The 236,394-nt window shown below is 42.3% G+C and overlaps 29 protein-coding genes and 10 pseudogenes across 35 annotated transcripts; 24 read left to right on the top strand and 15 right to left on the bottom strand.

The window, feature by feature from the left end:
- The first annotated feature begins 1,041 nt into the window (after nucleotides 1–1,041).
- LOC115670312 (proliferating cell nuclear antigen) lies at nucleotides 1,042–3,193 on the top strand. The gene is made up of 4 exons (XM_030591559.2): nucleotides 1,042–1,492; nucleotides 2,239–2,391; nucleotides 2,505–2,602; nucleotides 2,755–3,193. Exons 1-4 carry the CDS (start codon nucleotides 1,174–1,176, stop codon nucleotides 2,977–2,979), a joined length of 795 nt encoding a protein of 264 aa, XP_030447419.1. The 5' UTR covers nucleotides 1,042–1,173; the 3' UTR covers nucleotides 2,980–3,193.
- A 1,421-nt stretch (nucleotides 3,194–4,614) lies between these two features.
- LOC115670311 (cytosolic enolase 3) lies at nucleotides 4,615–10,969 on the bottom strand. 3 transcript variants are annotated; one of them, XM_056319977.1, is made up of 14 exons: nucleotides 10,787–10,969; nucleotides 10,405–10,559; nucleotides 10,002–10,176; nucleotides 9,321–9,392; nucleotides 9,113–9,229; nucleotides 8,891–8,971; nucleotides 8,487–8,563; nucleotides 8,134–8,237; nucleotides 7,726–7,824; nucleotides 7,528–7,613; nucleotides 7,032–7,118; nucleotides 6,598–6,795; nucleotides 5,262–5,377; nucleotides 4,615–4,924 (listed from the first exon to the last, which is right to left on the bottom strand). In XM_056319977.1, exons 1-13 carry the CDS (start codon nucleotides 10,889–10,891, stop codon nucleotides 5,309–5,311), a joined length of 1,425 nt encoding a protein of 474 aa, XP_056175952.1. In that variant the 5' UTR covers nucleotides 10,892–10,969; the 3' UTR covers nucleotides 4,615–4,924; nucleotides 5,262–5,308. The 3 variants fall into 3 exon arrangements, with proteins under 3 accessions (XP_056175952.1, XP_056175951.1, XP_030447418.1); XM_056319976.1 differs by having other exon boundaries at nucleotides 4,615–4,911; XM_030591558.2 differs by lacking the exon at nucleotides 4,615–4,924 and having other exon boundaries at nucleotides 4,972–5,377.
- Nucleotides 10,970–11,933: 964 nt separating this feature from the next.
- Nucleotides 11,934–19,152, bottom strand: LOC115670283 (neutral ceramidase 1-like). Its single transcript, XM_030591520.2, has 10 exons — nucleotides 18,939–19,152; nucleotides 18,014–18,407; nucleotides 17,630–17,838; nucleotides 16,724–17,068; nucleotides 16,098–16,362; nucleotides 15,734–16,004; nucleotides 15,507–15,632; nucleotides 14,052–14,115; nucleotides 13,105–13,268; nucleotides 11,934–12,734 (listed from the first exon to the last, which is right to left on the bottom strand). Exons 2-10 carry the CDS (start codon nucleotides 18,352–18,354, stop codon nucleotides 12,186–12,188), a joined length of 2,334 nt encoding a protein of 777 aa, XP_030447380.1. The 5' UTR covers nucleotides 18,355–18,407; nucleotides 18,939–19,152; the 3' UTR covers nucleotides 11,934–12,185.
- A 6,721-nt stretch (nucleotides 19,153–25,873) lies between these two features.
- On the top strand, nucleotides 25,874–27,942 carry LOC115670145 (uncharacterized). The gene is made up of 3 exons (XM_030591342.2): nucleotides 25,874–26,328; nucleotides 26,464–26,506; nucleotides 27,637–27,942. The coding sequence occupies exons 1-3, from the start codon at nucleotides 26,041–26,043 to the stop codon at nucleotides 27,783–27,785; spliced, it is 480 nt and encodes a 159-aa protein (XP_030447202.1). The 5' UTR covers nucleotides 25,874–26,040; the 3' UTR covers nucleotides 27,786–27,942.
- A 1,305-nt stretch (nucleotides 27,943–29,247) lies between these two features.
- LOC115670501 (phosphatidylinositol:ceramide inositolphosphotransferase 1) lies at nucleotides 29,248–34,237 on the bottom strand. Of its 2 annotated transcripts, none has more exons than XM_030591800.2 (11): nucleotides 33,758–34,233; nucleotides 33,562–33,651; nucleotides 32,728–32,814; nucleotides 32,570–32,638; nucleotides 31,579–31,659; nucleotides 30,476–30,547; nucleotides 30,302–30,362; nucleotides 30,128–30,230; nucleotides 29,873–29,968; nucleotides 29,740–29,786; nucleotides 29,248–29,559 (listed from the first exon to the last, which is right to left on the bottom strand). In XM_030591800.2, exons 1-11 carry the CDS (start codon nucleotides 33,788–33,790, stop codon nucleotides 29,429–29,431), a joined length of 870 nt encoding a protein of 289 aa, XP_030447660.1. In that variant the 5' UTR covers nucleotides 33,791–34,233; the 3' UTR covers nucleotides 29,248–29,428. The 2 variants fall into 2 exon arrangements, with proteins under 2 accessions (XP_030447660.1, XP_056176091.1); XM_056320116.1 differs by having other exon boundaries at nucleotides 29,466–29,559; nucleotides 29,684–29,786; nucleotides 33,758–34,237.
- Nucleotides 34,238–35,017: 780 nt separating this feature from the next.
- On the bottom strand, nucleotides 35,018–40,330 carry LOC115670275 (uncharacterized). Of its 4 annotated transcripts, none has more exons than XM_056319919.1 (3): nucleotides 39,950–40,330; nucleotides 35,677–38,397; nucleotides 35,018–35,581 (listed from the first exon to the last, which is right to left on the bottom strand). In XM_056319919.1, exons 2-3 carry the CDS (start codon nucleotides 38,194–38,196, stop codon nucleotides 35,285–35,287), a joined length of 2,817 nt encoding a protein of 938 aa, XP_056175894.1. In that variant the 5' UTR covers nucleotides 38,197–38,397; nucleotides 39,950–40,330; the 3' UTR covers nucleotides 35,018–35,284. The 4 variants fall into 4 exon arrangements, with proteins under 4 accessions (XP_056175894.1, XP_030447370.1, XP_056175893.1 ...); XM_030591510.2 differs by having other exon boundaries at nucleotides 35,677–38,351; XM_056319918.1 differs by having other exon boundaries at nucleotides 35,677–38,338; nucleotides 39,950–40,329.
- Nucleotides 40,331–51,094: 10,764 nt separating this feature from the next.
- Nucleotides 51,095–51,747, top strand: LOC115670538 (18.1 kDa class I heat shock protein). Its single transcript, XM_030591851.2, has one exon. The coding sequence runs from the start codon at nucleotides 51,198–51,200 to the stop codon at nucleotides 51,684–51,686; it is 489 nt and encodes a 162-aa protein (XP_030447711.1). The 5' UTR covers nucleotides 51,095–51,197; the 3' UTR covers nucleotides 51,687–51,747.
- Nucleotides 51,748–52,089: 342 nt separating this feature from the next.
- Nucleotides 52,090–53,966, bottom strand: LOC115670356 (UDP-glycosyltransferase 76E2-like; annotated as a pseudogene).
- A 2,300-nt stretch (nucleotides 53,967–56,266) lies between these two features.
- LOC115670519 (18.1 kDa class I heat shock protein-like) lies at nucleotides 56,267–57,054 on the top strand. The gene has a single exon (XM_030591826.2). The coding sequence runs from the start codon at nucleotides 56,380–56,382 to the stop codon at nucleotides 56,866–56,868; it is 489 nt and encodes a 162-aa protein (XP_030447686.1). The 5' UTR covers nucleotides 56,267–56,379; the 3' UTR covers nucleotides 56,869–57,054.
- On the bottom strand, nucleotides 56,893–59,062 carry LOC115670357 (UDP-glucose iridoid glucosyltransferase-like; annotated as a pseudogene).
- An 87-nt stretch (nucleotides 59,063–59,149) lies between these two features.
- On the top strand, nucleotides 59,150–61,626 carry LOC115670546 (18.1 kDa class I heat shock protein-like). Its single transcript, XM_056319900.1, has 2 exons — nucleotides 59,150–61,232; nucleotides 61,489–61,626. Exon 1 carries the CDS (start codon nucleotides 60,734–60,736, stop codon nucleotides 61,220–61,222), a length of 489 nt encoding a protein of 162 aa, XP_056175875.1. The 5' UTR covers nucleotides 59,150–60,733; the 3' UTR covers nucleotides 61,223–61,232; nucleotides 61,489–61,626.
- A 152-nt stretch (nucleotides 61,627–61,778) lies between these two features.
- Nucleotides 61,779–64,901, top strand: LOC130134413 (UDP-glycosyltransferase 76E2-like). Its single transcript, XM_030591858.2, has 2 exons — nucleotides 61,779–63,383; nucleotides 63,744–64,901. The coding sequence occupies exons 1-2, from the start codon at nucleotides 62,903–62,905 to the stop codon at nucleotides 64,616–64,618; spliced, it is 1,356 nt and encodes a 451-aa protein (XP_030447718.1). The 5' UTR covers nucleotides 61,779–62,902; the 3' UTR covers nucleotides 64,619–64,901.
- A 3,343-nt stretch (nucleotides 64,902–68,244) lies between these two features.
- LOC115670545 (UDP-glucose iridoid glucosyltransferase-like) lies at nucleotides 68,245–70,446 on the top strand. Its single transcript, XM_030591859.2, has 2 exons — nucleotides 68,245–69,014; nucleotides 69,371–70,446. The coding sequence occupies exons 1-2, from the start codon at nucleotides 68,534–68,536 to the stop codon at nucleotides 70,243–70,245; spliced, it is 1,356 nt and encodes a 451-aa protein (XP_030447719.1). The 5' UTR covers nucleotides 68,245–68,533; the 3' UTR covers nucleotides 70,246–70,446.
- A 10,258-nt stretch (nucleotides 70,447–80,704) lies between these two features.
- LOC130140473 (UDP-glucose iridoid glucosyltransferase-like) lies at nucleotides 80,705–100,539 on the top strand. The gene is made up of 2 exons (XM_056319899.1): nucleotides 80,705–81,374; nucleotides 99,373–100,539. The coding sequence occupies exons 1-2, from the start codon at nucleotides 80,894–80,896 to the stop codon at nucleotides 100,245–100,247; spliced, it is 1,356 nt and encodes a 451-aa protein (XP_056175874.1). The 5' UTR covers nucleotides 80,705–80,893; the 3' UTR covers nucleotides 100,248–100,539.
- A 1,997-nt stretch (nucleotides 100,540–102,536) lies between these two features.
- LOC115663261 (class I heat shock protein-like) lies at nucleotides 102,537–103,154 on the top strand. The gene has a single exon (XM_030585276.2). The coding sequence runs from the start codon at nucleotides 102,626–102,628 to the stop codon at nucleotides 103,013–103,015; it is 390 nt and encodes a 129-aa protein (XP_030441136.1). The 5' UTR covers nucleotides 102,537–102,625; the 3' UTR covers nucleotides 103,016–103,154.
- A 270-nt stretch (nucleotides 103,155–103,424) lies between these two features.
- LOC115663262 (UDP-glycosyltransferase 76E2-like) lies at nucleotides 103,425–105,477 on the top strand. The gene is made up of 2 exons (XM_030585277.2): nucleotides 103,425–104,033; nucleotides 104,424–105,477. Exons 1-2 carry the CDS (start codon nucleotides 103,550–103,552, stop codon nucleotides 105,296–105,298), a joined length of 1,359 nt encoding a protein of 452 aa, XP_030441137.1. The 5' UTR covers nucleotides 103,425–103,549; the 3' UTR covers nucleotides 105,299–105,477.
- Nucleotides 105,478–109,680: 4,203 nt separating this feature from the next.
- On the top strand, nucleotides 109,681–110,528 carry LOC115663263 (18.1 kDa class I heat shock protein-like; annotated as a pseudogene).
- Nucleotides 110,529–114,997: 4,469 nt separating this feature from the next.
- Nucleotides 114,998–118,177, top strand: LOC115663260 (UDP-glucose iridoid glucosyltransferase-like; annotated as a pseudogene).
- Nucleotides 118,178–134,032: 15,855 nt separating this feature from the next.
- Nucleotides 134,033–134,659, bottom strand: LOC130140539 (uncharacterized). The gene has a single exon (XM_056320168.1). It carries the CDS (start codon nucleotides 134,657–134,659, stop codon nucleotides 134,033–134,035), a length of 627 nt encoding a protein of 208 aa, XP_056176143.1.
- Nucleotides 134,660–139,249: 4,590 nt separating this feature from the next.
- Nucleotides 139,250–140,171, top strand: LOC115667585 (18.1 kDa class I heat shock protein-like; annotated as a pseudogene).
- A 113-nt stretch (nucleotides 140,172–140,284) lies between these two features.
- LOC115667584 (UDP-glycosyltransferase 76E2-like) lies at nucleotides 140,285–142,707 on the top strand. Its single transcript, XM_030589144.2, has 2 exons — nucleotides 140,285–141,185; nucleotides 141,550–142,707. The coding sequence occupies exons 1-2, from the start codon at nucleotides 140,705–140,707 to the stop codon at nucleotides 142,422–142,424; spliced, it is 1,356 nt and encodes a 451-aa protein (XP_030445004.2). The 5' UTR covers nucleotides 140,285–140,704; the 3' UTR covers nucleotides 142,425–142,707.
- Nucleotides 142,708–153,399: 10,692 nt separating this feature from the next.
- Nucleotides 153,400–154,165, top strand: LOC115670190 (18.2 kDa class I heat shock protein-like). The gene has a single exon (XM_030591398.2). The coding sequence runs from the start codon at nucleotides 153,517–153,519 to the stop codon at nucleotides 154,003–154,005; it is 489 nt and encodes a 162-aa protein (XP_030447258.1). The 5' UTR covers nucleotides 153,400–153,516; the 3' UTR covers nucleotides 154,006–154,165.
- Nucleotides 154,013–155,343, top strand: LOC115670358 (UDP-glycosyltransferase 76E1-like; annotated as a pseudogene).
- Nucleotides 155,344–160,555: 5,212 nt separating this feature from the next.
- LOC115670194 (18.1 kDa class I heat shock protein-like) lies at nucleotides 160,556–161,413 on the bottom strand. Its single transcript, XM_030591402.2, has one exon. It carries the CDS (start codon nucleotides 161,381–161,383, stop codon nucleotides 160,895–160,897), a length of 489 nt encoding a protein of 162 aa, XP_030447262.1. The 5' UTR covers nucleotides 161,384–161,413; the 3' UTR covers nucleotides 160,556–160,894.
- Nucleotides 161,414–162,117: 704 nt separating this feature from the next.
- LOC115670191 (18.1 kDa class I heat shock protein-like) lies at nucleotides 162,118–162,700 on the top strand. The gene has a single exon (XM_030591399.2). It carries the CDS (start codon nucleotides 162,197–162,199, stop codon nucleotides 162,683–162,685), a length of 489 nt encoding a protein of 162 aa, XP_030447259.1. The 5' UTR covers nucleotides 162,118–162,196; the 3' UTR covers nucleotides 162,686–162,700.
- On the top strand, nucleotides 162,693–164,867 carry LOC115670187 (UDP-glycosyltransferase 76E2-like; annotated as a pseudogene).
- A 4,507-nt stretch (nucleotides 164,868–169,374) lies between these two features.
- LOC115670195 (18.1 kDa class I heat shock protein-like) lies at nucleotides 169,375–170,044 on the top strand (annotated as a pseudogene).
- A 1,704-nt stretch (nucleotides 170,045–171,748) lies between these two features.
- On the top strand, nucleotides 171,749–173,874 carry LOC115670185 (UDP-glycosyltransferase 76E2-like). The gene is made up of 2 exons (XM_030591394.2): nucleotides 171,749–172,421; nucleotides 172,780–173,874. The coding sequence occupies exons 1-2, from the start codon at nucleotides 171,941–171,943 to the stop codon at nucleotides 173,652–173,654; spliced, it is 1,356 nt and encodes a 451-aa protein (XP_030447254.1). The 5' UTR covers nucleotides 171,749–171,940; the 3' UTR covers nucleotides 173,655–173,874.
- A 3,504-nt stretch (nucleotides 173,875–177,378) lies between these two features.
- LOC115670193 (18.2 kDa class I heat shock protein-like) lies at nucleotides 177,379–178,143 on the top strand. Its single transcript, XM_030591401.2, has one exon. The coding sequence runs from the start codon at nucleotides 177,495–177,497 to the stop codon at nucleotides 177,981–177,983; it is 489 nt and encodes a 162-aa protein (XP_030447261.1). The 5' UTR covers nucleotides 177,379–177,494; the 3' UTR covers nucleotides 177,984–178,143.
- Nucleotides 178,144–178,383: 240 nt separating this feature from the next.
- On the top strand, nucleotides 178,384–180,447 carry LOC115670359 (UDP-glycosyltransferase 76E1-like; annotated as a pseudogene).
- Nucleotides 180,448–182,191: 1,744 nt separating this feature from the next.
- On the top strand, nucleotides 182,192–182,563 carry LOC115670361 (copper transporter 1-like). Its single transcript, XM_030591611.1, has one exon. It carries the CDS (start codon nucleotides 182,192–182,194, stop codon nucleotides 182,561–182,563), a length of 372 nt encoding a protein of 123 aa, XP_030447471.1.
- A 302-nt stretch (nucleotides 182,564–182,865) lies between these two features.
- On the bottom strand, nucleotides 182,866–183,707 carry LOC115670192 (18.1 kDa class I heat shock protein-like). Its single transcript, XM_030591400.2, has one exon. The coding sequence runs from the start codon at nucleotides 183,586–183,588 to the stop codon at nucleotides 183,100–183,102; it is 489 nt and encodes a 162-aa protein (XP_030447260.1). The 5' UTR covers nucleotides 183,589–183,707; the 3' UTR covers nucleotides 182,866–183,099.
- Nucleotides 183,708–186,282: 2,575 nt separating this feature from the next.
- LOC115670362 (18.1 kDa class I heat shock protein-like) lies at nucleotides 186,283–187,086 on the bottom strand. The gene has a single exon (XM_030591612.2). The coding sequence runs from the start codon at nucleotides 187,005–187,007 to the stop codon at nucleotides 186,519–186,521; it is 489 nt and encodes a 162-aa protein (XP_030447472.2). The 5' UTR covers nucleotides 187,008–187,086; the 3' UTR covers nucleotides 186,283–186,518.
- Nucleotides 187,087–189,882: 2,796 nt separating this feature from the next.
- On the bottom strand, nucleotides 189,883–190,719 carry LOC130140462 (18.1 kDa class I heat shock protein-like; annotated as a pseudogene).
- A 2,989-nt stretch (nucleotides 190,720–193,708) lies between these two features.
- On the bottom strand, nucleotides 193,709–194,536 carry LOC115665327 (18.1 kDa class I heat shock protein-like). Its single transcript, XM_056319836.1, has one exon. The coding sequence runs from the start codon at nucleotides 194,429–194,431 to the stop codon at nucleotides 193,943–193,945; it is 489 nt and encodes a 162-aa protein (XP_056175811.1). The 5' UTR covers nucleotides 194,432–194,536; the 3' UTR covers nucleotides 193,709–193,942.
- A 9,105-nt stretch (nucleotides 194,537–203,641) lies between these two features.
- On the bottom strand, nucleotides 203,642–204,304 carry LOC130140466 (18.1 kDa class I heat shock protein-like). The gene has a single exon (XM_056319867.1). The coding sequence runs from the start codon at nucleotides 204,232–204,234 to the stop codon at nucleotides 203,746–203,748; it is 489 nt and encodes a 162-aa protein (XP_056175842.1). The 5' UTR covers nucleotides 204,235–204,304; the 3' UTR covers nucleotides 203,642–203,745.
- Nucleotides 204,305–209,401: 5,097 nt separating this feature from the next.
- LOC115670189 (18.1 kDa class I heat shock protein) lies at nucleotides 209,402–210,247 on the bottom strand. Its single transcript, XM_030591396.2, has one exon. The coding sequence runs from the start codon at nucleotides 210,124–210,126 to the stop codon at nucleotides 209,638–209,640; it is 489 nt and encodes a 162-aa protein (XP_030447256.1). The 5' UTR covers nucleotides 210,127–210,247; the 3' UTR covers nucleotides 209,402–209,637.
- A 2,032-nt stretch (nucleotides 210,248–212,279) lies between these two features.
- LOC115670196 (copper transporter 1-like) lies at nucleotides 212,280–213,094 on the bottom strand. Its single transcript, XM_030591403.2, has one exon. The coding sequence runs from the start codon at nucleotides 212,941–212,943 to the stop codon at nucleotides 212,488–212,490; it is 456 nt and encodes a 151-aa protein (XP_030447263.1). The 5' UTR covers nucleotides 212,944–213,094; the 3' UTR covers nucleotides 212,280–212,487.
- Nucleotides 213,095–218,695: 5,601 nt separating this feature from the next.
- On the top strand, nucleotides 218,696–219,332 carry LOC115670188 (copper transporter 2-like). The gene is made up of 2 exons (XM_056320108.1): nucleotides 218,696–218,944; nucleotides 219,011–219,332. Exons 1-2 carry the CDS (start codon nucleotides 218,751–218,753, stop codon nucleotides 219,252–219,254), a joined length of 438 nt encoding a protein of 145 aa, XP_056176083.1. The 5' UTR covers nucleotides 218,696–218,750; the 3' UTR covers nucleotides 219,255–219,332.
- The last annotated feature ends 17,062 nt before the right edge of the window (nucleotides 219,333–236,394 follow it).

Below are 236,394 nucleotides of genomic sequence, written 5' to 3'. Positions count from 1 at the left end.
TGGCCGATCTGCCATTTATTACAGGCAACCGAAAGTCGTTGGTGAATGGTCGGGTAACGTAAGTGGTCTTGACCGCACATTGCGCCGAGCCTCGGAGATGCAAGTCCGGTGTTGTTGCCTCGAACTCCTTTGCTGGTAAACAAAAGTGACTCTTGAGTTACTTCAATTTAGGGGTGATCAGCTCTTCGGTTTCCGGCCGATATTGTCACTCCCCCCTTTCCAAATGTTTTTGTTTGGGACTGTGAACCGGACCCCGTTTCTATTTTGTGTAAAAATTTAAGTTCTTATAATAAAATATGAAATTTGTACCATTTCACTACAATACATATATTAGTCAGATGATTATGTTGTTTCTTCAAGTTAAAGATCATGGTTCGATTCTCGTTGGATGCAAAACTACTTTTTCCTTTAAAGCCTGTTCAATCCAGGAATTGGTAGTTCGGTTCCTGAATTGAATCGGTCTTGATGCTCACCCCTAGTTCGCTTGACCTAGCACCAAGCCAATTCGATGCAAGGGAGTGATCATTGTTCTTGGTACGTATGGATAGGTGCTGAGTTTTTCACATGAGCAGTATTTTGTTCAAATTTTATAGGTCGGGATTTTGGTAAAACAAAATTTCCCCTCTTTTGGCACCATATAATCACACGAACTGGACAACGACGATCCGAGTTCTACTGTAGCATGAACGATCCTGCGTGGAGAAATTTTGGGAATCTGAACCTACGCCCCTACGTACCGGGCCTCACAAAGTCAAAGCCCACAGCTACACTTTCAACCGACTAAAGACCCAAGGCCCAAGGCCCAAGGCCCAAGGCCCAAAGAGAAAGGAAAAAAACAAAGCTGGCGCAAGAGATTCCTATCCTGCACACGCCCGCAGCCTAACACAGCCCTCCCTCATCATCGAAATCGTGGCGGGAACGATTCACGCCCCAGTCCCGCCAACAGAAGCAAACCTCGCGCTTCCTTAAAAACAATCAATTTTTTTAATTTAATTTAATTTAAAAAAAAAACTGCCAATAAAAGTCGGTTCCATCGGTCCTGGGTCCCGGAACCGAACCGAAGAACCGGGGCAAAAGAGCAAAACACCCACTTCCTCTCAAAATTTTCCCTCACTTTCCCGCCGGAAACCCTAGCTTCCTCCTCCGTCTCCGTCGCGCGCGCGAGAGAACACGATGCTGGAGCTGCGGCTAGTGCAGGGATCGCTGCTGAAGAAGGTCCTGGAGTCGCTCAAGGACCTCGTCAACGACGCCAACTTCGACTGCTCCGCCACGGGGTTCTCCCTCCAGGCCATGGACTCCAGCCACGTGGCCCTGGTGGCCCTCCTCCTCCGGTCGGAGGGCTTCGAGCACTACCGGTGCGACCGCAACATCTCCATGGGGATGAACCTCAACAACATGTCCAAGATGCTCAAGTGCGCCGGCAACGACGACATCATCACCATCAAGGCCGACGACGGCAGCGACACGGTCACCTTCATGTTCGAGAGCCCGAGTACGTCTCCCCTCCCCTCTCCTGGTTTTTGGTTTTTCCGTTCAGCGAGGGAAGTGGTGGTAGGGGTTGGGGGGTTTCGGTGCCTGTTTTTTGTCGGTTTCTCCGACGGTGCTTCCGTTTGATGCCCGCGCTCTGTTTGTTTCTTTCGCTGACTGAGTTCTGGATCTGCCGCTTTAGCTTTGTTTCGTCGGTTTAATTCCGGTTTTCTGAGACATTCGTTTTGCCGATTGCTCGTAAGTACGGCGTGGTTAAGCAGCCTTAGTGCGATGTCGGCGAATTGTTGAATCATTTTGATCTTATGTTGGCTCGATGCGGCACTTGGAAGTTCGTGGAAGGTTTATGTGTCGGATCTGCACCAGTCTTTGTAGCAGTCTCAGCTTCATATGTTGTCAAGGAAGTAGTTGACTCTGGTTAAGCAATAGAAGCCCCTGTCTGGTGTCCTCTCCCTTATAAGATGAATATACCTTGACCAAGATGTCCTCCTTGTCATCCCTTTTGGGAATCATCAGGTGATGAAAAGGAGGCATGATCCTGGGATGTTCTGTAAGGTCCCTCTCGATAAGTTATTAAATACCTTTCGCATATGGATTACCCCTATGAGTGTATTATCTGTACTCGCTTGTGCTAGTTATAGGAGGGTCCTAATGGAGCGAGGGAAGAGTCTATGTCTCCTGTCAATTTAGTTTGTTCATCTTTTTTTTGTTGTACTCTTGGATCTTGTGTTAACAACCTAGTGCGTGTTACAGCGCAGGATAAAATTGCTGACTTCGAGATGAAATTGATGGACATAGACAGCGAGCATCTTGGAATACCGGAGGCAGAGTACCATGCCATTGTTAGGATGCCGTCAGCTGAGTTTGCTAGGATTTGTAAAGATCTCAGTAGCATTGGTGATACCGGTATTTTGTCATTCTCTACTTAATGGCTTCTGCAATTAAGTTATCCGAAGTTTTTATCCTAAGTTTTTGGCATGTCCATAAGATGATGAATTTTTCTTGATTCGATCCTGCAGTTGTTATATCCGTGACGAAGGAGGGCGTGAAATTTTCTACCAGAGGTGATATAGGAACTGCAAATATTGTTTGCAGGCAGAATACAACAGTCGACAAGGTGAGTCCTGTTTTTTAATGGTCCATTGCATTTTTCATTTACTGATTCTGGGACACATTTGCATGCCTTTCACAATTTGAGGGCGCTTTTTCTCAGAGTATGCCGTTACTGATTAAATCTATTTGTTAATTGTTTTGGGTGAACCATTGAAGCCGGAGGAAGCTACAGTCGTTGAAATGAATGAGCCAGTGACATTGACTTTTGCACTGAGGTATCTGAACTCCTTCACGAAGGCAACCCCTTTATCTAACACTGTGACTATCAGTTTGTCTTCGGATCTTCCTGTTGTTGTCGAGTACAAGATTGCCGAGATGGGTTATATCAGGTTTTACCTGGCTCCTAAGATAGAAGAGGATGAGGACGAGACAAAGCCATAAGTTGCTGGAGTCCCGAATTAGTTAAACTGTTTTGAAGCCTGTGGTAATTCATGTTTCTGTCTCAGGATTTTTTTTTCTACTCTTTACAGGGTCTTCCCCGAGTTGGAAAATGTTAGTAGCTTTGAATCAGTGTTATGTCCTCCCCCAATGTATGCTTTACGCTTGCTTCTGACTTTAGGGAAGTTCTCTAATGGATTTTAGGTCTTTCTTCCAACTCATGGCATGAAGTTTCAATTACTTTGTGACTTGTGCAATCTTTGTGGTTTTCTTTTAAGACAATCTTGGGTACAATAGAACCAACCAATTTTGGGGAATATTGAAGATGGTGCTCCCATCACATCATCTGTGCTACCGAGAGGAAGTTAATGGGGTTGTAATCCTGGTTTCATGACTCGAGGTTGTGGATAAAATCAATGTGTAGAAATTGTATTGCAGTTGGGTTTTTCGGTGGGATCAAAGGATGGATTGCACTGTGAATTCATAATATGGTACACTGAGTTTGTGCAATAATACTTAGAGATTCCATATTCGCATCAGTATTCTCATAGATAAATTTTGGGGGCCATCTTCGCCATCAACTTCCAATGAATGGAGCTTTACGCGGTATGCGGATGGAGCCATATGTCTGTAAGAGGAAAAACTTTGGTGGGATTGTTATTTATTTTTATTCTTGACTATCCACTTTTCATTTTCTCAAGGAAGCGATGTGATCAAAAAGTTAGTGTTGGTTTACAAAGTGATTTGATCAGTACCGAGTGGATACCAAACAATTAGGTCATGTTCAAATATTTGATCAAGCCTTGATATATCATTCTATAAATTAATTTGTGCACATCGAGTAGTATTCTTGGCATTGAATGTGTTATCCAACCATCAATTGCTATGCATGCAGCAGGATTAGGGTCATAAAACTGTCGGAGGTTCTGGGCATAATTTATAGTCTCTCTTATACTGTTTCACTAATGATGGTACTGTGTAAGTTATAATGGTAGGGCTAGCCACTTCTGTTGCCGTCCCAGGAATCTTCTTGGTCGACCTCTAACTGCCCTCGTGCCCAGATCGGATGCCAGTGGAACTTGTCTTGTTTCTGAACTAGCTATGTCTGGAAAAGAAAAGTGATAGGAATGAAAATTTGAGTAATACAAGGAAAATTTTGAAGTTCTTATGAGGATAAGAGGAGAAAGTTTAAAAGGTCATGCTCATTCTCTTCAAAATTGTTCTTGCCTCCCGAACATAGCTGAAATGCATCCTTCTTTGCCCACACTCGAGCAAATCTGGAAATTTTGTCATCGTATGGTTACTTTGGGTCCTGATTATTTTCACATTTAGCTCCCTATACTTTAGGGCTGCTTGAATTGATCCATAAACTCGGAGTTTGCCTCAATCAGCTCCTTACGGTTTTTATTCTTGTCTTGAGCGAGGCGAGGTTTCTTGGAATCACAAGATGAGGCAATGCTAACTGCTCGTTGATCATTTGTATTTCGTAGATCCTCTTATGCCCACGACATTGTACCCATGTAAACATATAAGCATAACAAAGACAACACTGACAGCTTCAGCCATGTCCGTGATATCCCCAAGTCCACGTTCCATGAACGCTTCAGGACCAGTATTTACCATGAATCAGCACACAAATGACAGGATATTCAATCCTGTATATTAGGATTGCAAATGCCCGCACCGTACATTAAATGTGCCCAAACCAGCATTCGCTGAGGCAATTGCTTCATGCTATTACATATGACCACCTCTTCAAAGAGCCCGGCATCTCTCACGACTTATCCTGAAGTCATCGTTTACAGTTTCATGGCCGGTTGGCAAGAGAGATTGTCGAACCGAGATAGTCATCTTTGCCCGGAAATTGTTGCACCTTCCAGGTGCACCTCCTATACTTTTGCACCCAACGAAAAGTACGATTGGACGTCGGATGCCCTACAAAGTAAAACTTGAGTAATACAGCCGTTACATGTCTTCGGTACGTCGGTGCAATAATTAAGACATGCGAGCCAATTGGTTGGACGAATGATGGCAATAGCCTATTTTAAACAAGCTCGGCCCATGTTCCTTCCATTATGCCCAAATCTATAATTCCGACCAAAAAATTACATCTATTACCTTAATCTAAAACAACAATCCCTAATGATTAAACAAAAAGCTTCACAAAGAATACAACACATCTCACAAGACCTGCCACTCAACCAGAAAAGTCGGTCTTCCAATAATAACGATTTTCTCGAGGGTTGAACCAAAAAAGGGGGGCAGTATTCATTCACGCTCAGTACCTGATTTTAATAAGATGGTCTTAAGTCCCCATAAGAAACATTAACCGTTATGACAGCCTCCAATCTTCACCGACATAAACAGCTTGATCACCAAGCTCTTCCTCAATGCGGAGCAACTGCAAGAAACATTTCAGAGTTTAGTTGTACACAGCTTTCCTTACCATGCAGTCTAACAGCGACATTTTACACTGAGGTTAAACTTTGTTACATTTTGTAGTCTTTGGGGCCCTTTGATGTTAAAATGTCAGGGCTGCTCTCTAAAGACCAATACTTATCTAGAGGCTGAATCAACAGCTGAGATCTTTGGATTCTAGGGGCCAGCAATTCGTGTTCATGTGTCAAATTAGGGTCTTGAATTACTGCCTAGTCATGTCATTGCAAATCATAATTTTGCCGAACAAAATAAAAATTGATGAATTTTGAATCTGTCACTTTCAAATTTTCCAATATCGGCTTTAATAATAGTGTTAAATCAAGTAAAATCTTGTCAAAATTGCCAATCCCTATATGACCATACGCAACTCTAATTTACATTCATTATCTAAACAAAACAATTATCAATAGCCATGAGTGCTTTACTGGTGCTTATATTGGAATTATTGAGAGACGAGAAAGGATCTCAACTACTTAAGTGCCTTGTAAAATCCTTAATATAATCTACTCAAGTAGGATATGAAATGCAATAAGACGACTTCAAAGATGTGCTCAGGAGCTCCCTCTAACAGTTCAGGGGAGCCTACCTTTTATTTTTTGAATAACACAATATGAGGCTACATGATTCAAGACTTTGCTACACAAATCCTGCTACCTCCTTCCCAGGTGTAAATGTTTACGAATTGATGGTTGGCAAGGTTGTTAAAATCAGGAGCTGACTTAGGATGGATGGGACGCCTGAGCGATCGCATCATAAGACCATATCGAGATCATAAGATACTCAAAATCCTAAAAGAATATATAAGACATAAATAACTAGCTGACATTGACTATAACGTTTCTGGTATGACCACAACTCCATAAAAGTATCGTTTTAGAGACATTTATTCTTAACTAAACACAGTAGTATAAGGGAGGCCTATTTTTTGATACCTACAATTTCATTCTACAAATGCAAAGTCCAGAATATATTTACATGAAATTTGAATTGGTACTATTGGTAGGATCATGTCAGACTTATGATGCTATCAACTAGGGTTGGAACCCTATTAAGATCCTCCTTGAGATTTGGACCGTTCTTTAGATTTCATATGATCATAGGCGATTTAGATCAGGATATTATCAATCATGAAAGTTAAGAATATAGAAGGACATTGTTGCTTTTGTCAATATGAAGGCAGACCTGGTTGTACTTTGCCAGTCGTTCTCCTCGACAAGGAGCACCTGCTTTGATGTGACCAGTACCTAGTCCCACAGATAGGTCGGCTATGAAAGTATCTTCAGTTTCACCACATCTATGTGATGTTACAATTCCCCAATGAGCATCCTTTGCCAGCTTGACCACCTCAATGGCCTCCGTCACCGTTCCAATCTGGTTTACCTATTGGGCATTTTGTACACCTGGTGAGTCTCACCCAAAGAATTCATACAGAGGCAAAATTTGGGGCTACTTGTGATGGGGACATTTGCTATCACTGAACAATAGCTTCTTCACTGTAAAAGCAGGCCCTATTACCTTTTCTTCTGCTCTCTCTTTAAAGTAAACTGGGATATATAAAGGTTTCATACGAATCTCAATGCCAAATACAGCAGTTAAGTAAAGCGAGAGTCTGATACCTTGAGAAGAAAAGCATTACAAGTGGACTCACTGATTGCTCTCTCAACACGCTTGGGATTTGACATTAACAAGTCATCCCCAACAACCTGAGAAATAAGGGTGAGATATCATTTATTTTGTAATCACCACAAAAGAACTGAGGAACAGAAACTTCAAATGAGATTAACTAATGCTATGAAGAGGGAATATCTACCATGATTATTGCTAGATCAAAAAGCTCGGTTAAGGAAAAAGGCAACCAGAGAGCACTCCATAGTTAATCATCATTTACAAAGGATCTAACTTAACCGATCTGGAAGCTGCTCTTTTGCTGTCTTTGCTCTAGGTATTCAGGAATTGGGTTGGGAAGGGGTGGAGAAGAGCAGCATTATAGTCTACTATGCATTACAGTGACAGAAATAGAAAAAGCATAAGACTGCAGAATTATTCTTCCATGGCAAAAACTGGCCATGCATAGACTATCAATAGGATGAAGAGATAAAAACAAAGGTGCACCTGGCAAACTCCAAGGCTAGAGAAATACTTGACATGCTCCCAGTCCTCCTTGTCAAATGGATCTTCGATTGATACGATCGGATAGTCTAGGATAAAAAATTAAAAAACCGTGGAACTCATCATGTTTTATGCAAGTGAGAGGATCATATAAATCAAATAAGCAAAATTCATCAGAAGCGTTTGAATTAGACTAGGTACCAGAACAGAGTTCTTTATACATGTCTATCATATCCTCCCCAGATTTGAAATTCTGCCCTGACTTATTTGGAGACTTGAAGTCCAGATCATATTTTGTGCCTGTATAAAGCAAGTAGAGATATCAGTTTTGTAACAGGAAATTCCTACAAAGCATAAACTGAGTAATATACACAATAGACATTGTCAAATTCTTCCTAGCTTTCTTGGACATGACACGTGTTTATATATTCCCATCATATGATAACAGAGTACTCCAATCGAATGCGCTGACACAGATTCCGTGTGAACCATCATCAAGACATCATGCAAGAATTCCAAACGCACTTCCCACAAAACACACAGCGCGTCGTTTTTCAAAATTTGACGCCACACTTCGACAAAAGTACTTCAAAATATTGAAATTGATACCTATGCAAAAATTAGTAGCAGCGACGTCGATAGCTATCTTTATTCTCTCGTTATAGCCAGTTCTGCTGATAGCCTCTTTAACCAGATCCAGGGCTTCTCTAAAGCTGCCAAGTACCATAAGATGTCAATAAGTAAATCAAAATAATACTTTTTTTTTAATTCTTTTTTGGGTTGACGTTGTTTGGATGGACCCCCTACCTATTGAATCTGCTACTGTATCATTGTTAAAACCATTCAAATAAGAAATGAGCAACAACTAGACACAGCTTTAACAATATTCCTCATTTATCATTCGTGTTGTTTTGTTTGTCTATTTTTGCCCATAAAATGTGTGACAAAGATAAGTATGCAACCTGGACACATTTGGAGCAAAGCCACCATCTTCACCCACATTGCATCCCTGTGCACCATGTTTCTCCGTAATAACAGCCTGCCTTTTTATTAACAAAACATTAACATCAGTGACAGTCTATACATACACATGTACATTAGTATAGAATAGTGTTTCCCTGGATTAAGAAGGCTAACTAGACACGAGATCGTAAAACAGGATGGACATATAGAATAAACCGCGGTAGAATAGCTAATAATTGATTTTTGAGAAGGAAATGAATGATAAAAGGAAGTGTTTAGAACACCATCAGATAAAGTTCAGAAACAGTATAATCTCCATGTGTTTAGATGAATAAATAATTAATGAGTCATAGACGTTGTTTAAGTACAATGCAGAAACCAAATGATCGAATTCAAATTGCACCTTTAAGTGATGATAGGTTTCAGAACCCATTTGTAAAGCCTCCTCAAATCTGGAGGCTCCAATTGGTAGAATCATGATTTCCTGTCAACATTTACAGCCAACTATGAGTAAATTCAACAGATTATTCATAGGTACGTAAAAAAGCTAAACAATCAGCAGGCACACAAACAAGCTGAGATATATTATAGCCACAGACAAGCCTGGGAGAAAGACAGAACGTACCTGAATGGCAAGGTTGTTTCCAGCATGTTTTCCACCGCTTATAACAGTGAAGGAAGGTACTGGAAGAGTCAGGTTGGGCTTACCAGCAAGATCAGCAATGTGCTTATAAAGGGGAACCTGCATGCAAGGGACGTAGAATGAAGATATTTATGCAGATAGAAACGGACAAAAACCTTCTTAAATTACAGATAAAAAAAAATATACATGCCTCCTTTTCAGCTGCACCAGCTTTGCAAGCAGCGATTGACACAGCCAATATTGCATTAGCTCCCAGCTCACCCTACAAGATGATTTCTCTCAGACCACGTCTTATTGAATGATGTGAAGAGCATCCCTGACTTTTCACTTGAACCATAAGGCAATAACTCAAAAGAACTATTACAGTCCAACACATGCAAAATTAGGATGGATAGTCTCGTATTATCTAATTAAGACATCGTTTTGCTATCTATGACAGTCAAAAGGTTCACTCATGAATCATACATTTTCCGGAGTATGCGCCCAAATCACTGTCAAGTAGTAACATCACCAGCTAGCATTGTATGTTGGTCCAAACAGGTGCTATCTTAGAATTCATCACAAAAATCAACCATGCACAACTATTCATGATGGAGGAACTGGACAAGTTCAATGTCTTACCATGACACGACAAGGTTCTTAAAAGACAATTTCTTACCCACCAATCTAAAGGCTGGCAAACCATGTACAAAGCTCCAGCATCATAAATATCCTAGGCAACATGTTCGCAAAAGACGATTCTAATATCTTTCAATGCAAAACTCATTCTCTCATAATAAAGATCTTTTGCCAATAATCAAGTCAAAGAATCGTTCTCCTTCAGGCAAAACTCCAGGCAAACAATCAATTTCCTTATCACAAAGCAGGGTACCTTCTTCTCCGTTTTGTCCAGGTCTATCATGGCCTGATCAATCTGAGCCTGGAGAATAGGATCCATCCCTATCAACGCTTCGGAGATCTTCTCATTGATATTCCTAACAGCTCTCTTCACGCTATTCCCAAGATACACTCCCTTGTCCCCGTCACGCAACTCCACAGCCTCGTACCTACAACCATCACCAAGACGAGCCATCACGCCTCACGGCCAAACCGGCAGAGCAAGACTCGGTACTTCACACGCACTACTACACGAGCGAACTCGCGCGAGCACCAGCAATTCTACCGCTACTTCAAATCCATCCACACACACACACACACACACACACACACCAATCCGCCAGCAAATTAACACGATGCGAAGAAAACAACGAAGAAGCAGCAGAAAGAAACCTCACATTCCGGTCTGGTCGCCGCTCGGAGCCGACGCGCGGAACATCCCCTTGTTGGTATGCAAGTCCACCTCGACGGTCGGGACGCCCCTGCTGTCCAGTATTTGCCTGGCTCTGATCTTCGTTATGACCGACGGCACCGCCTTCCTCATGTGATTAGACTGCGAACAAAAATCATCCAGTCGAACAACGACTAACACATCAGCTCACGGAGGCGGCGCGAGACTTGCTCAGCTCCAAAAACGCAAAACGCGCGGTTTTCGCGATCGAAGCCGGCGGAACTTTCCCGCATTTTCTCGGGAAACAAGCGGAAAGAAAACTTCGAGGAAGGAGAAGGAGAAGAAGAAGAAGATGATGATGATGATGACGGTGAGGAAGAGGTTCTTACGATGAAGAGGACGGGATCGGGGGTCTTGGACCTAACCGCGGCATTGACGGCGTCTTCGATCTTGCGGGAGAGCATGTGCTTGTCCAGATACTCCTGCACCGACATCGTTCACTGAGTTTTTTCTCTCGCTCCCTCGCTCGCTCGCTGCGGATCGCGACGCTACTCAGGAAGCGCGATCGAGCAAGAGAGTTCCGTCGCTCGAGACTCGACCTTCTTCAAGCGCGACCCTCGTCTGTTTCTCATTTCTTCCTCGTCTCTTCTGCTCGGAAATGGATCGGGTCGGGTCGGCCCAAGGCCCCAAGGGAGAGTCCGGAATGTTGAATCCGTCTACTTAGGCCCAAATGAAGTGATGCTGTTCACCAGCTCATGATCGACATCGTGACTAGCCTCAATATCGTCACTGAACTATTTTTGGTTAGTCATCATATCTATTCATTGAGCCGGTGATGATCTAATGGTTTTTAATCGTTTCTTTGTAATGCCTTTGATGCAATTGTAGCTCTACGGAAGCAATCACAATCTTATAATAATAACAAAATGAGCGCTCTCCTAATCTTACTTCCCCGGACTCTCCGGTAGCACAGCCGAGATTGTGACGGGCTATTTACCTCTGCAATATTTAATTAGTTGGATTCATGTGTCGTAATTTCTTTCGATCTTTCGCTTTTCTTTTTCCGGCTTATAGTGTTCTTGGGTCATTCCAATTTTATAGGATGTCTATGAAGAGACTTTGGCCAATGGTGTAAGGAGTTCCTAGAGTGTCTTCTTAAGATGTATATATACAACTAAAGCACGTTCCATGTTTCAATTTTTTGGCCAATGGGTTTAAGGAGAAGTGCCATTAATTTGATTGTTTTGGAAAGTAGGATTTCTTAAGCTTCGATTCACTAGCTAAAAGGGGCACGTTAACATACTGCTTCCCCTCTGTTCTTGCGGGGACCCTGTGAGAAGTACGTGTTTTCTGTGCTCGTCCTTTTCTGTTTTTATGTTCGACACTCGGATTACTTACCTTGACAACAGGCTGAGTATACACATTCAATCGTTTGGCATTGCTTCTATGATTGCTTCATGTCTGTACCGAATGTTCCTTGGTCGAGAACTCGACACAATCAATTCAGAAACTCGATGAACAACCGCCATGCTGACGGGGAAGTAAAGCGGACCAACCCGCAGGCACATAACTAAGCAATTTCATCTATACAAACCGGATTAGTGCTCGGAGCCTCCGGTTACGACTAACTCAAATTGAAAGGCCCTCTAAGATGCACAAGACAGAGCTTCGTGCCACCGATGGTCCCATTTAATCCAGATAATAAGATGCCAAACTAATTACAAGAACATACTCGCGCACTCGGTTACGTGTATTGTTACTTACGGTTTTTCCTCTTTTTCCCCCTCCTTAAGATACAACAAAAGCACTAGAGGATCCGGCAAAGTGGCGTATTGCTCCCAAAAGTCCCTTCGAGGCACCAAAATGTCTTATCCTATACACACCTGGAGGAGCAGATTCAGGTATTCTCCATTCTATGGTGGCCATGCTTCGAGTGCTCAGTTTCGAAGGTCTAGACCACTTGAACCGAAGGCAGAAATCGTCATCGTCGTAAGATGGAACCCAAGTTTCTTTTCCTTGGAGTGCCTCCACAAGGGCAAATGTACCTTCAGTCATCAGGTCATTCCTTGGGCAAGCCGACCAGAAGACCACCGAAACCATGTCACCTCTCTTGAAAGTGGAGTTGTTGGGCACATCAGATTTGACATCCCCAAAGTTCACTCCAGCTGGTGTTGCATCCATCACGACTGGCGTGAGTAAGCTTATCTGTCTATCTAGAAGATCCGGGGGCTGCGGACCTGATTGAACAGGTTCGCCGCTTAACATTGCGCTTGCAAGTTTCTTGAACTCTTGGATGTATGCACTGAGAGTGTGGGGACCATACAGTGTGGAGGCACCCTGAAAGCACCATTGAGCACATATTTCGTTAGCTGAAACATCTCAGTTACTTTGGTAGGCTGCTTTAATATTGCCAGTCACTTGTATAACCTTAGAGAAACAAACTCTGGATGTGGAAATTATGCCTTTTTTGGTAGCCACTGTGTATGGAAATCATTTTCCCCCCCCCAAAAAAAAAAAAAAATCTTTTAGTGCAGCAATTCAGTCAGTCAATGAGGATACCTTTTGCAAACTCAAAATATTTTTCTCGTTACATAATTTGCCTTCCCTGAACTTAGTTTATTTTGCTATAACAAAATCATGTCTGCATGATGTTCCGTTCTCTTCATAGAATGCAAGTGATATTTTCATCATGAAATGGAAATAATACCTCATATCGCTGGATCTGATACTCTTCAAAAGTAGTCACATACTGAGAATAGGTATTGGTCAATCCTGCTATAACAACATGGACATCGCCTTGTCCTTTACCTTTACTTGTAAGCACTGTCCTCACAGCCTCACGGAGACGCCTCCCAGCCATAGTTGTGAACTCTACAAGAGAGTTGCCATAGGCCAAAACGATTCGATAAGATACGAAAGATACCATGTATATAATGATGCAAGGAAGCTGGTTCAAATGATAGCCAACAGTGGTGGCCGAAGATTTTTCCAGATCTCACAGTGTTGTTCAGTGTTGTTAATACACTATCTGAAAAAAAAATATTAGATTTGACCTTTTACACTTTTGACTAAGATCATGTCCATCTTCCATTTAATTTGTAAATTGATATAGATTGATTGAAAGTGGGTTTTGGTCACTTAAGATGACTCTTAAAAGGGTTAGTTGGGTACCCCAACTAGAAGTGGTACTTCTACAAAAAAGAATAAAAGAAAATTGATTCTTGACTGGGCATGAGCTAGGTAACTTGTGCAGTGTACGACTGGCTTCCATGGAATTTAATTTTATTTTTTTTGGTCGAAATGGAGTTTAAATTGAACTGTAGACTTATGTCCCACAGTACACTAGAACGCATTAATTGGCTTATTTTTTTGGTAAACACTAAAACAAGACAGTTCTAAAAAGTTTCTCATGATGATAGTGAAATCAGTAAATAAATACAGGAAAGAAATCGCTTCTATACTTATAAAACTTGTCCGGAGTGGACAAGACTGGATAAATCCAAATTAGCGTATTTTTCTAGAAACTCTACCAATAAGTCCAGGAAAACTTGGCCTACAATTTAAATGCATTTGACAATCACTCAATTACAAAAGCAACATTAATCCGTGTCAAAATATCATACTTTCATAGGAAAAGAGAAGGGAGAAAAATACCTCCAGGAACGCTGAGAATGACTAGCTGTCCTATCCTGAACATTTGAACAGGAAGAATCGAAGGCTGCAAAAACCATGAAGGCAATAAAATCGTTATTGCAGTATGAAACAATTGAGGCTATCACTCAAGTTCTCCAGGCATCTATATTCATCTGATATAAATGGATGAGGCAGAAATTTCAAAACCAAGTTATCTTTCCATTCACAAAAATGATGTATAGCTGAAAATTCCCCATCTCCTTGACATTTGAAATAGAAGAGAAAGACAGTCGATTTCATGTAAAATGCCTATCAGTCAGCAGCGCAAGTGTCAGAAACAACGCAGCTAGGCAGTACTCATGTGTACACAGCTTAACAGATCTCACTTCACTTTTACAAGATCTCATCTCGTTCGGGATGGGACTAGGTCCCTAGCCAATTCGACAGGGACAAGGAGTGACCATTGAGGCAAAAAGACCGGGACAAGCTGCAGTTCCTGACAAGCTTCCAGGATGGTGAAGGGTATTTGACGAACAAAATCAAACGTCAGATAGAGGGAGTATTGCCAGGCAATGGATAAGTGATGAAAGTCTATAAGACCCCTGATCCCACATTAGATGGATAGAGAGCACACAAAGTAATTCATAAATAAAAGTTCATCTCCAAATGATCACCACATGAGTGATAATCCAAGGGCTTAGTCCATGCGGAACGGGCTAGATCATTTCAGATGGTATTGGTGTTAGGTTTCAATCCATCATGCCCCATTTAAGTTTATTTTGCAGGTGGTCTTTAAAATTATTTTGTGTGCGGCTCTCATTTGTCCTATTGACCACATGGTTTCAATCAGATTTGTGCATGAGAGGTGGTGTTAAATTTATCTCACATTGTTTGCTTACGAGATTTATCATGGCCTTATATGCATGTACTCTTCTTCCGCTATTAACTTGATTTTTTGCGTGGAAAATTTTAACACCTAACAACTTAAGTTTTTGAGAAAAATAGTTATCTAACATTATATCAAAACATAAGTCATGAGCTCAAATCCAAGTACTACCTCTTACGTTTATTTTTCCTGCAGACTGTTTCTCGATTATTTCCTTAATGTGGTTATGTCTGAGAACACCGTTTTCTACGTAAGGTCCAACTTGTACACATGAGTGAATATTAAGGTTTTGTCAGACATGCTAAATGAGGAAATATCTAATTTTCAAAGTGTTATTTACGCATATCACAAGGATAATCAGTGCATTAAAAATTCCAAATATGCCTTATATAGCTGCTTTAAAAGTGCTTTAGAGGCACTTTTCAACAAAATCATGGCGCGATATTCATTGTGTCTATATCCTGACAACTTAAGATTTACGACAAATGGTTGCCTAATAGTTCTGCTGATATAAGAAAGGTATGGCTGAAAAGTTCATGATGCATGCATGGTATACCGCAAGCAACCAACATTAGGTTGTAGCAACTTACCGCCCAATCATACGGCTGCTTCATTTCACCGGTATCGAGCAAGATGGGCTTTGGATGCTGACAATCAACTTGTGTCTGGTTTGGAGTTTTAAGTAAGTTACGGACCAGCCTCCAAAAAGGATTTCCCTGACATGGATTATAGAATAGACAATCAAATCGAAAGGATACACACTGTACATGTACAGGAATACCCGTTTAGGGGCTAGAGAATTGCCAATAATCATTACCTGGTCATCCCCTTGCTTAAAATCAAAAGCTCCTGGTCCATCCGTCGTTCCTGCAGCAAATGCAAATCCCATTGAAGCAGGACACGTTTTTACTACTTCTGAACCTCCTCCCTGTTTAGGTATTGTAACCTCAAGCTTGGAAAAATCCAAATATGCATGACGGAAGTCAACCTTCCCCTGCAACTGTTCAGATACTTTGTTGAAAAGATCCAAAGCTTTTTCAAATTGTCTCTCCCCAATTATACGTGTGCTTTCAAATTCATCTGGGTAACTGCCACATTAAGGAAAAGGTTCTTACTGTTAATGTTCATATGGTTGCTGGTTTTTATACTTTATACCAAATACAGGGAATCGGTATTAATACCCTGGTCCATGGCCATAGCACAACTCATTCTTCCCGCCGCAGGTACTGTGATTGAAGTCACAAGGTAAGCCAGTGTCTGTGCAGAATGCTCCAAGCACGTTTGGGCTAACATCGCCACAGTTCGTTTGACAAAAAGCAGCTACAAATCCAGGTTTCTCAGTCTGCCTTAGAGCACTCCTGACCCGCTTAGCAACACTCAGAATCTTAGTCGCTGGTTTCCCAGGGGGAGACTGGAATGATGCAGCAAGCTCCAATAATTCATGATCTGCATCAGATATAAATGACTCAGCTCTACCATCCACTTCACTATTTGATGCCACAAAAAGTAGTGAATCAGAGTCAAGAAGTAGACAGACAACTCAGAATTAATCAGCATAATGATATTAACAAGCCATCCTCAAAGTTCGATCCTATCCAAAGATGGTAATGTATCAAGCAGAACTCTATGTTTGGAATATTTACTTGAATGGCTAAGATAAAGTAGATTATCACCGACAATCCTGTCCATATTTTTCTACCTCCGGTAGAAAGCTATTGGATACCTTTTGCAAAGCGACAACAAATGGATAACAATGAACAAACAGCTCAGCTATATCATACAAAGCAGTGGGGAACAAATTGCTTACGAATATCATGAACTTCAGGTACAATGTTTGAGACTCTTCGTGGAACTCCACCATCTTCAAGATCATCGAAATATGACATTTCGACACCATTCTTGTTAAACCAATCTTCCATAAAACGAGCAGCTGCACCTTTGTTATCCCCACTAATCAACGAGTTTGTACGACTCATAGAAGTTCCATGTGTAGCAAACCAATTGAAGCTACCCACTGGTCCCCACTCGCTATCCACAAACTTCAAAAGTGTCATTTCCTTGTCAACGTCATACTTGTATTTGCTGCGTTCTGCCGTAGGGTTATTGAGATAAGCACTGGGACTGCGATTTACTCCCGCATCCAAAAGTTCCCCTGTTTAGCCATTGGCAAAAACTTGGCAAGATTAGAAGCAAAGATGAAGACCTGATAGTAGAGATTGGAATTCTGGACAATGGCAAATTGGCAAATTGCCAAGGAGAGACACGATTGTGACAAAAAAAAAAAAAAAAAAGGAAAGGCACGTTTCACTAAGTAGGTTGCCTCATGAAGCAGAGATTACCATGTCCTGGTATAAGGCAGGCCTTCTTTCAAAAGTGGTTATACAGAACTGAAGAAATTGAAGATTTTTAGCCTAAGCTTTTGGTTTCATTAATAAACCTCACAGCCAGAGAAACAGATTTATCATTCCTAGTTACATATGCACATGACATGACCAAGCAGGAAAATTAAAAGATCTTCAAAGGGAGGCTGGCAAGCACAAAAAACAACAAGACCCAACTGAAGAAATCTATGAGCAGGACCAAGAACACACTATTCTTGGCCATATAGCAAAAACCACAACAAATTCTCGAAAAGTGAAGAATTAACGCAGGCTGCCAACCTCAGGCTTAGGAAGAAACATAACGAATAAGCTGTCGAGATTGTCTCTCTTACCTTTATTCACGAAAACTGATCCAGGCCTGAGATTTTCATGAGCTTCTATGATGCTCTTTTCAATACCATCAACAATGACATCAAATGACTGGCGCACAAATCCGAGAGATGTGACGATATATACAACATATTGGAGGTAGCCACCGGGACCAGCATGCGTGTGAATTCCACTGATAGCTACATTACTTTCAGTATACAAGTCACCATACCTGCCAACATGACGATATCCATTCGGAAGGCCTTCATTAGACAACCCCTCTATGCATATATTAAGGAATGGTTCTATCTCTTCACAACATTAGTGTAGTAATTTAATCAAGACTGCACTGACAGAAGTAAAATCACAAGGAAAAAAAAAAATTCGGCATAAGGCAAGCGCACTACCTTGCTTTCAATCTCTCGAGCACTTTGATCGTCACCAGTTGAGATGCCATGCAAGCATCAAGATTCACAAACACGACGCGCTTCCCTTGCGGTTCTGCCACGATGAACGCCCTCGCTCGAAGCCTGAAGTGAACACCCGCCGCGGTCTGCTCCGTGTTCGCATAGCCCATCATGTTAACATCGGCAGCAGGGCCGGTAATGTCGTAGCTCCCGAGCCCAACCAAATAATTGAAGTCAGAGCGCGCTCCCATGCTCCCTTGCAGAAGTAACAGAGAAATCCACAGCCAAGCAGCCATCCGTGGTCTCCGGACGGAGAAATCGGAACGAGGAGGGAACCCCATCACAGCTCCACCGGATAGATAAACCCTTCGGTCGTTCAATTTGCTCTCATTTCCTAGAAAGGAATCGGAAAAAAAAGAAAAAAAAAAACCGTAAACCATCATCTCCATGCGGCCAAAAAATCGCGAAGAGGACGTAATCCAGCTGCTCTTCCAAGTGAAAATTTCAACAAAAACAAAACACTCGCGGACCAGGCGAGCGAAGACAAAAACCAAAAAACTAGCGACCAGGTATCTAATGCGACAGTACCAAGGTCAAGAGCAACAAACGACGATAACCAAACGTTCGCTGCAATCCCGCGCACTACCGACCAACGTCTGTACAGAACAGGCGCTCGCAATGGCAAAGCGACATCGATCGCACCAATTTCGCAACATACAAACACAATCGACAATCGAACCTCGCCTACGACGCCAGTTCAACGGAGCTCAGCGACAGCAAACCAGTCCGTCGGACTCCGGACCGAACGAGAGAGAGAGGGAGAGAGAGAGAGAGAGAGAGAGAGAACGCAGATGGAAATCGCCGGCGAGGAACCGTCGAGAACCGGCGGCCGCGGAAGATTACGCACGGGGACTCGAAGTCGTACCTCCAAACGGTCAGCAGAGGGCGGGAAGGCCGGCCTGCAAACTTCGACGGCGGACCACGCGCGCCGGCTGACGGTTCGGCCGATCCGGCGGATCCTCGGAGACGACGGAAGGATTCACAGAGAGAGAGAGAGAGAGAAGCGAAGCGAGGAGGCGCGCGGGCGGAGGATGGAGTCAAAGCGAGGGAAGGCGAAGCTGGGGAGTGAAGGCAAAGTGCTGATGTCGGGTGGTTTTTGTAGCTCCCTCTTCGGGACTTTTCTTTCGTTTTTTACTTTTTCCCGTTTTATTTTCAATCGATTAATTTAAACGTTTTTCCCTTCTTTCGATTTCTTTAGTTTGGAATTAATGTCTTCTGATTTGTCGGGGACGATGGTCGTGGGGGCGGTGGGTGGGGGAGGAGGCTGGGGGTCATCATCCGAGCGGTTGACCGGTAGGTGCACGATACCCGGGACCGCGACGGCGAGATTTTTGAAGCGCGAACGAACGGTCTTCCGTCGCTCTTCCGCCCATCGTCATTAGCGGCGACGACGGCGACGGCGTTGACCGATTCGCTCGCTGAGACGGTTATTCCCGGGGCCGGGTTTTTGTCCCTTTTTCTTTTTTGTTTAAGCTTTTTAACTTAGGACGTTATTCAATTTTGTTTTTCTCGTTTGAGTGTTTTTTCGTTTTTTGTGGTTCTGCTAGTAGGTGTATTCCCGGACTTTTGAAAGGTAGGTCCGATTCGAGCAACTTTCAAATCCCGAAAAAGGAAAATCCGTTGGAATGAGTGAAACTCTTTTGATCAAAAGTGTATAGCGAGGGAATCGGCTATTTATGATTCTTTGATAGAAATAAATTTGACAAAAAAAGGGGCATTTGTTGCCATTTTAAAACGATTGAAGAACACCGAAGTAATGTCTAAATCCAATGATTCAAGGCGAAGATAGAATATTTTTGAACAAGGAAATATCTTTTTTTTTTAATTGTCTCGACAACTAAATCAAGAATAAGGAGTCCAAATATATTCTAAGCGGGACAAAGAAAAATGGGTTAGAGACCACTCAAATAAAGAAAAAAATACTTAGGCTGCGTTTGGTTGTCCGGATTTCTAAATAGAATAGGACTGGATAGGATAGGATAAGAAATCCTGGGATTTCTTCATATCCTATCCACTATTTGGTGGACTACGGATTTAAAGTCGGATAGGATAAATTTTTGTTTTTTTTTTGCTATTCACGGGTCCGGAGGAGTCGGTGAAGGAAAAAAAAGCCGAGAAATTTTTTTCGTGAAAGCGCACAAGGTGTGGGGATGAAGATGACGGCGAGTGGAGCGTAGGGTTTCTGGAAAAATAGGCATTAGAAATCCTATCCAGGTCTATCCCACCCCCTCCCTCGGATTTTTTTATCCGGGCTATATCCGGTCTATATCCGATCTTATCCTATCCTGGACCACCACCAAACACAGGATAGGATAAAACATATCCTATTATGGCTTTTATCCGGTCGAACAAACGCAGCCTTAAGGGTTTTCGTTTGAGCTATTTCAAAGTTACTCAACTTGAGTTTCGAAACCGACTAAAGAAAATCTTGCATTTTGAGAATTCAAATGATTATTTGTAAAGAAAAAGAAGAATAAAAAAGTATTAAATAATTATAGTCTAATTTATTTGATTTGATTCTTTTATAGATGTAACGGATTCGTTCATACCTTCGGTAAAGTTTGTAAGACCACGATCGATCCTGAAAGGACTAACCGGAAAAAACCTCAATAAGAATCTTGAAAATATTTCATTCTTACTCGATAGTCCTATGTCCTCAATTAATTATAAAGAAAGAAAAAGCAACAAACTTCTGTTCATAACTTCTTAATTTGATTGGTTATCCGATGTAATTGCACGTTAAAAAGATATTAGTACCTGGTACAGAAAAGGCTTTTCCATGAATGAATGATTATCCATTTTTTAATGAGTCTTAACTATTAGCTATGTCCTATTCTAGATTGTACATAAATGTGTAGAAGAAGCGACATATTGATAAAGATAGTTTTTTTCTCGAAATCGAAATCAAAAAAATGATTGCGTTGAAAAGAAAATTAAAGGATAGGGAGTCCATTAATGAGTTTACTCGTCTCCAAGGTTTCTATTCTTTTCTTACTAGAATACATTGTTTTGACGGTATCGCACTATGTATCATTTTATAACCAATAAATCCCCTACATTTTTTTTTCTTTTTGTGGTCAAGTCGAATTTCCAATAGAGGAATTTCAAGGATATATAGAACTGGATAGATCTCGATAACACTTTTTCGAGAGTATGTTTATGCATTTGCTCATGATAACATGACAATAAATGATTATCAATTTTTTAATGAGTCCTAACTATTAGATAGATCTCGATAACATGACTTCATATGCATTCGAGTAATTAAATATTTCACAAATCAAAGGATTTTGTTCAAAATTGCATATTATGACAATACATCTAGTTCAATAATTGTGAAATGTTTAATTACTCGAATGTATCAACATAATCCTTTGATTTTTTTCAGCTAATGTTTCTATACAAAATCATTTTTTGGGCACAAGAAGAATTTGTATTATGAAATTATCTCAGAGAATTTGTATTAAGAATTTGTGTCAAATAAGGGCATGAGTGACTATTTCTATTTCAAAGAAGAGCCTAACTTTTTTGAATGGTGAGGGCATTTACATCTTTTAACTTTTTTTAAAAAAATTTCTTTTCTTTTCTTTTCTTTTCTCCTAGTTTCTTTCTTTTCTTTTTTTTTTCTTTTTCTAGTTTCTCTTTGTTCTTCCCCGGTGGTCGGCCGGCCGACCACCGGCAAAGCCTGGGAAGGGTTAGGTGAGGGCCACCCTTGCCAGCAACAGACGAGGTCGCCTTTGCTGACCATGAGTTAGCCGGCCCTCGCCCATGGTTGGCGAGGCCGACCCTTGCCCAACTGGCCACTGGCAAAACAAAGAGAAGATCAGAAAAGGAAAAAAAAAAGAAAAGAAAGGAAAAAAGATAAAAAGATAAAATTATTTAAAATTAAAATTATTTTTGGACGAAAATGCCCTTGACCTCGCCGGTCGCCACCGGAATATTTTGCCGTCCAGTGACTGGCGAAGTCAGGCCCTTATTTGAAACTCTCATGGCCATTTCAGGCCCTTATTTGAGATTGACATACTACTTCATATCCTTATTTAACACAAAGTCCATTTCAGGCTCTTATTTGAGAAAATGAGGGCATTTCAGGCATATATTTAAAATTTTCCCTATAATCGCAAAATAATGATATTATGATTTAACGTCATTTATAATAAAGATAATAAATGCTTACATATTCCAATATTAATATGACTAATAGATTACAAGATTTTATGGAAATATAGTGTTTAATAATCGAACTTTTTTTACTGATTATGTTATCTAATGAGAAATTGCAAGAATGTCATATTATTTAGGGAAAATACCACAAAAAACCCCAAACTATGCCACTTGTGACACATTTACCCTGAACTTTTTTTTGTGACATGAAAAACCTCAAACTATGCCACTTGTGATAAATTTACCCTGAACTTTTTTTTTGTGACACGAAAAATCCCAAACTATGCCACATATGATATATTTACCCTACAATACTTTGACCCATGGGCATTTTCGTCTTTTTTCTTTTTATGTTTTTTTTCCTTTTTTTTTCTTTCTTCTCCGGCGAGGGCGATCCTCGCCGGTGGTGGGTTGGGCGAGGGTTGCCCTTGCCGGATCTGGCGAGGGCAGCCTCGCCCGATGCTGGCGAGGGTCGCCCTCGCCGGATCCGGCGAGGGCAACCTCGCCCGACGCCGGCGAGGGTCGCCCTTGCCCGCCCAGGCGAGGGCGACCCTCGCCCGCCCAGGCTAGGGTGACCCTTGCCTGACGCTAGATCTGACGAGGATCGCCCTCACCGGAGAAGAAAGAAAAAAAAAAGGAAAAAAAATAGAAAAAGGAAAAAGACAAAAATGCCCATGGGTCAAAGTATTGTGGGGTAAATATGTCACAAGTGGCATAGTTTGGGGTTTTTCGTGTCACAAAAAAAAGTTTAGGGTAAATGTGTTACAAGTGGCATAGTTTGAGGTTTTTCGTGTCAAAAAAAAGTTCAGGGTAAATATATCACAAGTGGCATAGTTTTGTGTTTTTGGTGGTATTTTCCCTATCATTTATGCTAAAACGAGATGAAAATAATCATATTCTGAACAAATAAATGGTTCTTGACGTATTACATCTTTGATAGACCAAAGAAAATAAATGAATTGAAGTATTTTTACTCAAACATAATACGGTATGTATTTTTTATGTGTATAATTCGCTTCTCTCCAAAAGAATGGGCATTTTTTCGCAGATTGAACGAGAGGGGTAATGACGAAGAAATAGGTATTTGATGGTCCGGATGCATGTGTTTTGGGCTCATATGAACCGTTTGATCGGGTGAGACTCACTTGGGACCCCCATCATTAAATGATTCGTGCAGGTTAGAGCGAAGCCGAAAGACCGAGAGATTCAAGAAAATAACTAAAACATCGAACTACTTCAACAAATTTTCATGCCATGATGAATATAAAGGGCACTATTCATGATTACAAAAAAAAATCTGCCGCCCTTTTTCTAATTATTAGAAGACTTTTTTTTGTCCATTTCATTCTCGGTTTTCTTCATTTAGCTAAGCTCATTAGGTCATATCTGTGCAATGTCATACTCTATAATTATAGTTGCTTCCTTCATAAAATTATGAGGGTTTCCTATATACAATTTACATTTTTCTAATCTCATCTTTTCTTATTCCTCTGACACAATTTCTGGCAAGATTTATTTTTGTTACCCACTGATTTTGGAACTAGTGATATACATTATCAATTGTTGGGCTAATTGTATAAACATCCCCGATGTTGTTACTTTTCATGTCAATCACCCTCGTCACAATTCAAAATCTATAAATTTGCGCATCCGCAATTTGAAAAGGCCGTTTTCATTAATGCACACTCAAAATCTACACCCAAGTTCCTCTTCCCCTCTCTTCCCCAGCCCCTTCTCTCTCCTAACACACAGTAGCCAGCCCCGCAGCGGTCGACCGCTACTTGAGGCCACAGCCCAACCTCAACCTCGATGACGACGACACCCTCGCCCTAGCCTGTCGCCCGTGTCCCTCTCCCCACATCCCGGTCTCTATATGTGGCGAGATCGTTCGCTGCTTGCGATGGAGAGACACCACCCGAGCCTCTGCGACAGAGTCGTCAGCCGCTCAAGCTCTGTACCAAAGCTCGACCATGACAGTTATGGCCACCAATGACCTTGATTCGGCCTAGAGCTGGCGCAGTGACCGTTGCCGATTTCAGATATCGCTTTTCACTCTTCACCCATAATCGATTTTTAAATTATAAAGACTCGGTGTAATAAATCGTACCGGTTCGACTAAAAATAAAATTTCAATACCGGCGCCGCACTCGAGTGCCTAAATTTTGTTTCCTCGCGTGCAACGCGGAGCGAGCTGAGCACGATATCGATGACTCATCATGGAATTGGCATGGGACTATGGAATTACGAAATGCTTGATTGGTAGAGCTTGACATATGTCAAGCGTGATATGCGTGCATCCAATATTGCCTTGCCGCGAAGGCCAAGGCAGAACGAAAAGGACTGAAAACAGAGGAAGTGACGATGTGTTGGACGGGTTTTCCGTTTTTTCCACTCATCATATGACCAAACATGTTGTGGACAAAAGAAACGGGGTCCCATTCACACTTCATTGTTGTAGCCCCGATGGCACGCCATCCGACATCGCCAATTTTATGGGATACTAACATAAATGGTCTCCGACTTTGATCTAATATGCAATATTGTCTTTGAATTTTTAGCCGTGCAATGTTGGTCCCTGAATTTTAGCTTGATGCCTATATGTTAAATTTGTTCAGTGTGGTCTCTGAACTATTGATAAATATTCAATGTATTCCATGGACTATATGAAATTGTTTAAAAGTTCATGGATCATACTGGACAAATTAAAAATACATAAATTATTGTTGATAATGAAAATATTTTTTATCGACTAATTATTTCAAGCGATATAAGCTATTATTTTTAGGAAAATGTTTTACAAATCATATATTTTCCACTAAACAAATAAATGGAGCCTTGATCATATTTTATCATGTTGAGCAATGTCTTAGGGAGCTAGCTATCATCCATTTACTCAACCTTAGTATCTTGTTTCTTGATCTAGTTTAAAAATATACGATTTACATCATAACTTAGGATTCCGAGGAATATCTTTCTTTTTTGCTAATGTCATGAGATCATCCCTCTTGAAATTTGAATCGACAAATTTCACGCGTTTCACATAGTAAAAGCTTAACATGATCAACTCAAGTTTTGCACTAACATTGCATCTATATAAGTAATAAGCACACAATAAAACCGTCAATTCATGTCAGCATGTCACAATCGTATTGATTCGGATCGATATAAAAAAAAAAAATAGGTTAAACACGTTTGGTCGGGCCGGCTCTTGATTTTCTCTCCGTGTTTCGGGTTTCCACTCCTACGCTGCCGCGTAAACAAAGGTACTTAATATCGCTGATCCGAAGACATGCTCTGTATCTCATACTTAGGTCATATATCAACAAAAAAACAAAAGAAATAAATCACGATCGAGCTTTATTCTTCACTCATAATCGACTTCAGAATTATAAAGACTTATGTCAATAACCATATCTTTAATTGGATTCGAATGCCAAATTCTAATACTTAAATTGTACTGTTTGGAAAATTTTAGAATTTATAATGTATTTTCACGAAATTCTTTAGAATTCTTGATGCCCTTATTCTCTATTTCCTCCCAAAAAAAATGGACAGAAAGTACATTTATTTCCCTGCTATAGTTTTTCCATTTTATTCTTTCCCTTTTTTTAAAAGGAAAAAAACAAAAAAGAATTCCTCTGCGCACTCCCCTCTTGCCTTTCGGCTTTCCCTACCTGGGACACTCGAGAGAACCGCCGGAGGAACAAGAACTTCGTAAACTCTGATGTCCCAAAGCCGCCGCCGCCGCCGCCGCCGCCGCGAAGAGTGACCGGAGATCTCGCGATTCGAGGAAGAAGGAAGAAATGGCGACCGCCCTCGTCGGCAAGAACGCGACCCATCGGCCCCTGAGCCTGCTGAGGCAATCGTTCGGTTTCCTCAGGAACCTCAGCGCCGCCTCCTCCCCGCCGCCGTCTCCGGCGAGCCCTTCCTCTTCTTCTCCTTCCTCTTCTTCGAAGAAGCCGAAGCGGAAGAAGAAGAAGAACCTGTTCGAGGTGGCTCAGTTCCTCCCCAACTGGGGCATCGGGTATCACATGGCCAAGGCTCACTGGACCGGCGTCTCTTACCAGATCACCAAGATCAATCTCTACAAGGTGGGCTCTTCGAATTTTCTTGGGGGATATTTTTTAAATATGTTACCATGGTTGATGATTGATTCGTCTTTACTGGGTCGTGCTTTGTGGTTCCTGGTTCTGAGGGTTTAGGGTTTATGTGATGTGTTTTGGCAGGATGGGAGGCATGGCAAGGCGTGGGGTGTCGTTCACAAAGAAGGTCAGTTCTGAATTACATGCTTGTGATTTGTGATTTTATACTTCATTGGATGATGATTGAATACTTTAGAAGCTGTATGGGGAGGAGATTTGACTTGAGCAGAATATGCAATGCGGCATAACTTCAGTGCAGCGCAGGCCTGTTAGTTCGATATTTCGAGCAGTCTCGAAGTCTTTCTTGTGCACATTTTCTCTCTGTGATTGTTTAAGCATCTGCAGAAGTGACATTTTTCTGCAGCTTCTATTAGTTTCTATGGCTTGTCAGTGGCGGAATTTATCATAAATCATGAGGCCGTGAATCTTATTTACTCTATCGACCAAAGAAAATATCTATCGGTGGTACCTTAAATAGAATCGCTATGATGCCCATCAAAGTCTGACATTTCCACCCAGGAGCTGCTTTGCTATCTTATGATAGGAAACCTTTGAATCTCCTATTACCTTCATCAGCCTGGTTTTTGAAGATAAAACCTGTCTAAGACCGTTCCTTGTCCAAGGAGAGCTTCTTCATTGACTTCCAAAGTGACAAGCTAATGCAAATCATAAGCAATTTCCAATGGCTCTTAAAAAGATGTCAGCAAGATCATGCTGTATTGTGGACTTATTTCTTGTTATCTTATTGACTTTATTATGAAGGGAACCGCACAATTGAAATCGGAAGATGTAGAAAGTTGGAATTAACTTATATTTTGTTACTTCCTGAATTAACCTATATATGGATTTCTCTTTTCCTCTATTTCTTTTGCCATCCCCGCGGAAAGGAGGAAGAGGTTCCAGGGGAGAAAAGAAAGATGGGAGTTGCTCCTTCTTGAATGGAGAATGCTTTTTAGCTGTTGTGGCTGGTTGGTCCCTTCCATCTCCAAGTTGGACTCAGACATCTCGCCTTTTTTTGGTTGTAAAGCAATGTCAAACCAAAAATACCCAACAAGCTTTAGCACTCCCTGGAAACTTTTCCTGTATGCAATCTGTATGTACTGGAAACTTGTGAGAAATGCGCCTCGCTCATTTAGGATACTTGTCGAGGCAATGATAACTGCTAAAAGCTTGTCTCGTGATTCCTCGTCCTCTTGAAATTCTATTCCTTTGATCTGATGTTTAGGGTTTACTTGACATTCTTGGTGCTTCACTCAGGGTTGCCAGCTGCCGATGCTCCCAAAAAAATAAGTGGTGTTCACAAGCGCTGTTGGAAGTATATTCCTAATCTGGGAAGTACATCTAGTAGCCTTCCAAGCTTGACAACGCCAACAGAGACACCACATCCTGAAGCCCAAGCAGCTTGATATTTGTTTGTTTAGAGTTCACCGGAATGAAGCTTTGAGGAGTCTGTGGGCTTCAAACTTTAGTTTATTTGACGAGTTCTTGGTGACGGTAGTCCAGATTAGCTCCTGTATTCCTGCTGAGAACCTTCAAGAAATGTTTTATGATTTTACTCTCTCATTTCATTTGGTACGGGCCTTGAATTGGAGAAGTAGGCGGGTGTTGACAAATGCAGATGGAAACATGCCACTGGATAACTTACTTCCGCATGTTGTGGCTTCTAGATAATAATTTGACCGTTCTCTCAGAGAGAGTTATGGCCAGTGCAAATGTAGGTTGGCATTGCTGTCGCCACAGGAAACGTATGTGAGGCTTTTTGGGTTCATGGCTATGTTAGACAACAGCATAGTGATTTGCATGGGAATAAGTTCTTTTTTATCCCTGTCATGACAAGTCTTGAGATTCAAAGCCTTAACTCACCATCCTTAAAGTCTCCTCTTTTGAAGAAGGGCATTACTTAGGGATCACACTTAAAGATTCTCAAAGATAGTGTGCAGGGTAGAGAACATTGTGGAAGTTGTGGACACTTATAATTGTACAGACGTTATGAGGGGAAGCACCATATTTGTCTGTGAAAAAGTGAGAAATCTAACATTGTATCCTGTCCTTTTAGCATCAACTCAAGCAGAACGGACCTTATTCATCTTAAAAAAACTATATTCAGGACTCTTGTGCTGGCGTGAACCTCACCGATGTTCGGGAGGCGGCTTATGAGGGCTCCGACGAACATGAATGCTGTTTTGACAAAAATGGACCTGCCTACTTTATTAGATGGTCGCGGTACAAATTCTGTGAAACTCTTTTCTGGTGGGGGATAAACATGAATAGCACTCATGCCGAATGCCTGATGGTTCAATGAGTGTCCCGGCGAAATAGGGAGAATTACCGCAAGGCAAAAGAACCATCACGAAACCGGGAAAAACTGTTTATGAAAATCAATAGAGTTGACCAATGTAGAACCGTAGTAAATATATGTGCTTTTTCTTCACCAATCGTAAAAGTAACTAGAGGTATTGATGGATGGATGGCAGTGAGGGTCCCCGAATTTATTGCCTTTCAAGGTATTTTTGTGTCGTCCTAGGTGCGGCATAGCCAATATCTGATATGTAGAATTATCTACGTTCGACACAATCCGACACGTTTATAAGCATAAATATTTGATAAATTTATAAATGACATGAACTGGGCACAGATTCAAAATAGATTGATTGGAGAAGAGACTTGGAATGTAAAACTATCACTCCACGATGGAACTAAGTATTAGTTTGACTACTATTTCATGTGTGGCGTTAATGCCATAACATTAACAAACAATATCGAGTGTTATGATCATTGCACAAAATACTTGCTTGAGGGAAATTAGACAAAGCCATTATATCATTATTGAAGGACAGTGCTAGATCCACTATCAAGAACCACCGCGAATTCATAGTGGAAAGACTTGTTCTATAATCATTAGAGAACCATGCCAAATGAATGTCCGACCATCAATAACTGATTTACGAATAGTCAATGCTGTACGGTTCTCGGAGCTACACTGAAGGGAAATAATAGGGATCCGCAACACGGCTATCTTCAGCTCGTGTCATTATTGATATACTATCTTTCAGGCTTTCCCATGTTCGATACCCCCGTTTAAGAGATTGTATTGCTCTCCTCTGCTCTTGCTTTCCTTGTCCTTGGTACTCAATGGTAGGGATGGTGAATATGTAGCTGCCATTGATCTATCAGGCATTTCTGCGATAAAGAAACAGTAACAAATTACTAGAGCATTCCATACAAAGGTAGCCACGTATCTCAAGCAAGTTTCAGAAAGACTAGCATGCGATTCATATTCATCACCTCCATGCATAAGTATTACCTTTCAGTAATATATCCATACTTACAGTGAAATTGCATGCATAAACAACAACCTACCTGGCAATTTCCTGTCGATACAAAACACAACCAGATTTACAGTATACCTGCATGGCAAATAGACAACTCTTAGTCCAAAAGACGGTTAGTTTCCAGAAAAAATCCGCAAAGGTCCCAATTGAATTGTTGTTACCATGCAACAATGATGTCCACTGTATAATGCTTACGAGATGCTATAATTAGCAGGCTCTGAACCACCGCAAGTAACCAAGCAAACTGCTTGATAAACCTGCAAGCAAACATAAGCACGTTACCAATAAAGAAAGGAGCAGTCATGGAAATAAAGCCACCATTAAGCCTGATGACTTATGTTTGTCCAACTACAGCAATCAGGGGCTATAAAGGACTAATTTACTTGAGAAATCACATGATTTTTGTAATGGACTACCTCTTTGTGCCATGCTTCTGATATGTGTTGACAAAAACCAACGTAAAGATCATGTGTGATGAAAAAATCAAGTCACCACAGCCATAGAGAATCCCTCGTGGAACTGCGGGCAAAAAAAGAATCACATGAGCATCAATGCATATAATGTCAATGTGAATACATTTTAACACTCACAGTTTATTAAGACCACTTCAAGCACACTTCTTGGAGGTGGTAACGTGGCAAGTTCTGAACCCTGAAGAAACCAATCCATTTTATTACAATCATGAGGAAAAAGAATCACCAAGAACCAAAAGTAACAATTCCAATTATGAAACAGAAAGATCAGAGAATATTACTGTATCCTACCTCACGGCAATGGTAGTTTGGACCAGGTAACTGAGTTGAATAGAATGTAACAATCCGGAGAACTTGAGAAGCCTAGAAAATCAAGGTAGACCTAAAGAAATTGTTAAGCAGATACAGGAGGATACTGTGTTATTCTTAAATCAAACCAGCGGTGACACAAGCATGCAAGTCAAAAAATGTACGAATGGGGCAGGGACTGAACATGCAACAGATTATAAACAACAGCGTATTAGGAAACCAATTGGCTCATTTGACTCATAGGTCAATGGCAGGGGGTGAGTGGGTTTACACACTGACATGGCGAAGGGGCACTTGCCACTAAGCCATTCCTAGGGATTATAATCAGGATGGTTAAATATAGGCACGAACCATCAAAGAGGAAGCGAGGGACACACAAAAGTCTAGACTATCCAACTTTCACCGGTTGCCATTTTACAACATCCCAAGAGAACCATTACAATGCAAATGGTGACCAAAGATATAACTATAGAGTAGAATCTTCCTAAAGAGTAACTTCACTAGAAAGTCCACTCTTCATGTCCAACTCACTTAAATGGTGCTTTGGAAGATAAAAGAAGCAGCTAATGCTTTTCCAAACCATATTGCTAACCAACTTGACAAACATCACCACTCAACCAAGCAGAAGCAAGTCCCCTAAAATGAGGTGCACTTGCTAAGCATGTCCATTTGAGCAGAAAAAAATTGCATGAAAGCAAGGAAGACTGAAATTGGTGAATTAATTCATCAACACAAGAAAAGAAAAATTAAATTGCAGTCGTGCAATTTCAGATCAGATATTGCCATATCATTTTTTTGGCCAAAAGATATCCCCATAGATTAAGCAGTCAACTTTTTCATTATCCTTTTTTATGCTGGAAAAAAAGGTGGGCAATGTATGGAAAGGTTCACTGAAAATTAGTATAGCAAGATTCAGCATGTTAAATTTTCCTACAGCAATTTTCCATCAAGTGACTGCTCTCCACAGTAATCAGTATCGAAAGATGCAATTAAAAACCTGATGCCTGAGGATTCATTCACAAACTCGCAGATATAAGAAAACAACATGAAGCTACAAATGTTTCAGAAACATAGATTACACTTACAACTAAATAAGCAAGAACCCTGCACCACATTAGGACTGTATAAATTTTTTTGTTCTGGTATATGAACGGGTGAAAAGTCCACTGCAACAGAAAAAGGTTTCCGTTAGTTAAAAACCAGAGTGAAGAAATTGCTAAAGAAAAAAAGACTATTGACATAGAATAGAAATTGAATAAGTTGTCACACTTAATGCTTGGAAAATTTTTTACAACAACAGCAGACGAGCATAATCATGTCACATAACAGATAACAGTCACAACAGTAGTGGAGTTTTATAATCATGTCACGTAACAAATAATGGTATATATAACCATGATAATTGAGTAAGTGAAATATATAAGTTTTTTACGACGAAAAATTAAAGCCATAGACAAGGGAAGAAATTATGCTGCCACACAGAGTGAACTCATCTTTCGCCTATTACTACAGCCAATGGAATTTACCTATAATGATGCCTCTTATCTCCTTATACATATACAACCACCAGTCTTTGGGACATTATCTAACTTAAGTTATACGAAAGAGATTCTTCAATAAATGTAGAAATAGCACCAGAAAAAGCAAGTGATGTTAAAACACACCCTCAATGATATAATTGAAGGTAGATATGGAAAAAACCCTTAAGTTGCAGTTTCAAAATTATTCATGAACAAATGAAAAAAATTTCAAAAGAATTCTCAGGAGTTCATTAATTACTTTGCACAGATCTACATTTGCTTGGAGGAAAAAAGAAATCTGTCTAAGTTTGTAAAAGCCCAGATGCACATTAACTTCTTGGGTTAATTAAAAAGCTGTGCAGATGCCACCTACAACAGAATCACCATGTCAACTCATAGAATGGACCTTTGAAAGTATATCTAAAGTAGAAGTACGATAGTTTTCTGATCACCGAAAGAGAGGTACACTTATTTCTAACTTCTAGATGATAGGCAATGATAGAACTGCAATCAGGAGATATGATTCCTCACAGCATAAAAAACTTTAAAATCTTACCAAAGCAAATGAACAGAAGATGCAGGTAAACAAAGCCTCGCTGATATGACCTTTATCTTGACCAAGTTCCTAAAATGCCATGACGTGAGAAACAATCAGAACAAATCAACTTTTTCCAATGATTACAGTCTAGATGCGAATGGGAAAAGTACGCTTACAGGAATAAGAAGAAAACCAATGTCCTGAAGTATTGGGCCTGGACGATGCAAGTAGTGAACTCCTCTGGCAGCCAATCCATGAATGTACTGTCAATTATGGCACAACAATCCAGCATCATTCATGCAATTCTCAAAAAATCAATTTTTTGATAAGATGATAAGAGCGTATACAGGGAAGAGAAGTGTACAAGTAGCTAAGAAGACAATCGAAGTATTTAATTCAATGTGACTTAAGACAATCCCTTATTCCATACAGAAACGAACTTTCATGAAACAATCGAAGAAATATAAATTCCCAAGTGAACAGCAGAGCATGGAGAATTATTACCACAGCAACTATTAGAGAGTTATACCCCTCATGCTTCCTTTTAATCAATCACTTTCCAAAACATACCAGAACCGATAACCAACAATATTGTAAGCATTCCAAACGACGCAGTTTACTGGAGAACAGAAATATCCACCGTGCATGCCAGTGACTTATATATCAGACACAGACGAACAAATTTGGCTGATATTGATTCTATACACTCGGGACCATCACAACCAATTACCAAAAAATTTTCATTTTTACCGATTACCCAAGGAAACCAATATAACTGATTGAACCTGTAAACACAGACCTATCGAGCTATCACGCTGTAATTTGTGCATAGCATCACAAAACACTCGCAAAACAGCAGGCGAATAATCAAAGGCAGGTGCAAAAGCGAAAGCCTCAACCTTCATTTATTTAAAACCTCATTAATTAGTCTGTCGCATTCAAGTCGAGGTCCATTTTCGAACAAGACATAACCACGACTTTCTGAGGACAAAGGACAGGAGGCAAAAAACCTGGAAAACAAGTCCGCCGAGGAGATACTTCCAGTTCTCGGCGAGCAGCGAAATCTCTATCGACACCTCCGACCAAATCTTCCTCCACAACTTCACGCACAGAAAAAGACGACGTACGCTCAAAAACACAGGCCAGGCCTAAAAGCAAAAAGCGCGCCCGCTGAAATCGACATGGGAGAATCCCGACCAAGTTTACCTTGGAAGCCTCGCGGCGAACATAGAGCGGCATCTCTCGACGGCCAGGCTAGAGCTCGACATCGATCATCGTTAAAAAAAACCTCGAATCCGGTACCAAGTCCCCAAGCGCAACCCTCAACAAGCCGCCGCCGCCGCCGCCGCCGCCCCCCCGGTAAAATCGGACTAGAACCGCCGGGATATCATAACGGCGGATCGCGATCGCGCGATCGGATCGGAACCGCCGGCCGACCCTTCCCGCTCCGATCGAAACCCGGGATTCGCGATCGAAGCGGAACCCCGCTCCGGTCGAGAGGGGAAGAAGTAGGTGTGGGGTTGACCGGGGAGGAGGGAATCTAGAGGGCGCGATTATTTCCTCTGCTTTCGGCTGCGCGGAAAGCTGCTTTTGAAAAAAAGGAGCTTGAAAGTGTCGCCGGACGAAGATGACGCTACAGAGAGAGAGAGAGAGAGAGAGAGAGAGTAGTTATTATACTTTTCACGATGGGGGCTTGACTTCTGACGGCGACCGCCACGGCGACGGCGACGGCGACGCGCGGGGAGGTTGGGGGGCGATTATCCGGTGCTTCGCGGCCCACTGATCTAGCGCTGGCATCGCCGATTGTCAGCCGCGAGATTCGATCCCGTCTGCGCCGGGTCTCGCCGTTGTCGCGCATCCTCGTGGAGCCATCATCGCCGACTCGGAAAGTCTCGAGCGTGGGGGCCCGCACGTGGGATTGACATGCCTTGGATTTCGCGGGGGTTTGATATATCTGGTGGGCCACCACACATGTGAGACCCGCGAGGGTTATGGACCGTACATTAATTTTTTTTTTTTGTGTGTAATTCGACCTTCATATATTCGAAATGTGAACGGATGCAGAGATCCGTAAGACTTTCGCGGATTAAGAATAGGGGTGCGCGGCTTCGAAGTGGGGCAGATTTGAACATTTGAAATCTGAAACCTACTTGTCGAGACCGCCCGCTCCCTATATGTAGACCTTAAAACCGGTTTAGAATCACCCCTAATTAGGAGGGCAACAAAAATCTTTCAAATTATCTTCATCAAATGTTAGCTACTTATTGTAATTAACTGTTGAGCATATAATAGATGCGAGATCCGAGAACACTCGGCCGTCGGGGCGCCTCCAGGCATGCATGTCCGTGCCGGCTGCCGAGCACACCGTGCAGGGGCGAATGCACTTTCACATCATCTTTTAACCGGAGATCGTAGCGACCGCGAGAACAGACAGACCCCGAAGTATGCCGACGTAGCGAAATAGAGTCACTGAGAAATATGCACACTTACATTATGGAGAGAAGAAAAATAGGAACAGGTCTATGACTACAGATGGCATCGATACTATTTGCCAGAACAAGGGGAGAGAGAGAAGAACTCTCGGAAGAAGGTCCCTGTTATTATCCCGGAAAAACATCTCCAGAGTTTATCATCTTGCTTAAGGTTTGCCTATAGAAAGGACCCGCCAGGCTTAGAAGGCAGGACCATACTCCCGTATATTTTGTAGCTGCGACGTAATCTGCGAGGATTGCGCTAAACTCTCCCGACGGGAGAAAGAGGAGGATAAGCGACATACTTTGCTGAAGCGTCCCGTATGATGTGATTAGGAGGTCGAGCGCCACCTTCGCAGGTCGATATGGTCTTGCCGAGCGGCTTTTCTTCAGCCGCATTGTGCGTTCCTGCACGCTCGATCAGTTTTCTACTGTCCAAGACCGCAATGCATATGGAGAAAGCTTGCAACACCGAGAGAGAAGAACTAAACTCGACTGAGAATATGTTATCCTTGAACGGAGCCAAAATAAAGGCAGGCTGGTTTTCCTGTGTGTCCACCTGCAGATAAGGATTGATCATAAAAGCAAAGTCAATAATTGATTCTACCTGCGAGGCAGATGAATAATTAGCAGACGCCTAAACAGAAAGAGTACCTGAGACTGAGAGAAAAGGGCGAATTGGTCAGACGAGTTCGATGAACTCAAGTTCTTGCAGAGATGACCATGAGTGCCCAGTATCTTAAGTTCACAACCCATATCCCAACCCCCACAATCACAAGAACCACCTGATTTCCACCTCTGAATGAGCGATGAAGGTCCTCCTTTGCTTGGTAGACTATGGACACCGCTCGGAAGTATCACCGTTGCGCTAATAGGCACTTCATTAACCAGGGGATTCTGATCATCTGGATTTTCTCCATTAGAAGAATTACTTAGCCGATTCTTGAAGGAACCAACTGACTCGAGCTCTGATAAGCCATCGCGGGCATTATTTTCAGGCCCATCTTGGGCCGAACTTTTTCTCCTAGGCCATGGGATCTGGGCAACAACAGCTGCAAGCTCATCCTTCGGTTGGAAATCTGTTGTTTGTTGATCTTGCAGTCTAGTGTCCACAGCGAGCAATACATACTCCAGAGAGCCATATTGATCTGTAGAAATGCCTGATTTCGACTTTAAGAAGCAGGATCCAGAAACCTTCATCTGAGCAACGACATCAGGGATGTAACCCTGACCTTTGCCCCTATTTCCTTGACTAATCCAACTTCCGCTCTTTTTTCTGGCTTCACGAATTGTGAAAAATGTATACATCCAGCTGGATTTATCTGCTTGCGGGGAACTGCATTCCTTCATCGTGGCTGCAAGAATATCACTGTCATTGTCAACAGCAAACGAGAACAAAGGAAGGCCATTTTTATACGCAACCCGAAGAAGAGCTTGCACCGGCAATGATCCTTGCCTCTTGTTTAAATGGGAGTCACGGACATTGATTGTTTTGCAACTAGACAAATCCAACTTCAGTTTTGCTGGTTGTCCAGTCACAGAATCTGATTGACTATTTAATGATGTGCACAATTTATCCTTAGAAACTGAATGTTCCTGCAATGGATCACTGCAGTGATGGATAATTGACGACTTTGGCTTCAGTATTGGGTCCAGCAACCTTCTCAAAGGGCTAGACCTGGATCTTCCAGCAGAATTAGACTTGTCAGCGCGTGGATTTTCTGGGCAAGGGCAAGCAGAGGATTCAGCATTCTCTGGTACAAATTTGGCAGAAGCATGTTTGGCATCCAATTTCCCTGAGGTCAAACCCTCTTTTGACCCGGAATTTTTCACTATTTTGCCCATACCAATGCTCAATCGACGAAAAGGGGACGTGCTTCTTACCTTCTCAGTTGTTACATCGCCTACTTTTGGTTCTGATCCCCTCACTGCATCTGAAACCATTGGCATGATACTTGGAATTTTCGTATCTGAATTTCCTACTCTAGATGTACAAGAAACCCCAGCTGACCGTTCTGGTTGACGAGACACATCCGACGGAAACTTTGAACTCCCTGCATCCATGGAGCTAGGCCTTTTCATTCGTAATTGGCTGTTACAGTCAAATTCAAGAGGCAAGGGGCAAGTGCAAGAATGTTGCATGTCCGAATGGAGTCTTGCATGATGAGTTTCCCTGGATCTTTCCAGAATACCCCTTCTACTTACCTCTGATAATTTCTTGTCGGAATGTGTTCTCGACTTCACAAGCTTGGATACTTCAGGATTAGCACGATTTGGCACATCTTTGGGCACGAGGAGAACCACTCTATTGGGTTTTTCTGTTAATTCTGGCTCAAAGACACCAGAGTTTGACTCTTGGGTCCTTTCCAATCTCTTCACAAAATCACGTTCTTTAATTTCCGCCTTCTCAGCGGAACAAGATCCCACCTCGGCGCTTCCGAAGCATGGCAGAGTTTCAGCGTTCTGAATGGGCTCAGGGTCACACCTACCCTTTTTATCCTCCATCTTTTCCCCTAAACGGATCTGAACTGTTCCGTTGACTTCATGCTGCGCCTGCCGGTAGTCATTCTCATGGCCATCTTTCAGATCTTTACACTTACCGAGATTATCTCTTAAAGGCCTCACAGACGACTGCACATCCATATCTTTGGGAGAAGATAGCAGCTCAGATTGAAGCGTGGAGCGAGGTATTCTCTGGTGTATGGGGGAGCAACTACGACCTCTGCTGGAATGGCTGGACGATCCCTCCACCGAGAATGAAGAGGAGGTGCTGCTACTAGACGTGGAATACCTGCTATATCCGGGCACTGTCTGTTTGTGACTATGCTGCCATTTTTCAAGACGTCGCCAGTCAAGAACTCCAACGCTAAAAGCTTTCTCCTGGATATTTTTCCCCTTCTCAAGAAAAGCTGGCAACTTCGACATGTACTTAACCAGCTCATCATCCTCGGTTGTATTTCTTCTGATCCTGGCCTTTTGTTTATCCTCCAAAGGATAAGTTGGTACATCTTCAACAACCTTTGTGATTTCATGATGGAAATCAGCATTTGACAAGTTAGCATCTACTTGGAACCTTTCCTGCAGATTCATACTGCGATAAGCATGAGTCTTCCCATTTTCTGTCTTGGGCGCTTTCTTAACTCCCGAACTCTTGTTGAGCTCTGAACATTCCATACTTCCAAGGAATTACTTATCTAAGACAGCATGATATTTTAGCACCTCAGTACCACATTATTTATCCCTTTCACCAAGCCACCACTGTATTCTTTAATCTTTTAAACCTCAATGCCCGGAACGACGTAGCTCACAAATGTCTCTGGTTACATTAACTGCAAACCATAGGTAGATTAACTCAGTAAATTGGGACTCTACAATCTGATAAATGATAACAGCAGTAGAACAGATCAGCACCAAGCATATTACAAGAGAAAAGGCACATGGCTATGCAAGCTTATTTGTGTCGTAAGAGATAAGGCATTCCACGTATAAAATGAAAAACTGAAAGTGGCAAAGAAGATATCTGACAAGATAAAAAACAAGTGTTCAGGGGAGAGATAAGGGGCATATCCAGACACCATTAAGGCAATGGAGCAGCCATTCCACAAACGAAATAGATGCAAGTACAAGCATGCAATGAACTCCCAATAAGAACAGTTCAGAAACTTTTCCCTCAGAACCATGAGGTGATGCGCTGGTGCATAGCTAGTTAATTTCTCCAGACTCAACCAAATTTTCTATCTCTAACTATGTGCAAACTTCCCAATATATTCTGACCAAAAAAAAAAAAAATTCCCAATACATTGGGGTAGAAAAAGAGAATTTGCCAATTTTCACTCAACCCAAATATAATTTGTCGATTTCAACCTAATCCTAAATAGATTTTGACTAGGTAGGAAAAACTGGTCGGCTTGATGGAGGGTATACGGAATAAATTGCATAAAACAAGTATCTCTTGTGGAGATCAAATTCCTCACAGTCTGTTAGACTGTTATGACTTGCTTAATCATTTGAAAATCAGATTGCAAATCCTTAAGTGGCACTCGTTCTTCAAACAAAAACCACAACGTCAGACACTCTGTACCTTAAATAGTTTGGCATACAACAGAACGCCGCCTAGAGACCGCAAATATCTAAACCTCGACTTTCAATGACATTCGCGAAACAACCATTAGCATCGATAAAGGCATCATCCAGTACTTGCGGAATCACCATGACTTCTCTCCACTTTGTTTATTTATCAAATCTTCTCTTAGCACATACCATACCATACCCGACCAGACAAGATGTTTTCGTATGAACATAGATAAACTCACAATCATGGACATGGAGACTGGAAATCTCAATCAGACGTGGGTATGGCAGACGAAATGAAATAGACGCAAGATAACAATTAGCGACACAGTATACGTAAGAAAAAGCAACCAATGAGCCAAGTTGGAACAGCACCAGCAGAAATTGGGTGGTCCTTGAGCACCGAATCTTGAAGAGCTCAAGATAAGAAGAAAGTGAGCCGTCGCAATCGAAGCTCAGAGGAGGGAGAAAAAAAGACAAGATCCACACCAACTGAAAACACAAATCACCCATTTCGAAATTTGAAGAAACCGTGAACAGAACAAGAGAAATTAAAGAAGGAGACAAGGAGAAACCATGAAGTGGCCCTGCAAAAATTTTCAATCTCGAGTCCCGAAACAGAGGGTGGTTTTGTCCGAACTTCAAGAAAAGAGGGGAAAGAAAAAAAAAACAAGGCAATCAGTATGCGCTGAGATGACCGCACCCAGCTCCAAAAATCACGAAACAAAGACGCACTTAGCCGACTGAAAATGCATTTCACGGCAAGAAGAGGGAAAAAAGAACATTAACATTGCCCAGGAAACAACCGGAAACTAAACGGGACATTTCTCGCTCGAGAAAGGGAAGCAGCGCGTACCCATCAGAGATTACGAACTTCCGGTGTGAAATGCCGCCAATAACGACGGCCACACCACCTCGAAGGCGGAGCGAGGCGTGTCGGTGGTCGAACTGCGCCCACTGCAAGCTCGCAGACAAACGAGACGGAGAGAGAGAGAGAGAGAGAGAGAAGAGACGGGGGAGGTGAGAACTGATGTGGTAACAACAGCAGCAGCAGGCGGCCTCGTAATCGTAATCCCAATCGCCTCGCCTTTCGCTCCCTCCCAACCCACCCCAAACTCCAAAGCAAGATCCTGAGAGAACGTCAAAAATGACCTAAAAAGTTCCCAACTTTTGCGTGCCGCTGTGCGAGAAACCTGCACGTTTTCGCAGAAAGAGAGAGACGGAGAGAGGAGAGAGCGAAACAGTCCCGTGTTCGTTCGTTCGTGTGGCGGAGCTACTTCAGCTGCGACAGTGTACATTTGTAAGCTTGTTTTGTTCTCATTCGACCGAATAAAAGTAAAGAAATTTTGCTTTTGTGTCGCCGTATCTTCCTTCGTAAATTACTCGTCACGAAAATGTTTTGGCGCCCGTGACAAATTCTTCTTTTAGGAAAAATCAAAGGCAACGCCCCGCGTGAACAAAAAAAAAAAGAAATGGTAATCACCAAAAATAAAATGAGTGAAATGGATGGTTACTCTCAATACAGGTTGATGATAATTATTTTTTCCCTTTCTGGCGAGGTGCTAAATTAATTAACAATTCGAAATTGATTAGAACACAGTTTTCTCCTATTTTTCTCTCAACGTAATTATCCCTTCTTAGCTCTATTTTCCTAATTTTTCTCAACTCTAAAACGGTTTTTTGCATCAGTGCATTGCTGCAAAATGGTAAAAGTCAGTATCCGCCTGGCCTTCATTAACTAATGGACGTGAGGACATAAGGATGGATGCCAAATTCGAAAGTTGGCATTATATGCAATGTCCGTGTAATATTGTGTAGCATTTTCAAAAAATAAACTTACATCACGATTGGTTTTTTCTTTCGTGCGGGCATAGCTTGTTTAGTATGCAAAGGCATTTTGTAAATGGTTAATACCACCAAAAATCTCAAACCCATATACCTGTGATAAATTTACCCTCCGTTAGTTTCCTTTAAATTTTACCGTTAATTTGCTGAGTTTGATGACACGTGACAATTGATGGATATACCGGTTTGGGGCTTTACCCTTCATTTGTCACAGTATACCAGTTTGTGGTATTTCGTGCTATTAATCTAATTTAATAGAAACTAACGAAGAATAAATTTGTCACGGATGTACAAGTTTGGGGTTTTTGGTGGTCAAAAAATTAAATTAGGGTAAATTTGTGTAGGTATACTAGTTTTGGATTTTTTGTTATCAAAAAATTAGTTTGGGGCAAAATTGTCAAATGCGTATCAATTTGGGTTTTTTTTTTTGTATTAACCATTTCGTAAATCAATTACGGGGATATGCGAAGAAATAAATTACTACCATACCCTTTTGAAGTGTTTAAATGAAAAGTTAAACTGCTGATGTTTTGAAGGCGATAATTAGCTTGCCATACTTCGTGCGTATTCACACATAAGATTTTTTCATAAATAAGTGTTACATGAGTTGAGTTTATTTAATTAAACCAATGGCATTTTAGGACCATATAATATCCAATTAAAAGGAGAATGGAAAAAGCCATAAAAAAACTTGAAACTATGCTCACCATGACATATTTATCGCAAACTCTTTTTTTAACATAAAAAACTCTAAATTATGTCTACCGTGATATATTTAATCTAAACTTTATGATGTCACGTAAAGAATCCTAAATTTATATTTATGCGATACATTTACTTTTCATTAAGGTCCGTCAGATAATTTTTCAGATGAAGTAACGAATTTTTCATCATGTCAACAATGCTTAACATATTTTTATTAGTTCTCATGAGTAAATGAGTTGCGTTATTACAAAAAGCTTAGGGTAAATGGATTTCGTTTGTTCAAAAGATGAAAAAATTCAGAATCAATATCAAATCAGGACGTCCCATCATGAAGACGTGGAGAGCATATTTTGGGAGGCCCACATCGCCAACTCAATTTACTGGAGAAAATTTCATTTTGATATTCAAAATAGGGCTTTTTTCTCAATTTGGTATTCAAAGTGGATATAGTCCCAAATTGGTACCTAAAGTGCTCATTCAGTCTCAATTTGATACCCAAAGTGCCCATTCAGTCTCAATTTAGTACCTGAGTTCGCCGGCCAGTCAAATGCTCACCACGCGCAGCAAGAAATTTATTGTTTCGACTTCTTGGAACAGTATTTTACTTTTTTTTTTTTTTTTTCTTTTTTTTTCTTTTCCTTTTCCTTTTCTTTTTTTTTCCTTCTTCCCTCCGCGGCCACAGCCATGGTCGGCGGAGGTCACCCGGCGTCGGGCGAGGCCGCCTCGCTGGGCGGGCGAGGTCGCCCGCGCTGCGTCGGCGAGGGCCGACCCTCACCGGATCCGGTGAGGTCGAGGGTTGCCCTCGCCGGATCCGCGAGGGTCACCCTCGCCGGCGCCGGCGGGCGGCCCTCGCTTGGGCGGCGAGGTCGCCCTCGCGGCTCGGGCGAGGGCCGACCCAGGCGAGGGTGGCCCTCGCCCGACGCAGCGAGGGCGACCCTTGCCAACCCAGGCGAGGGCCGCCCTTGCCCGACGCCGGCGACCTCCGCCGACCATGGCTGTGGCCGGCGGAGGGAAGAAAGAAAAAAAAAAGAAAAGGAAAAGGAAAAGAAAAAAACAGAAAAAGGAAAAAAAAATAAAAAAGTAAAATATTGTTCCGTAGCGGAACAAGAAATTTCTTTCCAAATGATGAGCATTTGACCTAATAGCGAACTCAGTACTCAAATTGAGACCGAATGGGCACTTTGGGTACCAATTTGAGACTATGTCCACTTTGGGTACCAAATTGAGAAAAAGACCCCACTTTGGGTATCAAAATGAAATTTTCCCCAATTTACTGTTGTTTTTTATTTATCGGACGGGGGGTGGGCTGTTCTATCAATGGAAAATGACACAAACAGTCTCTGAACTTTGACTCAATGTGCAATTTGATCCCTGAACTTTTAATTTGTTCAATGTAGTCCATGAACTTTAACCCAATGTTCAATATGGTCCCTGACCTTTTGGTATATGTTCAATATAATCCCTGAACTTTATAAAAATGTTCAATATGGTCCTTCCATTAATTCGAGTTCAGGGACTATATTGTATATTTTCATATATTTCAAGGACTAAATTAAACATTTACTAAAAGTTTAGGAATCAAGTTGAACAAATTGAAAGTTCATGGATCACATTGAACATTGGGTTAAAGTTCAGGGACTATATTGAAAAAATTAAAAATTCAGGGATCAAATTATATATTGAGTCAAAATTCAGGGACCGCTCGTGTCATTATCCCTCCTATCAAGAAAGACTTTGACGTGAAAAAGGTTTTTCGCGATTTAATAATTGGTGGCGGTGGTGGGGTCCGAGGTTCTCTTTTGATCGGGGGGGGGGGGGGGGGGGGCACGCTAGGTGGTGAGGGGGCCCCACTGAAGGGATTTCATGTGACTTTTGTCCATTGGTCCCCGTGGGGTCATGATGGTGGGAGTTGAGCTGCTGAGTTATTAGTAATACAAAAATAATGATGCGACAGAGCGTTTTCAGGCAATTGTTTGTCCTTTTCCGTCGTCAAAGAATCAACGTTTACGTTGCTTGAAATAAATAAGGGATAATGACATAAATAGTCTTTAAATTTTAATTTAATATATAATTTAATTTTTAAAATTTTTAATTTATTTAATATAGTTCTTGAATTTTAGGTCAATGTTCAATTTAGTCCCTGAACTTTTAATTTATTTAATGTTATCCTTGAACTTTTAGTTTATGTTCAATTTAGCCCTTGAACTATATGAAAATGTTCAATATAGTTCTTGAATTTGAATTAATGAAATGACTATATTGAACATTTTCATATAATTCAGGGACTAAATTGAACATGTACCGAACATTTAAGGATAACATTGAACAAATTAAAAATTTAGAGACTACATTGCACATAGAATTAAAGTTTAGTGACTACATTGAACAAATTAAAAGTTCATGGACTACATTGCATATTGAGCCAAAGTTTAAGGATTATTTGTTTCATTTTCTCAATAAATAATTCATGTCTATATATTTTGTAAATAATGAAATTTCATAAATAATCGTTTTTCGAAAAATATTTTTTAAAACGTTCATTTTTCACACAAGGTACGAAATATTCTCCAATGTTCTCTCGGAGCCTTCTTCCTGCGTGATTTTGTCTGGTTCCCTGACAAACATGACATGCTTCTTTAGCTGAGTAAATAGGCTTCTTTGGATAGTTTGGGATCACTAGTTGTAGGATCAAATTTTTTTCATAAAAATTATGTTAAAATCTACATGTCAGAAATTATATTATAAAAGTATCAGATGTTTTGGATTAAGAAGACCAGAATGCAAATGAGATTTAGATTAAGAAAAAACAGTTAAAATTTATCCAGATGGGTCGGAGATTTTTAGTGTGCGAACTTGTCTCTTTTGTGAGTGTCCTAGCCTCAATAATTCCGAATGCACAGTCAACTTATTTGCTTTTTTTTGCAAGATCTTTGGTCCAATTATTGACTTGCTGTTATAGGGCAGCCTAATCATATGATCTAGCTCATGAAAGTTTCACTAATGGACATCGGATTCCATGGGCACAATCCTATGAATGTAAAGCAGATGAAAAAGTCTAAAGAGAGTTCTGAAAAAAAAGGGCACGCCCATTTTGTTTTGGGCTGATGACCAATTGCTACTTTTAAAGTGTTAGTTTCATCTTTTAGATTTGTTTTATGTGAAAAGTAGAAGCACGCAAAAAAATACATTTCGAAAGTCGCAATCTAAACTGAATTGAAAAGAGAATGGCAAGATCATATGTTCAGATCACGACGTCCCTCACCCCATAACAATTTTGAGGGCCACGCACGGCCCAGATGTAGTTTTGCCCGATAAACATGGATACAACGATTTGTGTGCAATCGTAGAGATAATTGATTTGAAAGAGTCGAATATCACATATTATAAGAAAGGGATTTATACAACATACTGACATAAATCCCTGCCGATCTCTCTTACTCCCTTCTTTTATTTTCCATCTAATCATATAAGATAAACATTTTCCACAATCATATTTCTCCTCTTACAATCATCTCCACCAAACATGGTGCAATCTCCGCAACTAAATTGTCCAAATTGTCATCATAGCCTCATATAAAATAACCCAAGAGCTTCCCCACGTAATAAATGCTTAAAGACTCTTTGAGGGATTGCCATGAAACCAATACACAAAAGCAAATCAAAAGAGAAACATATAAAAAGATGCAAGCTTTTGTGGCGCGCCCATGAATCCATGATCCAAAAAGCTCACTGATCTTCACTTTCAGTGCTGAAAAGACTCGAAAAGGGAGGGCAACAGGCGGAAAAGGCAGCGTAAGGGGGAAAGCAACAGCATGTAGCAGCAGCATCTACCAAACAAAGGAAGGGTTGGAGCACGAGCCTGTCATCATTACATGGTGGATCCAAAAGTTGCACCCAAGTTTATTATATGCAAATGAATGATGCACATCCACAGATTCACATAAAAAGTTAACCCAATCATAAGATATTCATATTGGTATTCTATTTATACAAGTGAATTATTATTTTCTTTTTTCTTCCCTTAACTTGGTCGGTGGCAGAAAATGTTTCTAATTCAGCTTGATCTTCCGTAAAAAAATGTTTTTCCTTCCTTCGTACTTTCCCCCTTTTCAGTATTACATGCGGGTCGTAATACCTTGTTTAACGTTTGGGAGCGCTAAGGGCTATTAATGTTTTGCAAATCTAGCAACCCTTGTTGTTCGGCCGTTAGTTCGAAAAAAGGGTTTGACACTTTTTTAAAAAATGAAAAAAAAATTCCGACATATAGATCATGATTTAATACTTCATACCTTTTGAAGTGTAAAGTAACTTTTTCGTTTGCCATTTTCGAAGATTAAATCATAAGCAGAAGTAATAAGTAGATTGTTTCAGGCCTTCGAAATAAAAAACGACAAAATGCAAAAGCAGCTCTAATGGTGTGCTTTGCAAGTCATGAAAATTAAAAGAAAAATTTAGATGCACCAAAACTGTCATACGATGGACTTCGCGAGGTCTCGTCAGTACATTGGGCGCACTTCACTTGGTTCGTGTGAAAACCTCTCTTTGAGATCACAAATAAGGTCTTTTTAAAAGTAGAAATGCTCTATTTTTATCTATTCCTGCTTTGAGGAATTTTTTTATCATCTCTAATTGGTGGTATACCTGATCGTATGTGTAGCTGCCACAGGCCGGCTCAAGCAGCAAAGGCTTGAAGATTTTTTGTATAGGTTTTGGCAATGACATTCAGTGAGAAAGACTGGCCTGACCAAGATGATATAGTATAAAGATTCGTACGTAACAATTTCATTGTCGGATGGATTAGACAAAAGTCTAGGCGTGACCTCATGGTCCAGCCTGATTCGGGTCCACTCGATTATGACCTCTAATTGGCGAAATTTTCAAAGAAATTTTACACCTTAATAACCCAATTTAATTTATTGAAGAAAATGAAAACCTCTCTCTCCTCTCTCTCTCGCTCTCAAAGAGCCTAAGACCCTCTTGATTAACATACCCGATGTATTATTTGTTTTGGCCGGTCCCATACCAAGCTTTACAGTTTTGCGGCTTTATTCTTTGGCGTACATGTAAACACTTTCCTAGAAGGTCATCAATCCTGGTAATGCTCCACTTAAGTACGATCAATGTTAAGCTTGCGGTTACCTCAAAAGGCATCTCTAGTATGTTAATTCCATATATATCCCACGAACACTCTCCACATGTTTGGTACGTAATTCAGTTCGTTCCTACCCCATTTGCTATTGTAGAAACCTAACATTAGCTGCTCCTTATTTGAGCTCTCTGACCCTGGTGATCGTTCCCTGCTCTCATCAGATATAGTCAGTACACAACCCACATCCTCATTCATATACACCCTCCTCAAATTGCATGACCGTGTCTTGAGCTGTCACCTCCATCGTGCTTGAATCATCACCATCACTACAATATCGAGTCATTGCCGTACGTCCATATATGTGAAGAGTATATAATGACAAGGTGTTTGGCGAATCGAACTATCCTTTCCTTCCCCCCCAAGGGCAATCAATCACCTCTTTAGGGGTTAGCGATTACCATAATAGTACAACATCAGTTATAGAATGCCTTATTTGAGCCACAATTTGTACTCATGAAATCTCAATTCAGAGAAGTTTACAAAGTTGAGATTTCAAGAAAAGAAAAACACTTTATCACAGTCCGCCGCCCTATATGAAGATTGGCTCATCAGTGTACTAAACTTCAAACTCACGACAATAGTTGTTTTTGTGACACGTCAACTTTCATATCGAATGGATGAGGCATGGTGATGCTATTCACAAGTAAGATCCACCTCTATATGGCCATAGTCACATGTGGTTTTCTAGAAAACTTCTTTTGCGTGCTTGACCCCGTGGAATAGGCCGGATGGTTACAAATTGTATCATAACAGGACCACCGACCATCCCTAGTAGATGTATGGCTCATGGATAGACGAGACTCACACCTGATATGAAGAGGGCAATAAGTGATTACTAAGGCGAGATGGCTCAAACAATATTTCTAATATGCTTCTAGGATGGAGAGGAGGCAAAAAATGACTAGGTCACATGTCGAATAGACGGTGTATCGCCGACGATACAAGCCAACGCTGATGAGAACATTAATGATTTAAATGAGAGAGTTTGTGACAACTAAGTCCTATGTCGGATAGATTAGCCCCTGTGATGTTATTCAAAACCAATATCTACTTCGAATGGTCACTACTTTAATATAGTTCCTCAGAATACTCGTTTGAGAGTTTAATCTACGTAGATCGGGCTTGATAGTTATAGTTTCCATCGCTCAGCTACCATGATCGGAGTTGATTCCCGAGCTAACGGTCAAGGAGTACTGTTTATGATATGCTGCCTTTTCGATACAATGTTGTAACGAAAAAGATTATTGCTGCGTCGTTCCAAGAAAAATCAGAGAAGAAGGATAGGTCATGAAAATTCAGTCTGGCCTTGCACGTGCAAATTGACTCCTGCAGGGGCATGGCACGTTCGCAATTGGGGAAAGAAAAACTTACAGTTAGGAGGCAAAAGCATATGCTTTTGATTCCGGAAGAGAAAAGAGAAAAGATGAGATGACAGAAAGAACGACCCTTCTCTTTTGGAGGTACCCGAGAAAAAAAATAGTCAGAGTAAAAGAGGTATTATCGTCATCATCTGTCCCTGTTGATTCGGACATATGTGAAATGCGAAACAATAAGGTGGCTCACTTATGTAAGATATTATTGCAGCATCAGTCATGATCGAATCAATTATGCAAAGGAGTACAATAATTGAGACAATTAAATCATCACCCGTGTGATCACTATCGGCATCTTTGTGCTGGTGAGAGACAAAGTGTATCGGTTCCGCTCGTTTTACGTGAGTCAGATCCCGAAAAGAATAATTTGAGTAATCACGAAAGGTTTTTGAGGAGGATGTTGGCTTTTGAACCACAAGACACAACTTTTTCCATCTATTATGAGGTTTGAAATGTTACAAACTCCTTCTACTTAAGAAAGTAACGTCCTCGTCAGCATTGATTTGTATTGCCCGACATTACTCTCCCTATCCATATCTCTTCCAATTCTGAAAATCTATCGGGAGCTGCATCTTGTCCGAATTTTTTTGCCTTAGCGATCACTTCCTGTCTTGAGTTTAGCTCATCCACAAACTATATACCTATCGGTGGGAGAGAGGATTGCTCAGCCGTTTTTTCTTAATGAAAATTACAATAAAAAGTGTCACGTCGGCGCCCCCACGTCAGAGTCATTAGCCGCATCTGCTAAGGATCTTTTTGGGTGGAAAAGGTGACAATGACCATTTTTGCCACCAGTACATTTTTATCCTCAAGAATAAATATATGATTTTTTAAATACTCATTACCAGCAATCTTTTATTCTGATGATCACTTATCCTTCATCCAATCCAATGGCGTTTTGACTCGCGCTTCAATTGATTTGCAAAATTAATCAAGTATCTATAATCATAAAGTCAGAATTTGCTAATTAAAGTTATTTTTTTTGGTCACATGTAAATATACGAAATATGACCTTCTTAATAATTGTCTCTAGGCATATTGTTGAGCATATTTTATAATTCTCAATTTTAGTGTATTGATCTTATATAACGCAGAAAATGAAAACAATGAAAATTATTTTAAAAAAATTTAATTACTTAAAGCAAACAGGAACGGATCTCTTATCTTTTAGGGCCAAATCTGAAAAAAAAAATTCACTTTCCTGCCATAACAAAAGTACCGTGACTGTTCAATAGACCTAAAAAAGTCCATAATTTTTTACTCAAAGGACCAAAAACACACCGTTAAATTTTTAGTCCATACAAGGCGATATTCTACAAGTAGTGCTTTTTATTATTTATTTAATAATATTTAGTGCATTCAATTTCAAATATACGACTTAACTAATACTCATTTTTCATGTATTAATCGTGTTAGACAAGTCAGATTTCATATATTTTAGAAGGTAAAATGTTTAAGAACTCCTTTGATTTGGTGATTTTTCCTCTTGATTGCGCGTTACATGATTAGCGATTTAAAAGAATAGTCGCGCATATATGAGAGTGTGCGGTAGTGGGGAGAGAAGCGTGAGAAAGTGATGAGAGCATGCCGGATAAAGTATCTTATGTGACGATTAAAATATGTGATTGTGATGGTATGGTAAAACGGACCAATTACCATTATTTGCGTGTTATGAAATCTCATCACTCTCACTTCGGATTGACTTGTTACACCATGTGTTATTATCACTTGGGGTGACAGATAATGATGTGACCGATACCTAAAACATCTTTTCCATTTGTACGGCATGGGAAGAGTTAATGATAATCGATCGAAATGATTCATAAAGATGGAATTTTGCAGATATTACATGGGGGAAGATGAGGATTGGTTGAAACTTAATAGCAATAATTGCTAATTAACTTTTTCAATGAATAAAAGGATAATCTGGGGATAAAAAGACCCTTGGTACTCCCATATTATTAAAAAATGATATCTCACAACAGGGGTTGAAAAGCCCATTGCTATAATGTCATTGGCCCAGTATCGTTACCAATAAGCAAATGACTATATTTTTCTTATTGGAGGAATTCCTCTAATAGCGTCTTTTGATTGGTCGAACGATAAACATGGGTCGAGATTAATCGTGTAACTTATTGATTTGAAAAACTGATTGGATGAAGGTTTTTCTAATAAAAAAAGGAAAATCCAAACAAGAGTATGAAGTTGATTTATTTTTCTCAAAAAAGGGTTTAAAGTAGATTTTGTTTCAAATAAGGACATGAGGTGGCCAAATTAGTCTTGAAAAATGGGCTAAGTTCGCGGGGCGGCCAAATGTTTGCCCACGGACTTTTTCTGGCCATTAAAATAAGGGCACCTTTGTTCGAAATTTGTAATTGACTAAAAAAAAAAGAAGAGAAAATCTGAAATTGAATTAAGATTAGGTTACTTCTCATCCTCATCATTCCCAAGAGCTTCATTGCCTGCCATTTTAATCACCGGAAAATGTCCGCGAGCGAACATTTGGCTAGCCAGGTTAGGTCCGTATTTGAGATTCACTTGGCCACCTTAAACCCTTTTTTGAAATAAAGTCTACTTTGAACCCTTTTTTAAAAGAAAATGGATCCAATTTAGATTCTTATTTGGAATTAATTATAAACAAAAAATTTGGAAGGAAACAAGGACGATAATAAAATAGAATTCGTTTTCTAATCATGGTCCGGTCAATTTTAACCGACCTAGTTAAATGTGGTGTCACTGACGAACTACTGACGAGGCCCAATCCGTAGTTTCCAGATGGATAAACCGGGTTCGCTATTTTACTATTAAAAAAACAAAAACCGGGTTCTCCAATTCGCTCGAACGTTCATCCGTCGAAGCTCGAAAGACCGCGAAGGTGCGAGAATGCTCCTCTGTTTCCTTATTTAACACCTAACGCCTCCTCTTCCAAACCACATCGTCCAACGATAGCAATTCCCCAGTCTTAGTTCAAGCATTCTGTTCAAACACTTTCTCGGCTCAGTCTCACGTTTTCGCTGGTAATCCCACAAACCATGTCGATCATCCCGAGCTGGGTCGGCGGCCGCCGCAGCAACGTCTTCGACCCTTTCTCCCTCGACCTCTGGGACCCTTTCAAGGACTTCCCTTTCCCTTCCTCGTCCCTCTCCGCCTCCAATTTCCCCCAGACCTTCCGGGAGAACACCGCCTTCGCGAGCACGAGGATCGACTGGAAGGAGACCCCGGAGGCCCACGTGTTCAAGGCTGATCTCCCCGGGCTCAAGAAGGAGGAAGTGAAGGTGGAGATCGAGGACGATCGGGTGCTCCAGATAAGCGGCGAGCGGAACGTGGAGAAGGAGGACAAGAACGATACTTGGCACCGGGTGGAGAGGAGCAGCGGGAGGTTCATGAGGAGGTTCAGGCTGCCGGAGAACGCGAGGATGGATCAGGTGAAGGCGGCGATGGAGAACGGGGTGCTGACCGTCACCGTTCCCAAGGTGGAGGAGAAGAAGCCCGAGGTGAAGGCCGTCGAGATCTCCGGTTGATAGCTGGTGAAGCTACGGCCATCGTTGCGACTTGTGTGTATGTTATATATATATATATATATATGGTGAAGCTATGGCCATCGCTGCGACTTGTGTGTATGTTATATATATATAGAGTGAGCGTCTATGTGTGTATGTTGTGTTCTGTGTGAGTTTCGCGTGTCCTGAGTTGGGAGTCGCGGTCCTCGGGTCTGATATGGCGATGTATAGTAATTATTGCGAGACACTCTCTACTTGTGAGGAGATCAGACGTTATGATTTCCTGACTTCTGTTTTATGCGATATCGGTTCCTCAAACTCTTCCGATTGTTTGTCTTTCCCTTTTCCTACTGCACTGTTTTTGCATACTGCTTTGTCAGATGGGAGTTCAATTAGTTCATTCCTTTTGCGACGATAAATTCAATTTCTTGGAAGGATTCCTGGGAAGTGCAAGCGCCGTACTTTGCACGTTGTGATCACCTTTTCAATTGGGTTCGGGGCAACCTGCAAAATGCAGTGAGAGAAGCTGATAACTTTTGGGATGAAACCATGTTATTCCTTTTGAGCTCAGCGCGAGCTGCAGGGTTAAATTTGTCTGATTTCAAGATCAGATTTCCCAACAAGCCTTTTCTTTCCGCGTGATCATCATCAGATCAGAGAGAAGTGATCGAGTTCGCTAGTTCTTCTATTGCAGTGTGTGAACAAGAACCTTTCCTGATTTTCAGCTGGATTTCGTCTTTGAAAGCCGCGGCTCTCGGCCTCGTCTCTTTCCCTTCCCCATCAACCGTCAGTCTCCTCACTGCTTTTCACCATCTCTTTCTGATTCAGATCACCCTACAACCCCAATCCCACCCGCCAAACATGGCACAAGTACCTTGCGTCACATTCGGGTCCCTGAAGGACGGTCGGCATATCATCGGGACTCCTTCGGAAATGCTTTCCTAGGACGAATTCCCTCTGCAATGGGTCCAAAAGCCTCCCACGGCAGGGTGTGCTAAAACTTTCTCCCACGGAGCCCATCTCACAACACGGCCAGTTTCTCTAATGGCTTCTTTGAACCATTCTGGTGACAGCTCGCTTCGCTCAGAGCCTCTGATTGGGCCAGGTCGGATCAGCCACAAGAATGCCGCAGTTCGCCAGCCCCCAAGCTGTTTCTGCAAACTCTCCCTGATCCATTGAAGCCAAGCTTCCTAAGCTCACATATATGACTGAATTATTTAGCCTGCTTATCAGGACACAGCAGGCAACCGGTTTCTTCCTCCATTATGCTGGTTGGTGAAGCCGGATCAACTTTAAGCAGCGAGCCTAGCGAGAAAAATGGATCTCGTTATTGTTTCTGGAATTCATCCGATAACTGTTTCTCAAGGCAGTCCACCGTGTTCCAAAAATGTTTGAAGATGCCTTATTAATGATCACCAGAGCTGATAACTTCATTATGGGTTCTAAATCACGAGATGTAAAAGAGGCAAGTCCTTGCATCTCGTAGGATAAGCGCCTGGAACAGGATCATTTGATATTGGATCTAAAGAGTCAAGGTAATGCAGCTTAGCATGTATTGGTTCTACGAGATCACAGTCTGATAGAAAACATAGAAACTAGTCCAAGATTTGAATATTTCAGCAAGTCAAAAGAGAGATACTCCCTTATGGGATGAGAGGATTAAAATTAGAACAAAACGTTTATTCCTATTTCAACGCCGTATATATACTTTCTTCCTTCCTAGTTGGATTGCTCGACATGAACACGAGAATATGATCTTATATGCAGTTTCAACATGTGTGGTATAGTTGACTTCAATTACACGCCTCCTCCTCTGACTAAAAGGAAGTAATGGCTGGTTTAGACAGTTAGGGCAACGGCTATCAGAGTGTTTCACCTTCTGGAGACCGAGTCCCCTAAAGACCTGGTATGCTTACCTTTTCCTTGCAGCAAGAACAATTTACGAAAACACAAAGATCCCCGTTAAAGTTCTGCTTAATGAGTAGTAGAAGAAGAAAATTACAAGCCAAGCTCAAAATATGTCTACATGGACTAATGGGGCAAGCTGTCGAGTGCAATTCATATTTGAGCCACGTTGATTAGTTGACTCTCTCTTTAACTTGGTTTCAACATGAGAGTGCTTGTAACCTTCTTTAAAAAATCACCATATTGACCTCACAGAACAATCGTCTCGGAGCAGAATCGCATACACATGTATCGTAGCCAACACTCGCAACCTTCCGTAAGCTGATAGAGCTTGTCTAAGTCAAAGACAGTTAGAGAAAGCAGGACTAAGAAGCACAAGAGCTTCAAAGTCTGCATCATTCAGACACCTAGCTATTTCTTGAGACGAATCAAGCGTATCAAAGAAATATAAAGCTCGATGATTCAGTTGCTGTGAAAGTCGAGTCGACCTGGAGGATTCTCATGTTCTTTTCTGCTATAAAAGAAATACCAATCTTTTTCAAATGGAAAGTTCTAAATGGACTAGTATCTAAAGGCCTGATTGATAGAGATATGAAACGAAAATCCTTGTCCTTGAGCACAATGACCAATATTTGTGCTACTGCTTCTTTCTCGTGATTGACTTAAGAAAGAATGTTCATCCTCGAAATGTTGTCCCTACAACAGCAACAAAAACAATCAAGTCTTATTCTGCTAAGTGAGGTCCGTCTCCGTCATATGAATCCTATTATGCCATGGCGCTTCCTTTGTTAGATTCTCTGTGAAATACGCACATTACCCCACTTATCCCACTAAGTTGGCTCGGCGATATCTTTCATTGTCATTTCCTTCCACATCTTTCTGGGGCTTTTCTTATCATTTTTAACGAATGTGTCCAATCTTTATTCACACATCGCCTCACTAGGGCATCCGAAGGCTTTCGTTCATCATTACCACACCATCTCAGACGGCCTTCTCTCATCTCAAAATGCCTTCGAGATGTTATCTCTACAATGGCTTGATGACGTGGCGAAACCAATCTATTACCTTTATCCTTGTAATATGAATCCCATCTTATATCACGTCAAATGTGTTATGCTTTCACTTTTCATTAAATTGTTCTACCACGTGTTACTAACACGCTATGTAACCAGTTATGACATGACTGTCACATAAAACATCTTCTCCACGTGTATGGCATGAGAAGAAGTAATGATAATCAATCGAAATGATCCATAAAAATGGAATTGGGGATTGTGCAATTTAATAACAATTATAATTGTTAAAACTCTTTCTAACAAGTAAAAGGATAATTGAGTTAGGAAAATAACATCTCACAATAGGGGTTAAATGTGTATTTGGTTCAGTATTCTAAAGGATTTTGAGCCTCTAAAGGCCTTTGGGACAAAATTGAGGCGTTAGTTCATCATTCCCAATTGCCTTCGAGCCAAAGTTAGCATTTCTATAGTTCCTTAACCTAATGCAAGTTCCACCCAGTATTGACATTCAACATTTTTTGAAATGCTACTCTCGAGGATAATGGATTTTTTTTTGCTTCCAACTTTGCCCCACTAATATTTTTGTAGTCTAGTTTTGTCTCCACAATCAATGTTTGTCGCCTCCCTCTCTAAAGTCTAGATCTAGATCTAGATCGCCTATCTAATCCTGTGCTAATAGCTGCGCAAGGCTTGCTGACAGTTGCCGAGGGTGGTGAGGGTCTAAGCTACTATGTTTGGGTCACCGAGGTCTCGGTTCGCATGGGTCTAGACTCTAGGTCTCTGGTTTGACACTCCACCGAATGTCACGCGAGGTTTGTTGATGGTGGCCAAGCGTCTGGGTTGACGATCGTGTGCCTGGTTTTAACAATCATGGGGTCTAGGTCGCCAAGGTCATGCAACCCTCAAGGTCACCTCGCTTGGGCCGCCTGAAGTCACAGACCTCGGCATCGCCTTGCCTGACCTCTTTAACGATTCGATCATCATTGGCAATTGATTTGCTTTCCAGGTTTGCTTCCAAGATGAGATATCTCCATTCTTTCTATCAAAAAAAGAGATATCTCCATTCTCGAATAGCCATAACTATGTTCTTCCTTCTTCTTCTTCTTCTTGTTTTTTTTTTTAAACTTCGAAGCTACATTGCAAAAATATCCCAAAAGTCACTTAATCAAACAATATCTGCAACGAGCGAATGGACTTTGGGTCAAAGATATTTGGAGCAACAACTCTACATTTTCTCAAAACTTTCTCAGCCGCACCCTAAAAGCCCATTTGTTGTAATGTCATTGGCCTTGCATCCGCCCATTAGCAAAATGAACATATGTTTGTTGTGAGAGGAACTCCTCGAATCGTATCTTTTGACCAATGGAATATAAACATCAGCTGTATTCATGATTTGTGATCCATTAAATCTAATTGGTCGGGCAAAATTTTTATTTAATCAATAACATAGGAAATTGAGGGCGATAACAAAAATAGAAATAGAATTCGTCTTATCGTCTACCAAGCATTGCACGTGGACGTGGGCGTGGACGTGGCGTTCACTGAAAAGATCCTGACGAGGCCCAGCCCGCAGTTTCCAGATGGACCGACCAACCCGATTCGCCATTTTACTCGAACGTTCGAGACTCGAAAGACCGCGAAGGTCCGAGAATGATCCTCTCTTTCCTATTTATCATACCCAACTTCTCTTCCACGCCGGCATCGTCGAACGATAGCGATTCCCATCTGATTCCGGCATTCTTTCAAACACTTTATCGGCTCAGTCTCAAATTCGCACTTGTAATCCCACAGCCATGTCGCTCATCCCAAGCTGGTTCGGCGGCCGTCGCGGCAACGCCTTCGACCCTTTCTCCCTCGACCTCTGGGACCCCTTCAAGGACTTCCCTTTCCCTTCCCCGTCCCTCTCCGCCTCCAATTTCCCCCAGAGCTTCCGGGAGAACACCGCCTTCGTGAGCACGAGGATCGACTGGAAGGAGACCCCGGAGGCCCACGTGTTCAAGGCGGATCTCCCCGGGCTCAAGAAGGAGGAGGTCAAGGTGGAGATCGAGGACGATCGGGTGCTCCAGATAAGCGGCGAGCGGAACGTGGAGAAGGAGGACAAGAACGACACGTGGCACCGGGCGGAGAGGAGCAGCGGGAGGTTCATGAGGAGGTTCAGGTTGCCCGAGAACGCGAGGATGGATCAGGTGAAGGCGGCGATGGAGAGCGGGGTGCTGACCGTCACTGTTCCCAAGGCGGAGGAGAAGAGGGCCGAGGTCAAGTCCATCGAGATCTCCGGTTGAGAGCTGGTGAAGCTATGGCCCTCGTTGCGACTTGTGTCTATATATATAGAGAGAGTGTCTGCGTGTGTATGCTGTGTTCTGTGTGGGTTTCGTGTGTCCTGAGTTGGGAGGCTCGGCCCTCTGGTGTCTGATATGGCGATGTATTGTCCTACTGCGACTCTTTACTGGTAATGATATTTGATGTTATGATCTCTTAACTTCTGTCTGATGTGATGATATTGGTTCCTCAGAGTCTTGCGATTGTTTGTATGTTCTTGGGATGTTGCTAATTTTGAGCGTGTGAATGGAATTACTACGATTCAGACAAAAATAAAAATAAAAATAGAATTACTACGATGATTCGCATACTGCTTCACCAGTGGGCAGTTCAATTAGTTTCCTTCTTTTCGGATGATTAGTTCAATTTCTTGGGAAGGATCCCTCAAAAGTGCAAGTGCCATACTTTGCACATTTGCGATCGTTTTTTCATTTGGGTTTGGAGGTACCTGCAACATAGAGAGCTGATAAATTTGGGATGAAAACAGGCTAGACACCGTATCCACTCCTTTTGAGCTCAGCGCAAGGTGCGGGGTTTTCCTTCTGCTGCATCCTATCAAATTTTGTCAGATGACAAGGTGGAATATCATCAACTAGTTTTTCATTTCTGTGTGATCATAGTCAGATGAGAAGGAATTGATCAAATTCACTGGTTCCTCTATTGCAGTGTGCGAAGGACCGCCTTTCGTGATGCTCGACTCGATTTGGTCTGCGAAAGCCGCGGCTCTCAGCCTCATCTCTTTCCCTTCCTCATCGACCATCAGCCTCCTCACTGCTTGCTCTATCTGTTTCTGGTCTAGATCGCCCTCCAACTCCAATCCCACCCTCCAAATGTGGCACGGGTACCTCGCGTTCACATTCTGGTCCATGAAGCACGGTTCCGAAATGCTTTTCAAGGTCGAATTCCATCCGCAATGGGTCCAAAAGCCTCCCACGGCACGGTGCGCTAAAACATCCTTCTGCGGAGCCCATCTCACGACACAGCCTGTTTCTCGGATAGCTTCTTTGAACCCTTCTGGCAACAGCTCGATCCACTCCGAGCCTCTGACTGAGCCAGGTCGGACCACCCACAAGAATGGCTGGCCGCTTTTTGCCAGTCCCCAAGCTGTCTCTGCAAACTCTCCCTCATCAGTCGAAACCAAGCTTCCTAAGCTCACATATATGACTGAATTATTAGCTTGCTTATCGAGCCACAACAGGCAATCGGTTTCCTCCTCCAGTATGCTGGTTGGTGAAGCCGGAGCAACTTTGTGCAACGGGCCTAGTGAGAAAAATGGAACTCGGTATTGTTTCTTGAGTTGGTCTGATAACTGGTTCTCAAGGCAGTCCACTGTGTTCCAAAGAATGGCTGAAGATGTCTTGAATCTTGATATCGAGCGTCGTAGCTATCAACTGCATCATGGGTTCTAGATTGCTAAGAAAAAGAGGCAAGTCCTTGCATCTTAAGGGATAAGTGCCTGGAACGGGATCTTTCGACGAACGATCTGTAGAGTAAAAAATACTGCAGCTTAGCATGTATTGCTTCTTCGAGATCATATTCTGATAAAAACATAAAAACTAGTCTGAGATTTGAATATTCCAGCAAGTTAAAAAAGAGATGGTGCTTTTATTCCTATTTTGTTCTCAGTGGATATCCTAGCGAAATTACTATCAAACTACAACACTGAGGTGACTAGAAGTTTATTGCGCATGCCGATATCCGAGAGTTTATCGTGTCTGATATAGTATGTGAGGATTGAAGATACCTTTCAAGGGAAAATAACCGAGGCCATTTGGAGAAAACCAGCTGAGTACCGATACTACTAGTGGGCAAAGCCATGCTAGGAAGTTTCATATAATGAGCTGCGGCTTCTGCACGGTACATCAGCGTATCATAAATCACGCAGGAGATTTTATTCTCGGTCGCTCCTTCCTTTGCCATCATATCTGACAATACTTGGCGGAGCGGTCCTTCAAAGTTGGTGTTGAGACTCGCTACAATAGGTACGGGATCCCCGGAGGAGAGGACATCCTTTCATAAGCAGTCGGGAATAGAAGCAAAGGTAAAATTGGGGAAACCAGATGGATTGGGATGATTGAATTGAGTGTGGGCTATTGCAATGGAGAAGCCCTTGGAATGCAGGAGGGACCCCAAATTGAGCATCGGGGTTATGTGTCCTTGAAAGGGACGGGACTAGCACCTATCTACGATTGCATCTCTGCCCTCGTTCCTCCATTTCTCTCGTATGACCACAACCAGAGCCAGCATATGAATGATCTTATATTCAATACTTGGTCGCCCGCGAGATGTCAAGGAAAACAAAGAAAACATCTCTAATTAACTTGTTTTTCTTGCCAGGAGAGTAACATGAGAAAGTGGCCAACAAATCGATTACATCATTGAAGGGTGACGGGATTACAGGAAAGCGGCTTTCGCACTATGAGACATGTGCAGGAAACGCCTACATGTGGACACCTGAAATTTTGTTTCCTTTCATGTCTGGCTTTGTTCAATCTCATGTTAAAGCCAACTGTCACGCTCGACGCCTACATGTGTAAGGTAATGACTCGAATATCCTCCTACCCAAAAGACATGGTTTCAAATATAACTAACATTAGTCTGTTATCAAATATGTATCTCTATCTATATATCGGACAAACAGTAATATAGTTACAGGATCAGACTTCTAAAATCCATCGTAAGAATATATATTTTTTCTAACTAATAAACCAAATCTCAAGGAATACCATTTCAAAGATATAACTATCTTAGCTCATATTCAATATATTCAACTACCAAAATTCCCCCCGTTGATATCACTTGTCCAACTTGTCGCTAGTTGAAAAACCTAAAGAATATTTAAGACTAATGATCCATTCTATCGCCCAATCGGACGATTTTGCACATTAGATTAAAGTGTAGGGACTATTTATATTATTATCCCTTCTTTGGTTGATGAACGATAATAAACCTAAGATGCTGGACTTAGACACTTTACTGAAAAAGTTTAGTGGCAAAGACATTCATTTTCTTTTAGCAATAACTTTCTCTTCTTCACATTTGTGACGTAAGAAAGCAATTCTGGACAATATACCGATAAGATCGTCTCACATAAAGCTGTCTGAATTGACGCTTCACATGCATTCTGCTCGCATGAATAGCATGCATGCACTTACTGCACAAGATTAGGTGACAAACGCACATGTCAAATCGATCTTTTGACTTAAGTAGGCAATTGGCTCGAACCTAAGGCGGAATTTTTGAATTGGAGGGCCATAACCATGAACAATGGAAAAATCGAGGATTGAATCCTCGACACCTTTTCGCTTTTGGAGGAACCGTTTTTTTTCCAAAAACTTGAATGATTAGAAAAAGGGCCAACAATGAATTTTCAACGAATGAGTTCAGTCATTTCAGGGATTATCGAAATTGAAGGAAAGCATTCTGCACGACACTAATATTACGTGATATGTCGATGAGATCTCGCTCAACCAAATCAATTATTTTCAATCATTGTAACGATCTTCAAATGTGAATACACGATGGCAAAAAGGGACTGGATTGAAAGACAATAGGAGGAAGGGTTAAAAAGAGGCAAAGTAGCTGAACATGTCACGTAGCTGCGAGAAAGAGCTAGAAGCCCAAAACCAGAACGTTCCCTTAGGCTTAACCTCGTTCGAGAAATCTCACGAACGTACGGGAAGACAAACTCTTCTCCCAATAAATACCCCAGCACGTCCCTCTCTTTCCGACAAGAATCCAGAAAGAAAGCAAGTCACCAAGAACTCCAAACCCGTGCAGAAATCTCCTCCGAAATAAAGCTTCAATCGACCGAACTATTCAGAGACGATGTCGCTCATTCCAAGCTGGTTCGGTGGCCGACGCAGCGATGCTTTCGACCCGTTCTCTCTCGACCTCTGGGATCCCTTCAAGGACTTCCCTTTCCCTTCCTCTTCCCTCTCCGCCTCCAATTTCCCTCGGACTTTCCGGGAAAATTCATCCTTCGTCAACACCAGGATCGACTGGAGGGAAACCCCGGAAGCCCATGTGTTCAAGGCCGATCTTCCCGGGCTCAAGAAAGAGGAAGTGAAAGTCGAGGTCGAGGACGATCGGGTGCTCCACATTAGGGGAGAGAGGATGGTGGAGAAGGAGGACAAGAACGACAAGTGGCATCGAGTGGAGCGAAGCAGCGGGAAGTTCATGAGGAGGTTCAGGTTGCCCAAGAATGCGAGGATGGATCAGGCCAAGGCTTCGATGGAGAACGGAATGCTCACCGTCACTGTCCCGAAGGTGGAGGAGAAGAAGCCTGAGGTCAAGGCTATTGAGATCTATGGTTGAGTCTGTGACGGTAACTTACGAGTGCTAATGTGAAATCGAGGATTGGTGTGTGCAGAGTCTGTGTGCGTCGTCTCTTTCTTATGTGTTTGGAGAGTTGTATTAGTCTGGGAACTATCTCTGATACACTGGTGTAATCTGAACTAGCAAAACTTTTCTGTAAAAAACTAAACTTCAATGTTGCAATTTCAGCCCCATTTTGTCTGTTAAGTTTGATCGCTGGAGTGGATCTTTGCTTTACTCTTGATCTCGTTCGATTGTCTTTTCAGGAATTACTTGGAGTTTTCCTAGCCAGCAGTTTGTGCAGTGTATCATGAACTTTGTTCATGAGCACAAGCCAGAGAAGAGGGTCGACCTGGTAGTCCCTGTTATAATCGAAAAATTATCCGCATTACGACATTGTGGACCCGAAGAGCTGCCAAGAAGCAGAAGCAGAGAGAAAGGGAGTGCTTATTACGTTACAAAGAACTTCATGACATTATAGCTATCTTTGGGTTGGACGAATTATCCGAAGAGGATCGCTTAACCTCGTGCTCCGGTAATATAACGTAGGGTCTTCCAAAAGTGGAACAAGTGTTAGAAGTGCGTTTAATTGATTCAATATCGATGAACCTAGAAAAAAAGAATTGAAGGTTGGAACGAGCATATAAAAAAAATTCTTGTCTCTTACCTAAGCTTCTTGTGGATCAAAATAGTGATCCATTCCTTCTATGTCGTAGGATTAAAACCAAATGGTTGTGCCTAAGGGTATATCGATTGAAGTAGATTTTTCTTTTTGATGAATCAAAACCCCTTCCCAAACTGTACAAGCTTCTTTCAAAGCATACAACTTTCTGGACGTAAATGATGATATTTATACATATTGTATAATGAAATACTCTATATCAACTGTGCAAAATTTGAAAAAATACCACATGAATATTCTATCACGGTAGGTATTCAAGAATCATAGGATTAGAGGACGTGGCTACAAACCACGATGTCGGGGGTTCAAATCCCTCTTCGCCCACAACTGGCCCAAAAGGAGAAGGACCTTTGCCTTTGGGGGTAGGTTTGAAAAAGGATTTTAGAATGTCTGGGGTTGGGCCGCTTTCTTTTTCTTCTCATTGAAGTTACTATAAGGGCTTATTTGATCTAATTGTACCACGTAATCCTTTAAAGGTTTTTTGAGTGAGTTAATTAAGCTTCATGCTTATTTTTACTTCCATTGTGGGTAATATATTTCCCTTTTTCGCTCTACAAGGATCAAGACCAAATGAATCTTCATTCTCTTTCTGTTGAACGAAGATATATTTCGAGTTTATCAGTGAGTGAATAATGATTAAATGGGATATGAATTATGTAATTTTAATTGTTATTGATTTCTAGGCGTAGTGCTTCTTCTCTTATGCCGCCTATCGGTACTAATTGATTAGGCTTGACTTATATTCAATGCCGTGTCAAACTTGACTACAGACGTTTGAAAAGAGCAATTTCTCGTAGCTTACGCAAATTGACCGTCTAGTGTGTCCTGTTTACTTGTCCTTGATTGCCGGCTCTCTTTGCATCTCCGTCCCATGATCTCTCTTCAGTGTGAAGTTTCAAAGAGGGTAAAACCAGCCTGGATGAGCAAAATCCTGTGTGTTTGAGAGCATAACTTTGCATAACTTCTGAATATCTTCCATCGAAAAAAAGATAGAGAAGATGGAAGGTGAAGGGCGAAATCGCAAGAGAGTGGTCCTGGTCCCAGCACCATTCCAGGGCCACCTCACTCCCATGCTTCAGCTGGCGACCATCCTCAAGTCCAAGGGCTTCTCCATCACAATTGCTCACGCACAGTTCAACAGTCCAGATTCTTCTTCTCACCCCGATTTCACCTTCTTATGCATACCTGATGGCTTGTCTGAAGAAGAGGCTAGAAACCCTGATCTGATAGCCGTTTTGCTGAGGCTTAATGTCAACTGTGAGTCCAGCCTTAGGGAGTGCCTAACTCGGGGCACAAACCATATGGAGCCAGGTGACAAGATTTGCTGCATCATCTACGATACACTCTTGTACTTCTCGGAAGCCGTAGCCCGCGATTTGAAGATTCCTAGTATTGCTTTATACACGAGTAGTGCTGCTGCTACCATAGTTCGCCCGATTCTTCTCCAATTAAAGGCACAAGGACACATCCCTGTCCCAGGTACGTGCTCATTTTCTCTTATTTAATTTACACTTATTTTCTTCTTAATTATTATCATGGTCGCAGCGAATCTTGCTCTAAATCCATTTTGTTTGTGAGGATGGATGTATTGCCGAAAATTGATTGCAATTTCAAAATCTGTATGTGTGACCTTCAGCATGACCCTGTAGCCATGATCCGACGAGTCTCTTCTATGCCTATACTTTATTCAAGACTGGTTTCTGTGTCATCATCCAAGTTTGACACCCAAGCCAGATTTTTATTCCGAGTGTCGTCAAACCGCTTAGTATATAAGCTGATGGGTTCTAGCTCACTTGTCGCTGTGCTAACTAACAACTGCCTTGTGTTGTGTTCTTTTAGATTCCATGTTGCAGGTTCCGGTGCCCCTGCATCAGCCTCTCAGGTTCAAAGACATGCCACTCTCCAATTTTGGAAGTTTGGACTATTACTTGGAGTTGGTAGTCTTGATGCATAATATCAGATCGTCTTCGGCCATTATATTCAACACGATTCACTGCCTTGAAGAGTCGCCTCTGGCGCAGCTCCACCAAAAGTACCAAGTTCCAATTTTTCCAATAGGCCCTCTACACAAACTCGCTCCTACCTCAGCTGTTAGCCTACTGCAAGAGGATACTGGTTGCATTCAATGGCTTGACAAGCAAACTCATAATTCAGTCATTTATGTGAGTTTGGGAAGCATAGCACATATGAGCCAAGACCAATTGTCTGAAATGGCTTGGGGTTTGGCAAATAGCAAGGAGCCTTTCTTGTGGGTTATTAGGCCTGGCTCAATTCCAGGTTCGGACTGCATTGAGTCAATGGATGAAGAATTCAAAGAATGTGTTAAGGACAGGGGATGCATTGTGAAATGGGCACCTCAGAAGAAAGTACTGGCTCATGACGCGGTGGGAGGGTTTTGGAGCCACTGTGGATGGAACTCCACCTTGGAGAGTATATGCGAAGGTGTTCCTATGATATGTCAACCATGCTTTGGGGACCAAAAGGTGAGTGCGAGGTACTTGACTCATGAATGGAGGGTAGGATTAGAACTGGAGGGTGAGATAGAGAGAGGGACAGTAGAAAGAGCTGTTAGAATATTGATGAAGGAAAAGGTAGGTGAAGAGATGAGGCAGAGGGTCTTGGATTTGAAGCACAAGTGCGATGTTAGTATAGGTGATGGTGGATCTTCTTGCCATTATCTGAGCGAGCTAGTCGAGTTGTTGAGATCGTTCTAGCAGCACAGAGTTGTTTGCTACTAAAGCACCGCGCGGAATGAAGATGTAGTGCAGAAAGTGCAAAGATTTGGTCTTCTGGCATTGAAGCACAGAACAGAACAGAACAGATAATGCTTTGATGCAATGACAGAAATTTGTTGGCTTGTCATGCAAGTTTGAGTTGAAGCAATCTCTTCTTTTTCCTCTCTGACCAGTGGACCTGATCTGAATGGGTCGAATTCACTTCTCCGTTTATGTATAACATGACATGGTTGTTCATTATGTCACAACTCTGAAACCTAAATATGACATGCTTATAATAAACTTGCCAAATATGTTAAGACGTGTAAAAGTGTGTTCAAGTGTGCGTAAATATTCTAAAGTGTATTGTGTCGTTTTGACTAACCGTCAACCGTATCATCAAACTTGTCTAAACATTTCATAGAAAGAATCAATCTAGATATGATAGCATTCATGTGCAAATGAGTTGTTTCTTTTATAATACAAACCTGTGTAAGCTTAACAGGAGCACGCTCAATGACGTGTCAGTAAACGAGCTGTGTTGATATCTGCTTAGCCTCATTCAAGATCGATCGCCATGCCCTACTATTATGTCCGATGAATGTTCTTCCAGCCCAGCAAAAACAGAAGTCAGACGAAAGGGGGAATGCGTATACGAAAATCCTATACCAACAACCTTGATCTCTTGTCAATTGGCACCTCTCTTTTCTCTGTTGCACTTTAATTCAACGGTCAAAAATGGAGAGCGCATGGTGCTCGCGAGGGACCATAAATTCTCTCCTCTTTTCTTAAGCTTATGAAAAGAACAGCTTGAAAACGAGGACTGAATGGTGTTTTTCCCGATTTGACAAGCCAATGTTGTTAATCGGAGTCTTCCCATCTCGATTTTACTTCGTGGAATTTTTCTGTGTTTTCGTAACTTCTGTACAAAATATCGGGGAAAATTAACAAAAAAATCCTAAATTTATTGTACTTATGCCAATTTAGTGATAAATCTTTTGATATGACCAGCTATTATAGTCCATTCGGCTAATTTTGACCGGAAATTGATGATATGGACTTCGGCCATCCTAAGTGACAAAAATGGCCCTAATGTGAAAATTTTTCGAATTTTTTATCTTTTATGTTATTTTTATTTTTATTGTTAATGTCGACAGAGGCTGCGACCCTTGCACTTGGCCGGCGAGGGCCACGTGCCCTTGCTGACCACGTACGAGGGTTGCGGCCCTCCCTTAGTTGTGAGCGAGGACTGTGAGCCCTTGACAGCTGCTAGCGAGGGCTTCGTGGCCCTCGCCTAGTGGCCAACGAGGGTCGCCGGGCCTTGGCCGTTGGCTGACGACCCTCTGTTGGCCTTACCAATAAAAAAAAGAAAAGAATAAAAAAAAAAGTAATCTAAAATTCAAAAAAGTTCCACGTCATCATCGGTTGTATTATGTAGGGCGGCTGTCATCCACGTCATTGTCTTGAAGGTGGGGGGAGAGGAAGCCTAAGGTCAAGGCCATCGAGGTCTCTGGTTGAGCCTGTGATGGTGATATTCATATTGAAATCTATAAGGATAGGGTATTGACATGGCCGTCCTTTCACACGAGGGACGCAGCCTTAAATCAACCAAAGAATCAACTCCCAAAAGTCCCCATTGATTTCGCTTTCGCCCTTGCTCTAATGGCTATTAATTGAGGGACATGAAAAGATTGGGAAAGAGAGGGGTGAGCAACCACAACTCAGTGAATACTACATATCTTCTAGGCAAATCAAGCAACTACTGTGCATGTATACATAAAGCAATAGCAATACCATAAAACAACCACTACGCATGTATACAACTCATATTTGATTGATATATATATCAATCAAATATGAGTTGTTTCATTTCAATAAGGCTTAAACAAATAAGAAATACTCATTTAAACCATTTCAAATCAAACATTAATAGTAAAATCCATCGATCAATCTCTATTAATACACACGTCAATGGTTCATTTTATTGACTAATCTATTGCTCAATCTCAAACCATGATCACAACACAGTGCCTTGTGCCAAGGCAATTAAGATTCTTCCCTTGGCAAGGTCTCCACCTACAAAACTGGTGGCTTGGTCAAGAAGGATATCCTACATCGGTATGCATATCCTGAAACCTCTATCCAAGTTCGCAGCCATATTGAACATCAAATAATCATCCTTCAATACTAGAAATCCAATTCAAAATCTATATCACAAAATGGTTTCAATATAATCTTTTTGTAACACAGCTCATTCGCCATTTTTCAAACCATTTCCCCCATTATTTCATAAATCACAATACATTTCCTAAACCATTTCATAATCCAGGTTCACAAAGTAATACATATACGTAAATTGTCACGACACATTCATAATACGTTTTTTTAAGTAGCCCAAAAGATAGTGAATACTTGATCTCGCTTTACGTAACAAAAATTCTCTTTTAAGTTCAATATATATATCTATACCAAATCAATATTACTTTAAGGCATGTGTTTTACAAAACCAAAGAAGAGATATCATCATTCACCAGGGAATACCCGAAAATCAAACAATGCGTAACTACACGAGCCGACGATCTCGTAATTCTAATAATTAAACGAGAATCACCGTCAAAACCAAGTAAAATACTATAACAACTATGAATTGGCTAAATGATGCTTAAACACTAATAAAACAACTCATGCACGTCAACAAATCGTACACCCCAAATGATTATTCAAGCCATTCGCAATGCGAAGCTCGTACGTGAAACCTTAAAATTCTCGCTCTGATTAAACCGTTGCTCTAAATCAACTCCTGTCAAACCCATGGCTCCGCAACACTATAATCCGCCATTTCCATCAAATCCCACAGCGCAAAAACTCAAAAAAATTGGACTTCGCGGCTTGAATATCACAAAATTTCGAAATTGTGCCATAATTTCGAGAAATACTCCGATTGGATGAATGAGGGGCACGAGCACTTACTAGACCTTACGATAAGTGGTTGAATCGGCTTGACAAGACATTTGTGATGTGACGTGACGTGTACACGCGAAAGCCCTCTTCTTTCTCTCCTTTTCCTATCTTTCCTTTTCTTTCTTCTTCTTCTTTCCTCTTTCTCGAGCGGGCGTCTCTCGGCCTCTATAGTGAACCGAAGTCGACATTTTCTCTTCTTTGACTTTTCAACATTCTTTTCTCTTTTTTTTTGTTAGGCCCCGCCCTTGACTTAGTCAAATATTATAGCGAATGTGAAATCGTGGCTTCGTGTGTGCAGCGCAGCGTCTGTGTTTCGTCTCTCTTTTGTGTTTCGACAGTCGTGCAAAATGTGGGCAGCTGTCTCTGAGACACAGATAATGATGGAGTCTAAGCTAGCAATAGCTTTATGTAAAAAAACTGAACTTCCATCTTGCTTTATCTGGTTCGTTTGATCGCCCGAGTGGATCTTTGCTCGACTCTTTGATCTTGTTCGCTTGTCTTTCATTTGGCTTCAGGCTTCAAGAATTATTTGGAATTTTTTTCTAGCCAGCAGCTCGTGTAGTGTATTATAAACTTGTTCATGAGCACAAGCCAGAGAAGAGGGTTGACTTGATGGTCGCTGTTATTGCTCATTAAAATAAATTATTCAAGTCGAGAAAATGTCAACCAGAATAGCTGTCAGGAAGCAGAAGCCAGAGAGCGAAAGAGAGCAAGTGTTTTTTCAAATGTATCGTTAGATGCCGTGTCTAAAATGACCATGCATCTTTAAAAAAGTCCAATTATTTCTAGCTTGAACGCTTGGTGTGTTCTGGTCTTTATATTCTCCGTTCCATGACATCCATTCTGTGTAAATCTTCAAAGAGAGTAAAACCGGCCTGGATCAGCGGAAGCCCCTGTTTTTAAGAGCATAACTTCGTATTATTGAATATCTTCGATTGGAAAAAGAAAGAGAAGATGGAAAATCAAGGACGAAATCCCAAGAGATTAGTTCTGGTCCCAGGACCGTTCCAGGGCCACCTCACTCCCATGCTTCAGCTGGCGACCGTCCTCAAGTCCAAGGATTTCTCCATTACAATTGCTCACACACAGTTCAATTGTCCAGATTTCTCTGCTCACCCTGATTTTACCTTCCTATGCATCCCGGATGGCATATCCGAACAAGAGGTTCGAAACCCTGATCTGGGAGACGTTGTGCTGAGGCTTAACGACAACTGTGAATCCAGCTTTAGGGAATTCCTAACTCGGGGTACAAACCACATGGAGCTGGGTGACAAGATCTGCTGCATCATCTATGATCCACTCGTGTACTTCTCTGGAGCTGTCGCCCACGATTTGAAGATTCCTAGCATTGCTTTATACACAAGCAGTGCTGCTTATATCGCAGTTCGCCCGATTCTTCTCCAGTTAAAGGCACAAGGACACATCCCTGTCCCAGGTACATGCTCGTTTTCTTTTATTGAGTTACGGTAATCTCCTTCCTAATTGATATCATGGCCGTGGGGAAATCTTGCTCTTAATTTATTTTGTTGTGAAGATGGATGTATTGACGAAAAACGGTTGTAGTTGTAAATTCTGTCCTGTTTGATCTTCAGCATGACCCTGTAGTTTTATGATCCAACGATTCTCTTATAACCTATACTTTATTCAAGACTTATTTCTGTGTCATCATCCAAGTTTGACACCCAAGCCAGATTTAATCCTGAGAGCCATACTGCTAAGTATATAAAGCCGATGGGTGCTAGATCACTTGTGGATGTGCTAACTAACAACTGACTTGTGTTCTATTATTAGATACCATGCTGCAGGTTCCGGTGCCCCTGCATCAGCCTCTCAGGTTCAAAGACCTACCACTCTGCACTCTCGGAAGTTTGGACTCTTTCTTGCAGGGGTTAGCCTTGACGCTTAATATCAGATCATTTTCTGGCATTATATTCAACACGATTCACTGCCTGGAAGAGTCACCTCTGGCCCAGCTCCACCACCAGTACCATGTTCCGATTTTTCCAATAGGCCCTCTACACAAATTCGCTCATACCTCAGCTGTTAGCTTACTGCAAGAGGATACTGGTTGCATTCCATGGCTTGACAAGCAAACTCATAATTCAGTTATTTATGTGAGTTTGGGAAGCATAGCACATATGAACCAAGACCAATTGTCTGAAATGGCTTGGGGTCTGGCAAATAGCAATGAGCCTTTCTTGTGGGTTATTAGGCCTGGCTCAAGTCCGGGTGCGGAATGGATCGAGGCGATGGATGAAAAATTCAGAGAATGTGTTAAGGACAGGGCATGCATTGTGAAATGGGCACCTCAGAAGAAAGTACTGGCTCATGAGGCGGTGGGAGGGTTTTGGAGTCACTGTGGATGGAACTCCACCTTGGAGAGCATATGTGAAGGCGTTCCGATGATATGTCAACCGTGTTTTGGCGACCAAACGGTGAATGCGAGGTACTTGACTCACGAATGGAGGGTTGGATTAGAACTGGAAGGTGAGATAGAGAGAGGGACAGTAGAAAGGGCTATTAGAACATTGATGAAGGAAAAGGAAGGCGAAGAGATGAGGCAGAGGGTCTTGGACTTGAAGCACAAGTTTGATGTTAGTATGGGTGATGGTGGATCTTCTTGCAATTATCTGAGTGAGCTAGTCGAGTTGTTGAGATCGTTCTAGCAGCACAGAGTGTTTGCTACTAAAGCACCACACGGAATAAAGTTTGCGTCGTGCAGAAAGTGCAAAGATTTGGTCTTCTGGCATTGAAGAATAGAACAGAACAGATAATATTCTTTTATGCGACGATAGCAATGAGTTGGCTTATCATATATAAACATTCTTTTCGATTTTTCTTTCCAACCAGTGCATCTGATTCGAATGGATCGAATTCACTTCTCTTTTCATCTATAAACACGTTAAATAAACATGACACAGTTATTTATTATGTCATAATTTTCAAATCTAAGCATAACACGCTTATTATATCGCATGACACATTTGATACGTTTAAGGCATGGACTATTATTCGACAAAAAAAAAGGTATGTTTAGAACAAACTCGTCAAATATGTTTAGACACGTATAAGTGTATTCACATGTGTCTAAATATATCCAAGAGTGTATTGTGTCCATCCAACTAACTTGTCACCTGTGTCATCAAACTTGTTTAAGCATGTCATAGAAAGAATCAATTCAGATATGATACATTTAGCTTTCATGTACAAATGAGTTGTTTCTTTTATGACACAAACCTATGTAAGCGTGACATTAGCACGCTTAACCTCGTGTCAAGTAAACGGGTTCTATTGATATTTGCATTCGAGATTGATCAAAATGTTGTTAGGGTGTGGTTCATATTCCCTAGCAACAGGAAGGCAAGTTGGCCCCCTGAATACTAGACAACTTTTATATGTGAAGACAACATTTTTCCATGGTGACTTGGAGGATGATATTTATATGAAGCAACCAAAAGGGTTTGTGGTCTAAGGAAAAGAAGATCTTGTTTGCAAACTGAACAAGTCTTTGTATGGCCTAAAGCAATCTCCAAAGATAGGGTTCCCATAAATTTGACTCGTATGTCTTGAAGCCTGGCTTTGTTAGTTGTGATGCTGGTCATTGTGTCCATGTGAAGAGGTTGCGATGATTTTGTTATTTTAACCTTATATGTTGATGATAAGCTACTAGTAGGGAACAATTTGAGAATGATCATTACTATGAAAGTATTGTTGGAAAAACAGTTTGAGATAAATATATAGGCCCAACAATCTTCATCTTGGGCATGCAAATAAAAGGGGAGAGTGAGAATGAAAAGTTGTGGCTAAGTCAGAAGGAATATGTTGAAAGTGTGTTGAAAAATTTCAACATAGCTGATTGTGAACTCATGAAGACCCTATGTCCACAAGTTCCAAGTTATTAGCGCTCTAGTGTCCCAAGACTGAAGAGGAAGCTGAAGAAATGGTAACAGTCCCATATGCAAGCACGGTTGAGAGCTTGATGGATGCCATGGAGCTGAAGGTATTCAGAGAAAACCAGCAGAGTGCCGATACTATTAGTGCGTAAAGCAATGCTAAGAAGTTTGATGAGCTGCAGCTTCTGCAATGTACATCAATGTATCATAAACCACACAAGAATTTATTCTCGGCCCCTCCTTTTTTGAATCATATCTGGCAATACTTGGCGGAGAGGTCCTTCACAATTGGTCTTGAGGTTCGCTACAAGAGCTATGGGATTCCTGGAGGAGGGTACATCCTTCGGAAAGCAGTAGGGAATAAACAGGAAAGTAAAATCGGGGAAACCGGATGGATCGAGGTGATCAAATTGAGTGTGATCTATTACAATGGAGAAGCCCTTGGAATGCAGGACGTGCTAGGATTCTCCAAACAATCATAAAGAAAATAGAGAGTAAAAGCGAGAAAGAATTTGAGACGTAAGGTTTTATCTCGGTTCACCATTAAACTAGGGCTACGTCCAGTTGAGGATTCCATTATAATTAGCACTTTGCACCTTTCTATTACATCCTTAATTATAAGAGAAAGAGAATATATATTATATACATTCAGTAGCTATTCATGGCTCCAAACCCAAACTACTAATAAAATCACAAATTCCAAATATAAAATACCCTATTTATGTCTTGTCGCTAAGAAGTATGAATCACACCCCAACAGGATAGACCCTAAATTGAGTATCAGGACCGCGTCCTTGAAAGGGACATGGGACTTGCACCGATCCACGATTGCGTCTCTGCCCTTGTTCCTCCATTTCTCTTGTCTGACTACAACCAGGGCCTTGGTCCTGGATGAATTTAGCAGATGAAAGGTGTTATATTCAGTACTGAGTCAACTGCGAATGTTAAGAAAAACAAAGGGAACTTCTCTAGTTAATTTGTCTTTCTTTCCTGGACAGTAACATAAAAAGGGGCAAGCAAATCGATTTCATCATCGAAGGGCGAAGTGACGAAAGGAAAGCGTGAGACATGTGAAGGAAACAAAACTACACGAGGATACCTGAAATTTTGTTTCCTTTCATGTCTGGCTTTGCTAAATCTTATGTTGTTTCACTCAAAAGGGTTTCTCACCCAGAAAGTAAAAATCTTTCACCAAAAAGATCAATTTTGATTTTTTACGGGATGGGTTCTGTGTTGATCTTGGACAGGAAATCACTTGATATTAATATGAAAATGTAAACTCTGAAAGTAAAAGTATTGGAAATGGTAAATGAGTGTAAAAGATGAAAAGACAGACAATTGTAAAACATTTGGGAATTTGTATGAGAGGTATAAATATCCCTTTTACACATTTCACTATGGGTATTTATAGCCCACTAACTACAACCATGACAAGTGGTTACTACTCTAAGCACAATTGCAATTGCATTTTCTCCAAGATTCTTGGTGCGCTATTTTCATGCGAATAGACATCATCCATAAGAAATTACTGCTTCCAACTTCCAAGGCCACTGAGATGCTCGACTGTCACTTCGCACCGGTGCCTCCATTCGATATCCCTTCTTAACGCATTTTCCTTTCTCGTGTCCAACACCTAGCAAAATTTCACGATATTTGGTGACCGCGGGCTTGGTTGATAAGTCATGGTACCTGCCTGCAAAGTCGTTGACTTACTTGACTTTGAGTGTTCTGCTTTACCAAACTTTTGAACGACCAATCAAATTTCACCATTTGTCGATTATAAAGAGTTCATTATTTTTTGGTTTAAACACATGTTAGAGCCAACAAAGAATATTCCTCTTCTCTGGCGGCTAGCTTCCTTCACGCAGGACTAAAGGTTAATTTGATTCCATCCCAAAACTGGGTCTTATATCTTTGCAGATTTAAAATTATTTTGCTGCTGAGCCGACCCTCATATTTGATGGCATTGAAGTCCAATGCTACTGAAATCACCAGAAAAGCACGTTACTATGTGAAATGAAGTGATCAGAACTTGGTTTCAACATGAGAGTGCTGGTAACCTTCTTTAAAAAATCACCATATTGACCTCACAGAACCGTCGTCTCGGAGCAGAATCGCATACACTAATGTATTGTAGCCGACACTCACAACCTTACTTAAGCTGATAGAGCTTGTCTAATTCCAAGACAGCTAGAGAAAGCAGCACCCAGAAGCACAAGAGCTTCAAAGTCTGCATCATTTCAGACACCCAACTATTTCTTGAGACAAATCAAGTGTATCGAAGAAATTTAATCCAGTTGCTGTGAAAGTCGAACTGATCTGGAGGTTTCTCATGTTCTTTTTTGCGATATAAAAAAGTACCCGTCTTTTGTAAGTAGAAAATTCTAAGGGGACTAGCATCTAAAGGCCTGAGAGATAGAAATATGCACTCAAAATCCTTTCCCTCGAGGAAAAGCTTCACAAAGACCAATATTTGTGCTACTGCTTCTTCTTTCTGTAAAGTGGACACGAGCGGTTTCTCATGATCGGCTTAAGAAAGAGTATTCGTATCTCTACAACAACAACAGCAAAAACAAAAACAAAAACAAAAACAAAAACAAAAACAACTGAGCCTTACTCCACCAAGTGGGGTCGGCCATATGAATTTTAATAGGTCACTTTGCTTAATTTTTTGGGCCTAATTCTCTAAAAAACCACCAACATTAGACCCGCTCCCAATTCTATCCCAAACTTTGTTTTGTTTCAGAAAAAATCTCAAACTTAAGGTCCATTCCAAAACTTGGCCTGAACTATTTTTTGTCTAAAAAAAGTTCCAAACTTTAGGTCAAGTCCAAAATTGGCCCCGAATTTTGTTGTCTAAAAAAAATCACCAACTTTCAATCTATTCTTAAATCTACCCCTTAGTTCTTTTTTTTTTGGTTAGATAATCTACCCTTTAGTTCAATCCCAACTTAACGTGGTATTTCTACGTTGATAACAAATCCATGTCGGTAAGGTGACATTGAAAATTATCTCCAAAATGAAACCGTTCTAGGATATGAAAATTAGGGACGACTAATGGTAATTTTTGAATGAAGGGCTAGTGAGGACAGATTTGGGACTAAAGTAAATATTTATGATTATTCTTTATGAGGACGCCTACCCCTTTTAACCAATATGTCCATTCTTCATTCACATCGCGTTATTGGGGCGTCCGAAAGGCCCTTATTTGACATTACCAAACCATCTCAGATGACCTTCTCTCATCTCAGATTGCTTTCAAGATGTTATCTCTACTGTAGTGAATATATTGCTGAGATCTAGCGGCCATGCTTTCAGTTTTTGGGCCATATACCAGGCGAAAATAGACAGATTATATGAGCTTTACTTTGGCTGCATAGTCTTGACGATTATTCTTGTTTAGATTACTGTGCAACCTTCATTGTAGGGGGCTGGGTTCTTTTGCTTTGTCCCTCTCAACTTTATAAATTTATCTAAATCTGCTCTAGCCGACCGACTTTCTATCAAAATGGGCGAAAAACTAACTCAGGTGTCATGTTAGCCATGTCATCACATGCGTCTTTTTAGTTTTTTAAGAAATGGTAAAACTATATAGTTACTCAACCTACTCTTTAACACTAGCATGGGAAGGTCACATGTTTAAAATAAACTGATCTTGTTCAATTCATTTAGAATTTTAGGGATTTCTAAATTTTCTCTACCAATTTCTCCATTTTCTGGTTGAAGGCACAATTGCTGCATGATATACGATGAAAATTCTCCTCATGTGGGCCCACAGGATGTGACGTCTTGCATGCATTGTGCTCACATAAATAGCACGATGAAAGTAGTGCACAAAATATGGTGACAAACATAGGTTGAATCGATTTTTTTGACTTAGGGCAAGCAATCCGGGCAAACCTAATATGGAATTTTAGGATTGGTGGGCCACACTCGTGAACAACGAAAATCGAGATTTATATCCTCCACGCCTTTTCACTTTTGTCATCAGAGGAATAGCTCTTTCAAACTTCAATGGTCAGAAAAACAGGCCAACAATGTGTTTGTAGGGTATGACTTAGCGGAGCATCGAAATTGGAGAAAATTATGCGTAACATTTATGTCGTCGAGGAGATGTCGCTCAACTAAATCAATTATTTTCGATTATCATATTCATATTGAAACAGGATGCCGTGGTAGAAGAGAACACAATTGAATTCCTCGGGCCGACGACTCCGTGAGCAAAGCCCAACCTCGAGAAAGAGCTAGAAGCCCATAACCAGCCAGAAATACCATAAACGTACGAGAAGACCTCCTCTTCTCCCAATAAATGCCCACCACTTCCCTCTCCTTTGGACAAGGATCCGGAAAGAAAGCAAATAACCAAGGAACTCCAAACCCGAGCAGAAAACTTTCGTTCAAGTCCTCCAAAATCAAGCTTCAATCGACCGGTTTATTCAGAGACGATGTCGCTCGTTCCAAGCTGGTTTGGTGGCCGACGCAGTGACGCCTTCGATCCCTTCTCCCTCGACCTTTGGGACCCCTTCAAGGACTTCCCTTTCCCTTCCTCTTCCTTTTCCACCTCTAATTTCCCTCAAACTTCCTGGGAGAATCCCACTTTCGTCAACGCCGGGATTGACTGGAGGGGAACCTCATAAGCCCACGTGTTCAAGGCCGATCTTCCCGGGCACAAGAAAGAGGAAGTGTGTTGGAATGATAAGATGTTAGATCGTCATAATCCCTATATAGTAGGATATCCGGTTAGGTTGTGCGATAGTTCTAGTTACCAAATCAATAACTATAACTTATTGTATTGCTTTCTAATACAATATAATGAATTCTCCCAAAATAAAAAAAAGATGAATTAGAGATTTATCACCGTGGATGTGCTTCCAAGGGATGATACTCTTGGTCGTCCGAACCATATTAACCATTGAGTGTTCCTCTTCTTTTTTTTTTTATCTCTCTTCTATACATGATCATCAGAGCAAGAGGTCTCAAGTTCATATCTTACATGCTACTATAGTCATGGCCAAGGGCCGGTTTCGGCCCGGTCAAACCAGGGCCCGGCCCGTTGACGGGCTCGCGGTTCGGAACCGGCCCGGAACTGCCGGTTCCAAAAAAAAATTTAAAAATTTTAAATAAATAAATTAAAAAAAAAAACCTGCAGCAGGGCCTGCATGTCTGCAGGCCCTGCTGCGGCCCGTTGCCAGGGCAGCCTTCAGGCTGCCCAGGCAACGGGAAAAAATAAAAATAAAAAGATAACCGTTGCAATTAGCTTTTTTTTATCCTAAATTTTCTTCTCATTTTTTTCTTATAAATTCTCTCAAATTCTCTCAATACTCTCAATTCTCTCAAATTCTCTCAAATTCTCTTCTCTCAAATTTTCTCAATACTCTAAATTATCTCAAATTCTCTTAAATTCTCTTAATTTTCTCAATCCGCGCAATTCTCTCTTAATTCTCCCAATCAATCCGCTCAATTCTCTCAATCCACTCGAAAAATGACAAGTGGAAGTCGAGTGCCAACTGCAAAGGTAAGAATATCATGACGGAATCCCATCATTCTTTTGATCTTCGTGATTATGCAGATTTTCAAGATGATGAAATCAACATTTTTCCCGATGTGGAGCGCGTCCCGACGCAAAAAAGCCTTCACCCTCCTGCCGAAATATCTACAACAAAAGAGGCGGAGCGGGAACTTACATCTGACATTTGGGATCACTTCACGAAAATGGAAATGTTTGATATTGATCAAAAAAGGTATGATATAATTTGTAAACATTGTGGGAAAATATATAAATATACAGGTGGACAAGGATATGGAACATTCAAACGACATCTTAGGAGCAAACATCCAACCCAAGCGGGAATTGATATCAGGCAACAACAAATTTCCGGGTACGTCAATCCTAACACTTCCCCTTTATTTCGTTTTAATGAAAAAATTTATAAGGAAGAATTAGGTAAATTTGTTTCCGTTGAGCATTTATCATTTAATTTTGCAGAAAGATTTGATTTTAATCAATTTGTACAAAAAGCATGTGCTCCACAAGCAAAATGTGTTCCTAGAAATTCACTTAAACGAGTAATTAAAGATCTTTACAAAAATGGAAAAAAAGATTTACAAAACTTTTTTATGCAATTTAATGGATGCGTGCATAGAGGTAGTGATATTTGGAGTGATCATTGGCAAATTCATTCTTACATGGGCATAACATGTCATTGGATAGATGACGATTGGAGTATTCAAAAAAGAGTTATTGCATTTAGAGTTTTCGATGGTAAGCATACGGCAAATAATATTTATAGAATAATTAGACAAATTTTAGAAGAATATTATTTGCTTAACAAAAGTTTTTCAATTGGTTTTGATAATGTCGCGGCAAATACCGCTTCAATTGCCAATTTAGAAAATATTTGTAAACCCGCTTTTGGCGGAAAATTTTTTCATGTTAGATGTGCTTGTCATGTTTTAAATTTATGTGTACAAGATAATTTGAAAACTCTTGATATTTTTCTTGAACAAAAAAAAACGGCAATTCAATTTTTATGGAAACATCCCCAAAAAATAAAAGAATGGGGTAGATTTTGTAGAGAAAATGACAAAAAGCCAAAAAGATTTCCAAGAGATGTTCCAACTCGTTGGAATTCTACTTTCCACTTGCTTAGTGAATCTTATGAATATAAAGATTTATTATGTGCATTCATTTCTAATAATATACCTCAGATTAATTTATACCCACAAGAGTGGGGTATTTGCAAATTTTTTAAAGATATTTTAAAGGTTTTTAATGATGCAACTTATACTTTGTCCGGTGTTTATTATCCTACTACGCATTTATTTTTAGTAGAGTGTATTAATATTGTCGGAGTTTTTGAGGAATATGAAAATGATGTTGAATTACAACATACTATAGTAACAATGAAAATGAAGTGACTACATTATTATAGCGAAATTTCCATTATTTATTTAGTTGCTTGTGTTTTTGATCCGCGTTGCAAATTAGATGGTTTAAGTGATTATTTGCATATGTATTATCAATGTTTACATTATGATACGGTAAATGTTACAACCATATTAAGTGAGGTTAAAAACGTAGTAATAGAATTATATAATGAATTTTATACTAAATATAATTTAGTTGATATTGGATCTTCTCAATCTACCGAGACACAAAGTGAGAGTACAAGTAAAATTAGTAGATGGTACCAACTTTTATTACATAGACAAAAGAAACAAAAGGGAGTAATAGGAAATATTTCTGAATTAGAGATTTATCTAACCGTTTCCTTTGAGTTTACTGAATTCGAAGGTAGTACAAATTTTTTAATTTTGGATTGGTGGAAGAGGCACGCAAGCCAATACCCAATCCTTTCTCTTATTGCAAAACAAATTTTTGCAACCCCTTGTTCCACAGTTGCGGTCGAACAAGCATTCAGTGCCGGAGGTAATATTTTGGACGAACATCGTTCAAGATTAGCTCCAGAATCAGTGGAGGCTCAAGCTTGTGTCGATGATTGGACGAAGGCTCAATACCGACAACAAGAGATAGATCAGAATAATGAATCCGAATTCTTTAACGACGGAGATACCACTAGTACCGGTACCACTACCGAAACGGGTAGCAACGACTGAGGGTAAAAGAACTGTTGGAGTTGACAAATATTTCAGGGACCATTGTTTCTCATACCGGGCACGCCCACGTGAGCTTAGGGAAACCGAAGTATAATCCGACGACATGTGACCCCTGCGCATGGAATGCGGGGGTTCGGATAGGCTTAGGTTTTGGGGTCATTTTAGGGCATATATATTGTGCTCCTTTTTTTTATAGATCATTGTAACGAATTGTAAGGCGCTTAATGATAATTTATTAAGTTCAAGCCCTCTCTTTCTCTCTTTTTGTTCCCAAATTTGATTACAATTTATATTGAATAATTCATTATTTCATAATTTCATAATTCATTATTTTTTAATTTCATAATTTATTTTTTAAAATTTTAAATTATGAACCGGAATCGGCAGGAACCGGAACCGGAACCGGCCCGGAACCGGACCGGAACCGGCCGGTTCCGGTTCATACATGGCCACGAACCGGAACCGGCCCGGAACCGGACCGGAACCGGCCGGTTCCGGTTCATACATGGCCACGAACCGGAACCGCCGGTTCCGAACCGTGGCCATGACTATGCCACTATTTGCCTTCCCAATTGCATATTTCCATACTTTAAGTTAATGCCTTTATATAACAGTTTAAGCTTTTAGAATGATTATTGATGATACTCTTGGTCATCCGAATCACATTAACCATTGAGTGTTCCTCTTCTCTTTTTTTATCTCTCTTCTATACATGATCATCATTAAAACAATGGTATCAGAGTATGACGTCCCGATTTCATATCTTATAGGCCACTATTTGCCTCCCCAATTGCATATTTTCATACTTTAAGCTAAAGTTTTTATCTAACAGTTCAAGCTTTTAGAACGATTGCCGATAATCCCACCAAAATTTCACCAAGTGAAAGTTGAGATTGAGGACAATGGGGTGCTCTAGATTATTTGAGAGAGGAAGGTGGAGAAGGAGGACAAGAACAAGTGGCATCGAGTGGAGTGAAGCAGTGGGAAGTTCATGAGGAGGTTCAGGTTACCCGAGGATGCGAAGATGGATCAGGTTAAGGCTTCCATGAAGAACCGAGTGCTCACCGTCACTGTTCCCAAGGTGGAGGAGAAGAAGCCTCTGGTTGATTCTGTGATGGTGAAACTTCATATTGCGAATGTGAAATCGTGGCTGCAGAGTCAGTGTGCTTCATCTCGTGTTTCGAGAGTTGTGTAAATGTGGGCAGTTGTCTTTGAGACACTGATGATGTAGTCCAAACTAGCAATAGCTTTTTGTAAAAAACTGAACTTCAATCTTGCTTTATCTTGTTTGTTTGATCGCCGGATTGGATCTCTGCTTTTCTCTTTGATCTTGTTCGCTTGACTTCAAGCTTCAAGAATTATCTGGAATTTTTTTTCTAGCCGCAGCTTGTGTAGTGTATTATACCCTTGTTCATGCACAAGCCAGAGAAGAGGATTGACTTGATGGTCCCTGTTATTGCTAATTAAAATAAATTATCCGAATCAAGATATGTGAACCAGAATAGCTGCCAGGAAGCAGAAGCCAGAGAGAGAGAGAGAGCATGTGCTTTTTTAATATTTCATTAGATGCCGTGTCAAACATGTCCACACACATTTAAAAAAGTGCAAGTATTCCTAGCTTGACCGCTTGGGGTGTTCTGGTTTACTTCCTTGACTACTGGGTCTTTGCACTCTCCGTTCCATGATTTCTATTCAGTGTAAATCTTCGAAGAGAGTGAAACCAGCCTGGATCAGAAAAAGCCCCTGTTTTTAAGAGCATAACTTCGTACTACTGAATATCTTCGATTGGAAAAAGATAGAGAAGATGGAAAATCAAGGACGAAATCCCAAGAGATTAGTTCTGGTCCCAGGACCATTCCAGGGCCACCTCACTCCCATGCTTCAGCTGGCGACCGTCCTCAAGTCCAAGGATTTCTCCATTACAATTGCTCACACACAGTTCAATAGTCCAGGTTTTTCTGCTCACCCCGATTTGACCTTCCTATGCATCCCGGACGGCTTATCCAAGCAAGAGGTTCGAAGCCCTGATCTGGCAGACGTTGTGCTGAGGCTTAATGTCAACTGTGAATCCAGCTTTAGGGAATGCCTAACTCAGGGCACAAACCACATGGACCCTGGTGACAAGATCTGCTGCATCATCTACGATCCACTCGTGTACTTCTCTGAAGTCGTCGCCCGTGATTTGAAGATTCCTAGCATCGCTTTATACACAAGCAGTGCTGCCAATATCGCAGTTCGCCCGATTCTTCTCCAGTTAAAGGCACAAGGACACATCCCTGTCCCCGGTACATGCTCGTTTTCTCTTATTGAGTCACAGTTATCTCCTTCCTAATTTATATCATTGTTGCAGGGTGTCGCGACCTCCCCGAACCGGCCCCGCCGCCTAAGGTATTTGGCTAATGGATACTAAGTTAAACCTAGCTCGAGCTCTCCCAAGCCCATACCAATTCGCGACTTAAGTTTAAGTTGTTAACATGCAAATCAATTTCATCTAGGAGTCGCCACTAATCGATTCTTGGTGGGTCGATTAGACACCCAAGTAAAGCACGGGAGAAATACTTTACTTCTACGAACCAGAGATTCAATGGGTACGGGGACTTAATTACACTAATTGACTAATTAGTGCCCTTTCGGTACCTAATCTTGCTCAATTCACCACCCAACATGCTCACATTAATTGGGAGTCTCAAAAATTCATTCCTAACCAAGCTAGGGGAAGCGACAATCACTACATGAACCTAGCATGTATAATCGACCATATGCGAGGTTAAATTAAACGCACCGTTTGAAGTGTGTGAACCAAGCAACATGCAATCAATAATGACATTAATCATGCAAGAGGGGTAAGAAAAGCTAATTCCAAAGTCCAAATAAAATTTTTGATTTTTCGACCTTTTTTTTTTTTTAAAAAAATAAAATAATAAAAATAAAAATAAAAATAAAATAAAATAAAATAAAATAAAATAAAAAATTAATATTAAAATAACGAAAATAATATAAAACAAGTCGGGTCGGATCTCCACATCCGACCCGGATAAAATATATTTTGGAATTTTCCTTTTTTTTTTTAAATGATTTTATTAAAAAAAAATTAAAATTTTTTTTTATATTAAAACAATAAAATAATATTAAAACGGATCCGGGTCGGATCTCCACATCCGACCCGGATCGGGACTGACCCGGGCGCGCCGGCCCGGGTCCACGATCGGACCGGGTTCATTTATTGAACCCGGTCTGGCGAATTAAAAGCAAGAAAAAGGCCCAGCCCGAAAATTTTTTTTAAAAAAAAAAAAAACAAAAGCCCAGCCCATTATAAATAAAGAAACTAACAATACTTCAGCCCAGATTTGGACTTTAGCCTACCCGCGAGAGGCCCAATACCTAATAAAGCGCTAAAGCCCACACGCTAAATAAAAAACCCTACCCGGTCAGACCCGCGACCCGACCCGGATTTGTGTTGCCCTACCCGGTTCGCGGCCGCCACACCGCGCCCCGGACTCGCCTGAACACCGGCCGCCGCTTCGACGTCGAGCGCACGTCCGGCGACGCCACGCGCGGCCGGCGTGGACACCGGCTTCTCCGAGCCCCGACCTCCGCGGCCGAGGTTTCTAGTCCGCAACCGAGCCCGTGCTCGGCCGCCAGCATGCGACGCGCCCGACCGGGAGGCCAGGGCGCGCGCTCCGCGGCCGAGCCCGTGCTCGTCGGCCGCTGTTGGACACGCCCTGACCGGAGAGGTCAGGGCTCGCAACTCCGCGGCCGAGCCCGTGCTCGGCCGCTGTTGGACACGCCCTGACCGGAGAGGTCAGGGCTTGCGACGCCGCGGCCGAGCCCGTGCTCGGCCGCCTAACGAGGACCGCTCTCGTTTGTCGGCGGCACACCGGATCTTCTGCTCTAGGCCCGGATGCAACTAAGACTCTGCCAATGAGGGGAGAGGCACCAGAACGCAGCATGCTCGACGGAAAACAACACGCGGATCTTGTTTCGGCAAAGCATCAAATAGCCGGAGTGCGTAGCAAAAACCAGAAATTCCCGACTCGATCGACACTCAAATGTGTCCGGGATTCACACAGAAAGGAGCATAAACAAGCAGGATCAGGCACGTGGTATCACGGGCCGGAACTCGCGCGAGCCGGACGGCCGCGAGCTCCGGCCAGTGAACCCAAAAAAACAGAGGACGCCGACCAGCAGACCAAAAAAAACAGGGGAAGGAGGGGTGGCTGTTGTGGCGTTCCCTATCCGGCCCGGGGGCGGCGAACGGGGTTGACTGCAGATCGGACTTCGTCCGGTCGTCCCGCACGCCTCCGAGCCGGAATCCTCGGGAAATCGACCCCGAGTTAAACCGAACGAAAAACCTACGAGAACTCGGGCCGGAACCTACCGTGACAGAGGATCGTCGGCCGCGGCTAGGGCACGGCGGTCGCCGGCGGGGACCGACGCCTCTCTCCCTCTCCGGTCTCTCGATTCTCTCTCTCTCTTCTCTCTCCCTCCGATTTGTTCTCCCCTTTCCGCCTCTCTCTCTCGGCTTTAAGGGCGACCGGGCGCGGAGCCGGCCGGCAGCGCGCATGGCCCCGCCACCGCCACCAGCACGCGCCGCCCCGACCCGCGGATCACGCCGGTGATCGCCTGGACTCCCCCTCCCGCGCCCCTGCTCTGCCTCTGCTTCTCTGTCCTGTTCCTCCCCCGTACCTCTGAAACGTTGACTGGGGAGGGGGAGAATGAACAGACGCGGGCCGGGCCGAAGGAAAGAGGGCCGGCCCGCGTGGGAAAATGAAACAGGAGGAAAAGATAAAAAAGGGCCGCGTAAAAAAGACGAGGAAGAATGGGCCGACTGCAAATTTTTTTTTTTATATGTCCTAATAGACCATATTAATGCAAATGCGCCTAATGTCTATATGCCATGCAATTTAATGAAAATTTTTTGTTTAGTGGTTTAAAAATTAAACCCTAAAAATTTTTTATAGGATAAAACCCTGAATAATTTAAGCAAAATTTAGGTGTCAACAGCTGCCCCTCTTTGAAGGGGAGCTCGAAGAGGTTCATTTCAAAGATAGGAGACGCCTAAATTTTGTTGACAGAGGGCGCGGGATGATGCAATGCAAGGAAAAGGAGAAAATAAAATAAAAAAAAACGAAAAATCATAGCTTAAAGAAAAATGTGGTTTAAGGTTGGACCACAAACCTTTGAGAAATAGTGGTTTAAGGTTGGACCACAAACCTTTGAAAAACGTGGTTTAAGGTTGGACCACAAACCTTTTGGAAAGCGTGGTTTAAGGTTGGACCACAAACCTTTTGGAAAAACGTGGTTTAAGGTTGGACCACAAACCTTTTGGAAAGCGTGGTTTAAGGTTGGACCACAAACCTTTTGGAAAGCGTGGTTTAAGGTTGGACCACAAACCTTTTGGAAAAACGTGGTTTAAGGTTGGACCACAAACCTTTTGGAAAGCATGGTTTAAGGTTGGACCACAAACCTTTTGGAAAAACGTGGTTTAAGGTTGGACCACAAACCTTTTGAAAAAACGAGGTTTAAGGTTGGACCACAAACCTTTTGGGAAGCGTGGTTTAAGGTTGGATCACAAACCTTTGGAAGCGTGGTTTAAGGTTGGACCACAAACCTGTAGGTCAGATCGGATTGTCTACAGGCTCTCTGTCAGCGGGGCTTGAAAAGACCCAGACAATTAGGGGTCCTTGTCCGAGGGTTTGATAGATCGCCTATTGTGTCCTTGCCAGCAGAGTCTTGGGAATACATGAATGCTTGGATGTGTCTTAGCATTTCCGAGATCAGCCTGAAGGTTGGTGTTTGAGGAAACGTCACCTGTCTTACAGGATTAGTAATAACAGGTACATGTATTCATCTCGAAAATAGACGACCGGCACTCTCTAACACACATGCTTCAAGATCAGTTCCATTGGAGTTCATGCGTAACGATTTTAACATGTCCGCATCGCCAACTTTCCACCCGGGATAATTATCATTTAAGACAATTTCCACTCATAACATGAATCATCTTGAAAATGCTAAACGAGAGACTTTCGATTAGAAAGGATTTTTGTTCACTCTCATCTAAAAGGGTTATTTTGTGAGAATCACTCTGTCTTACCATCATCATGTCGACAAAGGTCCGAGTATTCTCGCAAACAGTACAACCTTACCAATCTGAGAGGTCCTCATCAAGACTGTAATATAGGTTTGGTCGATGGTTTGACAAATGAAACTGTCCAAGTCGAAGCTTATGAAATGAATACTTCGAGATCATCTTCGGGTTTACAAGTCAAGAACTCTGCGAAATAGGATAGAAAATAATCTTGTTTGCACTTCTCCGAGCGATGCTTATAAACACATGAGCTCCTACGTTGACTCAAGTGCCCTAATCAGAAAAGACTTTACGAAGGACGTAACGTAGGTTAGGTTCATGGGTTGAAAAACGAAAGGATCACAGGCTCAATGATGTATATTGGGGTGAGAGTTGGTGATCATCTTGGCATTGTTACTGGTCTTCTTCTTCGCCATTGGGGATTATCCTTAGAAATGCACTATCGATCTTAACCATTAGGCACTCGTCTCCTTGAGACTTGAAGGACGGCTATTGCTTGACTAGGGCTGATTCTGTGATTTCAACACATATCATCCCGTCATTTTGCGTCTTCTTTAATACATGGCCGCCGGCCTTACTCTGACGGGCACACTGCCTTTAATGCCCCCTAGTTTGTCCTTCTTCTTTTTTTTTTTTTTTTTTTTTTTCAACATTTATATCTATGGGCGTTGGCCTTGCTTTTACCAGGTACACTGCTTTTTCGTGCCCCTAGTTCTCACCCTTTTTTTGTTTTTTGCTTTTTTGTTTTTTTTTTCTTTTTTTTGTTTTTTTTTCTTTTATGGATTGGACTAGACGAACTTAGGCAATACAATGCTATTGACTCTAAAGTCTTCATCTCTAGTCGTCACTCCGGACCATGATGTTCGAACAGTGGTGACTTTTGCCTTGCCCCATGTGGGGGACGATCACCAACTGGGTTCATGAGAAGCGAAATTGCAGGCTCAATTGGGTTGTTCAATGGATATAAGTGTGTAGGATAGAGAAAGAAACGCTTTTCGTCGTCCTAAGGCACTTGAATCCACGTACTAGTTCATTCGTAATAGAGGCACTCAAAGATTGATACAAGTGAAAGCAAGAATATTTTCTACCCATTTTCTCACCTCGATATGCCGACTCACCTCCGATTTGCCCCGGTGTGGGGTGGTTCTTGACAGGGGTAGTATGAAAGAAGCTTCACGAGTGTTTGAGCTCGAAAGGGTTAAGCAAACGGTAGCCTATTGCGTTTGCGATGGATGAATGAAATGCCTCTCATCACCTTAGTTGCCGTACCTTTTGCGAGATAACCCTTCACCTTGTGAACACGGAATTTTTCTGCTCAACTCACTAGGAATTAGTACATGGGACAGTGTATGGGACATGGCTTGCCTTTCATCATTCCGACACGTCTCATTTAGCATATTCAAGCATTCCCGCACCACTCATTAAATTGTCCATTTTAATGATCCTCAGTGGAATTGGCGACTTAGACAGATAAGAATGATTACAAAGTCCATTTTCAAAAGACATGGGCATTTTTGACTTATCATTCACATGCACAGGAAAGTTCGTAACCGCATAACGACCAGTCACCGAACATGACTTTGAGCATTCATTCAAAGAAATATTATCGCGAGAAATGTTTCTCGTCCCTGTACTTCAGCCTCTTCGTCGTCCATCATTCATTTCGTTGCTGTTGGATACCTGAAACACAAACACATGTACATGTATGGAAATGTATGCATGACATGCATGACACTAAATGACTTGGATTGCACAGAGAAACAGCTTTCCAGCCCTGATTTCATTCATGGAAAATACTTCTTGACTGCGTCAGAGTTTACAGGTTTTGGCAACTCGTGCCCATCCATTTCCACTAACACTAAAGCGCCACCTGGCAGGATCTTTTTGATGACATAAGGGCCTTCATAAGTCGGGGCAAACTTGCCATGAGGATCACGTACAATTGATATCACCTTCCTCAATACCAAGTCGTTGACTTTGAGGTGTCGGGGACGAACTTTTCGATTGAATGACCTCGCTACTCGTTTCTGATAGCATTGACCGTGACATATGGCTTGTAATCTGCTCCCATCGATCATGTTTAACTGTTCATGCCTTTGTTGTACCCATTCGGCCTCGTCAAGCTTTGCCTGAGAGAGAATCCTTAAGGACGGAATTTCGACTTCCACGGGTAGGACCGCTTCCATTCCATATACTAACGAAAAAGGGGTTGCTCCGGTCGAGGTGCGGATCGATGTCCGATATGCCATCAATGCATATGGAAGTCTTTCATGCCAATCGCGATAGTTCTCAGCAGTCTTTGATAAGATCTTCTTTATGTTCTTGTTTGCCGCTTCAACTGCTCTGTTCATTTGAGGGCGATATGGTGACGAATTTAGATGCCGGACCCGAAACGTATCGAGCAATCCATCCACGATCTTGTTGTTCAGATTGGAGCCATTGTCAGTGATGATTGCTTCCGGAACTCCGTAACGGGCGATGATATCGCGGCGAATGAACCTGGCCACGTTCTTTGCGGTGACATTAGCATATGAATTGGCCTCAATCCACTTCGTAAAGTAGTCGATTGCTACTAAGATGAATCTGTGTCCGTTTGACGCTTTAGGATTGATCGGTCCAATTATATCGATCCCCCACGTGGAAAACGGCCAAGCTTGAGACATCTGATGGAGTTCGTTCGGCGGAGCATTAATCCTATCCCCATAAATTTGACATCGATGGCAGCATCGCACATGCTGAATACAATCAGACTCCATGGCCAGCCAATAGTACCCGAGCCGCATGATCTTCTTTGCTAGGAGATGGCCGTTCATGTGGGGGCCACATTCCCCTTCATGTATTTCTTTCATCAAACGATTGGCCTCTTTCGCGTCGATACATCTCAGTAACACTGAGTCATAAGATCTTTTGTAAAGTGCATCCCCGCTAATGAAGAATTTTGAGGCCAGCTTCATCAGATATTTCCTGTCCGATGCTTCACTTCCTTGAGGGAACTCACCTTTCTGCAGGTAATTCAGAATGTCATGGTACCATGGTTCTCCATCAGGCTCCTCTTCAATTACCATACAATAGGCTGGACGCTTAAGGATTTCAATCCTTAAGGGTTCGATGTCCAAGCCTTTTGTTGCTTGCAGCATTGACGATAACGTGGCTAAAGCATCAGCGAACTGATTCTGAGAACTGGGTAAGTAATCGAATGATATTTCTTGGAATTCTTTCACCAGCTCTTCCAGAAACTCATGATACGGGACTAGTTTTGGATCCCGCGTTCGCCACTTACCTTCGGTTTGAAGGATAATGAGGGCCGAATCGCCATAGACTTGCAATTTTTGGATCTCCATGTCAACAGCAGCTTGGAGGCCAAGGATACACGCTTCGTATACCGCGATGTTATTCGTGCAAGGGAAAGTCAATTTGGCTGCCACGGGGTGGTGCTGACTATCCGGGGAGACGAGAACTGCCCCAGTACCGGAACCAGATAAGTTGACTGCACCGTCAAAGTACATGGTCCATTTGTCATTCGACGCAAATAAGATCTGCCTATCCGTGCCACCATCTTCATCGGGGTCTTCTGCTTTTTCACGATTTTCTGCTAACATGTCCGCTATGGCTCTGCCCTTTACGGATTTTTGCCCCAGACTTTGCACGTCGAATTCTGAAATTAGAATCTGCCACCTGGCCAGCTTCCCCACCAAGGCTGGCTTCTCTAAGAGATATTTGGTAGGATCATTCTCAGTCACTAGCAGAACTTGGTGATGGAGGGTGTATTGGCGTAGCCTGTGCAGCACCCATACCAAGGCTATGCACGTCTTCTCAACTTCCGGATAGTTCACCTCGGAGGTAGTGAATTTCTTGCTGAGATAATATATTGCATGTTCCTTCCCATCGTCCGGCCTTTTTTGGGCCAGCATGGCTCCCAGCGATTCATCATGGATAGTTAGATACAAAATTAACGGAACTTTGGGCACTGGCGGGACCAGGATCGGGGAATGAGTCAGATAATACTTTATCTTTTCAAAGGCATCCTGACATTCGGCGTCCCCTTCGATTTTCGCATTCTTCTTCAAGAGTTTGAAAAATGGCCTTGCTGTTTCTGACAACTGGCAGATAAACCTTGCCACATAATTCAACCGTCCCAACAAACTGCGGACTTCTTTGACAGTGGCCGGAGGCTGTAAGTCGCAAATGGCCTTTACCTTCGACGGGTCAATCTCGATGCCTTTGTTACTGACCATAAACCCTAACAACTTTCCAGACTTTGCCCCAAATACACATTTCGCGGGATTGAGGCGCAACTTAAACTTTCGGAGGCGATCAAACAACTTTTGCAAAACTTCAACATGGTCTTCGCCTCGTCTTGATTTCGCAATCATATCGTCTACATACACCTCGATCTCCTTGTGCATCATATCGTGAAATAACGCGACCATGGCCCTTTGATATGTTGCCCCGGCGTTTTTCAGACCGAAAGGCATCACCTTGTAGCAAAAGGTCCCCCACGGGGTTATGAACGAGGTCTTGCTCCTATCCTCCCTCTTCATACGGATTTGATTATACCCTGAAAATCCATCCATGAAGGAGAACAATTCGAATCCTGCAGTACTATCGACCAAGACATCTATATGTGGGAGTGGAAAGTCATCCTTCGGACTAGCTCGGTTTAAGTCGCGATAGTCCACACAAACCCTGACTCGACCGTCTTTCTTCATCACTGGCACAATGTTTGATATCCAATCGGAGTAATGCGACACTTCGATGAATCCCACTTTTAGCAATTTCATAACCTCTTCCTCGATTTTCTTGGACAACTCTGGCTTGGTCCTTCGGAGTCTTTGCTTCCTTGGCAGTATGTCAGGGTCAGTTGGTAGAGCATGCTCTACAATCTCTGGATCCAATCCCGGCATGTCAGCGTACGTCCAGGCGAACACATCCTGATATTCTTCAAGAAGGCGAACCATTCTTTCGACCTCTGCTTTCGAAAGACTTGCCCCGATCTTTATTTCCTTGACGTTTTCATCATTACCCAAGTTTATGGTGATTGTTTGCTCCACTGTTAATGGCCTTGATTCCTCACGTCGCTTCCATTCACGCTCAATCCCCTTCGGATCATTGTCATCGCCATCGATGTCTAAGAGATTCCCTTCGTGTGAATCCGAATCACATGCGTCCTTACCATGATTATGCATAATGTGATGCCTGAGATGTGATGAGATGAGTTAGGACACAAAACATGGCACATGCCATTTCGAAAATGCTTTTGAAATGTTTTCGGAAAAGGCTTTTAAGAGCTCATCCTCGTGTCATCGGATTTCCTTGCTCATGAAGACCATGAAAACTGGGAGCACGTGGGACCCCAGCCCTCAGTGACCATCATAGGACTAGTTTGGTATGGTTCCACGTGTCCTTAATAAAACATGCACGCATTTCATTGAATTAAAAGGATAAGGCCGCATTACAACACATACCGCCCCGAACCAACGGCTCAAGATTCGGGGCTGAACAAAGTTTTCATTACAAACGAGTTTAGATTAGCAAATTGAAACAACGCTAAGCTCCCACGCAGGGGAGATGACATAAAGCAAATAACAACACTAATGGGAACCGCCCTACTCTGCAGGGTCGGCGACACTTCCAGAAGATTCAGCTTCCTCACAGGTCAGGATAGTGCATATGACATTCTCCTCGAATAGCTTAGCTATACCGTCGATGGTCGCCTCTTCCTCATGTAGCATCTTCAGAGGCCCGGGGAACATCTCTTTCAATAGGGGGAGTAATAGGCCTCGGCGGCCTTTTTCCGCTCCAATATGTCCGCCATGGTCCCCCTGACCTGCGCCTCGGCCTCCTTGGTTGCCCCGGCCTCTGTCGCTACCTCGACCTCCACAACCATTTCGGCCTGCATTGCTACCTCGCCCCCTGGAGCCGCCTCGGCCTCCGCGATTACCTCGGCCTCCATCATTGCCTCGACCTCCGTTGTCCCGACCTTCACGGCTGCCTCGGTCTCCATTATCCTGGCTTCTCTGATACCCTAAGCCTTCCCTCCTCGCACCTTTTCCGACTTCGATGGGTTTCCGAATCCCTTGCCCATGCAATCCGAGGCCTTCTCCGTGGTTGTATCCGTTTGCGAGCATAATTTTTCCAGCTGCTAGAGTTGGCTTGGACAGTTCAGGGGTGCCCCTGAGTGAGCCAACGGGAACGTGGACCATAGATACCAATTCCAGAGTTTGGAAACTGGATTCCTCTTTGCATTCGGGCTCCACGTACGGGACGGCTGTCTCGTGATAGACTTTGAAGTCTGTTTCTCCATGTACTGTAACAAGCTTGCCGTCGACCACAAACCGCACCTTCTGATGGAGACTAGAGGGTACAGCACTCGCGGTATGAATCCATGGTCTCTCTAATAGAAAGTTGAATGCACTTGGGATGTCTAGTACCTGAAAAAGCACCAGAAACGTCACGGGACCGACCAGGAGTTCCAACTCTATCTCTCCTATTACTTCCCTTCTAGTGCCGTCGAACGCTCGTACGGGATTTTTGGCGGTACGCATCCTCCCTAGATCGACCTTTAAGAGACGGAGAGTGGCTAACGGGCATAAATTCAAAGCGGAGCCATTATCGATCAATGTCCTTGCGACCATCATATCGTGATGCTTAACCGAAATGTACAAGGCTTTATTATGATTCCGGCCCTCTACCGGAAAGTCTTCGTCCGCAAAAGAGATTTGATCCTTCAACAGGATGGTCCCCACAAATTCTTCTAACTGGGCTTCGTCGATCGTCTCCGGGACATGAACCTCGTTAAGGACCTTTAATAAGACATCCTTGTGTTTCTCAGAAGATTTGAAAAGATCCAGGAGAGAGATTTGGGCTGGCATTTTTCGCAGTTGGTTTACCACGTTGAATTCACTCGTTTTTATCACTGCCAAAAATTGCTTTGCGTCTTCTTCGGTCACTGCTTTTTTCTCAATTCCTCCAGCAGGCGCATAGCAGCGACCTGATCGGGTGATAGCATCCACTTCATCCGTTTCGTAATCCCACGGGACCGCCTTAGTATTGAAATCCGGAGGGGCTTCAAGGATTATGACCCCTTCTTCTTCCAGGGGTGGTAGCTCGATCACAACTTGCGTCATATCCTCCCTTCCCACCTGGATTGTTGAGAATTCTTCAGTTGCGAGATCAATTATCACTGGCTCGACATTCTCCACCTCCTGATCACTAGCATAATCTTCATCAGAGAAGTATATCACGACTGGTGTTGTCATGGCGACTAATCCATGTCCCATATCAGCACTCCCGATTACCCCCATGCTCATCATTCTACGAACATAGTCTAATTTTTCCTCCCTCGTCACATCCTTTCCTCCTTCGTGGTGTCCAGCTAGCTGAAGAATTTTGTATAGCCTTGGGATGTTCACCGTGAAGGTTTGTTTGCTCACGATCGCTTTTTCGAACACCACATTTACGCCCTCGGCATGGTCGGGCAAAGATTTTGCTTCACATTGGGTCGCGCTCTCTCGAACGATAGAATTCCCTTGTCCAACAGGTTTTGAATCTTGATCTTTAGTGCAAAGCAATTGTCCGTGTCATGCCCCCTTTCCCCCCGGTGGTATTCGCATGTCTTGGTCATGTCAAACCCAGGGAATCTTGGAGGATTGTCCCTAGGTACTTCTTTGGCTACCATCCTCCTCTCAATGAGCATGGGCAATAACTTTGATAAGGATTTTGGCAGCGGGGAGAATTCCCTATGAGGAAATCTCTTATTTTGATCATGCCCTTGGGGCGCATGCCCTTGTACGATTGATGGCTTTTGTGGGGGTGTTGAGAAAGACTTAGACGGCTCTTGGACAAATGCAACTTCGACAGCGGTTTCCTTGTTCTTCCTTGTTGGGAATCCTTTGCTATTCCCTGCGGGTATTCTCCCATCGACAATCGCCCATTCTACCCCTTCGCCCACTTCCACCAGTTGGGAAAATGTTTGACATCCAGAAGTTAGCATTCCGTGAAAATACTCAGGTGGCAGGGTTTTCAGAAAAAGTTGCCTCATCTCTCTCTCGATCAGCGGGGGCTTTACTTGTGATGCCATCGTCCTCCACCTTTGAGCGAATGCCTTGAAAGGTTCATTCCTTCTCTTTTCTAGCCGAACCAAGTCTTCTCTCGTGGGGATGATTTCAGAGTTGAACCTGTACTGCTGAAGGAACTCTTCGCGCCGATCTTCCCATGTCGTGATCGTCTCAACATCCAAATGATGAACCATGACAAGGCGGGGCCAATCAAGCTATCTTGGAAGGTCTGGATGAGGAGTGGTATGTTGTCGGAATAACGAGCCATTTTTCTCAAGTAATACTTGAGATGAGTCTTAGGACAACCGGTGCCATCATATTTCATGCTAAATTCCGGTTCCTTGAAGGTTTCAGGGACTTTCACTTTAGCGTATGGAGATAGCTTATCAACCCCTCGCATCTCGTACCCTTGAAGAACACAGAGTCGTTCCTCCATCTTGGCTAGGCGCCTTGCGCTTTCCTCATCGAGGCGGGAGATAGGCTCCTCCCTTGGAACAGGGTCCAGATTTACAATAATCGGTGTGACAGAAGGGGAATCTGATGCTGTCCCCTTTTCAGGAGGCTCCGTGGCATGTGGATCAATGGCTAGCGGGGGAGTATGTCCTGACGAGGTGGGGACAGAAGCCTCGGTGGCATGTGCAGGCGGAGGATCCTGGAGTTTCTGACTTATTTCGGCCATCATGGCGGTAAGTTGGGCCAGTTGGTTTTCCATGTTGGTCATGCGCGCATTGGCTTCTTCGCTTTCCATTCTGACTTTTGCACGGGTTCGGATCGGGGATCTCCTTTTAGCCGTCTCGGTTATCTTGGTGGAACGGATGCACTAGCTGAAGCCTGGTCGTGACGGCTACAGGAAAAAGCTCCTCAATCTCGATTTCACTCTCCGCGCGTTGATTGAGCTCGAATTGACAAATACGGACGGTTCGTAATCACCTGAATCATAAATAAGCAAGCATACATAAGCACATGATTCATATAGAATACCGGTCCATGACAATGGTCTAGCCGCTTTCATTCATTAAAATGTTCTTAATTGAGTAACACTCCTAAACTTGAAAAGTGAACTAAAATTGAAAACTCAAAGCTCCTAAACATCAAGCTAATAAAACAAAATAAGATAAAATGAGAATCCTAAGACAGATGAACTAAAAACGGAATGACTAAACCCAAAACGACAAACTCAATCCATCCTACTCCTCTTGATCTATATGCGAATGGGAAGCCAATGCTCGACGCAACTGCCTATTCTCCTTGGCAACACGCTTCAAGCTTTCTTCGGCCTTCTCTGTCTTCCTCTTGAGATAGTTGATTTCTGCTTGGCGCGTTGGCTTCTTGGTCATGTCCGGGATCTTTGGGAGAAACTCGGTCGGGATCTTATGCCGACGGATGTATCGGGCCGTGGCATAATAAGTCTTTTCTTTCCCTTCGAGCTCGTCTTCAGGCCAATTTAACTTCTGAGCGTGGCAGGCGAGCCAAGCCTGTTCAGCATGGCGAAGTTCTCTTTTGTAATCTCCTCCCTTTCTGGTAAATCGGACTTGTAGCGAATCTGGCTTGAGAGGAGGTGGTAGATCCTGGATGACCCGATATTGACGGGCCACTCGGAGCGGGTAGTAGGAAGTGATGCCGGTGATTCCAAGCAATGGGATTGGTTCATTATTGCCATGAGAGAGACGTCCCTCGCGAAGTCGGAACCACTTAGCTTGCCATAGGAAAATCTTGGTTTTCGGATTTTTCAACAAATTTACCCATTCTGAGAAGGAAAGATTCGGAGTTCGATCCTGATGATTCTTAAATGCCTCAATAGGGTGATTAGACTCATTAATGTCATTGATATTCATGTGAATACCAAATTCACTTGTATGAGAAAAAAACCAGATTTGTAAAAGCTCGACAGGAGCACGGAAAACTTTTTCTTCATTTTCTTTAAATCGGGTGAGCGATAAAAATGTTTCAGCCAAGATAGTATTGACAAAGCTAACTCCACCACATACTTGTTTGACCACCCATGCAACGGAAGGATCAATAGCATTCTTGCGAAAGGGAAAAATTATGAACCCGAAGAAAGCTAGAATGAAGATCTTACCTTTTAAAAGGGTCTCAGCATTTGCAAAACACTGACCTAAGAAAGAAAGTGGGCATGCATGGCAGTTTTCTTTTAGCACCCTTCCGATTTGATTCTTGTTCATCCTAAGAAAGTCAGACAAAATTGATTCCGATTCAGACCCGAGGGGTGGATCGATTAACTCCAAATCCAAAGGTTTTCCTATGGCAATGCTATATTCTTCCAAAGTCGGAGTCAACTCATGCTTATGGAATATGAACGTGGACGTTTGGGGACACCAAAAATGGGCTATTGCCTGCATGACCCCACTTTGGATGTCGATGTCGAGAAGAGGCAAAAGGCGACCAAGTTTGTTCTCCACATAGGCTCGGCCCTCACGATCCAACTGATCCCACCAATGCTTGAGCTCGGCCTTCGGAGTAGGAACGAATCGAATGTCGGATCTTCCCATTGCATATAGACCAAGACTCGACCAACCTAACTGTCATGGACCAGCCAAAGCATAAAAGTAAGTAAATTGCAAAAGAAAATGGTAGGAAACTTACTTCACCAAACAATTACGACAACCACATAGACATACGCAAGAAGCGTGTGGCTCGACTTCTATTCTAAACGGCTTAACAAATTGGAGCTACGAGGGTGGAATGACTAGTCGCGGCCTCGCGTACTAAGCCAAGTCCTCGCGACTCCGGCTCAGTCGGGAATGATACCTCAATGCGACGCGGCCTCGCGGGCAAAGGTAAACATGCTCGACACCAAGAAAGAAGCTTTCGGGATTGAGTTGGGCAACCTCTACTACGCGGCCTCGCGGTCGAAGTCGTATCCAACTCAATACCATCCTAAACATCCCTAGTGCGGCCCAGGACCGACGGCGGGTTGTGTGTGTGCCATAGTGTAGTGCTAACGCAACAAAGGCATACACAACGATTCATATGCGATCACCACTTCAAAAATGCAAAATAAACATTCATTCAAAAACCCCCAAACCTGCAAAACAAGGGTTAACAATCATCTATTCCCTTATAACTCCCAACTGCATGAACATTCACATTAAGGACATAATTGAACAAGATAAACGGCCTAAGTCCACTAAGAATTTTATCAAGTCCCCAGTGGAGTCGCCAAGCTGTCGCGACCTCCCCGAACCGGCCCCGCCGCCTAAGGTATTTGGCTAATGGATTACTAAGTTAAACCTAGCTCGAGCTCTCCCAAGCCCATACCAATTCGCGACTTAAGTTTAAGTTGTTAACATGCAAATCAATTTCATCTAGGAGTCGCCACTAATCGATTCTTGGTGGGTCGATTAGACACCCAAGTAAAGCACGGGAGAAATACTTTACTTCTACGAACCAGAGATTCAATGGGTACGGGGACTTAATTACACTAATTGACTAATTAGTGCCCTTTCGGTACCTAATCTTGCTCAATTCACCACCCAACATGCTCACATTAATTGGGAGTCTCAAAAATTCATTCCTAACCAAGCTAGGGGAAGCGACAATCACTACATGAACCTAGCATGTATAATCGACCATATGCGAGGTTAAATTAAACGCACCGTTCGAAGTGTGTGAACCAAGCAACATGCAATCAATAATGACATTAATCATGCAAGAGGGGTAAGAAAAGCTAATTCCAAAGTCCAAATAAAATTTTTGATTTTTCGACCTTTTTTTTTTTTTAAAAAAATAAAATAAAAAAAATAAAAATAAAAATAAAATAAAATAAAATAAAATAAAATAAAAAATTAATATTAAAATAACGAAAAATAATATAAAACAAGCCGGGTCGGATCTCCACATCCGACCCGGATAAAATATATTTTGGAATTTTCCTTTTTTTTTTTTAAATGATTTTATTAAAAAAAAAATTTAAAATTTTTTTTATATTAAAACAATAAAATAATATTAAAACGGATCCGGGTCGGATCTCCACATCCGACCCGGATCGGGACTGACCCGGGCGCGCCGGCCCGGGTCCACGATCGGACCGGGTTCATTTATTGAACCCGGTCTGGCGAATTAAAAGCAAGAAAAAGGCCCAGCCCGAAATTTTTTTTTTTTAAAAAAAAAAACAAAAGCCCAGCCCATTATAAATAAAGAAACTAACAATACTTCAGCCCAGATTCGGACTTTAGCCCACCCGCGAGAGGCCCAATACCTAATAAAGCGCTAAAGCCCACACGCTAAATAAAAAACCCTACCCGGTCAGACCCGCGACCCGACCCGGATTTGTGTTGCCCTACCCGGTTCGCGGCCGCCACACCGCGCCCCGGACTCGCCTGAACACCGGCCGCCGCTCCGACGTCGAGCGCACGTCCGGCCACCGCCACGCGCCGGTCGGCGTGGACACCGGCTTCCCTGAGCCCCGACCTCCGCGGCCGAGGTTTCTAGTCCGGCAACCGAGCCCGTGCTCGGCCGCCGCGCGACGCGCCCGGACCGGGAGGCCGGGCGTGCCTGCGGCCGAGCCCGTGCTCGGCCGCTGTGACACGCCCGACCGGAGAGGTCGTGGCTCGCAACTCCGCGGCCGAGCCCGTGCTCGGCCGTCAGGACACGCCCGACCGGGAGAGGTCGTGGCTTGCGCGCGCGGCCGAGCCCGTGCTCGGCCGCCTAACGAGGACCGCTCTCGTTTGTCGGCGGCACACCGGATCTTCTGCTCTAGGCCCGGATGCAACTAAGACTCTGCCAATGAGGGGAGAGGCACCAGAACGCAGCATGCTCGACGGAAAACAACACGCGGATCTCGTTTCGGCAAAGCATCAAACAGCCGGAGTGCGTAGCAAAAACCAGAAATTCCCGACTCGATCGACACTCAAATGTGTCCGGGATTCACACAGAAAGGAGCATAAACAAGCAGGATCAGGCACGTGGTATCACGGGCCGGAACTCGCGCGAGCCGGACGGCCGCGAGCTCCGGCCAGTGAACCCAAAAAAACAGAGGACGCCGACCAGCAGACCAAAAAAAACAGGGGAAGGAGGGGTGGCTGTTGTGGCGTTCCCTATCCGGCCCGGGGGCGGTGAACGGGGTTGACTGTAGATCGGACTTCGTCCGGTCGTCCCGCACGCCTCCGAGCCGGAATCCTCGGGAAATCGACCCCGAGTTAAACCGAACGAAAAACCTACGAGAACTCGGGCCGGAACCTACCGTGACAGAGGATCGTCGGCCGCGGCTAGGGCACGGCGGTCGCCGGCGGGTGACCGACGCCTCTCTCCCTCTCCGGTCTCTCGATTCTCTCTCTCTCTTCTCTCTCCCTCCGATTTCTGTTCTCCCCCTTTCCGCCTCTCTCTCTCGGCTTTAAGGGCGACCGGGGCGCGGAGCCGGCCGGCAGGCGCGCATGGCCCCTGCCACCGCCAGCCCGCACTGCTGGCCTGGCCCCGACCCGCGGATCACGCCGGTGATCGCCTGGACTCCCCCTCCCGCGCCCCTGCTCTGCCTCTGCTTCTCTGTCCTGTTCCTCCCCCGTACCTCTGAAACGTTGACTGGGGAGGGGGAGAATGAACAGACGCGGGCCGGGCCGAAGGAAAGAGGGCCGGCCCGCGTGGGAAAATGAAACAGGAGGAAAAGATAAAAAAGGGCCGCGTAAAAAAGACGAGGAAGAATGGGCCGACTGCAATTTTTTTTTTTTATATGTCCTAATAGACCATATTAATGCAAATGCGCCTAATGTCTATATGCCATGCAATTTAATGAAAATTTTTTGTTTAGTGGTTTAAAAATTAAACCCTAAAATTTTTTTATAGGATAAAACCCTGAATAATTTAAGCAAAATTTAGGTGTCAACACAGGGAAATCTTGCTCTTAATTTATTTTGTTGTGAAGATGGATGGATGTATTGACGAAAATGGTTGCAGTTTTAAATTCAGTCATGTTTGATCTTCAGCATGACCCTGTAGTTTTATGATCTGACAAGTCTCTTATAACATATACTTTATTCAAGACTGGTTTCTGGCATCCAAGTTTGACACCCAAACCAGATTTAATCCTAAGTGTCATACTGTTAAGTATATAAAGCCGATGGATGCTAGATCACTTGTGGTTGTGCTAACCAACAACTGCCTTGTGTTGTGAGCTATTAGATACCATGCTGCAGGTTCCGGTGCCCCTGCATCAGCCCCTCAGGTTCAAAGACCTACCAATCTGCAATTTCGGAAGCTCAGACTATTTCTTGGAGGTGGTAGCCTTGGCGCTTAATATCAAATCGTCTTCTGCCATTATATTCAACACGATTCACTGCCTGGAAGAGTCACCTCTGGCCCAGCTCCACCACCAATACCACGTTTCGATTTTTCCAGTAGGCCCTCTACACAAATTTGCTCCTACCTCAGCTGTTAGCTTACTGCAAGAGGATGCTGGTTGCATTCCATGGCTTGACAAGAAGACTCATAATTCAGTCATTTATGTGAGTTTGGGAAGCGTAGCACATATGAACCAAGACCAATTATCTGAAATGGCTTGGGGTCTGGCAAATAGCAAGGAGCCTTTCTTGTGGGTTATTAGGTCTGGCTCCAGTCCAGGTGCGGAATGGATCGAGGCGATGGATGAAAAATTCAGAGAATGTGTTAAGGACAGGGCTTGCATTGTGAAATGGGCACCTCAGAAGAAAGTACTGGCTCATGACGCGGTGGGAGGGTTTTGGAGTCACTGTGGATGGAACTCCACCTTGGAGAGTATATGTGAAGGCGTTCCGATGATATGTCAACCATGTTTTGGCGACCAAAAGGTGAATGCGAGGTACTTGACTCACGAATGGAGGGTTGGATTAGAACTGGAAGGCGAGATAGAGAGAGGGACAGTAGAAAGGGCTATTAGAACATTGATGAAGGAAAAGGAAGGCGAAGAGATGAGGCAGAGGGTCTTGGACTTGAAGCATAAGTTTGATGTTAGTATGGGTGATGGTGGATCTTCTTGCAATTATCTGAGTGAGCTAGTCGAGTTGTTGAGATCGTTCTAGCAGCACAGAGTTGTTTGCTACTAAAGCACCACACGGAATGAAGTTTGCGTCGTGCAGAAAGTTCAAAGATTTGTTCTTCTGGCATTGAAGAACAGAACAGAATAGATAACATGCTTTTAATCAGTGAGAGAAATGTGTTGGCTTGTCATGTACGAGTTTGAGTTGAAGCAATCTTTTTGGTTTTTCTCTGGCGAGTGCATCTGATCTGAATGGATTGTATTCACTTCTCCTTTCATGTACAAACATATTAAATGAACATGACATGATTGTACATTATGTCATAATTTTGAAATCTAAGCATGACACGCTTATCATATGATAGGACCCATTTGATACGTTTAAGGTATGAACCATTAGAACAAGCTTGTTAAATATGTTTAGACACGCATAAGTATGTTCAAATGTGTCTAAATATATTTACAAGTGTGTTGTGTCCATCCAACTAGCTTGTCAACTGTATCATCAAATTTGTTTAAGCATGTCATAGAAAGAATCAATATAGATATGATACATTTAGCTTTCGTGTACAAATGGGTGGTTTCTTTTATGACATAATCTGTGTAAGCGTGACATGAGCACGCTCAACCACGTGTCGAGTAAAGGGGTTGTGTTGATATTTGCATCAAGATTGATCAACTTGGCCTACTATCATGTCCGATGAATGTTCTTCCCGCCCAGCAAAAATAGAAATTAACAGAAAGGTGAATACGAATATCATATACTGACAATCTTAATCTCTTGTCCATTGAAACCTCTCTTTTCTAGGTCCGGCACAGGTTGACATCTGTTGCACTTAAATTCAGCGGTAAAATATTGAGAGGGCAAAGTGCCTGCGAGGGACCATAGATTCACTCCTCTTTATCATTATGAAAAGAATGGTTTAAGAAGGAGGACTGACCAATGATTTTCTCATTTTGGCAAGCCAATGCTGGTAACCGGATTCTTACTTTCCCAATTTTACTTTATGTAACTTTTCGTTGGGGTAGTTCTATCGTCCATCGGCCACCAGTTGACGGTTCCTAGGGTCAGATTTACTCTTTTTTTGATTTGATGATTGTCGACCTTTGCAAATCTATTCCTGAGGATCCTTAGAAGCACTCTTTTTTATAGTCTCTTGAGGGACCGATCTCATATCGCATCTCGTTGTGTTCAAGTTAATTTTTGCTATAAATTTTATACAAAGTGTCATACTCTATAGTCGACAATTCATAAAATATTCCTAAGTGTTTTTTTTTTCGTGTGATATAAGTCTATAGAAAAGTTACAATAGAAAAAAAGCTTGGGTCGAATGAGGTACAAAGGGAAATCGATCTCGAGAGACTATCCTTACTTATAAGAGGGATAATTGCAAAAAGTATCATGAGATTTGCACTAAACATTAAATACCATCTTTACTTTTGAAACCTATAACTTAGAATTTTTCATTTTCATATCAATTTATATCCTCACAACCCTACTTATACAGAAACTGCTATATCCTTTCCCAAATTGGCCTTCCCAAAAAGAAATAACATCACAAACCCTAACTTGTGTTTCTCTCTCCTACCCATCACTAGCCGGCCGTCACCTTCCAAAGAACGGCTGAACATGCCCCATTCGATCGCCATAGTTGTTGACATCATCATGGGTTCTAGATAACTTTGTTGTTAACAGAAAATATTAATGTGATTTTTTAAAATTATTTTTCGCTCTTTTTGTGGTGATGACGTGGCTAAAATATAAAACATAAGGTTATTACGATGTCATTTTGGTCTAAATCTAATTTTTAAATACATATTTTATTTAAATAATCTTAAAAATAAGAAAACTTAAAAAAATACAAAAAATAAAATAAAACAAAAGGAAAACTTTGATTATCAAAAAAAAAAACAAAAGGAAAACTTAGGCGAGAGGGCTTCCGGCCCTTGTCATTGTCGCCGGCAAGCCCTTGTTTGCGTTTTCTTTCTTTTTTTTTTCTTCTTTTTTTAGGGTTTGCTTATTTTTTAATTTAACTTAAATAAATTTATATTAAAAAATCAGATTTGGACTAAAAAGACTTTATTTTAGCCACGTCAGCGCAACATATGATAGAGAAAAAAAAAGTCACATCAATATTTGTCGTTAGGCAAATTAGACGGAATTAACAAAAATACTTCATCGCATCAATTTAATAAATTTTAGCACCCATTTATACTTTTTGAAAATTTTAGAACTCAATTGAACTGTCATTATAAGTTTTAAAATTTGTAGTGTACTGTTCCCAAATACCAAGAAGTGGAAAAAAGGGCAAAAGTAGTTTGAAAGTATTATTCCACGAGCAGGGCCCAGCCTCGAGGAAGAGCTGGAGGCCCCCCTAACCAGGACGTTCCCCTAGGCTCAAACCTCATTCCAGAAATCTCATGTCTCTCGACCTCTGGGACCCCTTCCCTCAGACTTTCTGGGAAAATTCATCCTTCGTCAACACCAGGATCGACTGGAGGGAAACCCCGGAAGCCCATGTGTTTAAGGCCGATCTTCCCGGGCTCAAGAAGGAGGAAGTGAAAGTCGAGATCGAGGACGACCGGGTGCTCCAGATGAGTGGAGAGAGGAAGGTGGAGAAGGAGGACAAGAGCGACAACTGGCACCGAGTGGAGCGAAGCAGCGGGAAGTTCATGAGGAGGTTCAGGTTGCCCGAGAATGCGAAGATGGATCAGGTCAGGGCTTCGATGGAGAACGGAGTGCTCACCGTCACTGTTCCCAAGGTGATGGAGAGGACGCCTGAGGTCAAGGCCATTGAGATCTCTGGTTGAGTCTGTGATGGTGAAACTTCATAGTGAAATCGTGGCTTTGTGGGTGCAGCGTCTGTGCGTTTCGTCTCTCTTTTGTGTTTCGAGAGTCGTGTAAATGTGGGCAGTTGTCTCTGATACACACCGTTGATGTAGCCAGCAGCTTGTGTAGTGTACTATACACATATTCATGAGCACAAGTCTGCGAAGAGGGTTGACTTGATGGTCCCTGTTATTGCTCATTAAAATAAATTATTCGAATCAAGAAAATATCAACCAGAATAGCTGCCAGGAAGCAGAAGCCACAGAGACAGCAAGTGCTTTTTTAAATATATCATTAGATGCCCTGTCTAAAATGACCACGCTTATTTAAAAAAGTGCAATTATACCTAGGTTGACCGCTTGGTGTGTTCTGGTCTTTGCATTCTCCGTTCCATGACCTCTATTCTGTGTAAATCTTCAAAGAGAGTAAAACCAGCCTGGATCAGCAAAAGCCCCCGTTTTTAAGAGCATAACTTAGTATTACTGAATATCTTCGATTGGAAAAAGATAGTGAAGATGGAAAATCAAGGGCGAAATCCCCCCAAGAGATTGGTTCTGATCCCAGGACCATTCCAGGGCCATCTCACTCCCATGCTTCAGCTGGCGACCATCCTCAAGTCCAAGGATTTCTCCATCACAATTGCTCATACACAGTTCAATAGTCCAGATTTTTCTGCTCACCCCGATTTGACCTTCCTATGCATCCCGGACGGCTTATCCGAACAAGAGGTTCAAAGCCCTGATGTGGTAGCCATTGTGCTGAGGCTTAATGACAACTGTGAGTCCAGCTTTAGGGAGTGCCTAACTCGGGGCACAAACCACATGGAGCCAGGTGACAAGATCTGCTGCATCATCTACGATCCACTTGTGTACTTCTCTGGAGCCGTTGCCTGTGATTTGAAGATTCCTAGCATTGCTTTATACACAAACAGTGCTGCTTATATCGCAGTTCGCCCAATTCTTCTCCAGTTAAAGGCACAAGGACACATCCTTGTCCCAGGTACATGCTCGTTTTCTTTTATTGAGTTACAGTTATTTCCTTCCTAATTAATATCATGGTCGAGGGGAAATCTTGCTCTTAATTTATTTTTTGTTGGGAAGATGGATGTATTGACGAAAAACAGTTGCTGTTTTAAATTCTGTCATGTTTGATCTTCAGCATGACCCTCTGAAAAAAAAAGAAAAAAAGATCTTCAGCATGACCCTGTAGTTTTACGATCCGATGAGTCTCTTATAACCTATACATTATTCAAGACTGGTTTCTGTGTCAGTTTGACACCCAAGCCAGATTTAATCCTGAGTGTCATATTGCTAAGTATATAAAGCCGATGGGTGCTAGATCACTTGTAGTTGTGCTGACTAACAACTGGCTTGTGTTGTGTTCTATTAGACACAATGCTGCAGGTTCCGGTGCCCCTGCATCAGCCGCTCAGGTTCAAAGACCTACCAATCTACAGTTATGGAAGTTTAGACTCTTTCTTGGAGGGGTTAGCCTTGACGCTTAATATCAGACCATCTTCTGCCATTATATTCAACACGATTCACTGCCTGGAAGAGTCACCTCTCGCCCGGGTCCACCACCAGTACCACGTTCCGATTTTTCCAATAGGCCCTCTACACAAATTCGCTCCTACCTCAGCTGTTAGCTTACTGCAAGAGGATACTGGTTGCATTCCATGGCTTGACAAGCAAACTCATAATTCAGTCATTTATGTGAGTTTGGGAAGCGTAGCACATATGAACCAAGACCAATTGTCTGAAATGGCTTGGGGTCTGGCAAATAGCAAGGAGCCTTTCTTGTGGGTTATTAGGTCTGGCTCAAATCCAGGTGCGGAATGGATCGAGGCAATGGATGAAAATTTCAAAGAATGTGTAAAGGACAGGGGATGCATTGTGAAATGGGCACCTCAGAAGGAAGTACTGGCTCATGACGCGGTGGGAGGGTTTTGGAGTCACTGTGGATGGAACTCCACCTTGGAGAGTATATGTGAAGGCGTTCCGATGATATGTCAACCATGTTTTGGCGACCAAAAGGTGAATGCGAGGTACTTGACTCATGAATGGAGGGTTGGATTAGAACTGGAGGGTGAGATAGAGAGAGGGACAGTAGAAAGGGCTGTTAGAACATTGATGAAGGAAAAGGAAGGCGAAGAGATGAGGCAGAGGGTCTTTGATTTGAAGCACAAATTTGATGTTAGTACGGGTGATGGTGGATCTTCTTGCCATTATCTGAGCGAGCTAGTCGAGTTGTTGAGATCGTTCTAGCAGCACATAGTTGTGTGCTACTAAAGCACCACACAGAATGAAGTTTGCGTCGTGCAGAAAGTGCAAAGATTCGGTCTTCTAGCATTGAAGAACACCCCGACCAAAAAAAAAAAGGTATCGAAGAACAGAACTGAACAGATAATACTCTTTTATGCGATGATAGAAATGTGTTGGCTTATCATATGCAAGTTTGAGTTGAAGCATTCCTTTCAAGTTTTCTTTCTAACCAGTGCATCTGATTCGAATGGATTGTATTCACTCCTCCTTTCATGTATAAACATTTTAAATGAACATGACACGGTTATCCATTATGTCATAATTTTGAAATCTAAGCATGACACGCTTATCATATGATAAGACCCATTTGATACGTTTAAGGTATGAATTATTGGAACAAGCTTGTCAAATATGTTTGGACACGTATAAGTATGTTCAAATGTGTCTAAATATATCTAAAAGTGTGTTGTGTTCTTCCAACTAGCTTGTCAACTGTACCATCAAACTTGTTTAAGCATGTCATAGAAAGAATCAATCTAAATATGATATATTTAGCTTTCGTGTACAAATGAGTTGTTTCTTTTATGACACAAACCTGTGTAAGCGTGACATGTGCACGCTCAACCATGTGTCGAGTCAATGGGTTGTGTCGATATTTGCATCGAGATTGATCAACATGCCCTACTATCGTGTCTGATGACTGTTCTTCCTGCCCAGCAAAAATAGAAATTAAAAGAAAAGGGGGAATACGAATATCGTATACTAACAAGCTTAATCTCTTGTCCATTGAAACCTCTCGTCCATGGAAACCTCTCTTTTCTAGGTCCGGCGCAGGCTGACATTGTTGCACTTTAATTCAACGGTAAAATATTGAGAGGGCATAATGCCTGCGAGGGACCATAGATTCACTCTTCTCTTTATCATTATGAAAAGAAAGGTTTATGAAGGAGGACTGACCAATGATTTTCTCATTTTGGCAAGCCAATGCTGGTAACCGGATTCTTACTTTCCCAATTTTACTTTGTATAACTTTTCTATGGGGCAGTTCTATGGTCTAGCGGCCACTGGTTGACGGATCGTAGGGTCATAACAAGTCGTAACTGGTTGAATTTTTTTGTAACTCCTATACAAAATGTCATAACACACTAAAACTTGAAGGCAATCACGAAAAATAGGCAAGATTTTCTCTTTTTTTTTTTTGTTTCGATGATCATTGGCCATTGCAGATCTACTTATGAGGATCCCTAGAAACACTTTTGTTTAGTCTCTTGAGGAACTGATCTCTTATCGCATCTCGTTGTGTTCAAGTTAATTTTTGTTATAAATTTTATACAAAGTGCCATACTCAATAGACGACAATTCATAAAATATTTCTAGTGTTTGTGTGGTGCAGTTTATAGAAAAGTTACACTAGAAAAAAAGGCTTGGTTCAAATGAGGCACAAAGGGAAATTGGTCTCGAGAGACTATTGATGCTTATAATTATAAGAGGGACAATTGCAAAAAGTATCATGAGATTTGCACTAAACATTAAATACCATCTTTACTTTAAAACCTATAACTTAGAGTTTTTCATTTTATAACAACTTATATACTCACAACCCTACTTATTACAGAAATTGCTATTTCCTTTCCCAAACTAGCCATCCCAAAAAGGAAAAAAAAAATCACAAACCCTAACCTGCATTTCTCTCTCCTCCACCATCTCTCTCCTATCCGTCACCGGCCAGCCATCGCTTTCCAAAGAACGGCCGAAGATGCCTTGTTTGATCACCATAGTTGTTGATGTCATCATAGGTTCTAAATAACTCCGTTGTTAACGAAAAATATTAACGCGTCTTTTTATTATTATTTTTTCTCTTCTATGTGGCGATAACGTGGCTAAAACATGAAACATAAAGTTAAAACGATATGATTTTGGTCTAAATCTAATTTTTAAATACATATTTTATTCAAATAATCTTAAAAATAAGCAAACTTAAAAAAACACAAAAAGGAAAAAAAAAAACAAAAGGAAAACCTAGGGGAGAGGGCTTGTAGCCCTTGCCGCTCCCACGGCAAGCCCTTGTTTGCGTTTTCCTTTTTTATAGTTTGCTTATTTTTTAATTTAACTTAAATAAAATTTATATTAAAAAATCATATTTGGACCAAAACGATATTCGTTTTAACCACGTCAGTACAACTAGGGGTAAGCGGTTCTAGGTTCTTTACAAGTTCCATATAGAACTTGAAACCTATTCTCGGGGTACAAGTTTCCCATTTTTTGGAACCTAGAACCTACCCGTCAGAACTTAGAACCTGTAACCTACCTTGTCACAGGTTTCGGGGTAGGTTCCAGGATCTAATAGGTTCTTTTTTTTTGTTGTATTTTTAGTTAAATAAAACAAAAAATGAACGCAACAATACTGAACAAGCTTGTCATTCATCAAAGGGAATACAAAAGACTAGTTTTTCTGGCATTACAATTCAAATAAATATAACTAAAATGAGAAGTCATTGTGTGAATCGATACTAGGGGTGAGCAGTTCCATGTTCCGTATAGGTTTTACCCATGATAATAAGTTCCTCATTTTTTGGAACTTAGAACCTACCCTATCACAGGTTCGAGGGTCAGTTCCAGAGTCTATTCAGGTTCCACCTGTATTATTAATTGAACAATTACAGTGAATTATTACCTTAAATAACCACCACTTACTGCTATAATCCACTAACCATAATTTATATTTAGACACATGAAAAATATGAATCATTAACAAGTCATAAAATGAAAGCTCAGACTAGTAGTTTCAGATCATACACTCATCATCTAATGACATAAAACACAGTAGGATCACGAGAAGACAGGCTCAGGTTCCAGGTTTCAGGTTCAATATACTTAGAACCTCGAACCTACCCGTCGAAACAGGTTCCCAAATTTTTAGAACCTGGAATTTACCTTGCATACTTTGGAACCTGCAACCTGCAGATTCCCATTGGTCAGGTTCTTAGGTTCTAGGGTAGAACCTGGAACCATGCTCACCCCTAATTGCAACGTAGGCTAGATAAAATAATAATAAAAACATCACATTAGCATTTTCCATCAGCCAAATTGGACGGAGTTTACGGAAGGACTTAATTATACCAATTTGATAAGTTTTATAACTCAGTCGCACTTTTGTGATAAGTTTTAGGGATATATTCATTAGAAGTCTTAAAACTTGCAAAAAGTGCAATCAAGTCCTAAAACTTGTCAAATTAGTTTAGTCAAATCCTAAAGTTAACACCGTCAAATTGTTTAACGAAAAATGCTGATGTGGCATATTTAAATAAATTTCTCTCTCCTACGTGACATTTATTATTATTTTCTCATTCAAATATTATTTAAATTAAATAACAAAACTAAAAAAAGCTAAATTTTTATTTAAAAAAAACAACAATGATAAAAGAAAAGAAAAGAAAAGAAAAGAAAAGAAAAGAAAGGGGAGTCCTTGCCATTGGGCACTGTCGTTGCCGCCCATCACCAAAGTGGCCGACGACCCTCGCTAAGCCCGAGTGGGGCTCGCCCGGATTTGGGCGAATCTGACTGTCGCTCGGGCCTAGTGAGCGTTGTCGGCCTTCGCCTGGGGCTGGCAAGGACGGGCGGCGTCTAGATCAGGACGAGCCGCGTTGGCGAGGGCTTGCGAGGCGTTGTCCAAATCTAGGCGAGCTTCGCGGTCCCCTGGCAAAACCTCGCCTGAGGCTGGCGATGGTTGCCGGCAGCGAGGGCCGGCGTTGCGCAGATCTGGGCACCTCAACCTAGATCTGGGTGAGCCTCGCCAACCCTTGCTTGGATTGTCCACCCTTGACTTGCCAGCCCCTCCGGTGATGGCGGCAGCACCCTACTAGTGAGGCCTCCTCTTCTTTTTTTTACATTATTGTTTTCTTAAATAAAACTTTAGCTTTCTTCACTTTTTTAATATAATTTAAATATTTTAAAATAATAATAATAATAATAATAATAATAATAATAATAATAATAATAATAATAATAATAATAATAAATGCCACGTATGAGAGAGAAATTGATTTAAAAATGCTAAGTCAGCATTTTCTGTTAGACAAATTGACGGTGTTAACGGAAGGACTCGATTGCACTAACTTGATAAGTTTTAGGACTTGATTGCACTTTTTGTAAGTTTTAGGAGTCAATTGCACTTTAGTAATAAGTTTTAGGATTTTTAGTAATGATATCCCAAAGTTTTGTAAGTTTCATTGCGGGGAAAAAATGGCAAATAGTCGAACGTATGATTATGTCCATGAGCAAAGCCCAACCTTGAGAAAGAGCTAGAAGCCCATAACCAAAAGCTTAAGCCTCGTCCCAGAACTCTCACAAATGTATGAGGAGGACCTCCTCTTCTCCCTATAGATACCCCAGCACGTCCCTCTCCTTCCGACAAGAATCTAGAAAGAAAGCAAATCACCAAGAACTCCAAACCCGAGCATAAATCAAGCAAAACTCATCCTTCAACATCATTAACCTCCGATCAAACGACAATTTCAGAGACGATTATGTCGCTCATCCCGAGCTGGTTCAGCGGCCGGCGCAGTGACGCCTTCGGCCCTTTCCCACTTGACCTCTAGGACCCCTTCAAGGACTTCCCTTTCCCTTCCTCTTCCCTCTCCGCCTCTGATTTCCCCCAGACTTTCTGGGAAAATTCTGCCTTCGTCAACACCAGGATCGACTGGAGGGAGACCTCGGAAGCCCACGTGTTCAAGGCCGATCTTCCTGGGCTCAAGAAGGAGGAAGTGAAAGTCAATATCGAGGACGATCGAGTGCTCCAGATTAGTGGAGAGAGGAAGGTGCATAAGGAGGACAAGAACGACAAGTGGCATCAAGTGGAGTGCAGCAGCGGGAAGTTCATGAAGAGGTTCAGGTTGCCCAAGAATACGAAGATGGATCAAGTCAAGGCTTCGATGGAGAACGGAGTGCTCACAATCACTATTCCCAAGATGGAGGAGAAGAAGCCTGAGGTCAAGGACATTGAGATCTCTGGTTGAGTCTGTGATGGTAACTTACGAGTGCTAATGTGAAATCGAGGCTTTGTGTGTGTAGAGTTTGCGTTCGTCGTCTCTTTCTTGTGTATTTGGAGAGTTGTATAAATCGGGTGTTGTGTCTAAGACACTGGTGTAATTTAAACTATCAATACTTTTTTGTAAAATGATGCAGAGGAAGACAAACTTGGAAAAGGCTTCCGAAAGATAACGTTTATTTTAAATATTGAAGTGCGATTTACAATATCTTAGGTGCCTATTTATAAGGAGGTCGCCTTTTGGGGAACAACCAAATATTTAAAATCAAATAACATAATTAAGGAAAATAATATTGATAAAAGGGGAAGTCTTCAAAACGCATTCTGAAATCTGCAAATCATGCCCAAAATCTTTGAAGGAATTCTTGATAAAGGGGAAAGTCTTCAAAACGCGTTTCGAAATTTGCAAAACATGTCCGAAATCTTCGAAGGTCTAGAAATCAAGGATTTTGATTTGATATGTTGTTCGCATCATAATTCCTCCGGATCAAAAGTTATTATCGTTTGAAATTGACCCGTCAAATAAGGCGAGGGCGAGGGTGAGGGTAGGAGTGCTCGCTTTTATGACGCTTGAAGGTTTCCATATAAGCATTTGCTATTTGTTCTACATCAATCTCCTCCACTTCAAAAGAACTCAACCCCGAGTTATTATAAGGATAAAGGGGAGTATTTGGGGAACAATACTCAAACAGGTCCACCACATTGAATGTCGGAGAGATGTTGAGGTCACCCGAAAGATCAACAATATAGGCATTGTCATTGATCTTCTTTACGATTCGGCAGGAGCCAACTTTTTTGTGCTTTAGCTTGTTATATGTACCAATGGGGAAACGCTCCTTGTGGTGGTAGACCATAACTTCATCAACCTTAGCAAATACTTTGAGGCGGCGGTGTTTATCTGTAGCAACTTTATAGATAGCAATGGAAGCTTCCAGCTGTTGCTTCACACAACCTTTTATTTCGTGCAATTTTGTTGCTAAATTCTCAGCTGTAACGCTATATCCTGGGACTTTAGGCAAAGGCACGAGGTCCAGTTTATGTTGTGGAGTTCGCCCATAAATAACCTCAAACGGGAATTTGCTTGTGGAGCGGTTGACGGTGTTGTTGAAGGCAAACTCAGCAGGAGCAAGATACCGGTCCCATTACTTTGGCATGTCACTACAGAGGCAATGAATGATATCCGTCATAGTATGGTAGACGATTTCAGTTTGACCGTTAGTTTGGGGATGGAAAGAGCTGCTATACTATAAATCCGTCCCAAATAAGCGTCACAGGGTCCTCTAAAATGACTAAGGAATTTGGTGTCACGGTTGGATGTGATTGTTTTGGGCACACCATGCAAGCGGACTACTTCCCGAAAAATTAGGTTAGCTACATGGGAGGCATCGGAAATCTTTTTGCAAGGAATAAAGTGTGCCATCTTTGTGAACCTATCCACCACCACAAAAACATAATCCATACCTTGTTGGGTTCGAGGAAGGCCCAACGCGAAATCCACCCAAGGTCCAGAAGGAATAGGTAAAGGGGTGTAGAGACCAGTGTTTTGCGAGTGGCCTTTGGCAGTCTGATAGATGTAGCACTTTTTCACAAATCACCTAACGTTCCGCTTCAGTTGAGGCTAATAGTACCACTCTTCAACCAAAGCAACTGTTTTGTCTCATCCCAAATGTCCTCCAAGGATGCCACCATGGAGCTCTCGAATAAGTTGTTCCCGCAAAGAGTTGCCCGGGATGCACAACCTATTGCCAAAGAACAAGAATTTATCTTGAATGATTATACCACCATGAGAGCCTGTTGTAGAACACTTCTTCCAAATGTCTTGAAAGTTGTCATCCTCGGCATAAAGAGCACAAAGGTGGTCAAATCCTACAATGTTGGCACGCATGGTGACGAGTGTTGCAGCATAATGACTAAGTGCATTAGCGACTTTGTTCAAGTGGCCTGCCTTGTGTTGAAGCATGAAGTTGAATTGTTCTAAAAAAGGAGACCCAACGTGCATGCATTCGATTAAGATGCTTTTGACTCTTGATATACTTGAGTGCTTGATAGTCAGTATTAAGGACAAACTCATGTTGATAAAGATAGGGTTGCCAATGCTTGATGACTCGTATTACAGCAAAGTACTCATGTTCATAGGTAGATCATTGCCTACGGACATTATTAAATTTCTCGCTAAAATAAGCAATAGGCTTACCTTCCTAGGAGAGAACAGCGCCAATGCCTACTCCAGAAGCATCACAGTCCAGTTCGAATACCTTTTCAAAATCTGAGAGCATCAGTACTGGTGCCATGGAAAGTTTCTCTTTGATGAGAGCAAAGCTGGCTTCTGCTTCATCACCACAATAAAATTTTCCCTTCTTCAAACATTCAGTGATTGGGGCCATAATAGTACTAAAATTTCGGATAAAGCATCGGTAGAATGTCGTGAGCCCGTGGAAGCTACATGCCTCCCTAACGGTCTGGGGAGCTAGCCAATCACAAATGGCAGCTACCTTTTGTGCATCAACTTGAAGGTCTTCTGCTTCAACAATATACCCCAAGAAGAAGAGTCGATTTGTTATGAAGCTACATTTTTTCATATTAATGTACAATTGGTTCTTCTGCAAGGTTGACAAGACATATTTTAGATGCTTCATATGCTGTTAGTCATCTGGACTGTATATGAGGATGTCATCAAAATAGACTGCCATAAACTTGCCAATGAAAGGTTTGAGAACATGAGTCATCAAACGCATGAAGGTGCTGGGTGCATTGGTGAGGCCAAACATCATGACAAGCCATTCGTACAACCCTTCACTTGTTTTAAAGGCTATCTTCCATTCGTCGCTGGGGTGGATGCGGACTTGGTGGTATCCACTACGTAAATCAATCTTTGTAAAGACCTTTGATTCAGCAAGCCAGTCGAGCATGTCATCCAAGCGAGGGATTGGGAATCGGTATTTGACTGTAATTCGATTAGTTGCTCGGCAATCGATGCACATACACATGCTCCCGTCTTTCTTCGGTGTGAAGAGTGTGGGGACTGCACAAGGGCTCATGCTCTCGTGCAAGAAGCCTTTTTGAAGGAGTTCTCCCACTTGGTCTTGTAAAATTTGGTTCTCCTTCGAGCTCGCTCTTGGAAGAAAGTTAATCTCATGTTGGATATCTCTCAAGGGAGGTAATTCGATAGGTAGATCCTCCGGAATGACATCACTAAATGCTTTTAACAACGGTTAAAGAGCCTCACGAATGGGAATAACAGCTCGTTGATCATCTTTTTCCACAATTATATATATCCCTTCACATTTATGGACGTTTAGCATAATGCCCGCACTTTGCTTCTTCGGGGCCTGGGGAGTGTAACTCTGCGTGTTCAAAGTAATCTTTGTCTTTTCCCACACAAAGATGTAGCTGTTCTCTCGGGCTCGGTGGGTGATATCAACATCATACTGCCACGGTTGTCCCAGCAAGACATGGCATGCATCTATCTCTACCACATCACATATAATAATGTCCTTATAGGACTATCCAATTGAAATAGGTAAATGACATAATTGCATTACCTTGAGTTCTGTCCCTTTTTGAATCCACCCGATTGAATAAGGGGAGGGATGTTTTAGCTGTAAGTAGTCCACCAGGGCCTTGGACACAATGTTCTCACAACTATCATTGTCAATAATGACATCGCAAACTTTGCTGTTGACTGTACAACGGGAACGAAAAAGACTGTTTTGCTTGGTATACTCTTTTCGCTGGGCAAGTAATAGTCGTCTAACGACGCACTTGACATGCTCACCCTCTTCATCCTCCACATCTTCTTCATTCACCCACTCATTTCCGTAAATTTCGTCATCGTGATCGACAACATTGGCCATCTTCTGCCGTGGGCAGTCACTTGAATGATGACCCAGTTCGTTACACTTGTAGCATCTAATTGGTTGTGGCTTAGCGTACGGATTCTAGGCATTCCGATTAGTGTTACAGTTGTTTGCAGCAACTGGTTCCTTGGGCGCCCCAGCATTAATCCCTGAAGTTCGATTCATATTGCTGGTTTGTTGGTTGGAGGATTCTGGAACATCTGGTTGTCTCCCCCTTCCAAATGATCCACTCGCGAAATAAGTATGAGCCCGATTAGTGGGGCTAGTTCTCTCCAGTTGCATCTCGATCTTTCGGGCCATTTCTTGAGCATCCTCAACAGAGAACAAACAGTGTAGTGAAACACAATCTTGAATATTGAGTCGTAAGCCATTGATGTACTTGGCGGTCTGTTGTGCCTTTGATTCAGCCAAGTTGTTGCAGGCGGAGAGTCGAAGAAACTCTTCTGTGTAGGTTTGGACTGTTCAGTTTAGCTGCTTACAATTCTGGAATTGCTGAAACAATAATTGTTCATAATCGGTTGGTAGGAACCAGACCTTTAACATTTGTTTCATTCGATTCCACGTTTGGATGGGAGCTTTCCTTTGTTGGCATCGGGTCAGCTGTGTCTGCTCCCACCAAGCTGAGACGCCTCCCTTCAACTTGTACGCCACTAGTTTTACTTGGCGGTCCTCTTCGATCTTCATGGCGTCGAAGGATTTCTCAACTTCCCAAAGCCAGTCTAGAAAGTCTTCAATATTCAAGTTGCCATTGAAGGTTGGGAGGTCAACCTTCAATTGATATTGCTCAGGGTCTCGTCGATGTCCCATGTTCTGACGAACTCCACGGACAAGCCCGTCCAGGAACTCTTCTTCTTCTTCTTCTTCGGAGTCCTCGACGTAGGCTTGTCGCCTCTGTCAAGGATTTGCCCCACGTTCCATAGCTGCTTCCTGGACTTGAGCGGCCTGAACACGGTTTGCCGGAAGATTACCAGGTATGGGGTTGGCGGACAAACGCTAGATGGCGACAAGTAATTCTTGAAACCTCTGTTCGGTTTGCTCCGCAAATCGATTGAACTCAGTCCGTGTAATAGGCTATCAAATGGCGCAGAGGAAGATAGACTTGGACAGGGCTTCCAAAAGATAACGTTTATTCTGAATATTGAAGTGCGATTTACAATATCTTAGGCGCCTATTTATAGGGAGGTCGCCTTTTGGGGAACAACCAAATATTTAAAATCAAATAACATAATTAAGGAAAACAATATTGATAAAGGGGAAAGTCTTCAAAACGCATTTCAAAATCTACAAATCACGTCCGAAATCTTTGAAGGAATTATTGATAAAGGGGAAAGTCTTCAAAACAGGTTTCGAAATTTGCAAATCACGTCCGAAATCTTCGAAGGCCTGGAAATCAAGGATTAGCTTTGAATGATCGGAAATCAAGGATTTTGATTTGATATGTTGTTCGCATCATAATTCTTCTGGATCAAAAGTTATGATCATTTGAAATTGACCTGTCATTTAAGGCAAGGGCGGGAGCGCTCGCTTTTATGACGCTCGAATGTTTCCATATAAGCATTTACTATTTGTTCTACATAAAAAAAGCTTAACTTCAATGTTGCAATTTCAGCCCCATTTTATCTGTTAAGTTTGATTGCTGGAGTGGATCTTTGCTTTTGCTCTTGATCTGGCTCGCTAGTCTCACATTTCGTTTCAAGCCTTAGGATTTATTTGGAATTTTCCTAGCCAGCAGTCTGTGTAGTGTATTATGCACTTTTTCATGAGCACAAGCCACAGAAGAGAAGAGGGTTGACTGCGCCACGTGGCGCCATGTGTCGATTGCTGAAAGGTGTGGCCCCATGGCGACGTGTGCAGGGGCCGGCCTATGCAAATGCAATGTTTTCTACAGAAAAGCTGCCAAGAAGCAGAAAATAGGAGGGGAGGGAGACAGAGAGAGCAAGTGCTTCTTTAAATATTTCATTAAATGCGTGTCAAACTTGACAACAAACCTTTAAAAAGTGCAATTACTCCTAGCTTACGCAAATTGACCGTCTGGTGTGTCCTGTTTACTTGTCCTTGATTACCCGGGTCCCTTCGCACTCTCCGTCCCATGATCTCTCTTTTGTGTAAATTTTCAAAGAGAGTAAAACCAGCCTGGATCAGCAAGCCTCTGTGTTTGAGAGCATAACTTAGCATAACTTCTGAATATAAAAAAAGATAGAGAAGACGGAAAGTGATGGACGAAATCGCAAGAGATTGGTCCTGGTCCCAGCACCATTCCAGGGCCACCTCACTCCTCCCATGCTTCAGCTGGCAACCATCCTCAAGTCCGAGGGCTTCTCCATCACAATTGCTCACGCACAGTTCAACAGTCCAGATTCTTCTTCTCACCCCGATTTCACCTTCTTATGCATACCTGACGGCTTGTCTGAAGAAGAGGCTCGAAACCCTGATCTGATAGCCGTTTTGCTGAGGCTTAATGTCAACTGTGAGTCCAGCTTTAGGGAGTGCCTAGCTCGGGGCACAAACCATATGGAGCCGGGTGACAAGATTTGCTGCATCATCTACGATGCACTCTTGTACTTCTCGGAAGCCGTAGCCCGCGATTTGAAGATTCCTAGCATTACTTTATACACAAGTAGTGCTGCTGCTACCATAGTTCGCCCGATTCTTCTCCAGTTAAGGGCACAAGAACACATCCCTGTCCCAGGCACGTGCTCATTTTCTCTTATTTAATTTACACTTATTTCCTTCTTAATTATTATCAAGGTTGCAGCGAATCTTGCTCTTAATCCATTTTGTTTGTGAGGATGGATGTATTGCCGAAAATTGATTGCAATTTCAAAATCTGTACGTGTGACCTTCAGCATGACCCTGTAGTCCATGATCCGATCGACGAGTCTCTTCTATGCCTAGCTTTATTCAACACTAGTTTCTATGTCATCATCCAAGTTTGACACCCAAGCCAGATTTTTATTCCGAGTGTTGTCAAACCGCTTAGTATATAAGCTGATGGGTTCTAGCTCACTCGTCGCTGTGCTAACTAATAACTGCCTTGTGTTGTGTTCTATTAGGTTCCATGTTGCAGGTTCCGGTGCCCCTGCATCAGCCCCTCAGGTTCAAAGACCTACCACTCTCCAATTTTGGAAGTTTGGACCATTACTTGGAGTTGGTAGTCTTGATGCATAATGTCAGATCATCTTCGGCCATTATATTCAGCACGATTCACTGCCTCGAAAAGTCACCTCTGGTGCAGCTCCACCAACAGTACCAAGTTCCAATTTTTCCAAAAGGCCCTCTACACAAACTCGCTCCTACCTCAGCTGTTAGCTTACTGCAAGAGGATACTGGTTGAATTCGATGGCTTGACAAGCAAACTCATAATTCAATTATTTATGTGAGTCTGGGAAGCATAGCACATATGAGCCCAGACCAATTGTCTGAAATGGCTTGGGGTCTGGCAAATAGCAAGGAGCCACTCTTGTGGGTTATTAGGCCTGGTTCAATTCCAGGTTCGGAATGCATTGAGTCAATGGACGAAGAATTCAAAGAATATGTTAAGGACAGGGGATGCATTGTGAAATGGGAACCTCAGAAGAAAATACTGGCTCATGAGGCGGTGGGAGGGTTTTGGAGCCACTGTGGATGGAACTCCACCTTGGAGAGTATATGTGAAGGTGATCCGATGATATGTCAACCATGCTTTGGGGACCAAAAGGTGAATGCGAGGTACTTGACTCATGAATGGAGGGTAGGATTAGAACTGGAGGTGAGATAGAGAGAGGGGCAGTAGGAAGAGTTGTTAGAATATTGATGAAGGAAAAGGAAGGTGAAGAGATGAGGCAGAGGGTCTTAGATTTGAAGCACAAGTGCGATGTTAGTATAGGTGATGGTGGATCTTCTTGCAATTATCTGAGCGAGCTAGTTGAGTTGTTGAGATCGTTCTAGCAGCACAGATTTGTTTGCTACTAAAGCACCGCGTGGATTGAAGTTTTTTTTTTTTTTTGATAACCGAGGTGTCCGCGCGGCCGGCAAGCGAATGCTCAAACCAGCGGTGATGCCCGACTAGTCCTCGAGGGGGGCTAGCGCAGCATCCCACCGCCACGACCCCCCACTTAAATCACTGATGGGCGAGTTTGAACCCAGGACCTCTCGTGAAAGGAACTGGGCACAAACCAACCCAGGACCTCTCGTGAAAGGAACTGAGCGCAAACCAACGCAGCCACCCATGGGTGGGTACGTGGATTGAAGTTTGTGTAGCACAGAAAGTGCAAAGATTTGGTCTTCTGGCATTGAAGAACAGAACATAACAGATAATGCTTGATGCAATGACAGAAATTTGTTGGCTTGTCATATGCAAGTTTGAGTTGAAGCAATATGTTCTTTTTTCTCTCTAACCAGTGGAGCTGATCTGAATGGGTCGAATTCACTTCTCCTTTCGTGTATAACATGACATAATTATTTATTATGTCACAATTTTGAATCCTAAATACGACACGCTTATAATATGACAGGACACATTTGACATGTTTAAGATATGGACTATTAGAACAAACTCGTCAAATATGTTTAGACATGTAAAATGTGTTAAAAAATGCGTAAATATTCTGAAGTGTATTGTGTCGCTGTGACTAACTTGTCAATTGTATCATCAAACTTGTCTAAACATTTCATAGAAAGTATCAATCAAGATACGATAGCATTCGTGTGAAAACGAGTTGTTTCTTTTATGACACAAACCTGTGTAAGCTTGACATGTGTGTTGACACCTAAATTTCGATCGACCATTTAGTGATTAATTGCATAGAAAATTAGGGATTAAATTTTAAACCCTAAAAAAATAATATTAAAATTGCATAGCATATAGTTTAAGTTCATATAGGTTAGTTGCATTCCGTATCGGACCGGCGGTGGCGAGTAAGCTGAAAATTCATCGCGTAAACCGAGCTCGAGCACTCGGCTCACTCAAGGGATTTGGGGCCAAAATTAACAAGTCTAAAAGGCTTTGGTTGTTTTAATTTGAGCTTAAATCAGCCCATCAAGCTTAATTAGAGAAATGCCCAAATTAATTCGGCCCATTTGGAATTAAATAAAAATTAAAGGATAAAAGCCTAAGCCTAAGCCATTAGGACTAGGAAGCCCGGCCAATTAACTTAGATTGTGATATAAATATGTGATTATACTCCTCAATCAAAAGGGGGCTCTCATAATTTTCAGAGATCATAATTCCTAGAGAGAGCGAGAGCAAGGAGCAAGAGAGAGAGAGTTCACTGCGTACGTGCGCAACCACCGCTGCGCCCTCGTCGCTCGTGCCTACGCCGTGCTCGCCGCCGCTGCTGATCCGAGCCCGACCAGCGCTCCCGCTGCTGCTGCCGATCCATTGCCCGTCCCCTCGTCGCTGCGCCAGACCTCCGCTTGATCAACGTTCAGCACACGATAGAAGGAACCGAAGATAGAGAGATCCATTCACGGGGGAGGCTACACAATTCCAGCACGGCCACAATTGGGTGAGAGAGAGATTGGCCACAGTACACATACGGCCACACGTTCAGAGAGCGTGGAGAAGAGGAAAAAAAAAACAAGCCAGAGAAAAACAAAAAAGGAGTCTTTTCTCTGCAAGTGAGACTTCACTGGCTCAACACATGTTCTCCACATCACGGAAAACGCCAAACATCGCCTTGTGCCTTTCGCGGACAACATCACCACCGTGCATGGTTGCTGTTCTGTGTTCTTTCACGACACCGTCGGAGCTGCTGTGCTGTCGCCATGCCGAACCAGCCCTGCATTGCGCCAGCCGCTGCCATCACCGTTTGACGCCACGCCAAGCCTGCTGATCGTCGAGCCGCGCCCATCCGTGCCGCTGGCCACCGTCCCAATCCGCGATCCTGAGCCGAGTTCAAATTTGGAAAGTAATCCGCAAATCAAATAAAGATCTCTATCCGGTATATCTTCAAAATATTTAGATTCTTAGGCTTCGTTCGTTTGGCGGAAAATATTCTCCTTTTGGAAAATATTTTCCCGGAAGTCATTTTCCTGAAAAATGTTTTCCCGGAACATAATTTTCCGGTGTTCGGCGATCAATATGAAAAAGTTTCGAAAAATATTTTTCGCCGGCGACCGGCGATCGCGCCGGCAACCGCGGCGGTGGCCGGGCGGCGGCGACGGCCGGCGACAGCGGCGGCGGCGGCCGGCGGGCGGCCGGCGACCGGTGGGCGACCGGCGGCGGCGGCGGGCTGCCAACGGCGGTGACCGGCGATCAACTTCCTCTCCCACGGAAAACATTTTCCCTCCCATGGGCAATTTTGCCTTCACTTTGGGGGAAAGAGGAAATCATTTTCCTCAAAACAATGAAGGATTTGGGGGTGGGGAAGGAAAATGTTTTCCCACGGAAAACATTTTCCGCCCCCGAACACCGGAAAACGCGGAAAATGTTTTTCGGAAAAATATTTTTCCGCAAACGAACACAGCCTTAGTTTGAATATTTTGAATATTCAGTGAATATTTGGTGGATTGCTAAATCTTAGGGACATTGTTTGCTCTATCTGCAATATTCTAAAACACTCAAAATTAGGAATTGTTCCTAATTTGGCAACTTATCTAGATGACTATCCGACTTTATCCATAAGGTACGATACGCGGCGATACGGAAAATCGTTATCTTATCCATAATCACTTGGATACGATAATAGATTTTATTCGCTTTCCAAATTCGAATAATCAGTTTTCCGTCGATATCTATAACCCTATAGATATGACATCTATAACCCTATAGATATGACTGTTAATTTGATTTCTTTTCCTAATTCAAATTTGATAAGAAGAATCTTGCGGATTGCGTGGATTATTTGAATGCGGTTGTTATCTTTGTTTGATTTTTTTTAATAAAGAAAATCCAAAAATATGTTAGTTAGGATTTCAATTAGAAGTTTTGCATGTTTAGGGAACCCTAAATGTATCTAGAAGATAGGATAATTATTTAATTTAAATTAGGACTTGAGATAATTTATTTCCTAGTTTAAATTAGGTGTTATTCTAATCCTAATAGATTATTTAGGTTATTTTAAGATTTCGAATTTCCATGAAAATCCCAAAAAGAATGAGTTACTTTAGGATAGATTATGATAGATTGCATTCTTAACTTGAGTAACTTTTAATTTCGAATTTTAATAATAAAAATATAAAAAAAAGAAGTTGTTAAATTGCATGTTGTTTTAGGCATCTTTTAATTTCGAATTTCATTGGAAAAATACCAAAAATAAATCATTTGTCCGTCATTAGAATTAGGTCACGTCGTCACATGACATACAATTCGCATGCTAGGTTGCATTAATCGCATGTCATTTTTGCACGTCATTGCATATAGGTTAGTTTGCATTTTAATAAAGCGCAAACCCTAAAGAACACCTCGAGTGCCTTGTTTTGTTAATTAGAAATCATAGTAGGATTGTCTGTATGATTTTCTACTAACAATGCAGATGCTTGCGTTGCATTAAGGTACGTCATTCTCCTAATCTTGCAATTTATTTATTGCTTTCTTGGGTATTAAATTGGTTATTTGCGCACCCGCATGAACACCTCACATGTTAGTGATTAGGTAATAAAATGGATTCAGACTGCCTGCATAAACATTTTTGAAAAGAAAAGGTATCGAAAAAGCATTAGATTAGATCTAGCGTAATCAAGTCCCCGAGCGTAGAATCTCTGGTTCGTAGGAATAAAACATATCTCCCTATGTTTTATTTAGGTTTTTAATCGACCTACCACAAATAGATTAGTGGCGACTCCAAGCATGAAAATTTTTGCATATTAAAAACTTAAACTCTAAGTTGCGAATTGGTAGGGCTTGGGAGGGCCCGAGTTAGGCTTAGTCTTAATAATCCATTAGCCTGAGAAATTTAGATCGCGACAATGTACACGCTTAATGACATGTCTAGTGAATGGGCTGTGTGGATATCTGCTCAGCCTCATTCGAGATTGATCAATATGTCCTACTATTATGTCCGATGATTGTTCTTCCAGCCCGGTAAAAACAGAAATCAGAAGAAAGGGGGAATACGTTTACGAATATCCTATATTAACAACCTTAAACTCGTGGATTGGCACCTCTCTTTTCTCTGTTGCACTTCAATTCAACGGAGAAAAATGGAGAGCCGTAGTGCTCGCTAGGGACCATAATTCACTCCTCTTTTCTTTAAGCTTATGAAACGAATGGCTTGAGAATGAGGGCTGACTGATGACTGTCCCGCTTTGACAAGCCAATGCTGGTAACCAGATTCTTACTTTCTCGATTCTATTGTATGGAATTTTTTAGTGGGCTATGCTCCGTCGGCCACTGATTGATGGACCCTAGAGTTGTAACAAGTCTTAACTGCTTAAACTTTTTCGTAACTCCTATACAAAATGTCCTGATACACAAATTTAAAAACAATTACTATCAATAGGCAAGATTTACTCTTTATTTGATTCGGCGGTCGTCGGCCGTTGCGCATCTATTCCCCAGGATCCTTATAAACACCCTATCCTATGATCTCTTGAGGGGCGGATCTCTCATCGCATCTTGTCGTGCTCGAGTTAATTTTTGCTATAAATTGTATAGAAAGTGTCATACTCTATGGACAGCAATTCATAAAATATTCCTAAGTGTTTGTGTGGTACATTTTATAAGAAAGTTGCAATAAAAAAAATGAGCTTGGGTCAATGAGGTACAACAAGAGATCGATCTCGAGAGACTATTGATACTTACAATTATAGAGGGACAATTGCTAAAAACATCATGAGATTTGCACTCAATATTAAATGTTATCCCTAGTTTTAAAACCTATAACTTAGATCATGAGTTTTCACTTTCATATCAATTTACATTCTCACAACGCGACTTATTTACAGAGACTGCAATTTTGCCTTCCCCCATAAAGAAACCGCAAACCCTAACCCATATTTCTCTCTCCTACCGGTCACTGGTCGGCCGTCACCTTTCGAAGAACGGCTGAAGATGCCTCGATATCGATCACCATAGCTATTAACTCCTGATGTAGCTAGCAAGGATCACCTAGAGGGGGGTGAATAGGTGATCTAAAACAATTTTTAGTAATTTATGCGGAAACAAAATAAATCACAGAAGAGTCTGAATAAAATTCAGATTCAAGACAGATTATATAGACTGTGCTCTTGATGTGCAGAATGTAAAGTAAGAGATAAGGGATAGAGAATCTGCACACAAGTTTATAGTGGTTCGGCTTATAGCAAGCCTACGTCCACTCTCCCACGCTTACAGCCTACTGGCTGGATTTCACTATGTAATCAAGAGGAGTTACAACTTCTGAGTGTTTACACTCTTGTGTATGATAGGACTCTCTATCTCACACAATCACTCTTACAAAGTGTTCCTCAAGATCTTAATATTTGGCTCAGAATGACAAGAGAAAAATGATTGGATTAAGCTCAGACTTTGGACTTGTTGATTCTTGATTCTGTACTCCCTTCTGCTGCTCGTTGATCTCCTTAAATATTCCTCTGCTTCCAAACTAGCCGTTGGACAGCTTTCGAGGATCATCTTCCAATCTTTACCTTGGACAGATTTGTATAGTAAGGATTGAGTAGCCGTTGGTTGACAGATTCTCGAATCCCGCCGATTCCGGTCGCCCATACAATCGAATCTTGGTTTCCATAAGTAGAACTTTGTCCGTTGTAATGCATTCTTGTCATGATGTTTGATTGTCAATCGCTTTGATTCGATTGAGACAATCGAACATTCCTTCGTGAAATCCATGCCGATCACTAGCTGTTGTGTTACGTTCAATTCAAGCGTCGAAGATATTCTCGGCTCCGCATCGAAGAACTCCTGCGTCGCGTCCGAAGAATTTCTGCGTCGAATAATTTCTTCGCGTCCGACGAATTTCTTCGTCGAATAATTTCTTCGTCTCGCATCTCGCATCTCGAATAACCTCGCATCGCATCTCGAATAACTTCGCTTCAATCTCGAATGCGATTATGTGGGTCTTCGAAATATATTTGACAGATTGTAAAGTCTGAATAACTTTCTTCTGAGCTTCCAGAATATACAGACCTGGAATAGTTCAGAATAAGTATCAGATTTACAATAACATAGAAGGTTTTGTCAACTTCAAAATTAATAGGAGTTTTCCTCAACAATCTCCCCCTTTTTGATGGTGACAAAACTTTCTTTGCAGATTGAATTATTTTAAACATATTAAGCTCAATAAACACAGATTGAAATAGCAAACTCTGTTGATATCTGTGTCTTTCTTCCTTTGAGAATAACCTGTAAATCTGCAATATGATTTCTCCCCCTTTTTGTCATCAACAAAAAGAATAGTAATAGATAGAATAATGCATTGATATTAAGTAATCAATCAGTCTAACAATAAGTAGGAGAAATATTACAGACCAATTGAAAAAAATAGAGAGAAATGTTGAAAAACAGGCTATTTTTTAGGAGTACGAATCAGTTGAAAATTTTCCAATATTGAGACAGCCTCCTCAATCTTCGAACTGCATTGACCTATGGCTTTATCCATGCTGGATGAGCACATAGCAATGGCTCCTTCTAATTCCGCTTTGTCTGCTGCTGCTTGAAGTTGTTGAGCCTTGGTGTTTTCCTCAACAATTTTCTGTAGGTTCTGCAAATTTTGCTCTAGAGCAGCCTGCTTGTCCTTTATCTCGAGCGAGAATCGAAAGGATGTTCGATTTTCGAATGCGACCTTGGTCATTAGCTTTTTCAGATCGATTGTACCACTGCAGGGATTCCGGTGGAATCTCCCCCTGAACAGGTGATTGTTCTTCAGAAACATGCTCTTCATGAATTGGTTCTGAAACATTTGGAACTGGTTCAGGAACATGTTCTGGTTCTGCAGTGTGACCTGATTCAAAGTGTGCTGCTTCTGCTTCATCATTTTCATCATGCAGAAGAGTTTTTCTTTTCTTTCTGTACACTTTGATTGGGGTTGGAGAATCAGTTTGCTTGCTTGCTGAACTAGTTCTTTTCCTTTGCTCCTTTTCTTTCTGAACTTTCTTGCCAACAGATTTGGCCTCTGACTGTTGAGCCTCTTTCCTTTTTACTATGTCCCTGATATCTTCAAATTTCTTCATTTTGGAGAGCATTTTTTCTCCAACAAACATAAGGGGAAGCATAGTTTCTCGCAACTCACCAGGAATAGATAAATTGAGATACATGAAGATACGAGTGACCAAAGCTCCATATGGCAGATGACCCTTATCTTTCTGCAATGCTCTGTACATATGGAATATTATGAGGTGAGGAAGAGAGAAGGATTGACCTGTCAAGATAGCCCAAATGAGCTTGATCTCTGATTTCGAAAGGTCAGTTTTTGAGGCATCCTTTGGCTTTAAACAGTTGATGATGATCTTATGCAGGATCACCGATCGTCTTGATAAGTCAGAATAGGAGAGATGTCTTTTTGATCCTTGAGCAAAATTTGGATTTTCAGAAACTAGCTGAGAAGCCTCTTCAAGACTTACTGCCAATGGTGTAAAAGTGGAGTGTGTGGCTCCAATTATCCTTGCCAACTCATGCGCCTTTAAATCAACTTTCTTGTCACCAATAGTAAACTGTAACCAGTTTGGTGACAGAATTGAAAGATTCGAATAAAAGTAGGCAGTCAATTCAGCATAAGTGTTGGCAGATTGAAGGCAAAATTCATAAACCCCTAGTTTTTCAAACAGGTTCTGTACAGAAATTCCAGCCTTCTCCAAATACTCGAAATCCACAGTTCTATTGTTCATTACTCCTCTATCAAGTAACAGCCTGTAATACATCTGATGCGCAGTGCTTCTGAATAAGCCTCCTGTTCCAGGCAAGCCAGATGCTATTCCAACTTTCATCTCAAAATTCTCAAAAAATCGTGCATCATCATCCGGAACAACAAATTTTGACGCACTAGATGTCTTAGGGCTTACATGAACCGATTTCTTTTCAGATGGAGTTGAAGCTTCTCCAACTTTTTCTTTGCCCTTTCTGGAAGAAGTTTCTTGTGGAGTAGTGCTGGTTGGAACTTGCCCTGATTTAGTGCAGTATTCAGAATAGATTTTCGCAAGGTGAGTTTCAGAGCGAAGATTGTTGTCTTTCAGACAAGCACGAAGAGCTGACTCAGAGGCATTATTCCTTTTCAGCCTTTGATAATTCTCCCACACACGTTTAATGTTTATGAACCGAAAATCAGTTTTACCAGACGATTTCGGTGGAGACGAACGCTGAGGGGTTGACGCTTCAGAAGGGTTGACATGATGATCGGATTCTGAGTCTGAAACTTCTAAAAATTCCGCCGCTGCGGTAGATTTTGAGTCTTGATTAAGAATACGAGAAGATCTTCTGTGGGCCACCATCTTGACCGGCATTATGATCACCTTTGAAGACGAAAGTTTCGATCTTTTGGAAGAAGAAGAGGAGAGTCTCTGTATATCGGAAGGTTTTTGAGAGAAAAAGATCGTACTGGTAGGGTTTGGAAAAAGAGAAGGACGGGCTTAAAAAGGAAGTTGATAACCTTTTGGAAGGAGAAAAGTACTTTTAGAAATTAAGAGATATCCCAAAACAAGTAGGAAGAAAATATTCTCTCTAAAACTTAACCAAACATATCAATATATTAGGCAGATTTTAGCAGATAAAGTAGAATGCATACCTGATTTGCTTCCAAGTATAACGAATTATACAAGTATCCTGCCAAAAATGTCAATTTTATACTCGCCAAAATTTGAATAAGGAACGTACCTGTTTTCGTGAGTCTGAAAAATGTTCAGACTGAGAATACTTGAGTCTGAACAATTTCCTGTCTATCAAAACACTTCAAGAAAATGGATAAGTAATGCACAGTTTTTCTCTGATGAATTCAAATGAAGATTTATCAAGAGGTTTTGTAAATATATCAGCTAATTGATTCTTAGAATCAATAAATTGAATATTTACATCACCATTTTGAACATGATCTCGAATAAAGTGATGCTTGATTTCAATATGCTTAGCACGAGAATGAAGAATTGGGTTCTTTGTCAAATTGATTGCACTTGTGTTGTCACATTTGATTGCAACACTTGATTCTTCAATATCAAAGTCTTGTAATTGCTGCTTCATCCACAGAATCTGTGCACAGCAACTTCCCAATGCTACATATTCTGCTTCTGCTGTAGAAAGTGCAACTGTACTCTGCTTCTTTGAGTACCAAGATACCAACATATTCCCAAACAGTTGACATGTACCGGAAGTACTTTTCCTGTCCACTTTACATCCAGCTAAATCAGCATCAGAATATCCAGTAAGAGTAAAATCTGAATCTTTGGAATACCAAAGACCTAACATTGGATATGTTCCAATGTATTTGATTATTCTTTTTACTGCAGAGAAATGAGATTCCCTTGGGTCTGATTGAAATCTTGCACACATACAGACACTAAAAAGAATGTCAGGTCTAGATGCAGTTAGATATAATAAAGAGCCTATCATGCTTCTATATACCTTCTGATCAACCTTTTTACCATTTTCATCTTTGTCCAGTTTGGATGAATGAGACATGGGAATGTCTGTCTTCTTGCAATTCTGTAATCCAAATTTCTTGATAATCTCCTTTGCATACTTCTCTTGGCAAATGAATGTACCATCTTTGGTTTGTTTCACTTGAAGGCCAAGAAAGAATGATAATTCTCCCATCATACTCATCTCGAATTCATTCTGCATATTCTTTGAGAATTCCTTGCATAGCAATTCGTTAGAAGATCCAAAGATTATATCATCAACATAAATTTGAACAATTAAGAAATCCTTACCCTTTTTCTTAACAAATAAAGTTGTATCAACTTTACCTTTGGTAAAACCATTTTGCGAAGGAAGTTACTTAACCTTTCATACCAAGCTCTTGGTGCTTGTTTCGATCAGTAAAGAGCCTTCTTGAGTCCGTAGACATGATCACTCTTTCTTGGTTCTTCGAAACCAGGTGGTTGTTCCACATATACTTCTTCTTTGATATATCCATTCAGAAAGGCACTTTTCACGTCCATCTGAAATAATTTAAAGTTATGGAAACAAGCATAAGCTAGTAGTAGCCGAATGGCTTCTAACCTTGCAACTGGTGCATATGTTTCATCATAGTCTATGCCTTCTTCTTGAGAATAGCCTTTTGCAACCAGTCTTGCTTTGTTTCTTGTAACTTTCCCTTTGTCATCCAGTTTGTTTCTGAATACCCATTTTGTTCCAATTACTGGATGATTTTTGGGTCTTGGCACAAGCTCCCATACTTTATTGATTCCGAATCGCGAAGTTCCTCCCGCATAGCATCGATCCAATTTCATCCGATAAAGCTTCACCAACTTCTTTTGGCTCTATTTTTGATATCAAAGCCAAGTTGCTGATGTTCTCTTTGTGTTTGGATCTTGTCTTGATACCATCTTCTATTTCTCCAATAACGAGGTTCTTCGGATGACTGGATTTATGTTTCCAGTTTTTGTCATATTTTTCCTTCTGAAATTCTGCAGACTCTGAACTTTCTGTTTGAGTCTGTATTATATCTTCTTTGCCTTCTGATGCTTCTGATGATTCTTGAATATTGGGAGATGGTTCAGATTCATCTCTGTGAGTCTGAATGTTTTCTTCAAACCTCACATTCATTGATTCTTCAACAGTCTGAGAGTTCTTGTTGTAGACTCTGTATGCTTTACTTGAAGTTGAGTATCCAAGGAAAAATCCTTCATCTGCTTTCTCATCAAACTTTCCAGTGCGGTCATTTGGATTTTTCAGGATATAGCATTTACAACCAAACACTCTAAAATATGAAATGTTGGGCTTTCTACCTTTGTAAAGCTCATAGGGGGTTTTCTCAAGAATGGGTCCGAGAAAAGCTCATTAATGATATAGCATCTTTGTAAAACTGCATCCGCCCGAAATAAAAGGAATTTTGCTTTCAATCAGCAAAGTTCTTGCCATTTCTTGCAAAGAGCGATTTTTCCTTTCCACAACACCATTTTGTTCTGGTGTGTAAGGAGTAGAAAAATTGTGTTGAAAGCCATTTTCCTCACAAAAATCTGAAAAACTTTGATTTTCAAATTCTCCCCCATGATCAGTTTTAATGCAGGAAATGGAATAGCCCATTTCATTCTGAACTCTTTTTGCAAATTTTGAAAAATATGAAAATGCTTCATTTTTATGAGTAAGAAAGAACACCCAAGTAAATCTTGTGAAGTCATCAACAATGACTAAACAATATTTCTTACCACCAATACTTTGTGTTCTGGTTGGTCCAAATAGGTCCATATGAAGAAGCTGCAAAGCACGATCAGTGGAAACATGATGTATAGACTTGAAAGAACTTCTTACTTGTTTTCCTAGAGTGCAGGCATTGCATAACTCTGTTTTCTTGTATTTCAAATCTGGTAGACCTCGAACCAGTTTCTTGTTTGAGATCTTTGAGATTTGTTTCATACTGATATGCCCCAGTCTTCTATGCCATAGATCTTCATCCTCTTTGATTGAGATCAAGCAATGAGTGGATTTTGGATTGACATCTAGAAGATAGATATTGCCATGTCTTCTCCCTGTAAATGTTTGAGAAGAATCTTTGCTTGTCCCTGAGCATGTATCTTCTTGAAAGTTGATTCTGAAACCTGTGTCACATAGTTGGCTTATGCTTATCAAGTTGTAGTTGAGTCCTTTTACCAACGAGACATCATTGATTGTAAGTCCTCCAATTTCAACTGTTCCTTTGCCAACGATTTTTCCTTTGGTATTTCCTCCAAAGGATACTTTTCCACCATTCAGATTGTGTAGATCAACGAATATACTTGGATCTCCCGTCATATGTCTAGAGCATCCACCGTCTAGGTACCACTTCCTTTTTCTTTTGTGGTAACCTCGCAAAGAACACAAACATCTCAAGTTTTCTTTGGTACCCAAATTTGTTTGGGTCCTTGAACATTAGTATAGGCTGTCTTAACAAAATCTCTTCTAACAGGTCTCCAGACCTTAGGACATTCATTCTCAAAATGTTGTGGATCTCCACATTTTGAGCACTTGAGTGCACTTCGACCAACAGGTTTTACAAAATTCCTTTTGAAATGATTTTTATAAGCTTGTCGAGGAGGTCTTTGTTTTAATCTCTCCTTGACCTTTGGAAAATCAATCAAGCTATCACTTTCCTTCACAAATCCGAGACCAGATTTGTTGTAGTAAGGAATTTGGATAGAAAGGATATGCTTCAAGGTTTCTGATCCCTTTGAAAATTTGGAAGTAATTTCTGAAACTTGCTTTTTCAAAACTGCATTTTCTTTGGAAAGAAAATCTCGACTTTCCTTGACTTGATGAAATTCTTTTTGAAGGAAATCGATTTTTTCTTTTTGTGAAACATCCTGTTGCCTCAGTGATGAATTTTCCTTTTTCAAAGAAGAGATGCATTTAAGAGCAGTCTTGAATTCAAAGCATAATTCATCAATGTAATTTGATACCTCAATAGGCATGTCAGAATGTTTTACCTCAATTTCCACTTTGGGATCAGAATCTGAATCTGAGTCTGAGTCTGACTTAGCCATTAGACAGAAATCTTCATCACTGTCTTCACATTCTGTGTCACTCCAGGTTTCTGCTTTTAAGGCCTTCTTTGCTTTCTCAAACTTGGTCTTCTTTTTCAGAAGTGGACAATTTGGCTTGAAATGTCCACGTTTCTTACAGTGAAAGCATATAACATCCTTCGATCTTTCTGTCTCATCGAAAGATTTCTTCTTTTCAAAAGGCTTCTTTCCCCTGAGGTTTCTTCCTTTGATCTTCATTTTCTTATACTTCTTTATAAATAGAGCTAGTTCTTCATCATCAACGTCTTCATCTTCAGAAATCAATGTTAGTCTTCAACGCAATTGATTTATTACCTTTGGATTCAATCTCCTCATTTCGTTTCTCAGTCTCATATGATTGAAGAGTTCCAATTAACTCATTCACTGATAGAGGCTTGATCCTTTGTGTCTCTCGAAGAGATGTTTTGATGTTGTCCCACCGATTTGTCGGTCCTCTGAAGTTTGTTGACTTTCGTGCATCCGGAACCGGTTGTCCTTGATAAGCAAGACCGTTTACTATATCGATAAACCCGTCATATAAATCAGCAATTGATTCTCCAGGCTTCATTTTGAAAGATTCATATTGACCAAGCAGAAGATTAATTTGAGTTTCCTTGGCTCGATCTGTTCCTTCATAAGTAATAAGGAGAGTATCCCAGATTTCCTTAGCTGATTCACAAGCAGCAATTTTTTTATATTCAATAGGTGATAAGGCACAATAAAGAGAATAAATAGCTTTGGAGTCTAAGGTTTCTCTTTTGGATATCTCAGTTTGAGATAATGGAGGATCTGCTGCTTTGCTTGCATCTGCCTTTTCTTTTGAATCAGAAGACTTTGGATTGACACCTCTGATGATGACATCCCATTGCATGTGGTCAATTGACTTTATGAATGCCTTCATCTTATTCTTCCAGACACTATATTCCTTGCCATCGAAATATGGTGGTCTGTTGTTGCTCTGTCCTTCAATGAGCCCTGGAGCACCATAGCTAGCCATATAGATCGTTAGCTCAGAAGTAAAACACTTCAATAACCGAGCAACCCGCTTTGATACCAATTGATGTAGCTAGCAAGGATCACCTAGAGGGGGGTGAATAGGTGATCTAAAACAATTTTTAGTAATTTATGCGGAAACAAAATAAATCACGTAAGAGTCCGAATAAAATTCAGATTCAAGACAGATTATATAGATCGTGCTCTTGATGTGCGTAATGTAAAGTAAGAGATAAGGGATAGAGAATCGCACACAAGTTTATAGTGGTTCGGCTTATAGCAAGCCTACGTCCACTCTCCCACGCTTACGACCTACCGGCGGATTTCACTATGTAATCAAGAGGAGTTACAACTTCGAGTGTTTACACTCTTGTGTATGATAGGACTCTCTATCTCACACAATCACTCTTACAAAGTGTTCCTCAAGATCTTAATATTTGGCTCAGAATGACAAGAGAAAAATGATTGGATTAAGCTCGACTTTGGACTTGTTGATTCTTGATTACGTACTCCCTTCCGTTGCTCGTTGATCTCCTTAAATATTCCTCTCGCTTCCAAACTAGCCGTTGGACAGCTTTCGAGGATCATCTTCCAATCTTTACCTTGGACAGATTTGTATAGTAAGGATTGAGTAGCCGTTGGTTGACGATTCTCGAATCCGCCGATTCTGGTCGCCCATACAATCGAATCTTGGTTTCCATAAGTAGAACTTTGTCCGTTGTAATGCATTCTTGTCATGATGTTTGATTGTCAATCGCTTTGATTCGATTGAGACAATCGAACATTCCTTCAGTGAAATCCATGCCGGATCACTAGCTGTTGTGTTACGTTCGAATTCTGCGTCGAAGATATTCTCGCGTCGCATCGAAGAACTCCTGCGTCAGCGTCTAAGAATTTCTGCGTCCGAATAATTTCTTCGCGTCGACGAATTTCTTCGTCAAATAATTTCTTCGTGCCTCGCATCCGCATCTCGAATAACTTCGCATCTCGCATCCGAATAACTTCGCTTCGAATCTCGAAGCTGCGATTATGTGGGTCTTCGAAATATACTTGACGATTGTAAAGTCTCGAATAACTTTCTTCGAGCTTCCGAATATACAGACCTGGAATAGTTCAGAATAAGTATCAGATTTACAATAACATAGAAGGTTTTGTCAACTTCAAAATTAATAGGAGTTTTCCTCAACAACTCCAACATGGGTTCTAGATAGCCAGGAAAAGTGGCAAGTCCTCGCATCTCATGGGATAGGCGCCTGGAACGGGATCTTTCGACATAGGATCTGAAGAGTCAAGTGCAGCTTAGCATGTATTGCTTCTACGAGATCATAGTAACTATTTCAAGATTTGAATATTCCAACTAGTTCAAAAAGAGATACTCCTTTTATTCCTATTTCGTAAGCTATAGACATTCTTTCTTCCTTCCTAGTCGGATTGCTCGAAATAAAGACGAGAATACGATCTTTCTCACTCAGTTTCAGCATGTGTGGTATTGTTGATATTCACTTCCATGCCTTCTACTTTGAAGGAAGAGGAAATGGCTTGTTCAGACAGCTAGGCCAACGGATATCAAGTGTTTCGTCTTCTGGAAACTGAGTCGCCCCAAAGATCTAGTATGCTTACCTTCTCTTTGCAGCAAGTGCATTTTACGAAAACACAAAGATCCCTGTTGAAGTACTGTTTAGCGAGTTGAAGAAAATGAACATTACAGGCCAAACTCAAAATATGTCAATATGGACTAGTGATGCGAGCTGCTGAGCGCAATTAGTATTCAAGAATCTCAACTCCAGAGAAATTTCCAAAGTTGAGACTGCGGGAAAAGATGATCAATTTATCGCAGCCCGCTAACGTTAACATGTACGAAGATCGGCTAATGAGTGTACTAAACTTAGAAGTTAGAACTTGTGACAATAGCTATTTTGGTGATATTTCAAATCCCATTAATGGTGTCACGACCCGAACCCCAACGAGCGCGCGACACCCCTAAGTTGGTCCAATTGAATGCGACGTCTCAGGCTCGTCGCCGACCCAACCCCAAATCATCAGAGCTCAAACACAAGCGGAAACAAGTATAACACTCGGATAAGAATTAGAAGAGGGGTAACAGGGCGAACAACCACATAACCAAACGAACAACTTTCAATAACACGAGACATACATACAATATCCATTTTTACAAAACAGACCAGGCTTACAAGGTTAGCAAGCACTATCATAAAAAAAGGGGCAAGTGGTTTGAGTAGGTTAACTTCTATACCAAAAATGGAGCATTCTCAAAATGGTTCTAACAACTAGCCCTTACTAACCCCTATGAGACCTAGAAGGTGTCCACTCGGGGTCAGCCTTAATCTCAATCGGGTTATCCTCGGATCCCGACTCTGATGGGACCTCAATCGGCGGTTCTTCCTCGAGTTCTTCTTCTTCAGGCTCTTCTTCAAACTCTTCTTTAGGCTCCTCGTACTTTCCTTTGGGGTCTTCAAACTCTTCAGTCAGCTCATGCTCAACCTCCGGCTCCACAGGGACCGCCTCCTGGTGTGACTCCTCGGGTTCTAGGTCGGGCTCGACCTCCATAGGCTCAGGGTCCATGGGTGCAGGTGCAGGTACAGGTGCAGGTGCAGGTGCAGGGCCTGACTTCACAGGGCCCGTCTCAGCACTAGTCAGCTCACCATCAGGAGGAGGAACGGCCGACGGATCCCAATCTCCGACTCCATCATGCGGGACATCAAAACTCCGAACGGGTTCAAACTCATTAAAACCAGCTCGGAAACACCATTCTGTGAACTTATTGGATTGCAACTGGGGTTCACCTACATCTACCCAAACCACCGTAGTACGCTTAATGCAAGCCTGGTTCTCACCTACCGGGTGCTCGACTACCGAGTGCTCGGAGTGCACCGGTATCCCAAAACGTTGCGGGAGAGTGTTCATGGTCCAGGTCGGGGGTCTGAAATGGTTTGGTTAAACAACCATGAGAATACTTCTCAATAAGCGAACACCCTAAACCCCACCTAGGCTAACACGTAACTTCAAACTAATTCAAGCACTAAAATCATTCAATCACTAAAATCATTCAATCAGCAAGCTATATCAACCACGGCATACTTACCTTGCCTCGGCTCACGCACAAACCTTGCACGTTAGTCCAATCATAACAATATGCCAATCATCACAAGCATACAATCAATCCCAAGACACCGTCAATATATGCTCATGCACTTATGATAATCCGGGCATTTTCAATCTCAAGCTCAACACCTCGCATTTATCAATGCACTCAAGCACACGTGTCCAGATTATTCACGACCCGCGTAAACACGCCTCAGGTCCAACTTTCATTCCACGGCTCGCGTCAAAACGCCTCAAGCTCAACAACTCTTCTACAGCCCGCGTAACACGCCTCAGGCTTTATGTCTCTTGCCCGCGTAAAATGCCTCAGGCTCAACATCTCCTCCTACGGCACAACCCACGTAAAACGCATCAAGTTGGCGGTTTTTCGGTATAACCGGGCATCGTCCCGTGTAACACGCCTCAGGACGGGTTCAATTCCCCGCGTAAAACGCCTCAGGGATTAAGTGACTACACGAGCACACTAGCACACCATATTTTATCTTGACCCCATGTAAAACGCCTCAGGGCTTTTTAGTGATCACTCGCACATCGCGTACACATCAATTCCTCACGCATATCACATGTTCAAACGTCATACAACATGCTCAATCTCCAGCTAATTCAAATCAGCCCACGCTCACGCTAACGAGATCCAAATGTCAACCATTCATATCACATTTCACCAAGCATACTAAGCTATAACTAAGCCAACGATCACAGCCCACAACTCAACATATTGCACTCATTTTTCAAGCAATAAAGTCAGCCACGAAGGTAGCATAAATCAACCACGACACCGGCACAATATTCCAACACGTGTAGTTCACAAATCAAACTATATACTCACCATATTCAACCACATTTTCCAGCATATAAATCCACCATAATCAACCCCTATTTGGTCTCTAAATAACCACAAAGTCGTCTATAAATCCATCCATAATCCGTCTAATAAGTTAGCACTCAAACAACCCCTAATCTCCACAAAATCGCACCTAAACTAGTTCGTTAATACCCGCTATCCTAAGCAAGGTTTAGAATGTCACTTTCTCAAGGTCCTATGCAAGATCAAGTAAGAAAAAGGGGCAGCAAGCCAGTGATCGCACGGCGGTCTCGAGCGAACAGCGGACGGACGGCGACGGCGGCGGCTCCGGTTGGCTGATCACGGCCGCATGCGTGCACGGCAAGGAGGAGAGAGAGAGAGAGAGAGAGAGAGAGAGAGAGAGAGAGAGAGAGAGAGAGAGAGAGAGAGAGAGAGAGAGAGAGTGTGTGGTGGCGGTGACGAGGTCACGACGGCGAGGACGACTGGACGGGCGGTGACGGGTGGCGGTTTCCGGCGTGGCGTGATGGCCGAGCGCGCAAGAAGAGGAGGAGGAAAAGAGAAGGTCGGCCAAAGGGGAGAGAGGAAAAATGGTGTGAGAGAGAGAGAGTGAGGGAGAAAGAAAAGAAAAGAAAAGAAAAGAATAAACTAGAGGGGAGTAGGTTAGATAGGTCATGATGGCTAAAAATGTCTATCATAGCCTAAAAAGCTCATCATTATTTGGGAAAATTTCATTTTGGTACCCAAAGTGGGGCCTTTTTCTCAATTTGGTACCCAAAGTGGACATAGTCCCAAATTGGTACCCAAAGTGTCCATTCAGTCTCAATTTGGTACTCAAAGTGCCCATTCAGTCTCAATTTGGTACCCAAAGTGGACATAGTCCCAAATTGATACCCAAAGTGCCCATTTAGTCTCAATTTGGTACCCAAAGTGCCCATTCAGTCTCAATTTGGTACCTGAGTTCGCCGGCCGGTCAAATGCTCACCGGCCGGCAAGAAATTTACTGTTCCGGCTACCGGAACAAGTATTTTTTTACTTTTTTATTTTTTTTCCCTTTTTCTGTTTTTTTTCTTTTTCTTTTCCTTTTCTTTTTTTTTCCTTCTTCCCTCCGCTGGCCACAGCCATGGCCGGCGGAGGTCGCCGGCGTCGGGCGAGGGCGGCCCTTGCGAGGTGGCCTCGCCCGACGCAGCGAGGGCGACCCTCGCCCGGCCCAGCGAGGCCGCCTCGCCGACGCCGCAGGGGTGACCCTCGCCCTCGCCGATCTCGGCGAGGGTCACCCTCTCCGACGTCGGGCGGGCGGCCTCGCTGCGTCGGGCGAGGGCCACCCTCGCACAGGCGGGCGAGGGCCGACCCTACCCGGATCCGACGAGGGCGAGGTTGCCTCGCCGGATCTGGCGAGGTCACCCTCGCCGGCGTCGGGCGAGGCGGCCTCGCTGGGGCCGGCGAGGGTCGCCCTCGCTGCGTCGGGCGAGGGCCGACCCAAGCGGGTGGCCCTCGCCCGACGCAGCGAGGGCGACCTCGCCAGCCCGTGCGAGGGCCGCCCTTGCCCGACACCGGCGAGGGCCGACGCCGGCGACCTCCGCCGGCCATGGCTGTGGCTGGCGGAGGGAAGAAGGAAAAAAAAAAAAGAAAAGGAAAAGGAAAAGAAAAAAACGGAAAAAGAGAAAAAAAAAAAGTAAAATACTGTTCCTGTGAGTCGAACAAGAATTTCTTGCCTACGGTGAGCATTTGACCGGCGGCGAGCTCAAACCAAATTGAGACTCGAATGGGCACTTTGGGTACCAAATTGAGACTAAATGGGCACTTGGGTACCAATTTGGGACTATGTCCACTTTGGGTACCAAATTGAGACTGAATGGGCACTTTGGGTACCAATTTGGGACTATGTCCACTTTGGGTACCAAAATGAAATTTTCCCTCATTATTTAGAAAGGAGCCATTATAACCTAAAAAGGCTAGGTGGGTCAACTCTTCAAGGAAAGACCATCTTACCCATTCCACTATCTTACCAAATCTAAAGGCCCACATTCAAACATACATCACATTCATCTCATCCAACGGCTAAGATTAAACCATCCACAAAATATCTAGGGGCAAAGAAGGAAATGAGCAAGGAGGATGGGGGCATTTTTGTCCATGAAATTCATCCATCAAGGGAGCAGCCAAAAGACCAAACTGCTCTTCCACTTTTCTTAAGAGCCTTCACACAATCCCAGCGGCAAAATGGTAATTTTTCACTCTCGGTCCAATTTCAATCTTTCCCGACAAATCCAACAAATTTTAAGATTAATTACGCTAATGACGACGTCGTCCAATTAATTGTCATGACGTTCGAGGAATTCAAAACCCAAACTTGGATTCTAATTATGGCTAAATCGAATCAACGCGACTTAAGCGTATCTCTGAGTAACGAGCGGCTCTTGGGCGTTACACGAATTTGACTCGTGGTCGACACTAAGTCGAGCCACGTTTAAGTTCACTCGAACCATGGCGACCTCGGTTGTCATGTAATTGCGAAGATCAATCACTAGTTTCGAAGGGCACGATCGTTCGGAATAGGTTTAAGGTCGTTCGCAAATTCATCTCATGGTCGAGCGGAATCACCCGCGATCCACTTGTATGACATTGGCGAATCGATCCGTGACCATTTTTGGATCGGCCTACATTGGCCCAAAATATCACCTCGACAATCCTTATAGTCGAAAGTCAACCTACAATTGAGTTTCTTTGGTCTTACGAACTTAAATCCCTAATTAGCTATTCCCTAATGGTTAGTATCCCAGGAGTGATCAGTTCCGGGCGAGATATAACTACAAGCGCGTTAATAAAATCATTCATTTCATAAATCCCAAATGGGTTGAATTTCAGAATGTCATAAATGGCCTTGTGATGCTATTCACAAGTAAGATCCACCCCTATATGGCCGCCATCTTGTGTGGTTATTCAGAAAACTTCTTTAAGGGGCTTGGCCATGTAGAACGGGCTAGGTGGTTACATATGGTATCGGAGCAAGACTACGATTCCCTCTAGTTGATGTGTGGTTTGTGGATGGACTAGACTGCTAGTAGATACAATGAGGGCGGGAAGTGTCGCTGAGGTGAGATGACTTGGATAACATGCGACTCTTGATAACTAGGATTGTGAGGGAGCAAAACTGGACTTGCTTACACGAAGTAGATGGAGTATTGCTGACAGTATAAGCCAATACTAACGAGAACGTCAGTGATTTAAGTGAGCGAGTTTGTGACAACCCAAGTCCCATATTGGATAGGTTAGGCTTGTGATGTTATTCATAGATAAGATCTTACCCAAAATGGTCATTACTTTATATAGTAATCCTAAAACTCAAATTTAACTCCGTAAATCGGACCAAGTCATTATAATTTTCGTTGCTAAGCTAACATGATCAGAGTTGATTCTGAAGCTAATAGTCAAGTACTGTCTTTGTGATTGGTGGAAAATAAACATGATATGGAATCCATTAATTTGAAAAACTGATCGGACGATATCAAAATAGAATTTGTTTTGTCGATGGTGTGACGCACAGAACTAATCATGGCAACGAGTTTTAGTTGACCAGGCAGGCAGGTAACTGGTGTTGCTGGAAAAGTACTGAGGTGGTTCCGTCCGCAGTTTCCAGATGAACCCACTGGGTTTGCCATTTCTCGTCCATCGAAACTCGAAAGACCGCGAAGGTAAGAGAATGATCCTCTCTTTCCTATTTTAATACCGATGCACTCCCGTTCCATGTCACATCCTCGAACGATAGCATATCTCATCTGATTCAAGCGTTCTTTCAAAACCCTTTCTCGGCTCAATCTCACATTTTCACTGGTGATCCCCCAACAACCATGTCGCTCATCCCAAGCTGGTTCGGTGGAAGTCGCAGCGACGCCTTCGACCCTTTCTCTCACGACCTCTGGGACCCGTTCAAGGACTTCCCTTTCCCTTCCCCGTCCCTCTCCGCCTCTAATTTCCCTCAAACTTTCCGGGAGAACACCGCCTTCGTGAACACGAGGATCGACTAGAAGGAGACCCCGGAAGCCCACGTGTTCAAGGCCGATCTTCCCGGACTCAAGAAAGAGGAAGTGAAAGTCGAGATCAAGGACGATTGGATACTCCAGATTGGTGGAGAGAGGAAGGTGGAGAAGGAGGACAAGAATGACAACCGGTACCGGGTGGAGCGAAGCAGCGGGAAGTTCATGAGGAGGTTCAGGCTGCCCGAGAATGCGAGGATGGATCAGGTCAAGGCTTCAATGGAGAACGGAGTGCTCACCGTCACTGTTCCCAAGGTGGAGGAGAAGAAGCCTGAGGTCAAGGCCATTGAGATCTCTGGTTGAGACTGTGATGGTAACTTACGACTGCTAATGTGAAATCGTGGCTTCGTGTGTGGAGAGTCTGTGTGTTTCATCTCTTTCTTTTGTGTTTCGAGAGTCGTGGGCTGTTCTTTCTGAGACCCTGATGTAATCTGAAGTAGCAATACATCTATGTAAGAAGCATTTACTTTTCTCAGCCCTGTTTTGCCTGGTTCGTTGGATCGCCCGAGTGAATCTTTGCGTTACTCTTGATCTTGTTCGCTTGTCTTTCATTTGCTTCACTTCAGGAATTATCTGGAATTTTCCTAGCCAGCAGTGTATATGTATTATCCACTAGTTCACGAGGACAAGCCAGGGAAGAGGGTTGACGGGATAGTCCCTTCTATTGCTCATCTAAATGAATTATTTGAATCAAGATGTTGTGAACCAGAATAGCTGCCAAGAAGGAGAAGCCACAGAGAGAGAGAGAGAGAGAGAGAGAGCAAGTGCTTCTTTAAATACATCATTAAATGCCTTGTCAAACTTTGACCACGAACATTTAAAAAGAGCTACTATTCCTAGCTTTGGCAAATTGACTGTTAGGAGTGACCTGTTTTCTTGTCCTTCATTGCTACGTCTCTGCATCCTTCGTCCCGTCCCATTATCTCTCCTGTTTGAACTTTCAAAGAGAGTGAAATAAGCCTGGATCAGCAAAAAGCCCGTCTTCGATTGGAAAAAAGATAAGAGAAGATGGAAAATCAAGGGCGAAATCGCAAGAGGTTGGTCCTGGTCCCAGGACCATTCCAGGGCCACCTCACTCCCATGCTTCAGCTGGCGACCATCCTCAAGTCCAAGGACTTCTCCATCACAATTGCTCATACACAGTTCAACAGTCCAGATTCTTCTGCTCATCCCGATTTCACCTTCTTATGCATACCTGATGGCTTGTCTGAAGAAGAGGTTCGAAACCCTGATCTCATAGCCGTTGTGCTGAGGCTTAATGTCAACTGTGAGTCCAGCTTTAGGGAGTGCCTAACTCGGGGCACAAACCGTATGGAGCCGGGTGACAAGATTTGCTGCATCATCTACGATGCACTCGTGTACTTCTCGGAAGCCGTTGCCCGTGATTTGAAGATTCCTAGCGTTGTTTTACACACGATCAGTGCTGCAACTACCATAGTTCGCCCGATTCTTCTCCAGTTAAAGACACAAGGACACATCCCTATCCCAGGTACGTGCTTGTTTTCTCTGATTTAAGTGACACTTATTTCCTTCCTAATTAATATCATGGTCGCGGAAAAATCTCTCTCTTAATCCATTTTGTTTGTGAGGATCGATGCATTACCGAAAATCAAATGCAGTTTTAAAATCTGTCATATGTGACCTTCAGCATCACCCTGTAATTTTATGATCTGACGAGTCTCTTCTATACCTGTACTCTATTCAAGACTGGTGTCTGTGTCATCATCCAAGTTTGACACCCAAGCCAGATTTTTGTCCTGAGTGTTGTCAAACTGCTAAGTATAGAAGCTGATGGGTTCTAGCTCACTTGTCGTTGTGCTAACTAACTACTGCCTTGTGTTGTGTTCTATTAGATTCCATGTTGCAGGTTCCTGTGCCCCTGCATCAGCCCCTCAGGTTCAAAGACCTACCACTCTCCAATTTTGGAAGTTTGGACTATTTCTTGGAGGTGGTAGCCTTGACGTATAATCTCAGATCGTCTTTGGCTATTATATTCAACACAATTTACTGCCTCGAAGAGTCACCTCTGGCGCAGCTCCACCAACGGTACCAAGTTCCGATTTTTCCAGTAGGTCCTCTACACAAACTCGCTCCTACCTCAGCTGTTAGCTTACTGCAAGAGGATACTGGTTGCATTCCATGGCTTGACAAGCAAACTCATAATTCAGTCATTTATGTGAGTTTGGGTAGCGTAGCACATTTGAACCAAGACCAATTGTCTGAAATGGCTTGGGGTCTGGCAAATAGCAAGGAGCCATTCTTGTGGGTTATTAGGCCTGGCTCAATTCCAGGTTCGGAATGGATTGAGTCAATGGATGAAGAATTCAAAGAATGTGTTAAGGACAGGGGATGCATTGTGAAATGGGCACCTCAGAAGAAAGTATTGGCTCATGAGGCGGTGGGAGGGTTTTGGAGCCACTGTGGATGGAACTCCACCTTGGAGAGTATATGTGCAGGCGTTCCATTGATATGTCAACCATGCTTTGGCGACCAAAAGGTGAATGCGAGGTACTTGACTCATGAATGGAGGGTAGGATTAGAACTGGAGGGTGAGATAGAGAGAGGGACAGTAGAAAGAGCTATTAGAACATTGATGAAGGAAAAGGAAGGCGAAGAGATGAGGCAGAGGGTCTTTGATTTGAAGCACAAATTTGATGTTAGTACGGGTGATGGTGGATCTTCTTGCCATTATCTGAGCAAGCTAGTCGAGTTGCTGACATCGTTATAGCTGCACAGAGTTGTCTGCTACTAAAGCACTGCACAGAATGAAGTATGTGCACTGCAGAAAGTGCAGATTCGGTCTTCTGGGGTTGAAGAACAGAACAGAACAGATGTGCTTAGATGCAATAATGAAATTTGTTGGCTGTCATATGCAAGTTTGTGTTGAAGCAATCTTTGTTTTCTTTCTAACCAGCGGAGCTGATCTGAATGGCTTGAATTCACTACTCCTTTCAGTTGTTCGAGACTAATTAGGGTTGGCAATTTATGTCTGTCATGTTATAATCGTATCTTGTCAAACTTAGTTTCATCCAAACATGACACGTTTATTCATTTTGTCACAAATGTGCAATCTAAACACGATACACTTATTAAATGTGTTGTACGATGACACATTTACTACGTTTAAGTTATGGACTATCAGAACAAACATGTTAAATATGTTTAGACGGTATCTAAATGTATCTATGTATAATAATGAGTTGTGTCGACCCATCTAACTTGTTCACTGTATAATAAATTTTGTCTAAGTATGCCATAAGAAGGATGAACCTGACATGATACTTTTAGCATTCAGGCACAAATGAGTTGTTCCTTTCATGACAGAAGCCTAGGTAAGCTTGACATGAGAATGCTTAACAACATCTCTCGTGTAAATGGGCTGTGTCGATATTGGCTCGGCCTCATTCGAGATTGATCAACATGCCCTACTATTATGTTCGATGAATGTTCTTTCCGCCCAGCAAAAACATAAATCAGAAGAACGGGGGAATACGGATATTCTATATTAACAAGCTTATTGAAGGAGATGCAAATAATGAAAAAAGAAGGAGATGCAAATTGAAGGTTTTAAAAAATAAGGATAGTTTTTTTATATGTAAGTGCATATTTGAAGTCGTTTTTTTTTTTGGTAATATCCCATTGTAAAATGCCGGAATTGTTACAGCGCAATTACATGACATATAGTCACCCGTAGATCAAATCAATTTCATGGACTCGCCTAGTTCAGGATATGGACCAAGAACGGTTTGATTGAGCAATATTCATAGAGCTTGCATAGAGTAGTAAAAGAAATTTGAGGGAAATAGTTGAAAGGAAGGATTAAGGAAAAGAGACGAAGAAAGAGGTAAACTGATATAAAACCGACGGGCTCCAGAGAAGCATTACTTATTTCCAGCCTTTCAGTTTGTGCAGCCCTGTTTATAAAGCTATTGACCTTAATTTCTCCTCTTCAGAGTAGCTTCATCCCTGGCAGAAGAGAGGTGTCGATAAGGTCATCACCATGCAAGAAATGGTTCACTATATGAATAGCAAAGGTGGTAAGGCGGGTACGATGGTTGTAAATATTGATCTGTCCAAGGCTTATGATAAGTTGGAATTGGATTTACCTTGTCCAGATTCTTGGATAAAACTCATTATGCTCTGTATTTCTTCTACCACGACCTGTGCATGGAATACTCTAGATAGTTTTGAGCCTTCATGGGGGATTCGACAAGGTGGCTTCATTTCTCTGTACATCTTCATCCTGTGCATGGAATACCTGAGCCGAAAAAATCCTGGATGCGTGTGAGGATAAGGCGTGGATCTCCATTGGAGTCAATCAGGGAAGCCCTTTGTTCTCCCATTTGTCTTTCGCGGACGACCTTATGTTGTTTGCCTGCGCCAACCGGAAAAACTGCAGCACCATTGTCAAGGCTTAGTCTGTCAAGGAAGCTATTCCCGATTGTGATATGGAATGTGTTAGTCTTCCTCCCGATGTCCTCGACAGAATTGAAAAAAATGAGAGAGACTTCATCAGGGGGGTCTCCTGATATTAAGAGAAAAATTCTTCTTCCAGATTGGAAGTCTCATCACTCGTTCAAAAAGCAAAGTGGGCTAAAAAACTCTCTGTGAAATACCTCCGTAGAAGATCTATCACATCCTCCGGTAGAACTAGAGTTTCTCGCAATTGGAGAGCTCTTAAAGATGGCTACTCAACTTTCATTCAAGGTCAGACCTATTGCTGATAATAGTAAGGATATTAGATTTTGGCATGATGATTGGACTGGTTTAGGCCATCTTAGATCCCTTTTGTTGGTCCTCTTAATAAGGGTGACGAAAATAACTCTCTGGTTGTTGGGTCAACCCTGGTGTCCGGTGCTCGGGACTTTTTCGATCTCCCGCACTTTCCTGATGATATCAACCAAAAAATTCGAGCAATCCTGTCACTCGCAGGAGTAGCAAGGAAGATTCTCTTGCCTGGAAGTCCACTGAGGATGGGCAGTTCAAGACTGCGGATGCCTAGCCATTGACCAATTTTCCTCTGCTCCAAGTTAAGATTGGAGTTGGATCTGGAAAAATCATACCATTCCTAGGATCCAAACTTTCCTTTGGCTGATCAATCATAATAAGCTCCCTACAAAGTCGCTTTTTGTTTAACAGGGGTATTACGCAAAATGAGAATTGCAGACATTTGTGGTTTTCCTAAAGAGGATTCCTCCATGTTCTTCGTGACTGTCTGCCACTCAGGATGTCTGGAAAAGTGTCAGTATTCCTAATTCATGTATGAAGAGCTTCATGGAGCCTCTTCACACATGGATCAAGTTTAATTGGAGTACGAAGAAGATCTCCAGCATCGTCGAACTTCATCTCCCCTGGAACTTTTTGCAAACAAATTAAATACAGATGGCTCGGCTTTGGAAAACCTGGGTAAGACGGGTGCAGGAGGCATTTTGCCTACTCATGAGTGCCATGGGGTCTGTTAATTTTCATGAATTATTGGCTCTACCTCCTCGTCTGTCTTTGCTGAGTTGTCGGCTTTCTGAGACGGATTACAACTTGCTGTGGATCGTGGAATTCGGAGATTGATCGTTGAACTCGACGCCATGGCTGTTCTCCAGGTAATGGATAAGAATTCTTTCAATAATCCTCCTCTAATCGGTATTGTTGATGATTGCAGGTTGTTGGGAACCCGAATCCCGGACTGCTTTCTCCAACATAGCTACCGCGAGGTGAATACTTGCGTGTATGCGCTATCAAGACATGGCCACGACCAAACTGAAGAGGTACTTTAGGGATGTAATTGAGTCGACGAGGTTTAATGTTCGAGCTTCTTCATCAGTTTTTACTGCATTTGGACTCCAGTCAACTCAACTTGAATTGCATGGTAATTACAATCTAAACTCAATTACCAGCTCGAGTTCTGCTCCCGCTTGATAAAAATACAATGAAACTACGAGCATTTTTCTATTCGAACAGATTCGTGAGTTTACTCGTGTCAAATGTTATTGACTTGAGCTCAGGTATTACGTAACTGAGTTGTTCGAACTCAAGAAAAACGAGCAGAGTTCGAGCAATCTACCAACGGCTCGCTCACGGTAACTCGACTCGTTTCACTTCTAGAAATTCCTCCTGAATAATCTTTTTTTCGTTTCCTATGACGATGAAGCTTATCTGGGTAATGAGAAATCAAACTGATGTGATGTGTTCAATCCAGATTTTCTTTGTCTGAAATAAATCGTTGTGAATATCATGGTGATTACAATTTGAGTGAGCAAAAGCAGGAGAGAGAGAATAAGCGGTATTCGTCAAGAAGATGGAAGAATTGTTTAAAAAGTCCTAAACTTATTATGCTTTTGTCAATTTAGTTATAAACTTTTCAATTTTGCCAATTGAATCCTAAACCATTTCACTTCTTGCCAATTGAGTTCATTCGGCAAATTTTGGTCGAAAATCGCTGATGTGGACAATAGCTGGCCTATGTGGATAATTTAAATAATTTTTGAATTTATTTTTATTTTTTTTCTATTTATTTTTTTCCTTCCCTTCTTTCTCCTCGGGCTAACGTGGCTAGAGGCGAGGGTCAGCCGTGACATCCCAAATTTCGTAATAGCATTATATGAATCTCTATTGGAATTGATCAAAGATTTATTAGAAAATTATCGAGATACTTCCGGGACGTCGATAATTAGATACTCGATACATTATGACCCAAGAAAATCATTGGGATGCATTGGACAATTTAAGAGACTTATTATGTGACTATATGTATAAGATTAGGGATCAAATAAGGTACATGATTAATGGACATTAAGCAAGGCCCTAAATGGACATTAGGTGCACTTGAATTGGACAATTGGGACACAAAAATTGTGCCCAAAATGCCCTTGCATGGCCGGCCACATGGAGTCCCTAATTGCTAGTTAATTTAATTGTTTTAAGCCAAATAATGATGACTTGCCACCCCTTTTGCCCAATGGAAATTCAAGCAAGATTAGAAAGAGTGTTAAACACTCAACTTGGGCTTATGATGGGGAAGCTAATCATATTTCTCTCCCTCTCTTCCTCTATCCCGTTCGGCCGACCCTCCTCCTTCACCCTCTCACTTTCTTCTTCTCATTTTCTCTCTAACACAAGTTCATTCTCTCCCTCTCCCTCTCGCCACTCACGCCCTCACTCGCCGCCGTGCCCCCACCGCCGAACCACCTCCGTTTCCAGCTTATTTCTGTCGTTTTAGGCATGGCCATAGCGGCAGAGTTGCCGGTCCTAGATAGCCCAAAGGCAAGGAGATGATGCTTGTTCCTAAGCCTATCCATCTCTCTATGCCCTTGGTTTTGCTTGCTTATTGTTATGGATGATTTTTTTGGTCTTGTATGTTGGTTTTATGATGTTAGATGAGCATGCATGTTGCTGTTCAGGTCTGATTTGAGTGTGCATGTGAGTGTACAAGACCCTATTGGCCTTGCATGTTAGAGTTTAAGCCCTAAATGGTCTTGTATGTGTGTTCTATGGCAAGAACTTGTGGTGCATGTGACATAGATGGGTAAAGGTTGTTGAATAGAGGCGGAAATGGGTGTTGCATGTCTATTCAAGTTGCTGGGTATGAGTTTTGTTGAATCAAATTTGATGGTTTTCCGTTCGGACTCGTTTCTTACACTTTGTTCTGGAAAACCTAGATTCGGGTTCTCTATACCTTCTCGGTTTGTCATTTTTGTGGAGACTTTTTTGGACCAAATTTTAAGAATTTTCCCCTTTCAATGTTGTTCCAAACATTTTTAAGTTTAACATACTTAAATTTCAGAATTTTTGGACTTGATTTGGATAGCACGAAAGCTTGCTTTCAACTCGTGTTAAACTGCCGAGAATCGGTTAGTTCTATGACTTTTACACCTTCTTGATTTTCCACAAGCTTTTCTAGGACGATTTTGAACAAAATTCCTCATAAAATTTCTTGAGGACTTCTTCCTATAAAACATATAAAAATTTGAGAATTTTTTGAGATGATTTGGATACGGTATAGAATTAATTTTGTGAAACAACGGTTCTGTTCCAGTGAACAACTTTTAGTATGTCTTTGAACTAGTAAATGAGGTACTCACAAAAAGATTTGGATTTTGAGTTCTCATGAAAAATGTTTATCCAGGTGTCTTTTACAACATATCTGAAATTTAGAATTTTCGAAGTCCAATTACTAATTATTTTGAAAGGATTCCCGTTACTGTGCAAAACTGTTCCAAATTACCCAATTTCAAAGATGAACCATTTCTCACATGAAAACAGTGGAATCTTGACTTGATGTCTTCTGGATAAATAATGTGCACATTATGAGCTTTCTAACGAGGTATGTTAGACCTTGATTTGATGTCAAATGATGGAGCAAATGAGGTTATTTATGTGATGGCAGAATCTAGAATATTAGTGTGGAAGCTACTGAGAGTAAGAGAATGTGATATTATGTTAGTAACATGTTGTTATGTACTCATGAGTTATCATATTTGCATGTGGTCATGTATTGGTTATGTTTGAAATCTTTGGCAATGTTTATGTCATGCCTACGGTTGATGAACCATGGATGCCTCGGCGGAGGGTTGTTGTTGTCAGGAGGAGAATGCCTTGGTTTTGAGAATCAAGATGCCTCGGAGTGTGGGATGATTAACCGTGAATGCCCCGACGGAGGGTTGTTGTTGTCGGGAGGAGAATGCCTTGGTTTTAAGAATCAAGATGCCCCGGAGTGTGGGATGCCTATGGTCAGCGTGCCATGGAAGTCCGACTTGCACGTCGGAAGTGACCCGCACGGGCATATGTGATATGGGGGTGGATCCAATGACATGTACATGAATGCAATATGATGTGTGTGACATATGTGATACATGATTAGTCATGGCCACGGGCTGGTTTCGGCCCGGAACCGGCCCGGTCAAACCCGGGCCCGGCCCGTTGACCGGGCCCGCGGTTCGGAATCGGAACCAGCCCGTGGCCTACGGGCCCGGTTCCGGTTCAAGAAATTTTGGAACCGGCGGTTCCGGGCCCGGTTCCAAAAAAAAAAAAAAACCCTGCAGTAGTGATTGTCGTGACCTCCCCGAACTGGCCCAGCCGCCTAAGGTGTTTGGCTAATGGATTACTAAGTTAAACCTAACTCGAGCTCTCACAAGCTCATACCAATTCGCGACTTAAGTTGAAGTTATTAACATGAAAATCAATTTCACCTAGGAGTCGCCACTAGCCATGATCAAGGGTTGGCTAGAAACCCTGATCGAGACGCGGAAGTGTCGTCTCGATACATGCGAAAACCAGAGATTCCAAAATTCGGAGACTTGATTACACTAGCAATTTAACTAGTGCCCTTTCGGTACCTAAACTTGAATGTTCGCAAACTAACGTACATGGCAGCCTATCGAAAAAGCTAATATTCCACTTAACCGTTCTAAAAATAGAAAATAACAATCAATGTATTTAAAGTGCACAACCAAAATAAACAATCAGCAACCTATCATCGTCTCTAGAAAGGAAAAGGCAATCAAAAGCCCCAAGGTAAAGCCCTAATGGCTTGTCCAATTTTTGAGAATTTTTTAAAGAATTTTCTCAATTTTTACGAATTTTAAACTAAGCCCAGAATGAAATTAAAACTAATATCTAGTGAAATCAAGCCCAAAAAGTGATTTTTGAACATTTCCTAATTTTCTGAATTTTAAAAAAAAAATTTTAGATTTTTTTAGATTCTTGGGTTTTTTAAACATTTTCGAATTTTTTTGGAATTTTTAATATTTTTTGAATTTTCAAATATTTTTTTTAATGCTTTTATTAATAAAATAAGGATTCGGACCGGATCCCCTGACCCGATCCGACCCTACCCGGGACCCCATTTTCATTCCTTTTCAATTTTTTTTCTTTTGATTTTTCCCTTTTTCTTTTTCCTTTTTCTTTTGTTTCTTTTCTGTTTTTATTCTCTATTTTTTATTACTTTCTTCATCCCCTGCACGCCTTTTGCCCATGCACGTGAACTTCTTCAAGAACTCTTTCACCGGGAGCTCTTCATACCGTGACTGGGATTTCGCCGAACGCTTCTCAACCCCGACCGCCGGCCGTCGGCTCGGGCCACCAGCGCCGACGACCGATGCTGGCCTTACGCTGTCACCGCCGGCCGACGCTCCGGAGACCACTCCGACGACAACAAAAACACACCCTCCCCCCGCCGACGACCAAAACTCACCTCCCGAACTCATACCACAAACTGGAAAATAAACAAGCATACACATACTAAAACGAGGAGGAATGGGCTGACTAAGGCGGCCTCAAACCGCGGGCTTCGTAGGCGCGAGTGGAACGTCTCCGGCGAAGGTATGCATATGCGAAGCCGACTCGGACGATTCGCGAACGTGAACGTAGGAAAAACGCAAGAGGAAGTGTTGATTCAATGGATACAAGTACTAAACAAACGCAAAAACCGGGATCTAGACACTGGTTTCACATAAAAAAATTCATTCAGACGTTTCATTCGAGCATGTGATGTGCAAATTCGGACATGTGCTCTTGCGTGAGATTTGATGCGGTTTTTGACTCAAATGTGATGTATAAAGATCTAAACGACCATCTTTGCAACAAAAGGACTTTGGTTTGCGTAGAAACGATCCCAAAGAATACAGGGCCAGATTTCGGGGTTCTAGGCTCAAAGAGGCTCATTGAGGCATTTTATCGAGCAAGTGCTGTGCGACTTGAGTAAGGGCTCCAGATCTGAGTTTTATGCAATTTTTCGGTTCATACGGAGTGTATTAGGCTCTAAATCTACCTTGCTAGTCACAAAATAGCCTTGGACTCAAGTGGACTCGTCGAAGAAGTTCGGCATCTTAAACTCAGCCAAAACAGGGTAAAAAAAAAGGGATATTGAGGAGAGGAATTACCAGTCAGAAATGGAACGGAAATCGTAGTCGACGTGAACGGGAACGGCGACGACTGGACGGTTCCGCGGAGGCTCAGACGCTCGTATCGTTGTTTCGAGGAACAAGAAGCTCGTGCCGAAAAGCTTCCGATTTCCGGCTCAACTTCCGGCGTGGATTGATGGGTCGGCACACCGAGAAGAGGGAGGGGATTTGCCGGCACTCCTGAGCTCAGGGGCCGGAGCGCTCCCCTCTCAAAAACCTCTTCCGGCTCCCGGTCACTCCCCTTGTAGCTTCCTCCCTTTGTTTTTCTCTCACGGTTTCACCTCTGTTCTCTCTTTTTTTTTCGCACTCCCCCCTTGGTCTGTCTCTCTGTTCTCTCCCTTTCTTCCTCCCGTCTCTCCTCTTGCTCTGTGCCTTCCCCTCTCTCCCTCTGAACTCTCCCCCTGCATGCCTCTGTGTTCTCTCGCTCTCTTTAAGCTCTCCTCTGCGCGTACAGATTGCAGGTTTTCCTTTTTCGTGTGAATGTCGACGGAGAGCAGAGAGATAGTAAGAAAGGCGCGCCCCTCAGTCCCTGGAAGAGCTCTCCCTCTTGACTCTTCCTTTTTATCTTTTCCTTCCTCCTCCCTTCGTTCTCCTCTGGCTTCTTTTTTTTTTTTTTTTTTTTTCTATTCTCGTTCCTTTTTTGGTTTGTGCATAACCCCTCTTTTTCGTCCTCTTCCCCCTTTTTCTTCTTTTTCGCAAGTGTCAGAGGGAGAGTCACGGGGAAGAGCTCCCCTTTGTCTTCTCTCTCTTTTCTTTTTTTTTTTTATAAATATTTTTTTTCAATTTTTTAATTTTTTTAAATTATTTTAAATAAATAAAAATAAAAAAGAAGTAAAATAAAGAGAAAATATGTTTCACTAAATCTATTAATGCAAATGCGCCTAATGTCTACATGTCATAAAATTTAAAGAAAATATTTTTGGTTTAGGGGTTAAAAAATTAAAACCTAATTTTTATGCGATAAAACCCTAAATGAATAGGCAAATTTTAGGTGTCAACAGTGATAAAGAAGCAGTAGCAGCAGCGGAGGGAATGAAAGAAGGGGAGAAAAGGGAGAAGACCCACAGACAGATCTGCGTCAAAGATCGGTCTGGGAGAAAAGCATAGAAAAATGGAGAGGTGGTAGGTAGTGTGGTGGGAGGAGTGTCTTCTCTCTCTCTCTCTCTTCCCTCGCTGATGATGGAGGGCTGGCTCTTTCTTTATGCCTTCGATGGAGGAGGAGGAGGAAGAAGACGATGGAGGATGATGATGATTTGGAGGGGTGGTGGGTATGGGAGATGCTTTGCTTCGCTGAGTAGAGAGAGAGGGATGGAGGAGTCAAAGGTGAGGGAATTGTATAATGGTGTGTGGTTGGACTGATGTTTGGGGGGAGGAGGCGTACGAAGGAGCGTCGGGTGGATGACAGTGCCCAGTCCAACTTACCGACAGCGACGCTCCGACCTCTCCCCTGCACTTCCTCCGGTCCTCCCTTTTCTCCTCCGCCCGCCCCCCGTCTTCCCAGATCTGACCCTCGCCGCCATCGCCGCCGTCGCCCCCGCCCATGGCCGCAGCCGCCGCCGCCGACGCCCCCTCCTCCTCCCCCCTCGCTACCCTGCGCCTCCTCTCCTTTTCTCCTCCTCCCCCTCGAACCGGAACCGGCCGGAACCGGAATCGGCCCGAAATCGCCGGTTCATACATGGCCACGAACCGGAACCACCGGTTCCTGAACCGTGGCCATGACTATACATGATTGTTTGATGCACATGATTTTCAAAGGAAATACCAATTTTACTTGTTTGTCTAAAATGTACTTCATGTAAGTGTGTCCTAGGAATCGAGAATATGTTAGATAGGTCGGTTTATGAACTTGTTTCATCTCTTGTTGAGCATTAGCTCACTCCTGTTGATATTCATTTTTACAAATTTTTAGACATGCCATCGATCTCTTATCCTGGTAATGACAATAGTGATGATGGTGGTGACGGCGAGTAATGGGGTGGAGTTGTGGATGTTGCTTTATATAGTGGAATTATTTTGGTGACACGGTCGTTACTTTTTGGCTATGACTGTGGGAATAGATGATTGGAGATAGAGGAAACTATGGGTTTCACTTGGATGGCATTAGGGGAGTAGGACACCATTTTGACCTGCCAGATGTAGTCTTTTGCTATCGTGTTTAAAGATGATGTCGTCCAAATCACCATTGTATATGAATCCAAATATTAAATGAAGATGTGGTATTTGCATGTCGTGTGTGTGTCTACTAAATGAGAAATGTTTACTTTGATTGCGTATTGTCTTCCGCTTATGCCATAAGTGAAAAGACTAAAGAACGCCTTAGTACATGACGCTCTGGGACGTCACACCGACACTGGCCTCGAGAGAGCCTCGCTGCCGCTGGCCACTGACGAGGGTGAGGCTCGACCTCACTGGCCCTCCCCTCGGGCCAGCTGCCAAGGCCCGATGACCAGTTGGAGGAGGAAGAAGGGGTAGAGAAAAAAATAAAAATCAAAAAATGAATAAAAAAATAAAAAAATAAAAAAAATATTATTAAAAATTATCCACGTAAATCGGGTGGCATCCACGTAAGCACTTTTTGCATAATTTTCCCCTGTGATGATGGCAGCATTAAGCAGAGATTTCAGCCCATGAAAGCAGTTGATCACGGTCCATGAGGAAGGCCCAGGCTCCCGATCGATCTTGACCCGAGACCAGATGTTTCTCCATTATACCAGAAAATAGAAACAGAAACTTCCATTTGAGAATATCTCAAAAGCTCATGAAAGTACGAGAAACCTCCTCTGCCTACTATAAATAGCCCGCACGTCCTTCCTTCTTCCCCAGCCCAAGAACACGAAGAAAGCATTCGCAACAGAAGCATCTGTGCACCAATCAGTCACCAACATCGTCCGTCGAATTTCTAACAGCAGAAGAAGCAGAGACAATATGTCGCTCATCCCAAGCTGGTTCGGTGGCCGTCGCAGCAACGTCTTCGACCCCTTCTCCCTCGACCTCTGGGACCCTTTCAAGGACTTCCCTCTCTCCTCCTCGCAGCTGTCACCCTCTTTCCCCGAGACTTTCCGGGAGAATTCCGCCTTCGTGAACACGAGGATCGACTGGAAGGAGACCCCAGAAGCCCACGTGTTCCAGGCCGATCTGCCGGGGCTCAAGAAGGAGGAAGTGAAGGTGGAGGTCGAGGACGACCGGGTGCTCCAGATCAGCGGAGAGAGGAAGGTGGAGAAGGAGGACAAGAACGACACGTGGCACAGGGTGGAGCGGAGCAGCGGGAGGTTCATGAGGAGGTTCAGGTTGCCCGAGAACGCGAAGATGGATCAGGTCAAGGCATCGATGGAGAACGGAGTGCTCACCGTCACTGTTCCCAAGGTGGAAGCAGAGAAGAAGCCCGAGGTCAAGGCCATCGACATATCCGGTTGATTTCGTGATGGTTAAACTTCAGATGGCTCCGTGTGTGTGCAGAGAGTTGTGTATGTCGGTTCCTTCCTGTGCTTCATGAGTCGTATTAATATATACTGCTGTAAGCTAAAACTATGGAACTCGCATTAGTTAAAACAGTAATACAATATGTATTTCTAAAGTCTTTGGCAGATGGTGGCTTTTGTGTGTGCTGCGTTTTGTAAGGATTTTGCATCTTCATGCTATGCTCGATGTCATATTTCAAAGCCATCGTCCAGGAAGCTTTTCGATTCGCTCACAAATTGCAATGCATGAATGAGAAGTCTAAGAGAAATCTCTGTTGGTCTCTTAGACAGCATTAGAATTTGAGAAAAAACTCGTACGATTTCAAATCTTCTCAATCAAGATAATGTATACCTGGCTTAGATAGACTATCCACGGGCAGATTTTTTGATGAGCGCTGCTTAGACTGCCCAAGTGCCTCAATCAGAGAGGGACAAAGCCAAGATGCGAAATCTGAGGGCATAACCGCAACAGATTGGTGCCGGTCCCCTGTCCATTTCACACCTTGCTCCTATGCTTCAGCTTGGCAAAATCTTAAATCCAAGGGCTATGCCATCACAATTGCCCACATACGGTACCAGAGTCCACCCCGTTAGCCTAACCCTGATTTCTCCTTCCTATGCATACTGGACGGCTTATCAGAGCAAGAGATCAGATCCACGGACATAAAAGCTCTAGTGCTAAGGCTCAATGTCATCTGTGACTCTGGCTCTAGAGGGTGCTTGACTTGGGGCATGAGACGCTCAGAGCCTTTGATGAGATCGTTTACGTCATCTATGATGTGCTCGTGTACTTCTCCAAAGCGGCCAATTGAAGATACCTTGTATTGTTTTATAGACCTGCAGTGCTGCCAATGCAATAGTTTTCCCTGTTTTTCTCCAGCTAAAGGCCCAAGGCCACATTTCTCTCCCAGGTACATGCTGTTATTCTATATAGATTATCGTCATTTCCTGTTGATTGATAATTGATGTCAATCATCCCCTCAGGTTCAAAGACCTACCAATCTCCAATTTCGGAGGATTAGACCATTTCATGGAGATAATATTCTTGGTGAGCATCAGATCATCTTTAGCCATTATATGCAACACCATTAAGTGCCTCGAGGATCATCGCTGATGCAGCTCCACCAAAAGTACCAAGTTCCACTTTTTTGGATAGGCATTATATTCTGCACTTGCTCCTACCTCTACCGTTACCTTGCTGGATGAGGACAACAGTTGCATTTCTTGGCTTGATAAGCAAACTCATAGTATGCCATCTGTTGAAAAAGAACAAGCGGCAAGTATGGTTCAATAACCTCTAAAGAGAGCAAAGAGTAGAAGAGGACACACACATAAAATTGGTGCTGAAAAACTCGCGTACATTTCATTCAACAGATCACAAGTCTATTAAATAGGCATAATATTGAAAACTACTAAGCAAGAAAATAACAACAGGATAACAATAACAAAGACCCACTAACATATCCCACTAACTAAAACGTGTAGAAACAAACCCTTACAAACTAAGACTCCACTACTACATTATTGAAGACATGTAAAACTGAAATTTGACCACTTCAACACTACTTCACGTGCTGGTGTTGTGTTTATTCAATACCATCTTGGGAAGCACAGCACGTATGAACGAAAATCGTTAATCTGAAATGGCATGGGGTCTGGCAAATAGTGAGCAGCCTTTGTTGTGGGTGATTAGGCCTGGTTCAATCCCAGTGAGTCAATGGATGAGGAACTCAGACAACTTGGGCTTGCATTGTGAAATGGGCACCTCAGAAGAAAGTAGTAGCTCACGACGCAGCAGAAGGGTTTTGAGGTCTGTGTGGATGGAGCTCCACCTTGGAGAGTATATGCAAGGGGTGCCAATGATATGTCAACCATTCGGTGACCTAAAGGTGAACTCGAGGTACCTGACGCATGGATGGAGGGTCGGATTCGAACTGGAGGGTGTGAAAGAGAGGAACCTTGGAAAGATCTGAGAAAAAAGGCAAAGAGATAAGGCAGAGGATCTTGGACTTGGAGCGCTGGGCCACTTTTAGTATTGCCGAAGCTGTATCTTCTCGCCAGTTCTTGATCTATCTAGTCGAGTTGCTCGCATCATTGTAGCAGCACGGAGATATCTGCTACTTTGCAATGCTTGGAGAAAAGTTTGTGTGCTGCAAAAAATTCAAAAGTTTGATGTTCTGATCTCTGAATACATTTAATGCAATTACACAAACTTATTGGCCTCTATTTATAGTTTGTGTTATGTGGAAAGAACAGCCAACCTAAAAGCTTAGGCCATTAGGTGGAAGAAGTGTATATGCATATAATCACGTATTGAAGCGTTGTGAGATTACAGTTAAAATGTGAGAAGGATAGAAAGTGTGGGAGAAAAAAATCATGTTTGTTATATATGGAGTGTACACATGTAATTATAATATATTCAACTCTTACGAGATAAGAAACCCAATATTACAAAATATTATACAATAATATACACATCCACTGAGATACTATTTTCTATTCCTAGAGTATATATGCCATGTATGCCTAGCTTGTTACATATGTACTTGATTCAGGATTCCAAGGTTCTAGGGAATTCATCAGCTTTCTAATCATCAGTTCTAACAAACACTTTTTTTATTTTCTTTTATTGCACAAAGTGACAGTTAACCCCTGGTCCTTTCATGGAAAATAGGATTGAAAGTAACATGGCTTGATTATCAGAAAACAAAATCATCATTTGCGACTGTGTCATATCCAATTATGTCAACAATTTTTTCAACCAAATCGACTCACAAGTGGTTACCACCATAGCTTGACATCCAGCTTATATACAGAAGAGAGCTAGAGCATTCAGTTTCTTGATCTTCCCTGAGATCAGGTTCCTCCACTGATCATGCAAGAACCAGTTGTAAATCTCCGATTAAAGGGACACCAGCCAGTCAGCATCAGTGTAGCCAACTACCTAAGTATGGCATCTACTCCGCTGCAATAGTCCTCTGCCGAGTGCACCTTTAACATTAACATTCTTAGCAATTCGAACCGCTGCATTCCAATATGTTTTCATTAGTGCATCCGAAAACTGGCCCACGACATTGATAGCAAAAGATACATCTGGTCTACTAATCATGAGATAGTTCACCTTAACAACCTATCTTCTATATCTTCGGAGGTCGGGAAATGGCTATTCCTTACCGAGAAAAAATTTGACGTCCGACTCTAGTAAGGAACAAGCCGATGGACGAGAAAAGCTACTCTCGGACTAAGGTAAAGCAAAAGGGCTATGATTGCACTAGGGCTATTGTACAAAGATTTAGTTTGTGAAGGTGCATATTGCTACTCTCGATATCAGGGTTTTTCTCACACGACTCTAACATCATGTGAGAACGAGAGAAAAATCGTATATGTCAAATAGAACGCATTTCAATAAAAAGATTTTACCTCTTCAATGTTTGCTGATGCGTTTGAACATAATGTTTCATGAATGTTTTCCTTCTTAGCAGGAATACGAAATCGAAAGAAAAGGAAGAAGCCCAATTTTGCGTTTACGCAATTATGTATTAAGCATCCACTAATGTCCAGCAAATAATGTCAATAATTCGATAGAGACAAAAAAAAAGTCATCATTTTTTCTGGAGTTTGTGCCTTAACTGTACTGGAAATTCTAAGGTACACCAATACACCGTACAATCTTGTCGTTCAACAACCAAGACTTCACTGTTTTGACCTACTTTCAAGGTCATTTGGACGAGAAGTTTTAAACCTTTTCGAGCATGTGCGTAAGAAGCAAAGTCGGCATACCTACCGCGATTCTGCCGTGAGCCAACATTTGGAATCTCACGCCATAACTTTACAAAAGCTGGGGAGAAACGGAGCTTTAGGGCGCGAATGATAACTATATTGATTTCTGAAATTCTTGCCAGAAATTGATTTCTGGAATTCTTGCCAGAAATTGATTTCTGGAGGAAAAATCTGTTTGATAAAACATGACTAATTCTCCTCCAAAATTGATTTAACGAAATGCTTTTTGATTTGTTGATTTTTTTTCACCTAAAAAATTCAAATTTCACTCAAAGTGGGTGGCCACAGGTATTCTAAGCCATTCTGTGAAGTTTTAACATTTTTTATTTTTTGATTTTTTTGGGCACCTCAAAAAATTTAAATTTCACTCAAAGTGGGTGACAAAAGGTATTCTAAGCCATTATGTGAAGTTTTGAAATTTTTGATTTTTTTGGGCACCTCAAAAAATTAAATTTTACTCAAAATGGGTGGCCACATGTATTCTTAAGCCATTTTGTGAAGTTTTGAAATTTTTGATTTTTTTTGGGCATCTCAAAAAATTTAAATTTCACTCAAAGTGGGTGGCCACAAGTATTCTAAGTCATTCTGTGAAGTTTTGAAGTTTTTTATTTTTTGATTTTTTTGGACATCTAAAAAAATTTAAATTTCACTCAAGGGTAGCTACATGTGTTCTAAGCCATTCTGTGAAGTTTTGAAATTTTTCATTTTTTTTATATTTTTTGAAAATAATTCACCAAATTTCCTATTTTCCCGAAATATGACTTTTTTTTTATTTTCTGGAAATTTTTATGAACATTTTTTGAAATTTTCAATTTTTATGCATTTTCTGAAAAAAAAAATTAGTAAGATCTCAAAATGTGTTGTAAAGGCGACGAAAAAGAGAGAAAATAGGGAGAATGCATTCTGGAAGAGAGAAGCTACAAAAAGTAGCTTCTCTTTTTCTTGCCAAAAACTCATTCTGGAATCAAGTATTTTTAACAAACTCATTTTTATTCCAGAATGTAAAAATTGATCCAGAATGCATTCCGGAAATTTTTTAACAAACGCATTTTTGTTCCGAAATACATTCTGGAGCAGAATTTCTGCTCTAGAATGGATTCCATGCGCGCCCTTAGCTTCGCTCGTGTCTGTGATTTTAACTTTGTACGACACAAGCAGTCCACATGAAAAGAGGCAGTACGCAGAAATCATGTATTAAACCGCAATGACTTCATCATGAGTTAATAAATTTGTCATCGACCCAATCCATCCCTTTCGAGTCCTCGGACTTGTGTGTGGTTCTGGTTTATCCACTTTTGCCCACTTCTGCTGTTGCATTTTTTTCCTTCTTTTTTTGCGAATTTCGTAACATCACTGAATGTAATATGGCAGAACGAATGGTACAATTGATCGTGATGGCTTTGGTGGGTACCTCTATTGTAAGAGTTTTTCTAATCCATCCCTTTCGAGTCCTCGGACTTGTGTGTGGTTCTGGTTTATCCACTTTTGCCCACTTCTGCTGTTGCATTTTTTTCCTTCTTTTTTTGCGAATTTCGTAACATCACTGAATGTAATATGGCAGAACGAATGGTACAATTGATCGTGATGGCTTTGGTGGGTACCTCTATTGTAAGAGTTTTTCTAATATGTGTCACATTAATTGAAATTGTAATTAACCGTTTACGGGTTTGATCTAATAAAGTTGGATATAAGAATTCTTAATCAGTCAGATATGGATTTGGCTATATGTGGGCCAAGTTAAGCTCGGCTGAAAACTCCAGCGTTGGAAGTCTCTCCTCTAACCCGAACCTCTCATAACCACCTCACATACGGAATAGAGAAAGAAATCTCTTGTGGGGGAAGGTCTCATTGCGCCAGGGATCCAAAGGGTAATAAAGAAGAAGAGCTCTGACAGGTGTATAAATCTCTTCTATCCTTTACTGTGCTTCTATTTCCTTGATATGGTGTTCCTAGGTCGATGGGACCGTACAAGCGGACGGACCGGCGAACCGGTTGGACCGTACAGCGGCCTATATCCATTTCATGTACTACTCTTCCTTTCTTGATCTTCTTTCCTTCTTGCGATTTTGTGAACGAAAAAGCACCATAAATTGTCTGTCTAAGCTTCACCATTCACGTGAAGAACCACATGGCAATTTACTGGGGAAAGAGCACGGACACCATGTTCTCCGGTTGGCGCGGTCCCAGCTCCTGGGACTTGGAGTTCTGGCTCTTGCAGCTGATACCACCTGTAATATCCCAGGTCTACACTGTGTAATATTGTCCGTTTTGGATCCACTGACCTTCAGTGTTTTAAAATGCGTTACACAGAATAGGCCACCCAGGCCTTATAAGCAATCCCAAGACTCTCCTCCTAAGCGATGTGGGACAAGAGATATGCCCCCCTTGTCATCCTAGAAGCCTGCCGGGAGCCGCTCCTTGTCCAGGCCCTTTTGGCCTCGGCGACTACTCTCCGCCCTCGTCGGACTGGGTCATTACAATTTCTCCCTCCACAGAACTGCTGATGGTCATTAGAATTGAAGCCACGTCCATCAATTACACACTTTAGCTTAGTAGAGAATCTGTGAGTGTTTGAATGTGTGGTAATTCTGTGACGTTAGTGGTGGGATTTTTGTAAACCACACCGATCAAATGCACCGATCAAATGCACCGTTGCTACGATGAAATCTACATTGCACGAAATAGTCAACATCCATATCAACAAACTGGAGCTCAGGAATGCTGGATCAGATAGCCCCCGGAGAAAGGCCAAAGGCCCTTTTTGTACTGCTCCGGTACCATGTGTAATAGCTCAGTCTACTACAGATCAGGCAAACCAGAGAGCAAATACTGCAAAACTCATCGAAGATTATTCATATTCAAGCGCCACACTGTGGCCCGACCAAAATAGAATATAACATCAAAAACAGAGACGACACATTGATTACACAGTCGCACAAAAACCTACAATTTCTTGCATGACACATTAACGAAAGAAAAAAGATCCAAAGTTATTCTTGTTCACAAGAAAGCCGAACATTATCGGACAGAAAACCTTTCATTCCGGCAACCACAAGAAGCTGAATTCAACCAGAGATGTCAATGGCCTTGACCTCAGGCTTCTTCTCCTCCATCTTGGGCACAGTGACGGTGAGCACTCCGTTCTCCATCGAGGCCTTGACCTGATCCATCTTCGCATTCTCAGGCAACCTGAACCTCCTCATGAACTTCCCGCTGCTTCTCTCCACCCGGTGCCATGTGTCATTCTTGTCCTCCTTCTCCACGTTCCTCTCGCCGCTTATCTGGAGCACCCGATTGTCTTCGATCTCGACTTTCACCTCCTCTTTCTTGAACCCAGGGAGATCCGCCTCGAACACGTGGGCTTGCGGGGTCTCCTTCCAGTCGATCCTCGTGTTCACGAAAGTGGTATTCTCCCGGAGAGCTTGAGGGAAAGTAGAGGCGGAGAGGGACGAGGAAGGGAAAGGGAAGTCCTTGAAGGGGTCCCAGAGGTCGAGAGAGAAAGGGTCAAAGACGTCGCTGCGACGACCGCCGAACCAGCTTGGTATGAGCGACATTGTATCTGCTTCTTCTGCTGCCGTTGGATCTCTTGAACTACAATGGAAGTTTCTGTAAAGATGGAGAAACATCTGGTCTCGCCCAGAGCTCTCTCCAAACCGGGCCTTGCTCTCGCGAAACTTCTGGTCTATAAGTCTGGAGATGTCTCCAGACAGGCCCATAACTATTGCTTTGACCAGTTTGGAAAATGGCTTAACACAATATCAGAAGCTATCAGCGCTATGGTGGAAAAGAAGACGAACAGTCGGTTTAGAAAAAGGAATTTCGCTGATTTGGAAATATAAAAAATCGAATGAAGTATTCATAGAAAGATTAGTGAATTTCTTTTTCAAACTTTGAAAAAGTTAGAAGTCCATAAATCTCAATATTATACGTGTGTTCCATACTTAATTTCCTTCTTACATGGATTCTTAAATATATAATATATATATCATCTTTTATCAATATCTACCATATAAAAAATGCAGTTCGACTGTCCCATGGTCTTTTTCCCCTTTGATAAAGTCATTCGTTTGTATCTTTATATATAAAACTATGGAAGTCATTCTCTCCGGATCAGGTGTTGCGGGAAAAGTATTGACGAGGCCCAGTCTGCAGTTTCCAGATGAAGCCACCGGGTTTGCAATTTTGCGTCCGAAACTAGAAAGACCGCGAAGGTACAAGACTGATCCTCTCTTTCCTATTTTAATAGCAATGCACTCCCGTTCCATGCCACATCGTCGAACGATAGCAGATCTCATCTAATTCAAGCGTTCTTTCAAAACTCTTTCTCGGCTCGGTCTCACATCTTCACTGGTGATCCCCCAACAACCATGTCGCTCATCCCAAGCTGGTTCGGTGGTCGTCGCAGCGACGCCTTCGACCCTTTCTCTCTCGACCTCTGGGACCCCTTCAAGGACTTCCCTTTCCCTTCCTCATCCCTCTCCGCCTCCAATTTTCCTCAGACTTTCCGGGACAACACCGCTTTCGCGAACACGAGGATCGACTGGAAGGAGACCCCGGAAGCCCACGTGATCAACGCTGATCTATCCGGGCTCAAGAAAGAGGAGGTGAAAGTCGAGATCGAGGACGATCAGGTGCTCCAGATTAGTGGAGAGAGGAACGTGGAGAAGGAGGACAGGAACGACACGTGGCACCGGGTGGAGCGAAGCAGCGGGAAGTTCATGAGGAGGTTCAGGTTGCCCGAGAATGCGAAGATGGATCAGGTCAGGGCTTCGATGGAGAACGGAGTGCTCACCGTCACTGTTCCCAAGGTGGAGGAGAGGACGCCTGAGGTCAAGGCCATTGAGATCTCTGGTTGAGTCTGTGATGGTGAAACTTCATAGTGAAATCGTGGCTTTGTGGGTGCAGCGTCTGTGTGTTTCGTCTCTCTTGTGTTTCGAGAGTCGTGTAAATGTGGGCAGTTGTCTCTGATACACACCGATGATGTAGCCAGCAGCTTGTGTACCCTTTGTTCATGAGCCAAAGCCCGAGAAGAGGGTTGACTTGATGGTCCCTGTTATTGCTCATTAAAATATATTATTCGAATCAAGAAAATATCAACCAGAATAGCTGCCAGGAAGCAGAAGCCAGAGAGAGAGAGAGAGAGCGAGTGTTTTTTCAAATGTATCATTAGATGCCGGGTCAAAGATGACCACGCCTATTTAAAAAAGTGCAATTATTTCTAGCTTGACCGCTTGGTGTGTTCTAGTCTTTGAATTCCCCGTTCCATGACCTCCATTCTGTGTAAATCTTCAAAGAGAGTAAAACCAGCCTGGATCAGCAAAAGCCCCTGTTTTTAAGAGCATATCTTCGATTGGAAAAAGATAAGAGAAGATGGTCCCAGGACCATTCCAGGGCCACCTCACTCCCATGCTTCAGCTGGCGACTGTCCTCAAGTCCAAGGATTTCTCCATTACAATTGCTCACACACATTTCAATAGTTTCTCTGCTCACCCCGATTTGACCTTCCTATGCATCCCGGACGGCTTATCCGAGCAAGAGGTTCGAAACCCTGATCTGGCAGACGTTCTGCTGAAGCTTAATGTCAACTGTGAGTCCAGCTTTAGGGAATGCCTAACTCGGGGCACAAACCACATGGACCCGGGTGACAAGATCTGCTGCATCATCTACAATCCCCTAGTGTACTTCTCTGGAGCCGTCGCCCGTGATTTGAAGATTCCTAGCATTGCTTTATACACAAGCAGTGCTGCTAATATCGCAGTTAGCCCTATTCTTCTCCAGTTAAAGGCACAAGGACACATCCCTGTCCTGGGTACATGCTCGTTTTCTCTTATTGAGTCACAGTTATCTCCTTCCTAATTTATATCATGGTCGCAGGGAAGTCTTGCGCTTAATTAATTTTGTTGTGATGATGGATGTATTGACGAAAAACGGTTGCAGTTTTAAATTCTGTCATGTTTGATCTTCAGCATGACCCTGTAGTTTTACGATCCGATGAGTCTCTTATAACCTATACTTTATTCAGGACTGGTTTCTGTGTCATCATCCAAGTTTGACACCCAAGCCAGATTTAATCATGAGTGTCATACTGTTAAGTATATAAAGCCGATGGATGCTAGATCACTTGTGGTTGTGCTAACTAACAACTGCCTCGTGTTGTGTTCTATTTGATACCATGCTGCAGGTTCCGGTGCCCCTGCACCAGCCCCTCAGGTTCAAAGACCTACCAATCTGCAATTTTGGAAGTTTAGACTATTTCTTGGAGGTGGTAGCCTTGGCACTTAATGTCAAATCGTCTTCTGCCATTATATTCAACACGATTCACTGCCTGGAAGAGTCACCTCTGGCCCAGCTCCACCACCAATACCACGTCCGATTTTTCCAATGGGCCCTTTACACAAATTCGCTCCTACCTCAGCTGTTAGCTTACTGCAAGAGGATACTGGTCGCATTCCATGGATTGACCAGCAGACTCATAATTCAGTCATTTATGTGAGTTTGGGAAACGTAGCACATATGAACCAAGACCAATTGTCTGAAATGGCTTGGGGTCTGGCAAATAGCAAGGAGCCTTTCTTGTGGGTTATAAGGTCTGGCTCAAGTCCAGGTGCGGAATGGATCAAGGCGAAGGATGAAAATTTTGGAGAATGTGTTAAGGACAGGGCTTGCATTGTGAAATGGGCACCTCAGAAGAAAGTACTGGCTCATGACGCAGTGGAAGGGTTTTGGAGTCGCTGTGGATGGAACTCCACCTTGGAGAGTATATGTGAAGGTGTTCCGATGATATGTCAACCATGTTTTGGCGACCAATGCGAGGTACTTGACTCATGAATGGAGGGTTGGATTAGAACTGGAGGGTGAGATAGAGAGAGTGACAGTAGAAAGGGCTCTTAGAACATTGATGAAGGAAAAGGAAGGTGAAGAGATGAGGCAGAGGATCTTGGATTTGAAGCACAAGTTTGATGTTAGTATGGGTGATGGTGGATCTTCTTGCCATTATCTGAGCGAGCTAGTCGACTTGTTGAGATCGTTCTAGCAGCAGAGAGTTGTTTGCTACTAAAGCACCACACAGAATGAAGATTGCGTCGTGCAGAAAGTGCAGAGATTTATTCTTATGGCATTGAAGAACAGAATAGAACAGATAATATGCTTTTATGCGACGATAAAAATGTGTTGGCTTGTCATATACAAGTTTGAGTCGTAGCAATTTTTTCGATTTTTCTTGCTAACCAGTGCATTTGATATGAATGGATCGAATTCACTTCTCCTTTCATGTATAAACATGTTAAATAAACATGACATGGTTATCCATTATGTCATAATTTTGAAATCTAAGCACGAATTATATGTAGGGGTGAGCGGTTCCAGGTTCCGTATAGGTTTTACCTGGAATCTACCCGTTGAAATAGGTTTCTCATTTTTTTGAAACCTGAAGCCTACCATGTCACAAGTTTCAGGGTTGGTTCCACGAACTACCTAGGTTCCACCTGTATTATTAATTGAACGATTGTAGTAAATCGTCACTTTTAATGATCACCACTTGCTGCTACAATCAACTTATCACAATTTATATTTTTAGACACACGAAAAATATGAAACATTAACAAAGTAAAATCTCAGTCATAAATTGGAAGCTTAGATTACACTCATTATTGGACGCTATAGAATACCGTAGGATCACCGGAAGACATAGATAAAGAAAAATACAAAAACTTGTTCCGGATTCCATCTATCTAGAACCCAAAACCTACCTGTCGAAACAGGTTCTCCAATTTATAGAACTTGAAACCTACCTTGCATATCCTGAAACCTGGAATCGGACAGATTCCCACGCATATCCTAGAACCTAGAATCAGACATGTTCCCATCGATCCTGTATCTTATGGACTAATGGCCACCAATTGATGGATCCTAGGGTAGTCATGGCCACGGGCCGGTTTCGGCTCAGAACCTGCCCGGTCAAACCTGGGCCCGGCCCATTGACCGGGCCCGCGGTTCGGAACCGGCGGTTCCAAGCCCGGTTCCAAAAAAAAAAATTAAAAAAAAAACCCTGTAGTATAGCAGGGCCTACACGTCTACAGGGCCCCACCCACGCCCACCTCCTCCAGTCCTCCACGCGGCCACGCCCTCTTCTCCCACCAGTCTTTCGCTCCACCCTCTCCTCCTCCATCCACACCCCTCTCCGCCACTCCCACCCCCTCTCCGCCGCCACCGCTCCCTCCGCCTCCCTCCTCCTCATGCCCTCCTGGTCCTCCCACCCTTCCCTCCCTTGCATCGGCGTCAAGCTCGTGACCCACTTCCCCCGCAGCTCCTCCGCGCTGAAACTGTCGGGGGTCCATGCCATCTTCGTCCTCTTCAGCTCCCTCACCGGCCAGCCCCTCGCCACCGCGGACGCCACCATGTTGACCTTGTATCGCACCGCCTGCGTCTCGGGCCTCGCCTCCGAGCTCCTCTCGCAGATCGACAGCAAGGTCCTCGTCATGGTCGGTCCCTCCTTCCCCCCTCTCCCCTGCGCCTCCTCCAGTCCTCCCCTTTTCTCCTCTGCCCACCCCCCGTCTTCCCAGATCTGACCCCAGCCGCCGTCGCCGCCGTCGCCCCCGCCCATGGCCGCAGCCGCCGATGCCGACAGCCCCTCCTCCTCCCCCCTCGCTACCCTGCGCCTCCTCCCCTTTTCTCCTCCTCCCCCCTCGAACCGGAACCGGCCGGAACCGGAACCGGCCCAGAACCGCCGGTTCATACATGGCCACGAACCGGAACCGGCGGTTCCTGAACCGTGGCCATGTCTATCCTAGGGTCATAACAAGTCGTGATCGTTTGTATTTTTTGGTAACTCCTCTACAAAATATTGTAACATACTAAAACTTGAAGGCAATTACAAAAAAATAGGCAAGGTTTACTCTTTTTTTTATTCGATGATCGTCAACCATTGCACATCTATTCCTAAGGATCCTTAGAAACACTCTTTTTTATAGTCTCTTGAGGGATTATCGCATCTTGTTGTGTTCAAGTTAATTTTTGCTATAAATTTTAGGAAAAATCTTAAATAAGGACCCGAAGTACTCTCATTTTCTCAAATAAGGACTTAAAGTGAATCTTGTGTCAAATAAGGACATCAAGTATCCTCATTTCTCAAATAAGGATCTGAAGTGAACCTTGTCTCAAATAAGTGTCTGAAGTGGCTATTTCAATCTAAAAAAAGGGCATAACCTTACCGGAGTCGAGGGCATTTTTGTCTTTTAATTTTTTTTTTCTTTCTTTCCTTTTGTTTTTTTTTCCATAAAAAACAAACTCAAAAAAAATAAAAACAGGGGGAGGGCTATGGCCACCGGCTTACTATGGCCATTGCCCCATCGCTAGCGGGGCGGCGGCCATGGCCGATGGGGTCGCTGGTGACCCTCGCCGTAACTAGGAGGTTCGGGCAACCCTCTCCCAGATCTGGATACGGTTGCCAACCCTCACCCTGGTCTGGGCAAGCGTCGCCGGCCCTTGTCTAGGTCTGCAGGAGGGTCGGCGACCCTCGCACAGGTCTGGCGGCCCTCTCCCAAACTAAGGTGAGGGCCGATGACACTGGCCCAAACCGGGGCGAGGGCCGGTGACCCTCGCTAGATCTGGGAGAGGGTTGCCGACCCTCCCAATTCTGGCGAGGGCCACCAGGCCCTCGTTGAAGCGTCAGTGACCCCGCCGGCCATGGCCGCCACCCCACTAGCGATGGGCTGGCGGCCACAGGTGGGGGAGGGCTGCCAGCCCTCCCTTGTTTTTTTCTTTTTAAAATTTTTTAATTTAATTTAATTAAAATTATTTTTGGACAAAAATTTCCTTGATCGATTAGAAAATTTGGTCGGCCGGCGAGGTGCAACTTTTATTTGAAACTGTTATAACTACTTCAGGTTCTTATTTGAGAAAAAAAAAACACTTCATGTTCTTATTTGACACAAAGTCCACTTTATGTCATTATTTGAGAAAATGATGGCATTTCGGGTCTTTATTTGGAATTTTCCCTAAATTTTATACAAAGTGTCATACTCTATAAAGGACAATTCAAAAAATATTCCTAAGTCATATCGATCTCGAGAGACTATTGATACTTATAATTATAAGAGGAATAATTGCAAAAAGTATCATGAGATTTGCACTAAACATTAAATACCATCCTTACTTTTGAAACCTATAACTTAGAGTTTTTCATTTTCATATCAACTTATATCCTCACAACCGTACTTATTAAAGAAATTGGTATTTCCTTTCCCAAACCAGCCTTCCCAAAAAGAAAAAAAAAATCACAAACCCTAGCCCGCGTTTCTCTCTCTTTCACTTTCTCTCTCCCACCTGTCACCCGCCCACCATCACCTTCCAAAGAACGGCTGAAGATGCCTCGTTCGATCACCATCGTTGTTAAAGTCATCATGGGTTCTAGATAACTCCGTTGTTAACTGAAAATATTGATGTGTCACTTTTTATTATTTTTTCTTTTCTATGAGGTGATGTCGTGGCTAAAACATGAAATATAAATTTAAAACAACATCGTTTTGGTCTAAATCTAATTTTTTAAATACATATTTTATTTAAATAATCTTAAAAATAAGCAAACTTAAAAAAACACAAGTAAGAAAAAAAGAGGAAAACTTAGGCGGGAGGGCTGCTGTTGGCAAGCCCTTGTCTATGTTTTCCTTTTTTTTTTTTTTTACTTTTTTAGAGTTTACTTTGGTTAATATCACGAAAAACTCTAAACTAGTACATCTGTGATAAATTTACTCTGAACAAATTTTTTGACCACGAAAAATCCTAAACTTGTACACTTGTGACAAATTTACTTCAAATTAATTTTTTGATCACTAAAAACTCCAAACTGATACACCTGTGACAAATTTACTCTCCGTTAGTTTCCGTTAAATTGGATTAATAACACGAAAAATCACAAACCGGTAAACTTATGACAAACGGAAGAAAAAACTCCAAACTTGTACACCCGTCAACTGCCACATGTCATCCAACTCAGCAATTTGACGATAAAATTTAAAGAAAACTGACGGAGGGTAAATTTGTCATAAATGTATCAATTTAGGGTTTTTGGTGGTCAAAAAATTAGTTTGGAATAAATTTATCACAGATGTACCAGTTTGGGATTTTTTTTATGGTATTAACCCTTTTTAAAATTTGACTTAAATAAAATTATATTAAAAAATTATATTTGAACCAAAACGACGTCATTTTAACTACATCAGCGCAGCGTAGGATAGAGAAAATAATAAAAAAAGGTCACATCAGTACTTGACAGAGTTAACGGAATGACTTTTTTTTTTGCTAGAATAACGGAATGACTTGATTGCACCAATTTGATAAGTTTTAGGAATTGATTGTATTTTTTGAAAATTTTAAAGCTTAATTGTACTTTTATAACAAATTTTAGAACTTTAACGTATTATAAGTCTTGAGAAAGAGCTAGAAGCTCGTAACCAGAACATTCCCTTTGGCTTAAACCTCGTTCCAGAAATCTCATGAACGTACGAGAAGACCTCTCTTCTCCTAATAAATACCCCAGCATGTCCCTCTCCTTCCAACAAGAATCTAGAAAGAAAGCAAATCACCAAGAATTTGAAACCCGAGCATAAATTGAGCAAAACTTGTCCTTCAACATCATCAGCCTTCGATCAAACAACGATCTCAGAGACGATTATGTCACTCATTCCAAGCTGGTTCGGCGCCCGACGCAACGACGCCTTCAAACCTTTCTTTCTTGACCTCTAGGACCCCTTCAAGCACTTCCCTTTCCCTTCACCATCCCTCTTCGCCTCTGATTTCCCCCCCGTCTTCCAGGGAAACTCCACCTTCGTCAACACCAGGATCGACTGGAGGGAAACTCCCAAAGCCCATGTGTTCAAGGCCGATCTTCCTAGGCTTAAGAAAGAGGAAGTGAAAGTCGAGATCGAGGACGATCGGGTGCTCCAAATCAGTGGGGAGAGGAAGGTGGAGAAGGAGGACAAGAACGACACGTGGCACCGGGTGGAACGAAGCAGCGGGAAGTTCATAAGGAGGTTCGGGTTGCCGGAGAATGCGAGGATGGATCAAGTCAAGGCTTTGATGGAGAACGGAGTGCTCACCGTCACTGTCCCGAAGGTGGAGGAGAAGAAGCCTGAGGTCTAAGTAGCACTAACACGCAACACACGACACGACACGCGACACATCATTTCTCAAAAAATAGAGAATTCTGATACATTGAGGCTGTGTTCGTTTGCGGAAAAATATTTTTCCGAAAAATATTTTCTGCGTTTTCCGGTGTTCGGGGGCGGAAAATGTTTTTCGTGGGAAAATATTTTCCTTCCCCACCCCAAATCCTTCATTGTTTTGAGGAAAATGATTTCCTCTTTTCACAAAGAGGAAATCATTTTTCCCCAAATTGAAGGCAAAATTGCCCATGGGAGGGAAAATGTTTTCCGTGGGAGAGAAAGTTGATCGCCGGTCACCCCCGTTGGCCGCCGGCCGCCCGCCCGCCACCGCCGTCGGCCGCCCGCCGCCGGTCGCCGGCCGCCCGCCCGCCGCCGCCGCCACCGGCAGCCCGCCCGCCACCGCCGCCGCCGGTCGCCGGCCGCCACCGCCGCCGCGCCGGTGAAAAATATTTTCGAAACTTTTTCATGTTGGTCGCCGAACACCGGAAAATTATGTTCCGGGAAAACATTTTCCAGGAAAATGACTTCCGGGAAAATATTTTCCAAAAAGAGAATATTTTCTGCCAAACGAACGGAGCCTGAGACACGTTATATATTAAATATATATTTTTATATATACATGATAAATTATCATTTTTAAATTTGATTCAATTAAGTAAATAAATAATAATAATAAACTAGAATGAATTTACCCTAAAAAATTATACACATAAATGTATCAATAAATATGTTAGTTAAGAAACTAAAAGTAAATATTCAAATTTTAAAAAAAGAAAAGTACAAGATCAAAAATAAAAAAAAAGCAGCCCATTATTGAAAGCCTAGCCTCACTTTGTCAAGACCCTAATAACATCTTCTTCTCTATCCCTCCCCCCTCCGCCTCCTCCTCTCTCCGGCTTGCTCCTCCGCACGACCCGCAGGCTCCTCCCACCTTTTCCTTCTCCTCCGTCACCAGCGAAGCGCGAGGCAAAGGAGATGATGGCATGAAGGGCGTCGTCCTCGGCGCCGGAGAAGCGGGAGGCGAAGGAGAAGACGGCGTGGAGGGCGTCGTCCTCGGCGCCAGAGATTTGCACCTTCTTCCTCATCTCCCTCGGTGACGAATGGACACGCGTGTCCGAGCGTGTCGGACACGCGACACGTGTCCGACACCGACACGGACGCCTCCCCAGCGTGTCGGTGCTTCCTAGCCTGAGGTCAAGAACGTTGAGATCTCTGGTTGAGCCTGTGATGGAAACTTACGACAGCTAATATGAAATCGTGGCTTCGTGTGTGCAGAGTCTGTGTGTTTCATCTCTTTCTTTTGTGTTTCGAGAGTCGTATGAACGCGGGTCTCTGTCTCTGAGACACTGATGTAATCTGAACTCGCAATACTTTTTTGGTAAAAAGCTTAACTTCAATCTTACAATTCTCAGCCCCGTTTCGCCTGCTTCGTTGGATCGCCGAAGTGAATCTTTGCTTTACCTGTCTTTCATTTGGCTTCACTTCGGGAATTATTTGGAATTTTCCTAGCCAGCAGCGTATGAATTATATCCACTAGTTCACGAGGACAAGCCAGGGAAGAGGGTTGACGTGAGTCCCATTTATTGCTCATGGAAATGAATAATCTAAATCAAGATGCTATGAACCAGAATAGCTGCCAAGAAGCAGAAGCCACAGAGAGAGAGAGGGGGCGAGATGGCGAGTGCCCCTTTAAATGTTTCATTAAGTGCCGTGTCAAACTTGACCACGAACGTTCAGAAAGTGCGACTATTCCTAACTTTCGCAAATTGACCGTTCGGAGGGACCTGTTCACTTGTCCTTCAATGCTGGGTCTTTGCATCCACCATCCCATTACTTCTTTTCTGTGTAAACTTTTAAAGATAGTAAAACCAGCCTGAATCAGCAAAAGCCCCCGTCTTCAAGAGCATAACTTCGCATAACATCTGAATATCTTCGGTTGGAAAAAAGAAGATGGAAAATCGAGGGCGAAATAGCAAGAGATTGGTCCTGGTCCCAGGGCCATTCCAGGGCCACCTCACTCCCATGCTTCAGCTGGCGACCATCCTCAAGTCCAGGGGCTTCTCCATCACAATTGCTCATACACAGTTCAACAGTCCAGATTCTTCGGCTCACCCCGATTTCGCTTTCTTATGCATACCGGATGGCTTGTCCGAACAAGAGGTTCGGAACCCTGATCTGGCAGCCATCGTGCTGAGGCTTAATGATAACTGTAAGTCCAGTTTTAGGGAGTGCCTAAGTCAGGGCACAAACCATACAGAGCCGGGTGAGAAGATCTGCTGCATCATCTACGATGCACTCGTGTACTTCTCCGAAGCCGCTGCCCGCGATTTGAAGATTCCTAGCATTGCTTTATATACGAGCAGTGCTGCTACTACCATAGTTCGCCCGATTCTTCACGAGTTAAAGGCACAAGGTCACATCCCTGTCCCAGGTACACGCTCGTTTCTCTTATTAAAGCTACAGTTATCTCCTTCCTAATTAATATCACGGTTGCGGAGAAATCTTGCTCTTAATCCATCTTGTTTGTGAGGATAGATGCATTGCCAAAAATCAAATGTAGTTTTAAAATCTGTCATATGTGACCTTCAGCATCACCCTGTAGTTTTATGATCTGACGAGTCTCTTCTATGACTGTACTCTATTCAAGACTGGTTTCTGTGTCATCATCCATGTTTGACACCCAAGCCAGATTTTAATCCTGAATGTCATCATACCACTAAGTATATAAGCCAATGGGCTCTAGCTCACTTCTTGTTGTGCTAGCTAACGACTGCCCTGTGTTCTATTAGATTCCATGTTGCAGGTTCCGGTGCCCCTGCATCAGCCCCTCAGGTTCGGTGACCTACCAACCTTCAATTTTGGAAGTTTAGACTATTTCTTCGAGGTGGTAGCCTTGGCATATAATCTCAGACCGTCTTCGGCCGTTATACTCAACACAGTTCACTGCCTCGAAGAGTCACCTCTGGCACAGCTCAACCGAAAGTACCAAGTTCCGATTTTTCCAGTTGGCCCTCTACACAAATTCGCTCCTACCTCAGCTGCCAGCTTACTGCAAGAGGATACTGGTTGCATTCCATGGCTTGACAAGCAGACTCATAATTCAGTCATTTATGTGAGTTTGGGAAGCGTAGCACATATGAGCCAAGACCAACTGTCTGAAATGGCTTGGGGTTTGGCAAATAGCAAGGAGCCTTTCTTGTGGGTTATTAGGCCTGGCTCAATTCCAGGTTTGGAATGGATTGAGTCAATGGATGAAGAATTCAAAGAATGTGTTAAGGACAGGGGATGCATTGTGAAATGGGCACCTCAGAAGAAAGTACTGGCTCATGAGGCGGTGGGAGGATTTTGGAGCCACTGTGGATGGAACTCCACCTTGGAGAGTATATGTGAAGGTGTTCCAATGATATGTCAACCATGTTTTGGGGACCAAAAGGTGAATGCAAGGTACTTGACTCATGAATGGAGGGTAGGATTAGAACTGGAGGGTGAGATAGAGAGAGGGACAGTAGAAAGAGCTATTAGAACATTGATGAAGGAAAAGGAAGGTGAAGAGATGAGGCAGAGTGTCTTGGATTTGAAGAACAAGGTTGATTTTAGTGTAGGTGATGCCGGATCTTCTTGCCATTATCTGAGCGAGCTAGTCAAGTTGCTGACATCGCTCTAGCAGGACAGAGTCGTTTGCTACTAAAGCACTGCACAGAATGAAGTATGTGTACTGCAGAAAGTGCAGATTCGGTCTTCTGGCGTTGAAGAACAGAACAGAACAGATATATACTTAGATGCAATGATGAAATCTGTTGGCTTGTCATATGCAAGTTTGTGTTGAAGCAATCTTTGTTTTCTTTCTAACCAGCGGAGCTGATCTGAATGGCTCGAATTCACTACTCCTTTCACTTGTTCGAGATTAATTAGGGTTGGCAGTTTATGTTTATCACGTTCTAATCGTATCTAATCAGACTTAGTTTCACCCGAACATAACATGTTTATTCATTATGTCACAATTGCGAAATCTAAACTTGATACACTTATTAAATGTGTTGGACAACGTGACACATTTACTACGTTTAAGTCATGGACTCTTAGAACAAACATGTTGAATATGTTTAGACGTATCTAAATGTATCTGAGTATATATTATGTGTTGTGTCGACCCAATTAACTTGTTAACTGTATAGTTAAACTTGTCTAAGTATGTCATAAAAAGGATGGAGCTGACATGATACATTTAGCATTCGGGCACCAATGAGTTGTTTCTTTCATTATAGAAACCTATGTAAGCTTGACATGAAAATGGTTAACAACATCTCGTGTAAATGGGCTGTGTCGATATTGGCTCAGCCTCATTCAAGATTGATTGCCCTACTATTATGTTCGATGAATGTTCTTCCCGCCCAGCAAAAACATAAATCAGAAGAAAGGGGGAATACGGATATCCTAAATCAACAAGCTTATTGAAGGAGATGCAAATAATGAAAAAAGGAGGAGATGCAAATTGAAGGTTTTAAAAAAGAAAGGATAGTTTTTTTTATATGTTAGTGCAAATTTGAAGATTTTTTTTTTGTAATATCCCATTATAAAATGCCGGAATTGTCACATTGTAAATTGCATGATATATAGTCACACGTAGATCAAATCAATTTCATGGATTCGCCTAGTTCAAGTTATGGACCAAGAAAGGTTTGATTAAGCAATATTAATAGAGCTTGCACAGAGAAGTTAAAGAAATTTGAGGGAAAAAGTTGAAAGGAAGGATTAAGGAAAAGAGACGAAGAAAGAGGGAAACTGATATAAAACTAACGGGCTCCAGAAAGCATTGCTCAGTTCTGGCCTATTAGTCTGTGCAACACTGTTTATAAAGCTATTGACCTTAATTTCTCCTCTTCAGAGTAGCTTCATCCCTGGCTGAAGAGAGCTATCGATAAGGTCATCACCGCACAAGAAATGGTTCACTATACGCGGTAAGGCGGGTACGGTGATTGTTAAGTATTGGTCTGTCCAAGGCTTATGATAAGTTACAATGAGGATTACCTTGTTCAATTTTCCAGATTCTTGGATAAAACTCATTATGCTCTGTATTTCTTCCACCACGACCTCCTTTCTTTTCAGTGGAGGTACTCTAGATAGTTTCTAGCCTTCATGGGGTATTTGACAAGGTGGCTTCATTTCTCTGGACATCTTCGTCCAGTGCATGGAATACCTGAGCCGAAAAATCCTGGATGCATGCGAGGATAAGGCATGGACCCCCATCGGAGTCAATCAGGAAAGCCCTTTGTTCTCCCACTTATCTTTCGCGGATGACCTTATTTTATTTGCCTGCGCCAACAGGAAAAACTGCAGCACCATTGTCACGGTTAGTCTGTTATGGAAGCTATTCCCGAATATTATATGCAATGTGTTAGTCTTCCTCCCGATGTCCTCGACAGAATTCGAAAAATTGAGAGAGACTTCATCGGGGGTCTGCAGATAGTAAGAGAAAACTTCATCTTCTAGATTGGAAGTCTCGTCACTTGTTCAAAAAGCAAAGGCTTATTGGCTTGTATAGAGCCAGAGGTAAAAAGAAAGCCATTCTTGCTAAACTTAAGTGGCATTTCCTCGAGGAAGAGAACAAACTGTGGGCTAAAACTCTCTCTGCGAAATACCTCCGTAGAAGATCCATCCCATTTTCCGGTAGAACTAGAGTTTCTCGCAATTGGAGAGCTCTTTAGGCCATCTTGGATCCCTTTTGTTGGTCCCCTTAGTAAGGGCGACGAAAATATGACTGTTTCTGGTTGTTGGGTCAGCCCTGGTGCTCGGGACTTTTTCAATCTCCCGCACTTTGCTGAAGATATCAACAGAAAAATTCGGGCGATCCTACCGCTCACGGTAGGAGCAAGGAAGATTCTCTTGCCTGGAAGTCCACTGATGATGGGCAGTCCAAGACTGGGGATGCCTATGATATCGCCATTGACGAATTTTCCTCTGCTCCAAGTAAAGAATGATTGGAGTTGGATCTGGAAAAATCATACCATTCCTAGGATCCAAACTTTCCTTTGGCTCATCAATCATAATAAGCTCCGCATTATGCAAAATGCGAATTTGCAGCATTTGTGGTTTTCTTTAGGAGGATGTCCTCCATTTTCTTCGTGACTGTCCGCCACTCACGACGTCTGGAACAGTGGGTATTCCTAATTCATGTATGAAGAGCTTCACGGAGCCTCTTCATACATGGATCAAGTTTAATTAGGTACAAAGAACATCTCCAGCATCATCAAACTTCATCTCCTCTGGAACTTTTTGCATACGAATAAATACAGATGGCTTGGCTTTGGAAAACCTGGGTAAGACGTGTGCAGGAGGCATTTTGCCTACTCACGAGTCATGAGGGCCATAGGGTCTGTGAATTTTTCACGAATTATTGGCTCTACCTCCTCGTCTGTCTTTGCTGAGTTGTGGGTTCTCGAGATGGATTACAACTTGCTGTGGATCGTGGAATTTGGAGATTGATCGTCGAACTCCACGCCATGGCTGTTCTCCAGTATTGTCGATGACTGCAGGTTGTTGGGAACCCGAATCCTGGACCGCTTTCTCCAACATAGCTACCGCGAGGTGAATACTTGCGCGCATGCACTAGCAAGACATGGCCATGACCAAACTGAAGAGGTACTTTAGGGATGTAACTGAGTCGATGAGGTTTATTGTTCGAGCTTCTTCTTCAGTTTTTTACTACATTTGGACTCCAGTCAACTCAACTGGATTTGCAGGGAAATTACAGTCTAAACTCCAGTATAAGCTCGAGTTCTGCTCCCACTAGACATAAAAAAAATACGATGAAACTACAAGCATTTTTCTATTCGAATAGACTCGTGAGTTTACTCGAGTCAAACTTTTTAACTCGAGCTCGGATATTACGTAACCGAGTTATTCAAACTCGAGAAAAAGGAGCAGAGTTCAAGTAATCCACCAATCGCTCACTCATGGTAACTCGACTCGCTTCACTTCTAGAAATTCCTTCGGAACAATCTTTCTTTCGTTTCCTATGACGATGAAGCTTATCTGGGTGATGAGAAATCAAAATGATGTGATGTGTTCAATCTAAATTTTCTTTACTACGGAGTTATTTCCTTGAAATAAATCGTTGTGAATATCGCGGTGATGACAATTTGAGAGTGAGCAAAAGTAAGCCGTATTCCACCAAGAAGATGGCAGCATTAGGCAGAGATTTCAGCCCACGAAAGCAGTTGATCACGGTCCATGAGGAAGGCCCAATCTCCGGTCGATCTTGACCCGAGACCAGATGTTTCTTCATCATACCAGAAAACAGAAACAGAAACTTCCATTTGAGAATATCTCAAAAGCTCATGAAAGTACGAGAAACCTCCTCTGCCTCCTATAAATAGCCCGCGCGTCCTTGCTTCTTCCCAAACCCAAGAACACGAAGAAAGCATTCGCAAGAGAAGCATCTGTGCACCAATCAGTCGCCAACATCGTCCGTTGATTTTTTAACAGCAGAAGAAGCAGAGACAATATGTCGCTCATCCCGAGCTGGTTTGGTGGCCGTCGCAGCAACGTCTTCGACCCCTTCTCCCTCGACCTCTGGGACCCTTTCAAGGACTTCCCTCTCGCCTCATCGCAGCTGTCACCCTCTTTCCCCGAGACTTTACGGGAGAATTCCGCCTTTGTAAACACGAGGATCGACTGGAAGGAGACCCCAGAAGCCCACGTGTTCAAGGCCGATCTGCCGGGGCTCAAGAAGGAGGAAGTGAAGGTGGAGGTCGAGGACGACCGGGTGCTCCAGATCAGCGGAGAGAGGAAGGTGGAGAAGGAGGACAAGAACGACACGTGGCACAGGGTGGAGCGGAGCAGCGGGAGGTTCATGAGGAGGTTCAGGTTGCCCGAGAACGCGAAGATGGATCAGGTCAAGGCATCGATGGAGAACGGAGTGCTCACCGTCACTGTTCCCAAGTTGGAAGCAGAGAAGAAGCCCGAGGTCAAGGCCATCGACATATCCGGTTGATTTCGTGATGGTTAAACTTCAGATGGCTCCGTGTGTGTGCAGAGAGTTGTGTATGTCGGTTTCTTCCTGTGCTTCATGAGTCGTATTAATATGTACTGCTGTCAGCTAAAACTATGGAACTCGCATTAGTTAAAATAGTAATACAATATGTATTTCTAAAGTCTTTGCCAGATGGTGGCTTTTGTGTGCGCTGCGTTTTGTGAGGATTTTGTATCTTCATGCTATGCTCGATGTCATATTTCAAAGCCATCGTCCAGGAAGCTTTTTGATTCGCTCGCGAATTGCAATGCATGAATGATAAGTCTAAGAGAAATCTCTGTTGGTCTCTCAGACAGCATTAGAATTTGAGAAAAACTCGTACGAATTCAAATCTTCTCAATCAAGATATTGTATACCCTGCATGGACAGGCTATCCACGGGTAAATTTTTTGATGAGTGCTGCTTGGACTTCCCAAGTGCCTCAATCAGAGATGGACAAAGCTAAGATGCGAAATCTGAGGGCATAACCGCAACAGATTGCTGCCGGTCCCCCTTCCATTTCACACCTTGCTCCTATGCTTCAGCTTGGCAAAATCTTAAATCCAAGGGCTATGCCATCAAAATTGCCGACATACAGTACCAGAGTCCACCCCGTTAGCCTAACCCTGATTTCTCCTTCCTATGCATACTGGACGGCTTATCAGAGTGAGAGATCAGATCCACGGACATAAGAGCTCTAGTGCTAAGGCTCAATGTCATCTGTGACTCTAGCTCTAGAGGGTGCTTGACATGGGGCATGAGACGCTCAGAGCCTTTGAGGAGATCGTTTTCATCATATATGATGTGCTCGTGTACTTCTTCAAAGCGGCCATTTGAAGATACCTAGTATTGTTTTATAGACCCGTAGTGCTGCCAATGCAATTAGTTTGCCCTGTTTTTCTCCAGCTAAAGGCCCAAGGACACATTTCTCTCCCAGGTACATGCTGTTATTCTATTAGATTATCATCATTTCCTGTTGATTGATAATTGATATCAATCATCCCCTCAGGTTCAAAGACCTACCAATCTCCAATTTCAGACAATTAGACCATTTCATGGAGATGATATTCTTGGTGAGCTTCAGATCATCTTTAGCCATTATATGCAACACCATTAGGTGCCTTGAGGATCATCGCTGATGCAGCTCCACCAAAAGTACCAAGTTCCACTTTTTTGGATAGGCATTATATTCTACACTTGCTCCTACCTCTACCGTTACCTTGCTGGATGAGGACAACAGTTGCATTTCTTGGCTTGATAAGCAAACTCATAGTATGCCATCTTGGGAAGCACAGCACGTATGAACGAAAATCGTTAATCTGAAATGGCATGGGGTCTGGCAAATAGTGAGCAGCCTTTGTTGTGGGTGATTAGGCCTGGTTCCATCCCAGCGAGTCAATGGATGAGGAACTCAGACAACTTGGGCTTGCATTGTGAAATGGGCACCTCAGAAGAAAGTAGTGGCTCATGACGCAGCGGAAGGGTTTTGAGGTCTCTGTGGATGGAGCTCCACCTTGGAGAGTATATGCGAAGGGGTGCCAATGATATGTCAACCGTTAGGTGACCTAAAGGTGAACGCGAGGTACCTGACACATGGATGGAGGGTCCGATTTGAACTGGAGGGTGTGATAGAGAGGAACCTTGGAAAGATCTGTTAGAAGATTGATGCAGGAGAAAAAAGGCAAAGAGATAAGGCAGAGGATCTTGGACTTGGAGCGCTGGGCCACTTTTAGTATTGCCGAAGCTGTATTTTCTCGCCAGTTCTTGATCTATCTAGTCGACTTGCTCGCATCATTGTAGCAGCACAGAGATATCTGCTACTAAGCAGTGCTTGGAGACAAGTTTGTGTGCTGCAAAAAGTTCAAAAGTTTGATGTTCTGATCTCTGAAAACATTTGATGCAATTACACAAACTTAATGGCCTCTATTTATAGTTTGTGTTCTGTGGAAAGAACATCCAACCTAAAAGCTTAGGCCATTAGGTGGAAGGAGTGTACATGCATATAATCACGTATTTGTTAGATTACAGTTAAAATGTGAGAAGGATAGAAAGTATGGGAGAGAAAAATCGTGTATGTTATATATGGAGTGCACGCATGTAATTATAATATATTCAACTCTCACAAGATAAGAAACATAATATTACAAAATATTATACAATAATATACACATCCACTGAGATACTATTTTCTATTCCTAGGGTATATATGCCATGTATGCCTAGCTTGTTACATATATACTTGATTCAGGATTCCAAGGTTTTAGGGAATACATCAGCTAACTAATCATCAGTTCTAACAAACACTTTTTTATTTTCTCGAGACTGTAGTTTTTATTGAACAAAGTGACAGTCAACCCCTGTATGTTTGGTCCTTTCATGGAAAACAGGATTGAAAGTAACATGGCTTGATTATCAGAAAACAAAATCATTATTTGCGACTATGTCATATCCAATTATGTTGACAATTTTTTCAACCAAATCAACTCACAAGTGGTTACCGCCATAGCTTGATATCCAGCCTATATACAGAAGCGAGCCAGAGCATTCAGTTTCTTGCTCTTCCCTGAGATCAGGTTCCTTCACTGATCATGCAAGAATCAGCCGTGAATCTCCGATTAAAGGGACACCAGCCAGTCAGCATCAGTGTAGCCAACTACCTAAGTATGGCATCTACTCCGCTGCAATAGTCCTCTGCCAAGTGCACCTTTAATTTTCTTCGCAATTCGAACCACTGCATCCCAATATGTTTTCATCAGTGCATCCAAAAACTGGCCCACGACATTGACAGCAAAAGATACATCTGGTCTACTAATCATGAGATAGTTCACCTTACCAACCTATCTTCTATATCTTCGGAGGTCAGGAAATGGCTATTCCTTACCGAGAAATAATATGACGTTTGGGTCTATTGAAGTAACAACAGGTTTCCCAGTAAGTAAACCGGTTTCCTGCAAATTATCCAACACAAGAACTAAAATACTTAGAAATTGCCTTATGGGCTTTACGATCACTTGAGCTTAGCCTAGTTGTTACAGAAGGAACTTGTGGATGGGCAACAAGACGACAAGCTGGACGGCCTTGTTTTCATGACTAATGGGGTGATCAAGAAGCTCGACTCTAGTAACGAACAAGCTGATGGACGAGAGAAGCTGCTCTTGGACTACGGTAAAGCAAACGGGCTATGATTGCACTAAGGCTATTGTGCAAAGATTTAGTTTGTGAAGGTGCATATTGCTACACTCAACATCAGGATATTCCTCATACGGCTCGGACACCACGTGAGAGAGAGAAAAACCGTATATATCATATAGAATGCATTTCAGTAAAAAAAATTTACTTCTTCAATGTTTGTTGATGCGTTTGAACGTAAATGTTTCTCATGAATGTTTTCCTTCTAAGCAGGAATACGAAATCGATAGAAAAGAAAGGAGCCCAATTTTGCGTTTCAGCAATTATGTATTAGGCATCCACTAATGTCCAGCAAAAAATGTCAAGAATGCGATAGAAACGAAAAAAGAAAGTCATCATAATTTCTGGAGTTTATGCCTTAACTGTACTGGAAATTCTAAGGTACACCAATACACCGTACAATCTTGTCGTTCAACAACCAAGACTTCACTGTTTTGACCTATTTTCAAGGTCATTTGGACGAGAAGTTTTAAACCTTTTCGAGCATGTGCGTAAGAAGCAAAGTCGGCATACCTACCGCGATTCTGCCGTGACCCAACATTCGGAATCTCACGCCATAACTTTACAAAAGCTGGTGGAGAAACAGAGCTTTAGCTGCGCTCGTGTCCGTGGTTTGAAATTCGTACTACACAAGCAGTCCACATGAAGAGAGGCAGTACGCAGAAATCATGTATTAAACCGCAATGACTCCATCGTGAGTTAATAAATTTGCCATCGACCCAATCCATCCCTTTTGAGTCCTGAGACTTGTGTGTGGTTCTGGTTCATCCACTTTTGCCCACTTCTGCTGTTGCATTTTTCTTCTTCTTTTTTTGCGAATTACGCAAGATCACTGAATGTAATATGGCAGAACGAATAGTATAATTGATCGTGATGGCTTTGGTGCGTACCTCCATTTCATGTACTACTTTTCCTTTCTTGATCTTCTTTCCCTCCTTCGATTTTGTGAACGAAAGAGCACCATAAATTGTCTAAGCTTCACAATTCACGTGAAGAACCACATGGCATTTTACTGGGGAAAGAGCTCAGACGCCATGTTCTCCTGTTGGCACAGTCCCAGCTCCGGGGCCTTGGTGTTCTGGCTCTCCGTGCTCGTGGAGTGGATCTCGCACGCCAGGATCGTAAGACCCGGCATCAACAACGTCGTGGCTAGCCTCATGCGGACAGTGATGTACGCTGTTCATATCACGGTGGCCTACGTGGTGATGCTCGCCGTCATGTCCTTTAACGCCAGTGTTCTAATCGCTGCTGTCGCGGGACATGCTGGTGGGTTCTTGCTCTTCGGCAGTCGGGCTTTTAGGAGTAAGTCCCGGGCGATGGTTCATCAGGAGCCATCCGATTTCTCCCTCCACAGGACTGCTGATGGTCATTAGCATTGAAGCCGCGTCCATCAATTGCACACTTTAGCTTAGTAGAGAATGTGAGAGTGTTTGAATGTGTGGTAATTCTGTGACGTTAGTCGTGGTATTTCTGTAAACCGCACCGATCAAATGCACCGTTGCTACGATGAAATCTACATTGCACGAAATAGCCAACAACCATATCAACGAACTGGAGCTCAGGAACGCCGGTTCAGATAGCCCCCGGAGAAAGGCCAAAGGCCCTTTTGGTACTGCTCCGGTACCATGTGTAATAGCTCAATCTGTTACAGATCAGGCAAACCAGAGAGCAAATATTGCAAACCTCATCAAAGATTATTCATATTCAAGCGCCACACTGTGGCCCGACCAAAATACAATACAACATCAAAAACAGAGATGACACATTGATTACACAGTCGCACAAACACCGACAACCTCTTGCATGACACATTAACGAAAGAAAAAAATCCAAAATTATACTTGCTCACAAGAAAGCCGAACATTATAGGACGTAAACCGCTCGTTCCTGCAACCACAAGAAGTTGAGTTCAACCAGAGATCTCGATGGGCTTGACCTCAGGCTTCTTCTCCTCCACCTTGGGAACAGTGACGGTGAGCACTCCGTTCTCCATCGAGGCCTTGACCTGATCCATCTTCGCATTCTCGGGCAACCTGAACCTCCTCATGAACTTCCCGCTGCTTCTCTCTACTCGGTGCCACGTGTCATTCTTGTCCTCCTTCTCCACATTCCTCTCGCCGCTTATCTGGAGCACCCGATCGTCTTCGATCTCCACCTTGACTTCCTCTTTCTTGAGCCCGGGAAGATCCGCCTTGAACACGTGGGCTTCCGGGGTCTCCTTCCAGTCGATCCTCGTGTTCACGAAAGCGGTATTCTCCCGGAGAGTTTGAGGGAAAGTAGAGGCGGAGAGGGACGAGGAAGAGAAACGGAAGTCCTTGAAGGGGTCCCAGAGGTCGAGAGAGAAAGGGTCGAAGACGTCGCTGCGACGGCCGCCGAACCAGCTTGGGATGAGCGACATTGTATCTGCTTCTTCCGCTGCTTGTTGGGTGATTCAAAGACGTTTGGTGATTGATGGTCGGACTGATGCTCTCTCTTGCTGATGCTTTCCTTTTCTTGAAGTGGGGAGCAGGTGACGGACATGCCTGGTATTTATAGGAGAGGAGAAGAAGAGCTAAGGATCGAACTCCAATGGAAGTTTCTGTAAAGATGGAGAAACGTCTGGTCTCGCCCAGAGCTCTCTCCAAACCGGGCCCTGCTCTCGCGAAACTTCTGGTCTTTACGTCTGGAGATGTCTCCAGACAGGCCCATAACTATTGCTTTGACCGGTTTGAAAATTGACTGACACAATATCAGAAGCTATCAGCGCTATCGTGGAAGAGAAGACGAACTAGAGAAAGAATTTTCGCTGATTTGGAAATATAAAAATCGAATGAAGCATTCATAGAAAGAATTGTAAAGCTGTATATAACGATGAATTATGCAAGCATAACGTTCCGTGTAGATTATGGATTGATTTCAACCACATGCTGGACATTTTGCGCTTCTCCCTCTTTTCCATATGCACAGAGAGATTATAATAAGATCCAACTGGCGCATCTCGTGTAAAATATTCAATTAATCTAAAAAAATGGGTCAATTTGCATAAACATTTATAGAACATGTATATTACCGAGTTTTATTGAATTTTTTATCCTCAAAGTGCATTTAAGAGTTTCATATATATATTTCAAGATGAGGTCCAATACTATTAAGACAGCTCCACACGGCACACCAGTTCATATGTTCTTCAATCACTCTAGTTGCGACTCGTCCCCACCCTCATTCTTTTAAGGGAAAATGATATAAATGGTCCATGAACTTTGACCTAATGTGCATGTGCTCCCTAAACTTTAACCCAATATTCAATGTCATCCCTAAACTTTTAAATTATTCAATGTAGTCCCTGAATATTGAACATAAATCAAAAGTTCAGGGACCACATTAAACAAATTAAAAGTTTAGGGACCACATTGCACATTGGGGTAAAGTTCAAGAATCATGTTGAACAAATTAAAAGTTTATAGACCACATTGTGCATTGTGCCAAAGTTAAGATAATCTCCTCTTTTAAAATGTGTTGTTATAGTTTGAGGTTATGCTAGAGTTATCTAACGGTCTAACAGTGCAACGCTCCATAGTTTGATGAATATATACCAATAACTTGCAAATGAAAGTTCTAGATTTTTGTTCTTGATTTATTTAATAAATATGACTGTTCACATTTTGCTTATTCTAACAATAAATAGAACGAGCTCTAAATACAGAGTACTTAGTTTCAATGCCAGACGCAACGGTAAAAATTATGAAAAAAAAAAAAAGAATCAAAGTGTTGGTAATAATAGAGCATCCATTGGTCCCAAAAGTATTGGCTTATTCGGACTAATAGTTAACAATGGCTCTAAACGGATTGTGTTTAGTTTAAGTTCAAATTCAGGTTTCTCTCGATGAATTCATGAATCGTACTTGAGTTGCATTCTCGTGTCATGACATTTAAGAACTATTATCTTATTCATATTCGTTCTACTCCCTACGTCACATTGTAATTTGGTTTTTCTTTTTCTATTTGACATTAATATTAAAATCAAGAGAGATTAGTGAATTTCTTTTTCAAACTTTGAAAAAGTTGAAAGTCCATAAATCTCAATATTATATGTGTGTTTGATATTTAATTCCCTTCTTACATGAATTCTTTTATTTTCGTATTTTGGAGATCTCTGAATGTAAAATGGCAAAACTAGTAGTACACTGATTGTGATGGCTTCCAGGGTACCTCTTTTTCATGTACTAATCTCCTTTTCTTGATGTTTTATCCTTTCGCCCTATGATTTTGTGAACAAAAGAGGACCATAAATTGACTGTCGAGGCTTCACAGTTCAGTCCCGATGATGAAGAACCAAATGGCATTTCCTTGGGGGTAAGAGCACGGTGATCATATTCTCCGGTTGGCCCGGTCCTAGCTTGTGGGCCTTTCGGCACTTAGTGCTCGTGGAGTGGATCATGAACGCCAAGCTCGTAAGACCCGGCGTCAGCATCGTCGCAGCTAGCCTCATGCGGACAAAATGATGTACGTGGTTCGTATCGCAGTAGCCTACATGGTGATGCTTGCCGTCATGTCCCTTGTAGTCCTCGCAGGACATGTTGCTGGGTTCTCGTTCTTCAGTAGTCAGGCATTTAGGAATAAGAGGCGGATGATGGATTATCAAGAACCATCCGATCTCCCTCCACTGAACTGCTGACGGTCATTAGAATTGAATTCGCGACCATCATTTACACACTTCAGTTTAGTATAGAATGCCCGTGTTCAAAAGCGTGGTATAATTTTCTGACATTAGTTGTGGGATTTTTGTAAATGACGCCAACCAGATGAACCTTTCTACGATGAAATCTACAATGCATGAAATAGCCATCAACCATATGAACGAACTGGAGCTCAGTAGTGCCAGATCAAATAGCCTCATGGAGAAAGGAAATTTATTGATTGCGAATAGGAATAGTGTGTCGCCTAAATCAGCCCAGCCGCAGCTTTCGAACCAAAATGATCTTCAGAATTTGGCCGAAGGCCCTTTTGGTAAAGACCCTTAACAACGACTGAGAATCGATGACTAACAAGGTACTGCGCCGGTACCATGTGTAATAGCTCAATCTATTCCAGATCAGGCAAACCAGAGAGCAAATGCTGCAAAGCTCATCAAAGATTATTCATATTCAAGCGCCACACTGTGGCCCGACCAAAATACAATATAACATCAAAAACAGAGACGACACATTGATTACACCGTCGCACAAACACCTACAACCTCTTGCATGACACATTAACGAAAGAAAAATATCCAAAATTATACTTGTTCACAAGAAAGCCGGACATTATAGGACGTGAACCGCTCGTTCCTGCAACCACAAGAAGTTGAGTTCAACCAGAGATCTCGATGGGCTGGACCTCAGGCTTCTTCTCCTCCACCTTGGGAACAGTGACGGTGAGCACTCCGTTGTCCATGGCGGCCTTGACCTGATCCATCTTCGCATTCTCGGGCAACCTGAACCTCCTCATGAACTTCCCGCTGCTCCTCTCCACTCGGTGCCACGTGTCGTTCTTGTCCTCCTTCTCCACGTTCCTCTCGCCGCTTATCTGGAGTATCCGGTCGTCTTCGATCTCCACCTTGACTTCCTCTTTCTTGAGCCCAGGGAGATCCGCCTTGAACACGTGGGCTTCCGGGGTCTCCTTCCAGTCGATCCTCGTGTTGACGAAAGCGGTGTTTTCCCGGAGAGTTTGAGGGAAATTAGGGGCGGAAAGGGATGAGGAAGGGAAAGGGAAGTCCTTGAAGGGGTCCCAGAGGTCGGGAGAGAAAGGGTCGAAGACGTTGCTGCGACGGCCGCCGAACCAGCTTGGGATGAGCGACATTGTATCTGTTTCTTCTGCTGCTGTTGGATCTCTTGCTAACGCTTTCCTTTTCTTGAAGTGGGGAAGAGAGGTGGGACGTGCCTGGTATTTATAGGAGAGGAGAAGAAGAGCTAAGGATCGAACTACAGTGGAAGTTTCTGTAAAGATGGAGAACCATCTGGTGTGGCCCAGAGCTCTCTCCAAGCCGGCCCCTACTCTCGCGAAACTTCTGGTCCGAACGTCTGGAGATGTCTCCAGACAGGCCCATAACTATTGCTTTGACCAGTTTGGAAAATGGCTTAACACAATATCAGAAGCTATCAGCGCTATGGTGGAAAAGAAGACGAACAGTCGTTTTAGAAAAAGGAATTTCGCTGATTTGGAAATATAAAAAATCGAATGAAAGTATTCATAGAAAGATTAGCGAATTTCCTTTTCAAACTTTGGAAAAGTTGAAAGTCCATAAATCTCAATATTATACGTGTGTTCCATACTTAATTTCCTTCTTACATGAATTCTTAAATATACAATGTATATCATCTTTTATCAATATCTACCGTCTTAAAAATGCAGTTCAACTGCCCCATGGTTTTTTTCCCCTTTGATAAAGTCATTCGTTTGTATCTTTAAATATAAAACTATGGAAGTCATTCTCTCCGAGGAAATTGAGAATGTGACAGCTCCATCAGTTAATTGAAGGGAAAGTGACGGGAGCAATCTTTGCCATCCAATTTTTCCTCGAAACCGATTGACTTGATTATCCAATTTTAAAGGGGAATGAGTTTTGGTATATATTGAAAAGGATTTTGCTTGCATAACAGTCTTTAGGCCCCATAATAATTTATAATAATTTGTTATTTTTTTACCCAGAATAGGCTATTCAGTAGATTAAGGATAATCACATAAGTATTTCTCTATTAAAAATGGCAGCATGAATTTTGACTTAACCAAAAAAAAAGGTAAGTGGGTTTCTCAAAAAGCAAGAAAAGTAAATATACTTAATTCTTAGAGCCACTAACTTAGATTACATTATTTCACGAAGGTTAGACATACACCATTTTCACGTTACTTAACATTTGAATATGATAGCTCATCATCTCATTTAAAATGGTCAATTGTGTTAACGCATGTCAAAAATCTTACCGATGTTATATAACATAGGTAATCAAGTGCAACTGATCAAACATGAATTTTTTATTTTAAGGTATATTTAAAAGGCTATATAGTATTCCGTTGTAGACAAGAATAGAACAGCGTAGATTGCTGATTTTTTTACTTTATGACATTGTACAAGTGTTTACTACATCTAATTGTATTCAATTTCAAAAGGTCCTAAAGCGCGGATTTTTAATTTACAACATTTTGCCCATCGGAACTAAAATCAAAGTATGTTAAAACAATTTTTGCCTTCTATAATATCACAATGTTTATCTGCAACTAAGTGTAAATGTGATTTATTTGTTTTGCAATATTTTACAAAGACGTACGGTGTTTTTAGCATTAGCAAGTGCAAAACATTGTAAAATGCACCTTACCAAAAAAAAAAAAACGTTGTAAAATGCGATTTCTTATAATCTATCATATCATGACATTTCATAATTAAAATTATTCTTTTAAGAGGCCATGCTGATTTTCATAAATATACTCAAAATGCCATAAAATAAAAATAAAAGATTCTATAGTGCAATAAAAATCCCATTTTAACTGCGCTTGTGTCATAAGCTTGAGCTTTGTAGTGTACAAACAGTCCACATGAAGAGAGGCAGTACACAGAAATCATGTTTTAAACGCAATGACTCCATCGTGAAGTCAAGAAGCATGTTATCGAGCTAATTTCATCCCTTTCGAGTCCCTAGGACTTTGTCTGTGGTTCTAGTTCATACACTTTTGCCCACTTCTGCTGTTGCAGTTTCTCTTTTCTATTTTCCTTTTACTAAAGATCGCTGAATGTGATATGGCAAAACTAGTAGTACACTGATCGCGATGGCTTTCGAGGGTACCTCCATTTCATGTACTACTCTTCTTTTCTTGATGTTTTCTCCTTTCGCCCTGTGATTTTGTGAACAAAAGAGCACCATAAACTGACTGTCGAGGCTTCATAATTCAGTCCCGATGATGAAGAACCACATGGCATATCCCTTAGGGAAAGAGCACGGAGATCATATTCTCCGGTTGGCTCAGTCCCAGCTCCTGGGCCTTGGTGTTCTGGCTCTCAGTGCTCGTGGAGTGGATCTTGCACGCCAAGCTCGTTCGACCTAGCATCAACATCCTCGTATCTATCCACATGCGGACAATGATGTACGCTGTTCGTATCGCGGTGGCCTACATGGTGATGCTTGCCGTCATGTCCCTTGACGTCTTCGTGGGACATGTTGCTGGGTTCTCGTTCTTCGGTAGTCAGGCATTTAGGAATAAGTCGCGGGTGATGGATCATCAGGAACCATCTGATCTTCCTCCACTGAACTGCTGACAGTCGTTAGAATTGAATTCACGACCATCAATTACACACTTTAGCTCGGTATTGAATGTGCGTATGTTGAAAATTGTGGTAATTTTCTGACATTAGTCGTGGGATTTCTGTAAACCACACCAATCAGATGGACCTTTCCACAATGAAATCTACATTGCATGAAATAGGCAATAACCATATGAACAAACTGGAGCTCAGGAGCACCGGATCAGATAGCCTCGTCGAGAAAGGAAATTTGTTGATTGCGAATAGTATATCAACTTAATCAGCCGATGACTGCAGCTTTCGAACAAACAAGATCACCAAATTTGGCCAAAACCCTCTTAGTTGAGACCCTCAACAACAACCGTAATTAGATGAAATACTGCTCCATACCATTTGTAACAGCTCAATCTATAGTCCAGATCGGGCAAACCAGAGATGAAATACTGCAAAACTCACGAAATATTATTCATACTCAACTGCCACATTATGGCCCGAGAAAATTACAATATAACATCATAAACAGGGACGTCACGTTCTTTACAGAGTCACATGAACACCTGCAATTTCTTATATGACATATTAAAGAAAGACAGAAATCCAAAGTTAACACTTATTCACCAGATGCCGCCCATTACCGGACACCAAAACGATCATTCTCGCAACCCCAAGAAGTTGAGTTCAACCGGAGATCTCAACGGCCTTGACCTCAGGCTTCTTCTCCTCCACCTTGGGAACAGTGACGGTGAGCACTCCGTTTTCCATCGAGGCCTTGACCTGATCCATCTTCGCATTCTCGGGCAACCTGAACCTCCTCATGAACTTCCCGCTGCTCCTCTCCACCCGGTGCCACGTATCGTTCTTGTCCTCCTTCTCCACGTTCCTCTCGCCGCTTATCTGGAGCACCCGGTCGTCTTCAATCTCCACCTTGACTTCCTCTTTCTTGAGCCCAGGGAGATCCGCCTTGAACACGTGGGCTTCCGGGGTCTCCTTCCAGTCGATCCTCGTGTTGTGAAAGCGGTGTTTTCCCGGAGAGTTTGAGGGAAATTAGAGGCGGAAAGGGATGAGGAAGGGAAAGGGAAGTCCTTGAAGGGGTCCCAGAGGTCGAGAGAGAAAGGGTCGAAGACGTTGCTGCGACGGCCGCCGAAACAGCTTGGGATGAGCGACATTGTACCTGCTTCTTCTGCTGCTGTTGGATGATTCAAAGACGTTTGGTGATTGATGGTTGGACTGATGCTCTCTCTTGCTAATGCTTTCCTTTTCTTGAAGTGGGGAGCAGATGACGGACATGCCTGGTATTTATAGGAGAGGAGAAGAAGAGCTAAGGATCGAACTACAATGTAAGTTTCTGTAACGACGGAGAAACATCTGGCTTCGCCCAGAGCTCTCTCCAAGCCGGGCCTTGCTCTCGCGAAACTTCTGGTCTGTATGTCTGGAGATGTCTCGAGACAGGCCCATTCAGAAGCTATCAGTGCTATTTTGGAAAAGAAGACGAACAGTCGTTTAGAAAAAGAAATTTCGCTGATTTGGAAATATAAAAAATCGAATGAAAGTATTCATAGAAAGATTAGCGAATTTCTTTTTCGAACTTTGAAAAAAGTTGACAGTCCATAAATCTCAACATCATATGTGCGTTTGATATTTAACTTCCTTCTTACATGAATTCTTAAATATATAATATATATTATTTCTTACCAATATCTAACATCTAAAAAATAGGGATGATCAGTTCCCAATTCGCTCTAGTTTCAAAGTGAAACGGGAAACCTGATCAAGAGAACCGGTTCCCAAAATTGGGAACCGAGGACCGGATCGGTTGGTCCTAGGACCGGGTACCGGACCGGACCACCACTCATGTCCAATGGAATCGATCACTTTTTTTTTCCCACTACTTGATATCATATATTTTGAAACTAGAATTGTGTTCCCTATGCCGACTACATATAATCACAAAAACAAGCGTACAATTCAAGCTAATGCAATGGAGAATTGTGTTCCCCATGCCGACTACACATATGTTCTAAAATTGAATTTGTATTCCTCATGCCGACTATATGTAATCACAAAAAAAAGTAGTATATACAGTTGATCCGGTTCGAATTAGGAATCGGACCGCCCGAACACCGGTTCCACGTTTAGGAACCGGGAATCGGACCGATACTTCCAGAAACTAGATCAAACTGGCCGATTCGGTCCAGCCCGGACGGTTCCTGATTTGAGCAGTTTGTTTCGCACACCTCTACTAAAAAATGCAGTTCATCTGCCCCATGGTTTTTTACCCCTTTGATAAAGTCATTCGTCTGTATCTTTAAACAAAAAACTGAGGAAGTCATTATCTCCGTAAAATTGAGAATGTGACGGCTCCATCACTTGTCATTCAATTTTCCCCTGAAACCGATTAACTCGAATATCCGGTTTATCCGGTTTTATGGGGAAATGAGTTTTGCTATATATTGGAAATGGCGGCATGAATATTAATATACTTAACAAAAAAAGAAGGTAAGTGGGGTTTCTCAAAAAGCGAAAAAGTAAATATACTTAATTCTTGAGCCACTAACTTATATTACATTATTTTACGAAGGTTAGACATACACCATTTTCATGTCACCTTACATTTGAGTATGATAGCTCATCATCTCATTTAGAATGGTCAATTGTGTTAACGCGTGTCAAAAATTTTATCGATATTATATAGGTAATCCAGTGCAACTGGTCAAACGTGAATTTATTATTTTACGGTATATTTGAAAGGTTATGTATTATTCCGTTGTAAACAAGAGTAGAACATCATAGATTGCTGATTTTTCACTTTATGACATTGTACAATTGTTTTCTACATCTAATTGTATTCAAGTTCAAAAGGTCCTAAAGTATGTTAAAATAATTTTTGACCTTGTCACAATGTTTAGTTGTAACTAAGTGTAAATATGATTCTTTTATGTGTTCTACGATATTTTGCAAAGATGAACGGTGTTTTTAGCATAAGCAAGTGCAAAACCTTGCAAAATACGATTTCTTATAATCTATCATATCATGACATTTCATAATAAAAATTATTCTTATAAGAGGCCATGCTGATTTTCATAAATATACTCAAAATGTCATAACATAAAAATAAAAGAATAGTACAATAAAAATCCGATTTTTATTGCGCTTGCTTCATAAGCCTGAGCTTTGCACTACACAAACAGTCCACATGAAGAGAGGCAGTACGCGGAAATCATGTTTTAAACGCAATGACTCCATCGTGAAGTGAAGAAGCTTGTCATCGAGCTAACTCCATCCCTTTCGGGTCCCTGGGACTTGTGTGTAGGTCTGGTTCATACGCTTTTGCCCACTTCCGCTGTTGCAGTTTTTCTTTTCTATTTTCCTTTTTCTAAGAACGCTGAATGTGATATGACAAAACTAGTAGTACACTGATGGTGATGACTTTCGAGGGTACCTCCCTTTCAAGTACTGCTCTTCTTTTCTTGATGTTTTCTCCTTTCGCCCTATGATTTTGTGAACAAAAAAGCACCATAAACTGACTGTCAAGGCTACATAATTCAGTCATGATGATGAAGAACCCCATGTCATTTCCGTGGGGAAAAGAGCACGGAGATCATACTCTCCAGTTGGCCCGGTCCCAGCTTCTGGGCCTTCGTGTTCTGGTCCTTATTGCCCGTGGAGTGGATCTCGCACGCCAAGCTCGTAAGACCCGGCACCAACATCGTCTCATCTAGCCTCATGCAGACAATGATGTACGCATTTCGTATCGCAGTGGCCTACATGGTGATGCTTGCCATCATGTCCCTTGACGTCGGTCTTCTAATCGCCGCGGACATGTTGCTGGGTTCTCGCTCTCCGATAGTCAGGCATTTAGTAATAAGTCATGGGTAATGGATCATCAGGAGCCCTCCCATCTCCCTCCACTGAACTGCTGACGGTTGTTAGAAATGAATTCACGACCATCAGTTAGACACTTTAGTATAGAATGTGCGTGTGTTTGAAAGTGTGGTAATTTTCTGACATTAGTCGCATGAAATCTACATTGCATGAAATAGCCAACATCCATAATGAACGAACTGGAGCTCAGGAGCGCCAGATCAGATAGCCTCATGGAGAAAGGAAGTTTGTTGATTGCGAAGAGTGTGTAAACCTAATCAGCTGATGAGCGCAGCTTTCAAACAAACATTGAGACCCTCGACAACAACCGTAAAAAGATGAAATACTGCTCCATACCATTTGTAACAGCTCAATTTATTTCAGATCGGGCAAACCAGAGATGAAATACTGCAAAACTCATGAAAGATTATTCATACTCAACTGCCACATCACGGCCCGAGAAAATTACAATACAACATCATAAACAGAGATGACACTTTGTTTACACGGTCACATGAACTCCTACAATTTCTTATGTGACACATCAAAGGAAGAAAGAAACCCAAAGTTACACTTATTCACCAGATGCCGAACATTACCGGACACAAAAGCTCATTCTTGCAACCACAAGAGGCTCAATTCAACCAGAGATCTCAATGGCCTTGACCTCAGGCTTCTTCTCCTCCACCTTCGGAACAGAGACGGTGAGCACTCCGTTCTCCATCGCGGCCTTGACCTGATCCACCTTCGCATTCTCGGGCAACCTGAACCTCCTCATGAACTTCCCGCTGCTCCTCTCCACCCGGTGCCACGTGTCGTTCTTGTCCTCCTTCTCCACGTTCCTCTCGCCGCTTATCTGGAGCACCCGGTCGTCTTCGATCTCCACCTTGACTTCCTCTTTCTTGAGCCCAGGGAGATCCGCCTTGAACACGTGGGCTTCCGGGGTCTCCTTCCAGTCGATCCTCGTGTTGACGAAAGCGGTGTTTTCCCGGAGAGTTTGAGGGAAATTAGGGGCGGAAAGGGATGAGGAAGGGAAAGGGAAGTCCTTGAAGGGGTCCCAGAGGTCGAGAGAGAAAGGGTCGAAGACGTTGCTGCGACGGCCGCCGAACCAGCTTGGGATGAGCGACATTGTACCTGCTTCTTCTGCGACGGTTAGATGATTCGAAGACGTTTGGTGATTGACTGTCTGACTGATGCTCTCTCTTGCAAATGCTTTGCTTTTCTTGAAGTGGGTAAGAGAGGTGGGACGTGCCTGGTATTTATAGGAGCGGAGAAGAAGAGCTAAGGATTGAACTACAGTGGAAGTTTCTGTAAAGATGGAGAAACATCTGGTCCCGCCCAGAGCTCTCTCCAAACCGGGCTTTTTTCTCGCGAAACTTCTGGTCTGTAAGTCTGGAGATGTCTCGAGACAAGCCCATAACTATTGCTTGACCGGCTTGGAAAATGACTCAACACAATATCAGAAGCTATCAGTGCTATCGTGGAAAAGAAGACGAACAGTCGATTAGAAAAAGAAATTTCGCTGATTTGGAAATATAAAAAATCGAACGAAAGTATTCATAGAAAGATTAGCGAATTTCTTTTTCGAACTTTCAAAAAAGCTGACAGTCCATAAATCTCAACATTATAGGGTGAATTTCCTTTAAAACCCTAACTTTAGGTCAAGTCTCAAATTTGGCCCGAACTTTTTTTTGTCTCAGAAAAAACCTTAAACTTTAAGTTCAGTCCCAAATATGGTCCAAACTTTGTTTTGTGTAAAAAAAATCATCAAATTTCGATTTATTTTCAAAAATATACCCTGTGATCCAGTCCCAACTTGATGTAGCACTTCTACGTCGATAACAAATCCACATCAGCAAAATAATGGGACGATCGGTATAGATCGACATGCATTTCCACTTTGATAACAAATCTAACTCAATAAAAATTGTTGAAATTATCCAAAATAAAACCATTATAGGATATGAAAGTTAGGGATGATAACAAATTCAACCCAAAAAACTTTTTTTAATTTAAAAAAAGGGTTAATATCACAAAAACCCCAAACTGGTACACTAGTGATAATTTTACCCCGAACTAATTTTTTGACTACCAAAAACCCCAATTGGTACATTTATGACAAATTTACCCCAAACTAATATTTTGACCACGAAAAACCCCAAATTAGTACACTTGTGACAATTTTACCCCGAACTAAATTTTTTATCACAAAAAACCACAAACTGGTACACCTATGATAAATTTACCCTGAACTAATTTTTTTTACCATTAAAAACCCCAAACTGGTACACTTGTGTTAAATTTACCTTCCGTTGAATTAGATTAATATCACTAAAAGCCAAAAATTCGTAAACTTGTGACAAACAGAGAGGTAAAACCCCAAACTGGTACACCCGTCAACTACCACGTGTCATCAAACTCGGCAATTTGATAATAAAATTTAACGAAAACTAATAGAGGGTAAATTTGTTACAGGTGTACCGGTTTGGGATTTTTTGTGGTCAAAAAATTAGTTCGGGGTAAAATTGTCACAAGTGTGACATTCTGAAAATTTGACCCACTTGGGATTTATGAAATGGATGATTTTATGAACGTACTTGTAATTAGATCTCGCCCGGAACTGATCATTCATGAGATACTAACCGTTAGGGAAAGGCTAATTAGGGATTTAAATTCGCGAGACCAAAGAAACTCGATCGTGAACTGATTTTCAACCATAGAATTGTCGAGGTGACATTTTGAGCCAATGTAGGCCGATCTAAAGATAGTTATGGGCCGATTCGCCGCTGTCATACAAGTGGATCACGGGTGATTCCGTTTGACCACGAGATGAATTGGCGAATGACCCTAAACCTATACCAAACGATCGTGCCTGTCGGAACTAGCGATCGATCATCGCGATTACATGACAACCGAGGTCTTCACGATCCGAGTAAGTTTAAACGTGTCTTGATTTAGTAACGATCATGGGTTGAATATGCGAATTTCCCCAAAAGCCACCCGTTAGTTTGAGATACGCTCAAGTTACGTTATTTAAAATTTAGTCATTAATTAGAGACCAAGTTGGGCATTGGAAATTTAGAAAGTCACGACAGAACATTTGGACGACGTTGTTATTAGCATGATCATCCTTAGAATCGTCCGGATCCTTCAGAAAAATCGAATTTCGGCGAGAAATGAAAAATGACCGTTTTACTCTTGAGACTTTGTTAAGGCCAAATATAATGGGAGAAGGGCATTTTGGTCATTTCACCCTCACTTTAGAAGTGATAATTTTTGGACAATTTTGCCCTTGGATTTTTGTGAAATTCCCATTTTACCCTTGGATATTTTTGGAAAAGATTTAATCTCGGCCGTTGATCTCAAGATAAGAACGAATCGTGGCCGTCGATTGGAAAGTAGAGAGAGGGGCAAGATGGTCATTTTGCCAAAAGGGGGACAGTTATTGGTATATTTAAGCCATTTTCTCTTTCTCTCTCTCACCCTCTCATTTCTCCCTCTCTCTCGGCACACTCTCTCTCTCCCTCCCCCACCGGCCGATCGCCCCCCCTCTCCCCTTGGCCGTACCATCGCCGTCCCTGGCCACCGTCCGCCCGTCGCCGTCGGTCCGGTCACCGAGCCGTGCCCTCACCACCCTCACCCCACCGCCGTCTCTCTCCCTCCCTCTCGGTGATCTCTATCTCTCCCGTGGCCGTGACTAGCCGGCCAAGCAAGCCGCCGTTGCCGTCGCCGATCGCCGCTGTTCACCCGGACTGCCGTAGCCGCCGCGTCCCAGCCGCCTTGCCGCCCTTGGATAGGTTGTGCTTGCTTGGAAATTTCAAGTAAGTTACAATCTAAACCCTATTTAGGATATCGGGTATTAACGGACTCGTTTAGATGCGGTTTAGTGTAGTTTATAGGCTGATTTGGATGAGGGGCCTTAGGGATGAATTTGTGGCATTTTGGGGGAAAATTAGAGGCCAAATAAGGGCTGTGATTGGCTAGTTTGAATGCTGTAATTTTCTGTTTGGCGCGTAGATTGGATGTTTGATTTGGCAATTAATTGCGTGAAATTGTTGTGTAGTGCTGTGATAGTTGTGCCATGGTTTGCGATGTAAAATGGCATGTTGTATGATGGTTGTACGTTTGTTGTGGGCTGAATTGTGACGGTCGGATTTGATGCATTTGGGTGCGTATGATTAATGCCCGAATATGTGTAAGTGTGAGATTTGAGGCGTGTGATGTGCGTGTGATCACTAAAAAGCCCTGAGGCATGTTTACGCGGGGTACAGATAAAATACGGCGTATTGGCATGTTTGCGTGATCACTAAGGTACCGCATGATAACCATTCTGATTCTGTCCAGAACTGATTTTTTGTTCCCAGAATCAGTTTTGGACCAGAAACCCGTTTGTCAACGCAATTTCATTTTTCTATTTCTGGGACAAGTTTTTGTTCCAGAACCGATTCTGAACCAGAAATCAGAACCAAAAAAAAGTTGGTTTTCTATTTCTAGACCAAAAATGAGAATCATTTCTGAGAGAACTCTTTCTTCAAAACACATGTTCATCTGGAAGTCACGATCTTTGAGGTGGGAAAAAAAAGCAAAAAATCAAAAATTTCAAAACTTCACATAATGGTTTAAAATCTGTGGCTACCCACTTTGAGCGAAATTTAAATTTTTTTAGGTGCCGAAAAAAATTAAAAAAAATAAAAAAAATCAAAAATTACAAAATTTCACAAAATGGCTTAGAATACCTATGGCCACCTACTTTGAGCGAAATTTAATTTTTTTTAGATGCAAAAAAAAATAAAAAATAATCAAAAAATTTAAAATTTAAAAACTTCACAAAATGTCTCAAAATACATGTGGCCACCCAATTTGAGTGAAATTTAATTTTTTTAGATGCCGAAAAAAATTAAAAAAAGCAAAAAATAAAAAATTTCAAAACTTCACAGAATGGCTTAGAATACCTGTGGCCATCCACTTTGAGCGAAATTTAAATTTTTTTATGTGTCGAAAAAAATAAAAAAATAAAAAATTTCAAAACTTTACAGAATGGCTTAGAATACTTGTGGCCACCCACTTTGAGCGAAATTTAATTTTTTTTAGATGCCAAAAAAAATAAAAATAAGCAAAAAAGCAAAAATTTCAAAACTTCACAGAATGGCTTAAAATACCTGTGGCCACCCACTTTGAGCGAAGTTTTATTTTTTTAGGTGCCTAAAAAAATAAAAAAAAGCAAAAAATTAAAAATTTTAAAACTTCACATAATGGCTTAGAATACCTGTGGCCATCCACTTTGAGCAAAATTTAAATTTTTTTAGGTGCCGAAAAAAATAAAAAAATAAAAAATTTCAAAACTTCACAGAATTGCTTAGAATACCTATGGCCACCCACTTTGAGCGAAATTTAATTTTTTTAGGTGCCAAAAAAAATAAAAATAAGCAAAAAAACAAAAATTTCAAAACTTCATAGAATGGCTTAGAATACCTGTGACCACCAACTTTGAATGAAATTTTATTTTTTTTAGGTGCCGAAAAAAAGAAAAAAAATCAAAAATTTCAAAACTTCACAAAATGGCTTTGAATACATGTGGCCATCCACTTTGAGTGAAATTTATTTTTTTTTAGGTGCCGAAAAAAATTTAAAAATCAAAAATACCATTTGGGCACTTAAAAAAATTAAATTGCACTCAAAGTGGGTGGCTAGAGGCATTCTAAGTCATTTTGTGAAGTTTTAAAATTTTTGATTTTTTTATGTTTTTATTTTTTTTTTGGGCACCTAAAAAAATTTAAATTTCACTCAAAGTGGGTGGCCATAGATATTCTAAGTCATTCTATGAAGTTTTGAAATTTTTGATTTTTTGCTTTTTTTTCACCTCAAAAAATTATAATTTCACTCAAAGTGGGTGGCCACAGGTATTCTAAGCTATTCTGTGAAGTTTTGAAATTTTTGAGTTTTTGAATTTTTTTAGGCACCTTAAAAAATTTAAATTTCACTCAAAGTGGGTGACCACATGTATTCTAAACTATTCTGTGAATTTTTGAAATTTTTGGAATTTTTGATTTTTTTGGGCACTTAAAAAAATTTAAGTTTCACTAAAAGTGAGTGGCCACAGGTATTTTAAGTCATTCTATGAAGTTTTGTAATTTTTGATTTTTTGATTTTTTTTTGAAAAAATTCAACAAATTTCATATTGTCTAGAAAAATCTGAATTTTTTTATTTTTTGGAAATTGTGATGAATTTTTCTAGAATTTTTCAATTTTTTTGGATTTTTTGAATTTTTTTTGAGATTTTTAGGAATTTTTTGGATTTTCTAATTATTTTTATTCCATTTTAAAAAAAAATGGATTTTTGTTCATGGAAATAGAATTTTGTGTTGTTTATCAAACAGGTTTTTGTTTCAGGAAATAGAAATTTTGTGCTGTTATCAAACGGTTTCTGTTCCAGAAATAGAAATTTTTTGTCGTTATCAAACGGGTTTCTTTTCTCAGAAACTCATCCTGGAACCAGAAATAGAAAAATCTATTTCTGTTTCAGGAACTCATTCCGGAACAGAATGGTTATCATTCGCTACCTAAATCCCTGAGGCGTGTTTACACGGGGAATTGAACCAGCCTGAGGCATGTTTACGCCGGTCGTGATACGACTGTGAAGCCTGAGGCGTGTTTACGCGGGCTGTGGAAAGAGAATGAGAATGAGACGTGTGTTGTGGCAAGTGAATGTGAGATCGGACCTGATGCGTGTTTACGCGGGTTGTTGGCAAGTTAAAAGAAAATGGTGTGGTAGTGCATGAATGAGTGTGAAATGTGGAGTTAGGAAATGTCGTGTGTATGACATGTGTTTTTGGGCATGGGAATAGCTTGGTATGTGCATGTGGTTTGAAATTCGTGTATTTGAGACTAATGTGCAGGTCGAGCCCAGGTAAGTGCATTTGTGTGCGTGATACGTATGTATTGAATGATTGTGTGTTTGGACATGTTTGGAAATACGTGATAGCTTAAGTGAGGTTTAGGCTGTCAACTTATTGAGATTCGTCTCATGGTTGTTTAATCAAATCATTTCAAAACCCCGCCTTGAACCATGAATCCACCATCGCCACCACCGCTCCAGCATTTTGGTATATCGATGCACACCGAGTATTCAGTTGTAGAGTATCCGGTAGACGACAATATGGCTTGGATCAAACATACGACCGTAGTCTGGGTAGACATAGGGCAACCCCTCTGGCAAGCCCACACCTATACTGCCTGGTGTTTTCGGGATGGGTTTGATGAGTTTGGCTCTGTCTGAGGTTTTGATGTCCCCTTTGACGGAGTGGGGGACTAGGACCCGTCAGCTATACCCCCTCCCGATGGCGAGATGACTAGCTTAGACACTAGTCTCGCACAGTCAGGGCATCAGTATGCTCCTGCAGCGCCCGAGCCTACAGTGGCGGAGCCAGATCCGGAGCCGGAGGAGTCGCAGGTTGGGTATGACCCGATGGATGTGGACTTAAGGGTAGAGTCGGAGGAGGAACTTGTAGAAGAGCCACCCGTAGAGGAATATGAGGAGGCCCCGGAGGAGGAACCAGAAGATGAGTCGGAGGAAGAACCAGGAGAGGAGTATAAGGAAAATTTGGAGGAGGAGTCTGAATCAGAGGAACGGATATAAGTGCCATTAGAGTCGGAGGATGAGGATAACCCGATCGAGATCGAGGCAGACTCCGAGTCTTCAGAGGAGCACGTGCCTCAGGAGGATTCAAATTCGGATTCTGGGGAGATCGAATCGGAATGGACGCCGTCTATAGGGCATAGGGGCTAGACTAGGGGTAGCCAAGCCTTTTGAAGTGTCCCATTTTTGGAAATAGAATATACCTAGACTACTAACCTTTTTGGAGTTGATGACGTGATCCGTAGAAGCTAGTTTGTATGTGTATCATAGTTTGATGTAAATTTGGTGAGTGCACGAAGCGACTAGTGATTGTGTAATGGATGAGAATGGATATTGTACATATATCGAGGTGTAATATAATGTTTTGGTGGCTTGGTGAATTATCTCTCCCTATTACCCCATGATTTTACTGTCAGGGTTTATGTTCTTGTTTCCGCCGTGTGCAAACTCTGATGTGATCGTTTGGGTCGGCGACGTTTCCTGGGACGTCGCACTAATTCGGCCAAAGAGGGATGTCGCAAGCTCGATAGGGTTCGGGGCGTGACAACAAGTGTACTAGTTTGAGGTTTTTCGTGGTAAAAAAATTAGTTTTGAGTAAATTTGTCATATATGTACCAGTTTGGAGTTTTTTGTGGTAAAAATATTACTTCGGGGTAAACTTGTCACAAGTGTACTAACTTGGGGTTTTTCATGGTATTAACCGTAAAAAAAACATAATTTTTAAATTCAGTCCAAATTTTCTCCAAACTTTTCTTTGTCTAAAAATAAGCCCCATTACTTTGTTGATTTGGATTTGTTATCGACGTGGAAGTGCCACGTCAAGTTGGGATTGGATCACAGGGTATATTTTTGAAAATAAATTGAATTTTGGTGATTTTTTTTACACAAAACAAAATTCGAGACATATTTGGGACTGGACTAAAAGTTTGGGGCTTTTTTAGAAAAAAAAAATTTCATGGCAGATTTGGACTTGACCTAAAGTTTGGGCTTTTTTTAGGGAATTAGACCCAACATTGTGAAGTTAAGAAGCTTGTCATCATGCTGACTCCATCCCTTTCGAGTCCCTGGGAGTTGTGTGGAGTTCTGGTTCATACACTTTTGCCCACTTCTGTTGCAGTTTCTCTTTTCTATTTTCCTTTTGCTGAAGATCGCTGAATGTGATATGGCAAAACTAGTACACTGATGGTGATGGCTTTTGAGGGTACCTCCCTTTCATGTACTGCTCTTCTTTTCTTGATGTTTTCTCCTTTCGCACTATGATTTTGTGAACAAAAAAGCACCATAAACTGACTGTCAAGGCTTCATAATTCAGTCCTGATGATGAAGAAGCCCATGTCATTTCCCTGGGGGAAAGAGCACGGAGATCATACTCTCCGGTTGGCCCGGTCCCAGCTTCTGGGCCTTCGTGTTCTGGTCAATGCTCGTGGAGTGGATCTCGCACGCCAAGCTCGAAAGACCCGGCACCAACATCGTCTCATCTAGCCTCATGCAGACAATGATGTACGCATTTCGTATCGTAGTGGCCTACATGGTGATGCTTGCCATCATGTCCCTTGACGTCGATGTTCTAATTGCCGCAGACAAGTTGCTGGGTTCTCGTTCTCCGGTAGTCAGGCATTTAGGAATAAGTCATGGGTAATGGATCATCAGGAGCCCTCCAATCTCCCTCCACTTAACTGCTAACGGTCGTTAGAATTGAATTCACGACCATCGGTTGAACACTTTAGTATAGAATGTGCGTGTGTTTGAAAGTGTGGTAATTTTCTGACATTAGTCGTATGAAATCCACATTGCATGAAATAGCCAACATCCATAATGAACGAACTGGAGCTCAGGAGCGCCAGATCAGATAGCCTCATGGAGAAAGGAAATTTGTTGATTGCGAAGAGTGTGTCAACCTAATCAGCTGATGAGCGCAGCTTTCAAACAAACATTGAGACCCTCGACAACAACCGTAAAAAGATGAAATACTGCTCCATACCATTTGTAACAGCTCAATCTATTCCAGATCGGGCAACCTAGAGATGAAATACTGCAAAACTCGTGAAAGATTATTCATACTCAACTGCCACATCATGGCCCGAGAAAATTACAATATAACATCATAAACAGAGTTGACACTTTGTTTACACAATCACATGAACACCTACAATTTCTTATGTGACACATACACCCGTCAAACGGGTGGGTCATCTTGTTCGTTGAAAGGGAGATTTGGGTACTTGGAAATAACAGGAACACTGACGAGCGGTGAAGGGCGGCGAGCGACGAGCGGCGAGCGACGAGCGGCGAAGCACGGCGAGCGACGAGCGGCCAAGGCGACGAGCGACGAGCGGCCAAGGCGACGAACGACGAGCGGCAAAGCGCGGCGAGTGGCGGCGAAGCGCGGCAAGCGGCCAAGGCGGCGAGCGACGAGCGGTGAAGGAAGCGCGGCGAGCGGCCAACAAGAAGCGTAGGTTGGGAGCGAAGCATTGTTCATGGATGGGCGCCTGAGCACTGAGCAGGTAACGCGGGTCGTGAGTTTAGAAAATATGGGTTACAATATGGGTCAGCTGGTGACCCATATTTTAACCCATTTTTTGGGCATTATATATTCTCTAACCCATTTGAGCTCATTTTTTAGAAAAGTGAGTTACCCAAATAGATATGGCCTTCCTAAAAATGAGTTATAAAATGGGTACGTGACCCATTTTGCCGGCCCTAGTGACACACTAAAGGAAGAAAGAAACCCAAAGTTGCACTTATTCACCAGATGTAAAACATTACCGGACACAAAAGCTCATTCTTGCAACCACAAGAGGCTCAATTCAACCAGAGATCTCGATGGCCTTGACCTCAGGCTTCTTCTCCTCCACCTTCGGAACAGTGACGGTGAGCACTCCGTTTTCCATGGCGGCCTTGACCTGATCCATCTTCGCATTCTCGGGCAACCTGAACCTCCTCATGAACTTCCCGCTGCTCCTCTCCACCCGGTGCAACGTATCATTCTTGTCCTCCTTCTCCACGTTCCTCTCGCCGCTTATCTGGAGCACCCGGTCGTCTTCGATCTCCACCTTGACTTCCTCTTTCTTGAGCCCAGGGAGATCCGCCTTGAACACGTGGGCTTCCGGGGTCTCCTTCCAGTCGATCCTCGTGTTCACGAAAGCGGTATTCTCCCGGAGAGCTTGAGGGAAAGTAGAGGCGGAGAGGGAAGAGGAAGGGAAAGGGAAGTCCTTGAAGGGTTCCCAGAGGTCGGGAGAGAAAGGGTCGAAGACGTTGCTGCGACGGCCGCCGAACCAGCTTGGGATGAGCGACATTGTATCTCCTTCTTCTGCTGCTGTTGGATCTCTTGCTAATGCTTTCCTTTTCTTGAAGTGGGGAAGAGAGGTGGGACGTGCCTGGTATTTATAGGAGAGAAGAAGAGCTAAGGATCGAACTACAGTGAAAGTTTCTGTAAAGATGGAGAACCATCTGGTCTCGCCCAGAGCTCTCTCCAAACCGGGCCTTGCTCTCGCGAAACTTCTGGTCTGTAAGTCTGGAGATGTCTCCAGACAGGCCCATAACTATTGCTTTGACCAGTTTGGAAAATGTCTTAACACAATAGCAGAAGCTGTCAGCGCTATGGTGGAAAAGAAGACGAACAGTCGTTTTAGAAAAAGGAATTTCGCTGATTTGGAAATATAAAAAATCGAGGGAAAATATCACAAAAAATCTCAAATTATGTCACTTGTGACAAATTTATCTTGAACTTTTTTTGTGACACGAAAAACCCCAAACTATGCCACTTGTGACACATTTACCCCACAATACTTTTGCCCAAGGGTATTTTCGTCTTTTTCCTTTTTATATTTTTTTTTTCTTTTTTTTTTCTTTCTTCTCTCTTCCCCTCCGCCATGGTTGGCAGAGGGAAGCCGAAGAGGGCGGCCCTCGCCGGCGTTGGGGTTGGGCGAGGGCGGCCCTCGCCGGCATTGGGGTTGGGCGAGAGCGGCCCTCGTCAGATTCGACGAGGGCGAACCTCGCCGGCATTTGGGGGGGCAAGGGCTCAGGCGAGGGCTACCCTTGCCGGCGTTGGGCGAGGGCTACCCTCACCCACCCAGCCGAGGGTAGCCCTCGCCGGCTTCCCTCCACCGTGGCCGACAGAGGGAAGAGAGAAGAAAGAAAAAAATAAAGGAAAAAAAAATAGAAAAAGAAAAAGACCAAAATACCCTTGTGCAAAAGTATTATGGGATAAATGTGTCACAAGTGGCATAGTTTGAGGTTTTTTGTGTCAGAAAAAAAAGTTCAGGGTAAATTTGTCACAAGTGGCATAGTTTTGGGTTTTTGGTGGCGTTTTCCCAAAAATCGAATGAAAGTATTCACGGAAAGATTAGTGAATTTCTTTTTCAAACTTTGAAAAAGTTGAAAGTTCATAAATCTAAACATTATATGTGTGTTTGATATTTAATTTTCTTCTTACATGAATTCTTAAATATATAATATATATCATCATTTATCAATATCTACCATCTAAAAAATGCAGTTCAACTGCCCCATGGTCTTTTTCTTTCCCCTTTGACAAAGTCATTCGTTTGTATTTTTAAATTTAAAACTAAGGAAGTCATTCTCTCCGAGGAAATTGAGAATGTGACGGCTCCATCAGTTAATTGAAGGGAAAGTGACACGAGCCATCTTTGCCATTCAATTTTTCCTCGAAACCGATTAACTTGATTATCCAATTTTAAAGGGAAATGAGTTTTGCTATATATATTGAAAAGGGATTTGCTAACATAACAGTCTTTAGACCCTACAATAATTTTTAATTATTTTTTTTTCTCAGAACAAGCTATTAATCTCACAGTAAATTAAGGTGAATTTCCTAAAATACCCCAAACTTTAGGTTAAGTCCCAAATCTATTCTGAACTTTTTTTTATCCAAAAAAAAATACCCCAAACTTTAGCTTCAGTCCCAAATCTGCCCCAAACTTTTTTGTCTAAAAAAAAAACCTCAAACTTTAAGTTCAGTCCCAAATTAGCTCTGAATTTTGTTTTGTGTGAAAAAAATCGGCAAATTTCTATTTATTGTCAAAAATATACCCCTGTGATCAAGTCTCAACTTGACGTAGTACTTCCACGTCAATAATAAATCTACATCAACAAAGTAATGGGGCAATAGGTATAGACCGACGTCGCATTTCCACTTCGATAATAAATCCAACCCAATTAAAATTGTTGAAATTTTCCAAAATAAAACCATTCTAGGATATGAAAGTTATGGACGATAACAAATCTACCCCCAAATTTTTTTTTAATTTAAAAAAAAAATCCTAAGTTTTAGGTTTAGTCCAAATTTGCTCTGAACTTTTTCTTTGTCTAAAAAATCGCCCTAGAACTTTGTTGATGTGGATTTGTTATCAATGTGGAAGTGCCACGTCAAGTTGGGACTGGATCACGGGGTATATTTTAAAAATTAAATTGAATTTTGGCGACTTTTTTTACACAAAATAAAATTTGGGGCAGATTTAGGATTGAACTTAAAGTTTGGGATTTTTTCAAAGACAAAAAAAAGTTCGGGACAAATTTGGAACTGGATCTAAAGTTTGGTGTTTTTTCTGAGATCAAAAAAGGTTTAGGTAGATTTGGGACTTGACATAAAGTTGAGGTTTTTTAGGGAATTAGGCCCAGTAGATTAAGGATAGTCCCATAAGTATTTCTCTATTGAAAATGGCAACATGAATTTTCACTCGACAAAAAGAAGAAGCTAAGTGGGGTTTCTCAAAAAGCAAAAAAAGTAAATATACTTAATTCTTGAGCCACTAACTTATATTACATTATTTTACAAAGGTTAAACATACACCATTTTCATGTTACTTCGCATTTGAGTATGATTGCTCATCATCTCATTTAGAATAGTCAATTGTATTAACGCTTGTCAAAAATCTTACCGATGTTATATAGTTAATCAAGTGCAATTGGTCAAACATGAATCTATTGTTCTACGGTATATTTAAAAGGCTATATAGGATTCAGTTGTAAACAAGAATAGAACATCGTAGATTGCTGATTTTTCACTTTATGACATTGTACAAGTGATTACTGCATCCAATTGTATTCAAGTTCAAAAGGTCCTAAAGCACAGAATTTTTAATTTACGACATTTTGACCGTCAAACTAAAATGCAAAGTGTGTTAAAATAATTTATCTTTTACAATGTCACAGTGTTTAGTTGTAACTAAGTGCAAATGTAATTGTTTTATGTGTTTTACGATGTCATATAAAGACGTACGGTGTTTTTAGCATAAGCAAGTGTAAAACGTGTTTTCTTATAATGTATGACATCATGACATTCCATAATATATAAAAATTATTAATTTTTTTAAGATGCCACACTGATTTTCATAGTCACACTCATGATGTCATAAAATAAAAATAAAAATAAAAATAAAAGATTCTATAGTACAATATAAAAATCCCATTTTGTAATTTCCATAACTACTGCAGTTGCCCATTCTTTGAAAAAGTTTCTTGAGCTTTGTACTACACAAACAGTCCACGTGCAGAGAAGATGTACGCAGAAATCATGTTTTCAACGCAATTACTCCATCGTGAAGTTAAGAATCTTGTCATTGAGTGCCCTTTCGAGTAGGGGTAAACATGATCTGAATAGGCGATTTCTACAATGGAATCGAGAACCGCCCACTAATGACTAGTTTTGAAAAATTAAAATTGAGAATCGCCCGTTGGTTCCATGGATCCACGTGGGAACCGGTCTGCCTTTCGGGTGGGTCCATGGAACCGATCCTACCAAACTTCACGTAAATGGAGGTAACTAAGAGCATCCGATCTGATTCTCGGGTGAGTCCATAGAAACGGTCCTTCCAAACTTCACGCAAATTGAGGTAACCGAGAGCAAGAGAGAGAGGCGATGAGGCGGTTTCTACAATGGAACCGAGAACTGCCCACTAATGACTAGTTTTGACAAATTAAAACTGAGAACCGCCCGTTGGTTTCATGGATCCATCCGGAAACCAGACTGCCTTCCGGGTGGGTCCATGGAACCGATCCTACCAAACCTCACACAAATGGAGATAACTGAGAGCATCCGGTCTCATTTCCGGGTGAGTCCATAGAAACGGTCCCACCAAACTTCACGCAAATTGAGGTAACCGAGAGCAAGAGAGGGAGGCGATGAATGATCGGAGGTGCGGCCGTGAATTGATAGGTGTTGAGCTTGAAAGTCAAAATCATGAATAAGAGATAGAGAAACAACTCAAATGAGTTGAGAATGAGACGTGACGAGCACTCAGTTAATGAGCGTTGACTTTTGGGTGGACAAGTGGGCGGTTTCACGCCTAGAACTGGGAATTGGACCGATACTCACCGATTCCACTGAGTTGGAATAGGAAACCGGACCGATCTCCACGGGAACCACCGGTTTTGGGCCAGTCCGATCCGGTTCCTGACAGTCCGGGAGATTTCCGATTTCTTTAAACACATCTACTTTCGAGTCCCGAGACTTGTGTGTGGTTCTGGTTCATACACTTTTGCCCACTTCTGCTGATGCAGTTTCTCCTTTCTCTTTTCCTTTTTGTAAGATCGCGGAAGGTAATATGGCAAAACTAGTAGTACACTGATCGTGATGGCTTCCGAGGGGACCTCCTTTTCATGTACTATTCTTCTTTTCCTGATGTTTTCTCCTTTCGCCCTATGATTTTGGGAACAAAAAAAGCACCATAAACTGACCGTCAAGGCTTCATGATTCCGTCCCGATGATGAAGAACCACATGGCATTTCCCTGGGGAAAGAGCACGGAGATCATATTCTCCGGTTGGCCCGTTCCCAGCTCCTGGGCCTTCGTGTTCTGGTTCTCAGTGCTCGTGGAGTGGATCTCGCTCGCCAAGCTCGTAAGACATAGCACCAACATCGTCTCATCTAGCCTCATGCGGACAATTATGTATGCTGTTCCTATCGCAGTGACCTGCATGGTGATGCTTGCCATCATGTGCCCGACATCGGTGCTCTAATCACCGTGGACATGTTGCTGGCTTCTCGTTCTTAGGTTAGTCAGGCATTTAGGAATAAGTCACGGGTGATGGATTATCAGGAACCTCCAATCTCCCTTCACTGAAGTGCTGATGGTCGTTAGGATTGAATTCACGACCATCAATTAAACACTTCAGTTTAGTATAGAATGTGCGTATGTTTGAAAGTATGGTAATTTTCTGACATTAGTGGTGTGAAATCTACATTGCATGAAATAGCCAACAACCATGTGAACGAACTGGAGCTCAGGAGCGCCAGATCAGATAGCCTCATGGAGAAAGGAAATTTGTTGATTTCTCAACTTAATCAGCCGATGACCGCAGCTTTCAAACAAACAAGAACTTCAAATTTGGCCAAAACCATATTAGTTGAGACCCTCGACAACAACCGTAAATAGATGAAATACGGCTCCACACCATTTGTAACATCTCAATCTATCCCAGATCGGGCAAACCAGAGATGAAATACTGCAAAACTCATGAAAGATTATTCATACTCAACTGCCACACCATGGCCCGAGAAAATTACAATATAACATCACAAACAGAGATGACACTTTGTTTACAGAGTCACATGAACACCTCCAGTTTCTTATGTGACACATTAAAGGAAGAAAGAAACCCAGAGTTACACTTATTCATTGGACGCCGAACATTACCGGAAACAAAAGCTATCGTTTTTGCAACCACAAGAGGCTAAATTCAACCAGAGATCTCAATGGCCTTGACCTCAGGCTTCTTCTCCTCCACCTTCGGAACAGAGACGGTGAGCACTCCGTTCTCCATCGCGGCCTTGACCTGATCCATCTTCGCATTCTCGGGCAACCTGAACCTCCTCATGAACTTCCCGCTGCTCCTCTCCACCCGGTGCCACGTATCATTCTTGTCCTCCTTCTCCACGTTCCTCTCGCCGCTTATCTGGAGCACCCGATCGTCCTCGATCTCGACCTTCACTTCCTCTTTCTTGAGCCCGGGCAGATCAGCCTTGAACACGTGGGCTTCCGGGGTCTCCTTCCAGTCGATCCTCGAGTTGACGAAAGCGGTGTTTTCCCGGAGAGTTTGAGGGAAATTAGAGGCGGAAAGGGATGAGGAAGGGAAAGGGAAGTCCTTGAAGGGGTCCCAGAGGTCGAGAGAGAAAGGGTCGAAGACGTTGCTGCGACGGCCGCCGAACCAACTTGGGATGAGCGACATTGCACCTGCTTCTTCTGCTACGGTTAGATGATTCGAAGACGTTTGGTGATTGACTGTCGGACTGATGATCTCTCTTGCTAATGCTTTCCTTTTCTTGATGTGGGGAAGAGAGGTGGGACGTGCCTGGTTTTTATAGGAGAGCAGAAGAGATAAGGATCGAACGATGGAAGTATCTGTTAAGATGGAGAAACATCTGGTCTCGCCTAGATATCTTTCGAAACTGGGCCATCCTCTCGTGAACCTTCTGGTCGTCTGGAGATGTCTCGAGACAGGCCGATAACTATTGTTTGACCGGCTTGGAAAATGAATAACACAATATCAGAAGCTATTAGTGCTAAGTGTTTTATTTCAATCTCGAACTTTCACCTAATAATTTCATCATAGCCCATGCCTTTTATTAGGATAACTGCGTCTATGGCCATGCAGCCACGCAAACCCGCAAGAAAAAGAGCGCTTTCAAATTCGTTTCATGGCGGCCGGGCCTACAAATCGAGCCCATCATCAAAGCTAGGCTCCACTTGTTCGACACGGGCCACATTCTCTCAAAGAGCTCCACCTGCCCGGCCCACCTACTCCTTTCTCTCTCTCTCTCTCTCCCTCTTAGCCGTCCCTTCCCTTCTTGAAGGACGACGATGGTGCGTAGCGGATGCTCGAGAAACGGCCACAAGAAACGCGTCGCGCGATCTCAATGCCAACGATTCACAAACGACACGCATGGGTGCACAAGCGATAAAGATAAATAATTAAGCAACAACAAATACGAAGTAAACAAAGTAAATAGAGTGCAAGGGAATTTATATCGGGTAAGAATTTAAACAAAGCCTCATTATTAGGCCCCAGGACATCTCTCACCTGCCTAAGGAAAATCCATTATCTTGCTTTAAAGATAACAAAATAATCAAAGCTTACTAATGTGTGTATTGATTAGTAGGACAGGGTAAGAGATGGGACTAGGCAATATGCATATGGTGTCCCAACAAGATTGTCTAAAGGCTATGAGTGCTTTGCCTATATCAAGGGCGAACAATTTACTAAGCACCGAGGTATCTAGTGTAGAAAAAGGATTTCACGAAAACTTTGAAGGACTAGAGAAAGGTGAGAAGGACTAGAAAATGAATGATCGGAAGTCAGTTTCCAGCAAGTACAGTGGATAAACTCATTGGATCGTTGGCAGAACGACCTCTTTAATATCAAAAGCGGCGGAAGACGTGTGACGGGCTTCTACCATTTAAATAAGAAGACCTAGGACTTCTTTTGATTTGATTTGGAAATCAATCAAAAGGTTAACCGCTATCTTCAAGGCTTGGAATTCTAGAAAGGACTGAAGATGAATCAAATCAGTTTATGCCTATTTTGTTCAAGCAATCGGAGGAACAAATAATTGAAAAAGATAGCTAACAATAATTAAGGCAACTTCACCATTGCCGGGAAATTTTCATTGAATGGGCGGCCAAAATTCCAATGATCGAGTCTATCTATTTTACTGGCTAATTGATTCTCTTGAACATTCGCCAATGGCTAATTGATAGACTAAAAGTATGATTAGCTTAAACAAAAGATATTCTTTTGCACGAGCCTACGTGGTCGAAGACATGTTCTACCAACGGTTTGAGCCTACCATGGCACCAATTGAGTGTATTGAGCGAAGCTGGGTATAATTTGAATCAAACGACCAAATTGAATCGAGAATACGAAATTATCACTTCACTTTGGTTTGGAGAGGAGTTTCTAAATCTATCTAATTGGACTGACATATACATAATGTATTGGTTCGGTCTAATTATTTTTACAAACGAAACCAGCCATTTATATTCTTATGTATTGGAGATGCAACGCAAGTACTGTGATTCCCATTGAAACTTGAATCAATCATGCAACTTTGTTATTATATAATGCCTTCGACCCTTAACACATTCAAGGTTGATATGCCAAATACACGTTGATCAAATGAAGATAATCCAAAATTGATAAATTGAGTCCGAATCGATTTCTAATCTTAAATCAGTTCATCTTTTTCCAAATAGTATCATACCAATTCGTTTAGTTTCGCATTCAAAACGGAGTCCACGATCACGCTCGATAACAATCTTACGATGATATTGAATCTACAAAGAAAGCTCTATGTATAGAAGGACATGCAACTACACATGAGATAACACAGCAAGAACTGCAGTAGAGAAGGGCTCATGGCCCTCTATTTCAATTTGTCTCCAGCTTCATCAAAACGATGTAAATCATATCATTCCATCATCTTTAAAACGAAAGAAAGAAAAAAGAAAGAGCAAAGAAAACTATCATTTTCAACCAGTGTATACCAAACGAATGTTCATACCATACCACCCACCTCATTCCCGTCACGAATCAGCAGCTCATCAAGGGTAGATCTGCGGTGGCCTTCTCCCCGTGCGGGCGGTGCGCCTCCTCCGCCGTCGCGAACGCCAGGAACCCTACCGCGTGCCCGGCGACCGCCGCGAGGAACACGCCGCCGTTGAAGGACATGAGCGCCAGCATGGCCAGGTACGCGAGCCCCATGCGCAGCGCGTGCAGCAGCGACAGGAGGACGCCGGCGGCGACGCGGGGCTTTACGCGGTGGAGGAGGTGGCAGTGGGAGAGCCACTCGACGAGGACGCAGAGGACGAAGACTAGGACGAGGGCGAGGGCGTACATGCCGGCCCGGGTGCCCGGCCAGCCGGAGAAGAGGATCTCGGCCTGCGTGCCCCAGAAGAAGGTCATGTGCGTCATCATCATCTTGTGGTGGTGGGGCGTCGCCGTCCCCGTCCCCGTCCCGTTCATGCCGGGCATGTGGCCGTCGTCCATGGCCGGAGATCGAGCGGTGAGAAACGGGACGCGTATTAGGGTTACGAGCTATAGGGATGGCTGATTTTCTGCATTTCGAGGAGAGTTTTTTTTTGTGGTTCTGGGGAGATGTGATTGTACAGAAGAGGGAAGAACTGTACTGAATGATATTATTTCGCGTGCAGTACCTTTTCTGCCTAAAACGGCAAAAAAAAATGAAATTCTGAAACAAGATATTACAAGCTGGAATAGTCGTACAATTTTGTCTTTTCGAGCTTTACAGTTAATAATCCGAAAATAAAGTGCATTTATAAAAAAATAAAGCACACAAATTTAACTAGATTAATTGAAGAAAACAAGAGATATAAAAGTAAGAAAATTTTATCTATCTGAAAAATTGGGAACGAGATTTAGATGAATATGCATGATGAGTATTTATGGATAAATTATTATTAGTTATAGATATCCCTATAAAAAAGCTTAGACTTAGAAGAACAAATAAATTGATCCCGATGCAACTCTAAATAAGGTTCTTCTTCAACTACTATAGAGATCATAAGCTAAAATAAGGTTAAATAGATTATCGTAGGGGGAAGGACACTAGAAATGTCAAAAGTTGTGTACGGCACTCACTTTGGTGCCAAAAGTTTCATTTGGATCACTTAAGTGCCAAAGTTTACGCCGGCGATCACTTAAGTGCCAAATCGAAGAAAAAACGATCACTTAAGTGCCAACGGCGAGAAATTCCGACCAAATTTAATACATGGCTTTTATATTTAAATTTTAATGAGGCATTTCCACGTGTATAATTCAATTTTTTAAATATTTTTTTCTGATTTTTTTTCTTTCTTTTCTTTTCTTTTTTCTTTTCTTTCTTCTTCTTCTTCTACCATGGCCGGTGGCCGGAGGCCAGCCACCGGCCAGGGCCGGCCTCGCCGGGCGTCGCCTTCCTCCGGGCGAGGCGAGCCCTCGCCAAGGCCACGGCGGCCTCGGCGGGCGTTGCCTTCCTCCCGGGCGAGGCCCGGCGAGGCTGTCGTGGCCTCAGCGAGGGCCGGCCTCGCCGGATTTGGCGAGGCGAGCCCTCGCCGGATTTGGCGAGGCGAGCCCTCGCCAAGCCCACGGCGGCCTCGCCGAGGCGTCGCCTTCCTCCAAGCGAGGCCGGCCCTCGCCGGGCCTCGCCCGGAGGATGGCGACGCCCGGCGAGGCCGGCCATGGCCGGTGGCCGGACGCCGGCCATCGGAAATAAGAAGAAAGAAAAGAAAAAAAAAAGAAAATCAAGGAAAAAAGAAAGAAAAGGAAAAAAGAAAAGAAAAGAAAAGAAATGCCACATCAGCCTCCGGCGAGCCACATCAGCTTGAAAAATTAATAAAAAAATGACACGTCGGATTTCCAGCGAAGTGGCACTTAAGTGATCGTTTTTCACAACTTTTGGCACTTAAGTGATCCGTTTGAAACTTTTGGCACCAAAGTGAGCGCCGTACACAACTTTTGGCACTTCTAGTGTTCTTTCCCCGATTATCGTAATATTCTTGAAGACCAAAAAGGTAAAAAGGAAATATAAAGATAGCATTTGTTTTTTCATTGATTTGGGTAATGGATTGAAATGAAAAAGATATTCTAAAATCCAAATAATAGTACAGTTGTGGAAACTTGCAAATAGTAACGAATGATAGGAGTGTGCAAGACGGACCGACCGAATAGAAAATCGCCTGCACTGGACTGAACCGGCAGGTTATGAGGGATTTCGGGGTGTCGGTCCGGTTCTCGGTTCCTATTTTTGGAACTGGTATTCGGTCGGTCCAATTCTCAGGTGGAAATCGGACCGGACTAACTATATATATAATTGATTATATAACCTTAATCTAATCTCACGCTTACCTTTCCCTTCCCCTATGCTTGCCTTTCCCTTCCCTCTCGCCTCTCACCTTTTCCTTCTTGCCTCACCCGTCGCTCGACGTTGACATTCTTCACACTTTCCCTCTCACCTCTCACGCCTTGCTCTTTCGCTCTTCACTCTTTCCGCGACTCGACTCTCAGACATCCCTCTTGGCTCTTGCATCGACTCTCAGTCTTCACTCTTTAGTAAGTTTTTCTCGTCTTTGGATTGCTGAGATTTCGTGCGCTTTCCTTGTTAATGTCCTTCGCTGCTTCTATTACGATGAATTCAAAGCAAATGATTGTCATGATGATATGATTTTGGAAATCACCCACCCAAAAGAATAGTTTAAGGATTATATTGAACGAATCAAATATCTAAAAATGACATTATATACTGGGCAAAAGTTTATCAACTATTAGCATCACTATCCCTTTTCTAAATATTCAACAATTTGCGTTACACATAATCGTCAATCTTTGACAACTAATTGGTATTCCGACACAAATGTAACATAGAAATATAACGAAAAAAAATAGTACGAAATAATAGTGATGGTTAATCTTTTGCTGTTAAATGTTTCAAAAATCATTTTAAAAGTAGGAAAATATTGAGTACTTGTGTCTCGCTGGAATTTCTCTCGCAACGAAACATTTTTCACTAAAAGTCGTTATTCATCTTTTAATTAAAGGAGACAAGATTTGCACCAACTCCGGACAGAAAATATCACAAGTGATAAAGAAATCAATAGGTTAAACGAATAAGATTGTATACACACAAATCGTGCCGAAATTTATTCTTCAACAAGGCCTAGAAAATACAAATTCTACAACGGAACCAAGCATAGACAAACAGTGCTGGAATTTAATCAACGGCAAAGCCCAAGCATGCAAAGATGATACGTCGGAATTTAATCAACAATGCAGCATCTAGGATAAAGATACACATATGAATTTAATCGACGATATGAATCTGGGAACTACAGCTAAGAAATATGCTGGAATTCAATTGATGACGCAAGTCTGAAAAATAAAAGTACAGTGCATGAAAGTAAAGTAAAGTAAAGATAATTGAGAGATGGTAAATTTGTTTGATTTATGTGGGAGGGGATCCGAAGAGTACAATGTAGCTATTTAAGGCCTATAATTGACAATTATCAATGAAGGTTACAAAAGAAAGTTACAAACAGAGATTAGAAATGGAGGTTACAAACGGTTAAATCTAGAGTTACGCTTGTCTCAATTACCATGATGGTCACTGCCATGATAGTGTTTTCGACTCTGCTACATTGATGGTTGTTTTATTCTACCACGTTAACAATTACTTCTTTAACAATTGCATTCAAGATTATCGATTCCACTTTTTGTTGTTTTCTTCAAGCTGTCGATCCATGAAATTGCCGATTCTTCAAATTATTGACAATTCTGTTCATAAATGACAAAAAATTGGTCATTTTTTTGTGCAAATGACGTGCAACGCGATATAACACATGGATTGCCAAGTTATATAAATCATGTCTCAGGATTGTGTCAGATCCTGTGTTAGATCCTCCATAATCTCTTAATTTACATGTCTTCTCTTGTCGTCTTCTTTCACGTTCTTCTAGACTTGCTCTTGCCCTTTTTAGTTATGGCTTGGGTGTTCATCCCTTGCTCACATCTTCTCAGCAGAGCATGCTCACGTCTTCCTCCGAGTCGATCAAATCATCTCCTATGAGCGTCTCTCATCTTCATCCCCGATTGGATCGACGATTACTTTTTCTCGAGTAAATTCAATCTAAATACTCATCTTTTCCTGTGTGCTGCATGTCCAAAGAAGCATTCTCATTTTCACTGCTTTCATTTTGTGCACATCTTAATGTTTAACCATATGGGCACGCGCCCACACACATACGGAGAGAAGCGGAGTGATGAATGCGACTGCAGGTGGAAGCATGACTCGGTGCGATAGAGAGAGGAAGAGGAAGAGAAGTGGCTTGTGATTTGCAAATGTAACAGCTACCTAGATATAAAAGGTTTTTTAGGAAAGCACACCAGTCAAAAGTCTGATGAGGAGTGGAAGAAAACGCACCTACAAAGGAAATTCATCATTAATCAAATTTGGGTTATTCTTAATCAGTATTTGTAACTATTATTTAATATATAAATTATAGTATCCTTTCAGTACAGTCCCCTAAGCCATTTTGATGTATATCTTGATTCATTCCCTTTATCTCACACTAGGTCGTCGTCACTCGTCAGGCATGAGTTCATACAGGAGTCCATAAGATAATGAAAATGCAAACACTAATCAGTATATAATTAATTAGAGGTTGCGTTCCTAGATCGGGAATGGTGGTATAGTACATGTTATTAATTATTGTTTGACTTACTCCAAGAGGAACCGAAGACAATCGGTTCTGATTAGCTGGTTTCATGACTAATTAACAAGGAATCAAAGTGTACAATGATTCATGGGGAAATTGTCTAATCAATTCTAAACATATTATACGGATGCCATTTCAGTTTTAAACTTTTTAATTTTATCAATTTAGTCTTAAACCTTTGCGTGAAATTCCAATATAATCCTTCCGATCGATTGTCGTCGAAAATCGCTCACATGGCGATCTGTCACGTAGGATGGCCAATGATGATAGGCTGGCAATATCAGCGATTTCTGGCGAAAGTTGACCGAAAGGGTTAAATTGGAATTCGCACAAAGATTTAAGACTAAATTGGCAAAACTGAATCGTTATTAATATAATGAGTTTAGGATTAATTGGGTAACTTTCCCACGATTCATGCATCATTTCCCAAGTGACGTAACCGTTGAAGAAACCGAAACGCATGATCCTCGCCTATTTATGCACATCGCCGACCCGATCAAGCTCCACGTATTAAGTAGTGCGTGCTCCACAGTCCACAGGAAACGGTATGATCTCAGAAAAGCGTTTTGAGCATCTAATAACATGAGCTTGGCTAATGCCATTCTGGGGTCGACCCGAAGTTAAGAATTCCTACGTCAATCTCGCTCATCAATCAGTGCCTGAACGTTCCAGATGCCATCGTCACCACAAAGACTTTGACTCTGTTTTGGATGGCAATCAGCCCCATTTTAGTATCTTCTCAGGTCAATCCAGAGCCACATGAAACGGCCGGGAAATCTCATTGTCCGGGGAAGAAACCCTAATTCAAGCAATTGGATCGGAAGGAACAAGAACTTTCATGTGTCATCGTGATCAGCCATCTAGAGACTATGGATGGTCCGGTGAATGATCATCTAGACCCTGCGTTCATTGCTGCCAAAGAGTCTGAGACCAGAGGAATCGGCGCTTGCAGTGTAGAACTTTGGATTAGCCTCGACCCGAGAAAAAGCTTGTATCGACGGCTTTCGAGATTTCGTCAATGCTTTTTAATCAAGATGTTTAAAATTGCTTTCGACACGGAATCATTGGCTATTGACGGGAGTTCCCACCTGCATTCGAATCAATGGGTATTACCCAGTACTTGCTTAATCAAAAAATATATATTAAGAAAGCGATCAGCTTTGAAGCATGAGGGAAACTTGGTCAACGTTCTACACTCTGTCCTAATTACAAAACCTCTTGAGATCCCCAGTATTAACTTGCATGGCTACCTTGCGGTAACACGTCTCTGCGCGAGAATAATATTAATTATTCTGGATCTGATAATTTGAAATAAAGACATAAATGAAGCAATTTGTGAAGCTAATCAATGGATCATCCGTTTCATGTGTACGAATGTGACTCTCCTGACCCAGTTGACCTGATTTATTTTTGTAGCGCTAGCGGTACGTGTTGCTAGCTTGGGTAAGTACATGATTCACATTCTACTCCAATGTACGACCCCTCAAAACCTCATTTTTCAATTGGTCTCAACGCCCTGTCGCTATGTATAGTTTGCCTTCGCGTGACACATCTGTGCAATATATAAATGAGCCTTGTGCCAAGTGCATGCCCCAACACAACACCTCACACCACGCATTACTGTGTATACAGAGAGTCCAAAACCCAGAGAGGGAGAGAGAGATGATGGACGGGATGAGCATGGGCAACATGGGGCACAAGAGTTACACCCACATGACATTCTTCTGGGGGAGAAACTCCGAGATCCTCTTCACCGGGTGGCCCGGGACACGGACCGGCATGTACGTGCTGGCCTTGATCTTCATCTTTGTGCTCGGATTCCTCATCGAGTGGATCTCTCACTGCAGGCTTATCAGAGATGGCTTGAAGTCACACCGCATGTTCGCCGCGGTCCTGCAGACCCTCATGCACACCACGCGCATCGGGCTCGCTTATCTGCTGATGTTGGCCTTGATGTCGTTCAACATCGGCGTGCTCATTGTCGCCATTCTCGGGCATGGTGTGGGCTTCTTCTTCTTCGGAAGTAGGGCTTTCAAGAAGACACCGCCTCCCGGAAAAGTATCAACGGATCTGCCCCCGATGAACTGTTGAATTAACTTTGATGTTGGAACAAGTTGTCTTGTGTACCATATTTCTGTTTTCTGTTTCTGTGCTTGTGATTTTTTTTTATTTTTTTTCATTTTGGCTTGAATTTTTTGATTTTATAGTTTTTGTGTTTTCCTCGGGAAGAATAAGGGGTGCGTTTGGTAACTATTCTATTCCCGGAAATAATTTCTTCTAAGAAATGATTTTTTTTATTCTGTTTCCGGAAATAATTTCTAAGCATTTAAAAGCATTTGGTAACGGCCGAAAATTTCCATTCCTGGAAAAGAAAAAGAACATAAATGTGTTTGGTAACTGCACAAAATTTCTTTTTATTAATAATTTTTTAAATTTTTTTAATATTTCTTTCTTTTCTTTTCTTTTTTGCTTCTTCTCCTTCTTGGCCGTGGTCGAGTTGCCGGCCGTGGCCGGTTGGCAGGCGACCGACCACAGGCCAGGGCCAGCAAGGGCGAGGGCTGGACCCTCGCGGCCTGGGCAAGGGCCGCCCTCGCCGACCTTTTCCAGCCCTCGCCGAGGAGGGCGATGGCCACCGTCGAGGCTCGTGACTTGGGCGAGGGCGGCGGCGAGGGTCTAGCCCTCGCCAGATCCGGTGAGGGCAGCCCTCGCCGAGGCCGCGAACCTCAACGGCAGCCCTTGCCCTCCCCCGCGAGGGCGACCCTCGCCTAGGCTGCGAGGGCAGCCCTCGCTCTCGCCAGCCACCGGCCACAGGCCAGGAAAGAAGAAGAATCGACTATAGCCAACAAGGAAAGAAGAAAAAAAAATCTCTTCTATTTCTGATTCTGTTCCAAAACTGATTCTGGGAACAAATTTGTGCTCGGGAACAAAAAATTTACCAAACGGATTTCTGTTCTTTTTTCGTTCGTGGGAACAAAGAATAAAATCAGTCACTATTTGGTAAGTTAGGCTACGCATGGCAACCATTCTGTGCCCAGAAATAAATTCTGGACAGAAATGATTCTTTTTTATTCTATGCCCAGAAACAATTTCTAAGCATTTGAAGGTATTTGGTAATTGCCCGAAATTTCTGTTCTTAGAATAGAAAAAGAATAGAAATGCGTTTGGTAACCACAAAAAATTTCTTTTTATTAATAATATTTTGAATTTTTTTAATATTTCTTTCTTTTTTTTTCTTTTTTTTCCCTTTTTTTTTTCTTTCTTTCCCCTCCCTTCCTTGGCCATGGCCGGCCGCCGGGGCCGGCGACTGGCCACAGGCCAGGGCCGGCGAGGGTGTCGCAGCCCTCGCCGCCGGCCTTGCCTTGGCTGGGCGTGGCTCGACCTTGCCCAGATCTGACGAGGCCGACCTCACTGTCACCAACCCAGGCGACGGCGAGGTCAGCCTCGCGCAGCCAAGGCGAGGTCGAGCCTTGCCCAGCCAAGGCGAGGTCGACCTTGCCGTCGCCACCCAAGTCCGTTGCCTGGGTGGCGACGGCGAGACCGGCCTCGCCTTGGTTGGGTGAGACTCGACCTCGCTATCGCCACCCAGGCGACGGACCTGGGTGGCGACGGCGAGGTCGGCCTCGCCTTGGCTGGGCAAGGCCTCGCCGGCCACCGACGAGGGCCGCGATGCCCTCACTGGCCCTAGCTTGTGGCCAGTCGCTGATGGCCGGTGGCTTGCTGGTGGCGAGGCCGAAGAACAACAAACAAAAAAAAGGAAGAAAACCAAGAAGAATCAGTTCCGGAAAAATTGTTCCAGAATCAAGAAGCTACTTTTTAACAAACGAATTTCTGTTCCTAAACTGATTCTGAGAACAAAAGAGCAGAATCAGTTATTATTTGGCAAGTTGCCAAACGCACCCATACCAAATGCACCCTAATTGCATATCTCTAATTTGGTATTAGATGGTTGTGGCGACTCACCAAAACTAATTGTAACTAGTGAGGTGAAGACATTGTACCATGTGCATATAGACTACAATTGATGCTCCACGTAAAAACTAGATCACATGGCACCTTTCCGGATCACGGCCCAATAGCCCGATCCCAACCCGAAGGCAGTGTTGGACCGGCCTGAATAAGCATGCATAGTTGCAACGCGTGGCGTGACCCTGCTCAACCCGAGCCAAATCTGTCCGGCCCCCATAATTTTTACATATTCTTTTTCCGGGATGGGCGGCTTGGGCAATATTTTTAGACCCGGCCCCTATCCCTACCCGTCCATCGATCACCTCTATTACGTGACATTCTTTTGTCTACTTTATGCTTATAAGCACAGCAAATGTTCGTGAAATTATTAAAAGACATTCGGAAGTTTCCAAATTCAGAATTGGCCAGGGTTTTTATCCTCTGCCTCTTGTTCCTATTCATCTCCTTTACTCCTAAAAGATGAGGAAGCACCGATTCCTCCGTTGGCTGCAATGGAGGGAAAGGCCTCAAGAATCATTCACCTCTCCATAGTCTCCAGATCTTTTGATCATAATCATGACCCCATGAAAACGAAACTTTTGTACCTCCCGACTCAATCACTTGTGCCAGGCTCTCTCCCGGAGAACAAGATTCCCAGCCGTTTCATGTGGCTCTGGATTGATATGAGAAGATAAAACAATGATGCTGATTACGACGACAATCCAAGATAAGGTCAAGTGTTTGTCGTGCTTGTGACGATGGCGATTGGAAGGTTGGACACTGATCGATGAGCGAGATTGATGTGGGAATACTCAATTTCGGATCGACCCCACATCGGCATCGGCCAGCTTATGGTATTAGATGCTCAATCGCGTCTCTTTTTCATACCATTTCGTACGTTGAGTTGAATCGGCAATGTCCGTGAACAGGCAAGGATCATGTGCCTTTCAGTTTCTGAGTGGTCAGATCACTTGGGGAATGACGCATGAATCGTTCTGCATTGAGTTTCCTCCCTAATTAATTACGAAACCAGCTAATTAGAGTCAACGAGGTGGTATGATCCTGATCGCATTTGTTTCTTAATGGAGTAAGTCAAACAATATTAAATGACAATATGCTAGACCATGACCTTTTGTGAGCTACGAACGCAAGCCCTAATTAACTATGTGCTATCTAGGGTTTGCATTTTCATTGTCTTATGGACTCCTGATAATCTATGGACTCGTGATTGGCGAAAACCTAGTTTGAGATGAAGGGAATGAATCAAGATATTCATAATAAAATGGCCTAGGGAAATTTAGTGAAAAGATCCCCTATGATGTTAATTAGGAATACTTGGTTTTGGAAACTGAAATTTGATTATTGATGAAAATGATAGGATAATTACCAAGAAAGTCATAAACCTATTGTGCGGATGTCAATTCACTTGTAAACTCTTCAATTTAGCCAATTTAGTCCTAAACCTTTTGACGATTTGCCAATATAATCTTTCAAGCCAATTTTAGCAGGAAATTGTTGATGTGGACACCGGCTGTCTTATGTGGCACGGCCGACGCTGATGCGGAAAATTTTTGCAAATTTCTTAAAATTTTGTTGAAATTTTCCCTTTTTTTAGAAAAGAAATTTTAAAAGTTGCAAAAAATTATTTACGTCAGCACTGGTCGTGCCACGTAGGATGGCCAGCGTCCACGTCAGTTATTTCTTGCCAAAATTGGCCGAAATGACTACATTGGCAAATCGAAAAAATGTTTAGGACTAAATTGGCCAAATTAAAAAGATTATGACTGAATTGCCATACATACATTAAATTTGGGATTTTTTGGGTAATTTTCCCTAATTGTATCTGAGAGAAAGTAAATTTCTATCCAATTGAGGATAAGATGAGAGAGAAGCAAATAGGATATGGCTTGGTCGACCTGGAGGAAGACCTTCTCATATGGCTGGCCCAACTGAGAAGATGTGATCGAGGGATGAAGACTCGTGCTATAACTAGAAGGGGGCAGGAGAAGACCTAGAAGAATATGAAAGAAGACGATAAGAAGAGACATGTAAATTAAGAGCTTATGGGGGATCTAATTCGGGATTTTACACGATAACGAAATATGATTTTTACGGCTTGGCTACCCATGCATCGCACCATGTCGCACGGGCTCAATACTTTTATTCAATTTCAAATGATTTTTGAAACTTTTAACAGCTAGAAATTGACCATCAACATCGTTTGCTATAAACTCGTTCTTTTCATGGATAAAATTAGTATTATGCTAAAATGGATATTCCCTCTTACTCTTGATTTTTAAGAAACCTTACAAGAAAATGTTGTTTGCATTATATTTCTATGTTTTATTTGCGTCGGAATTGACGAACATCTAGGTTTGACCAGCTGCATTGTAAAAGGTCAAAGATTCTTTGGAGACATCGAAAAAAGGGAATCGGAGGAACAAAACAAATCAACCGCTCAAGAAATTAAAATGCGAATGGCAGTAGAATGGAAAAATTAACCAATTAATCTTAAACTTATTGGATGGATGACAAGTCAATCCTAAACTTTTCAATCTTACCAATTTAATTCTAAATCTTTGCAGGAAATTTCAATATGGTCCTTCCGGTGAATTTCCATTAGAAATCGCTGATATTGAGATCCAGTCATCTCTGATTCACGCAATGTAATATTGTAACAATTGGGCTTTGGCACTTTGCCTCCTTTTCTTACCCCCCAAAAAAAAAAAGAAATTAACTTGGCGATACTAGGCATCATTTATATCATATTTACACAAAAGTTTACATAATTTGTGTATGAAATAAGGTTAATTTTTCATTAGATGGAATCAATTAAAATACTCTTCTTCGTCTCTTTCTCTGTGGGACGAAAAATGCTGGAGATAATTAGATCGAGTGAGTAATTAAGCGCTTATTGGAATGTGGCAGATTTTATGTTGGAATCTCAGCGTCCCGCATACACCTAACCTTGGAAGCCACACACATTACTCTATCAATGGAGCCCTAAATGATTTATGTGGACGAGACAGTTTGCATGAATCTATCACTACATGATTTATGAGTAATTAAGTACTAGTTTTACTCCTACACGTGAACAAGTGGGTACTAGTCATGCTTCACAATTGGAAGATATAGGAGTAACGGGTTTTGATGAGAATGTCTATAATGAAACTTTTCAATCTAATCAGTTCCGGGATGTGTTGAAAGCGACGGATGAGCCTTTATGGGCGGGTTGTGAAGACCACACTAAGTTATCGGTGATAGCCCGACTATTAAATATCAAGGCGAGAGCATAATGTGTTCATGGGATTGCTTCAACTCTTTTGTTGAAGTAATGCGGGAATCATTGCCTCGTGATAACATCATGCCAAGTGATTTTTATGATATGAAAAAGCTAGTGGATAACTTAGGTCTTCCGGCTGTAAGGATTGATGTATGTAGTAGGGGTTGTATGATATATTGGAGAGATGATGAAAATGCAGAATCTTGCAAATTCTGTAGCCAACCTAGGTACAAGATTAACAGGAGGCCGGGTCGTAATCAGAAGCGTAGACCATGCAAGCAAATGTTTTATCTGCCCTTAATCCCCAAATTGCAAAGGCTTTATGCGTCTAAAGCCACTGCTGAACACATGACTTGGCATGCAAATCATGAAACAGATGAGGGTCTAATGTGTCATCCTTCAGATGCGGAGGCATGGCAACATTTTGATAGAACATACCCTGAGTTTGCGATGGAGCCTCGGAACATCAGGTTAGGTCTCTGTGCCGATGGATTTGCTCCATTTGGGAAAACAGGAAAAAGTTATTCATGTTGGCCAGTTATCTTAACGCCGTTCAATCTTCCACCTGGTATGTGCATGAAGACACCTTATATGTTTTTGACATTGATCGTGACAGGACCGCAAAATCCGAAAAAGTTGATAGATGTTTATATGCAACCATTGATTGAGGAGTTACAACGGCTATGGGTTGAAGGTGTCCCTATGTATGACGTTTCTACCGATCAAACATTTGTAATGAAGGCTGCCATTCTTTGGACGATAAATGACTTTCCAGCTTACGAAATGTTATCTGGATGGAGTACAGCTGGGATCTTAGGATGTCCGATATGTTTGGAGAGGTCAAAGTCATTTAGATTAAAACATGGAAAGAAGCCCAGCTATTTTGACTGTCACAGACAATTTTTACCGCCAAGTCATCCTTTCAGAAGGAATAAGAAAGAGTTCACCAAAAATAGGACTGAAAGAACGCGTCCACCATTGAGGTTGACCGGCGATCAAATTTGGGAGCGTGTGCAGGACTTTCCAACTGTTGTTGAGAACCCGCACGGCACGACTTTTGCATACGGAAGTACACATAAGTGGACAAACCGCAGTATATTTTGGGATCTACCATATTAGAAGGCCCATCTTATTCATCATAATCTTGACGTCATGCATATAGAAAAGAATGTTTTCGACAATGTCATAAATACTGTGATGGATGTCGCCGGAAAAACAAAAGACAACTTGAACGCAAGAAAAGATATGAGAGATATTTGTGATCGGCCAATATTAGCTGTGGATGCAAGCAGCAGGGGACCAAAACCGAAAGCAGTTTATACATTGGATAAGGAGTAGAGGCGAGTTGTTTGTCAATGGTTGAAATCTGTGCGGTTTCCTGATGGATATGCTTCGAACCTCGGGAGATGTGTTGATTTGAATGAATGCAAGTTCACAGGTTTGAAGAGTCATGATTGTCACATCCTGATGGAAAGACTAATTCCAATAGCTTTGAAGGAAGTTTTACCGAACTTTGTATGGGGCGCCATTACAGAGTTAAGCAATTTCCTCCATGATATTTACTCGACAGTGTTAAAAGCATCGCACATGGAAAAACTAGAGAGAGATATTCCAATTATTCTTTGCAACTTAGAAAGGATATTTCCTCCAGCGTTTTTGATTCGATGGAGCATCTCTTAGTTCACTTGCCTTATGAGGCCAAAGTTGCAGGTCCCGTCCAATTTCGATGGATGTATCCATTTGAGAGGTAATGTTTTTTTTAAAATACAGTTCAAATTAGTTTAACATATAATATGTTCCGATAAGCTTCTTTCTATTTCAACTAGATTCTTATATCATTTGAAGAAAAAAGTGAAGAATAAGGCACGTGTTGAAGCTTCAATTTGTAATGCATATATTGTGGAAGAAGTGACAACATTTGCATCAAACTATTTTGAGCCGCACGTTCAGTGCAAGAGGCGGAGAGCAAACAGAAATGATGAGGGCCCCATTGATCCCAATTGCACAGTATTCTCTATTTTCAATTATCTGGGTCGACCAAGCGGCGCATGTCAGTTTCGTTACTTATCAGGCGAAGAATTTCATGCAGCCCGTACTTATATTTTACTGAAGTGCCCAGAAGTCGAGCCATACTTCAAGTAAGTGTCAATTTGCAAATATATATTTTGTGTGTCAAATATTTGCTAATATTTACATGGTTTTTAATATTAGGATTTTCCAAACTTAAATGTTTGGACTACAACCAAATGAGTTTGACCGTTTGTGCGATGAACAATTTGCAGCATGGTTCAAGACATATGTAAGTTGCCTATGGACCAAAACCAAGTTATTAAAATTATATACATCATTTAGTATAATATATATTATTGACTTTGCATGTGTAACTTTAGGTTCACAGTAATATGATGAAATTTGAGGGCAAGGATTGCTATATCATCTGTCATGGGGTCCACAGTTAGGAGTTCGAAGTTGGCCAGCATATTTCATAAATGGATATAATTTTCATACTCAAGAATATGGAATGGGAAAATCCACAATGAATAGTGGTGTGTGTGTTCGGTCATCCAATGGTGGCAGTTCAGAAGATGATTTTTATGGCTGGTTGGATGAAATCATAGAGATAGAGTACCCTGGACCATTAATGATGCGGGTTGTGTTATTTAAGTGCACGTGGTTCGACCCCGTCAAAGGAATGAATGTGCATACGAAGTTCAATTTGGTTGAAATAAATCACAAGAAAAGGTATATGAAGTATGAATCATTTGTCTTGGCACAACAAGCAATTCAAGTATGTTATGCATCATATCCTAGTTTGAAACGTGACAAAGCTGATTGATGGGCTGTATGTAAAATCAAAGCACGGAGGAAAATTGAGGAACACTGAAAGGATAGAGCCTACCAACAAGAGGAAGTGTGTAACACGATTGAAATTGAGGAATATAACATACCAACTTTACGAGATCCGTGTGGAGCAATGATAGATGTGGATCCAATTGAAATTTGCGAATTAAATGTACAAGAATGTTCAGAATCTGATTTTCAGACAGATGACGAAGACGAGGACGAAGATGAAGACGAAGATGAAGATTAAAATTTTTGTCACAAAACACTATAGATGTGTAATTATTAATGCTACAAGTGCTATTTTGGTTGTTATCATTATTGTTCTTGTTATTATTGTTATTGTGCTTTTTTATTATTGTTATTGTCGATTATTCGTTTTATTTTAATCGATCGTCCGAAATTTTGTCCCTAAATGCCGACAAGTCAAATATTATTAACGTGCCCTAACATTTCCGATATTCTAATTTCCATTGCAAAATTTGAGATGCCAAAATTTTGGACTGAAAAAAAGACGTAGCAAATTTATGACCCAAATAAATGAGATACTAAATTTTTGACCGAAAAAAAGATGTCACAAATTTACAACGATCATGTAGTATGTCCAGATTTGCGACGAACCAGTATAGTCCGTCGCAAGTTTGCGACGGACTCAACCTGTCCGTCGCAAATTTGCGACTGATTTTTATTTCCGTCGCAAGTTTGCAACAGATTATTTTTTACGGCGCAAATTTGCGACGGATTTTTATTTCGGCCGGAAATTTTTTGTCGGTCGAAAATTTGCGACAGACATAGAACGTCCGTAGCAAATTTGCGACGGAAAGTGGAGTTCCGTCGCAAATTTGCGACGGACTCAACCTGTCCGTCGCAAATTTTCGCAAATTTTGCGAGGCAATTTTTACCATTCGAAATTTGCGACGGATTTTTATTTCCGTCGTAAATTTTTTGTCGGTCGAAAATTTGCGACGGACATAATTTAATCCGACGCAAATTTGCGACGGAAAGTGGAGTTCCGTCGCAAATTTGCGACGGATCAGTATAGTTCGTCGCAAATTTGCGACGGACTCAACCGGTCCGTCTCAAATTTTGCGACGGACTCAACCTGTCCGTCGCAAATTTTGCGACGGACTCAACCTGTCCGTCGTAAATTTTGCGACGGACTCAACCTGTCCGTCGCAAATTTGCGACGGACTATAGTGGTCCGTCGTAAATTTTGCGAGGGAATTTTTACCGTTCGAAATTTGCGACGGATAATTTAATCCGTCGCAAATTTCCGACGAATTTTTATTTCCGTCGCAAATTTGCAACGGATTTTTTTTTACGTTGCAAATTTGCGACGAATTTTTATTTCCGTCGGAAATTTTTTGTCGGTCGAAAATTTGCGACGGACATAGAAAGTCCGTCGCAAATTTGCGACATTATTACCCCCTCCCCCCCTTCCCCGACGCCGCCCAAGCCCGATCTGCGATGCTCCCCCGCCGCCGTCGCCGTCGCAGCCGTCACCGTCGCCGCCCAGCCTCGCAGCCGCCCCCGCAGCCTCCCGCCCGTCCGCGGCCGCCTGCAGCCCCCCGCCCGTCGGCGTTCGCTACCCACCGCCCGCGCCCCCCCACCCCGCCCGTCGCCCGCCCGCCTCCCCCGCCCGTCGCCCGCCCCACATACCGCCGCGCCCGCTGCCGCAGCCTGTCGCCATCGCCACCCGCACTCACACCCGCCCGCGCAGCCTCCCCACCCGTCGCCGGCCGCCCCGCAGCCCCCCGCCCGTCGCCGGCCGCGGGACTGCCCGCCCCAGCACCGCCCGCCCGTCACTCGCCCCCGCGCCGCACCCTCACCCCCGCCCGCCTCGCCGCCCTCGCCGCGTCCGAAGAAGCGGCCCGAAGCCTCGCCGCCCTCGCCGCATCCGAGCAGCCGCCCGAAGCCTCGCCGCCGCCGACCGCAAACCGACGCCGTCGCCGCCTAGCCTCGCGGCCCTCGCCCGCCCGCTGCAGCCGCCCCACGCCGTCGGCCCGGCCGCGCTGCCGCGCCCACCATCACCCGGCCGAGGCTATCGCCGGAGCAGCCCCCCGCCCATTGCGCCCTCGCCGGAACACAACCACCGTCGCGCCGCCCGGCCGCCGCCGCCGCCTCGTCGCCACCGGCCACCCGCCTCCTAGTCGCCGGCAGACGCCATCGCCGCCGCCCGACGCCGTCGCCGCCGCCGCCCGACGCCGTCGCCACCGAGCTCCGCCGTCGTTTGCCCGGTCGTGGCCGAGCACCTGGCCGACTAGTCACCATATGGGCCCACGCCCGCACCGGGACCACCACTGTTCGATCGGCCGGTTTTTGTTGTCCTTGAACCAAGTAAGCAACTCCCTAAACCCTAGTTAGTATAATTAGGTAATTAGTCGGACTTGTTTAGGGATTATTTAGGATCACTTTTCGTTGGCTAAGTTACGGGTCGATTTCAGGATTGCATGTGGCTTTGATCGATGGTCGACTGGTTAATTTGTCTATTATGTGGATGATTAAGCGTTAAATGACGATAGGGTAATTGATTAAGCGTTTTCACAGAAAATGCTTGAAAATTGAACAATTCTATAAAAAATCATGAAAAATTACGAAAAATTAAAAAAACGGTATATGTTGACAACAAATAAGAAATTTGACCGTAAATTTTTTTTAAAATTTTTAAAAAACAAAAAATTTCATAATATCACAAAATGGCAAAAATTAATAGTGACCACCCATTTTGAGTGAAATTTAGATTTTTTAACGTTCCGGGACAAAAAATATTAAAATATTAAAAATTTTCATAACCTTATAAAATGGATTAAAATAAATGTGGTCACCCATTGTGAGGGAAATTTTTATTTTTTTGGGTGAAAAAAAAATTAAAAAAATATAAAATTTCAAAACTGCATAGAATTGCCTAGAAAACATGTGGCCATCAATTTACAGTGAAATTTAAATTTTTTTAGGTTGCCAAAAAAAATTAGAATTTAAAAATTTTCAAAACTTTACGGAATGGCTTATAATACCTGTGGCCACCCACTTTTAGTTATATTTAATTTTTTTAACGTGCCCTAAAAATTATTAAAATAAAAAAGGACAAAAATTTTGGAAACTTTACCTAATAGCTTATACTACCTGTGGCCACCCAATTTTAGTATGAAATTTTTTTTTTATTTCACGGGAAAAATTTTATATTAAAAAATAATAATTTAAAAATTCTAAAAATGTTTAAATTTCAAAACTTTACAGAATGTCTTAGAATATCGGTGGCCACCAACTTTTAGTGAAATTTTTTTTTTTTAGGTCCCAAAAAAAATTTAACAATAATAACAATTTTTCTCTTACAAAACTTTACAGAATGACTTAGAATACCTGTGGCCACCCACTTTCAGTGAAATTTAAATTTTTGTACGTGGTCAAAAAAAATTTAATCAAAATGAATGCGATTCATATAGTGATGTTTGATACCTGTGGCCACCCATATCGTGCTCATATATTGATGTTTCATATCAAAATGAATGGGATTCATAGTATATTTGTTCGTAGGAAATTGCACGTCATAAGCACTCGACATTGGCTCATTTCAAGAAAACATTTTCTCAGTCTTTCCATCAAAATGGTAAGCTTCGTCATGTACATCATTATGTGTCCGTAATACGTGTCAATAGTTCTTTAGATATTCGCATAACCTTCCTACTTGTCAGTATAAACGTGGAGGTCATTCGTATAGAAGACAAGCCTCTTCCTCGTCCTCGTCCCCGGCCCTTTCCTCTTCCCCTGTCGCGTCATCTAACCCTCAACCACAATATGGTCCGTCACAATATGGACACGTTGGCCCTTCCTCCAATACTCAACAACATGTTACGGGACTTGGCCACATGCGAACTGAATCTCCTCCAGTTCAATCTCCTTTAGCTCCCTCTCCTTCCGTTCCACCCCATTATTCAACGGAACAATCGAATATTGACGGAAACACAGGTCAAGAAGATAACCGATTCTTCATATGCCATTTGGAGATTTGTAAGTACTTCATTTTTATTTTAGTATATCTAATATTTAGGGCTTTAGATATTGATGTCAACTGAATTGTCGATGTTGCACAATATCCGTATGATTGCAGATTCACGGATGCTTCGTCTGTTGTGAGGGAATTGAACAAAATAGTAAAAAACTTTTGGATGGGAGAGTATATTACTTACAGAAGTGTTCCACAAGAAGTGAAAGAAATGTGGTGGAATGAGTTCAAGGTAAGTTTTACATATTTTATTTTCTCATCAATTAAGTTTGGTGTAGTATATTGATGATCAAGAATGATGTAAAGGGACCATAACAACTCTGTAGTTTTCAATACCTAAAGGACCAGATATTTTCCCCGACATGAACTTTACAAAATCTGTCTATATTTGTCTGGTGCATGGTTATGGATATGTGATCATCATAATAACTTTCAATTTGTGTTTTTATTCATTGCAGCGGAAGTTCAAGTGGGAGGAAGCGGAAGACAATGAAGTGAGAAGAATTTTCGATAAGAAAAACGGTGATTTTATGCGAAATGTCATGAATAGAGCGAAGATCAAGCAAGTGAAGCCGTCTTTCTTTACAGCTGACAATTGGGCGGTAATTAACAGATTTTGGGCATCTAAACAGAGTCGGCAACTCTGTGAGCAGAATAAGAAGAATCGATCTTCTAGTTCTAGTGATGGGTCAGCCACATATGCTGGGGGCTCTATCAACATTGCGGAGCATCGCAAACGACTGGTAAGTCTGTTAAATAAGTTATAAGTTAATTTAATTCAATTACTCATGTTTACATTTTATAGGCACAAGAATTGGGGACGGAACCGATATTTGCAACTACATTTGAACGCACATTTCAAAAGAAAGATAAGACATGGACTGGCGATCGAGCAAAAGCTGTTAAGGTATGTAAGGTTATACTTTGGCTTATATGTAAACTATAATGAAAACCGTGAATGCTTTCAATATTTATGGTAGATATATATATAGTGATTTTATTTTCATCTACATTGTTAATATAGGAAAAATATAATGAACTTTTAATGAGCAGTGCTAGTGGTAGTGATGATTGTCCTGAGTCCGGGCCATCAGTTGATAATATGGCATTATGGATGGAGGCAACGGGTGGGGTGAAAAAAGGGAAAATATTTGGGATGGGATCGTTGTCAAGGATGTACATGCCGAATAATCCTGGAAGTTCATCATCCACTGTGACTGGTCGAAGAAGGCCACGACAAGACGAGCAATTGACCCAAGAAGTGCATCGTCTGAATAATTTACTTGTTCAGAAGGACGAACAAATAAATAACTTGGAACAACAAATGAGACTCATTATGCGACACATTAACCTCAATCGCAATGACGATCCTCCTGTACCTCCAGCCAATCCAATAGGTGATGGGCACAATGATGACCAACACATTGATGCCGAGAATGCTGATGATGATGATGATAATGATGATGATTTTCTCCGGTCTTTCTAGTTAAAATTCTCAAAATCGGGGGTAAGCTTGCTTCATAATCTTGGTTTTTCATAATTTCACTCATATTCATATGTAAGAACACGTCCTGAAACGTATTTTTGTTAACCCTCTTGTTATTTTACACCTAGTTTCACATCCATGCATAAACGCTTTTTTTATATTCTGGACTGATTTATGTATCGACATTTCCTCAGGTCTCGACAAAAGTGACTACTTTTGGTGTCCTGCCATCGTACCAAAGCTGCGTCTTCTTGTGTATGATTTTTCTGCGTCTTCTATGGTTGTCCCGTCTCTTAGTTCATGTTTTGAATGTATTGTAAGATTGGATATCAAATAGCATCATGTCAGACTCCGCCAAATAATGGGGTGGAACGGAAGGAGAGGGAGCTAAAGGAGATTGAACTGGAAGAGATTCAGTTCGCATGTGGCCAAGTCTCGTAACATGTTGTTGAGTGTTGGAGGAAGGGACAACGTGTCCATATTGTGACGGACCATATTGTGGTTGAGGGTTGGATGACGCGACAGGGGAAGAGGAAAGGGACGGGGACGAGGACGAGGAAGAGGCTTGTCTTCTATACGAATGACCTCCACGTTTATACTGACAAGTAGAAAGGTTATGCGAATATGTAAAGAACTATTGACACGTATTACGGACACATAATAATGTACATGACGAAGCTTACCATTTTGATGGAAAGACTGAGAAAATGTTTCCTTGAAATGAGCCAATGTCGAGTGCTTATGACGTGCAATTTCCTACGAACAAATATACTATGAATCCCATTCATTTTGATATGAAACATCAATATATGAGCACGATATGGGTGGCCACAGGTATCAAACATCACTATATGAATCGCATTCATTTTGATTAAATTTTTTTTGACCACGTACAAAAATTTAAATTTCACTGAAAGTAGGTGGCCACATGTATTCTAAGTCATTCTGTAAAGTTTTGTAAGAGAAAAATTGTTATTATTGTTAAATTTTTTTTGGTACCTAAAAAAAAATTGCACTAAAAGTTGGTGGCCACCGATATTCTAAGACATTTTGTAAAGTTTTGAAATTTAAAAATTTTTAGAATTTTTAAATTATTATTTTTTAATATAAAATTTTTTCCGTGAAATAAAAAAATTTTCCATACTAAAATTGGGTGGCCACAGGTAGTCTAAGCTATTAGGTAAAGTTTCCAAAATTTTTGTCCTTCTTTATTTTAATAATTTTTAGGGCACATTAAAAAAATTAAATATAACTAAAAGTGGGTGGCCACAGGTATTATAAGCCATTCCGTGAAGTTTTGAAAATTTTTAAATTCTAATTTTTTTTGGCCACCTAAAAAAATTTAAATTTCACTGCAAGTTGATGGCCACATGTTTTCTAGGCAATTCTATGCAGTTTTGAAATTTTATATTTTTTTAATTTTTTTTTTCACCCAAAAAAATAAAAATTTCCCTCACAATGGGTGACCACATTTATTTTAAGCCATTTATAAGGTTATGAAAATTTTTAATATTTTAATATTTTTTGTCCCGGAACGTTAAAAAATCTAAATTTCACTCAAAATGGGTGGTCACTATTAATTTTTGCCATTTTGTGATATTATGAAATTTTAGTTTTTTAAAAATTTTAAAAAACTTTTACGGTCAAATTTCATATTTGTTGCCAACATATACCGTTTTTTTAATTTTTCGTAATTTTTCATGATTTTTTTATAGAATTGTTCAATTTTCAAGCATTTTCTGTGAAAACGCTTAATCAATCACCCTATCGTCATTTAACGCTTAATCATCCACATAATAGACAAATTAACCAGCCGACCATCGATCAAAGCCACATGCAATCCTGAAATCAACCCGTAACTTAGCCAACGAAAAGTGATCCTAAATAATCCCTAAACATGTCCGACTAATTACCTAATTATACTAACTAGGGTTTAGGGAGTTGCTTACTTGGTTCAAGGACAACAAAAACCGGCCGATCGAACAGTGGCGGTCCCGGCGCGGGCGTGGGCCCAAATGGTGACTAGTCGGCCAGGTGCTCGGCCACGACCGGGCAAACGACGGCGGAGATTGGCGGCGATGGTGTCGGTCGGCAGCGATGGCGTCGGGCGGCGACGGCGTCGGGCAGCGGCTCGGCGGTGGATCAGCCCATGATTTGCGGTCGGGCGCGATGACAGCGTCGCCGACCGGCTGACCGAGAGGCGGGTGGCCGGGTGGCCGACGGTGGCACGGTGGCGACGGTGGACGACGGTGTCGGCGTTGGCGGCGGCCGGCCGCGGCAACGGTGCTTGTGCTTCCGGCGAGGACGGCAACGGGCGGGGTCAAGCCCGGCGAGCCTCGGCCGGCCGCCGATCTTGGGCGGCGACGTTGACGGCGGCGGCCGCGGGCCGACGGCGTGGCGCGGCTCCCGGCGGGCGGGCGAGGGCGGCGATGCTTGGGCGGCGACGGCGTCTCGTCTCGCTGGTCGGGCGGCGGCGGCGAGGCGCCGGGCCGCCGCTTGGACGCAGCAAGGGCGGCGAGGCGGGGCGGGGCGAGGCGCGACCGGCGGGGGGCGCGACGGCGGGGGGTCGCGAGGCGACGGGCGACGTGCGGGGGTCCCGCGGGCGACCGGCGACGGGCGGGGGAGCTGCGGGCGGCCGCGAGGTGGGCGGCGACGGCGGCGACGGCGACGACGACGGCGGCTGCGACGGCGAGGCGCGACCGGCGGAGGGCGGGTGACCGGCGGGGGGGTCATGGCGGCCGGGCCCGCGACCGCCGACGGGCGGGGGCTCATGGGCGACCGCCGACGGGGGGGAGCCGCAGGGCGGCCGCGAGGGCCGGGCGGCGACGGCAATGGCTGCGGCGGCGGCGCGCAATGGGAGCCGCGCAGATCGAGCTTGGGCGGCGTCGGGGAAGGGGGGGAGGAGGAGGAGGGGATAATAATGTCGCAAATTTGCGACGGAACTCCACTTTCCGTCGCAAATTTTCGACCAACAAAAAATTTCCGACGGAAATAAGAATCCGTCGCAAATTTGCGACGGAAATAAAAATCCGTCGCAAATTTGCGACGGATTAAATTATCCGTCGTAAATTTCAAACTGTAAAAATTCCCTCGCAAAATTTGTGACGGACCACTATAGTCCGTCGCAAATTTGCGACGGACAGGTTGAGTCCGTCGCAAATTTGCGACGGAACTCCACTTTCCGTCGCAAGTTCCGTCGCAAATTTGCGACGGACTTTCTATGTCCGTCGCAAATTTTCGACCGACAAAAAATTTCCGAAGGAAATAAAAATTCGTCGCAAATTTGCGACGTAAAAAAAAATCCGTTGCAAATTTGCGACGGAAATAAAAATCCGTCGCAAATTTGCGACGGATTAAATTATCCGTTGCAAATTTCGAACGGTAAAAATTCCCTCGCAAAATTTGCGACGGAACTCCACTTTCCGTCGCAAATTTGCGACGGACTTTCTATGTCCGTTGCAAATTTTCGACCGACAAAAAATTTCTGACGGAAATAAAAATCCGTCGCAAATTTGCGCCGTAAAAAAAAATCCGTTGCAAATTTGCGACGAAAATAAAAATCCGTCGCAAATTTGCGACGGACTCAACCTGTCCGTCGCAAATATGGACATACTACATGATCATTGTAAATTTGTGACGTCTTTTTTTCGGTAAAAAATTTAGCATCTCATTT

The sequence above is a fragment of the Syzygium oleosum genome, unplaced genomic scaffold (genome assembly GCF_021117445.2).
Source record: "Syzygium oleosum isolate NSW1041296 unplaced genomic scaffold, Sole_v2.1 Sole_v2.19, whole genome shotgun sequence".
Classification (NCBI taxonomy): domain Eukaryota; kingdom Viridiplantae; phylum Streptophyta; class Magnoliopsida; order Myrtales; family Myrtaceae; genus Syzygium; species Syzygium oleosum.
This window is presented reverse-complemented; position numbering and strand designations above follow the sequence as displayed.

Bases quoted from the DNA above. Each gene is read 5' to 3' on its own strand.
- LOC130140539 (XM_056320168.1), bottom strand. From the start codon at position 134,659: ATGAACACTCTCCCGCAACGTTTTGGGATACCGGTGCACTCCGAGCAC.
- LOC115670545 (XM_030591859.2), top strand. From the start codon at position 68,534: ATGGAAAATCAAGGACGAAATCCCAAGAGATTAGTTCTGGTCCCAGGA. The intron at 69,015-69,370 runs GTACATGCTCGT...TTCTATTATTAG, and splicing joins AGGACACATCCCTGTCCCAG to ATACCATGCTGCAGGTTCCG.
- LOC115670519 (XM_030591826.2), top strand. From the start codon at position 56,380: ATGTCGCTCATCCCAAGCTGGTTCGGCGGCCGTCGCGGCAACGCCTTC.
- LOC115670194 (XM_030591402.2), bottom strand. From the start codon at position 161,383: ATGTCGCTCATACCAAGCTGGTTCGGCGGTCGTCGCAGCGACGTCTTT.
- LOC115670185 (XM_030591394.2), top strand. From the start codon at position 171,941: ATGGAAAATCGAGGGCGAAATAGCAAGAGATTGGTCCTGGTCCCAGGG. The intron at 172,422-172,779 runs GTACACGCTCGT...GTGTTCTATTAG, and splicing joins AGGTCACATCCCTGTCCCAG to ATTCCATGTTGCAGGTTCCG.
- LOC115670546 (XM_056319900.1), top strand. From the start codon at position 60,734: ATGTCGCTCATTCCAAGCTGGTTCGGTGGCCGACGCAGCGATGCTTTC.
- LOC115670362 (XM_030591612.2), bottom strand. From the start codon at position 187,007: ATGTCGCTCATCCCAAGCTGGTTCGGCGGCCGTCGCAGCAACGTCTTC.
- LOC115670312 (XM_030591559.2), top strand. From the start codon at position 1,174: ATGCTGGAGCTGCGGCTAGTGCAGGGATCGCTGCTGAAGAAGGTCCTG. The intron at 1,493-2,238 runs GTACGTCTCCCC...TGCGTGTTACAG, and splicing joins CTTCATGTTCGAGAGCCCGA to CGCAGGATAAAATTGCTGAC. The intron at 2,392-2,504 runs GTATTTTGTCAT...TCGATCCTGCAG, and splicing joins CAGTAGCATTGGTGATACCG to TTGTTATATCCGTGACGAAG.
- LOC115663262 (XM_030585277.2), top strand. From the start codon at position 103,550: ATGGAAAATCAAGGGCGAAATCCCCCCAAGAGATTGGTTCTGATCCCA. The intron at 104,034-104,423 runs GTACATGCTCGT...GTGTTCTATTAG, and splicing joins AGGACACATCCTTGTCCCAG to ACACAATGCTGCAGGTTCCG.
- LOC115670196 (XM_030591403.2), bottom strand. From the start codon at position 212,943: ATGGACGACGGCCACATGCCCGGCATGAACGGGACGGGGACGGGGACG.
- LOC115670188 (XM_056320108.1), top strand. From the start codon at position 218,751: ATGCCCCAACACAACACCTCACACCACGCATTACTGTGTATACAGAGA. The intron at 218,945-219,010 runs GTACGTGCTGGC...CTCTCACTGCAG, and splicing joins CCCGGGACACGGACCGGCAT to GCTTATCAGAGATGGCTTGA.
- LOC115670311 (XM_056319977.1), bottom strand. From the start codon at position 10,891: ATGTCGGTGCAGGAGTATCTGGACAAGCACATGCTCTCCCGCAAGATC. The intron at 10,560-10,786 runs GTAAGAACCTCT...TTTTGTTCGCAG, and splicing joins CCGATCCCGTCCTCTTCATC to TCTAATCACATGAGGAAGGC. The intron at 5,378-6,597 runs GTCTGCCTTCAT...TGTTTCTTGCAG, and splicing joins GACTGGCAAAGTACAACCAG to TTGCTCCGCATTGAGGAAGA.
- LOC115670193 (XM_030591401.2), top strand. From the start codon at position 177,495: ATGTCGCTCATCCCGAGCTGGTTTGGTGGCCGTCGCAGCAACGTCTTC.
- LOC130134413 (XM_030591858.2), top strand. From the start codon at position 62,903: ATGGAAGGTGAAGGGCGAAATCGCAAGAGAGTGGTCCTGGTCCCAGCA. The intron at 63,384-63,743 runs GTACGTGCTCAT...GTGTTCTTTTAG, and splicing joins AGGACACATCCCTGTCCCAG to ATTCCATGTTGCAGGTTCCG.
- LOC115663261 (XM_030585276.2), top strand. From the start codon at position 102,626: ATGTCTCTCGACCTCTGGGACCCCTTCCCTCAGACTTTCTGGGAAAAT.
- LOC130140473 (XM_056319899.1), top strand. From the start codon at position 80,894: ATGGAAAATCAAGGACGAAATCCCAAGAGATTAGTTCTGGTCCCAGGA. The intron at 81,375-99,372 runs GTACATGCTCGT...GTGAGCTATTAG, and splicing joins AGGACACATCCCTGTCCCCG to ATACCATGCTGCAGGTTCCG.
- LOC115670275 (XM_056319919.1), bottom strand. From the start codon at position 38,196: ATGGAATGTTCAGAGCTCAACAAGAGTTCGGGAGTTAAGAAAGCGCCC. The intron at 35,582-35,676 runs GTACTCTTTCTG...CCTTATCTGCAG, and splicing joins CCCTTTTCTCTCAGTCTCAG to GTGGACACACAGGAAAACCA.
- LOC115670538 (XM_030591851.2), top strand. From the start codon at position 51,198: ATGTCGATCATCCCGAGCTGGGTCGGCGGCCGCCGCAGCAACGTCTTC.
- LOC115670145 (XM_030591342.2), top strand. From the start codon at position 26,041: ATGGCGACCGCCCTCGTCGGCAAGAACGCGACCCATCGGCCCCTGAGC. The intron at 26,329-26,463 runs GTGGGCTCTTCG...GTGTTTTGGCAG, and splicing joins CCAAGATCAATCTCTACAAG to GATGGGAGGCATGGCAAGGC. The intron at 26,507-27,636 runs GTCAGTTCTGAA...TGCTTCACTCAG, and splicing joins GGGTGTCGTTCACAAAGAAG to GGTTGCCAGCTGCCGATGCT.
- LOC115667584 (XM_030589144.2), top strand. From the start codon at position 140,705: ATGGAAAATCAAGGGCGAAATCGCAAGAGGTTGGTCCTGGTCCCAGGA. The intron at 141,186-141,549 runs GTACGTGCTTGT...GTGTTCTATTAG, and splicing joins AGGACACATCCCTATCCCAG to ATTCCATGTTGCAGGTTCCT.
- LOC115670361 (XM_030591611.1), top strand. From the start codon at position 182,192: ATGGCATTTTACTGGGGAAAGAGCTCAGACGCCATGTTCTCCTGTTGG.
- LOC115670501 (XM_030591800.2), bottom strand. From the start codon at position 33,790: ATGCCGCTCTATGTTCGCCGCGAGGCTTCCAAG. The intron at 32,815-33,561 runs GTTTTTTGCCTC...CATAATTGACAG, and splicing joins TCGGCGGACTTGTTTTCCAG to TACATTCATGGATTGGCTGC. The intron at 31,660-32,569 runs GTAAGATTTTAA...TTTCTGTTGCAG, and splicing joins TCTTCTGTTCATTTGCTTTG to TGGACTTTTCACCCGTTCAT.
- LOC115670190 (XM_030591398.2), top strand. From the start codon at position 153,517: ATGTCGCTCATCCCAAGCTGGTTCGGTGGCCGTCGCAGCAACGTCTTC.
- LOC130140466 (XM_056319867.1), bottom strand. From the start codon at position 204,234: ATGTCGCTCATCCCAAGCTGGTTCGGCGGCCGTCGCAGCAACGTCTTC.
- LOC115670191 (XM_030591399.2), top strand. From the start codon at position 162,197: ATGTCGCTCATCCCAAGCTGGTTCGGTGGTCGTCGCAGCGACGCCTTC.
- LOC115665327 (XM_056319836.1), bottom strand. From the start codon at position 194,431: ATGTCGCTCATCCCAAGCTGGTTCGGCGGCCGTCGCAGCAACGTCTTC.
- LOC115670283 (XM_030591520.2), bottom strand. From the start codon at position 18,354: ATGGGGTTCCCTCCTCGTTCCGATTTCTCCGTCCGGAGACCACGGATG. The intron at 17,069-17,629 runs GTAAGAGAGACA...ATGGCTAAACAG, and splicing joins ATCAGTTTTCGTGAATAAAG to GGGAACTTTTGGATGCGGGA. The intron at 16,363-16,723 runs GTAAGCAATTTG...TATCTGATGCAG, and splicing joins ACCTGAAGTTCATGATATTC to ATCATGAATTATTGGAGCTT.
- LOC115670189 (XM_030591396.2), bottom strand. From the start codon at position 210,126: ATGTCGCTCATCCCAAGTTGGTTCGGCGGCCGTCGCAGCAACGTCTTC.
- LOC115670192 (XM_030591400.2), bottom strand. From the start codon at position 183,588: ATGTCGCTCATCCCAAGCTGGTTCGGCGGCCGTCGCAGCGACGTCTTC.